The sequence below is a fragment of the Manis javanica genome, chromosome 3, assembly GCF_040802235.1.
Source record: "Manis javanica isolate MJ-LG chromosome 3, MJ_LKY, whole genome shotgun sequence".
Taxonomy (NCBI): domain Eukaryota; kingdom Metazoa; phylum Chordata; class Mammalia; order Pholidota; family Manidae; genus Manis; species Manis javanica.
In genome coordinates, this window is record NC_133158.1 from 150874164 (window position 1) to 151162521 (window position 288358).

The window sequence follows — 288358 nt, forward strand, 5'->3', positions numbered from 1 at the left end:
TCTATGTTTGACCAAACTGGCACTGTTTAGCTCTAACTATAAAAAGTGAAAACTGATTTAGGTAAAGGACTCAAAAAGAAGCTGAAGCAGCATTGTAAACAAAATGCCCATTATAATTGGCCTGCATATGGTGTGACTGAAACTCCTAAAATGCTCCCCAAAAATAACTTTTTATGTAATGTATTTATTGAGCCAACAAAAAAAAATTCTATACTATCAAGTATTTTAAACTATTGAAATTCTGGATAATGCATCCTCTCCCAGGTAATCCTTTCTCTTAGAAGATAAGGGCATGTCTTCTTTTATTGTCCCTCACTGAAATATGTCTTATTAAAACTAACAGTGCTCTGGTAATAGGAATGTTTTCTACTAAGCAGGGTTTTTTTAAATTCATGTTTTGTGTCTACACATGTTTGTATAAATGGATATTAGATTAGAGCTATTTAATTAGACTTCTCTGGTCACTGTTCAGTTGGATTTATACTCCTTAAAGACCTTTTTGTTAGAACTCAATAAATATTTAATAATGATCATTATAATGAATTACAGAAACACCCACAATATAGTTCTGTGTAATCAGTGGCTTAGTTAACCATGGTACTTCATGCATGTAAAAACATTTCTAAAGTTTTAATGTAACTGATTTATAATAGTATGTCTGAAAAAGTCTAATAAAGCTTTTTAAGCATATTCTTAGCCATTCTAAAGAAATGAGGCACCTAATATGATTTGATTATGCTTTGATTTTTTTCAGAAACCATTATTAACTAACCTTCTAGAACATAGAAATTCATGATTTTAGGGCTATTATGGAACTAAGAAATCATCTAGTTCAACTGCCTTCATTTTGAAGATTAGAAAACTGAGAGTCATTGAATGAAAATGTAGCCTGGATTCATACAGCAGGTGTGAATAAAGAGGAGATAGCAATGTGAATATGAATAAAATAATTACAACTGAAAATCTGAAATTTTCTCCTTTCAGTGAGTATATAAGCCCTTATCCATCTACCATATATTTTGTATAAGGTTAGAACCAGTATTTCCCTTCTTGAAAAATACTTTTTGGAGTGTAGAAATGTAAGGATTGTTTTTATATAATATAAAGTCATTTTTTTATTTGTCTCAGCAGATATTTATAGAAAATGATTGCCTTCCAAACAATAACAAAAATCATATGTGAGTGAACATTTCTATAATAACAATATGTAACATGAACATAGAAAACCTTTTTGAGTCACTGATACTGAATTTTTAAATATTTTAATTAGTTCCTCTGTTGCCAAATCCACAGCTGTACACTCCAGACTTTTTCCAAATTAGTAAGTAAACAATAATGAGATTGAACATGCATTATACCATGTCCATTCTCATTAGTCCTATTTTTCAAGCAATGGTAATTTAAATAGGTACACTGTGGTTCCTTCTGTGGGGGGGCGGGGATTATAAACAACAACAAAAAAGGCAGGGATAGCTATATGATGAAACATTATGCAACCATTAAAAACTATGCTATTAAATCACTTTATAATGGCAAGGGAAAAAGAATATGACATAATTTCAAGTGAAATAAGCTATAACCCAATTATAAATACAACAGGCACAGACACACACACACACACACAGAGTGCAAACCTAAGAAAATATTTGATAATATTAACCATGTAGGTTTTTTCCTAGGTTTCAGGAGTTTGGAAGGCTTTAAAAAAGTTTGCATTTTTAGTATTTTCTACCATTAGCATATTTACTTTTCTAATCCAGTAAATTAAAATTAATTTCAAATAAATATAAACATAAAAAGAGAAATGGAATATGATTAAGCATGTGCAACTTCAGACGGCTTAAAGTTTGTATTCAGACAGCACCTTTTTCCCAGAGAATGTTAGGATCTAGTATATATTTTCTAAGATGGTAATGAGGGAAAAGACATTTTTTGCTCAGTTAAAGATTAGAAGCTTTGCAAAGCGGAAGAGACCAGTGGAACAGGAAACAAAAGTAAAAGAGTTAAGATAAGGGACTGCTGAGAAAAACAAAAGAGGGCTGCTACCAAGTAGTAAAAACATTTTCTGAGTGTTTTGGCTTATAACACTACTCAGCAAAGTAGAAGAAATTAATAGCACTGTCACATTTATAATATGGCAAGAATCATGCTTCTGTCATTTAATTCTCAGTTGTGTCACACTGGCCTCATCATTCTCATATGAACTGGATGTGATTTACCTCACCCTGGGAATCATCCAGAGAAGCAGAATGACCAGAAGTAATGGAACCAGGAGTTGAATCCAGGTCAGTCGGCCCCCAAAACTTCTGCTTTCTGCATTTTATGCCAGAGTGCTATGATGAAAGAACTAAACGTGTAGTCTGTCGTCTAAAATGGTAGTGGCTGTGGTATTTGAGTGTAAGAAAAAGGGGAACGTGGTAATTTTATTTTCATATAGGAAACTAGAACAAGGGAGGGCTTTAATGTAGAGACAGACCTCGGTGTCCTCAACTCTCCAGCTGAGGAAAAGCCAGTGATATAACAGAAAACAAAATGGTCCTCTGCGTAAGAAAGACCTTTGTTCCTAGATTCCACATTTACTAAATATGTGACATGCAGCAAGTTTGTTCATCTTCCTGAGTCTCAGACTCCTCACCTATAAAATGTTTTAATGATACCATGTTACAGGGTGGTTGGAAGAATAAATGAGAAAAATATTCAAAGGGTACCAAGAGATCACAGCACATAGGGGGCACTTCAGATATGTCAGTTCCCTTCTCTTTGAGTCCCAGCCTTTAGGTACTTACTACTATGACTACCACTACTCATCCCAGTACTTGTATTAGGTGCACCTGAGCTTCAGTTAGCAGGTGGCAGGCTTTTCCCTAGATTCCTAAGTGCAGGTCATTATTTTGAAAAAGTTCCTCTTTTTGAGCTGTTTCACTGTGACTTTCCCATTTTCTCACTTCCTCCATGAACTTCCATTTTCAACTATCAAATTATAGAGGCCAAATTTAATAGGCTCTCAATAATGTAGAGAAGGACCCTAAGAGCCCTTTGAGTTCAAGAGGTGAATAGGAGGAATCAGGCTCCTATCTTTTCAATTTAGCTAAAACAGCATTTATTACTATGATTATTTCCTTTCCAACTTGAAGGCTTCAGACAGGGTGTATTTTTTCTCTCCTGCAAGCTCTATCACTTTCTAATGTGGCAACTTCCCACATTTACTTTCCTTTTGTGGCCTCTAATTTCAATCCTCTTTCAATGGTCTCATCAAAAACCCTGGCATCACTTAAAGACTTGTTAGAAATTCTTGGGCTCCACCCCAGACCTGCTGAATCACAAGCTCTGCAGATGGGACCCGGCAATCTATGTTTTGATGCATCATCCAGGAACATCTGCTACATTTTGAGAATCTGTGTTATAGAGGGTTACAGCTGAATCAATGCTAGCACTCAGCTAGCTTCTTGACGGTAACCCAATCCCCAAATCCTTACAAATCCAGCTCTTGTTTACTACATGTTTGACATCACTGACTTCTTATGGGCATGTTCAGCAACTTTGTGGTGGCTCAGGTTAGCCTAGGCAGGGAGGGTTCATTTTTGCGATAATCTCACAAAAAATTATATGCAGAGCATATCTTTATGTCTATATGACCTCCCCCTTAATCCATTCCCTGTTTACCATACCCTTAAGATCCAGACAGGTGAGCAGAGGGTTCTTTTTAAATATTAACAATTTAATCTTCTCTTCTGTTTGGAAGCCAGTGACTCACTTTACAGATTAAAAAATAAAAGCAAAACAAAAATAAAAACCTAACCAAAACAATGAAAAGAAAACAAACAGAACCCCGCTCCCCCCAAAACCAAGTCCTTAAAGTAACAGAAAATTTAAGCACTGTGTAAATGCTTGAGACCACGAAGGGATGTGCCTGTATCACACAGGTGTACTCAATGTCGGCAACTTTTTTGTTTACAAGGCAGAGTTTTGTCTCCTCTACCTATTTATAACCTCAACATAAACACAAAGTGGGGCTGAGCTTCTTCAACTCCTAACATGACTTGTCAATGTGAAATACATATGAATATGCTCATAAAGCAATAGAAAATGAAAAAGCTAAATTTCATTTTGATTTACATTGATAAATGTTGCTTTGTTCCTTTTGGTTTTGTTTCTCTTCCAAAATTTGTTTTTTCAAGTCAGGGAAGCTATTCACATCACTGCACAAAAATCCTGTGTACTTTTTCAAGATATGGGAAACAGTAGTCAAACCGTGGACTAGGCAGTCTAACACTAAATCCTTACCTTGTCTACAGCTCGATGGTTCTGTAGTTGATCCTGGTGCTGGCTGATCTTTGTGAGTGTTCGCTTACTCTTCCCAGGTAATGAAATCCCTTTCAATGGATTGGCTCCTTTACTACCCATGAATATTTCTTTCAAGATACAACAGACCATACACTTTCTGTGCCGTAATGCTTTCATCAGAAAATGAGGAATTTAGGAACATTTTGCAAAGATTTTTTAATATCAATAACAAAACCTAAATGCAAAGAGAAAGTGAATGCAATGCAATCTGAGAGACAGAGACTCTCCTCGCCAAAGGATAGTTATTCTTCATCTCTCTCCCTGTTAGCTTACAGCAAAGCTATTCTTCTCCCTCCAGGCTATGGAAAGATATCTAGGAATATTGTTTACATGATCTATGGTGCATATTTTGCTCAGGAATAGAATCTATGAGCTGCTTGTATGGGAAACAAAATGCTTTTGTATCCTTATTACTTTACAGAGTGAGACCAACCAAATGTCCAATACTGTTCTGAATAATTATCAAAGTAGAAGTTAGAGCACTGAAAGTTATTTTGGGGGCATAAAAATGATTTTATTATTCTTTATATCATCAGCACTTGGCACAGTTCTGGGCATATTATAGACAATACATGTTGAAATCATGAGTGAATAACTACTAACACACATTGGCTTGATTAATAATTTGGGTAGTTTGAAGGAAAGTCCCAAAATGGATGAAAGATCTGAATTAGGCTGTGATTCACTTTCACAGATTAACTAGTAAGAGTTTAAAAACTGAACAGCAACAAAAAAAATAACCCTGTTAGTCATGACATCTGAGTCATAACCCAGTAATGGAAGCACTGGTTTTAAAGCATGTGTTATAATCATTAAATTTTGACATCCTTTTAGTGTCATCCAACTTTACATGCCATCATCAGTAACAGTATGTCAAGATGTGAAATGACCAGCCTGTCATGGAGAACACACAGATATAATTTCTCTTCTACATTTATGTAGCACTTTTCTTTTAGAAATTGTGGTTGTACTCTTGTGATATATCAATGCTTGAAAGCACTTTAATGAACATGTTTGATAGATGCTGATTGAATGCACAACATTTTTTTGTGTATTTTATGAATGGTTTATTTGGTTTCTGTTTCACACTTCTGACTTATATGAAAAGTCTTTTCCAAGGATGGATGTATTTTACCTTTGTAATTTTTTGTTAGGTCCTGAATTTTGGTCAATGGGTGAGGAGGATTCTTTTTTCTACTAAAACACTTTCACTTGAGAACATCTTCAGATGCTTCTGAGTAATATGAATTCTAGTGGATGGTGAATTTTAAAAAATCCATTTAAAAATCACCAAAAAATGAAGCCACAGCATTGAAGACTCAGTCTCTCTTTGCAGTTCTGTAAGTTAAAATGACTGAAAATGAAACTTTGTATGTGGTTAGTGTAGACTGAACTTAACACGTTTCTCAACCTAAGTTCCTTCTTTTAGGCAAATGTACTATACAGTTAGTAGTTTCTCTACTAATTCAACAGGGGATTAGAAAAAAAAGGAAAATGGTGGTTTTAAAAAGTCTTTCCCAAGACTGACAAGTTAGATGACTAAATTCACTCTATTAACAAAATGTCAAGTGTTTTTCTTGCCTTCATATTTTTGTTCCCACATATCCTCCCCAAATCCTTTCCCTTTATTCAAATTCATGCTGTAACTTTCTTTAAATCTGATCTTTAGACAATCATCTCTTCCAAAAAACCCACTCTGATAAGCCCATAACTTGCTTAGAAGCACTTTTGTTTAAAATACTACTGTCTTTTGTATTTTCTTATACACTTCTTAAAGAAAAGTTATTGGGTTAAAAAAAACCCAACAACCTTTGGCCATTCCCTAATGCCTACCTACGTTTACATACAAACTCCTCAATTAGAGTCTCAATCTCAGTATTTCCACAGTATGACCCCATTCTTCTCCTCAGGCACTTTAATTCCTTCTATTTCCATCATAAATCAAACCCACTCTCCAAAGTGGACTCTTTACTATTTTCCAGTTATAATTTACTTACATTTTCTCCCTCTCAGCTTCTTACATCTACAAAAGGTAACCTGCCTCTGTCAGGATTTATATTTCTTTTTTTTAAGGTATTATTGATATACACTCTTATGAAGGTAGGGTTTATATTTCATAGGTATTTACCTAACAAATACCTATTAAGTGTCACCATACCCCCGGTACCAAACTAGGACGTGGGGATGTGTTGGTGAACAGCTTAGAGAGCCACTCTTGCTTTAATGCTCTGCTGTCACCATTGCCAATTTCTTAATAGTTTTGCAGAAAGGGACCCATATTTTTATTTTTCACTGAATCCCTAAAATTATGTAGCCAAGCTTGAATGCATACAAACTTTCTGAGTGAACAAATGATTCAAGGGTTAAAAGGATCTAATTGGAATAATTCTGCAGGGTATTTTTTCTTCTCGGATCTACCTTATTCCAGGAACACCATATGATTCTCAGTTATGTGAGGAAGAGTAAGAAGTGGAAAAGTTCTCCTTTAAAAGAAGTTGTTGGTCCTCAGGTGTACTATTTCTTCAATACTAAATTGATCTCCAGGTTGTGTTCAGTGGAGGTGTATTCTTTATGATCGTCACTTCTCAAATCTATATCCCCAACATTAGAAGATGCATAAGTCAAAAGTCCCAGGCTTTGTTTACCAGGCCATTCATCTCTTTGCACTTTGTGAATTCTTCTGCCTCCTGCTACATAATGCAAGTATGAATTAGAGATACCAATGTGGAGAAATACATGTCATTCAGGCCTCTGCTGATGAGTCCACAGAAGTTTGCAGAAAAAGCAGAAGCAGCAAAGACCTTCAGTTGGAAGGATTAACCACATTATATTTGTGCCTGGCAGTGAATGAAAAGGGACCTGCTAGAGCTGAAGCCTTGTCACTTTGGGGGCCTAAAAGAAGTAGTTTAGTTCTTAGTCTAGACAAACACAGTGCTGGGAAGTATTCATGAGAACCTGGGATAAATATTGAGTTATTGACTGAGTTGCTCTTTCCAGTTGAGAAGCCCCTTTGAGAATTCAGATGGATTTTTAGCTCATCCACCAGTTCACCAAGCTACAATCAACACTTTATTACTAAGCTTCAATGTGACAGGCTGAGCTTGCAATATCTGTCTGGTCAATGATCCATGGATTATGGCTTCTTCCGTGCAGTTGACAACTTAAACTACTTAGCTCAAGAGGAGTTTCTACACTTACTTGTAGCACTGAGTCAAAAAGGTGCCTGCAGAGTAAATAAGACTTAAACAACATACCTGTCAATTCATTGCCTGTTGACACAGTACACTGATTCCTAGTTTATTTCATGTAACCCTTTTAAGGATCCCAGTAGACAATCTCATGAATGTGCTGAGCTTGGGCTTAGGATACTACTCTCTGTTAAACAAATAAGGACAGAAAACTCTTTTTATTAATAATGATTGCAGTACTTTATCATCTTTCAGAGGAGCTAAGAATAGATTGTAAAATTAGTGGTTACAAGTATTGCTTTCAGAGAATGTGAAATTTAGGCCTATGTAACCAAGCTGGACAGAATAAACTCAGTTTTAAGTACACTTGCCAATTATTCGGAGATACAGAGTTAGCCACTTGCTAAAAGCACACATTCATTTTTTAAGAGTGGAATATAGTGAACCTGTATTATTTATGAATAAAATATCATCCATCTACCTTTTTTCTCTGAATCCCTCAGGGGGAGAATTCCTCCTTGGTAGCAGCCTACTCATGCACTGTACATCTCTCCTGGCACCTCTTAATCTCCCTGTATTTATTTCTTTTTATCATTTTATCTCTTCCTCTAGAGGAAAACCAGTCTTCGAGTGTCAGGATATTCTTGGTATTTTTATCCACAGTTCTTGGTAGATAATAAATGTTTATTAAATGAATAATGAATCATGGCTGGAACATTCTTCTTTTAAATTATACCTTGTTTATCTGTATCTCCTGGTCCCTGACACTTAACTAGCAAACCTATGAAAGGCACTCTGAACCAATAGGATATTTATACCAGAAATTGTAAGGACATACGAGAACGTGCCCATGTGTGAAGGTAGAGAGAAAGCGGTGTTTTCTATCTTGGAGGCAAGGCTAGCTCAAGTGGCAGAAGGAGGTAGAGTTTCAGAGAGCAAACAGCACAGGGCCTGCTTTGATGCCTCTGTTCACAGTGAACCACATCCTCACCCTTGGGGTGAATGAGCAGACTCACCCTTGCTCTCTGAAGAGCCTAGCTTGTGCACTAACATATGAAAGGAGGCACTCGCTTTCAACTTCTACCCCGAAAATACAGGCTCTAGATGGGGGATGTGGAAGCACAGTTAGAGCCCCTATTAAACATTTCTTTGTCAGATGATAGGAACATCTGATTTAATAAAAGGGATTAGGGCACCTGATTTCTATACTTATATTTCAAATTTATTAAATTCCACATGCACATCAGTTAAGTGTTTTGTGGAAGAAACTATTATATTCTACCATCTTTCACTGTAACAGAATTAAAAGTAAGGTAATATAAACAAAATACAATTTTCATGTAAAAAAATGTATTAAATTCCATGGGGCAGATGCCAACACATTCATTTAGAGAGTGAGAAATATTTCACAGGTGTATATAAAAGACATCTTGTAGAGAATGTTTTTTATAAACAAGACCAATCTAGACTGGTCTCAGCTTCTCTCCTTCTGGTCCTTTCAGAACTTAAGGATAAACTTTTAAAAAGTATACACACACACACATACAAGTGTGTGTGTGTATATGTATATATATATATGCATGTATATATAACTGCTTACAAAGTAGTTAATTTACTTGTAGTAGAAAAATTTAATATGTGAATCTACTTAAGTATATTGAGTAGGTGCCAACTGGAGACCTATTTCATAAAGCAGGATAAAAGAATGTAACAAAATTGTGAAAACTTATATAGCTCTTTTCCTCTAATATAGCTATGTAAAGGTATTTTTTCAAGCAAGTTTTTCCTTTTTATTTTTAGTTGCACCAGTTCCTCTCAACATAATTTCCAATAACAACATAATATATGCAATACTATTTATTTATTGACAATTTTAAAAGTGATTTGTATTTTATTTTAATTTTTCTCATATTATTTTAAATTTGCACTTTCTTTCCCTTAATTGTCCTTCATTTTGTAATCATCTGCCAGAAAATTTTATTTTCAAGGGACTTGTGATAAACACTGTTGACCCCCACCCCCACTGCTTCCATGTGAAATATCAAGAGACCACTCTCTCTTCCATAAGAGGTGAAATGTGAGTTAATCTAAGACAATTAATCATTTTTCCAGTAATAAAAATGGAAATGGTCATATGGTGCAATTCTAACCAAGGGAACACCTGCTGAGAGGCACTTGGGGAAACTGTTACACCAATTAATAAGAAACACAAGGAAAAAACATGGCCTTTATGGTCGGTTTTGGATGAAGATGCAATGCTTGGAGCTTCTGCAGCCAACTTGCAGTTAGGTGGAAGGGAGAAGCCTGGGGGCAATGCTAAGGAATTAGAAAAAAAGGTGGACAGATACTTAGTCAATGATAAAATCATTATGAGTTAACAAACCATCTTATGTTGCTAAGCCACATTAAGTAGCATCCTCTGTTCCTTTCATTGAAACCATACTAACAGATACATCACTGTGGAGATTGGTGGTTTTACTGAAAATAGGGCTATGAACTAATACCAGAAAATGGCATTTAATTCAGTATTTTTTATTGAATGAACAGACTCAGCCATTTAAGCTTTATAATTTGATCTTAGGATATTAGACGAAGACCAAATTTAGGCTCAGGCTGAAACTACATAATTTCAACTATCTATATGTTTGAAAATATTCTAACATTCAAGATTATATAGTCAAAGGGTTAAGCTGCTATAGTTTTCTCTATAGAATATCATTTACATTTTGAAAACTTCCTCTTCTCTCTCTCTCTCTGTATTTGCCCAATAGATTATGATAAAGTGAATCTGAAATGTTTTGGTCTATTATCATATTGAGACAATAAAATCATTGTGGTGTGATGGCTGAGAATTTAATCAAGAAGACATAGGTTTTTGGCATATATAGAAAGTGCAGTCCATAGTCACATATAAATTATCTGCTGGGGATATTGCCAAGAGAATTAACAGAACAATTGGTCAGAGCATTTGAGGGGGAAATCTTCAGAATATCAAAATTAAAAAGAATATTTTAAAGTACTTTGTTGATTTCTTTAAATGCTTGATTACTCTGTACAACATCATTTACAAGTAATTCTAGCCCACTAATTCTCCTAATTAGTATCGCAATTTACTGGTATGTTAAGTGGCACTTTTTTATAGCTCCCTGGCAACTATGGCTTAAATGAATAAAAATAGAAAAATCCACTACATGTGTTTGATTAATTAAGTTATACTTCATTGAAATCTAGTATTTCCTAGTATTTCTCATAGTGAATCTCTGTGAAGGGTACACCAGAGACAGAACTCCAAGCTGGAGCAGCTTCACAGGAGGCAGGACAGTGTTGTGTCCGCTGCAGGCTGATTCGGCAGGAGGCCAGGCGTGACCAGCAGCTGCTCTGGGCTCACACCTTCACATTGTGCTATGCCACAGTCCTTGCAGTGACTAAAGTGATCCAGAGCAGCAGGTCACATGCTCTGCTGTTGTCCCCGGGAGAGTAGCAGCTCTATCAGCATGTGTGTTTGGGGGTGGGGGTGGGGGGTGGTGCACGAGGGAGCAATGCCCGACCCCCAGGAAAGGATGGCAGAGATTCTAAGACAACACATGTCCTCCACACTTGGGATATTTACAGTGATATGCAGAGTTTCCCAAACTAATTTGCCTGTGAACTCTTTCCTCTCAGAACATCTGGTACCATTTCTGGGAAGTAAATTTTTGACTTAACACTTTGGAAAATTATTCTTTAGAGTACGCAAAACATTTCAATACAGTTTAACTCCCTGGACCTTCATAACAATCCTCCTGAATGTCAGCCAGGCATAATCGACGTACCTTAAGAAACCCAGACTCAGAGAGATTTTGAGACTTGCAAAAAGTCACACAGATGACTGGAATAAAAATCTGGTCCTGATCACTTTGTCAAATGTTGTGAGATGGCCTTCAGATGGCAAAGCAGCCAGTTTTGTGTTTTCTCTAATTCTGAAAGAATGTCATGTATGGCTCTGCACACAGGAATATCAATGCCACATGATGGCTTGGTTGCTACAGCATTTTATAATCCATTAATGCAATTACACAATACAGGCTTTAGCAGCAAATTACTTAGGTAAGAATTCTTTCTGTTCCTTTTGTTAGAGTTGTACCTTTGGGCAGATTACATTTACATTGGAAAATTGTGTCAATGGAAAGGTTGACCCTATAAGGTTGCTGTTGTGATTAATAAAGGTAATGTAGATTACTTAACACAATGACTAGGACACACCAACCATTCCAGAGGTCCTGGCTAAGATTTTAGAAACAATTTTCACAATTGAGTCAGGGTATAGTGAAGGATTCTAGGAAGTTTCATTTTACTTGTATATTTCTCTCTTAATATACAAATTGAAATACAAAGTCTTGTCTGCAAATGCATTTGTTTTTCATGATCCATATCTTCTAATTTTGGGGATAAAAAGACAAGACAGACAGAAAGAGACTTGCTCACACAAATGGAAATCAATTAACCCTAACTTGAAACAGATGTCACTAAAATGTGCTACAAGTAATTTCCCCATGAACAGCTAACACACCAGTTATGGAAAGGGAGAGGCATCCAAAGCCAGATGTTTTGAATGTCTTTGGAATTTATATACTTTCTTAACTGTGACCAGTTGAGTTACTATATGTTGATAACTGAAATAACTTCTCCTTAATTGCACATCATTGTAATTTCAAAGATAGATCTTGGCCTAGTCAGAGTTACTTCTGCTCAGTTGAAGCAAATGCCAGGACAGAACCAGATCAGGTGCACAGCCCACAGATAACATTTCTCTAAATTATTACATCAGACCAAGGATTTCAGCATAGCTCCTTATGCCAGTATTACTATATACGTCACTGCAGTTGACAAATCTCAAAGGAGCGCACAACTATTCCACCCGGGGACTTATTCCAAGTCAGAAAGAAACAGATAAAGTGTATTATGATTTAGAGTCCATTGTTGAAAATAGGATATTGTGGCTTAAGGAAATATTTAGACATTACTTAAGCTAACTATTATGGGATTGAGGCAAAGGTCTAAATGTTACGACTGGAGCTGCACTCACGGTTCCAAAGTTTTCTGACCAAGCCAGTAGCTTGTAGAACAAACTTCGCCTTGGAGTAGAAAATGGATACACACACATGTACACACACACACATGCACACAATCAGGCCCAAATAAAAACATAAGTTATGAGTGCCATTTCCTAATCTCCCCTCTTTCAAAACCTAACTGGTACTGCTTAGCTTATTAAATATGAACAAATCACATAAAATATTCAAGAACTCTGCCTTTGAGAATTTGTATCATGAACCTGCATGTCAGGTTGTCTTGAAAATATACAGCAATCATATAGTGCCACAAATTCTGACTTACTTCACTACTGGGCTATAGTAGTTAAAAAATGTCCCTACAATAACTCCATTCTTAATATGATCACTCTTGGGTTTGGGTGTATTCAAAGAAAGCCAAAGCTTCTAAATCTCTGTGAAGTAAGGACATTTGGCAGTGGATAGAGACAACATCTGTCTCTGAGGAAAGGAGGGCAGCGTGGCGCCAGGGAAGGAGTATGGGGTGATGTGGGACTACAGCTTGAAGTTGCCTGCTTCAAGTATGAAATAGCTTCGAAGTCCTGCTTCAGCATACATTCGTGTGACTTTCATACTGATTTTTATTCATGTCTTTAAGTATAATTGCTTCTTTGGGAGAAACGTTGGTGGTTTCTCACACTTGCTGGTCTGCTCCCACATGTGTGAAAACTACCCCCTTTGAGAAGTATGGACAAAGTGGGAAAAAAAGTTTACCTGAAGGAAAGTCTTTCATGACTCTGGAGTAAAAATCTCATGCAGGACTCATGTTTTATGCAATCTTCCTGCAAATATTATTAAGTAGTGAGCAGAGGATCATGTTGCCACACTGCTCTGACAACCAAAATCCTCAGGGAGGGCTCTTGGTTTTGTCTCAAAGAAAAAAAAAGTAGAAGTAGGAAGAAGGAAGTAGGGCCACTGCTCTTTAGTGTGCAGAATAAAGCCATCACTCCCTGTAAGGTCTTGAGGGCCAAAATAGATTGAGTCTTTAATAGGAGGTTTAATAAAAATGATTTATCTAGACCTATATGACTACCTCCCTTTTCTTTTCTCTACTAAAGATATTGGGCTGTTCTCAATGTGCCTTATAAAGGCTATTCAGCCCATTACTTAGGAGATAGAAATAAGCTAAGGGGAAAGCAGGCTGTAAAGACAACAAGAAGCAAGAGGGACTTGGCCTACTGGGCCTCCAACTAAACGCTTAAGTAGCCTGTGAGAGTTCCTCACTGTCTGGTTCTGCACCTCAATACAGCTAATGAGGATTTGGAGGCAGGTTTGGTTATTCCTAAAAGTCAGCCCAGGGTAGGATTATTGTAGGATATGTCCTGTTTTATTTCTTTTTCCAGGATATCAAAATGGAGGAGCAAAGGATTGGATGGGATTTTGAGTCTAATGCATGAGAGAGAATCCTAATGTAGTGGGAGCCAAAACGTCATTGTCACTGTAACTCAAATGGGCAAGGATAACTCCCACCTACCAGGGACTGAGAAAAGAAATCACAGAATATTCAATCCAATTTTAAACTTAACCAATTAGATAATCTATATAATTCCTTTAGGTAATTCATATTCAGTTTGCATATGGAAAAAGGAAAACCTCAGTTTGGGTCTCCTCTTCTCCTTTGCTTCCTAAGCAATGACTAATTATCTGGGGTGAGGGGTGAGACAGGAAAGCACTGCTATACTTTGGCACAGCTTCTACTGCCTCCAACTCCTTCACCTGAAATGAAACAGGACATATTCTACAATAAGCCTGCCTTGGGGTGAATTTTAGGAATAACCAAATCTGCCTCCAAATCCTCATCAGCTGTACTGATGAGCTGAAGCAGGGTGAGGAACTCTTCACAGCACTACTTAAGCTATTAATCTGAGGCCCACTAGGCCAAGTCCTTCCTGCTACTTTCAGTCCTTACAGCCTCTTCTTCCCTTACCCTATCTATGTCTCTTAAGTAATGGGCTATATAAGTGTCTATAAGACACACATAGAACAACCTTCGTCTCCGAGGCAATGTCCTTTTACCACCTCTCTGCTACTCATCCACTCAGCATTCTGTAACTGATTTGTGGCTGGGGTCAGGTGGTGAACACTCTTGCCTTTCTAACAGTTTGGGAAGAATCTAGTGCATGGAATAAAGAAATGGATGATGCAGGCCCCCCTCAGTCTCTGATGGTCCCACAGACCCTCCGATGACAGGTCAGGCTGTTCACTTGGGCTCCACCTGGTGGCTTCTTCTGCACCTCTCTGTACATTCACCCATCCCTGCCCAAGCCATGTCAACGGCCAAACCTCATACCAGTTTCTCAACCATGTCTTCTTTTTGCCATACAGAAACAAAAGGTGATAAGGAAAGCTAAATCTCAGGACCTTTGCATAACAGCATCCGGGTAGGTATGGACATTCAAGGCTTCCGCCCTGCTATGAAGAGTCTTGCTCTTGAGTAAACCTTTCTCTCTTCTCTCTCTCTTCTGAAACCTTTGCACCTATGCTTTTTCCTGTCATCTCCTGGGAGCTTACACCCTACCCCACCATCTTTTATGACTCTGCCCTTCTCCCAAACCTTGATGGAGAAGGAAGTATTTTCTCTACAATGGGTGAAAACTTTGACGTTGATTCTCCAGGCTTGGTTATTAAAATGCAAAAGAGTGAGGAAAACAGATGGAAGAAGTTTAGGAGATCATTTTTTAAGACAATGTCCTGACTTGCAAGGCACTTTTCTTACTGCATTATCCTATTTGCATATCAGAAGCAGAATATCTCCTTCCTGTTTTCATTCTCACTGTAATAAATGGCTTCCTTTTGTAATAAATTCTAATCTTCCTTCAACAGATGAATACTTTAAGTCTATTAGTACCAAGCTTATGAGTTCACATATTTAGAATGGCAAAAGTGAAAAATGCATTGAAGTTTCCAAAAGGTCAGATGCTCTATCCAGACTTCCCTCTTCCAACTTTGACCCAGAGAGGGGCAGAATGTTGATAATGATGGTAATAACAAGGACAATGGATTCTAGCCCTAATTCCCTCCTTGGTACATACGGACGAGATTGCTGTGGAGGGTATCCCACACTACCATGGGGACAGCCAGGTTCATGTAAGAGGAGAGTGGCATGGCCAGACACATAGAATTTCTAGGGACACTCCAGAGCCTCTTTCACTTCTCAGGTAGTATAGACATTGAGTTGAGAGCAAAGACAATCAGTGGGTTGCCAAGTAGGAGGCTACATTTAGGATGGAGAGATGGTGCATTACTCTACATCCAGTAGGAGCTCAGAGGAAACTGAATCAAGAAGGTAGAGATATAGAATGCTTCACTGTAGCCAGAAAATGTACCATGAGTTCAACAGCTACAAGCTTTGACCCTGGGATTCGCAAAGACATCTGGCTAGCAGGACATTAGCGACTAGGCATGGGAGACCTGTGGGTATCAGCAAAGGCCCACTGTGAAACCAGGGAATTGCACTCCCCTGCCAAAGACACCAACTTAGCCAAGCCATACACTTCTTCCTGTGGACACTGAGGTCACCTTAGAGAAAGAAGCAGAGGGAAAAATCAATTGTAGAAGAAACTGAGCATCTTTTCCCCAAAGAAGATTGAGCACTAAACTAAAGTGATTGTTTAGCAAACAGCCATATTAGACAAAGGTTTAAGGGAAACTGGTCCTTATCATATCACACTTTTCTCCTCTGCTTACCAGAAGAACCCCATACCCCAAAAGAGCCTTACCTTTTCTTTCCTCCAGGAGTCATTTTTTGACCTTGACAATTTAAGTTACACATTAAATATGCTGGAACAAGAAAATAGGGGCCTGGGCTCTGGATAACTGCCTGGACCACCACACCTATCCTGGAGGGTTCTTTTTGAACCTTCTTTAGTGAAATAATAAAAAACTCAAATTTAAGTCACTAGTGTCAGTTGTCTGTTACTAACAGCCAAACTCAGTTCCTAACTGAAACAGTTTTTTTTTCTCTTTGAATTTCTTATATTTAGGATTTATCATTTTCTCCTAGATATATTTTATGCACTCAGCACAAAGGTTATTTTTTTCAGAGATGCAAAAGAACACATTAGAGCATTATCTGAGTAATTGTACAGGACTGAAAAAATGAAATGGTCTTTGTGTTTTTTTGAAAACCTATGTCTAAAGGGCATAGAGATAGGATGTTTGTGTGCATGTAGATATGTGCCTGTTTCCTTGGTTCAACAGACTGGAAAAGAATAGCAACAACTAGGAGAGATTATGGTAATAGCATGAGTACAAGAGACTAAATTACTGAATGTAACTTATGAAAAATGCTTAAGTAGCGGCACCCTGATAGAGAAAAAGAAAAGGTACTCCATGACTCTGAAACCGGACCATATTAGCACAAGCATGCTAATGTTTTGGGAGAGGTGGGTACCCAAACCCCAGCACATAAACTGTCTGTCCATGGCCTGCGCTCTGAGTCACGGAGGCAAAGATCCAAGGCAGGGCGTTATCCTTGTGAAAGTCCAGCGCAGCACCCACCCTTCAATAGCAGGGCCTGCAAACGGTGGTCTACATGGGGCAGATACCTATTCTGAGAATTCACTGAAAATCTCTGTTTTGGAAATCTAGAGCAATAGCTTAATTTCTCTTGTAACAGAATATATGAAAGTTTCCCTGTCCTCAACTGTTTCACATTATTTAAAAATCTGTACTTGCCCTATTATCTCTCTTTCCTTTAACTAGTACTTTCCATAACCAAACAAATATTACCTTTCAAAATGAAAATATTCCTGGAGGGCAGATAAAGTGCTTATATTCTCAGGAAACATAAATGTTGTGTGAGGAAACAGAAAATAGATGGTAGTATTGGGAACATGCTGGTGAAAGGAAAGGTAATTTTGGAATATAAAATCTAGCAAGGGAGGGTAGGTCACTTTGGAAGCATGAAAGTCCTACTTAGCAGAGGTTTTGGGGGACACCTCTAAAAGCTTTGTACTAAGGGAGAAGTCTGTTTCTTTGTTTTTCACCTTAGATCTTGCCTAGGGTAACTCTACATCCCATGTTGCATGTGACAGGCCCAGTTTACACCTGCTATCCTGGAATAATGATTTCACTTTCAAAATTGTCCCAGTTTGCATGATGAACTTTATGGGAAAAGCTATTTTTATCCTGTTTCTCTTAGATAAGAGGCAAAGAGCCTCTGATATTCAGAGATCCAAGGTAACCCCATGATTCCTTTCTCTATGAGAGCCCCATCTCACCCTCTGTATTGTGTCTCTGTCGAGGTTAGCATGGTCATGAGAGATGGCAAAGGTGTCTTAGAGGAAGGTCCTTCTATGTTTTGAGAGGTTGAGAGCCTTAGAACTGAATAAAGGATCTGCCTTTCACCTGCTCAGTGAGATGGATCAGAGGTGAAGTGGTATTCGAGGTGCTTATGAAAGCCCAGATGTAGTCTCTGCTCAGTGACAGTGTGAATAACCACCACAGCATGTATGCAAGTGTTAGTGAACATACGGCCAGGGCAAATGTCTTTACATTTTGTTTCCCTAAAAGCAGACCGTGCATGCAAATTGTTTATTCGGGAGGTGATCTCAAGTACTTAATAGGGAAGTGGAAGATGGTGAGTCAGGATAGAGAAGGAAGCCAGTGATGGTTTTTTATTGAGCAGACTACCTCTGTGGATACAGTGGTTCAGTCTTGCTAGGACCTCTGGTACGCTGTGTGTCACTTCGAGTAAGTGAAGACAGGACTTGGGTATTTACTTACCAGATTCTGATAGTCATTAGTTGTGCACTATGCACAGGAGGCATAAACTGCCCAGAAGTTCTGGTCTACCAGAAAACGAGCAGGGAAGTCTTCCCTGGTCTAAAGTCCTCAAGCAAAGAGACTCAGATTCTGACTATGGAAGCAAATGGTTCTGCACAAATGTGAGTCCTGGAGAGCTGTAGATAGGGTATTGGTGGTCTGCATCTGGGGCGTAGGCACAGGGCAAACAACTGCACATGAAATATAGTTTTGGGAGTGTCAGGAAGATCAGGCAACACTCAACGATAGCCCCTGTAAAAACTCTCACTAATGTTGAAAGCAATACTCAACTATAATTTTTAGTTGCAAATTGATTGACAGAATGACTTTATTTGGTCAATATCATTGAAAATTTCAGGTCTCTGGCTTCAGACATGACTGGATCCAGGGTGTTTTATTTTGCCGTCATGATTCTCTCTTTTTGGAATGTTTTCCTACATCTGGCTTCATATTTAGGTAGGTCATCTCCATTGTTGGCAAAATTGTCTACCAATTAGAGTCAACTGTTTAGTGAGCCCAGAATAAATAAGCAGCATGTGTTTCAAAAGTCCAGAATGAGTCTAAGGAAGCTCTCACTGTACTACACCATGTTGCTTATATGTCCCTCAATCAGTCATTGCAGCTGGAGAACTGGAATTTGATGATTGTCTGGACTGAGTTCACATACCCATCCTGAGAACCGTGGGGACTGGTAAGCCTTGCTTGAGTCACACAGCCTGATGGCTGGGGGAGTGCTTCAAAGAAGAAAACCAGGTTATTGTTATTAGAAGGGAGAATGGATAGCAGGCAGATTAAACACACACACACACACACACACACAACACACCACAGAAATATACTCTTACACCCATATACAGATTTTACTTTAGCTTTGATCCCTGAAAAATGGGATCTTTTTTCTGTTTCTCTGGATATTGACAACCTTAACTTGTTTCTAGCCAGCTAACACCCTTTTTTCTGACTTTGCAACTAACTGTTTGTGTGATGGTGAGCAATTCACTGAATAGAATATTAAAACAGATGTTTCCTTTCTTGGAAGTTTCTGCTGAGGCCTCAAAGCTGAAAGCACCAGGCACCAAGTACCCTCATGTTCCAATGGAAGGGTCTAGGCCACCTGAATAGGATTTGCAAATGAGGGGTCCCCATGTTGGCTCTTTGATCTTCAGCTCAACCATGGGGACTTGTAAGGGCCCACCTGTGAGACTTTCTTCAGGGACCTTAGAGTCCTGGTTATTTTCTTTCTCATGGGGGAGAACAAGTGGTGCTCTCCACACAAACCCAGGGAGGCAGGCTCCTGCAAAATCCTATCCTGTGCTCCTTAGGCTTCGTTTCCTGACTTATTTCTGGGAAGGTAACTGAGGCTGAGGGCCTCAGATGGCAGAGGGGGAAGGCAGACGCAGAGAAGCACCCTTGGTGTTCCCTCAGTGTGGCGCAGTGGTTAAGCAGGTAGGTTGTGGGGCACTTCTGCTTTAGTTTTAGATTTCAAACCACTTACTTGCTGACTGTTTATGGTTATATAACTAATTTTCCTGTCTTTGTAGAAATAATTCAACAGAGTGTTGTGAGAATGAAATAAATTGAAATACATTGAGTGCTTGGAACAGGTTTGGCACATAGTAAAAGCTAGCTTTGATCATTCTTTCTTATAGGTTAAGGTAGACATTTTCAAGGCCCTGCAGAAGGAAACTGGATTTGAGTCATTTGAAAAGGAACCCTGAATAAAAAGGTTCCTGGAGAAGCAAGGTGACATGACAGGGAGTCACTGTGGGACATCTGGCAGCAGGGACTGGGAAGGTGTCCTACACAGTCAACAAGAGGAGACATGCCTCATGGGGGGTCTTAAGCAGGATCTCTGCTGATAGGAGTTGTAGAGCCCCCCAAAGGTGAACCTAAAAATGACTAACTTTAAGATCTGCCACTGCGCAGGGTCAGCTAAGAGAGAACTGCATAGTACCACTTCCCCTTCTTTTTGTTCTCCGTCCTTTCCCCACACCACAGAGGAGAGCAGCAGCGTTGTGAATGGGGAAGGAAGGCAAAAGCCAGAGATGATAAAATGAATCTGAACAAGGCTGATGACTTCCCAGAACTTTAGCTATGAATCAGATAAGAGAGTGAAGCTTTGATATTGCTACGGTCTGAATTGCATGCCCTCCAAATTCCTATGTTGAAGCACTAACCCCAAATATGACTATATTTAATAGATCTTTTAGGAGGTAATTAAGATTAATGAGGTCATAAGCGTGGAGCTCTAATTCCATAGGATTGGTGACCTTATAAGGAGAGGGAGCTCTCTCTCTTCTCTCTCTTTGCATTGAGAGGACATGACAAAAAGACGACCACCTTCCAGCTAGGAAGTGAGCCCTGACCGGGCACTGAACTGATCAGCACCCAGATCTTAGACCTCCCTGCCTCCAGAACTATGAGAAATAGATTTTTGTTGTTTAAGCCAACCAATACATAGTATTTTGTTACAGTAGCCTGACCTGTTATTAAGATATTAAACTTTCTAATGCTTGAAAAATATGGCTCTTGCTTCACACTATTAGTACATATCTGATATGAACTAGAAAAGCAATCTTTTCTACCCAAGATTTCATCCCAGACCAGGGAAGAAGTGTTTGATGTTAAAAGGGTATTGGTAAGAAGGAATGGGCATGCTTTCCCTGAGTCTAGCTTTTCAATAGTTTGGTTGCATAATTAACTTCTTTGGACTGTGTATCATTTGTGTAGAGTCACAGAGTTGAAATAGATTCAAGTCCCCACTGCAGCTCAGATTTTTGTGTTACATTCAATGATTCATTTGCATTGATGTTGAAGAGCTTCAGCTATTTTTGTGAAAGTGGCTTCTAAAAAGTATGTTAGAGCCTTTCAAAAGGAATATGGAGAGAAAAGGAGCAACAAAAAGAAGGACCATTTAGAGAACTAGAAACCACACTTTTCTGAGGCCCGGAACTCTTGCTAATATTAGCCATTTCATTTAAAGAGCCTCACTAGACTAAAAATCATTTAATGAAATTCCAATGATTCCTGCCTAACAAGGAGCCATGAGCACTCCCCCAAAATTTTGTTGATAGCTTAAAACTAATTTTAGTGTATGTAAATTAAATTATAATGAACACACACACACACACACACACACACACACTGTCTCGACCATGATGAATCTAGAACTCCAGAACTTCTGGTTAATAAAACAAAACTTCTGATTTCAAGTAGAAGATAGCTTACAATCCAAGTTTTAAAGATTTGCTGTGTTCTTCTGAAAGATGTGCACAGAGCATTTCACATCCACTCTCAGGCGACTCCTCTTAGTAGTCAAAAGCAACTCCTTTTGAGATAATTATTCCTTTCCCACACCACATACGTCCCTAGGCTTGGGGAAACTGAAATTCCAATTTTAAAGGTCTGCCATGCATTGATCTGAGGTTTAAAGGCATTCCCTTATGACGTGTCAAAGTCTTAAGTTTCTGAGGAGGAGAAACCAGTGAAAATGTACACTGTAAATTCTGAGTTAAAAAGCACTTGCCAGCATGAAGGTATTTGCGCATTTAAATGTTGCCAATGATATGTAATTTGCAGCCTGCATGTACAGAAATTCTCCCTTGCAGTCCTGCTCAAACCAAGAGCCAGGGTTGTTAAAATGTCTTTGTGCCCTTTTCATATAAATTACTGCTTCTTATACAAACATTTTTCTCATGTTGGAGTGATTCATAAAGCCTCTAATCCCATGGGTGTAATAGGACACCTCTCAATTATGCATCCCAGGGATGAGTAATTTCACAGGCTGAGAGAAAGAGATAAATGCATTCAAATGTTCTTGCAAAACAATTTTCAGGAAGAGAAAGGAGTGAAAAAAAAAGTCAATGTAAAAATTGAAGAATTACTTTATTGTGCATAAAAGGGTATTAGATCTGCGTTGGCAGAACTGCTCAATTCACAGTTCTGTGCAAACCACCCCAGTAACAGCACTGCCAGAAGCCTTCCTAATATGCAGTTACCTACAAATGCTCAGCTTTGTCTCTGGTAACAGCAAAGAATAAGAATGTATAATAATCATGTTTTGTAGCGAGTCATGGGTTAGAGAATCTGTGAGGAATTATCTAATTATGTTGCTCATTCAGGAGCAGTTCTATTTGGAAGCAACGTGGTTGGTCACTGCTGGACTTTTTGGTCTTGCCATTAGCAGCTGTTTACTGAGCCCCTAATGTGTGAGCTGCATTACGACACCCATAAGAGCCAGGGTTTATACAGGAAAGGCAAACACCTGTATAAAGCATTATCATTTGTCCTGGGTGAGCAGTCCTAAAGATATGCAGGGGTAGATACAATCAGACTGTTGGAATCACTAAAGAAGACTTCATGGATGAGTGGATAAATTGAACCTTCCAGAAAAGACAGTCTCTAGGAAGAGGTAGAGAGTGTCCTGAGAATTATCTCATGTTGGAGAAATGGAACCATGTATGCCTAGAGGTTGGAAGAGTTAAAGCATGCATGGGGAAACTTTATATTATTAGATTTAACAAATTGTTGTTTTTGTAGGTGAGAGATGATCAAGTACCAGTCTGTAAAATGCAAGCCTGGCTTGCTGAAAGACAAAGCTGGATATGTGGGTTAGGAGCCAAATAAGAAATTGAGAATGTCACAGTGGGATGCTTCCAGTATTTCCTTTAACGCTCAGCAACAGCATAGCATGTGGAATCCAAAGAACCACTAATCTGAGAATATTCTATGGAAGGGGCCTTGGAAAAACTTAGGGTAACTTGCGATCCCTGTATGACCCTTCACTGTCTGCTTCTGTCATCCCAGTGATAACGAATGTACACCTAGTTCAGCTAATTATCTTTTGAATCAACTCTTATAGTTTGTTTCTTTATTGTTTTGTGTGTCTGTTCATTTGATGTTGAACCAAGGACTGGTGCTTGTAGCAAGGTTAAAACTTCAGGTCATCCCTTCAGACATTTAAAGATGCCACATTAAATAGAGATCTTCCTTAGTTTATGATGGGGTTACCTCCTGATAAACCCATTGAAAACTGAAAATACTGTTAAGTCAAAAATGCATTAATAAACCTAACCTATCAAACATCTAGCTTAGCCTAGCCTACCTTAAACGTGCTTAGAACATGTGCATTAGCCTACAGTTGAATAAACTTACCTAATGCAAAGCCTATTTATAATAAAGAGTTCAATATCTCATGTAATTTATTGAATACTGTACTGGAGTGTGAAGAAAACAGAATGGCTGTATGGGCACAGAATGGTTGTTCAGTGCATAGGCTGTTGATCCTCGTGACCGTGTGGCTGACTGGGTGCTGTGGCTCACTGCGCCTTGCCAAGGCTGCCCAGCATCACCAGAGAGTATCTCACCACATACCGGTAGTCCAGAAGGAGATCAAAATTCAACAAATGGTTTCTACTGAATACATATCACTATTGTACCACTGGAGAGATGAAAAATCATGAATAAATAAAACCACTGTTGGGGATCATTTATAGTCCCTCTTATTGCTTTTACTTTCCTACGATTATAGCCACCCTCTTTCTTGACATGTTTTCTAATCAGTGTATAATAATATAATTAAATTTTCTTGGCAATTGCTACACAAGGTGGGATCATGTTGAGTTTACTGTCAGCTAGCTCCTAATGCATTTCCTACCCAGGTTACTAAGTCAGGAAACCCGTATTTTATGGCTGTGCAAATGTTTTGTGTATCACAGTTAGGACTTTTCATTAAGTTCCTGTAAGACAACATCTGGGTATAGTTAGGCCCTTGTTCAACCTGTTCAGATCACTATTCTTTCAGTCAACATTATTGATTGCTCTCCAGTTTTTTCATCTGCAGATTTGATCAGCATACAATAAAATCCTTACAACAGTCTTTAATAAAAGTGTTTAATAAGATGGAACTCTAAAGTGCATCACCAGATGGTCATTCTCTGGATTCACATAAACTATTTAGAAAATAATGTTTATGAAATTCACCTAATCTTGCTGCAATTTGACCAATATTTCTCAATCTCAGTTACACATGTGGCATGGTACATGTCAGATACCTTGCTGAAATACTTCCAGCATTTTCTTTTCATAAGCTCTGCCTCAACAATATTATTACAACTTTTGTTTAATGGGTTGTTTCTACAATGACACTGTGAAATGAGTGAGGTGGAATATAGTGGCCACTTTCTGTTATGCAGTAGGATGCTTTCAAATCAGTTACCTCCGGATATTATTCTTATGCCCCAACACAAATAATGTATTAAAATGTGAAAGAGCAAACTTTTTATGTAAAGAACAAGATAGTCAACATTTCAGACTTTGTAGGTCACATGGTCTCTGCCACAAATACTCAACTCTGCCCTTGGAGAGAAAAAGCAGCCAAAGAGAATACTAAACAAATGCGCCTGGCTGCATTCCAATAAAACTTTATTTACCAGAACAAGCAGCAAGCTGGATTTGGCCAATGGCAGCAGTTTGCTGAGCCCTGTATTAATATATTAGCATTAGCACATTGTCAGTGATCATATCTGTAATATCTGAAAGTATGGAGGAGTCTCGAAAAGAGTGAGAATTTAGTTTTAATAGATGAGGGAACTCAGGGAGGGAATTTGAAGATGAAAAGCTTTCCCAGAGGGAATTAGATGGCTACCCACTTCAGGGAGTCACCATGGACAACTGAGGGTTTTAAGGAGGAGAGAATGGATGGTAACATCATCTGTAAGAGAGTGTCCAATGCAACAAATGCAAATCTCACCTATTTTGCACTTTTGTTGATGTCTGGGACAGGTTTCAGTACTGATATTACCCAAATGTCACACTCAATTCTGTAGAGGTTTGCTACAAAATGAAAAAGTGTACAGCATTGTTTGAGGTCTTTTTTAATTTGGCTGGTGACAGTTAGAGGGCCTTGGCATGTATGTAAAATTGTATATAAAGGTAAAGTGGAAAATCGTGTTCAGGAAACCTTGACCTATGTTTGCATAAAGTACAATTGTGAATACAAAAATAAACAAATGAACTTCCCCTTTGCGGAAGAGCTAGCCTGTCATATGAATTGAAATGGGAACTGAAAAATTGTTTGGGAAGGACATTATTGTTCTCTACACTTGTGTGGAGCTCATATACCATCTTTCTTCAATTACAAAACACCATAGATTGTAAGATGCACACCTGATTTAATAACAGATTTACAGAAAAGAAACCAAACTAAATAAAAACTCTATCATACTTAATGTTCCCACCAATTGTAGACTACATCCCAGCTTTAGAAATTTAAAAAGTGAAAAAAACAGCATCATAAAATGAAAGAAATGTTTTATATTATCTCCTCTACTGTCCTCTCCCCACCCCCAAACATACACACACCTTGGCTTTAGGGAAAAATAAAACAAGCAAAAGCCTATCACTCATTATTCAGGAATAATGCAGCATAAATGGACTTAAGTACTTTGTCCCAACTTGTCTATTCTGAGGTGAAGTCTTCTGTTTGGGTTGTTTTTAAGTGGATATGAAACCATTAAGCATTAAGCATTAAAAAAATAATAAATGTTAATTTTAGAATAGTTCTAGATTTACAGAATTGTTTCAAAGACAGTACAGAGAGTTTTAAGGTATTCCCCCCATACTTAGCTTTAAATTAAATTTTTGTTTGATGTCATTGAGTTTTAAGAGTATTTGTCTATGTTAGATACAAGTTCTTTATCAGAGATGTGTTTTGCAAATATTTTCTTCCTGTTTGTGGTATGTCTTTTGTTTTTCTTAACTGTGTCTTAATTTCCTTTCTCTTCTAAGATCCAATCTTGGACACATTAAATTTAATAGTCATGTATCCTTAGACTCTTCCTGGTCTGAAGTTTCACAGACTTCGCTCATCTTAGATGGTCTTGACTGTTTTGCAAATTATTGGTCAGATAGTTTGTAGAATGTCCCCCAAGTGGGATTTCTAATACATTTACATTTTTTTTTTGCTTTCTGCATTCCATTCTGGGATCCCTCAAACTCCTGAATGATTTTTAAAAATCTGTATACATGAAGATGTATTCTTTGTGCTACGAAGTCTATGGATTTTGACAAGTGTGTTAAGGTCACGAAATGGCTGCTCCAGGTTCCGCCCTCTCAGCCACACTCCTGGCAGAATGAAAGGATAAATACAACATGCAAAAAGAGCTTATGCTCCTGTAAAGATGCTTTCCTGGAAACCATACTATTGTGGGCTGAATTGTGTCCCCCTGTCCCTAAATTCATATTTTGGATCCCTAACTCCTTGTATCTCAGAATGTGACTGTATTTGGAGATAAGGTCTGTAAGGAGTCAATTAATTTAAGATGAGGTCATTATAGGGGGCCCCTAATCTAATCTGACTGGTGTCCTTATATGAATAGGACATTAGGATACAGCCACACACAAAGGGAAGACCATGTGAAGACAAGAGGAGAAGGTGGTCATTTATAAGCCAATGAGAGAAGCCTCAGAAGAAACTAACTCTGCCAACACCTTGATCTCAAACTTCTAGTCTCTAGAATTGTGAGAAAATACATTTCTGTTGTTTAAGGCACTGCACCGTATTTTGTTACGGTGCCCTAAGAAACTAATACATGTACTCAGTGAATTTTTTGTTTACATGACATTGACTAGAAGTGTGTCACTTGGCTATGCTAAGATGCAATGAAGCCTGGGAAATTGGGTTTTTAATTGCTACCTCAAAATCAGATTTCTAATACTGAGGGGAGAGAACCTAGTAGATAATGGGTATTCTCTGCTACTGAGTTCTAAGCTCTTAATTTAAATAATATGATTTAATCCTTATAATAACTCCATGAAATAGTTTTCAGATGAGTAAACCAGTGAGTCAAATAAAGGTCACCTAGTTAGTATTAAAGCTCCCTGATTGGACCACAGGTGGTCTGATTCTAAAACCCAAAAACTAATTATCTCAATGTTTTACTCATTATTTTAAGTAATATTAAAATTCCTAATACATACACTTTGATGTGTATGAAAAACTAGAATTTTAGAATGAATTCCTAGAATCATAACTACTGGAATTCATGCTGGTATTAATGCTTAAAATAAGGATGTAGTAATTAAATTGCCTTCTAAAAAAGCATTACCAAATGATACATCCACCAACAGTTTTAAGTATCCATTTTCTCTCCAATGCTGAATATTAACAATCTTATAAATATTTTGCTAATATAATGGGTTTAAAAAAGATGTAATGTTATTTTCATTTTTTTACCTCATTATCAGAAGGTAAAACATCTTTCCACACATTTTTTGATCATTTGTATTTATTGTTCTTTCATTCAGTTTTCTATTTTGTTGTCCTTTCATATTGATTATAGGGATTCTTTATATATTTTATTAATCCTTCCTTATATTTGTTTTATATATTGCTGTCCAATTTATAATCTGCTTTATCTCTGTTTAAGAAATCTTTTTTCAAAGCAAATATTGAATATTTTTATGATGAATTCTGGCATTTATCCTTTTCTTAGGAAGATCTCCCCCAATCATAATTATAGATATATATACCTACTGTTCACCTAACTTTTATAGTAGTTAGTCTGTGGTTATTATTAGAGTTTACTATTTAGCTCTTTTATCTACTTGGAATTTTCATATAGATATTGTGTGAGGCAGAAATGTAACAATTATTTTTCAGGCTTTTGGCTGCTTTTGTCAAGGGTTAATTATTTTTGAAATTGTCAAATTTTGAAATTACCCAAGCAGTAATTATTTTTGATATTTTTCAATCCTACAATTTTTTATAAAATATAAAGATAAATTTTTGTCTACATAAAACACTCCTTATGATCTTTTACTACAGGATTTTTTGAACCAAAACACTACAATCATATTTCAATTACCTCTAAACTTGAAGGTGGAAAACATGTTTTGGTGGTTTTAGCATTAAAATGTTTTCACTCTTTCCTCAGCTTATGTCAAAGTTCTTTTTCACCAATAATTTTAACTATGTGTTGTATCCCTTATGAGCAGGGTATTGCCTTTTGGGGCATTCTCAAGTGGCTGGTGTACATGACTCTATTTGGCTTTTCCACTGAAATTTTTATGACAGAGTTATTTTTAGTTTCCATTGGTCAGCACATTACAATGTTTGTTGGAAATTACTTTATCTCAAAGATTTAGTCAATCCCTTTAACCATTTGAAAAATGAAGGTTAATCACAACACACAAAGTCAGTATCATTTTATTACTTGACTTAACAGCATGCCATTTGAAGAGTTAATATTTTCAAGCTACAGAAAAAGAAGGCCCACAATTCCCAGGAATTAACCAAACAGCCTGACCCAGAGAAATCCCTCTGGGGTCCTTTAGAAGTTCCAAGCATTCTGAAGACTGCTACTCAGTCTAGCCTGTTCTTTGAACCAGTTGCTCTGTAGAAGAGAACATTTTCTCTGATACTTGAAGTTTGAAAGATCATTACATATTTTATGCTGCATATACAAAAACACTTCCAAGTTTACTTAGAAAATATACTCAGGAGAAGAACTTTTTGAGAGAGAGGGATTATGGGGGGATTCTTGTGAAGGAATTAGAAAAATGAAATCAACAGTCAAGAATAAATGTGCTTCAAATTTAACACTCACTAGAACCAGGGAAATTTGGTTATAAATATTCCTGCTGTCTTGATAAACTGAAATCTGTTTTAGCTGTATTAGAAGGAATATAATAGATTTTTCTACAATGAAAATAAAGCATGATTTGTCTGTTTTGTACATTGAACATTCATGTATTTGATTTAAGTTGAGATTTACTTGTTATGTTTCTCTATAAACTTGGGAATACTGATTATTTTGTGAACACTACTGGTATTTTTAGACCAGTCCATCTCCCTTACTTCACACTAGTTTATTTTTAAAATACCTGCATTGCTTTAGAGTTAACTTATCTGACTAATACATCATATGCTACAAACAAATAAATATGAATTAAAGAGTGATACTAGATTGCTGAGGTAATTTTCATTTTTAAAAAAGATGAATTATGAACTGTTAGTGTGGACATTAGAAATTATATTATTTAGGTGACTGTGAAATTCTGAACAACTTCTTTTAAAGGACAGATACCTATTTAAATTTTTAACAAGCATTTCCTACTCTGCATTTTCATTTCCTTGGTTGTCTTTATCCAGCAGTACATGCTTTGCAAGTTCTCTCCTTATTGCTGGGGTTGCAAAAACTATCATGAATTAAATATGTTGTCTATGGAGGATAGCTGATCTATAAACCGACATCATGTGATGCAGCTTAACCTTGACTTTCTTTGATAGTCATAAAAATTACTTTTGGATTCAATCCAGTCCTCTTTGATAATCACAGACTGCACAGCTTCTCAGAGGAAATCTTTTTCAATGATCTGAGTTAGGAAGTTCTACCCTCATTGTATATGTCAGGCCTTCTACATATGTAAGTGAAAATAATAGCTGATATAAACTCCTGGATTAAAAAAACACTAGATGTTCCTCTACTTTTGAACAAAGGTCAGCAGAAAAACTTAACAGCTCAACAACTTTCTTCATAAAACCCACAACTCAGAACAAGCTCTCCGGCAAACATTTTCCTAGAAAATGATACAGCAGAAAGATCCTAGACTTCAGGCCACATGGACGTTGGGTTGAATCCCAGGCTCCCACATGAGTATCAGCAAATTATGGCAGCAATACATTTAACTTTTCCATATCTCAGCTTGCTCATCATAAAGTGTGGTTGTGAATGCCCAAGTCATAGATTATTACATGTAATAGGAGAATAACCATACAGAAAGCATTCGAGTACCTAGCAACAGGGGCCCTTAAATTCTAGAAAATCCATTTCCTGACCAGGCTCTCCTTCTCAGGTTTTAACCTAACACTATCTTGCAGAGTTTTTCGCTACTATGAGTTCCCCAAATCTACTGAAATAGGATTTAGGACACAGAAATACTAAAGCATATAGCATAGGTAAGGGTGAAGAAGTAGAAGAGTAGGGAGAGTTTATCTGTCAGCATAAACAGGGCTTTATGAAGCTTTCAAAAACAGAATCTCAGCATACTGTCCATCATCACCGACAGTTCTAAGAATACTGATGTGATAGGCCTCCCTACCCCCAAGAGCCAATTCCTATAATAAATGTCCTTCTATATGTATCTATATATCTCCTATTGGTGTTCTGTTCTCTGGAGAACCCTGACTAATACAACTAGGGTTTTGCTGTTTTCCTTTTTCCTTTTTTTTTTTTTCTGTGGTTATTTATTTATTTATTTATTATTACTTTCAAAAAAAATTTTTATTATCATTAATCTACAATAACATGAAGAACATTTTTACTAGGCTCTCCCCTACCCCAAGTCCCCCCCACAAACCCTATTACAGTCACTGTCCATCAGCATAGTAAGATATTGTAGAATCACTACTTGTCTTCTCTGTGTTACACAACCCTTCCCTTTTCCCCACCCCCCACATTATACATGCTAATCATAATACCCCCTTTCCTCTTCCCCACCCTTATCCCTCCCTATGCTCCCATTCTCCCCAGTCTCTATTCCTTTGGTAACTGTTAGTTCATTCTTGGGTTCTGTGATTCTGCTGCTGTTTTGTTCCTTCAGTTTTTCCTTTGTTCTTATACTCCACAGATGAGTGAAATCATTTGGTATTTGTCTTTCTCCGCTTGGCTTATTTTCCTGAGCATAATACCCTCTAGCTCCATCCATGTTGTTGCAAATTGTAGGATTTGTTTTCTTCTCATGGCTGAATAATATTCCATTGTGTATATGTACCACATCTTCTTTATCCATTCATCTACTGATGGACACTTAGGTTGCCTCCATTTCTTGGCTATTGTAAATAGTGCAGTGATAAACATAGGGGTGCATCTGTCTTTTTTAAAATGGAGTGCTGCATTCTAGGGGTAAATTCCTACATGTGGAATTCCTGGGTCAAATGGTAAGTCTATTTTGAGCATTTTGAGGAACCTCCATACTGCTTTCCACAATGGTTGAACTAATTTACATTCCCACCAGCAGTGTAGGAGGGGTACCCTTTCTCCACAACCTCGCCAACATTTGTTGTTGCTTGTCTTTTGGATGGTAGCCATCCTTACTGGTGTGAGGTGATATCTCATTGTGGTTTTAATTTGCATTTCTCTGATAACTAGCGATGTGAAGCATCTTTTCATGTGTCTGTTGGCCATCTGAATTTCTTCTTTGGAGAACTGTCTGTTCAGCTCCTCTGCCCATTTTTTAATTGGATTATTTGCTTTTTGTTTGTTGAGGTGTGTAAGCTCTTTATATATTTTGGATGTCAAACCTTTATTGGATCTATCATTTATGAATATATTCTCCCATACTGTAGGGTACCTTTTTGTTCTACTGATGGTGTCCTTTGCTGTACAGAAGCTTTTCAGCTTGATATAGTCCCACTTGTTCATTTTTGCTTTTGTTTCCCTTGCCCCGGGGAGATATGTTCATGAAGAAGTCACTAATGTTTATGTCCAAGAGATTTTTGCCCATGTTTTATTCTAAGAGTTTTATGGTTTCATGACTTACATTCAGGTCTTTGATCCATTTTGAATTTACTTTTGTGTATGGGGTTAGACAGTAATCCAGTTTCATTCTCTTACATGTAGCTGTCCAGTTTTGCCAGCACCATCTGTTGAAGAGACTGTCATTTCCCCATTATATGTCCATGGCTCCTTTATTGAATATTAATTGACCATATACGTTTGGGTTAATGTCTGGGGTCTCTAATCTGTTCCACTGGTCTGTGGCTCTGTTCGTGTGCCAGTACCAAATTGTTTGCTGTTTTTCATATTTGGTTTTTACGCAAAATACGGAATTTGGAATCAGAAGATATGGATTTATGTCCTATCTCCACCTCTTACTAATTAGTTCTTAAGCAAATATCTTCACCTAGTTAGGCCTTGGTTTTCTCATCTGTAAACCGGCAGAAAAAATTTTTCATGCTGTGTATAGTTCATATGATTATTAGGAAAAGCAAACATATTGGTGTATAAGTTCTTGAAAATATCAGACCTATACAGTTGTTAGCTCTCACCTCTTCGTCTAAATAAACTAACCATGTATCATATACCAGAAGAGATACAGAGAGTAAGATAAATTGAATATATTTTAAAATGCTATTTAATCTCAAAGGGAAAATTCTCAAGGAGGTGAATATTTTCAATATATGAAGCAGTTTATGCAGATCATATAGTTGGTCACAGGGATGGAAGTGCAGCATGGAGAATACAGTCAATGGTTCTGTAACATCTTTTTATGGGGACAGATAGTAACTGCACTACTGGGGGTGAGAATTTTAATAACATGTGTAACTGTTGAATCACTGTGCTGTATACTTGAAACCAATATCATATTGTATGTCAACTTTACTTCAATAAAAAATACACTTAAAAAAACTATACAAAGCTTCTCATATATTTATAGCATGGACCCATGCAATATTCATTATGAGAAACCAAGGACTTCTTAGCAAATAAAACTAGAATATTTCATTAAAAAACTAGTGTCCAGGTGATTTTATTACTAGAGCTTATACTTATTATTAATACAAATGTAATATATTGAAAACGTAGTACAATTTAAGCTGTTGTAAAAAGCTAATAAAACAGAGAATTTTTTAAGTCATTCAATCAATCTCCTAGTATGGCATAAATTTCAAAGGCTTGGACACTGAACCTTGATTCCTCAAAATAAAGTAAACAGTTCCCATGGCTTTACAGAATGATTTAGCCAAAGGAAATATGTTACACAGAAAGCTTCATGCAATACAACATAGAAAAAAGCTCTTATTAACTTACTAGAGTAGGGAAGGACAGTGTGTATATACATTAAACTGTCTAGAAAACCTCCTTAACTTTAAAATTATGCACTGGAACCAGAACATATAAAAATTTCTAATGGACTATGAATGAAGAATAATGACAAAAATTAATTAGGCCTGGTGAAAGAATAAATACTACTTATTCAAAAATCATGTACTAAGAATTCAAGGGAACAGATAGATTACTTTTCAGGGTATGTTTAATGAGGTTTCAAGAAAGCATTCTATTTAAAAATTGGTAGCATGTTTTGGTTACATTTGCAGAAGAACATTCTGCTGCTTTCTTTTTAATAGGACTGGAATTCTTTTTTTGCTATGTCAGACTCTTAGGTGATTTTTATATTTTCCTATAAAAATAATTCTTTATTTGGCTTTTAGTATGTTGAGTCAACCCAAAGTACACTGCATTTCAGGGAAAGAAAAATTGAAACATAGTACCAGTCTCTACCATTTTAAATTTTCTATTTTTACCAAATATTTTTGATTTGATATGTTTTTAAGGCATTGATATTTATTAATATGGAATTTTATGTCAATACTACCATTAATATTTTGTATTATGTTGTAATATGTTTGCACATTATTTTAATAATATGAGAAAAGATTAAGACAGATGATTTACTATGATGAAGTTTTCTCATTTCATATAAAGGGGAACTTTATCAGGTTCAATTTTTTTCAAGCAATTTCTTCCTCTACATAAATATGACTTTTCTGAATTATGAGCCCAAGTATTAATTTTTAAAAATAACTCAAGCCTGTAGAAAAGGAATTTATTATTTTTACAAACTTATCACACAGAATTTTGTATTGTAGCTCCACTATGTGCCAACAACCATACAATATTAAAAGAAGAAAATGGACATGGAACAAATATTTTAATTAAAACTTAGCATGCTGATTTCTCACCAGGAGAATAAAGCATGTGAGTCAACAACAGACTCTTGAGGAGCTGCTATTACTTCCTCTTCTATTTTCCCATAGATTTATCCATACTCTGAATTCTAGAATTTATTTGTGTCCCACCAAAATTATTTGAATACATACTAGTTTCTCTTAAGAGTATTCTAGATCCTCAAACAAGCCATTTTATTATTTTTTATATTGTGTATATGTTGAATGGATGAATATGCATGAATAAGTATAAACATCATTTTTGTAAATTTTTAAAAACATTCACGACTCTGGTGCACAGGAAAAATACATTTTACATTGGGATGAAAAATACAAATATCGAATCTCTATCTGCATCTACCCATCTGTCTGAAACAAAAGAATTAAAAATCAGTGCTCATCCTCACCCTAGGCACTGCTCTTTGATTTTTCTATTCTATTTCATTTTAAAGAAAGGCTTGTCCATGAACTATATTAATTTTATAAACCATAAGTGATTTGTGACCTGCAGTTTAAAAATTCTGATTTGTGGGATAAAAAGGAAGTATAATCCCTAATTTAACTTACACACAGGAAGCCACTAGAAAACAGGCATATAGACATTGGCCATTTCAAAACAATGTTCTGGAAATGCTGAAAGTACAAACAAGATACTTGAGTGTAAATATCTGGAGAAGCCTTCCTCTAACTGAGCCTTAGCATTTCAGCATTTAGATGTATAGAAAGAAGTGAACATTTTAAGGTGTAGAAGGTAGGAACGAGAGCAAGAAATGGCAGAGTAGTAAATGACTATACCTCAAGAAGGTATGAGCTGAACTATCAGGATCTCAGACAGCTGGACTAGGACAGAGAGAAGGGATTGAGTACCAGACTGAGGACTTGTTCAGGTTCTCTAACAGTATACTCTTTCCATCTATCTAGTGACCTATCTGTGTATCTTCTTTTTTAATTTTCTAGAAAAGTTAATGTAGCATCAGCAACTAACATTTTCCCTTTGGTGAAGAGGAATGTATACAGGAAACACAACTAGATATAAAAATGCCATGAGAAAGAGGTGATAAAGATAGGGTTTGGGAACAGTTGAAAAAGAAATATGCCTGATTGCTTCGGAGGCTACGCTAAGTACGGAATTAACCATTCATATTGTGAGCCTAGCTAAGTGGGGGAATACTGACCGTAGTGACAGGAATGGAGAAATTAGAAATGATGATCTGTCTAGGGTGTTTAAAGGTTCCCCTGCAGTACTAAGTATTTCAATATACAAGCTTATCTTTCTACTTCGGAATATGTAGTGGTTCTTTTTAGCTAAAGATTTTCAATCTCTTTGAGAAGTGGTAGTTGGTATGTTCACTTCTAGTATGACATGACATCATCAAAATGTAACTTTTAGGCCAAGAATGATTTCTGTCTGCATAATTGGAATTGGACTAAACTTCAGTATCTAGGTAGTCCATTAGCGAACAGGCAAACATCCTAGATATTAGCTGAACCGGATTGCCCTTGATGTGGCTTTACAAATCTCATGGTCTGCCCTTGTTGAGGTTCAGCATATGATCCTAGGTTCAAAAACGAATCAGAAACCAAAAATTAAAATAAAAACAACAAAAAAATTTCCAAGAAACCAACTACATCACAGAAATACTTTAAATACTATACAAAACTTGGCTGAAGTTCTTGCTTTCACAATGAAAAAAAATTGGCCTTCAGCATGATTTTCAAAAGCTATTAGGTTTCTATTAGATTCAAAATTTATTACCAATGCTGTTCTCATCTGCCAGTACTTTCACCTTCTTCCTACTCCAAGTCATTAAATTAAGAAAATTATATTTATCTGATAGATAGTTTTGGGAAATACAGAAATGTAACATAGAGCATTGTTTCACTTTAATTTTTGAAACACAAGTCAAATCTCTTTGGGCCTCACAATATTGTTTGAGTCTTATTATTTGGGGTTCATCCATCTGGATGTATCAGAGTTTTCTAAAAAATATCTTTGTGTGATAACTGATTGACTTTAACACCATGCTTTTACATAAATCGGAAATATCTATTTTGTTTGTTTTTTTTCCTCAAACTGAAGAGACACCTATGATGAAGAGAGATAGCAGTCAATGCAGGAGAGTAAAATAATAACATTTACAGGATAATTGTTACAGTGTGTATGGGAGCATCATACAGCAGAGGAGAAATGCACATCTTACAACTTTAGAATGTGTTCAGATGTTTATGGAATACAATATATCATCATACCTCTTAATTACAAAGCACCTTTCTTGATAGAGTCAGATTCATATGTTCTCATAGTTTCTTTGGTGTTGGTCCAAGATACATCACTGTTTATGAGGTCAAGTGTGACATTCAGCAAAATTCCTGTAAGATCCATTTGAGTTGAAGAAACTAAGCTAGCTGACCACATTTGTGAGAAAGGCTTCTACTGTTGGCGACCTACAGAACCAGTGGAAATACTTATTGCAGACACCAATGCATATGCTGCAATGGGTTCTGCCCCTTTGCAAGAATTAGTGTTACAAAATATCCTGTTGAATGTCAGGTGATGTTCTGTTTATAGCCAGTTTTTTTCCAGGGTCCTAAGAGTTTCTAACTTGGATTAAAATGTCCTCTGAATGTAAGTCTAATAATGACAATCTTTGGAAAAAAACTGAGATGCCAGTCATGGATGACTTAAACATTGCAGGAATAATTTATTCCTTCAGGTAAAACAAAATTGGAATTTCATAAGATTATTATTCCAGTACTCTCATTTATAAATAACATTTGTAGATTATAGGAAGAAAATCTAAAATAGTACTCTTTTCATATGACAAGTCTTATGAGGAACTAATTATTTAGAATCTAGTCAATTTCTTTGTTAGTTCTTTGTAGTAAGTTGAAATGATAGAGAGGCAGTAGTTTTGACTATGACAGATTACAAGACCATATCATCATAGAAACAGCTTAATTTTAGAAAAGTCCAAAATGGATCAGAATCACAAGTAAAACAATTCCAAAGCTTTTGAAATATGACACTACTTGTGATTGCTAAGAATATGGTTATTACAAAGAATAGACAGTCAGTATGCATTAAAATATGATTTAGGTGATCTTTCCTTCCTAGTAATGCAAAAAGGACATAATAAAAGTTCAACTTGCTAAGACTGTTTGAGAAAATATTCAAATGAAGAAACATCAACAGTGAGAAACCAAATAACAACAGGACAATTCACAAGGGGCCTTTTTCGAGTCCTTACATATTCAGGAATTGAAAGCACATAAAAGCAAGGAAGATAGGCATGATTTGTGAAATCCCAGCAGTCGTGAAGTTCACACAAACCAGAGCCAATTGCACCAACAGTGCCAGCTCTCCTTAAAACTGGAAAGCAGGTGGATTTTTGCTTTGCACAATACACATTAAGTTGCTATATAGGTGTAATTATGAAAAATATTGTCATTGAGAAAACAAAGTGCTACACAAAGAAGCTGAGATATTAAAAACACAGATTTCTTCAATTTTCCCCCACAGACATTGGTTTTCATGAAGGCATACACTACTTTATTACAATTCAAAAGTACTTCACAACTTTGGAGTAAAGGCTCAAATACTCCCACATTTGCAGATTTCTAATATTCATAATTTATGAGTGAAATTTAGAGCATATGCTACTTTGGGGATAAAATCCTGTAGTCAATAATAATGTTGTTTGCCATGATAATAAAATCATTTTATAATTTAACAGGTGTCATTTTGACATAGTTATATATATCAGTTTATTTTTTGGTAACTTTTAACTAACCAACTACAAACCTCGTGATTTAATGTTATTTATATTTATTAATATTTTTCAGAAAGATTGTTTTTCTGTCAGTCAATTTCTCACTGGCTTGAAATAACTCCAGAAAGAGCAAGGAGACTAGGGCAATAGTCAATCATGCTGTGGATTATGTCAGAAAAAGAATTTAGGTATCTCACCTAGAGAGATTATGCTCACATCTGTAAAAAATTGTTAACAACTCCTTTTATTTAGCAGACATCATAAAGATAAATAAGATAATTAAAGGAGCCTGAACAAATGGGAATAAATATATAAACCTGAAGCAGGACTATTTTAGTTATAATGATGATGATGAACAATGATTATATTCAGAAGCAAATTAATAAATACAAAGTATACAGGACTACTCTTTATACTGCATGTAGAGAGAAACTTGGGAGGAACCACCAGGTGGGCAGTTGGGAAAGATTCAGAGCCCAATCCTGCCGGAGGCACTGTAGGGTGTGGTCACTTACCACACCCCTGTCTGGAAACTCCCAGGTGAGTGGATCTGAGCTTTCACTCTTTCCCACCAGCCTGCTCCCTCCTACTTAGAACCAGGCATGTTCCCTCTCACTTCTGGCAGGAGTAAAGGCTAGAGGCTTGATGGGACAGGCAACCTTTCTTCTCCATCCCAGAGAACATCCATAGTATTTGGAACTGAGTAATGAACTGGAACTATTCTGTACCACCTTACACACAGGGCTAAAACTTGCAGTCTCTGGCTTCACTCTCAGTGAGATGCCAAATGGAAAAATACTGGGTCGCCTCTAAAATGAGGTTTTGTTTCTGCAGTTTTTCTGCATCCAGTGAACAATCAGGCTTGCTACTGCTTGCACCATTAGAGTTAGACGCATTCCCCTTTAGTATAAAATTGCCATTTCAAAGGAGCTGTGTTGGAGCATCTGTTACCTTCCCCACAGTGCTTAAGGCCCATTATCACTGCCACAGGAAAGTTTCCCGAATGTCCCTTCCTGGCCAGGTTTCTCTCCAAATTATTTTCTCCTTCAATAGCTTCGTACCTATCCTCGGTAATACTTTTCTCAGTTTTTAAACTTTTCATTTACCTGCAAGATTACTTCGTTAGTCTCTGCCTTACATAGTGGACTTTAAATTATAACACATCAGCAACAGTGTTTATTTTTACTATGGCTATCATTTAGCAGGCATTCATAAATAAATTAAATAAAATAAACATTACATGACACCCAGTTACACTTGAATTTCATATAAATAATATATTTTTGTGTAAGTATGTTTATCTAAAATTCAAATTTAACTGAAAATCCTGTATTTTTATCTAGCAACATTTTCTAGTCATACTTTGCCTGTCAGTGCCCCTCATAGTATTAGGAATGTTGTAAGGGATCAATTAAAATTTCTTGAACAAATAAATAAAAGAGTGCAGTAAGGAAGGAAGGAACTATAAAATTTTAGATAGATGACAATAGATAAGAATGCATACTTGTATACTTATAATCCATCACCCCCAAAAACTTTCTTGAAGAACATTTTTTAAAACAAGGAATAATTCATCAAGCTCATAGATAAAGACTTCCACAGAGTTATTGATAAAAATGTCACACTAGAATTCTGCCATTAACATAGTTTTAACCTTCCTGGTTCCCATGTACAAGATGTAACAAAAATCATATTATATAACATTAAATGAACTAAAAACTGAATTTGAGACAAAACGATTCCTATAATTTTTTGACAATGTTGATTTAAGTAAAGCAGGTGAAACTGACAGGTAGTTATAATGAAATAATTCTCTACAGATCAAGCTATAGATATATCAAGGGCAACTAGCAAATAGCCTTCATAAGGTTTTGGGTAAATTGAGTCATTGTTCTTCCTCATCAGCATTATAATTGTTTGACATGATTATTTCCTATAAGTTACAGAACAGTTTTTGTCTGCTAAGACAATTTTTATGCTTATCTTTTCTTTCATGAATTTCAATGAATACTGAAAGCCTAATGTAGGCACAATAATATCTGTAACAGGAGATAAAAATCTGTGCAACTGTTTTAAACACATATATAAAAAGCATACTTAAATGAAAATACATACATTTTTCATAAAAGTAATTTGTTATATTCCATAATTGTAACAAAGGCAAAGACTGAAAAGCACAGAAAGAGACAATTTATATGATTACAAGACGTGTGGTAATATGATAGCACTAATCCCTCTATATACATGTAGTTTGGCCCCTTGTCCTCCATGATACATGTAGTATCAACAATTCCATTTGCTTGAATATTCCATTTTAAAACATCACTAATAAAATTAATTCTGTAAGTTTAATTCAAATTACTACTACTATAAATAAGTGTATGTCTACTTTGCTTTTTTCTTAGAAAGAAATTAAGAGATACAATGAACTGCTTATCACAATATTTTACAAAACCACTTTGTGGTAAATTAAAGATGAGCCACAAGTTTTCTGCTATTCTTCTGACAAGAGGTAGAGTCTAAGACCCTAGATTGTAGGGTTTTTTTTTTTCTTTCTTGAGTGTTTGGTAAAACTTGCTGGAAAAGCCAGATCTAGACGTTTTTATTTTGTTGTTGGTTAATGGGAAGATTTAGCTAGCAATTTGAGCACTTTAACAGTTATGGGACTGTGGAGTTTTTCTTTTTGCTTCAGTTCCTAGGAATTTGACCGATTTATGTAAATATTTAATTTCCTTGTTTAAAATTCCTAATACCCTTATATTATCTGTTTACATTTTTGCATCTATGTCTACCATATATTTCTACTGTTAATCCTTTAAGCTCCCCTCTCTCTCCTCACTACCTACTGCATCTTCCTCTCTTCCTGTACCTTCTTCATCAACCTTGCCACAGATTTCTCAAAGAAATAGTAATTTGTCCTAGCTTTGGTGATCATTTTCCTATCTGTGTTTTCTATTTGATGTTCACCATTTCCTAATCAGTAGGGATGAAGGGTAGAATGGATATTTCATGGACAGCTGGTAGCATGTCCCACACCCACTGGGAACCTGCACCTATGTTCCCTACAGGACTAAAGTGCAAATTTCATAAAAGTGCAACTTCAGAAGTTGTTCACAAGATTGATCCCTCCACTTTGTGGGTAATCTGGGGAGAAGGGAGTCAGGGAGTATTATGGTATGATTGTACAGTTCTCTCCACAGGGGAGGCCTTGCTGCTTACTGCACTGTTTTCTTCATTACTTACACTATCTTAATTTTTTTTTCCTTACATAATGCAGTGGTCCTAGGACCAGGCCTTCAACAGTTGGTGTCAGAAGCAGGTTGATCCCTAAACAAAAAGCTGTAACTAGAATAGAGGATTAAAGATGGTGGCATGAGAAGTGAGACAGAAACTTCCTCCCAAAACCACATATAATATGAAAATATAGCAAATACAACTAATCCTGAAAGAGCAACAGGAAAGAAGACTACAACAGACTGTGTACATCTGGGGAAAAGAGAAGATCTCATGGAAAAGGGTAAAGTAGCAAAGCCATGATCTGGTGGGATGCAAGCCCTTCCCTCCCCTACTCATGGGCAGGAGGAAGAGAAATGGAGCGGGGAGGGGGTAGAGGCCTAAGACTGCTGAACACCCAGCCCTGGAGACCTTCTCTGGGTGCAAGAAACTATATTACATGGAGCTCTGGAGATTAGTGGGGGTAGAATACTTGGAGAGACTGAAATTTCAGCCACTTGTGGAGAACAAGAACCCAAAACTAGCTGTTCTGGGACAAAAGAAAGGCAGACATTCTGAGAGAATTCCCAACAGTGAGAGGGATGGTAAAGGGGCAAGGACTGCACAGAGCTTGCTGCTCAGGAGAAAGGACAGGTGGACAAAATCATCCCGGCACACTCAACCCAGCAGTTGGGAACTTTGGGGAGCATCAGGTGATCCATTCCCCTGGCTGGCAACACAGACATGAGGCCTCCCACTGTGATACACAGTCTGCCGCTCCTTCTACCCTACTGACGCTGGCTCACAAGCCTGCTGCCCTCCACCATTACTCCAGGACAGCCAGTGGGTGGCCCTGCATATGGCAGCTACAGGTGCATATCATAGAGGCTGCTCCTTTCACACTCAGCCCACAGGCTCTGGCAGTAGAGGCAGGCACTGCAGCTGGAAAGCAGGAAAGAGCTCTTTCCTCCCAGTGGGAAATAGCATCACTCACCTGCAACACCTGCCATTACTCTAGAAGCTGAGCAGCTCTAGAGAGTAGAACTTCTGGGCACTAGAGGGTACCACCTACACAAAGTTATTATTCCATATTACTCATTACAGATATGAAATGTCAAAGGAATCTGGTCAAACCAAAATCCCACAAACACCAGAAAGAGGGCCAAGTGAAAATGAAATCACCAATATTCCTGAGGAAGATTTCAAAATAATTATCATAAGCATGCTGACAGGGCTACAGAAAAACATTCAAGACTTCAGGGAGGAATTCAAGAAAGAGAAAAAAACTCTGAAGTGAAACATATAATGGAGGGATTTACAACCAGATTAGATGAGGTAGAGGAAATAGTAAAGGAAATAAATATTGGAGAATAAGAATGCAAAGAAGCTGAGGCACAGAGAGAAAAAAGGATCCTAGGAATGAAAGAATATTGAGAGAACTGTGTGACCAATCCAGATGGAACACTATTCGCATTATAGGCATACCAGAAGAAGAGAGAGAAAAAGGGATAGAAAGTGTCTTTGAGGACGTAATTGCTGAAAACTTCCACTGTCTGGGGAAGGAGATAGTCTCTCAGGCCATGGAGGTGCACAGATCTCCCAACACAAGGGACCCAAGGAAGACAACACCAAGACATATAGTAATTAAAATGGCAAAGATCAAGGATAAGGACATACTTTTAAAAGCAGCTAGAGAGAGAAAAAAGATCATATGCAAAGGAAAATCCATCAGGCTATCATCAGACTTCTCAACAGAAACCTTACAGGCCAGAAGGAGGTGGCATGATATATTTAATGCAATGAATCAGAAGGGCCTTGAACCAAGAAGACTCTACCTGAAAGATTATAATTTAAATTTGAAGGAGGGATTAAACAGTTTTCAGATAAGCAAAAGTTGAGAGAATTTACCTCCCACAAACCACCTCTACAGTGTATTTTGGAGGGACTGCTATAGATGGAAGCATTCCTAAGGCTAAATAGCTGCCACCAGGGGAAATAAAACCACAGCAAAGAAAGTAGAACAATTAATTATTAAGCGGATGTAAAATCTAATCAACTACCCCCAAAATGAATCAAGTTCAAAGCCAAGTAACAAAATATAAAGAATGGAGGAAGAAGAAAAAAGAGGAAAAAAAAGAACCTTTAGATTGTGTTTGTAATAGCATATTAAGTGAGTTAAGTTAGACTGTTAGATTGTAAAGAGAAGAACCTTGAACCTTTGATACCAACAAATCTAAAGCCTGCAATGGCAATAAGTACATACCTATCAATAATCATCCTTAATGTAAATGGTCTGAATGCACCGATCAAAAGTCATAGAGTTGTTGAATGGATAAAAACACAAAATCATGTATATGCTGTCTACAAGAGATACACTTCAAACCCAAAGACATACACTGACTAAAGGTGAAGGGATGGAAAAAGACATTTCATGAAAATAATAGGAAGAAAAAAGCAGGAGTTGCAGTACTTACATGAGACAAAATAGACTTCAAAACCAAGTAACAAGAGACAAAGAAGGACATTATATAATGATAAAGAGGTGAGTCCATAAAGAGGATATAAATATTATAAATATCTATTCACCCAACATAGGAGCACTTACATATGTGAAACAAATACTAATAGAATTAAAGGGGAAAATAGAATGTAATGCATTCATTTTAGGAGACTCCAACACACCACTCACTCCAAAGGACAGATCAGTCACACAGAAAATAAGGAGACAGAGGCACTGAAAACAACACATTAGAACAGATGGACCTAACAGACATCTACAGAACACTCCATCCAAAAGCAACAGGATACACATTCTTCTCAAGTACACACAGAACATATTCAAGAATAGGTCATATACTAGGCCAAGAAAAGAGCCTCAGTAAATTCAGAAGGATTGAAATTATACCAACCAGCTTCTCAAACACAAAGGTATTTAACTAGTAATAAAGTATGCAAAGAAAACAAAAAAGCCCACAAACACATGGAGGCTTCACAACATGCTTCTAAATAATCAATGGATCAATGACCAAATAAAAACAGAGATCAAGCAATATATGGAGACAAATACAATAGCTCAACACCACAAAATCTGTGGGACACAGCAAAGGCTGCGCTAAGAGGGAAATATATTGCATTACAGCAGTACCAGAAGAAGAACTGAACTCACAATTAATGAAACTAGAAAAAGAAGAACAAATGAAGCCCAAAGCCAGTAGAAGGAGGGACATAATAAAGATCAGAGCAGAAATAAATAAAATCGAGAATAATAAAGCAATAGAAAGAATCAATGAAACAAGGAGCTGTTTCTTCGAGAAAATTAACAAAATAGATAAAGCTCTACTACAAAGCCACAGTAATCAAGACAATTTGGTACTGCACATGAAGAGACCCATAGAACAATGGAAGAGACTAGAGAGCCCAGATATAAACCCAAGCATATATGGTCAATTAATATATGATAAAGGAGACATGGATATACAATGGGGAAATGACAGCCTCTTCAACAACTGGTGTTGTCAAAACTGGACAGCTCCATGTAAGTGAATTAAACTGGATTATTGTCTTACTCAATACACAAAAGTAAACTCAAAATGGATTAAAGACCTGAATGTAAGTCGTGCAAGCATAAAATTCTTAGAAGTAAACATATGCAAAACTCTCTTGAATATAAACATGAGCAACTTTTTCATGAACATATCTCCCTGGGCAATGGAAACAAAAGCAAAAATGAACAAATGGGACTACATCAAACTAAAAAGCTTCTGTACAGCAAAGGACAATATCAGTAGAACAAAAAGGCATTCTACCGTAAGGGGAAATATATTCGAAATGACATATCCAACAAGAGGTTTACATCTAAAATATATAAAGAGCTCACATGCCTCACCACCCAAAATGCAAATAACCTGATTAAAAAATGGGCAGAGGATCTGAACAGACAATTCTCCAAAGAAGAAATTCAGATGGCAAACAGACGTGTGAAAAGATGCTCCACATTGCTAATTATCAGGAAAATGTAAATTAAAACCGCAATGAGATATCACTTCACACCAGTGAGGATGGCCAGTATCAACAAGACAAGGAACAACTAATGCTGGTGAGGATGTGGAGAAAGGGAAACCCTCCTATGCTATTGGTGGGAATGTAAATTAATTCAGCCATTATGGGAAGCAATATGGAGGTTCCTCAAAAAACTAAAAATAGAAATACCATTTGACCCAGGAATTCTACTCCTAGGCATTTACTCAAAGAAAACAAGATCCAAGATTCAAAAGACATATGCACCCCTATGTTTATTACAGCAGTATTTATAATAGCCAAGATACAGAAGCAAACTACGTATCCATCAGTAGATGAATGGATAAAGAAGATGTGGTATATATATAAAGTGGAATATTATTCAGCTATAAGAAAAAAACAAATCCTACTATTTGCAACAACATGAATGGATCTAGAGGATATTATGCTCAGTGAAATAAACCAGGTGGAGAAAGACAAGTATCAAATGATTTCACTCATTTGTGGAGTGTAACGACAAAGCAAAACTAAAGCAACAAAACAGCAGCAGATTCAGAGACTCCAAGAAAGGACTACTGGTTATCAAACGGGAGGGAGAAGAGGATTAAGGGGCATTATGATTAGTACACACGTTGTATCGGGAGTCACAGGGAAGACAGTATAGCACAGAGAAGACAAGTAGTGACTCTGTATCACCTTACTACATTGATGGACAGTGACTTCAATGGGGCATGGGGGGACATGATAATATGGGTGAATGTAGTAACCACAATGTTGATTATGTGAAACCTTCATAAGAGTGTGTATCAATGATACCTTAATAAAAATTAAAAATTAAAAAAAAGCTTATCTGTATCTTTAAGCCTTTACATTAGAATTCCTTAGTGCCGGATGAGTTGCTTGTGCCTTCATCCACCTGGCATAATTCGGGTTAATGCAAAATGTAACACTAGTTGCCTAGTGTTTGAGATAGCCCCCAGGTATGTCCCATGCCATGCTACAATATGTTATGGGAATGGACTGAAGAGGAAGTACTTGCTAGTCTAGTACTTCCGGCAATGTCGACCTGCTTAGCCTAGTGTCATTTCTCTTCCAAAGGTGGAAAAGTTTAGATGAAAGTCAACAATTAATAGAGTGAGGGAGGCATAGTAGCTGAGAGAAAGGAATGAATAAATGGGTTATGCAATGAGGGAAGTCAAATATTACATTACCACTTTGAGAAAGGCTCATAACAAGAGATGATATTGTCTCTTAGGTCAATTATACTGGATGCCTAAGAAGGTGAAGACCATTGAGCTTTTACAATCTGACAGCGTTGAAGGGAAGCTGCACACCTGAGTGGCATCACTCTGGAAGACAATATGATGATAGACTGGACAAATTCATAACTAAATGGGACTCTAGTAATGTGCTGGTCATTTTGATTCTTATTTTTTAAGTCACATCCACTGCCATAATGTAATATGGTATAACACTGGTGATAATGCTGATACAGTTGGTCAAATTAGGAAAGTAAGTTAAAGCCTCCTCAAGATGCATTGACTGATGGAAAATGACTGACCTGAGGAAGAAGTGAATTTAGCCAATCACCAACTAATTTCTATGCTAAATAACTGCACAAGTTTATTATAAGGTATAAATAATAGCAAATTAAAGGATGAAATATGAATATATTATGATTTTATAGAACATATTATTTCTTTAAACCTATCCCTACTCAACACTAGATCCTTGAAATGTGAGACACATTCATAATGTGACTTCCTGTGTCTGTCACATAAAAGCTACAATAAAAGTAGATATCCAGACAAATATGATTATTTGGTCATAGGGGAGACTTCGTGGAAGGCCTGGCAGTGGCCTTTGTAGTGAATCATTTGTCCTGGCCAAAGGAAAATCTAGTCTTTGACCCCAGCAACTGGGAGGTAAACTCTGAATTTCTTGAGTGATAGGAGTGTCTTTGTTATTCATAGTGAGCCTCCTAGACCACATTTAATACTTTATGCTATGAGGCAATTCATGGTGGGCCCCTTCGGCTACTTGGTATCAGCCTGATCTCTAGGAAGTAGGGGCTAGGGACTGAGTGCGACCATGGACAATCAATCATTCCCATGTAATGAAGCTCCAATGAAAACTCTGGACACCAAAGCTCAAGTGAACTTCCCAGTTGGCAATACTCAATGCATATTCTTGAACACTATTGCTGGGAGAGTAATGCATTCCGAGGACAACAGAAGCTTCCCATTTGGAACCATCCCAGATGCTGTCCTATGGCATCTCTTTCCTTGGCTGACTGTAACATATCCTTGTCCTTTAATTAACCATGATCATGTATACAACAGCTCTCAGTGAGCCATGTGAGTCCTAGTGAATTAATCCTCATGAGGTTTTGGGGTACCTCATGCCCAGACTTGTAGTTGGTGTCAGAAGTCTTGGGAAAACTTGGCCATTTAGAGGACTCAAACTGACCTCAAACCTCACATGTTAGCGTACTTTGTAAATTATATACATATTTAAAATGGAGAAACTGGAACAAAGAAATACTCTGTCCAAATATACTTCATTTAAAAATACAACTATTGCAGGAAGCCAAGGCACATCAAATTATTTTTAATAAATGTCACAAAACAAGTATGTCACACCACATATTTTAAAAGTATAAGATTTCATTATAAGGTGTAGTTGGGTAATGATTTCATCCCTCTATTTAAAGGAATGTACATGGCTTAAAAGACCCCATGTGCCTGGCCCCCACTTCTGCTTCACCTGCAGAGGTCTGGCCTCTCAGCCTTGCTGGCCCCATTTAGTTCCTCAATATATAGGGCATGGATTTTCCTCTGCTTAGAATGTTTTCCAACAAACCTTCACCTGATTGGTTAGTGTTTATCCTTCAGACCTCAGCTCAATTCTCATCTTCCAAAGAAAGCCTTTCCTGACTGCCAGAGAGTACTCTTTCTCATATCTGTGGACAACTCTGTACTTCCCATTTAGAAAATTTATGACAGTTGTAATGATTTCTGTCTGTCATGACAACAAAATCTTCTGTTTGGCTCACATATACTGAATGGTTACTAAGAGCCAGGTACTGTGAAGCACAGGTACCATTTCACTAAATTCATACAGTTCTATGAGTTAGATATCATTTGTTAGAGTCCAGGAACTCAGGGTTTTCCCAAGAGAACAAAGCACACAGGCATGGAGATGTAAGTACAGGCAGTCTTTATTCAGCCAGCAAGCTGGGGTCGACAGCACCTCCCCTGACACGCAGGCCGAGTCCGAGCTGCCGACCCCCAGGCAACTTTAGGTATTGCTTATATAGGATTTTCACAGCCATTACACCGAAGCCCGCGCATTTCTACAACCAATAATTTTAAAACACATTCTATATTGTAACCTTTTAGGGAACACTCCAGTTGCCTGACCGCTTCAATTGTTATGTTGCTTACCCAAGCATGTCTATGTGACTTATCAGGGATCACGCCCCCAGGCTGTTGCCCACTTCTAGTTATCTAACTTAAAGCAGGCGCATTTCTAAGCTTAGCCTCGGGTTGTTTATTCAAAACTGGGTGGGCCATGCTTTAGGCAGTTAGGTTAAATGTTATTAGTCCTTTTTCCTGACTCTTGATGCCCTCTGCCCTCCTTTACATCATTATTGCCCTATTTGTAGAAAAGGAACATTTGACATGAAGACATAATTGATATGGAGAGTGCTATACATTTCAATGTTGGGAAGCCAGGACTGGAATACACGAATTTTTACTCTAGGTCCTATATTTTAAAACCACCATATTATAGTAGATGTTCAATAATACTTGAATTAACAAACAAAAATTAATAAAGTATATGGTTAATTGGATACTCAGCTGTGTTTTATGAATAGTACCACTTCCAAAAATGTAGATGATAGTCTCTCATAATTATACTTTATATTTTATAATCAAGAATATACTTCAGAATCTTACTGAGTTGTAGAGTTACTAGTGGGCTAAAAATACGAGCAATACATTAAGCTGACGCATATGAAACTGCAATTTCAAAGCAAAAAATAGTTCAACATCAGTAATTTTATTAGTTCCACCCAATAAAAACTTTTTTGGTTACTAGAAATGCAAATAATAATCTTTCTTTTTCTAAATTAAATTAACGTATGAGGCTGGGCTGGGCCCTCTGTGAAGTGAAAGATGACATGGTTTATGTCAATAGGAATTTTATTGCCAGATTAAAATACAAAGGAAACCCACCCAGAGAAATTTCACAGAGTATCTGAAAGGAAACCACTTCCCTTTGCTCCTTTGTGCTTGTTGAGATAATTTATATATTGGTATTGAATACAGATGCAAACTCAAAATGCTTGTGCTTCTTTCTTCGCCAGCACCTTTAAGGAAATTTTAGCAAAAATTTTAACGAGGATATTTAGACGCTGATCTCACTCACTTACCTGTATTTTCCAGTGATGAAAAATAGTAAAACAACAACAACAACAAAAAACCACCCCTCCAAAAGTCACCTTTAAATTTTTAAACAATCAAATATATCCCAAAGACCTATTATTTGTAAATGTCAGCAGTACACCTTTGCATGAAAAGCAAAAGCAAAACAAAACAAACAAAAACCCAAGGTGCTTATTTAAATGTATTCCACAGTCTATCTAAATTAAAAAGTTAAGGTTTCTATTGTGGCTCACACCAGATTCATTGTTGAAGTAGTTTCAATTCAAAACCAAACCAAACCGAAGTGGAGCACATTTCCATGATAATTATTTCATTTGAAATTCCTGCTGGCCTCAAAGTTTTCACCACCTCATCTTCCTTGAGAGCCTGAGTTCTAATACTGCTGCTTGGTGGTGATGCCGGGGTTCTTGTTTGTGGAAGCCGAAGAATGAGCTTCACAAACAGCCAAGGTAGGAAAGCAAGGTACAGGCTTTTATTTAGAGATAAAGTGAAAGGACAGAGCTCCCGGCTCACGCCAGGAGGGGACAACAGAGTCCGTAGTGGTGCGTTGTCTAGGGGGTTTTATAGGCAGTTGAGGATCTTTCGAGAACATGAAGAAACTTAGGGGTGGGGACTTGTTAAGTGGTTCCTGAATATTAAAAATTAACTGTAAGGAATTTCCTGCCTTGATTTCTCTCTGGGACACCGGAGCCTTGGTCTGGGAGCATATCAAAAGGCCTCCTGCCCAGCCCCCAAGATGGGCTGACGTATTGTCTACTTGCTAAAGAATCCTGCCTCTTGAACTTCCTGGGTGTTAAAATGCAATCTTATCTATAAGATGGAATTCTTCCTGCCTTTTACCATACCGTCTACAGCTGGGTCGGCTTGCTAAGTTAGTTGCTCATTTTCCAGAATTACCTCATCAGATCTGAAGGAGGAAAGACGGCACATAGGCCTGGGCCTTTAGCATGCTAAAGTGAATCTTACACATGGTTACAAATGATTAGCATAATAAAACATGTGCTACTCTTCTTTATCTGGGGAACATTATGTGATTTCACTGAAGAATGATTCTAGAGCTCAATGTTTAACATAGAGTTTTAGCAGGGGGGGTTTCCTTGCATGTAGTTATTTTGCTCTGACTGAAGATATCCCACCCTGCCCCCTCCGGAGGCCCTCATTCTATTCTGACTGCATCTATGGTCCCTGTCTCAGTGGGACCTCTCACTGAAGTTGCTGGAATCTGAAAGTGACTTGGTCATCGGTAGGACATTGCATTTTTGGTTTTGTAGGATGCTATGAAGTTTTATCCTGATCATGAAGATACTTTCGAGGGATTAATGCAATTGATGTTTCCTTTCTTGTTTTCAGATAATTAAAATGACCAGAGCGGCTAACCATAGGATTAGAAGGCCTTTTTCATCCACATGCTCTTTTGTAAATTCTTCAGGAGTTTTTTCCTAACACTCAGGGTGTAGGTCACAGCTGATGCTTAGGGACTGTAGGACATCCTCCTTCCTTTTAAACTGCCTAGAAAAAACATGGATTTGGGAGAGAAACAGATTAACAAGACTTCATGGATAACAGTAGTTCTTTCAAACTCTATAGCAAGGATTAAATAAAAGTGCTTCTCTAAATCTTAATGCAAGGAGTTGAGGCCCATAATAAACATTCAATAAGTATTCATTTTCTTCCTCTTCCTTCCTTCCACTAAGGAGTGCGTACCAATACAGAGGGTGTTCTTCCCTCCGTTACGCTCCATGGATGGCTCTAATGAGTGTGGAGTTCTCATTTTTCTTCTTTCATGTCTTACATCTAGGTTCTGTGTTCTATCTGTTCCCAGAGGCATAATAAAAGCCCCCTGGCCTTTTTTTTTTTTTTTTTTTGAGAGGGCATCTCTCATATTTATTGATCAAATGGTTGTTAACAACAATAAAATTCAGTATAGGGGGGTCAACGCTCAATGTACAATCATTAATCCATCTCAAGCCTAATTCTCGTCAGTCTCCAATCTTCTGAAGCATAACGAACAAGTTCTTACATGGTGAACGAATTCTTACATAGTGAATAAATTCTTACATGGTGAACAGTACAAGGGCAGTCATCACAGAAACTTTCGGTTTTGATCATGCAATATGACCTATAAACAATCAGGTCAAATATGAATATTCGTTTGATTTTTGTGCTTGATCTATATGTTGATCCCACATTTCTCCTACTATTATTATTATTTTTATTTTTAATAAAATGCTGAAGTGGTAGGTAGATGCAAGATAAGGGTAGAAAACATAGTTTAGTGCTGTAAGAAGGCAAATATAGATGATCAGATGATCAGGTGTGTGCCTATGGACTAAGTATTAATCCAGGCTAGACAAGGGCATCAAGACATCCACGGATGCAGAAGATTTCTCTCAAAGCAGGGGGGGTGAGGTTCTGAGCCTCACCTCTGTTGATCCCCAAATTCTCACCTGATGGCCCCCCTGCGACTGTGCCTGTCTTAGGTTGTTCCTCCCTTGAGGAATCTTACCCGTCTCTGGCTAACCAGTCATCTTCCGGGGCCATACAGGGAAATGTAAAGTTGGTAAGTGAGAGAGAAGCCATATTGTTTGCAAAGGTTAGCTTTTTACTTCTTTGCAGATTTATGCCCTGTGGCTTCTATGCCCAGCACTTGTCTCGAGGTATCTTTACCACCTGGAGGAATTATGATACTCGGTAAATTCGATATGAGGCACGAATTCTATTTAAGGGTTGTAATTAGGAAGGAAGAAGAAAAGCTATAGATGTAGCATACGAAGGAAGCTTGGGAGGATTGATTATTTCTTTGACATATCTTCTTGTATAGTACCTTAAGTATGTATAGGTTTTAAACTACTAACTAATTTGCACACATATATTAACATAATAGGAATACGGTGACATAAACAAAACAAATCTATAATTACCATCCATCTCCAGTGAAGCCAAGAAAACCATTTAGGCACCCTAGGCATTTGTGAAAATTTATCTATGATATGATGGATATTGTCCAACTGTACTTGAACCATCAGACAAATTAAAGCAGCCCATTTCTGGGATCTGTTCACATCCCATATGTTCTTTTAACCATAGATAGTCTATAGTCATGAGATTTTGGAGTGCTACAACTTGCACCCCTCCCAACTCCTGGTTGAGTTCCAACAGTACAGATCCGGTCAAATTCGTTGTCTTACTGTATGCACATGCCAGCCTAGACATCTCCCTCCTCATTCCTATGGCAAGTCCAGGAGATGGTGGGCTGGATGCAGCCACAACCGCAGCATCGTCTGGATCCCTGTGGAGGCTTTTTGATGATCATCCCCCGGCACAAGTCCTCCAGAGAGTGCTGATGCCGGAAGCTCCTCCTCATATCGTATCTTAGTTCATTTTCTGGGTATCCAAGCTAGGCCTTGATCTCCTGCATAGAAACAAACAGACCCTTTGCCCACACTTTGACATGCCCTCTATACCACTGTGCAGAACTCATTGGAGGTCAGCACACAGTAACTGCTTTTTTTTTTTTTTTTTTTTTTAATTAAGAGAAAGGAATATTATCAGAAAAGAGTACCTCCATAGCTGATCATCTGACACCCTTTAAGTGATCAACATTAAGGATATTTAAAGCATGCATTGATCTTTGATTTACCAATAGTTTTATCCTGTTAAGGAGTAATCCCCCTTTTCCTTCTTTCTTTCTTTCTTTTTTTTTTTTTTTTTTTTTTTTAAATTTTTAATCTACACTTACATGAAGAATACTATGTTTACTATGCTCTCCCCTATATCAGGTCCCCCCTAACAACCACATTACGGTTACTGTCCATCAGCTTAGCAAAATGTTGTAGAGTCACTATTTGTCCTCTCTGTGTTGTGCAGCCCACCCTCCCCTTGCTCCCTCCTCCCCATGCATGCTAATCTTAATAACCCCCTTTTTCTTCCCTCCCCTTATCCCTCCCTGCCCACCCATCCTCCCCAGTTCCTTTCCCTTTGGTACCTGTTAGTCCATTTTTAGGTTCTGTAATTCCACTGCTGTTTTGTTCCTTCAGTTTTTCCTTTGTTCCTATACTCCTCAGATGAGTGACATCATTTGGTATTTCTCTTTCTCCGCTTGGCTTATTTCACTGAGCATAATACTCTCCAGCTCCATCCATGTTGCTGCAAATGGTTGGATTTTTCCACTTCTTATGGCTGAGTAGTATTCCATTGTGTATATGTACCACATCTTCTTTATCCATTCATCTACCGATGGACATTTAGGTTGCTTCCAATTCTTGGCTATTGTAAATAGTGCTGCGATAAACATAGGGGTGCATCTGTCTTTCTCAAACTTGATTGCTGCGTTCTTAGGGTAAATTCCTAGGAGTGGGATTCCTGGGTCAAAAGGTAGGTCTGTTTTGAGCATTTTGATGAACCTCCAAACTGCTTTCCACAATGGTTGAACTAATTTACATTCCCACCAGCAGTGTAGGAGGGTTCCCCTTTCTCCACAGCCTCGCCAACATTTGTTGTTGTTTGTCTTTTGGATGGCAGCTATCCTTACTGGTGTGAGGTGATACCTCATTGTAGTTTTAATTTGCATTTCTCTGATAATTAGCGATGTGGAGCATCTTTTCATGTGTCTCTTGGCCATCTGTATTTCTTTTTTGGAGAACTGTCTGTTCAGTTCCTCTGCCCATTTTTTAATTGGGTTATTTGTTTTTTGTTTGTTGAGGCGTGTGAGCTCTTTATATATTCTGGACGTCAAGCCTTTATCGGATCTGTCATTTTCAAATATATTCTCCCATACTGTAGGGTTCCTTTTTGTTCTATTGATGGTGTCTTTCGCTGTACAGAAGCTTTTCAGCTTAATGTAGTCCCACTTGCTCATTTTTTCTGTTGTTTTCCTTGCCCGGGGAGATATGTTCAAGAAGAGATCACTCATGTTTATGTCTAAGAGGTTTTTGCCTATGTTTTTTTCCAAGAGTTTAATGGTTTCATGCCTTACATTCAGGTCTTTGATCCATTTTGAGTTTACCTTTGTATATGGGGTTAGACAATGGTCCAGTTTCATTCTCCTACATGTAGCTGTCCAGTTTTGCCAGCACCATCTGTTGAAGAGACTGTCATTTTGCCATTGTATGTCCATGGCTCCTTTATCAAATATTAATTGACCATATATGTTTGGGTTAATTTCTGGGGTCTCTAATCTGTTCCACTGGTCTGTGGCTCTGTTCTTGTGCCAGTACCAAATTGTCTTGATTACTATGGCTTTGTAGTAGAGCTTGAAGTTGGGGAGTGAGATCCCCCCTACTTTATTCTTCTTTTTCAGGATTGCTTTGGCTATTCGGGGTCTTTGGTGTTTCCATATGAATTTTTGAATTATTTGTTCCAATTCATTGAAGAATGTTGCTGGTAATTTGAGAGGGATTGCATCAAATTTGTATATTGCTTTCGGCAGGATGGCCATTTTGACGATATTAATTCTTCCTAGCCATGAGCATGGGATGAGTTTCCATTTATTAGTGTCCCCTTTAATTTCTCTTAAGAGTGACTTGTAGTTTTCAGAGTATAAGTCTTTCACTTCCTTGGTTAGGTTTATTCCTAGGTATTTTATTCTTTTTGATGCAATGGTGAATGGAATTGTTTTCCTGATTTCTCTTTCTATTGATTCGTTGTTAGTGTATAGGAAAGCTACAGATTTCTGTGTGTTAATTTTGTATCCTGCAACTTTGCTGTATTCCGATATCAGTTCTAGTAGTTTTGGAGTGGAGTCTTTAGGGTTTTTTATGTACAGTATCATATCATCTGCAAATAGTGACAGTTTAACTTCTTCTTTACCAATCTGGATTCCTTGTATTTCTTTGTTTTGTCTGATTGCCGTGGCTAGGACCTCCAGTACTATGTTAAATAACAGTGGGGAGAGTGGGCATCCCTGTCTGGTTCCCGATCTCAGTGGAAATGCTTTCAGCTTCTCGCTGTTCAGTATAATGCTGGCTGTGGGTTTATCATATATGGCCTTTATTATGTTGAGGTACTTGCCCTCTATTCCCATTTTGCTGAGCGTTTTTATCATGAATGGGTGTTGAATTTTGTCAAATGCTTTTTCAGCATCTATGGAGATGATCATGTGGTTTTTGTCTTTCTTTTTGTTGATGTGGTGGATGATGTTGATGGATTTTCGAATGTTGTACCATCCTTGCATCCCTGGGATGAACCCCACTTGGTCATGGTGTATGATCCTTTTGATATACTGTTGAATTCTGTTTGCTAATATTTTATTGAGTATTTTTGCATCTACATTCATCAGGGATATTGGTCTGTAATTTTCTTTTTTGGTGGGGTCTTTTCCTGGTTTTGGTATTAGGGTGATGTTGGCTTCATAGAATGAGTTTGGGAGTATTCCCTCTTCTTCTATTTTGTGGAACACTTTAAGGAGAATGGGTATTATGTCTTCTCTGTGTGTCTGATAAAATTCCGAGGTAAATCCGTCCGGCCCCGGGGTTTTGTTCTTGGGTAGTTTTTTGATTACTGTTTCAATTTCTTTGCTTGTAATTGGTTTGTTTAACTTTTGTGTTTCTTCCTTGGTCAGTCTTGGGAGGTTGTATTTTTCTAGGAAGTTGTCCATTTCTTCTAGGTTTTCCAGCTTGTTGGCATATAGGTTTTCATAGTAGTCTTTAATAATTCTTTGTATTTCTGTGGAGTCTGTCGTGATTTTTCCATTCTCATTTCTGATTATGTTGATTTGTGTTGACTCTCTTTTTCTCTTAATAAGTTGGGCTAGAGGCTTATCTATTTTGTTTATTTTCTCAAAGAACCAGCTCTTGGTTTCGTTTATTTTTGCTCTTGTTTTATTCTTCTCAATTTTGTTTATTTCTTCTCTGATCTTTATTATGTCCCTCCTTCTGCTGACTTTAGGCCTCATTTGTTCTTCTTTTTCCAGTTTTAATAATTGTGATGTTAGACTATTCATTTGGGATTGTTCTTCCTTCTTCAAGTGTGCCTGGATTGCTATATACTTTCCTCTTAAGACTGCTTTCGCTGCATCCCACAGAAGTTGGGGCTTAGTGTTGTTGTTGTCATTTGTTTCTATATATTCCTTGATCTCTATTTTGATTTGTTCATTGATCCATTGATTATTTAGTAGCATGTTGTTAAGCCTCCATGTGTTTGTGAGCCTTTTTGTTTTCTTTGTAGAATTTATTTCTACTTTCATACCTTTGTGGTCTGAAAAATTGGTTGGTAGAATTTCAATATTGTGGAATTTACTGAGGCTCTTTTTGTGAGCTAGTATGTGGTCTATTCTGGAGAATGTTCCATGTGCACTTGAGAAGAATGTATATCCTGTTGCTTTTGGATGTAGAGTTCTATAGATGTCTATTAGGTCCATCTGTTCTAGTGTGTTGTTCAGTGCCTGTGTGTCTTTACTTATTTTCTGCCCGGTGGATCTATCCTTTGGGGTGAGTGGTGTGTTGAAGTCTCCTACAATGAATGCATTGCAGTCTATTTCCCTCTTTAGTTCTGTTAGTATTTGCTTCACATATGCTGGTGCTCCTGTATTAGGTGCATATATATTTAGAATGGTTATATCCTCTTGTTGGACTGAGCCCTTTATCATTATGTAGTGGCCTTCTTTATCTCTTGTTACTTTCTTTGTTTTGAAGTCTATTTTGTCTGATATTAGTACTGCAACCCCTGCTTTCTTCTCACTGTTGTTTGCCTGAAATATGTTTTTCCATCCCTTGACTTTTAGTCTATGCTTATCTTTGGGTTTAAGGTGAGTTTCTTGTAAGCAGCATATAGATGGGTCTTGCTTTTTTATCCATTCTATTACTCTATGTCTTTTGGTTGGTGCATTAAGTCCATTTACATTTAGGGTGACTATTGAAAGATATGTACTTATTGCCATTGCAGGCTTTAGATTCGTGGTTACCAAAGGTTCAAGGTTAGCTTCTTTAGTATCTTACTGCCTAACTTAGCTCGCTTATTGAGCTGTTATATACACTGTCTGGAGATTCTTTTCTTCTCTCCCTTCTTATTCCTCCTCCTCCCTTCTTCATATGTTGTGTGTTTTGTTCTGTGCTCTTTTTAGGGGTGCTCCCATCTAGAGCAGTCCCTGTAGGATGCCCTGTAGAGGTGGTTTGTGGGAAGCAAATTCCCTCAGCTTTTGCTTGTCTGGGAATTGTTTGATCCCACCATCATATTTAAATGATAGTCGTGCTGGATACAGTATCCTTGGTTCAAGGCCCTTCTGTTTCATTGCATTAAGTATATCATGCATTCTCTTCTGGCCTGTAGGGTTTCTGTTGAGAAGTCTGATGTTAGCCTGATTGGTTTTCCTTTATAGGTGACCTTTTTCTCTCTAGCTGCCTTTAAAACTCTTTCCTTGTCCTTGATCCTTGCCATTTTAATTATTATGTGTCTTGGTGTTGTCCTCCTTGGATCCTTTCTGTTGGGGGTTCTGTATAATTCCATGGTCTGTTCGATTATTTCCTCCCCCAGTTTGGGGAAGTTTTCAGCAATTATTTCTTCAAAGACACTTTCTATCCCTTTTCCTCTTTCTTCCTCTTCTGGTATCCCTATAATACGAATGTTTTTCCTTTTGTATTGGTCACATATTTCTCTTAGTGTTGTTTCATTCCTGGAGATCCTTTTATCTCTCTCTATGTCAGCTTCTATACGTTCCTGTTCTCTGGCTTCTATTCCTTCAATGGCCTCTTGCATCTTATCCATTCTGCTTATAAATCCTTCCAGGGATTGTTTCACTTCTGTGATCTCTTTCCTGACATCTGTGATCTCCTTCCAGACTTCATCCCACTGCTCTTGCATTTTTCTCTGCATCTCATCCCACTGCTCTTGCATTTTTCTCTGCATCTCATCCCATTGCTCTTGCATTTTTTTCTGCATCTCTGTCAGCATGTTCATGATTTTTATTTTGAATTCTTTTTCAGGAGGACTAGTTAGGTCTGTCTCCTTTTCAGGTGTTGTCTCTGTGATCTTTGTCTGCCTGTAGTTTTGCCTTTTCATGGTGATAGGGATAGTTTGCAGAGCTGGTACAAGTGACCGCTGGAAGAGCTTCCCTTCTTGTTGGTTTGTGGCCTTTTCCTGGGAGAATAGCGACCTCTAGTGGCTTGTGCGGGGCAGCTGTGCGCAGACAGGGCTTCTGCTTCCTGCCCAGTTGCTTTGGGGTTTATCTCCGCTGTTGCTGTGGGCTTGGCCTGGCTGGGGCTGTTCCTCCAAAATGGTGTAGCCCCATTGGAGGGGGAGCGGCCAGGAGGCTATTTATCTCCGTAAGGGGCCTCTGTGCTCCCTGCTGCCCAGGGGGTTAGAGTGCCCAGAGATCCCCAGATTCCCTGCCTCTGGTCTAAGTGACCTGTCCTGCCCCTTTAAGACTTCCAAAAAGCACTCTCCAAACCAAAACAACAAGCAACAATGAGAGAGGGAACAGAGAGAATGGGGAAAAAAAAAAAAAAAAAAAGGAAAAAGCAAGCGATTTTTTTTTTTTTTTTTTTTGTCCTCAGGTGCCGGTCCCAGGCACTCGCTCTCTGGTCCTGCTGCCCTGTCTCCCTAGCACCAGGGTCCCTGTCCTTTCAAGGCTTCCAAAAAGCACCCCCCACCGGTCCCGCAGGGAAGGAACGCTCGATATTCTTTGTCCTCAGGCACTGGTCCCAGACACCCGCTCACCAGTCCTGCCGCCCTGCCTCCCTAGCACCGGGGTCCCTGTCCCTTCAAGGCTTCCAAAAAGCACTCGCCAAAAAGAGAGAAAAAAAGGGGAAAAACGCGCGATTTCTTCCGTCCTCAGGTGCCGGTCTCAGGCACCCACCCACCGGTCCCACAGGGAAAAACGCGGGATATTCTTTGTCCTCAGGTGCCGGTCCCAGGCACCCGTTCACCAGTCCCGCCGCCCTGCCTCCCTAGCACCGGGGTCCCTGTCCCTTTTAGGCTTCCAAAAAGCACTCGCAGAAAAGAGAAAAAAAAAGGGGAAAAACGCGCGATTTCCTCTGTCCTCAAGTGCCGGTCTCAGGCACCCGCCCACCGGTCCCGCAGGGAAAAACGTGGGATATTCTTTGTCCTCAGGTGCCGGTCCCAGGCACCCGCTCACCAGTCCCGCCACCCTGCCTCCCTAGCACTGGGGTCCCCGTCCCTTCAAGGCTTCCAAAAAGCGCTCGCCAAAAAGAGAAAAAAAAAAAAAAAAAAAGGGGAAAAACGCGCGACCTCCTCCGTCCTCAGGCACCGGTCTCAGGCACCCGCCCGCCGGTCCTGCAGGGAGAAACGCGGGGTGTTCTTTGTCCTCCAGCGCCGTTCCCAGGCACCTGCTCACCGGTCCCGCCGCCCTGCCTCCCCAGCAACGGGGGCCCGTCCCTCTAAGGCTTCCAAAAAGCGCTCGCCAAGAAAAAAAAAAAAAACCGCTCCGGTTTCTCTCCACCCGCCGGGAGCTGGGGGAAGGGGCGCTCGGGTCCCGCCAGGCCGGGGCTTGTATCTTACCCCCTTCGCAAGGCGCTGGTTCCTTGCAGGTATGGATGTGGTCTGGATGTTGTCCTGTGTCCTGTGGTCTCTATTTTAGGAAGATTTTTCTTTGTTATATTTTCATAGCTCTATGTGTTTTTGGGAGGAGATTTCCACTGCTCTACTCACACCGCCATCCTGGCTCCGCCCCCCGCCCCCTGACCTTTTTAAAAAGCTTTTTGTTCCTTGGAGAATCTTCTGTAAATATTCAAGTTTAGCTTCAATTCTTGATTTCAAGTGGCCCCATCCTTAACCACGGGCACAATCTCCTGGCATTTAGAGTTTCTTCAAAACTAGCTGCCTAGACTTTGATTTTCTTCTCTTTTGCCAAGAAGCTTTATTAATTTTATTTATAGCTGACACTTCTATGAAATGTGAAAATTACCCAAGAAAAATAGGTCTGTGAAACTATTATACCTCAGACCATTCATGAAGCAAACTTTATCTTAGGGGTGATATTATATAAGGCTACTTAGTAGTAGTTCCTGAAGGATACTGATCAGAGGTGACTAGTCTGGTTCTCCCTCTGATACTCACTTTCTGGTAACACTCTCAAATTTTCATTGTTGTCTATTCACTAAACATCTATAGAACAAGTACAATTATCATGCTCTGTGACAAACACTGAAGATTCAATAAGACACAGATTATGGTTAGATTTTAAAAATTTATTGTCTTTTATCAGATAATAATAAGCTAACAAATAATTCTCACTGTAATAAGCATCATCTCTTAACTCTTTCAATATACAATACAACAAGCCTATGAAGTAGGTAGGTACTATAACTGTTACCATTTTACAGATGACGAAACTGAGATATAGGGAAGCTAAGCAACTTATCCTAGGTCACACTGCTGGTATGTGGCAGAGCCAGGATTTGGTCCTTAGCTATCAGACACTGTTAATGTCCTGCCACATAATTCTTTGGCCTACTTCTGAGTTCATCTGCTATGTAATTATTAAATTTCCTCAATGCTTACAGCTTCCTACCAGAAGAGCCTGGATATCTGTATTTGTCCACCTGGTTATTGTTTGTGGGATTGCTTAGCTCACCCAGGGGGCAACTCCAAAGTGCAAGGTCTTTACTGCCTCCAGAGAAAATTCTCTGTGGGGGATGGATGTAGTAGATGAACACCCTGTTCTCTCATCTCTTAGGGGGAATTACTCTGAGACATGCTCTACAAAGTTCTTCAGAGGGTCCTACAGGATGGAGCTCCTGATGCTCTCAGAGGTACTCTGCTCATTGGCACACATTCATGTCTCTTTTATCATTTTCTTTCCTACTCTTTCGTCCGTGCTTCCTAGGATCACCTCTCAGGAAAATGAACTGCCCGTAAATCTTTACTTCAAGATTTCCTTTTCAAGTAAACTAAACTAGGGCAGATAGCAATCTTAACACATTATACTGCCATTCCACAATCTTCACTTCCTTAGTCTATTTGGCCTCTGCTCAGAAGGCCTGTCCTTCCCATGTGTGTTACTGTGATTTGTAGTGAGAAATATGCATTTGGTCTTAGGATAGAGGTTCTAGAACACTTGGAATTTAACCTATTAAGAGTGATAAAGATGTCTTTTATTATGTTGATGAAGTAACTTCTGGAAAGCCCTTAGGCAACCTAAGGATGGGAGCCACTTGCCAGGGGAACCAATGGAGTGGTTAGAAGTTTGGAACTTTTAGTAACTCCCTTTAAACCGGGAAGGGGTGGAAGTTGAACCAACTGCCATTAGCCAGTGATTTAATCAATCATGACTATGTAATGAAGCCTCCACAAAAATAAAAAAGACAGGGTTAGGAGAGATTCCAGGCTGGGGAAAATGTGGAGATGTGGAGAGAAAGGCGCACACAGAGAGGGTACGGCAGCTCCACACCTTTTCCCCATGTCTTTCCCTATGTATCTCTTCCTTCCATCTGGCTCTTCCTAAACTATATCCTTTTATAATAAACTAGTGATCTACTAAGTAAAATGTTTCTCTGAGTTCTGTGAGCTTCTCTAACAAATTAAATGCACCTAAGAAAAGGGTTGTGGGAACCTCTGGTTTATAGCCAGTTGGTCAGAAGTACAGTTGACACCTGGGCCAGCAACTCCATGTGAAGTGGTGGTGATGGGCTGGGAGGAGTTCTGCAGAACTGGGTGCCACCTGCAGGGTCTGCTCTCTCCAGGAAGCTGGTGCAAAACTGAGTTGAATAGCAGAACACCCAGCTGGCATCTGAAGTACTGCTTGGTGTTGGTGTGGGGGACTTCCTTGCCCCCACAGCCCAAACCCCCACCACACACACACTGGAACTGGTTCCAACCCTAAAGATCATGTTAATTAAAATATTTACTTGTCAGAGCACAGGCTTATAGCTGCTATAACAAAGAGATCCAAAATTGAGATTTTTTTTTTGGTATCCTTAATCTACAATTACATGAAGAACATTATGTTTACTAAGCTCTCCCCTTCACTAAGTCCCCCCCACATACCCCTTCACAGTCACTGTCCATCAGCTTAGTAAGATGCTGTAGAATCACTACTTGTCTTCTCTGTGTTGCACAGCCCTCCCCATGTCCCACACACACTATACATGCTAATCCTAATGCCCCCTTTCTTTTTCCCTGCTCTTATCCCTCCCTTCCCACCCATCCTCCCCAGTCCCTTTCCCTTTGGTAACTATTAGTCCATTCTTGGGTTCTGTGATTCTGCTGCTGTTTTGTTCCTTCAGTTTTCCTTTGTTCTTATACTCCGCATATGAGTGAAAAAATTGAGATTTTTAAGAAATAAATTTATTTATCTCACATAGTATTCCAGAAATCAGCAAGAGATTCAAGATAGGAAGGTAACTCTTCTTCCAGACATCATTTAGGGATACACCACTCTATCTGGAGGCTCTACCATTGCCTAGAGTTCCATAGTCAAGCTGGTTCACATTTTAAACAAGGGAAGAAACAGAAAGAAAGGTGTCCTTTATCAAGTACGTGTCTTGGAATCTACATATATCTTTTTTCTTCATATTGTACTGACTGAAGTGTTGTCAGATGATAAACCAAGCTGCACAGAAGGTGTGAAGTGTAGTTTCTACCTGTGTAGCCTTGTTTCCTGCTATCATTCAAGAAATGGATATTAAAGATAATTAAAAGTCCTGACTAAACACATAGTCTTCATCCTGATTTATTTTCCTTCATCACACATATCACTATTTGATATTTATAAATCTGTCTCTTATCTGTCTCCCCTCCTAGAATACAAATGTTTTGAGGTAAGACTTTGTTAGTTTTACTCACCACTATAGAACCAGGGCTTGGAACAAGTGCCCAGTACTAGTAACCATTGACTAAATGTTGAATGAAGAAATTAATGAATACATGGTCTTTTCTGTCCTAAAAATGTTCCTGAGTCTCAAATAACATACTAGGATGCACAGGACCACAGCAATATGAATCTTGGGCTGAGTAAATTCAGCCATTTTTATGTTACAGAAGATGCTTTATGCATTTTTTTTTTGAGAGGGCATCTCTCATATTTATTGATCAAATGGTTGTTAACAACAATAAAATTCTGTATAGGGGGGTCAATGCTCAATGCACAATCATTAATCCATCTCAAGCCTAATTCTCATCACTCTCCAATCTTCTGAAGCGTAATGAACAAGTTCTTACATGGTGAACGAATTCTTACATAGTGAATAAATTCTTACATGGTGAACCGTACAAGGGCATTCATCACAGAAACTTTTGGTTTTGATCACGCATTATGAACTATAAACAATCAGGTCAAATATGAATATTCGTTTGATTTTTATACTTGATTTATATGTGGATCCCACATTTCTTCCTTTATTATTATTATTATTTTTATTTTTAATAAAATGCTGAAGTGGTAGGTAGATGCAAGATAAAGGTAGAAAACATAGTTTAGTGCTGTAAGAGGGCAAATGTAGATGATCAGGTCTGTGCCTATAGGCTAAGTATTAATCCAAGCTAGACAAGGGCAGCAAAACATCCACGGATGCAGAAGATTTCTCTCAAAACAGGGGGGGTGAGGTTCTGAGCCTCACCTCTGTTGATCCCCAATTTCTCACCTGATGGCCCCCCTGCGACTGTACCTGTCTTAGGTTGTTCCTCCCTTGAGGAATCTTACCCGTCTCTGGCTAACCAGTCATCTTCCGGGGCCACACAGGGAAATGTAAAGTTGGTAAGTGAGAGAGAAGCCATATTGTTTGCAAAGGTTAGCTTTTTACTTCTTTGCAGATTTATGCCCTGTGGCTTCTATGCCCAGCACTTGTCTCGAGGTATCTTTACCACCTGGAGGAATTATGATAATCAGTAAATTTGATATGAGGCACGAATTCTATTGAAGGGTTGTAATTAGGAAGGAAGAAGAAAAGCTATAGAGGTAGCATATGGAAGAAAACATGGGAGGATTGATTATTTCTTTGACATATCTTCTTGTAGAGTACCTTAAGCATGTATAAGTTTTAAACTACTAACTTGCGCTCACATATTAACATAATAGGAATACGGTGACATAAACAAAACAAATCTATAATTACCATCCATCTCCAGTGAAGCCAAGAAAACCATTTAGGCACCCTAGGCATTTGTGAAAATTTGTCTATGACATGATGGATATTGTCCAACTGTACTTGAACAGTCTGAGAGAAATCAGACAAATTAAAGCAACCCATTTCTGGGATCTGTTCACATCCCATATGTTCTTTTAACTGTAGATAGTCTATAGTCATAAGATTTTGGAGTGCTACAACTTGCACCCCTCCCAACTCCTGGTTGAGTTCCAACAGTACAGATCCGGTCAAATTCGTTGTCTCACTGTATGCACACGCCAGCCTAGACATCTCCCTCCTCATTCCAATGGCAAGTCCAGGAAATGGTGGGGTGGATGCAGCCACAACCGCAGCATCGTCTGGATCCCTGTGGAGGCTTTTTGATGATCATCCCCCGGCACAAGTCCTCCAGAGAGTGCTGATGCCGGAAGTTCCTCCTCATATCGTATCTTAGTTCATTTTCTGGGTAGCCAAGCTAGGCCTTGATCTTCTGCATAAAAACAAACAGACCCTTTGCCCACACTTTGACATGCCCTCTTTACCACTGTGTAGAACTCATTGGAGGTCAGCACACAGGAACTGCTTTTTTTTTTTTTTATTAAGAGAAAGGAATATTATCAGAAAAGAGTACCTCTTTATTTTTATTAAAAATAAAAAAAAATGCTGATCATCTGACACCCTTTAAGTGATCAACATTAAGGAATCTTAATGTTATACTTGCTGTATTCTGATATCAGTTCTAATAGTTTTTGAGTGGAATCTTTAGCATGCATTGATCTTTGATTTACCAATAGTTTTATCCTATCAAGGAGTAATCTCCCTTTTCTTTCTTTCTTTCTTTCTTTTTTTTTTTTAATCTTTAATCTACACTTACATGAAGAATACTATGTTTACTATGCTCTCTCCTATATCAGATCCCCCCTAAAAACCACATTACGGTTACTGTCCTCTCTGTGTTGTACAGCCCACCCTCCCCTTTCTCCCTCCCCCCATGCATGCTAATCTTAATATCCCCCTTCTTCTTCCCCCCCTTATCCCTCCCTGCCCACTCATCCTTTCCCTTTGGTACCTGTTAGTCCATTTTTGGGTTCTGTAATTCCGCTGCTGTTTTGTTCCTTCAGTTTTTCCTTTGTTCTTATACTCCTCAGAGGAGTGAAATCATTTGGTATTTCTCTTTCTACACTTGGCTTATTTCACTGAGCATAATACTCTCCAGCTCCATCCATGTTGCTGCAAATGGTTGGATTTTTCCACTTCTTATGGCTGAGTAGTATTCCATTGTGTATATGTACCACATCTTCTTTATCCATTCATCTACCGATAGACATTTAGGTTGCTTCCAATTCTTGGCTATTGTAAATAGTGCTGCAATTAACATAGGGGTGCATCTGTCTTTCCCAAACTTGATTGCTGCGTTCTTAGGGTAAATTCCTAGGAGTGGAATTCCTGGTCAAATGGTAGGTCTGTTTTGAGCATTTTGATGAACCTCCATACTGCTTTCCACAATGGTTGAACTAATTTACATTCCCACCAGCAGTGTAGGAGGGTTCCCCTTTCTCCACAGCCTCGCCAACATTTGTTGTTGTTTGTCTTTTGGATGGCAGCTATCCTTACTGGTGTGAGGTGATACCTCATTGTAGTTTTAATTTACATTTCTCTGATAATTAGCGATGTGGAGCATCTTTTCATGTGTCTGTTGGCCATCTGTATTTCTTTTTTGGAGAACTGTCTGTTCAGTTCCTCTGCCCATTTTTTAATTGGGTTATTTGTTTTTTGTTTGTTGAGGCGTGTGAGCTCTTTATATATTCTGGATGTCAAGACTTTATCGGATCTGCCATTTTCAAATATATTCTCCCATACTGTACGATTCCTTTTAGTTCTATTGATGGTGTCTTTCACTGTACAGAGGCTTTTCAGCTTAATGTAGTCCCACTTGCTCATTTTTTCTGTTGTTTTCCTTGCCCAGGGAGATATGTTCAAGAAGAGGTCACTCATGTTTATGTCTAAGAGGTTTTTGCCTATGTTTTTTTCCAAGAGTTTAATGGTTTCATGCCTTACATTCAGGTCTTTGATCCATTTTGAGTTTACCTTTGTATATGGGGTTAGACAATGGTCCAGTTTCATTCTCCTACATGTAGCTGTCCAGTTTTGCCAGCACCACCTGTTGAAGAGACTGTCATTTTGCCATTGTATGTCCATGGCTCCTTTATCAATATTGATTGACCATATATGTTTGAGTTAATTTCTGGAGTCTCTAATCTGTTCCACTGGTCTGTGGCTCTGTTCTTATGCCAGTACCAAATTGTCTTGATTACTATGGCTTTGTAGTAGAGCTTGAAGTTGGGGAGTGAGATCCCCCCTACTTTATTCTTCTTTTTCAGGATTGCTTTGGCTATTCGGGGTCTTTGGTGTTTCCATATGAGTTTTTGAATTATTTGTTCCAATTCATTGAAGAATGTTGCTGGTACTGCAACCCCTGCTTTCTTCTCACTGTTGTTTGCCTGAAATATGTTTTTCCATCCGTTGACTTTTAGTCTGTGTTTATCTTTGGGTTTAAGGTGAGTTTCTTGTAAGCAGCATATAGATGGGTCTTGTTTTTTTATCCATTCTATTACTCTGTGTCTTTTGATTGCTGCATTAAGTCCATTTACATTTAGGGTGACTATTGAGAGATATGTACTTATTGCCATTGCAGGCTTTAGATTCGTGGTTACCAAAGGTTCAAGGTTAGCTTCTTTAGTATCTTACTGCCTATCTTAGCTCGCTTACTGAGCTGTTATATACACTGTCTGGAGATTCTTTTCTTCTCTCCCTTCTTATTCCTTCTTCTCCATTCTTCATATGTTGGGTGTTTTGTTCTGTGCTCTTTTTAGGAGTGCTCCCATCTAAAGCAGTCCCTGTAGGATGCCCTGTAGAGGTGGTTTGTGGGAAGCAAATTCCCTTAGCTTTTGCTTGTCTGGGAATTGTTTGATCCCACCATCATAGTTAAATGATAGTCGTGCTGGATACAGTATCCTTGGTTCAAGGCCCTTCTGTTTCATTGCATTAAATATATCATGCCATTCTCTTCTGGCCTGTAGTGTTTCTGTCAAGAAGTCTGATGTTAGCCTGATGGGTTTTCCTTCGTAGGTGACCTTTTTCTCTCCAGCTGCCTTTAAAAGTCTTTCCTTGTCCTTGATCCTTGCCATTTTAATTATTATGTGTCTTGGTGTTGTCCTCCTTGGTTCCTTTCTGTTGGGGGTTCTGTGTATTTCCGTGGTCTGCTCGATTATTTCCTCCCCCAGTTTGGGGAAGTTTTCAGCAATTATTTCTTCAAAGAGACTTTCTATCCCTTTTCCTCTTTCTTCTTCTTCTGGTACCCCTATAATACGAATGTAATTCCTTTTGGATTGGTCACATAGTTCTCTTAGTGTTGTTTCATTCCTGGAGATCCTTTTATCTCTCTCTATGTCAGCTTCTATACGTTCCTGTTCTCTGGTTTCTATTCCTTCAATGGCCTCTTGCATCTTATCCATTCTGCTTATAAATTCTTCCAGGGATTGTTTCACTTCTGTGATCTCCTTCCTGACATCTGTGATCTCCCTCCAGACTTCATCCCATTGCTCTTGCATTTTTCTCTTCATCTCATCCCATTGCTCTTGCATTTTTCTCTGCATCTCTGTCAGCATGTTCATGATTTTTATTTTGAATTCTTTTTCAGGAGGACTGGTTAGGTCTGTCTCATTCTCAGGTGTTGTCTCTGTGATCTTTGTCTGCCTGTAGTTTTGCCTTTTCATGGTGATAGAGATAGTTTGCAGACCTGGTACGAGTGACCGCTGGAAGAGCTTCCCTTCTTATTGGTTTGTGGCCTTCCTCTCCTGGGAGAATAGTGACCTCTAGTGGCTTATGCTTGTCAGCTGTGCGCAGACAGGGCTTCTGCTACCTGCCCATTTGCTTTGGAGTTTATCTCTGCTGTTGCTGTGGGTGTGGCCTGGCTGGGGCTGCTCCTCCAAAATTGTGGAGCCCCATTGGAGGGGGAGCCGCCGGGGGCTATTTATCTCCATAGGGCTTCTCTGTGCTCCCTGTTGCCCAGGGGGTTAGAGTGCCCAGAGATCCCAAGATTCCCTGCCTCTGGTCTAAGTGTCCTGTCCTGCCCCTTTAAGACTTTCAGAAAGCACTCTCCAAACCAAAACAAGAACAGCAACAACGAATGAGGGAAAAAAAAAAAAGGAAAAAAATCGCGTGATTTTCTTTGTCCTCAGGCGCCGGTCCCAGGCACCCGCCCACCGGTCCTGCTGCACTGCCTCCCTAGCACTGGGGTCCCCGTCCCTCCAAGGCCTCCAAAAAGCACTCGCCAAATAAAAGGTAAAAACGCGCGACCCTCTCTGTCCCCAGGCGCCGGTCCCAGGCACCTGCTCACCAGTCCTGCCACCCTGCCTCCCTGACACTGGGGTCCCTGTCCCCCTAAGGCCTTCAAAAATCACTCGCCAAAAAGAAAAAAAATGGAGAAACGCGTGATTTTCTTTGTCCTCAGGCGCCAGCCCCAGGCCCCCACCCACCGGTCCCGCCGCCCTGCCTCCCTAGTATTGGGAAAAACACGCGATTTTCTTTGTCCCCAGGCGCCGGTCTCAGGCACCCGCTCACAAGTCTTGCTGCCCTGGTTCGCTGGTATTGGGGTCCCTGTCCCTTTAAGGCTTCCAAAAAGCACTCGCCAAAAAGAAAGAAAAAAGGGGAAAAACACGCGATTTTCTCCATCCTCAGGTGCCGGTCTCAGGCACCCGCCCACCGGTCCCGCCGCCCTGCCTCCCTGGCATCCGGGTCCCCTTCCCTTTAAGGCTTCCAAAAAGCACTCGCCAAAAAAAAACCGCTCTGGTTTCTTTCCACCCACCGGGAGCCGGGGGGAGGGGTGCTCGGGTCCCGCCTTGCCAGGGCTTGTATCTTACCCCCTTCACAAGGCGCTGGGTTCTTGCAGGTGTGGATGTGGTCTGGATGTTGTCCTGTGTCCTCTGGTCTCTATTTTAGGAAGAGTTTTCTTTGTTATATTTTCATAGATCTATGTGTTTTTGGGAGGAGATTTCCACTGCTCTACTCACGCCGCCTTCCTGGCTCCGCCCCTCACTTTATGCATTTTTATCTTTTATATAATCTAATGAAGTTAAGGGGATTTATTTTCAGATAATCTTTTTCACTTTCCCAATATAATATAGTGGTATTTCTTCCAGTATTTGTTTCTGAATTAGTCTTTGTATGTGAATGGTATATATAATTTATAACACTTTAATCTTTATTATTTTTCAAGTAAAAACAAATACTGATAAATTCTACTCCTATAACTGCTTCATTTTAGCCTGGTAATTGAGTGGTCACAGATGTAAGAGAGAAGACATTATATTTGTTTCCAAAAGCCACTGTAATAAATTACCACACACTTAATTGCTTAAAACCACAGAAATTTATCCTCTCACAGTCCTGGAGTCTGGAAGTCTGAAGTCTGTAGGTCTGTACTTGCCTTGGGGAGCTCTAGGGGACAGCCAGTTTCTCTTCTCTTCTAACTTCAATTGGCTGTCCTGGCATTCCTGGGCTTGTGGCCACATCACTCCATTGTCTGACTGTCTTCACATCAAATTCTGTACTTCTTGTCTGTGTCTGTATTTCTCCTCTTCAATCTGTCTCAAATATCACTCTGCCCTTCTCTTGGGAGGAAACTTCTCATTGGATTTAGAGCCCACCCAGATAACTCAGGACTATCACCCCATCTCAATATCCTTAATTTAATCACATCTGAAATGGCCCCTTTTCCAAATAAGATAATATGCTTTTAGAAATTTTATGTAAATATCTTATTTTGAGGTTGGGTGGGGGATAATTTTCAGCCTACCACAGTATACCCTCTGGCCCTAAAGGGCTTACATCCACCATGTGGACATTTACCCCATTCCAACATCCCCCAAGATCTCAACCTATTGCAGCATCAACTCAAGTCTAAAATTTCATCTAAATCTTTCCAGGCCTCAATTCTAAATATCATCATCTAAATCAGATATGAGTGAGCCTCTGGCTAGAAGCCACCCTGGAACAAAATTTCTTTCCAACTCTGGGTCTGTAAAACTAGAAAGGAAACTGTTTGCTTCCAAAATACATAGTGAAACAGGCATGAGGGAAAACGACACAAATTCTGCAGATGAATAAAATATGTCTCCCTGCCAGATTAAAGCCTTGGTCTACCTCGTTGAAGACCTCTGCTGGAGGAGGATGGCAGGTTCTCTCAGGAGAAATTGTTCATTTGGTAGTGGGGGCAAGGGGAGGAGATCCACTAAGACATTCTATTAGGTAAGGGAAGGCCCAAGAGCCTGTCTGGAAGATTTTTGATGCAAAAAGAGGAAGGATTTTCTTTGAATAACATAGTAACAAGCATCCCATACACATAAGAAAGAAAGGGTTTTGAATTCCTGGATACAGTGGGAAGGCATTAGAAGAGCTGAGGATTTCTCAACAGGTGTTGGAAAACTAGAAGGAGAGCAATTATAGAACTACAGGTTAGTACAGAAAAGAGTGATGTTTGTTACTCAGTTTTAAGTTTTTTAACTTCCTTTCTTACATTCCTTGAAATTTCAGCAAATGACTGTTACACACAACCACCATATGAGGTGTTTTGCATAATGATGGAGAATGGTCAGGGCCAATGCTTAGCCCTGCGCACTGTTAAGAAGACAAAGGTAAGAAGAGGTTGATAAACCAGTAACAAAAATGGGTATTCAGAGACACGAGATAAATATCAGGAGTGCATATCTACCCTTCCCCTCACAAACCCCTGGGATCCTTGGAAATTTAGAAAAGTTTCTGGGCTTCCAGAAATTACATGGGACAGGACTTAAGTTATTTAACATAAAATGTATCACAAAAGAAGCACTACAAAAATATTGTTTTTCTTCTTTTGTCTTTCTGCAATGAGCTTCTCTCACACCAGCTTAAGAAAAGAGTCATAATTAGAATTGTTACAGAAAGACTGCAGTAAGAAAGCAAGGGTTAATATTCAACAACTGGCATTTAAAATAGGATTTGGTAGCATCACAAAAAGCAGATATTTTAAAGAACAGGAATCATTTCCAAATTCTTTTAGTTTACATGTAACAACATCAAGGACCATGTTTAATAATCAGATCTTAGATCTTCTCCCTTAATACTGAGAAAGTACCCATGTGTGTTATTAAAGTTCAGCCATGAGGCTAGAGTCCAAATGAAATAGAATATATCTTTGATGATGTAACAAAGAAGCCCAGGGATATTGTTAGAAGAAGAGAGGAAGGTACAGTATTTAGATTTCGGAGCCACCACATGCTCCCCTGTGGCATGGGCAGGGCCCCTTGATGGTAGAACCTCCATCTGGGAGCTTTTCAGGGCTGAGGAGTTTCAGAAAGAACCTCACAGGACTGGACCAAATGGGAGTCATAGAAAGCAGACCTTAGGAGGCTCTGTAATGTCTGTGAAAGCTAAAGGAAGTCAGAAGCCAGGTAGGCGTGAGACACTGAGGCCCTGAGAGGGCTCCAGAGGTGAGATAATGGGCTGTCCAGTTGCTACCTCCAGTGCAGCAAGCAGAGGAGTGTCATTGACTTTGAGAAAAGATGGGGGGCATCTGGAATGAAAATGAGACAATCTAACCCCCAACATCTCAAGCTAAACTGACCATCTCTTCTAGTTTTCCCAGGATGATTCTGGGTTATGCCTGTTGACTATGGACAACTTAATTGGCCTACCTAAGCCTTCCTACTTCTACACACCTAGATATAATTGTAGAAAGGAGCAGGTAGGAACAGAGGTAGAAAGCAGAGAAGTTCTACCATAAGAGTCTGAGAATTATATAAAAGGACTCTGAGTTGCTATGTGGGATTAAAATGAACAGAATGGGCTGAAACAATAAACAATAACTTCTGTGTATCTATATCTATCTATTGAAATTTACAGAAAAATTGCAAATATGGTGCAAAGAACAATTTCATTTTTCCCAAAGCATTTCAGAAAAAGTGGCCAAACTGATGTCCCCCTTACCCCTAATATTTTAGCATTTCCTATAAACCAGGACATTTTCCAATGTAACTACAAGATAAACCAAACCAGGAAATTCATTCTGAAACACATTACCATAATCAGATTACATGCAAAAATATCAACAGTTCCAATAAGGTCCTTGAGTCTAATTTTAATCCTCACACCCCATCCTAATTTCCCAATTGTCTCAATAATGCCTTCATAGAAAATATGTCCAGTTTAGTGTCTTTCTTTGAATTTAATTGTCATGTTTCTTTAGATTCCTGAACACTTCCTTGGTCTTTCTTTCTTCGCCTTTCATGGCACTTTTGGAAAAATTACATACCATTATTTTACAGAGGATTTCTCAGTTTGGGTTTTCTAATAGTTTCTCATGATTAGATTCAATTATGCATGCTTGGTAAGAAAACTACTGAAGTGATATTGTATTCTCATTGCATCCTTTGATATTAGTTTGTATTTTGTAGAATTTTATATGAGTGGCATTATATTTTCTGTATTCTTTCTTTGCTTGGCTTCTTTCACTCATCACAATAATTTTGAGAATTACCCATTTTGTTGCATGTATCAATAATCCATTACTTTTTATGGGGGCTACCAGATTACTTTATTTGAAGGATGGTGCAAATAAAAAAACTTAAGTAGGTGTTTTGGTAATCCATTACTTTACTGTTGAGCAATACCTCATTTACTCTATAACTTTATCCATTCACTTGTTGACAGATATTTTAATTGTTTCCAGTTCTAGGCTATTACAAATAAATCTGTGAAAATTTGTATACAAGTTTTTGCATGGATATATGCTTTCATTTTTCTTGGGTAAATACCTAGGAAATGGCTGGGTCTTATTAGTTTTTAAAAATGTGTCAAACTCATTTCAAAAGTAGTTATTATTTCACATTCCTACCAGAAGTGTGTAAGAATTCTGATTGCTATACATCCTCACTGATACTTCAATATGATCAATATTTAAAATTCTAGCCATTCTGGTGAGTGTGTAGTATTATATTCCTGTGGCTTTAATTTGCATTTCCTTAATAACTAATCACATTGAGCATCTTTGCATGTACTCATTTACCATCCATACATGTTCTTTGGCAAAGTATCTGTTCATATTTTTTTTTCCACTTGGGATGTCTTCTTCTTATTAAATTGTAAAATGCTTTGTGTATTCTGGATACAAGTTCTCTTCAAAATTTTGAAGAACATTTTTTGTGACGTTCAACTTTTCCGAATTTTTTAAATGATTACTCTGTTTTGCTAGGTATTTTAAAAATTCTTTCCTGACTCAAGTTCACTAAGAATTTACCCTATGTCTTCTTCTAGGAGCTTGATTTTTTTTTCCCTAGATTTAAATCCATGATTGATTTTGCATTAATTTTTTTAAAACTTGGTGTGAAGCAAGGTTTGAGGTTTTATGTCTTTTGGTGTTGAGTCATATGAGTTTTTTATATATTTTGGATATTAACTCCTTATCAGATGAGTTGTTTACAAATACATTCTCCTATACCATTGAATGACTTTTTTGTTCTGCTGATGGTGTCCTTTCCTGTACAGAAGTTTTTTACTTTGATGTAGTCCCACTTGTTCATTTTTGCTTTTGTTCTCTTTGCTTAGGGAGATGCGTCCAGAAAAGAATTGCTCATGGTTATGTTCAAGATATTTTGCCTATGTTTTCTTCTAAATTTCATTCTTTATTATGGTGTATATGTGTAACTTCTAAAAGGGTGGTAAGCTCCAGGATGTAGCAAACCAAAGCAGGAAAACCTTTTGAAATATTCAAATTATGTAAGATTTTATTTTTACCATTTTAATATTCATGGTTTCATAAACACAATGAAAAGCATCATTAAAATATTTTAACAATTTCTAAAAGTCCTAGCGAGTAATTTCATTTATTTTGTTCTCCAAAATATGATTTCCTGGTTGCAAACAAAGTCATAAATTCTTAAAGCCAAGAGTTATAGAGCTCCCAATGATCACCACTCTGTATTTAAATTGAGGCATCAAATGTAAATAAAGATATTGAATCGGATTGTTGCATATTTCAATGGGCACATCGATGCTCAAAATATTTCATGTCCCATTTCAACTGAAAGTCCCAAGCATGAATACTTCCTAAATCTCACAAAGACAGACTACATGGAACGTAAAATTTTTCTTTAAAAATAACTTTGACTTTGGAAAATAAAATATTTATTCTTAATAACAAAGGTGTATATGCTAAAGACTCAGATGCATCATAGACCATATTTACTCATGCAATTATTCATTCATTCATTTATTTAAAAAATAACATGTAGATCATGTATATTAATTCTCACACCTCAAATTTTCAAATAAATTTTTATTATATTAATTGTAAAATCTACATTTAAACTCTACTCTGAGAATTTAATGTGGCCAATTATGGATTTGTCACAATGTAATGTTAGAAAACAGAAAGAAGAGGACCTGTAAGACACAAAAGCATCAAAAGAATATTATGTGATTTTAAATCTGAGGAAAGACCTGTTAACAAATTCATTAGGTTTGGCTACTAAAATCCATTCATTCCAAAGAAGCTTTGAATATGTCTTGTAGATAAGAATCTTTGGTAGGAACCCACTATGCACTAGCTGCTTGGTCCTTTAACCCATATTATCTTATTGTTGATTCTCCTTGAAGCCCAGTTATAAAAAAGAGAAAATAATATACCACTGAAGGATTTTTTTATGCTGAAGAACTTAGTACAGTACCTGTAAGATGCACAAGAAATGAATTTTTCTCATCCTTTTTCATTTACTCCTTAAAGCAACATTGAATATGAGACCTTACAGCATCCACTTGACAGGTGAATAGAGGCTCAGACATATTCATGACCAGGCAGGTAGAAAACCTGAAACCATGTTTAAAACCCAAGTCTATTGATAATTAATTAAATTCTTCTTCCTTTATGTAGTGCTGTGTATGTATTTATGTACTTTTTGTAAGTGGAAAATTATTCTTTCATTATAAATGGACATGAATTCTACATTAAATGTGTAAGGGTCCACAATGTATAAAATTTAGAGCAGTTGCAAATCCACCAAGGTAAAAAACCAATACAATTCTACTATTTAAAACCATGTATACTGGTGTCATATCTACATGCATTTATATTACATGAATTCAACTGTTCATGCTCATTGAGAGAGACAAATAATTTAATACATCTGCCAGCCACAGCATATAATGGCGTACATCTTTGAAGTAAGCATGAGATTAGAGGCCTGAATCAGTGTTCCTTAATTATTTCAGTTCCCTCATACCTTTCAAATGAGCTTCCCACTTCACAAAGGATGACTCTAGTCAAAGATATATACTTTCCAGCAATGGATTCTTACATGCAAGCCAGCATTTCCCATCTGATCCTAATAAAAGTAATTGCATATCTTTTTGCACTGAAGTATAAAGAATATATGTATTATATGTAACAGTATACTTTTTAAAAAGAACATGTATTCTGGAAAATATGAAACACAAACCCATATAAAGAGGATAGTGTAACAAATCCTCCACATGCTTGTCACCATGCTTCAGCCATTAGCAACTCATAAACAATTTTGTTTCATTTATACTATCATACTTTTGATTTCTCCTTCACTGAATTATTTTGAAGAAAATCACACATACTGTATCACCTTTTCCATAAATATCTCAGACTATACATTTTTAAAATATTAAAAAATTATATATAGTGTATTTAAAAGATGACTTGGAGGGCTTTTCTTGGGTAATTATTTACTTCCATGCAATGTAATAAGTACTTCACATCTAATATTACATTTAATATGATAAAAACTCATTGAGTTAAAGATATCCATTTCCAAAAGTAGAAAGCTTAGAGGCTAAAAAAATTGCTTAAGGTCACCAAAATGGTAATTGAGAGAGCTAGGATTAAAAATCATGTCATTAGATCAGTAACTCCTAACCACTGATATATGGAGCTATGTAACAGGGCATTCTAGGGACTTGCAAATTCACTAATGGTTGGTTTACAGAGAATAAGAAGGATGATCAAAGGTAAAGATAGAAAGATGGTTAATGGCCAGATCAAAAGTACCAGTATATATACCATGTTGATCATTTTTAAAAATTATTATTGAACTATTTTCAAATGGAAAGAAACAAAATCAGATTAGCTTTCTAAAGATCAGTCTTCCAGTGGTGTGCAGAACGGATCACGGTTTGGTAGTGAGGAAGTGGCATGAGAAAGAAAAATCAAAGAAGTAGTATTGAACTAGTTCAAAGAAGTACAGATAACATTTAGTGACTGGATGAAGCATGACAGTGGGAATAGAGGACTTTATGCTGATTATATCCATGTCCCTTGGCGTTGCTCTCAGAGCATTTCTCAATAAATGATCAGACTCAGAAAACCTTCTTTCTCTGTGCTGCTGTGGAGAGATCAAGTAATGAATAACAGCAGTGTTCATGGGTAATATGGCAAGAGGCACTACAGCTTTAAAATTGTGCTTTTCTATTTCTTTAACATTAGTTATTTACACTTTTTATGCCTTCTGAGCAATTTTAGTTGCTTAATTTTTTACATTTCTTTTCATTTTCTGTATATTTTATCCACGGACCTATGGAGATTGGGAGGCATTGGGTCCATTCAGTCATTATGGCTATCATTTTGTCAACAGTAATGTCAATGTATTTCTTTTATTTTTTATTTTTCATTTTGGTATCATTAAAATACAATTACATGAGCAACATTGTGGTTACTAGATTTCCCTATTATCAAGTCCCCCCCACATACCCCATTACAGTCACTGTCCATCAGCGTAGTAAGATGCTATAGAATCACTACTTGTCTTCTCTGTTTCACAGTCCTCCCCATGCCCCCACCCCTACATTATGTGTGCTAATCATAATGTCCCTTTCCCCCCTTATCCCTCCCTTCCCATCCATCCTCCCCAGTCCCTTTCCCTTTGGCAACTGTTAGTCCATTCTTAGGTTCTGTGAGTCTGCTGGTGTTTTGTCTCTGCTCATCATGTTCCCTCTACCTTCATCTTACCTAACCAATAAAAATTTGTTGCCATTCCTTCCTACCTAATACATCACACCATTTTTGGCTATTTAAATTTTTCCTAATTTTGTTCTGGCAAAAATATACTCTAAGCTGTACTTAGACATAGTTTGTGTTAATTTTTTACTTTTAATTTCTCTGGAGTTACTATCCTTGACCCTTTAATTATTGTAGATGCTCTTCTGAAATTACAATAAATAATCTATATTGTTTCAATATTTGGATATCAAGGTCTGAATATCTAGGTCTGTGTAATTTTCTAAGTGGTATAAGAAAATGCATTATTTGTGAAGAAAAAAAGATTTTAAAGAAAAATTTCAGAAGTCTCTTTTAATACATGAGTTGCTAGAAAAGTAGTCCATTTAATGGAATAAATTCTGTTTTTTGTGAAGTCCTCTGTATATTATACAGACTATGGGTGGAATTTCTATATTAGGTTCTTTTTAGTTCCAAAAGGTCAGGCATAGTTCTTTTGTATTTCATAAGAAATAGCTAATTAGAAGACTTTTTCTCTTACATTTGCATTCAAATAACATCACAGATATGTATGATTGCCTACCACGTATTGTGTACTATGTATGAGACACCTTGCTGGGTATTGTGGGTGAGATCAGGGTGAATTGTTCACATGTTCACAGTTCTGCCCTAGAGCCACTCACTTTAGTGTGGGAGATAAGCCAATTAAAATGTATCTCTATGACATATCTGAAAGAGAGAAATTGTTAAAATGGAGGCACAATATATTATAGAAGTATGGAGGAGTACAAGATAGAGATACATCAATATTGCCTAACTTCGTGGCAGAGAGAAGATTGGACCTGGGACTAAATGAATGAAAAAGGCTTCCCAGAATACCAAGGATGGACATTTTAGGCAGTGATGTTAGCTTGAGTTAAAAATGTTGAAGCAGAAAAGTACACACTGTTTAGAAAAACAATGATGAATCTGCTGTTTTGAATATAGATTTAACATGTGTTTAAATAATAGTGTAAGGTAAGATGGATAATTTTATGAAAAGTTCTGAATGTCTGGCTGTGAAGTTTTGATCCTCTAAGAAAGGGATACTATGGAATAAAACTAAGCAAAGATATATTATTTTTTTCTTTTCTCCTCAGTATTTATAGATGAAATAATGGTAATACATGTCTATTAATATGATTTTCTCTTTTTACTCTGGGCTATAATCCTTCATACTGCCTTCATATGGCTTTACCCAGCTTCAAGGAAGATTAGCATTGTTCCATCAGAGAATCAAACAACAACAAAGGAGTGGAAGAGAAGAACATCAGTACTAAGTTTTGAATTGCAAAATTGTACTTTTGTGTTCTTAGCAAGACAATAATAGCCTTAAAATTTTAGAGTTGTTGCAATATAAAAGGAATGAGGGATCTGGAGCCAGTGGTCCGACAAGATCTTAGCACCCTTTCACCAGTGTGGAATGGACTGTTTTAAGGCTGAGTCACCCTGGAAGAAGCAAGAGGTGATGTAAAAAAGAAGAGAAAGTAGAGAGCCCAACCTATGTGCTCTATCAGACTGAGGAAGGAGAAGACAAAACCTATTAGAATAGAAAGGAGTATCTATTGTGGGGGGACACTTTCCTGAAAACACTGTGGCCTTGAGCTTCCTTCTCTGCTACCTCCACCTAGCTGAGAAAGCTCATTTATACCCAAGCAGAATGTCTCCAAAAAGCTTAGATGAAGAGGTCATCTGAAAACCTTACCTGAGAAAGGCAGAATCCACCGGAAGAGACAGTTTAATAGGAAAAAGATGAAATATCATATCAAAGTTCAGGAATTTTAAAGAGTGTTTTGTTTTCCCTTATAGTAGTTCTCAAACTGATGAGGTTCTCAAAGGAAAATCACATCAGTCATAGAAAATAAAATTGTATTTGCTTTTAATATCTGAATGTAGTTATAATTTTTCTGCTTACCAAAGTACTTCATCCATTTATAAATTATTATTTGTTTATTTTAATTAAACTACAACAATCATGTAATAGAGGACTGAAAAGATCTCATGCTGGTTGATCAAGCCTTATTACAACTTGGTTCTTTCATTTGATGCCTGATCACAGGACACAAGCAACTAACCGCCCAAGATGGAAGGTGTCTGGTGAGTCTCATGTCCCCCTGGGGGAAGGCAGAAGAGATGCTGATAGGCAGGGAGGAAGGTAAAGGAGACTAGAAGTACCCTGTTTGGCACAAAGAAGACTGATGATTCCATGACTCTAAAGTTTATGTTATCTTGACCTCACAGTCACCCCTGCAAGTCAGGTACCACCACTTGGGTGCACCTATACCATATTAAACTTATTTACATTTGTTGAATTAATTTTTCACTTTTTCATTTTTACAAAATAAACTTACATGCTTTTTACCTCCCCTCCTTACTGCCATTAAGCCTTTAATTCCTAAATGAACTGTCATACATCTGTTTGTGAATTAGCTTTGGCAATATTAACAGATATTGAGAGAAGGATCATATTATTTCAGACTACTACAAAAGCTGAAATGTGCATATGGTCTTTTATGTAAAACTGTCTTGCTAAGCAGAACCTGAATACAAAAACATTTAAAAGTATATCTAATGGGAAAGCAGATGATACCAGGGAGGAAGAAAGAGTGGGATAAAGGCACCAAAGGAAACTCCTGCGGATGGCAGAAATGTTCTATATTTTTCTTCTAATGGTGCATCCATTTGTCAAAACTCATTGAACCATACACTTAAAGTACTCCATCTTACCTTATACTATTATTTAAACACATGTTAAATCTATCTTCAAAATAGCAGATTAATCATTGTTTTCCTAACAATGTGTACTTTTCTGCTTCAACATCTTTAACTCAAGCCAACCTCACTGCCTCATTATATGTAAGTTATACTGCAACAAAGTTAATTAGAAAGAACAAAAGAATACAGAAAATAGTAAATTTGCCAGTTAAGTAAGTATGCCTATCTAGGTCTGAATTCCTGCTGGGCCTCTTACAAGCTGAGAGCCCTTGGGCAAGTGATGCCCCCTCTGAACCTCAGGGTCTTTATCAAGGAGATAGCAGTAGTATCTGTCCCCTAGGATTTGTTTAAGAAAATGTGGTAATTTATGTAAAGTACAGAGGAAGAGATCCATGAATGTGTATCTTTATCTATACTTGTAAAGCCAAGTTAGGGCTAATAAGAGCACTTTTTACTAAAATATCTGGATAATAAACCTAGCTATAAGTTCTTTGATAAAACTCCTAAAATCGACACACACACACACACACACACACACATATATAGAACATACATGTTCTAGATAGAAGTGTTATTTCTGTATCTTTTATTATTTCAGAAGAAAATACATGCATTTTTTTCTCATGAAAATTTTGAAGGGAAAAAGTTTTGATGGGCTCTTACTAAGGAGTCTTACTACAGTGTGCTAATAATGGTAATACAGTTTTCTTTCGTTGCTAGGGCTCTAACATACACTATACCACAATGAAAACTATGAACTTTATTAGCTAATGCTATTAAGAATAACTTCCTTTAAAAGTAAAAGAGCTCAGTCTCTGATACTGTAATCACTTTTGGAATGTTCTGCTGAATTCTTTTAAATCAACCTGATTTATGGCTCAAAGTATCATGGTTACTTCAGTATGAAGTTAATTCAATTAAGCAGACTAGCTTCTGATTCTCTCTGAGATTTACACTGTATCCAAAGATGGTATAAAATAGATTCACTCCCTCAGAATAAAATGATAAGAGTTATTGCTCTTGGCCTCTTTATGACTGCTCAGATAACAAATGTGTTGCCCTTTTAAAAGGATGACTAAAGGGCTCACCATCTGAGAGCTAGGAAAGGAATGAGCTTACCACAAAATATTTAAATGGGATTACACCAGAAGCTGAGGAAGACCAGAGAAAAATAAACTCTATTATTTCTTACTTATCTGTTTGCTACTTACATCTCACTTCCACTTGCTTATGGAAAAAAGAATGGAGTTGACACATATATCCTTTCACATTGTAGATATGTTAAAAGGTTTGGAAAGAAAAAAAGGAATGAAATTATAGTGGGTTTAATTTAATACATGTTAAATATCTTTAATTCTTTGGTACTGAGCAATGGTGATTAGAGTTGGTGAGGAACTCACCTTTGCTGCACTGTGGTGAAATGTGAGCTATAATTGAGAACAGAGTTACCATTTCATACTCCAGTATCAAGGCTTCTCTATAGCCCATTCATTTTGCTGAAGTTTGCAGTATGTTAGACAAGGGTGCATGTTCTAAAGCTAGGCAGATTTGGGGTTGAACACTGGCTTTCCAATCCAGTCAACAAGTAGCATAGACTCAAGTCCTAACTCTCCAACTTGAAGATGATGATAGTAACCACCTCATGAGTTTTTGAGAGGTTTATGCAAGAGCACATAGGCAAAGGCCTGTTTCTACCCTTGGGATAGTGGAGACCTGACGAATCACTTCTGGCTCCATTCAAGCAGAGAGCTTCCTGTGGCATGGGTCATCATTCCTTACTGGTAAATGCTTCAGAAAAATATTTAAAATTTTGCCCTTCTGTTTCTTCTGTGCAAGGTGGACAGAGAAGAAAACCTCAACATCATTATCTTTACATAATTGTATCTTATTCCTGTTAACTAGCTCCAACAGTCTTTTCTTGACTCTATATACTTGATATGTATGTCAACTATAAAACTCATTTCTTTCTCTAAATGTTGCTTTTCTGAAGATGTGACTACATTTTTCCAGGCTTCCCTGATAGATGCCTGCATTCTCTCTGGTAACTCTAGGGGCTTCTTGTCTCCCTGTTCGTAATTCAGCTGTGTTTTGCCATCCCTGCTCGTCTCCTGGACAATTCTGTATGAAGAATGACAGCATGTCAATACTACATATTCAACACTAAAGTCATCGTCCTTTCTCTCGTCACCCCTCCTTCCCTTGTGTCTTCCCATATTCTTTTTCCTGGAGGATAGCATAACCAGACACTCAGTTTTGCATTTAGACATTTTGGACGTCTTTTTGATGTCCCATTTTCTATCTTGCTATATCTTATTGACCCATTGTAATTCTCTCCTCTGCTTAACACATAGCTTTCCTCTGGTATTATCGGTTACACACTTTTCCAGCCATATGACAAGATGATTCTTACTGCCACATTTTAATTCATGCTGTTTACTCCACTTGGAATGTTTTCTGAACAAGTTACAATTTCAAAGCTCAGCTAGAGCATCAATTTTTCCATTAGCTGTAATTTCTTGGGCAGGCATTTGGTCTTTGTGGCATCAACTCTGTTTCTGATATAATTGTCTCATATATATATGTTTTGCCTTCCTTGAAGAGATCAGTTGAAGGCAGATGGCCTCTGTGTCAGATGCCACAGATTCTCTTCTTAGTACCGTAAGTCATCAGCTTCCTTTTCGATAAAATGGGGTTAATGTGATACTGAGAAGTTGATACAACTAAATGAAATAATGTAACTGAAAACCATTTTATTGAAAACTGCCACATACTTAATAGTTATTTTTATTATGTTTTTCTGTTTGAATCTGCTATGGTCTAAACCAAAAAAGTTGTGTTTTTTAAAAAGTGCTTGTTTACTGGCTGACTGAACTGTAAACTTAAAAAGACATTATTGTTTCAAGTGAGGAAGAAATGCTTAATGTTCCTGATAAAATGTATATCCAGTGATATTTGGGATAATGTTTTTTTTAGAAGTAGCTTAGAAAATGAATATTCTGAATAGAATGCCTGCATTTACCATGAAAAAAGACAACAAAACTAGAACTTGGTACATAGTCCAGCCATACTGGCCCATGTGTATAGTCTCTCTGGCTCTTTGTCTCCAGGTTCTCCCTGCTTTGATCCCTGCAATGCCCAAATCAGATATAAATCTTCTGAAAATACCATTGTTAGCATGTTGCTTTTCTGAATAAGAACATATAGATCTCCCCATGGCTTACTGCATCAAGGCCCCAATTCTCTGCCAAAATTCAAGGTTCTTCATGATTTGGTACTGATTTACATACCCAACTTCATCACCTATTTTTCTAGTACATGTGATCCATAAAAGTCTGTCTATCATAGAGATTCAGTAGTTTATAGATCTGATGACCATGACACTTATTAATGTCTAGGGCCACCTAAACTTGTTTTCATTACTGAAAACTTCTTCAGCTATTAGAACTCATATTAGTAGCACCTGCATTAAATATCAAATCAAAATACACTTACTGTTGCTTAAGAAATGCCAAGCTCAGTGAATTGAAATATTGAGGAGCATAAAGATGAATTAGGCACAATCTTTGCTTCCAGTCTGTTACTGAATGGGACACATAGAAAGTGCCATGAGCATGGAGGAGACGAAAGAGTAATGCATATTGTGTGTAGGTGTGCATGAGTGTGTGTGTGTGTGTTAGGGGAACATGCTCAGAGTTATCTAGGGTGAGCTGACATTTACAATTACACTTGGAAGAAGAGTCAACTAACATAAAAGACACAATAAACACAGGGCCTAGGATCCATGATACTTATAGGGGCTCACAAATAAAATACTTTAATTTTAGTTTTTTAAACATCAGAAACATACAATAGAATAGTAATGGATACATAATAATGAACTCAAATAGGATTATATTTGTATTTATGTCAACACAATAATTTTTAATATTTTTATGGATGAAGGAACCCCTGAAGACAGTGACTTGGGTTCACAAAAGTCACACTGTTGTCCTGCCTGGGAGAAAGGATATGATATTACGTGGGCAGAGATGGAAAGAGGAAACACTGTGAACAAAGGCTGTGCTGTGGCATACAGGGCATGTGCTGGAAATTCCTGGAGAAAGATCATGTTGGTCAAACATAACAAATAATGCAAAGAGAAGTAGGTCAAAAGGTAAATACATAACCCAAACATATATGGTCAATTAATATATGATAAAGGGGCCATGGACATACAATGGGGAAATAACAGCCTCTTCAACAGCTGGTGTTGGCAAAACTGGACAGCCACATGTAAGAGAATGAAACTGGATTACTGTCTAACCCCACACACAAGAGCAAGTCCGAAATGGATCAAAGATCTGAAGGTAAGCCATGAAACCATAAAACTCTTAGGAAAAAACATAGGCAAAAATCTCTTGGACATAAACATGAGTGACTTCTTCATGAACATATCCCTCCAGGCAAGGGAAATAGAAGAAAAAATGAACAAGTGGGACTATATCAAGCTGAAAAGCTTCTGTACAGCAAAGGACACCATCAATAGAACAAAAATGCATCCTACAGTATGGGAGAATATATTAATAAATGACAGATCCAATAAAGGGTTGACATCCAAAATATATAAAGAGCTCATGCACCTCAACAAACAAAAAGCAAATAATCCAATTAAAAAATGGGCACAGGATCTGAACAGACAGTTCTCTAAAGAAGAAATTCAGATGGCCAACAGACAATGAAAAGATGCTCCACATCACTTGTCATCAGAGAAATGCAAATTAAAACCACAATGAGATATCACCTCACACCAGTAAGGATCGCCACCATCCAAAAGACAAACAACAACAAATGTTGGTGAGGTTGTGGAGAAAGAGGAACCCTCCTACACTGCTGGTGGGAATGTTAATTAGTTCAACCATTGTGGAAAGCAGTATGGAGGTTCCTCAAAAAGCTCAAAATAGAAATACCATTTGACCCAGGAATTCCACTTCTAGGAATTTACCCTAAGAATGTAGCAGCCAAGTTTGAAAAAGACAGATGCACCCCTATGTTCATCACAGCACTATTTACAATAGCCAAGAAATGGAAGCAACCTAAGTGTCCATCAGTAGATGAATGGATAAAGAAGAAGTGGTACATATACACAATGGAATATTATTCAGCCATAAGAAGAAAACAAATCAACAACATGGATGGAGCTGGAGGGTATTATGCTCAGTCAAATAAGCCAGGTGGAGAAAGACAAGTACAAAATGATTTCACTCATATGTGGAGTATAAGAACAAAGAAAAAACTGAAGGAATAAAACAGCAGCAGAGTCACAGAACCCAAGAATGGACTAATAGTTACCAAAGGAAAAGGAACTAGGGAGAATGGGTGGGAAGGGAGGGATAAGCGGGGGGGAAGAAAGGGGGCATGATTAGCATGTATAATGGGGGGGCACGGGGCGGGCTGTGCAACACAGAGAAGACAAGTAGTGATTTACAGCATCTTACTATGCTGATAGACAGTGACTATAATGGGATTGTCGGGGGGACTTGGTGATGGGGGGAGTCTAGTAAACATAATGTTTCTCATGTAATTGTAGATTAATGATACCAAAAAAAAGGTGAATACAGTGGGTGGAATGTAACCAGTAATATCATGGAGGCATTACTGGTGGCAATTTTAAAGAAATTTTTAAATTACTGAACGGGATAGGAAAGTGATATGATAATTGTTTTCTATATTTATTTCATTCATTCAACAAACACTCATTAAGCACCTATGATGTGCAGACATTGTGCTAGGTACTGGGGCTAGGGTATTAGAAATGGGCATTCCTGTCGTGATGGTGGTAAGTTTCCAGCAGACAGTAGACACACAAGCTATCAAATAGATGGTAATTTCTCAAAGTGAAAAGTGTCTTCAAGATAGTCGAGGGGGATGATAAATAGAGTAAATGTAGAGAACTGTTGCAATTGAGAGGGTCAGCATTCTGAGTAGAAGGAACTTGGCAGAGGGAAGAGCAAGTTTCAAGAGGTGGCAAGTGGAAAGTCGTAAATGGGGCTGGTGTGACTGGAGTGAGTGAACACGGGGGTAAGTGCATGGGATGAGGCTGCGGAGGAAGTTTACATTTTTGCACTTGATTATATAACATTTTATGACCTTACGCTTGTTAATGTTACTTCCTTAATTTATTTTTAATCCATACTAACTTGTTTCTTTTTCATCTGTATAAAGCATTCTGAATCCTTTCTGGAACGTTGGGGTGTGCTTAAAATTCTCTTCAATCCTGACCAACATCTATCAGTGAGTTGAGATTATGAAAGACATTTAATAAACATTTGTATGACTGGTTTGTGAGACAGCAGATATATTCAAATATCGTATGAAATTCCACTGAAAGGAGCCAAGAATTCACTTTGGTCTCAGATAAAATAAATTGCCATTTAGTTTACATAGTCTTATGAATATTTAAAATAAAATAAGAGGTATCACATGTCTACTTTAGTGTTGGCTGCTTCTTTGAAAAATTTGTTTAGCACTAAGTTCAAGAGCACATGATGGTACATGATTTAATTTGTAATTTTATTCATTGTCATGGTAGACCAAGAAAAATGCTATCTAGGAACAATACTTAGAGATTATTTTTGGATGTCCTAACATACATGAATATAATTTATCCCACTGTCTCTAGATAAATTAAAAAAAATAATTACAGCAAAAAAATGTAATTTAAGAAGGCTCTATAATAAAGTTTTGAAAGACTTCACAAGTTGTATTCAGATAAAGCATCAGTTTATGTTTATGGAATAATTAAGAAAACAACACAATATTATATAAATGTAAAATAAGGATGCAGCAATTGTGATAGGTTTTGGTATACTTTGTAATAATTGTAATATTTCTAGATAAAACAATTCTCAAAGGACTGTTGCATTGTATCATTTGCCACAATCACTGATTCTAACTGTAGCTATCTTTTTGGGAGTTATTGGAATCTTACATTTTATTTCAATTTTTGTCAATAGAATTAATTTGACCCCACATGTAAATGAAAGATTGTTTATGGGGAGTTTGTATTTATGATAGGCTTGGCTTTTGATAGTGATGAATAAATTTTAATTATATTGTATTCGGATAACACTTAGTCTTCAGAGAACTAGACAAACAGGAATTAATTCCTCCATTAGAGTGCCTTCCAATTAAAATTGATGACTCCCATTTTTCAGGAGAGCAAAGTGAGTTAAGGAGACTTAATCCTCTTATTCTGTGTAAATTTCATCATTTTCCAAAGAAAGAAACATTAAAATGTAGTTTAGAAGAATGGAGATTTTAAAATACAAATAGATTTATAACTCTTGGGGGTGGGATGATGTATTATGAATTACTTTATTTATTTATTTATTATGATTATTAAGTATTACTCCTGCACAAAAATCCAAAGAATGTTTACATTAGATCTTCATTTATACTTAATTGTGTAGACTTAATTTGGGAATTTTATTATGTAAATATATATAGCACATTTAATTTACCCAAGTATTTTTCAATATATCATAGATAGCAAACTTAGAACAGTATGCGTTAAGACAGACTTCTATATGGGGAACTACTTTCCTGATTCTGCCTACTTGTGACATATGTATGATCATCTGTACAGATGCAATCTGTAATATGTATACCTAGACATTTCATCAAAGGCTCAGGAGTTTTAAAGACAAACACATGGCTTAGAATCACTGAACCACACATTTTAAGGAGAACAATCTAGAATTTATAATAAATCCAAAATCTGTACAGTAGAATTAATTTCCAATTCCTCACACTGAGAATTAGGAGTTTGTCTGAAGACAGCCTAAATCAGAATGGGTAACCAAATGAGCCTATGAGAGAGCTCTTCTACTTTGAGTACCTGATACTCTTTTTCTTTTTTCTTTTTTTTTCTTTTTTTTTTGAGAGGCATCTCTCATATTTATTGATCAAATGGTTGTTAACAACAATAAAATTCTGTATAGGGGACTCAATGCACAATCATTAATCCACCCCAAGCCTAATTTTCAACAGTCTCCAATCTTCTGAAGCATAACGAACAAGTTCTTACATGGTGAACAAATTCTTACATAGTGAATAAGTTCTTACATGGTGAACAGTACAAGGGCAGTCCTCACAGAAACTTTCGGTTTTGATCACGCATTATGAACTATAAACAATCAGGTCAAATGTGAATATTCGTTTGACTTTTATACTTGATTTATATATGAATCCCACATTTCTCCCTTATTATTATTATTATTATTATTTTTAATAAAATGCTGAAGTGGTAGGTAGATGCAAGATAAAGGTAGAAAACATAGTTTAGTGCTTAAGAGGGGAAATGTAGATGATCAGGTGTGTGCCTATAGACTAAGTATTAATCCAAGCTAGACAAGGGCAACAAAACATCCATGGATGCAGAAGATTTCTCTCAAAACAGGGGGGGTGAGGTTCTGAGCCTCACCTCTGTTGATCCCCAATTTCTCACCTGATGGCCCCCCTGCGACTGTGCCTGTCTTAGGTTGTTCCTCCCTTGAGGTATCTTACCCGTCTCTGGCTAACCAGTCATCTTCCAGTGCCATACAGGGAAATGTAAAGTTGGTAAGTGAGAGAGAAGCCATATTGTTTGAAAAGGTTAGCTTTTTACTTCTTTGCAGATTTGTGCCCTGTGGCTTCTATGCCCTGCATTTGTCTTGAGGTATCTTTACCACTTGGAAGAATTATGATACTTGGAAATTTCGATATGAGGCACGAATTCTACTTAAAGGTTGTAATTAGGAAGGAAGAAGAAAAGCTACAGAAGTAGCAGATGGAAGAAAACATGGGAAGATTGATTATTTCTTTGACATATCTTCTTGTAGTGTAACATAAGCATGTATAGGTTTTAAACTACTAATTAAATTGCGTGCACACATTAACATAATAGGAATACAGCTACATAACCAAAGAAGACCTACAATTACCAGCCATATCCAGTGAAACCAGAAAAACCAGTTAGGCACCCTAGGCATTTGTGAAAACTTATCAATGATATGATGGATATTGTCTAACTGAATTTGAGTAGTTTGAGAAAAATCAGACAAATTAAAACAACACATTCCTGGGAACTGTTCACATCCCATATGTTCTTTTAATAGTAGATAGTCTGTAGTTGTAAGATTTTGGAGTGCTGCAACTTGCACTTCTCCTAATTCTTGGTGGAGTTCCGACAGTATAGATCCAGTCAAATTTGTTGTTTTACTGCATGCACAGGCCAGCTTAGATATCTCCTTCTTCATTCCCATGGCAAGTCCAGGAACCGGTGGGATGAATGCAGCTACGGCTGTAGCAGTGCCTGGATCTTTGTTGAGGTTTTTTGATGATCATCTTCTGGAATGACTCTTCCAGAGAATGTTGATGTTGGAAGTTCTTCTTCATATCGTCCTGATACTCTTTTTATCAAACCTCTGTGGCTTGTGCTGAGATAGCTTCTTGATGTTGTTCATCCCTAATAACTAATCATAATTCTTACTTTCATTTTGTTATCCTTGGGTGCTGCTGAATGAGTCTGCAGATGTCACTTAATTTTTTTTAAATTTTATTTTGAAACAATTTCAAATTTACAAAAATTGTAAGAATTATCCACATAACATTTTCCTGAGCCATTTGAGAGTGAGAAATAACATGATGACACATCACTGTTGAATACTTTAGTATAGAACAAAAATATTCTCCTATATACCTACAATATAATAAGGAAATTGATATTGATACATGTCTATCATCTAATCCTTAGATTCCATTCAAGTTTTGACAAAAATCTCAATAAGGTCCTTGATAAGAGAAGGGTGCAGTCCAGAATCATGCATGTTATTCAGTTGTCATGATCTTTTAAACCCCTTCAGTCTGGAACAGTTCTTTGTTCTCTCCTTGACTTTAACAACCATGACATTTTTGAAGATTATATGCTTCTTATTTAATAGACTCTCAGTTGAGTTCATCTCATGATTCCTCATGATTAAACTGAGGTTATGCAACTGGGGTAGACATACTACAAAAGAGAATGGATTCTTTTTCCATCCTACTGGGTGACACATGGGTTTGATTTGTTGCATTACTGGAAATGTTAACTTTAAGCGCTGGATTTAGTTAACATCTGCCAGGATTCTTATTGTAAAGTTAGTTACTTTTTTCCCCTTAATAATTAATTTTGAGGCTATGTACAAATTCCATTTCTCATCAAAATTCCTATTTATTTGTATTGGCATAGATTGTTTTATTTAACAAATTACTGTCTAATATTCTCTTTTACTTTAATGTTAAAATTGGTTTTAACATTTGGTTATTGGGCTCCCTTTTAAGGCCTTCTTTATCCTTTTAATATTCCTCCATTATTTTCTGATAATTTCCTTCTTCCAATCAAAACAGGGTTTTTTTCCAGGATCATATTAATTTCCCTACCCAATCACAGATTGAATCTTTTGTCCAAGGAGTTCTGCTTCTCTTAATGGATAATGGCATTTAGAAACCAAGATCTGATGACTAGGTGTGCTCATTACTATTGGAGATTGTTGATTCTAACTTCAGGGGAAAGAGGTAGGGAACTAAAAAAGAATAAAAGTATACACACACACATATACAGAAAGCAAATATATAGTAGGTAGGTAGGGATATATATTACATCAGTATTTACATATACATCCATACATAGTTTATCTACCTAGAATATTATCAGTTCTCATCAATAGCTCCACTTTAAAAGCACCACTACAGGATTCATTCCAGTTTTTTCCCTTTTCCTATTTGTAATGTCTTTGCCTGACATTGAGACACTAGGCTCTCATTATCCGCAGTATATTTTCTTTGATCAATTACCCTGTGTATCTAATCTCCCAGTGCCACCACAACCACACCCAAACTGCATGCCCTCATCACTCTCAATGGGCTCAATATGCTGTGCAAGGCCATTGCTATCACTGGCCCTTTCTCCAGGCAGATATTCTGCTCACTCCCTTCTTATTTCAACACCTTTCATCAGCCTGCCAGCACCATCCCTGGACAGATGGTCTCATCAAACTGGCTACCAACCTTTCTAGGACTATCTCCAAAGGACATACCCTCCCCATCTTTCTTGAGCTGGAACAGTTAGCAGTGTGCCATTCTCCATTTCCATAGGAGCAGACTCCTGACCCTGCTTGGACTCTAACAACATATAATGGGACATTCTCCCCTTACCCACCACAAGGAAACACTGCTCACCCTTTTGGGGCACTGTTACCCTAAGCAAGTCTGCCTTCTCCCTGGAAGCCTGCCTGACAAGGAAATCCTCTTCCCATGTTTCACTCTATGTCATGTGAGGACACAGTGAGAAGGCAACAAGCCAGGAAGACTAGCTTCACCAGGAGCCAAATGGTTTGACAGCTTGATCTTAAATTTCTCAGCTTCTAGAACTGTGAAAATAAAGTTTATTAATGGATCTGCTAATATCAGAAAAAGTAATAGAGAATCATAAATAGGGACATACATACATACATATATATATATATATATATGAAACAAATTTTAAATGCTATCCAGGTATTGTATGTTAATACATCTGCTAATATCAGGAAAATATATTGAGAGAATCATATCACTATTTATATGTACCTCTATAAAATTTTTTAAATGTTGTTTCATGTATTATAGTAAAAATACTAAGTATTGCATTTAATAGTTAATGAGTATATATAGTAATTGCTGCTTGAAGCTAATCTCAAAATTTCATTATTTTCATGTCTTAAATGAATTACACAATTTGAGTTGAGGTTGGTAAGAACACATAATTTGGAGAGTATGCCAAGGTTGACTGGGGCACATATGACAGAAACCTCATTTCAAATAGCTTTAGTAAAGCTAGATTTATCTACTCATCTATCTACAAAATCCAGGGATAGACTTCAGGTATGGCTAGACTCAGGACCTTAAATGAAGCTGTCAGGTCTCTCATTTTCTTTGTCTTTCTCCTTTTGCTTTACTCTTAATGGATTTATTCTCAGGCATACTTTTTGTACAGTTAAAGAGTACCTTTTGATAGAAGAAGTAGCTGTTACATTGCAAAGGGCATGCATGCAGGTATGGAAGGAGTTAATGAGGATGACTTGCTGAGTTTAGTGATCAGCCTGGGTATGCTTTTGCTAACATCGCTCTCATAATTAGCTTTCTCAGAACAAAGAATCAGTGTCTTTTACCTAGGAGTTACTGTAAAAATCATAAGGACTCTGATTGTTGGGGTTTTGTCACATGCCTATCTCTGAATCAATTATTGTTGCCACAGGAACAGTCACTGTGGGAAGTCCTAGGTCTTATTTCATCCCTAGAGGTTAAGAATGGGTCAGGTGCACCTAAACTATATGGACTGAGAATGAGAGGAGAGAAAGTCTCAGTAGATGCTGCCAGACAATAATAAATATTACAACATTAATAAGACTGACAAGTTCCTACTAATTAAAAGAGATTATGGACATATTTGAAATCTTTTATTATATATTTTTAATTTTTCCCTTTGCACCTCTTAATAAGTAAACATCATCAGTGGGACTACTTTATATAGTTCAACTTGAGTCTAATTGGAGTCTTGGTTCCAAAATGTACTAGCTATAATGTGAGTAAAATAGAGATACCCCTGTACTGACTGAAGCAGGACTCCAAAATGAAAACTGAGCTTTTTCTTTTAACTGTTTCTGTATGGTGGGGGGTTATGTTTGTGCATACACATATGTATATTATGTGTGTTGATATGTATATATATCTGCATGCTGTTAATTAACAAACATAATCAACCTGTTTCACTGTTTTCCCCATGCCACTGTCATGTATCCCACTGCATCTATGATGAGGGACAGAATGAATTAGGGTCAATTACATTTTATGTCTTATTTGACAGTCTCATAAAATGATGAAAGTTTAATAGCTTGTGAAACACTAGAAGAAAAAGGAGTTCAGAATGTTTCTATTTTCAGGACTGGAAACAGATTTTGTAAGCCTGGGAGGCAGCATCTGTAGTGATTGAGAGCAATTACTGGTTATGATATTCACTAGGAATAAATCCAAGAAATTCTTAATAGTTATGAAATGTTAAGTTCTTTATTGTCTCTAGGCATTAATTTCTTTACCTGTAAAATGAATATACAAATAATGTCTAACTCATAAATGAGTTACTATATGTGTATCATTGAGTTTACTACATGGCCCTTAAGAAGCCGTAAGGTATTTGTGGTACGTCATGAAACTTCCCCAAATCTCTCTCTTCATATAATTATTTTGAGTTAAATCACTTACCATGAGAAAACTGTGGTTTGGAAAACAAGCTTGTGTTTCCAAAACTTATTAGAAAAAAATAAGTTTTTATTTGTTTGTTTGTTTTAGGCAACACTCCAATAGCCATTAAAAGGTTAACCTACGTTATTTTTTGGTTTCCTAAAAGAAAGCATGGCTATAGGCCATTAACGTATGAAAAATTCTTCTAAGTGGAGAGAAGATGAAAAAAGCATTTCATAATGCACAGTATCTGGGGAAAGAGGATCAAGAACAAGGGTCTGGACCACTCTGGGGGAGTCTGATTTCTGGAGGCAAATTGGAGGGCATCTATTTTCCAAAGATGACTACAATAATATCTTTCATTTGACATGCCTTTCAAAATGCAACCATCCCACATCAAGAAGTGTAGTCTGATTTGCTTCTCATCCCTTCAAATCTGGGCTGGCCCTGGTGACTTGCTTGGCCAATGAAATGTAACAAAAGTGACGTTCTGTAACTTCCAGTGCTGTCACAAGGAGTTTTACATCTTCTGTCTCAGTCTCTTGGAATGTTCGCTGGGGATATTCCCTCTGGAAACCTGGTTGCCATTTTGTGACTATCCCAAGCAACACAGAGAGGGCAAGAGTAGGAGCTGTACTCAATCGCCCAGCTGAGCTCCCAGCTGACAGCCAGTATTACCAACCATGTAAATGAGTCATTTTGGATGTCCTGCTAATACAGATTTCAGATAACTGCAGCCCCAGCTGACATATGCCCCAAGATACATATAAGGCTATGGGTGAGAACCACCCAATTGGACCAAGAAACCCACAGATCATAAGAGAGAACAATACATTACTGTTTTAGGCCACTGCATTGTGGTGTGGCTTGTTATACAACCATAGATAACCTGATTGGAAGGAGAGAAAAAAAAGAGAGCAAGCACTGAAGCACCTAAGAAAACTACCCACCAGGAACTGAAAGAAGGTAAACACCAATGCCTCCTCATTTTATATCACTTTGCCTGGAACCAACCTTAACAGTACCTAGAGGGCAATATAGACACGTTCAACCATTTGCACTGTCACTTTTACAAATGATTTCAAAGGAATTGCATTATCTACACAAATCTATCAAGATCTGTAAAGCTAGATTAAATTAAGAAGTGTAAAGCTAATTTATATTTTCTTAATTCACTGAGGGATCTTGGGTGGTTGGATTGTTCCTCATTTTTCTTATATACAGGGTCCCTTTCTGTTTGTTTTCCAAGGACCTGTATTATAAGATTACATACAGAATTTTAAAAAATTCATGGATGAATAAAACAAAGCACATGAAAATTTAGTTTTCCCTCCAATATCTTTCAGCCTCTACTGTGCTTGAACAGTGGAATCTATCTATCTCTCCTACAACATCCCATCTCTTTGTGGTTTGGCCTGACTCTGTTCTTGGATGTTTTCAAGGACAATATATTGCAAATTTATTGCCAAATGAAACTTCAAGCTTTGCAGAAGATCAGGACTCTATGGGATGTTAGAAAAATACTTAGATCTCTTTTGAAGCCATTGGTAAAAGAGCAGTTAACAATCGGAAAAGAGAAAGTTAGCAAGGGTAAGGACAAGATAGGAGTTTCAAAAGAGGATGAGTTAAAAAACCAAAACCTTAGGAGAGATCTCTGTAGAAATTTATTAAATATATATATATATAAATGCAATAATAATCTTCCTTATTAACATACTGAAAAATCAAATGTTTTGTGCAGAATATAGTATCACATAGTAGTACAAGTTTGTCAGTAAATTACATCAAGAAGAAAAGCAATGTTTTTTATTTTTTGTAAGAATTGGGCTATGTCCAATTGTAAGCTACATTTAGTTAAATATTAGATTATATTTCATCACATCTCACAAATGAAACTGTGGTGCCAATTTAATGCTGATTCATTTAAAGTGCCTTTTCTCCCTATATTAAACATATTAATTAATCCCCCAATGAGGAAATAAAACAATATTTAGCCTCCCAGATTAGTGAGAAATAATTTATTTGATAATGATTTTCACTGTCAACGTAATGGAAGATCCTTTCTTAAGTAGCTCAGAGCTTGCAAGCAATGGGTAAAGAGACTTTAACATAATAAGCGTGGGTATTACTTTACATGAAACAGTCAACATTGAGCTAATGGAAAATACAAATTTCTCTTGGGGAAGGATAGTTTGAAGGAAACTTCGTATTTGATTTCTGATACTAAAAGAAAATACTAAATACAGCACAGAATGGAAAAATCCTATCTTTCCACTCTCTTTTCATCCAGAAGGCAACCAGCAGCAATGCCACCATTTTGTGAGGAAAAAACAAAGCAACAGGCGAGCGCGTGAGCTCCGCCTCTGTCCTGGGCGGAGGAGACAAGCCGGCGCTATTTAAAGCCTGTGTTGTTAAGTGTACAAGACATCAGAAGGGATGGATGGTAACTGGTTACAAAGTTGTTTCAAGGGGTCACCAGGGAGAGGTTACTAAAACGTGGTACTGTGGTAGTTCAAGGAGAAATACAATGATGTCTACATTAGCTACCACAGCAAGACAGCAAGATTATTGCTCTTTAGAGCTTCTGGGTAGTTTCAGAACTGTTCTCTGGTGTTCCATACAGGAGTATTAGTCTTAGGGGATGGTATCCAAAAGACGTTCCCTAAAGAACCCTTTACAGAGACTGTATTGTAAGATCAATGCAAAAGCAGGAAACCATGAGAGACAGCATTCTATAATGAAACAAATGTGATACGCAGTATCTGTACATCCACCTTCTACAGCCACTTCCATTTAAGGAAAAGATTCTGCTTAGATAAAACAAAGAGGTTGAAGTACATAAGTAATTTCAAATGATTTTTAGCCACATAATTCTTCTCCTTTTCCTTCCTTTACCCTCCTCTCCTTCCTCCTTTACTTTCTTCCACATTCTCTGTCAAACTGTCTCCTGAAGCTTACAAGAAAGGCCAATATATAAAACATACATTAAGTGGACGGCTGTAGTTGAAACAAGGGCCCCAAACCCAGTCAGTTCACCCAGTGTCCATGTACGTCTTACCGCACTGGCGCCTGTGGTTCCACCACGGGACCCCAAGAGATGAACCACAGAGAATTTGAAGCCCCTAGGCTATTTTCAACGATCTGTCCATTTAGAATCCAAAGTTCTATCAATCCGATTGTTGATTATGGCATGGTGTAGTCCTATTTTATAGTGTCCATATCACAGTGCTTGTCTTTCTCTTGGAAATGTCCTTCCTGTGTGGGCAACAATAAATATGTTTGTACTGCATGACTCTTCAATGTTGCTATCAGTTGAATGAGAAGGAACAACTGCCTAAGAAAAGCCGATCAGGCTTACCTCCTAGGAATATGTACCATGGATCAAGGATCAAAGATGCTGCTCTGATCTGGACTGTCAATTGAATGGAGATATAAAATGAGTTGATGTTGGCATTTTTGACCATGGGAAATCCAAAAGAAGGAGGGAAGGAGGAACAGAGAAAGAGAGGAGAATAATGTATAAATGTGGAAACAGGTGAGATTTTAGTACTGACTAATTTTCTAATGTTTTTTGAGTTCCTGGTTCCATTTATTTATGAGTTTTGAGTGTCTTCTTGGGTTGTGTAATACTTTGTGTTTCAAATACACATCTATATATATAAATCTATATATATATAGGTATAGGTTTTTTCTAATTGAAATAAATTTCTTTACCTGAAACCAAGGGAATTATAATGGATATTCATGCTTAAGTAAGAAAAAAGTGCCCACACAGAAATTAAAGCATATTTATATATCAGTGTGTATAGAGAATCTTTAAAATGTGCCTATCCTTTCACTTATATATATTATACTTCCAAGGATATTTCTTAAATGAATGAACAGAGAATACAAATACTCATGCACAGATAATTTCACATAGTATTATTTATAATAACAAAAATGGAGACAAGTTAAATGTCCAAAAGTAGGCTAATAGTTAATAAAGAATGGTATAATTGTGTAATGAGCAATTGTAGGGCCTTTTCAAATGTTTCTAAGGATGTTTAATATAGGCTGTCACATCATACAAATCCAGGAGGTGTGTTGTATATAGTCTGTGTGAATGATGTCCTTTAGAATTGTGCAGTGCCCAGGCTGTATTTGTATATACAATACCCTGAAATAATGACATGTGAAAAATTAAACTAAGTTTGATGTTATATCACTGTGAAAAAAGTAGCATTCACACAAAACCATATCACTGGTATAAGCTCAAGTATATGACTTATAGTTTTCAATGAATATATGTAGTATTTATTTAGAAAGATTATAGAAATACATGTCAAACTGTAATAAATTATCTCTGGGTGTGGGAATTATGTCACTTAAAAATTCTTTTTGGTATTCTTCATTTTTTTCCTATAATGAGCTTGTATTGTTGGAATACAAAAAAGAATAGTTATAATTTTAATGCTCCTATCTATTGGTCTGTTAAAATAAACATAAAGCACTGGGTTTTTAAATAACAAAATCTTCTATTATAGCCCATACCTAATGTTTTCAGATATTAACTTCATGGCATTTCTTTGTCTGTGCCTCATATTAATACTCAATTATTAGTTTTACTTTTATCCTTTTCTTTAATATATAATTCTTATTCACAAATTCCTAAACTATAGAGAAGACAGGATTCTCCAGGGATTTTCCAATAGGCTTTGATTTTTCCAGTCTATAATGGTTTTAACCCCTACATGTACTGATTTTCCCATTTGCAAATTGATGATATGCAAGCCTGACTAAATGGCCTCCTGGCATGAGTCAACTATGGCATGAGCAGATAAACAAATCTGTGAAATGCCTTTACAGAAAGAGGCATATTACAGAGGTCTGGGGACACTTGATTAAATACTGACATTAGAAAGTCCCATTATAGGGAAAAACTAACTTAGCTCACACATTGAATAGGTGTATGCCTTCCTACTCAGCATAACGTAATTTCCCAGTGAGTTTCAAAGGAGGACTACAAGGAACCTTATATATGAGAACCTGATCTATGTGATAGCATATCACTCCCTCCTATACTTGTTCTTTATGTTCTGGGACCAGCCAATTAATTAGAACCTAATGCTAACAAGAAAGTGTTCACAACTTGGGTCCTCATCCAAGCATCATGACAATATGAAAGGCATGCATCCCAATTGCTAATTTGTTCTTTCACCTTCAAGATGAATGGTACTAGTCAAAGTAATAACAGCCATTTATTACTGAATTACAATTCTTTGTGCCCACTATGATTTTAAGTGCTCTACAAATATTTTATCTAATCCCCAGAAAACTCTTAAATATATTTTCTTACCTCCACTATACAGAAGAGGAAACTGAGGCACATAAATTTTAAATAATTTACCCAGGGCTACTCAGTTAGTTGAGGTTGACTCAGCATTCAAATTCAAGTTTTCCCAAGGGTTCAAATGAATATAAACTTTGGGGGATATTATTTAACCCACCACAAGAACATATATAACCTTTCTTTCCATATAAACCTTAGGACTTTAAAATCTATTGTGTCTGCATTTCTTACAACAACAAGTGCAGTGCTACGTGTGTGTAGGTGACTGCAGACACCTGTTCACTGGGCCAAACGGGAACACAGAAACCACCTTAGGAGGGAAGGAGAGGAGTCAGCAAAGTTGCAGGATACAAAATTAATACACAGAAATCTGTTCATTTCTATAGACCAACAATGAACTAGCATAAAGAGAAATCAGGAAAACAACTCCATTTATAACTACAATCGAAAAGAAAAAAATACCTAGAAATAAACCTAACCAAGGAGGTAAAAGACCTATACTCCAAAAACTGTAAGACACTAATGAGAGAAATTAAAGGAGACACCAATAAATGGAAATCTATCCCATGCTCATGGATAGGAAGAATTAATATTGTCAAAATGGCCATTCTGCCTAAAGTAATCTACAGATTCAATACAATACCTAACAAAATATGAACAGCATTTTTCAATGAACTGGAGCAAATAATCCTAAAATTCACATGGAACCACAAAAGATACTGAATCAGCAAAGCAATCCTGAGAAAGAACAAAATAGGGTTTATTATGTTCCTTGACTTCAAGCTATACTACAATGCTATAGTTATCAAAACAATTTGGTACCAGCACAAGAACAGACCCGTAGATGAATGGAGAGCATAGAGATGGAGAATCAAGAGGCCAGATATAAACCCATGCATATATGGTCAATTAATATAAGATAAAGGATTCATGAATATACAATGGAGAAAAGACAGCCTCTTCAATAACTGGCCTTGGGAAACTGGACAGGCACATGCAGGAGAATAAAACTCAATTCCTGTCTAACTCTATACAAAAAAGTAAATTGATTTTACTTGAAATGGATTAAAGACTTAAATGTAAGACTTGAAAGCATAAAAATCTTAGAAGAAAGCATAGGCAAAAATCTCTTGAACATAAGCATGAACACATTTTCCTGGACACATCTCCTCACGCAAGGGAAACAAAAGCAAAAATAAATAGGTGGGATTACATCGAACAAAAAAGCTTCTGCACAGCAAAGGATACCATCAGCAAAACAAAAGGTGTCCTACAGTATGGGATAATACATTTGTAAATGATTTATCTGAAAAAGGTTTAACATACAAAATATATAAAGAACTCATATGCCTTAACACCAAAAAAACAAATAACCCAATTGAAAAATGGGCAGAAGATTTTAACAGATATTTTTCCAAAGAATAAAGATGGTTAACAGGCTCATGAAAAGATGATCCATATAGCTAATCATCAGGGAAAAGCAAATCAAAACCACAATGAAATATCACCTCACACCAGTTAGAATTACCATTATCAAAAAAACAAGAAATAACAAGTGTTGGTGAGGATGTGGAGAAATGGGAACCCTCCTACACTGTTGGTGGGAATGTTAATAGGTGCAGCCACTGTGGAAAGCAGTATGGAGGTTCCTCAAAAAACTAAAAATAGAAATACCATACAACCCAGTAATTCCACTTCTAGGAATTTACTGGAAGAAAACAAATCCTTGATTCAAAAAGATGTATGTACCCTATGTTTATTGCCACATTATTTACAATAGCCAAGATATGAAAGCAACCTAAGTGTTCATCAGTAGATGAATGGATAAGGATGTGGCAAATAGACACAATGGAATATTATTGAACCATAAAAAAGAAAGAACTTCTGCCATTTTCTACAGTGTGGATGGGCCTAGAGGGTATTATGCTAAGAGAAATAACCCATGTAGAGAAAGACAAATACCATATGATTTCACTTACATGTGGTATCTAAAAACCAAACACAAAACAAAAAGAACAAAATAGCAGTAGATTCATAGACATTGAAAAGTGACTAGTGGTTATCATGGGGGAGGGGTTAGCATGGGTGGTGGGTGAGGAAGAGGGGGATAAAGGTGCACAAAAATTCTCAATCATAATCTAAGTTGGTCAAGGGGAGTAGTACAGCAAGAAAAATATAGACAATGATTCTGTAACATTTTCCTATGTTGACACATAGTAACTACACTAGGTGAGCTGAGGATTTAATAATATAGGAGAGTTGAGCCACTGTTTTGTATACTTAAAACCAATATAAGACTATATATCAACTGTATATCAATAAAAAAATATTTTTTTATAAAATAGTCTAGAGTTCAGATGTAAGCCTCAAAGATTCCTTAGCCTGTTGTAATTTCTAACTACAGAAAACAAATCATTAATTTCCCTGAATTTTTACAAAACCTACCATGTAAAACAAAAAAAAAAAAACCACTTCTGAAATTATAACCAAAGATATTACTTTTCTAGGGCTACTGTAAGAAATTTCCACAAACGAGGTGGCTTAAACAATGGAAATTTATTATTTCATAGGACTGGAGGCTTAAAGTCCAAAATCAAGGGCTCAGCAGGGTCATGCTCTCTCTGAAAGCTCTGGGAGAGGAACTTTTCTACTCCTAGCTGCTGTGCTTTCTGACAATCTTTGATATTCCTTGGTTTGTGGATATATCACTCCAATCTATGACTTTATCATCACATGGCATTCTCCCTGTCTTCTGTACTTTCACATGCTGTTCTCTCTGTGTGTCAGTATCCAAATTTCCCTCATCTTATAGGGACAACATTCCCCAGATTAGGACCTCCTTATCCAGTATGAGGTTATTTTAATTTGATACATCTGCAAAGACCCTATTTCCAAATAAGGTCACATGTGCACATAACCGGTGTAGGACCTGAACATATCTTATTAGGGAATACAATTCAACCCACAGTACTAGACCTTAAGATTCTTTTAAAAATCGCATTAAAAATGAGAAGAACTTTCAGTTCCCAGCATTTTACTTTATTGGTTCCTATGAATAAATAAGAACAATATGTAAAAGGAAGGTCAATAAAATCATGATCTGGCTAGGAATCCTACTTTTCTAATCCACTGTTTCACAAATAAGTTTCACATCATAGTTTTTTTAAAAATTAGAAATGTGCTGTCTACATAAACTGTTAACATTTATTTACTTACTTTTTAATTCATAGTTACTAAATGATCTTTTCTTCTAAGGCACAGTCTGTAATTTGGGTTAGGTGTTATGATTAATATCACTCCACTGTGCTGAAGAAACTGTTTAAACAAACCACAAAGCAGTGACACAGGACAGAGCACTGAGGCAAAAACATTTTTAGCTTCTTCCATTTAAAGTCACACTGGTATTTACAAATGCAGTACAATTACAGGTTGCTTCAAATGTTTAGATCATCATTCTCCCATAAACCTTCCAAATCATATTCCAGACAGGAGCTCTGAAATTCCACTTTCACAATGACATTGAACCTGCATATGGAATCCTCTGCCTGCTCTGGTTTGGCAGCTGGTGTAGAACTGAGGATTCATGTTCTGTTACTTTTCATTAAGTAAGACCAATAGTTTCTGATAATTTTTCTCCCAGTTCTGTAAGTTGGGTTAAATTTGCAACATGTCAAATTAAAATTGTTTTTTAACTTAAATATCCAGGGAAGATTTAAATATTTCATTTAAAATATCCAGAGCAGATTTTAAAACTTTCATATAAAAATGGAACAACTAGATATTGCACAATGGAATGGATATTATCTTTCTTATATTCTTTTATTTCCCCACTTTCAGCTTGTGTACTCATGAAAACAAAGTCTGAACCAAAACATACACATAAATACTCTTTGGTAGGGTGGGGTTGGTATGTAAGAAGACAGTGAAAGTGGAGGAAAAAGAGAAATGAGGCAGGAAAGGGGAACAGAAATGAATCCAGATGTCTGTAATTTCACAAAAAAATGCAGTTAGTTGCTTAGTCATATGGGATATCTCTGGACAAACCATGAAGTCACTACATCTCAGAGCTATCTCTTAGGTGTGGATAGGGTTGGGGAAGAGTCAGTAATCATCTGATGGTTCTGCTGTTTCTCACTGGTTAAGTCCACTCCAGGGGACATGAACTCCTCCATACTTCTAGGTTGTATTACACAGCCAAGGGAAAGGCCACGGCCTCCACAGCACCAGTCTTCTGGCCAGTGGTGAGAAGCAGTGGTCTCTACTTGCCAGATCTCTTATGATCATGGCAGTAATTGGACTTTATCATCCCCAAAAATGTGTGAGTCAAAGCTAGAGCTGCTCAGGCCAAGAACAAAGGAAAGTAGTTGAGGTCTGGAGAGGAAAAGTCAGAGGAACCCCTTGGGCAGCACATAACTGAACTGGTGAACAGACATGGTTATGGATATTCTGACCTGTGAAAGAATCACTAACTTTACAGCTGGGTTGATCTTTAAAGATCATTCATTTCAAATGTGACTTTAAAAATATGAGGAGACATTTTCATTTCAGTAAAGATGGAGTGCTAGAGACCCCTCCCATCTAAAACAATTCCCAAAAAAGAGCAAAATACATTTAAAAAATAGTTTTCAAGCCAATAGGTGTCAGACAATGAAGGATAGTAATACCTGAAGAATAAAAAACAAAAAAGTGAACCCAGGGAATGCTGCCATGTACTTCTTTAAGAGTTTCCAAACCAAGAGAGATCCAGTAGAAGTCAAGTGGACTCCCTATGTAAGGAGACAGAGCTGTGACTGTGTGTGGACTGAAGTAGCCAGAGGTGGCAGTACTGAGTATCAGAAAGAAGAAAGCAACATGGAGAGCTCCAAAACTCTGGCAAAGACCCCACTTGGGTATGCAGCTGATAGTGACTAGCACATTCATATACAGACACTACTCCAAGCTGAGGAAAGAACCACCTGATAGCATTAGAGGTAACAGTGCCTAGCACTCGCAGAGAACTAGGAGTTCTGTTACCTCCTACCACCAGTCAAATTGAAAAACCAAATGATTTAAAAGGCACTGGGTAGAGTACACAAAAGATATTTGCTTGAATAGTGGTAATATTTATCTTGACTAAGCACTGGATTGATTCTGCCTAACAAATATAAAAGTTAAGACCCAAAAGGAACAAAGTCTTTTTGTACGTAATTTAACTACACCACGGAACAAAGCTTATGCATATTTATATAGCAACAAAACTATACAGAATTCAATAGAATAAAATTCACAATGACTGGCAAAACAAAAAATCTAAAACATTAGAGATTTGCAAGGAGGTAAGAAAACATGGGCAACGTTCAGGAGAAAATGCAATAAATTAAAACTGGTCTAGAACTGACATTAGATGTTAAAGTTAGCAAAAAAGGACATTAATACTGTTATATAACTATATTACATATGTTTAAAATGTTAAATAGAGATAGGGAAGATATAAAACCACTCAATCTGAACTCCAAATTATACAAACTCTGATGTGTGAGATGAAAATGTGAATGAGATTAAGCAAATTAGCAATTGTAAAAGGAAGTATTAGAGAACTTGAAGACATAGCAATAGAAACTATCCCAAATTAAATACCAGGATAAAAGAGAATAATAATAAAAATATAATTACAGAAGATCAGTGATCTTTGGGACAATTTATGAAGGTCTGCTAAAATGTAATCGGGGCGGAGTCAAGATGGTGGCATGAGTAGGACAGTGGGAACCTCCTCCCAAAAACATATATATTTTTGAAAATACAACAAATACAACTATCCCTAAAAGAGAGACCAGAAGATACAGGACAACAGCCAGACTATATCCACACCTGCGAGAACACAGCACCTCACGAAGGGGGTAAGATACAAGCCGTAGCCCTGTGGGACCCGAGCGCCCCTCACCCCAGCTCCTGGCGGGAGGAGAGGAGTCAGAGCAGGGAGGGAGAGGGAGCCCAGGACTGCTAAATAGCCAGCCGTAGCCATCCGCACCTGAAGCACAGACACACAGTGAAAGAGGTGAGGGAAACTAGTGAAACGGGACAGTAAAACCTGCGAACAGGTCCCTGCAGCCGATGCCCCTGGGACAAAGAAAAGCGAGTGCTTTTTGAAAGTCTTAAAGGGACAGGGAACCCACAGCTGGATGGAAGCGTCCCGGGACACTTAGCCTAGCAGCTTGGAATCCCAGGGAACTCCGGGCGCCCTAACCCCCTGGGCAGCAGCACAGCTCTGAGACCCCTCATGGTGATAAACAATCCCCCGCCCGTTCCCCCTCCAGCATGGCCCCACCATAGCAGAGCAGCAGCCTGAGGCTGGCCACGCCCACAGCAAGGGAGCTTCCTCCATCGCGGCTGGGCAAGAAACAGAGACCCAGTCTATGTGCAACTGCCCAAAACAAGCCTCTAGGGGTCACCACTGTCCCAGGAAAGAAAGACCAGGAGCACGTGGAAAGGGTCTTGGTTCTCCCAGCGGACAGACAAGCCAACAGCATATCATTGCATCTATTGATATGAAAAGGCAGAAAAATTTGATCCAGACCAGACTAACCCAGACATCCTCCACATCCTCCCCTGAGAAGGAATCTGGGGAGATAGATTTAACCAATCTTCCCAAAAAAGAATTCAAAATAAAAGTCATAACCATGCTGATGGACTTGCAAAGAAATATGCAAGAGCTAAGGAGGGAGAATACAGAAATAAAACAATCTCTGGAAGGACTTCAAAGCAGAATGGACGAGATGCAAGAGACCATTTATGGACTAGAAATCAGAGAACAGAAACACAGAGAAGCTGATGCAGAGAGAGACAAAAGGATCTCCAGGAATGAAAAAATATTAAGAGAACTGTGTGACCTATCAAAAAGGGACAATATTTGCATTATAGGAGTACCAGAAGAAGAAGAGAGAGAAAATGCCTTTGAAGAAATAATTGCTGAAAACTTCTCCAAACTGGGGGAGGAAATGGCCTCTCAGACCACGGAAGGACACAGAACTCCCATGACAAGGGACCCAAGGAGGGCAACACCAAGACACATAATAATTAAAATGGCAAAGATCAAAGACAAGGACAGAGTATTAAAGGTAGCCAGAGAGAAAAAAAAAGGTCACCTACAAAGGAAAACCCATCAGGCTATCATCAGACTTCTCAACAGAAACCTTACAGGCCAGAAGACAATGGCATGATATATTTAATGCAATGAAACAGAAGGGCCTCGAACCAAAGATACTGTATCCAGTATGATTATCATTTAAATATGAAGGAGGGATTAAACAATTCCCAGACAAGCAAAAGTTGAGGGAATTTGCCTCCCACAAACCACCTCTACAGGGTATCTTAGAGGGACTACTCTAGATGGGAGCACTCCTAAAAAGAGCACAGAACAAAACACCCAACATATGAAGAATGGAGGAGGAGGAATAAGAAGGGAGAGAAATAATGATCAGACTGTGTTTATAATAGCTCAGTAAGCTAGTTAAGGTAGACAGTAAGGTAGTAAAGAAGCTAACCTGGAACCTTTGGTAACCATGAATCTAAAGCCTGCAATGGCAATAAGTACATATCTTTCAATAATCACCCTAAATGTAAATCAACTGAATGCACTAATCAAAAGACACAGAGTAATAGAATGATAAAAAAGCAAGACCCATCTATATGCTGCTTACAAGAGACCCACCTCAAACCCAAAGACATGCACAGACTAAAAGTCAAGGGATGGAAAAAGATGTTTCATGCAAACAACAGGGAGAAAAAAGCAGGTGTTGTAGTACTAGTATCAGACAAAATAGACTTCAAAACAAAGAAAGTAACAAGAGATAAAGAAGGACATTATGTAATGATAAAGGGCTCAGTTCAACAAGAGGATATAACCATTATAAATATATATGCACACAACACAGGAGAACCAGCATATGTGAAACAAATACTAACAGAACTAAAGGAGGAAATAGAAAGCAATGCATTCATTTTAGGAAACTTCAACGCACCACTTGCTCCAAACGATAGATCCACAGACAGAAAATAAGTAAGGACACAGAGGCACTGAACAACACAGTAGAAGAGATGGACCTAATAGACATCTATACAACTCTACATCCAAAAGCAACAGGACACACATTCTTCTCAAGTGCACATGGAACATTCTCCAGAATAGACCACATACTAGCCCACAAAAAGAGCCTCAGTAATTTCCAAAATTTTGAAATTCTACCAACCAATTTTTCAGACCACAAAGGTATAAAACTAGAAATAAATTCTACAAAGAAAACAAAAAGGCTCACAAACACATGGAGGCTTAACAACATGCTCCGAAATAATCAATGGATCAACGAACAAATCAAAATAGAGATCAAGGAATATACAGAAACAAATGACAACAACAACACAAAGCCCCAACTTCTGTGGGACGCAGCAAAAGCAGTCTTAAGAGGAAAGTATATAGCGATCCAGGCACACTTGAAGAAGGAAGAACAATGCCAAATGAATAGTCTAATGTCACAATTATCAAAATTGGAAAAAGAAGAACAAATGGGGCTTAAAGTCAGCAGAAGGAGGGACATAATAAAGATCAGAGAAGAAGTAAACAAAATTGAGAAGAATAAAACAATAGAAAAAAATCAATGAAACCAAGAGCTGGTTCTTTGAGAAAATAAACAAAACAGATAAGCCTCTAGCCAGACTTATTAAGAGAAAAAGAGAATCAACACACATCAACAGAATCAGAAATGAGAAAGTAAAAATCACGACAGACCCCATAGAAATACAAAGAATTTTAGAGAATACTATGAAAACCTATATGCTAACCAGCTGGAAAACCTAGAAGAAATGGACAACTTCTTAGAAAAATACAACCTTCCAAGACTGACCAAGGAAGAAACACAAAATCTAAACAAACCAATTAACAGCAAAGAAATTGAAGCGGTAAACAAAAAACTACCCAAGAACAAAACCCCCCAGGCCAGATGGATTTACCTCGGAATTTTATCAGACATACAGAGAATACATAATACCCATTCTCCTTAAAGCTCTCTAAAAAATAGAAGAGGAGGGAATACTCCCAAACTCATTCCATGAACCCAACATTTCCCTAATACCAAAACCAGGCAAAGACCCCACGAAAAAAGAAAATGACAGGCCAATATCCCTAATGAACGTAGATGCAAAAATACTCAGCAAAATATTAGCAAACTGAATTCAAAAATACATTAAAAGGATCATACACCATGACCAAGTGGGATTCATCCCAGGGATGCAAGGATGGTACAACATTTGAAAATCCACCACATAAACAAAAAGAAAGACATAAACCATATGATCATCTCCATAGATGCTGAAAAAGCATTCAACAAAATTCAACATGCATTCATGATAAAAACTCTCAGCAAAATGGGTATACAGGGCAAGTAGCTCAACACAATAATGGCCATATATGATAAGCCCACAGCCAACATCATACTTAACAGTGAGAAGCTGAAAGCTTTTCCTCGGAGTTCAGGAACAAGACAGGGATGCCCACTCTCCCCATTGTAATTCAACATAGTACTGGAGGTCCTAGCCATGGCAAGTAGACAAAACAAAGAAATACAAGGAATCAAAATAGGTAAAGAAGTTAAACTGTCACTATTTGCAGATGGCATGATATTGTACATAAAAAACCCTAAAGACTCCATTCCAAAACTACTAGAACTAATATCGGAATTCAGCAAAGTTGGAGGATACAAAATTAACACACAGAAATCTGTGGCTTTCCTATACACTAACAATGAACTAATAGAAAGAGAAATCAGGAAAACAAATTCTATTCACAATAGCATCAAAAAGAATAAAATACCTGGGAATAAACCTAACCAAAGAAGTGAAAGACCTATACCCTGAAAACTATAAGACACTCTTAAGAGAAATTAAAGAGGTCACTAACAAATGGAAACTCTTCCCATGCTCCTGGCTAGGAAGAATTAATATTGCCAAAATGACCATCCTGCCCAAAACAATATACAGATTTGATGCAATCTCTATCAAATTACCCACAGCATTCTTCAATGAACTGGAACAAATAGTTCAAAAATTCATGTGGAAACACCAAAGACCCCAAATACCCAAAGCAAGCCTGAGAAGGAAGAATAAAGTGGGGGAGGGGGATCACACTCCCCAACTTCAAGCTCTACTACAAAGCCACAGTAATCAAGACAATTTGGTACTGGCACAAGAACAGAACCATACACCAATGGAACAGAATAGAGACTCCAAACATTAACCCAAATATATATGGCCAATTAATATTTGATAAAGGAGCCATGGACATACAATGGGGAAATGACAGTCTTTTCAACAGATGGTGCTGGCAAAACTGGACAGCTACATGTAAGAGAATGAAACTGGATCACTGCCTAACCCCATACACAAAAGTAAATTCGAAATGGATCAAAGACTTGAATGTATGTCATGAAACCATAAAACTCTTAGAAAAAAACATAGGCAAAAATCTCATGGACATAAACATGAGTGACCTCTTCTTGAACATATCTCCCTGGGCAAGGGAAACAAAAGCAAAGATAAATAAGTGGGACTATATCAAGCTGAAAAGCTTCTGTACAGCAAAGGACACCATCAATAGAACAAAAATACATCCTACAGTATGGGAGAATATATTTGTAAATGACAGATCCGATAAAGGGTTGACATCCAAAATATGTAAAGAGCTCACACACCTCAACAAACAAACAGCAAATAATCCAATTAAAAAATGGGCACAGGAGCTGAACAGACACTTCTCCAAAGAAGAAATTCAGATGGCCAACAGACACATGAAAAGATGCTCCACATCGCTTGTCATCAGAGAAATGCAAAGTAAAACCACAATGAGATATCATCTCACACCAGTAAGGATGGCTACCATACAAAAGACAAACAACAACAAATGTTGGTGAGGCTGTGGAGAAAGGGGAACCCTCCTACACTGCTGGTGGGAATGTAAACTAGTATAACCATTGTGAAAAGCAGTATGGAGGTTCCTCAAAATGCTCAAAATAGAAATACCATTTGACCCAGGAATTCCACTCCTAGGAATTTACTCTAAGAATGCAGCAACCCAGTTTGAAAAAGACAGATGCACCCCTATGTTTATCACAGCACTATTTACAATAGCCAAGAAATAGAAACAACCTAAATGTCCATCTGTAGATGAATGGATAAAGAAGATGTGGTACATATACACAATAGAATATTATTCAGCCATAAGAAGAAAACAAATCCTACCATTTGCAAGGATATAGATGGAGCTAGAGGGTATTATGCTCAGTGAAATAAGCCAGGCAGAGGAAGATAAGTACCAAATGATTTCACTCATCTGTGGAATATAAGAACAAAGAAAAACTGAAGTAACAAAACAGCAGCTGAATCACAGAACCCAAGAATGGACTAACAGTTACCAAAGGGAAAGGGACTGAGGATGATGGGTGGGAAGGGAGGCATAAGGGTGGGGAGAAAGAAAGGGGGCATCACGATTAGCATGTATAGTGTTGTGGGAGGGTATGGGGAGGGCTGTACAACACAGAGAAGACAGGTGGTGATTATACAGCATCTTGCTACCCTGATGGACAGTGACTATAATGGGGTGTCAGGTGGGGGACTTGGTGAGGGGGGGAGCCTGGTAAGCATAGTGTTCTTCATGTAATTGTAGATTAATGATAGCAAAAATAAAATAAATAGATAAGGTTGAAAAATAAATAAAACATGATTGTGTCCAGGAAAAAAAAATGTAATTGGGGTCTGTGAAGAAGTTTCCATTGATGAAGAAAAAAGCATAAATTTTTGGCACTCTCAGATACAAGTTCAGGAAACACCAAACACAAGAAACATGAAAAAACTAAACCAAGGCACATCATAATCAAATGATTTAAGACCAATGATAAAGAAAATAAAAATTTGAACAGCAGCCAGAGAAAAAAGCACATCACATACAGGAAAAAAAAAAATAGATGATAGCAGATATCTCTAAAATAACAATATAAACAATGCAAGTGAGAAGACAGAGGAGCAATATCTTTAAATACAGAAACAACAAAGTACTCTCAAACTATAATTTTATGTCCAGCAAATATATTTCAGAAAGCAAAATGAAATAGAAACTTTGTTTAATGTATATAAGATGAGAAGAATCATCAGAAGCAGACCTGCACCACAAGAAATGTTAAAAAAAGTTATTCACACCTAAGGAAAATGACAACATAGGGAAAAACAGTCATTTAAACTTAAGAAAATGATAACAGATAGAAAGATGAATTTGCACAATGAATAAAAATGTTGGAAATAGTAACTTTATGGGAAAATATATGCGATTTTTGTTTCTTATTATTCAAAACTTTAAAAATACAATTACTCTTTAAATAAAAATAATAAGAATGTATTGTGGGACTTACAACACATATAAAAATAAAATGTGTGACAATAGCACAAAGGCTAGGAAGGAGAGAGAAATGAAAGTATTATATGGTTTTATATTACAGGTAAAAAGAATAGGTATAGTATGATATATTAGATGGTGATAAGTAAAGATGTTTACACTAAACTTCAAGGAATCACTAAAATAACAACAGCTATAGCTAATAAGTAAAGAGATAAAATGAAATTATAAAATAACATTTAATTAATTCAAAAGGTAACAGAAACAGAGGTAAAAGGAAATAAAAACATGAGAAAATTGAAAACAAATGGCAGGCTGGTCAATTTAAACCATCCATACCCAAATATTGCATTAAGTTTAAATGGTCAAAATACTTTGAGTGAATGGCAAATGTCCAAATGGACAAAAAGCAGAAGATCCTCCCATATGTTGCTTATAAGAAATACAGTTCAACAAGAAAGACATAAACATGTGAAAGGACTGAAACAAATACATCATGCTCACAGTAGAGAAAGCTAGAATACCTGTATGTGTAACGGACAAAGTAGATTTGTGAGCAATACCATTACCAGGCATTAAGATGTTCATTTCTTAGGATAAAGTGGTCAGTTCAAGGGACTATAACAATCCTTACCTGAGAGAATTTACCAAAAAGATTATTAGATTTATTAAATGAGTTTAGCAGGGTTGTAGAATAAGACATCAATATATAAACATCTATTTCTATATATTAGCAATAAGCATTCAGAAAATAAAATTGAAAAACAATACATTTGCAGTAACATAAAAGTATGTGATACTTAGGTATAAAGTCAAAAATACATATACAAGATCTCTACAATGAAAACTAGAAAACACTGATGAGAGTAATTAAAGAATGCCTAAATAAATGGAGAAAAACTATATACATGTGTGTGAAGACTTCATTTTGTTATAATGTAATTTTTCTCCTGATTGGTATATGTGTCTATGTATGTATATATACTGAAATACACACATGTATCTTCAATGCAGTCCCCAATCAAAATACCAAAAGGTTATTTTTTTGTATAAAACTAACATTCTAAAATTCATAACAAAATTCAAAGAGCTACAAGAGTGAAAAATGACTTTGAAAAAGAACAACAAACTTGGAGAACTAACACTATCTCATTTTAAGACTTACCATAAAGCTAGTAATAAAAAATGGGTGGTATTGGCATAAATACAAACAAATAAATTAATGAAATAGAATAAATAGTGTAGAAACAGACCCATCTATATAAGGGCCACTGGTTTTGACAATGGTTGATGGGCTTTCAATGCAGAAAAGACATTTATTTCAACGAATGTTGCTTAAACAATTGGAAATCTATGTGCAAAATAAGGACTTTAATCTATATCTTGCACCATATAAAAATTAATACATAATGGATTATAGGCCAAAAAGTAAAACCTAAAATTATAAAGCCTCTAGACATAAATGTAAGAGAAATATTTGTAATCTTCGGTTAGCTAATGTTGACTAAATATAACACCAAAAGCATGTTTCATATATAAGTTGAACTTTAAAATCTGCTCTTCAAAGGACACAGTGAGAATGAAAAAATGAGCCATGGAATGGAAAAAAATATTAGCAAATTACATTTCTGGTAAAGGACAAATAATCCTCTTATTAAGAACTCTCAAAATTGTAAGAGTAAGACATAAAACAATTAAAATAAAAGATAGGCAAAAGATTTGAACAGATACTTGACCAAAGAAGATATATCTATGGCAAGTAAGTCCTTGAAAAGATGTTCAACATCATTATTCAATAGAGAAGAAATTAAAACCTCAATGAGGTACTGTTAGAATGGCTAAAATTAAAAAGATTGACCTTATCAAATATTGGCAATGAAGTAGAGGAGCTGGAAATTTCATAAACTGATTATGGGAATTTAAAATGATACAACTATTTTGAGAGTATATACCTATGATGGAATTCAGTCACTCCAAGAAAAATGAAAGCATACACCTGTATAAAGAATTGTGCAGTTATTTTCATAACCACTATATTTGTAATATCCCAAACTAGAAATAACTAAATGTTGAACAACAGGTGAATAGATTAGCAAACTGTGGGATGTCCATATAAGGGAATGCTTCAGGAATGAACTATTGATACACACAAAATTATCATGCTGAGTGGTAGAAACAGGACAAGAAAGAATACATACTGTATGCCTTTAGTTGTATAAAATTCTAGAACATGAAAACTAATATATAGTGACAGAAAACGTACCAGTGGTTGCTTGGAGATGGAAGAGGGACAGGGAAAGCTGGATGGGAATGATTACAAGGACCCTGTGGGGGTTATTTATATATTCATTACCTTGATTGTGCTGATGGCTCATAGTGTGTACATGTGTGAAAAGTAATCAAATTGTACACTTTAAATATGTGCAGTATGTGTGTTCTCCAAAAAAGGAAACCTGGAGAACAAAGTAGTCACAGGGAGTTATAAGTAGAACTGGCAAAGTTATATTTTCTTTTTCCTATAATGCATTTCCTTTAAAGTATTTGAAAACAGCAAGACTTTTGGATCAAGGGTAATGCATATACTCAATCTATAATACTGTAAGTTTCTGTCTTCTTCCAAAATCAAAGAAACACAGCTACAATAGTTACTCATGTGGCCCTTGAAAGGCTTGGGATGGATACTGATAGGGCTGCTAGAGCCATACTTACAACACTGCTTGTTGTGGACTCCTTCAGGAGGGATGCAGGATGACAATTCATAAAACATGCTTAAGTCATCCTCTCTTCATATAGTATTTGGAGTTTCTCAAGCTTTATCCTGACTTAGAATTACTCAGGGTATTGTTAAACACATACTGCTGGGCCCCATTCCCAGTTTCTGATTGAGTAGTTTGGTTGGAGGCCAAAAAATCCTCATCTCTACCAAGTTTAGAGATGATGCTGGTGCTGTTGTATGACCAACCACACTTTGAGAGCCACTAAGATACATGCCATAGATTGAAAGAAAAAGAAGTCCTTCATGTAGTTGAATTTAGGTACTCAGCTAGGTTTGGATTTAAATATGCCCAGGTAGTAGCGAGCAAGTTAGCATCTGAGCAGCCCCATGGGAACACCTCTACCAGATGTGCATCTCTCCCTTCCTGTTTCCTGGATTTTTCAACTCAAAGCAAGCTCACTTTGTAGGTGTAGGAGTCACAGCTCTGTTTGCTCTCCAAATTTAAAATGTTTCATGGAATTCAAAGATAGCACTGTTAACAACCGAATCCTCACAGAACCAGTGCAGATCACTGTTCATTCACAAGTTCAGTAAGGTAATTTTTAGGTGCCTATCCAGTGTCACACCCTATGTTAGATACCAGGGATTCAATAGTGAGCAACTCAGCCACAGTTTTATCTTTTGGCACTTCCTGTCTGTCAGAAAAATTATCATTATACCAATAATCAACCGAATAACGATTGTGACATCCAAAGCACAATTGTGACAAATGTACAGAAGGAGAGCTATAAATATTATTGATGATCACAAGTATGATGTTCATATTTTGATAAAAATGCATCTAACTCTATTACTTAGATTGGATATGTATGTGCCTCCAATTCCATGACAATTTCCGATCTAATTTACACAAGACAATTCTAACAGACAATTCTAATGACCATGGCACTCCATTTCCCACTTAAGCTTTCACTGCTCTTTGTTTTATCTCTGAATTTTTGTCTTCTTTCTCTTGTAGGTTGATTTCTGCCTTTTGTTACTTTCCTATTTTCAGAAATCATGGTGCCAGCTTATTGAGTGCTCATCTTTTCTTCATCTGATCTTATATTAACCAAAACAGACCTCTTATTCCATTTATTATGTACCTCTGAAAAAGAGTCAGATTTCTGAACTTCAATAAATTACCACTTCCTTTGCAAGACAAGTGCTTCATAAGAGACCTTGATGTGGGTGTTCAATAAATGTTTGTTTCCCAAATGTCCTTTCCTTTATTCTTTCATACACAGTAAACTTGTAAAATTCATGAGTAATATTCTCGTAATTTTCTTGAAACTTGAAGTTTACACATACTAACAATGTTTGAAACACGTTCCTGGCTTTCATCTAAATGCCAATGTTTCCTCTTCTTATCATCTCACAATCTTTTTAATTTCCACGAAAAGTTCTCCAGCATTGCAATTCTCATACTGAAATGAGGCTTTTAATCCCTTTGTGAGGGTCCCTGTGTAATTAATGATGAGCAGAAAAAAATCAAAGTTGCCCCAAGAGACAGATGGTGAATAACTGATTAAATGGGTGCTTTCTCTCTTTTTTCTTGTCTTGCAACATATAGACCATTACAGCCTGAGAGCCAAGAGGGCTAGACTCTCAGGGCTCACAGATGTGACAAAACATTGATTGGGCTGTTCAAGGCTAGGCCCTACCATCAGCTAAGTGACCTGACAGCTTATCAATTAGGATAAGTCTACAAATGAGATTCAAAATTGTGATGGAGCAAAACTTCAAAAGTAACTCCAACTTGTGAATGGCAGAATTGCTTGGGTATTATTCATTTTTGTCTTTCAGCATTTGCAAAATGTTTATTCAACACATTACAAGACTGTGGCTAGTAATTTTCCATCTTGAGATGAATACCAAGCCTCCACACTTCTTGCTCCTTAATTATGCCATTTGCATAAAATCATGGTCCTCAAGATTCTATGATATTACTTACTACCCATCCATTATTTCCCTGGTAGGTATCCATGCTATCTTAGATCATCATACCATTCGTTCATTTAAGCAGTTTTGAAATCTACTATGATCTAAGCATTTTGCTGACCTCTTGATAAGTAAGATAGATAAAAATCTCATCACTTAAAGGATTTACAGTTTAGTTGGATAAAAGAAACACAGACCATTACAATAAAATGTGAAGAAGCTACATCACAGGCAAGCCCAGAAGAGTAAAGAACAAAGAATACACAAGTTTCCCTTATAATAATGTTTAATCCAGTAACTTTTCCCATTGATTTTCTTCTCTTTATAAATATAGTCCATGAAATCACATCTTTAACATTAACACGTCCAGAGTCAGAGAGAACCACCCAGCATCTGATGCTTTAGTTCCCACAGCACCTTGCACTATCGTGGATCTGCCTGGTGCTTGTTCTGGTTTAGGTTATTATGATGCCTATCAGAGCATCCACACAAAAATTAGTTAGATGTGGTAGACATGAAATAGATTAGTTGTGGGAACAAATGTCTGTTTTATGCTAAAATTTTATATCAAATAAATTGTTGGTAGGTGACTACTTTTCATGAAAAGTTTGATATTCTGCAAATCACATAGCTGAAAAAAAAATAAAAGTAGATTTTATTTAAAATGCTCTCATTTTCTCTAATGATGTTAGATTGGGGACTTCTAATACTGCAGCACAAACTTATCAAAATGCATTAACCATGAAACTCTGATTTCAATAGGGAGTTACTAATATCTGAAGTCCCTGCACACTGAGATTTCAAGTAGATTTTCCCCACAGCTTCTACTATCTTACCTTGTCACAAGAGGAAAAAATAAAAACCTGTATTAAATGAAAGCCCAAAGAATTATTAGAAATGTATGGTTCCAAAGAGGGCGAGACAGCAATATAAGTAATTGGAACATCTGTCAATTGAAACTTCCTTTCTTTTTCCAACCAAACAGTATGTCCTTGGTAGGCAGAGATTATTATATCTCTTTGGGTTGGAAACACTTAATTCTGTTCTCTATTTGGTAGATGCTCAGTAAACATTTGGAAATGATTATAAAAATAATGATGATATTTTAATTTTAAATTAAGTTAAATTCTGGAAAGAGTTTGTAATAAAAGTAAATTTAATATTTCTCCCTGTCTATTCTCTGCTCTTTAAAAGATTTTATAAGGAATGTTTGCTTATTCAGAATGACACTATGCATTATTCTCAAAAGGTATGAATTTTTTTCATTCTCTTGAGTCATATTGATTTGGAATAAACATGTCTTTAAAATTCTAATTTAATGTTCTCAGAAAATCTTACAATTATGGAAGTCACTTTCACATGCTGCTGTGAGAGCCAGAGAAGAGATTTGAATTTCTACTTGATTTCAAGCTTTTATTCAATTTCCTACACAAGATGTCAAATTCATCTCTCACTTCTGACTTTCATAAGAAGATACGATAGCTCCATTGGCAGAAGGAGGACTATATTTATAATTGTCAGTATTTTTATAGCAACAAGCTGCAGAATCAACAAAAGATAATACAGATTGAACCATTTGTATTTTTACAGCTATAATTTCATTTTTCTTAGGAGCAGTATGTAACTTTCCTTTTATGTTTATTTAGATATCTGCAACTTAAGACCCCTTTGTTGCCTTTGAATTCTCAGCTATTATAATACTGTTTTTAAAATTTATTTTCTGTGGAAGCAGAAATTTTTTTTAAGTGTAATGACATTGTATGAAAGGTATTGTTAAAATGAAGTACTAAATGTCAAGGATCTTCAGGCAGAGGAGAAAATTTACATTGCTTTCTAACTATACTTTATCAGCAAATTGAAAAACACAAAGAGAGTATAAAATTAGGTTAAGTCTACAAATGAATCAAAATTGCTTTTAAAATGCCTTCTCTTTGCCAGTTGATCAAAATACCTATTTTTCTTCTGTATGAAATACCACCTGTTCTATACAGCCTTCCTGATTGGTTGAAATTTTCTGTATTCCATTCATGTCCACCTCAGTCATAGCTCTTCATTTTGCATTTCATAGTTTCTGATATTCTCTTTAATAATCAGTTCCTTATCCACCTGAATGTATATATCCTTGTGATGTCTTTGAAGAGTAATATATATATATATATATATATTATTGTATTAGATTGAATACTGACATTATAGTAGGTTATCACCTACTATGCTTTACTACTTTGCTTAACAGCCTATAGGAGCAAAAAGAAGATAAATATTCTTATGATCAGAAATTATACTAACAATTCATCAATAGAAGAAGAGCAAAGATGAAATATAATTTTCATTAATCTTTCCATTTCAGAGCAAATTTGACTGAACTACTAGGCATATTGAGACAAAATCTGTTTTGTTTATTTCCTATTGCTAATTAATAAATTCAGAAGTTAAAAAGAAGAGAGTAGACTATGTATTAAAAATTGAGCCACTTTCCTGTCTTTGCACATGAACAAGTCAACTCTCAGCTATCCTTAGGTGAGTTATGAGGAAACAATAAGCCTTTAAAATTTTTGGAAGCTTACAAGCAATACTTTGTGCAAGAATTTTTTTAAAAGATGTTAAAAGAACCTAAAATTGATATACAATTGACCCTATATAATGCCTTATTTCAAATTACTACATATTTAGTGACATTGTTTAATCAAGCTATACTTAATTAGAATTTGATTGCTGCCGTGAAGATGGGCATTTTTTTCTTCATTTGTCAGTAATACCATATGTTTTGAATACACTCATTGAATGTGACTTTAGCAGTTATCACATGAAAACAAAGCACAAAAAGTCTTAAATTCTGTATCTCTCCATTTAGAATTATTGATGAGAAAGGTCAATAAACACATTAAAATACAGTTCTTTGAGATAAGTACCTTAGTATTGTCAATATAACATAAAATATTAAAGGATTTCTGGAAAAAAGAACTGTAATAGGTATTTTGTTTCTTAAGCCACAAAATACCAGGTATGTCATTTCAATTGGGTTGCAGAGGAGTAAAAAAAATTAAATACACCAGGTAAGACTATGAAACTATATTCCCACATATAAGTTAAAATCATGCGAGAGTATCCAAGAAATTTTTTCTCCTTAAACTCCAGTAAACAATTTATCTTGTTTTATATTTTTACCCATAGTTCTCTTATGTCTTTGGATAGTTTTCTTATAATCTGTAGTTTATAATTACTCTTTTTGTAATGCATGTTAGTTCTGAAATTCCATATACATATATGCATTCTCTCCCTTCACCATCTTTCCTGGTATAGTAAATGCACTACATTAGTAGGAACAAATTTTGCTTCCTTCAGATGATCTCTTCAATACTATGGACATATTTAAATAATAACATATTCTATAAGACAAGTCAGCTAAAATATACAGTTATAAATCTATTTATAGACAGTCTAATTATATCAGTCCAAATAAAAAGAAAATTCCTTCACATTTGGACTTGTCCACTGGCAAATAAATGTAACAAGCTAGCCAAAATATGATGTAATTCCTTTGGGGTTACTATTTAAGGAAAACAAAACAAAGAGGCTCAACTTTGACCAATTCTCTTCTCTACTCCTTTATGGGCACATAAATAAATTTAAAAAACTTATCCCACAGGGATATCCATGTCCCCCTCCCCAACTTCTTCCTTTTTGATTAGGCACAAAGCAACAAAGAAAAACATTTTTTCATAAAAATTTGCTAGTATTTCTAAAATGTTACATGAGAAATGTTTACCAGGATGTTAAGAAAAATTCCAACTTGGTACAATATAATCCACATAACAAAAAGTCAGGCCTAGAGGGAAAATCAAAGGTCAAAAAATTGTTTCTAAAGAAATCTTCCAATTCTGATGAAATAGTTTGTACCACACAAATCCTCTATCAAAACCAACTGTAAAATGTCAGTTTAAAAAATTTAGCTTATTTAGGCATTAGCAAACAATTAAAGCAGGCAAGATTGGCAGTAACATCCAAAAGAGAAGGAAAACACAATAAGGAGAGCTATGCTTGTTTAGTTGCTTTTTCCAATGAAAGAATTTGCTATTATTTGCCATTTCACAGTGTAGAACACAGAATTTAATCAGAAAGTATCTGCCTAGAAATTTGTCAAGGCCTTTAGGTGAGATGATCAAAATGTAGTGGCTACCAAGGTTGTCCAGATCCAGAGAAATGGATTTGTAGAGAAGTGACAGCAGCATTCTCATCCTTGAGGCATTTTTCAAGCATTAAATGTCCCAGGTTTAAGAAACTAAGAAGAAAAGGCAAAAAGGCTAAAGAAAACTTCTGGCAGTCTTTCAACACTAGAGGAACACAAATAGGAAATTAGAGTTGGCTGAGGAAGAGAAACAATGGTAACACTCCAAATTTTCAGGAGTATGGGCAAAGTGAAAATAATACAGCTCTCAAAGCTTGGAACCTATTCTCAAACTATATCAATTCCTGATTAGACCAAGAGAATCCCTACTATAACTACTGGCTAGAATAATTAAATCTTCTTTGAGGAAGAGAACATCACCCAGAGCTCCTTACCTTGGCAATCTTTTATTTATAATGTACAGCACTCAATTAAAAACAACCACAGGATCACAAGAAAACAGTGCCAAATGACCAAAAAGCAAGAGAAGGAATAAGTGCTAGAAACAGACCTATAGATGACCTAGGGATTGAAATGAAAACAGAAACAGATTAATATTCTCAGTAAAATATATGACAAAATGGAGAATTTCATAAAGTATGGGAATGTATATAAAACAAGTGAATGGACCTTCTAGAACTGAAGGATACAGTGACTGAAATTCAGTACTCATTGCGTGAATTATCAACAGATTAGATACAAGAAAACAGAAGTGCAGGCCAGTAGAAAATAACCAGACTGAAATACAAAGAGAAAAGAAAGATGGAAAATACAGAGTAGAGATCAGGAGACATTGGGGATATTGGAAATTTTAACATATATGTAGAAGAGAAAGAGGGAGAATGGGACTGAAGCAGTAGTTATAGAGACACTAGCAAAACATTTCCCAAAGGTTAAAAAGGATATGAAGACTCATATATACAAAGCACTACTCCTTCCTAAAATTATAAATACCAAAAATATCACATCTATGCACATTGCAGTAAAACCAGTGAAAAAATAAGAGGAGATAATCTTAAAAGCAGCCAGAGTAAAGGAAAAAAACAACCCACATTGAGTTTTCACACTAGCAGCAAAGTTCATTCTTTCATTTCCTTCTAGCTTTATAGTGATGTATTTCTCCAACTCATCCTCTGGTCCTTTATCCAAGGAACTCATAAAAAAGTACAAAAACAAATGCATAGGGCTGCATAATTTGAAAAACAGAATCATGTTTCTTTTAAAACCAGCTTTCAGACAATTTATTTCTTCTTTTCTGGCATAAATTCTTTTCCAATTCATAATTTTACTTTGGAAATTAGGAGTTGACTCTTGCTTCTTGATTGATTGACAATTTAAAGTTTTGGGGCCAATTCCCCAATTAGGTTTGTCATTTTCTCATGTCAGCTCTTCAGACCTTCTTGCAAATATATCCCCTGCTGACCCACCCAATATACAAAGCTTGGTATTCTCAAATTCACAGTGACTATGAAACTTGAATCTTTGTTTTCAGTTCATAGTTCCATTATAAAATATTTGTAAGGATGTAAAGCATAATTACATTTAGGAAGATAGGTCTATAATTTTTTTTAAGTGGGAACATTTTTAATGATAAAATGGCCCATCATCCTGGTCTCTACTTAAACCAAATTTTAAAGAGAATAACAAAGAAGAATTGTCATTTCCTTCGGATATATATTTTGCTCATTTTTTACTGGGGCAGACTTTCATCTAAATAGGAAAAGACAAGATAATTACAATGGCCAATTGGAGAAAGAGTAAACAAAAAGACAATAGAGGAAATAATTTAGGAAATTATGGTAGAAAATAGAAAAGTTAGAGAGGAGAGTTATTCAAGAAAAATATAAAAGGGAAAGGGTCTGATGCAGGTGTTCAGATTCAACAAATATTTTTGAGCCTCTATTATGAGCCTGCCTGTGTACTAGGCACTGAACAAAATGGAAAAGGCCTCTGCTTTCAAGGACTTATAGTCTAGTTGTGGTATATCACTTAAGATTGGGTTGTCTGCATTAAAAAATGCTAAAAAAGATTTTTAAAATGCACTACATTTTTTCCAGAATCACCATACTCATTCTCCATATCTATTTTTTCTCTATCATCACATAGTAAATGGCTTCCATTCTCAAAGCAATTCATTGTTCAAAATTGCCACTGGGACACCAGCCTTCACATCCATTACCAGATAGCAAGAAGGACAAAAGGGAAAAGAGCAGCAGGCAGCTATTACCCCCTAAGGAACCTTTCCAGGAGTCTCTTTCCAAAACTCCACTTACAACTCATTGGGCAGGACTTAGTCATATTGAAACCTGTAGCTGAAAGGAAGATTGGGAAATAAAATATTTTTGTCTACTCCAAATAATATTGGGTATAATTGTTTCTAAAGTAGAAGAGGAGAGTGGATATTATGTATGTATCCAGTTGAAAAAAACATGTGAATATGGTTATTGTAATAAAATATTACTTAATGATATACGCCAGTAGAATTACAACTAGCTCAATGTCGTCTTTATTATAGTTATTTGCCTCTTATGGACTTCAAACCATGGATGTATTTATAATAATGAGAAAAAAATAAAGACTCAGTTTGGCTGAGTTTGTTTTCTCCTAGCTGGCCCTGTTATTATTCATCTAAATCCACTTCATTTTGCTCCATTCCCTAAGAACATACTTTTTTTAATGGAGCTGGAAAATATATTTAAACCCTAAATTTGACTCTTTTGTAGAACTTCTTGCAAATGTTGTCTTTGAACATTTAAGAGACTAATGAAAGCTACACAGTAGTCTCATAAGATTATTCACAAATAAAAATAATAAATTTATATTCATAGTCATCTAAGATACAGAGTTGGCATAAGACACTGTCAACAAACCATATTTACTTCCAGTTATTCATATAAGGACATATCTAAATAAGTTCCAAAAGCATCTTAAAGTTTCAGTTCCATTACAGTTCTCTCCTGTGGCTAATTACTGGTAGCAGGACATAGTTTCTCTTTTACATACTAGTTTTGTGAAGTTAAACTCTGTTAGAATATTAATAAGGAGTGTATTGATTCTTCCCAGCTCATACTTGACTACACTATTAGTAAATAAATTAATGGCTAACTCCCTCTCTGAATCAATCAATTTTCTGAGTGTAGAAGTTGCACAATTTGCAGCATGCTTTCCCGTGTACTACCTCACTTTATTTTCACAACCACCTTATAAAGTAAACAATTTGCAGTGATTATCTATGTTCTATAAATATCTGAGGCTCTGAGGGGTGAATTGCTCAAGTCACTTGGCCTATAAATAACAAAACTTGGACTTTGAGTGATTTAAAAAATATTTTTCACTGTAATTATTGTCCTTCTCATCCACCCATAAGGGATAAACTCTTTTTCAGTAAAATTGTTTTCCTATGTTGCTATTACCAATTACAAAGGAAAAAGAAATTTTATGTTGCTTCTTTTAAGTCACATTCATACATATTTTCATACCTTCCCTCTTTCTTCCCCTGCAATTTGTTTCATAGCTATCCCTTAATTAATGCCCATTCTTCACCCACAGGTATAAAGGGCAGGAATGAAATACCAAAACTTGCTTTGTAATTTTAGATTCATTCCTGCTGTGAGGTTCAATGAAAGGAATAAAATTTCAATTAAGCAATTACTGAAGAGTGCCCATGAAAGCCTCAGGAGGGTGACTTTCTCTCCATGATTTTTGCAGCCCTCATCGACCATATGCTGGATTTCTATTTTTCATGGCTCCCTCTCAGGCAGAAATCTCCACATACTGACATGTGTGTAATGGAGGAGTGCATGGGACGCCCAGTTTTGTATTTATCCAAGCCCATTCACGCCAGTGTCTCTGACAAGAGTGAATGGGTACCAGCGAGAGGTCACACGTTTTCGTTGCCCTGTCAAAGCCTGGCTGTTTCTGGCTCTCTGATGATGTGGAAATGGCTCCCTTATTGTACAAGTCAAGCTCACATGCGGATCAGCCCTTTGAACACCAAGTGCCCCTCTTTACTTGCATTGTTAGTACTTGTAAACCAGACTCTGTGTAGAGAGCAGACATTCCTGTTTCCAACTGAGTAGAGCAACTTCGGAGAGCCTAAGGGAAGACAGAGCTCATGGGAGTCAGGTCCCCTTCAAGATACCAATTAAACCAAGTCTGATCATGTATTCTTGTCTTCTAGTTCACATACTTTAATTTTCAGCAAGTTGTGAGCACAGACTATCAGTCTATGGACACTCAAGCCATCTGGAATCGCTCACCGCATGTCTATCCATTGTAATTAATTTGGAGTAACAATATGTTCTATGGATATTTCCTCTTTTTTTTTTTTCAGTGTCTTTGCCCTAACATTGAAGAGCAACATTTTAAAAACCCTACTAATAATGCGCTGCACTTTCATTGTGATTTAAATTTGGTTACATATTGTAACTATGGCTTTAAGTAGTTAAGTTTATTGATTTTCTATGTGTCCAGTGACATTTGAGTAAAAATACAGAAAGTTTTATTGAAAAGGTTTAGTATTTTCATACCATTTTTGTTCCTTTGCATTGCTGACCTTGATGTTTAAGAAACAGAAACATGTAGAAGCAACACAGCTCTTTTCTAATTTTCTTTTGTAAAAGGGAATCTAGGATTCTAAAGAAAGAATACTCAGAAGTTTATTTTGAACATTAATACCATCAGAAATATACTGCAGAACTTAAAAGTTACAAAGAGGATTACAGAAAGTCCTTGATTTTAAAGAAACATGAAAAATAAAAGAAAGTATTAATTGAATATTTTCCAATCCTTACCCACAATACCTGATGCTGTAGAAGGAAACATAGACTGCATTCCTCTTTGCAACAGGATTCGGGTGGTTCCCAGAAGCACAAAACCCCTAGTCCTTACGCCTGCATTCTGAACCCTAATGGCCTGACCCACACCTCACTTAACAAGGCTCCATTTCCTCCTTCTCACTCGAAGTTCCAGCCACAACATTTTATTGAAATTTCCTGAATAGTTTTAAGCATTTGCACTATTTTTCAAAAATTCTGTTAGCCAACAATGGTCTTTCTCTGTTATGGGTTGAATTGCCTTCCCTCAGAATGTGACCTTTCTTTGAAATAAAGTTAATATACATGTATTTAGTTAAGATGAGGTCATTTTGGAGTAGAGTGGGCCACTAATCCAGTATAACTGCTGTGCTAATAAGAAGGCCCTATGAAGACACAGACCCACAGGGAGAATGCCATGTGAAGATTGAGGTGATATATCGAGAAGGATTGTTGACCATACCAGAAGCCAGGACAGAGGAATGGAACAGATTCTCCCTTACAGGCCTCAGAAAAACAATTTTGATTTTGGACTTCTAGTCTCCAAAAATATGAGAGAATAAGCTGTGCTGTTTCAAGCTTTCCAATGAGTGGTATTTTGTTACAGCAGACTTCGAAAACTAATACATCCTCCATCTCCAACTGTTACTGTCTACACATTCTCTGGAGCACTGTTTAAATACAAATCACTGTTTTTCCTGATTCCTCCCTGAAGGAACAATTTCCCACTCGCTACCCACTGCCTCTCATACCAGGAATCTCTTGTGCCTACTTCACATCCTCTCAGCCTACCTTGTTACTCTAGCCATTTCTATGGCAACCCACTGCCCACAGATGCAGATCTGACAGCACCTTGTGTTCAGTTGCAGCATATGCCTATGGCTGTCTTCCCCAACCATCTCTGCTTCCATGAAATAGGACTCCAGACTGCAGAGATTGCTCAGTCACTCTGATATGTGCACAGATCTGAAAGAGCAGAGTTAACACCCTTGGGAATACTGATTAGGTGGGAGCCAGCAGACAAGTACTCCTCTACAACATCCTTAGATGGCAGTTCTGAGGTGCATTTTACACAGTAGCTTCAGGTCCCCAGCAGAACTGAGCCCTTGTGGCCCACAGAAACCCAGCTCACTGATACAGCTTTAGATTGACTTTGCCGTCATTTCTGTTTCACTTTTTCCCAGTTCTCAACCTTTTTGAGAACACTTTCTGAAAAAAATCCAGTTTCACAAAAGCTCTATTCTTAAGTTCTGCTTTGGGGTGGAGAGTAAATAAGCAGGCTAAAATATTTTCCAACCTTATACTGACTTTGTACTGTGTTTAAATCTCTGCCTGGCAAACTGCTTTATAGCTTGGTTAATTGGGTATGCGTTTGATCTTCTGAAAATAGTATCTTATGAAGTTCTGGTAATGTGGCTGCTTTAGCTATGATGGATGTTTAGCGGCCTGGCCTCATCTAATGTAGGGCTCATGGAAAAAAAAACAAGCACTGGTACCAGGTCCTTATACTACATATTTAAATATTTAAAAGTAATAATTCCATCTAATAATTGTTATATTAATGATATACCCTCCTTATACCTTAGCAAATATAATCTATGACTTTTTTTTTTAATCCCACACCAGAACATAGGGGCATGGAGAGAGAGCCAGCACTTGGCCTGAAGCCTGTCCCCCCTTTTCTTTGTATCGCACCCCAAGTGCCATCTCACATTGTCTTGTGTGTGATGTTTGTAGATTCCCCATTCCAGCCCCACTTCCTGGGTCTAGAGATATACAAATAATAATTCAGTCTGCCCTTGAGAGGATAGAGCCTGGAGAAAACTCAGGACCATTGGACATGGAATTCTGAAGTCCTGGTGATCTAGGCCTGGATGTAGAGGGTGTGTGTGATCTTGAGGGGGCATATCACAGGGAGGGTCAAGAGGTTCTTCAGTAGGGAAAGTTTGTTCCATGAAGTGTTTTTAATGCCACGCTGAAAAGAACAGTAACAAACCTTATTAGTGCATGTCAGTAAGAAGTCAGGGATAAAAAAATACCCTGTTCAACATAAAATGATCTCTGCAAATAGGGGCTACTGATTATTTTTAGGTAAATTGGAAGAAAATCATATAGTACTTCAGGGAGCACTGAAAATGCTACTCACTGCCCATTGCCATAGTTCTACACAATCCTGTCATTATCCATGAGCATTTCAGCATTCCAGACCAAAGAGCAGAGAGTAAGGTAATCCAAGAACCACTGCGGCATGAAAGTAAATGCAGAGAGGAACCTGCAGGCTTTCCTCTTCTTCTGCCATCTCCCAACACTGTTCGAAACTTCAGTTGCATCACTTACATCAGCAAGGTTACCTGGATTCAATTTTCTGACTCCAGGCAATTTTAATGACTCTTTGTTTCCTGCAGTTAAAAAGCTTACCATCTTTTGTTTTGGACTGACTGATTGATTGATTGATTGATCGATTTAAATATCTTCTTTAATAGACCCTATCAGTAATTGGAAAACCATTAAGCAACACCATACAGTTGGTCCCTTGGTAAATGGTATGCAATAAACAAAATTTTAAGGAGTCTTTTAGATTTGAGTTCAAAGGATACACCTTATAGAATATATAAATTCAAATGTCATTACTATTATTTAGTACTGGGCACACTTTTACCCATCAGTTGATTATTTTGCATATGTTGTTTTTCATCAACCCACAGCATAGTATTTGTAATTCATAGATATCAAAATGTTTATTAAGTGACTCTGTAGATAGCTGGTTCACTATATCATTCTTGGTATATCTGTTGTAGTGTTAGCTTTATTTCTTGGCATGCTGGAGGGCATAAAGGGTGTCTTAAGGTATTTTTAGCTCCTTTTGCCTCCATCCTCCCACCCCGCCTTGATCTCTTTATAGTTTCTAAATATTATGGAGGTGTGAATGGAATCATAAAATTCTTATATATTGATGTATTCTATACACTCCAAAGAAAAAAAACAGAGTGTGCATGCTATGCCGTCAAGACTGGTTTCTACATTTCAGCAAGAATGTACTCTTAAGCCTCTCCCATACAGAGATTTCTGAACAACTTGGGTTCTAACTTGAACTTCTTATTCAGATAGAATAACAAACTAAAATAACTTAAAGAGTTTTCCCAATACACAACGCTGGCAAACTATAACCAAAATTTTTGCATATGTGTTTTTGAACACGCAGGGAAGAAAGTGAGATCCCAGATGCCACCAACAAAGAGAGAAGTGAAAACAGAGTGGTAAGTGAGTGAGTGAGTGGGTGCTGTGGCTGTTGTGGGTAGGCCCTAGGAAACGGGGGCAGGTGACGAACCCTTGGGTTTACTTGAAGAAGGAAATGTAAATGAAATCTTGATCTTAGGCCAGAACATTAAGATGACCTTAAACCAGATAACTCCTACCCTTGCAGGGAGAATGCATGAAGACTTACCAATTAGTATTTGGTAATGGTAAAATCATATGGATGATTTTAAACTAATTATTTTCCAGATTCTCAGCTTCCTAGAACTGATCTCCCATAAAATGCCTGGAATAAAAAAAATGTTTATGCCTAAAATAAATCTGTTTGGGCATGTGCTGGCTCTCTGCTTTACCTCCTTTTTTACAAGCACTCTTTCCCAAATAACAACAACAAAAATTCTTTGTCTTCTCTAATACTCATCTTATTAAGGTGAATTGCCCAAATGTGTTACCTCCTCCATGCCAAACCAAGAGACCATTGGAAGGCTGATGTTGGTGTTGGGAAAATGAGTATTTAATGACTGGATGACTAATCACAAATCAGTTTTTTAATTCACTAATTCATCGTTCTTATTTAAATTGAAGCATGATATGACTGGCATTCCAACTACTCATTAAAAATAAATTTTGATGACAGCATTTTCTTTCACATAACTCAATGATTTGATTCAAACAATTATCTGCCATCACCATAACAATTCCCATCTACTTATTTATGTGAAAAGGGGGTTTCAGCACTTACATCTATTCAATAATTTTAAGCTACAATTATTAATGAACTGTCTCAATATTAGAAATACATAATATTAATCAATGGATATGTCAACTAATTAAAAAAAGAATTGTACATAGAACAATACATTTTCTTTTTTGTCTATTATCAACATGTTATTTTTCTACTGGTTTCCTAAAAACAGTTTTAATAATAGCTCATCCCATATGAAAATAATATTTAATGCTAGAAGTTGTATGGTTTCCGGAAGTACACAATGAAAATATAAGTTTATAACCTTACTTTTGCTCTAAGAAGATACGATAGTGTAATTAATTAAAGAACATAGAATTATGCACTCAATCCATTCTGAACTTCTTTCTCTTCATTCTAAATCTTTGTACATACAATACCCTCTAATGAAATGTTTTATTCTTTTGTCTAGCTAACACCTACTCCAAAAAATCACTTTTAAATTACAAGTACAGGCTAGGAGCCTGTTCTATGTCGCTAAATAGCAGGCATAGTAAAGCTAAGTATAGGCTACTGATGAGTTTCAATGGGAACCTTGGGCTATAATGAAAATGTATGAACTGAAAAGTGGCCATTGAATGGGCTAATGTATTTAAGAATAATGCATTTAAGAATTTAAGTATGGTTGATTTAGTCAACAAATAGAATTTTACTAAAATTCAACTTTTCCTTTCTTTTATTTAAAAATCTTTCAACAGACATAATGGCACTGGCACTTATATTTGGATTTGGCCCCAGTCCACTATAAAGGTATAGTTGATGATGTTCTTTATACATACAAGTACATAAATATAACATTCTAATGACAAGAGGCCTTTACAACATTCTATTAGTTTTTCTGTAATATTTACGTTTCACTCTCCTAATACCTCCCTGAGAGTATATTAGGTATTGTGTTAGGAGAGTGTAGAGGCTAAAGAGTGGCAAGATAATGCTACTGGAACTAAAAACAATAAGGTCATGAGCTTGTAAAGAGCATCACAAGGCACCACCGAACTTGTTCAATTTACCCTGCATAATCCAGATTTACTCTATTTTGTCAAAAAGTTGCCTTTCTGGTATTTTTTTCCACAGTGTATTATTAAACTAGAGTGCAATGCACTAGTATTATTACCTTCATAAGGAAATCTTACATGAAACTTCCTGTAGTGAAAACTTGTTGGTCTTCATCAACTTTTAAAAGTTTCCTGAAGTTGTATCACGTATTAATATAAAGTAAACAAAGCACCCACAATAAAATCTAAGGAAATGTTGATGTTACCATGTATTCTATATGGAAATATACCTTGGCTGACATTTTGAAGAAGTGTGAAGATTTTCCAAAAATTTCTGAAGCAGTTGTTTTAGCCTATACATGGAGTGCTCTCATTTTTAGCACATTCTGAGGTGAAGTGATTATAATTCACATTTTTCATCTAGTAACTGATATAGCAACTACTACCCAACTAGAGTAGGGTTTCATGGCTTAAGCACAGTTAACTAACTTGCATTTGTTTTCTAACCTAGTTAATTCAGAGACCAAAATTCAATGGGGAAAAAAACACAGAAGCAGCCAAGGAAAATGTTCCAGTAACTCATCAGAGTCATTTACAATGCAGTTAGACACAAATACAGTCATAAAAAAATGAAACTGAAAAATGTTGAACTCCTGGTAAATTTGCAGAGAAAGACGTCAAATACTCCATGTGTGTAAGTCTTATGATATGAGTTCACATTTTTGTTTTGACAAACTCACTCTATACCAGCTCATGTTTTCTCTTAGGAAAGACTAATTAAAAACTACTTAAGTAACAACGTGGGATAACAATGTTTAATAATGTTAGTGCTACACAGCTTAGAAGTTCTAACTGGTATAAAAACAAAAGAAGCAAAATTGACCCATCATTTTTAAAATTTCAAATCCTAACAAAGACAATGTTATTGACATAAATTTTCATATTGCCTTATTTTTTCTAATTACATAATGAAGAAAAAGTTAAAATTCACATGTTAAGGAAATAAATGAGAGTCCTCTTTAATTCCACCACTTAGTTGCTGGCTATATAGTTCTTTAGACTACATAGTCCTACTATACATATAGTAATATTATTTCTATCCTATTTTTATAGAAATATGTCATACAATACATACTGCTCTGAAATCTGACTATTTTCATCTAGCAATATTTTGAACGCTTTTTCATGATGCTAAATTTGTCTTTATCTTATGTTTAGTGGCTCATGCTACTCCATTAAATAGATCTCTCATAGTTCTTTCCCTACAGATAGAAATTTAAGTTCTTAGCTATCAAAAAAATGTGGAAGTGAATATTCTTGTACATATATACTATATTTTAGCACTTGTTTCTGGAGGATAAATATCTAGAAATGAAAATGCTTTGTCAAGGATATGATCATTTTATTTTTTAATTTTTTTTATTGAAGTACAGTTGATATACTCTTATATCAACTATGGTTAGCATAATCTTATATTGATTTCAGGTATAAAACACAGAGGTTCAATAGTTACCCATATTCTTAAATGGATATACTCATTTTAGATTTAATAAATATTTCTAAAATATTCTTGAATTAATATTGTATTTAATTCAACCAAAGCATTAGAGATTCCATTCCCTGGTCCTTAGGAATTTTTATTTTATTTATTTTAATTGCATAAATTGATGCAGGGCTGTATAATATAAGCATTCCTATTACATGATGTTTCTCACCATTTCCTCAAGTTACATTTAATGATCATTTAGAAACTTTTATGTATAGAAATAGAGCACATAAATTTGCAAAATCTACACAATTTATATTAATAGAATATTGTCATTAATTGCTAAACTCTTCAGGTTTTGATTTATATTCTGTGTTCCAAGCCTTATTTGCATAACATTTTGCTTATCAGATGAGTTATTTTTTTAATATTAACAGATTTTAATGTAGACAACATAGAAGCCTTTCACATTTAGCTTTGTGTTCTAAACACAAAATATAATATGTGGCACATATTAGGTGCTCAATTCAATTCTTATTGAATAGATTAATGAAAACTATGAAAACTACTTACCCTTATTTATGAATAAAGGAAACAAGGAGACACTAAATGTTTTAAAAGGAGGTTGAAGCCCGATTTCTCACTGGCTATCACAATTACTATTACTCTTTCCGTCACATCTTCACTGATTTTTATGTGAAATGTATCTCAAAGGAATTACATTGTGGATGTAATTTTTTGGTGGTGGACGGAGGCATGTAGCCCATTGAAGGGCTATATCTTTGGTTGCCACATTTCTTCTTCCTCTCTGATTCGCTTCTCCCTCTACTTATATAAGAACTACTAAACAAGCTGAAAATGTGGAGTCGTGCAAAGATTTATTTAAAAAGGTAAACATTTCAATGATAGATTTTCGTGAAATAAGAAACTAAGGACAATTTTCATGAATCACCAATAAAGATCTGATTATGTTATTCATGCTGCCATTTGAAACAAAGGAGGAAAATCAGACTGACTCTGCCATTGCATTAATCGCTCCCGTGGGAGTGGAGGAAGCACTCAGAGAATGGGAAACGGGAAGTTCGTGACTCTTCCTGCTTAACAGCTCAGTCTAGAGTGAACCGCAATCATGATTTTCCAATAACAGCCTCTTATGAAACCAATATAAATTTCAGTCAAAAACTAATGCTTTTATTATACTCAGAATAGTGTGTCTTGTGTAAGACAGTTTATTAAACCGATGAAATGTGTCACTGAAAACAGCATCTTGTATGGATAGGACTTGGTTGGCAGGATCCTGCTATTGGAAACTGACATGGAACTATAATGAGGAAACCAGAAGTGATCCTAAGGGGAAGAAAGTACAGAGCTAAGTCCTCTGCCGGAAAATAACACCTTGTAATTGAAGAAAACAAATTCAAGGCTGCTCCTAGAGGCATCTCAGTCCCCTAACTGGTTCTTGCCTATGTGTTCTGGGTATGGAAGAGGTGGGAAAGGTAAACTAAGCATCATTTAGCTCAGACATAATAAGTGATAAACAACGGCTCTCTAAGTGATACAGCAGCTGGTGCAAGACAGGCACACTGGGAAACCTTAATGTTCACCTAAAGCAGCAGGGAGGGGTTTTCTCAACTGGGAGGGGGCCCCACCCCCAACTCCACTATATTTGGCAATCTCTGGAGAAAGTTTTGGTTGTCATAGCTGGTTTGGGGTGAGGTGGAGCCATTGATACTAGCATCTACTGAGTTGATAAACATTCTGCAATTCATAAAACAGCCCCCAACAGCAGACAATTATCCAGCTCAAAATGTCAGCCGCACTATTATTGCAAAACCCTGTGCTAGATGAATGGGCAAGATACAAGGTATGTCTTTGTAATACAACTTATGATTCAGGGTGAGATGATTAAGGAAAAGATAAAAATGGTTTCAGATAAATATTCAATTGCACTTAAAAACTTTGCCTTTAAATTGCTTTAAATAACATTTGCAATGAATGGTAGACTGATGCTGATTAACGTTGTTTAATAAATGAATAATTTTTATGAACGTAAGGTAACAATTCAGCATTATTATTTTGCAGGCTTTTGAGTAAAACTTAGCATCTGAGTCTCATACAAGTTACGTATCTCTTCATTTAGACCTTGTAGGCAATGTCTTACTAGACACCTCATGGCAAATTTCTAGAAGGGCAATTTTTGCTATGCAGAATATACACATAAATTCCTTTGAAAACTTTGCATACTAAACAGATGTGAACATGCTACTACATGTTTCTGTGTGTTCTTTCAATGAGGCTTACTCACTGAGGCTTACTCACTGAAGGTGTAAAATCATAATTCTAAGAGACTTCCTTTCCAAGAGTTGAGTATGTAGAACTTTGAGAACTGAAACTGATACAAGTCCTTTTCTCTGTGTTAATACTGGGATGAAACATATTTTTCTGTATCCAGCTTAAAATTCCTGTGATTGAGCATACTTGCTTAAGTCATATTTAAACAATACTAAGAATAAGCAAGAAGTACTTAGCTACTGATTCAGGAAAAAGTTGCTCCTGATCGAGTGTGAAAATAGTTTACAAATCAAATTCAGAGCTTGCTCATGTTGCTTAGAGAATCTCCTCTCACTATCACGTTGCTGGGCCCACCAATCCAAAGTCATATCATAAAATTTTGCCTGAATATATAGCTGTTCTATCACCTTTCAAGACGCAAATTATAATGATCCAGCTGAGGCCCTAAAAATGTACATTTCTCTTGGTGTTCCCCTCTGAGATCCTTCAAAGACTTTGTCAAGATAAAGTTTTCCTTTGCTGCAGTAGGTATAATAAACTTAAGTTTGATTGACTATCATGTTTTTCTGGTAGTCTTTGGAAGGTAAGTAGTAGCAAAGTTGAGATATTATAAGGATCAGGAAGAACAAGACCCAAAAAGATAAACAGATCTCATATGTTGCTGTGTGTGTTCTGAGTATGGAAGAGGTGGGAAAGGTAAATTAAGCATCATTTAGCTCAGACATAATAAGTGATAAACAATGGCTCTCTAAGTGATACAGCAGCTGGTGCAAGACAGGTACACTGGGAAACCTTAATGTTCACCTAAAGCAGCAGGGAGGGGTTTTCTCAACTGGGAGGGGGTCCCACAACATTGGTCTGTAAGCAAAGAGGAAAATTAAATAATTGAATAGCTCTATGATTTTCCCAAAGGTGGTTTAGGTGTCTATCAAAACTGTTCTAAAGCTCCAAGAAAGAAGAAAAGTTTCTAAATACTTTTCTGAAGTAGGCATTTCATGGTTACCAAAATTTCACTGTACTAAATAGATATTGTACACTGAACAAAAACAACTCTAGGTATGTGATTATAAAATCAAGTATTTTTTTACTCTCCCCATTCTTTTAAACCTGATTAGTGAGCATTATCCTTTCTCTGCCCCTAGATAAAAAAAGTGGAACTAGGTTCCACTACTTTCTGACCATCCCTTTAAGTTGCAAACCTTTGAAACAACTAGTTCTGTGTAATGATCAAAACCCTGAAGTTGGTTTTAAATGAAATCTTCTTTCCCTTCCAGCTGGGATTTCCATTATGCTGACTACTTGCAGGGGAAGATAGGGTGCTTAATTCTCTTTCCTTCTCACTGATCTCTCTCTCTCCGCTTGGTATCCCTTAATCTAACAGCATTTGAGTCAAAGTTGACAGGTGGGATTGGGAGAGGAGTTAAATATGAGAGAAGTAAGGCAAGTAGGAAAGCTTATATTTGACAGATATCTTCATGATTTCTGGACATTGATATTTAAAGCCAACTTTTTTACTTGCTACTCTCATGGGTTTTCTAAAGATAAATCTGTGGAGTGCTTTTCCTAAAACTCCTGGGCCATGGCAGCTTCCGTCCTTTGTCAGGTCTAACTCCACCACAGAGGGTTTTCTTCTAGGTGGACACCTGACATCCTTTTCCAGCTGAACTCCTCACTCTAAAAGGCAACCTTCCTGATGGGGACAGGGGGGGAGGAGTCACACTTGAAATAACCCTAGGAGAACATTTCTTCCTGGGATCCATATGTGGTCACCATGATCACCCCACAACTGAACCACATTCAGAGAGAAAGAAGTAACTTCCCAGCTCCAGTTTTATTCAAAATCTCTTCAGCGTTTTTTAGGCATGAGTCACAAATTTCAGGGAACACAAATAGCTTTCTAAGTAGTCCCTTCAAACTTCTTTTACTACCCTTGAGGTGAGAGCGAGACCCACTCAAATCTTCCCTGCTGCAGGACATTGATGTCATCAATATTTCTTTTCACAGAACTTCCTCTTTAATACCAACTCTCAACCATGTAAATTCTTAAGGGAGGTTTTGGGGTTTAAGATGCATTATCAGTTTAGGGATATTTTTGTTGTAAATATTGTATGAGGTATAAAACCTACTTTGGAATGGAGGAATGTCTAGCACATTATATTTTATCTTGTGCTTTGTCAAAAATGTCAATTTTAACAATTTGTTAGATTTTCAAAGTCATTTTCAAAAATTACAAAAAACTTTCAGAATCATTCTTCTTATTTCCAGTAATACAAATGTTAATGAAATTAATCCCAAATAGAATGTGGTAACATGTTACTGAGTTACACGTCCTGGCCAACTATATTTGATTTCGGAAAGGCAAGCATGGCTTAATTGAAAAGCTGTTAATTTTGTTCATTGTAGCTCATCAAGTATTTCAACTAAAAAGACATTTGATAGAATTCAACTTTCTTCCTGGTAAAAACATTTAATTAAGAAAGATGAATGCTTTCTTAACATGGCAACAATAAATTCCTAAGAAATGGAATCATACACAAGTGTAGAATACTAGAAGAATGCCCGTGAATATTACTGATAAATTTAACATTGTCTGGGTAGAAGATTCAACTTAATTAGAGAAGGGGAGAGTGGTAAAAAAAAGTAGAAAGGACAAGATAAAATTATTCAGAAGATGCTTGATTATATACCTAGAAACTCTAAGAGAAATACCTAAGAAACTATAAAAGACAAAATAGGAAATTTGAGTAAGACAATTTCAAGAAGCAATAGCTTTTCTTTATATGAAAAGGAAATAACATATAATGATATTTTAGTTTGGGCTGCTATAAGAAAAGGTACCATTGGCTGGATGGTTTATAAACAACAAAAATGTATTTCTAAAAATTCTGGAGACTAGACATCCAAGATCAGAGCACCAGCATGGTCAGGTTCTAGTTAGAGCTCTCTTCCAGGGTACAGATGGCTGAATTCCCACTGTATCCTCACATGGTAGTAAAAGGGTGAGAGAACTCTCTTGGGTCCCTTTTATAAGGACACTAATCCCATTCATGAGGGTTTCACCCTCATGACCTAATTACTTTCCAAAGGTCCCCACTTCTTAATACCATTATATTTAGGGACAGGATTTCAATAAATTTTACTATACAAATTGAAATTGAATGTACATAATTTAACTGAATAGAATTTTCTCTAAATGTCTCATATTTAAGAATCTAGTATTTAAAGCAGTGATTCCTTGAGACACCAAAGACATGGATTAACTAATTTCATAGCCAATGCTAAAAACAGGATTTTTCTCTACTAGATTCCTCTTTGCTATTTTAAAACTTCAACATTCTTTCAGAGTTAATCTCTGAAAGTTAAATAAAGCTTTAAAATTGTCCTTTCAGAGTTTTTTACTTTTTCTTCATATCTCATCTTGAGCACCATTCCCTGATTTCCCATTCGATGTACACCTATATTTTTTTAAAGTTGTGCAATATCATCTACTTTTCTTTTTGTATTTTTGGTACTTCACCTCTGTTGTGAAATGAAATGATATTTTTGGGAATAAAAACTATGTGGTTTAATCTACTGCAGTGAAAAGTATACACATTTTGTGGGGGCCCAGCCTACGGCCGAGGCTGAGCCCCACTCTAGCTGGACAATGCCCTAAAGATGGTGCCTGCTTCCTAGACACCACTCTTCCTGGCCCTGCAGCTCAGCGCATAAGGAAGTCTCCATGATTGGCTTGTCCCCATTTCCGTGCTCGTGCTCATAGCATGCTTTTCACATGTTTCCAATAAGACTGAACCTGGCGCGTGATCAGTCAGCTGATTGGTTGGGATATGCTATATAAGCTGCTGCCCTGGAGGAAGTGGGTGTGGTTGTTGTTTTTTGCTCGGACGCCCATAATAAAGATTCCTAACGAACCAGGCCTTCGGTGATCGTTCTCCTGCTGTCGCCCTAGGTGGCGGGATGCAATAGCTGGTGCCGAAACCCGGGATGAAAACCTGGCGTCCGAGGATGGAGTGGAACTTCTCACCCTGCGGCGATCCGAGTGGACACCCTTTGGAAGAGTTACACGAGTGACTGACATTTTGGAGAGTGGTGAGTATGGTCAGGGACAAAGTGAAAGCAACATCAGGTCGTGCGAATGCAAGCAATTGTGGTGTGTGTGTTTAGCCTTTGTGTTCCTTGTCTTGTTCTGTCTTAGTCTGTATATGTTTCTGCATTTCCTCATGAAAGAATGAGAGCGCTGTGGAAAGTTCGCAGGTAAAGCGACATAGACTAAAGTTCGCGGGAAGTGACGAAAACCAGTTAGCGAGGACTCTCAGGCTGTAAGGAGACTCAATTCAGGGGTACAAGCACGGGCGCACGTAACCTCAACTTAGAATAGAGTCAACCTCCTTTCCTCCGCACTATGGGTTCAGAGGTGTCTAGGATGCGGGCGGAGGAACCACTCCGGGCACTCCTAAGGGCTAATGGAACTCCATTAAAGGCTAAAACTGCGAGGGCTTTCTTACATACTGTTGAGAAGCATGCGCAGTGGTTTTTGGATGAGGGAAGGATCACTGCCCCCTTGTGGGAAAGACTAGGGAACGATCTGCGCAAAGCAGATCAAGCGGAACCGCTCCCGGTAGGGGCGATTCCTATATGGAGTCTAGTCAGGGGGTGCCTTAAGGAGGACAAGCCAACTGCAGAGAGGCTATAAGAGAGGGGGAGGAAGTCCTGGAAGATGTCCGGGAGGAAAGATCCTCTGCTAGGACCTCAGAGAGGGGGGCCGAGCGAGGAGGATCTACAGATGAGGAAGGGGAGCTATCGGGGGAGGAATTAGAAAAGCATATAAGGAGATTTAGAATCACCCAGAGGAAGGAACGCCCTATCCCCCGCAGTTATCCCTCCCTAACGCAGCTGAGGCAACAGAAAGAGGAAGAGGAGTCGGAGGACACCCCCATCTCAACAACCCTGAAACCGTCCTTGAAAATGGTGCCGTCAGCACCCCCTCTTTCTCCGGCTTCATTTGCAGAACTTCCCCCATATCACGTACAGCCCTGTCATCATACGTGTGATTGCAATCAAGGACTAGAAAGAGGGGGGTGGAGGGAGTGGCTGAGAGAACAAGGAAGTGCCGCTTTCCCTGTATTTGAAGACCCTAATACACAACAGAGGTATCATCAAGCCCTAGATTTCAAGGTCATTAAAAGTCTGAAGGAAGCATACACAACGTATGGCCCCCAGGCAGCTTTCACTGTTTCTTTAGTGGAGTCAGTAGCTTCTCTTAACCTGACGCCAGATGATTGGGCCAATGTAGCAAGAGCAGCCCTCTCTGGAGGTCAGTACCTGACATTTAAGACAGCCTGGCAAGAATTTTCACAGGACACGACTCGGCGTAATGCCGCAGCAGGTAATCATCAATGGAACTTAGACATGTTGATGGGCACGGGTCCATATTTGGGTCAACAGAATCAGGTAGGATTCCCCCCAGTGGTATATATGCAAATAGCCATGGCAGCAGTGAGGGCCTGGAAGACACTGCAAGGCACAGGTGACCTACAGGGTCAGCTGTCAAAGGTGTTGCAAGGATCTAATGAGCCATATGCAGACTTTCTAGTCAGACTGATGCAAACAGCCAGTCACATATTTGGTGATGTTGATACTGCTATGCCCCTTGTGAAGCAGCTGGCCTATGAGCAGGCCAACAAATGGTGTAGGGAGGCCATAAGGCCCTGGAAGAACAAAGATCTGAGTACTTATATTAAGGTTTGTAGGGACACTAATGACAGCATGGTGCAAGGACAGGTTATGGCCGCAGCCATAACTCATGAATTGAGAGATGCTCATGGCAGGTCAACCCCTCCTGGGGCCTGTTTCTACTGCAAACAAATGGGTCATTTGTAAAGAGATTGTCCCAAGTTGAAGGAAGCCAACGAACTTGCTAGCAGGTCCAAACCAAGATTATGCCCGAGATGTAGAAAAGGAAATCACTGGGCCAGTGAGTGTAGGTCAGTGGTGGATGTGGAAGGCTGACTGCTGCCCCCTCAAGAGCCAAAAAACGGGAGGAGAGGCCCTCCACCTCAGGGCCCGCAAATGTATGGGGTGGTTCAACAGATACCCAGAACTCACCACCCTTTGACAGATCAGGGAGTTCACCCAGCACCGAGGGATCACGGAGAGCAACAGCAGGAAGCGCAGGAGTGGACATCTGTGCCGCCACCAGACTCGTATTGACCCCCGAGATGGGAGTTCAAGTTGTAGAGTCAGATTTAAGGGACCTTTGGCAAAAGGAGTAGTGGGTCTCTTATTGGGCCGGAGCTCCACTACTAAAGCAGGGTTAATAGTACACCCAGGAGTTATAGATCCAGACTATGAAGGAATAGTTAAAATTATGGTCTCCTCCCCATGAGGAATCATGGCTATTAGCCCAGGAGATCGCATTGCTCAAATTCTTATGCTTCCTAGCAAACATGATTTGTATGCTCATAAAAATGCTGTTCGAGGACAGCAAGGGTTTGGGTCTTCTGGGGCTCCGCTGGCTTATCTTACATTGGATTTGGGAACCAGGCCCATGCACACCTTAGAGATCAGAGGTAGGCATTTCTCAGGATTGCTGGACACAGGAGCAGACCGTAGTATCATAAAGGAAGATGAATGGCCGAAGGAATGGCCTTTAAATCGAGCTGCACAAACCTTAAGAGGACTCGGGATAGCCCAAGCGCCCCTATGTAGTGCTGCTTCACTGTCTTGGATGGACCAAGAAGGGCACGAGAGGATAATTCAACCCTTCATGCTAAACATACCCGTGTCCCTCTGGGGAAGAGATGTACTAACCCAAATGAATCTCAAATTGACCACGGAAACTTTCTACAGCGAGCAGTCTAACTGCATTATGAAAAGACAGGGCTACCCCGGGACAGGTGGACTTGGGAAGAACTTGTCGGGTTGAGAAAAGCCCATTCCTTTGTCTAACATTATGCCCAGTCGATTTGGAGGGCCCGGGCTGGGTTTTTCCTCAGGGCCACTGAAGGAGAACAGCAAATAAAGATTCAGTGGCGATCTGAGAATCCTGTGTGGGTTCCTCGGTGGCCCCTTACTAAAGAGAAGAAGGAAGCAGCCCACACTTTAGTACAGGAGCAGCTTGCTGCCAAGCATATTCAGGCCTCTACCTCCCCCTGGAACACACCTATTTTTGTGATAAGAAAGAAAACAGGGAAGTGGAGGCTTTTACATGACCTTAGAGCTGTAAATAAGCAGATGGTGCTTATGGGCTCAATACAACTGGGTTTGCCACTGCCCATGGCCCTGCCTAAGGATTGGGAAATGATAGTTGTGGATATCAAAGACTGTTTCTTTTCTATCCCCCTCCACCCTCCGCCTGAAGTTCCAGATCACTAGAGAATAGGCGAGAGCCATAGTGGTCAGCTGCAAGTGGTGTGTATCACTTCTTCCCCCTACCCCCATAGGGGTTAACCCAAAAGGATTGCTTCCCAACCACATTTGGCAAATGGATGTCACTCACATCCCCGAATTTGGCAGGATGAAATATGTTCATGTGTCTGTGGACACCTGCTCAGGTGTTATCTTTGCATCTTGCCACACAGGGGAGAAATCTTGGGATGTCATTTCCCATTGTTTGCAAGCATTTTCAGCCTGGGGAAAGCCCAAGCATCTGAAAATGGACAATGGGCCAGCGTATTCATCCAAACCATTCCTTACCTTTGTCAAAACTCTAGACATCAAACATACTACCAGCATTCCCTACAACCCTCAGGGTCAGGGTATGGTGGAACACACCCACCTCACCCTCAAGAATGCCTTATATAAACAAAAAGGGGGAATAGGAGAAGACTTTAGATCCCCCAGAGACAAATTAAACATCATATTATTCATTTTAAACTTTTTAACACTGGACAAAAATGGCCGCAGTGCAGCAGAGCTGCATGGCCAACAATCCAATCCAAAACACATGCCTAAAGTTTTGTGAAAGGATGTGTTGGAAGGAACATGGAAAGGCCGGGACCCAGTGATAATCTGGACCTGAGGCTCGGTTTGTGTTTTTCCACAGGACCAGCAGAACCCCGTTTGGGTGCCTGAACATCTGATACACAGAGTGGAAAACCCCAGAGCGGAGGTACAAGATGATCACACTGCTTCTGCTCCTGCCGTGGATCCTACAGCAGGCGATGGCGGAGCCGAGCTGCAGCTGCAACCACCGCCGCGCTGACTATCACCATTCCTGTGGCAGAGATGCTGAATGGTCTGTCCCAGGCCACTGCCTCGGCAATGACAACGCAGAACGTCATCAACGGCCATTTTAAGAATGGGATGGCCTTGGTCAACCAACGCATGAACCTTCTTCAAGAACAATTGGACCTCTTGGGGGAGGTTTTGTCTGTGGGCTGCGTCCATTCTTATACAGGGGTGTATTACTGGTATTCCTTTTCATAATTATTCTAAAGCTGCCAACTTGTCCAGACAGTTAGGCAAGATGTTAACCACAAATTGGTCCAGTGAACTTGACGAGCTCACCACTCAGCTACGGTTAGAAATTTTGAATGTTAGCTCCAAGAAGGTAGAGATGCTCTCCGTAGCTCAAATAGCTGAAGCTGTGTTAAACGCCACCAAAGCCTGGTCAGGTGTAGGTGTCATAGGAATATTGCTAATTGTGGGCCTCCTCCTGCTTGGGAGGAAAGTCTGTTCCATACAAAAATAGCAACGGGGAGAACAGAAGGTCCTGTTGCAGGCCATGGCAGTGTTAGAGGAAGGCATCTCCCCTAGAGTATGGCTTAATATGCTGGATCAGTAGTCAAGGACGGGTAAGATCGGGAGCTGCACATATCAACCTAAGACAGGGCGCAGACCTAAGTTGTCTGTTGCCTGAGGACGGGTAAGAATGCCACAGACTCCGGACGACCTAAGACAGGCATGATCCCGACAGCCCTTTGGTTATAAAAACAATAAAGGGGGAGATGTGGGGGCCTGGCCTACGGCCGAGGCTGAGCCCCACTCTAGCTGGACAATGCCCTAAAGATGGCGCCTGCTTCCTAGACACTACCCTTCCTGGCCCTACAGCTCAGCGCATAAGGAAGTCTCCATGATTGGCTTGTCCCCATTTCCGTGCTCGTGCTCATAGCATGCTTTTCACAAGTTTCCAATAAGACTGAACCTGGCGCGTGATCAGTCAGCTGATTGGTTGGGATATGCTATATAAGCTGCTGCCCTGGAGGAAGTGGTGTAGTTGTTGTTTTTTGCTTTTGCCTTTCGCTAGATGGATGCTTGGACGCCCATAATAAAGATTCCTAACAAACCAGGCCTTCGGTGATCGTTCTCCTGCCGTCGCCCTAGGTGGCAGGATGCAATAACATTTAAGGAAGAAAATAATTTAAAGAGTAGTATAACTTCATGGCCTTAGTGAATTATACTGACAGAATCGACACATTTGTATTGAATCCTTATGAGATGTTAACTGTTTTCATATTAAAATATCATTTTCTTAATCTTTAAATGTTCAAAAAATACTTTTGATATTGATTTGCCATTGCAGTATCAAAACTAGGTAAATTTTAAGGTAATTATAATAAGTGAGACATCAAATTAGTTTTTATTCATTCATCTGGAAAATAAAATTACATATCTTAACTATAATGATTCAAATTGATTTGAACTTCTGTTAAATTGTATCTGTATAATTAGAACTCATATTTTTGTAATTTACTTCAAATCTACAGTATTTTTAATTCAGATCAGGTTTGGAAAATACATCACAGTTAGTACACCAACATAATTTGATTTTTAAATATAATCTTCATAGTGCAACTTTCCATGACATGGAACATAAGAATAAAGTGCCTAATTCTCAAGTTATGTAGGAAAATAAACTGCTTTTAATGAAGAAGTAAAATGGATTAAGGATCAAGTAGTAAATGAATTCACATGGGCAGTAGGCTCTCTGATGCCATATTGATCTCAGTACCTCAAGGATGAATTTGAGTATCTAAGTACTGTACTTAGTCAAAGCCTTGGACCTGGAAGCTCTGGAATATAAGATAGGAGGTTTTGGAAGGAACCTTCTGTAACATTTTGGGAGGAAGGACGACAGTCTGCTTCCCAGAAAAATCCATGGTATTAAAAATACAAATATTTACTAAAATACACTAAAAATACAAATCACTGAAATCACTAAAATCACTAAAAATACAAAGATTTACAAGTATAGCTGTTAAAACAAAATTAGTACTCTACTTTCTTCCGCTTTAACTTGTATTTCTAATAATTCCTTTGTACTTTTTATTTTGTTCTTTTACTCACCTTGTTTTCTTTAGATTGTAGATCTTTATGCCAGTCTTTACACAAAGTCCCCTCTTTTAGTCATACTCACAAATCTCAATTCAGGAACTGGACATGCAGATTAGAGATTGTAGATTAATTTTAATTTGGTTAAAGGAGGAGCTTATATCTGTCTAGGCACTATTACAGCATTCACACACTTACTTAATCAAAATTAATAATTAATATTTTTAGTACATGTCATATATGCCAGGCATTGTGCTAAATACTGTATGCATTATGGTAAATATGAAAGCCATGACTTGTGTGCTCATAAGAGTTACTTTCTCTTGAGAGAGACTTTTAAATAACTGCAGAGATACATATCAATTACAAAGAGGAGTCTTTCTGGTCAGAGTCTATAAGGAGGATCTGGCTCAGGAATATTGCTTTGATGAAGAGTCTTTCAGCTGAGAGCTGACGATGAGCAGGAGAGGGACAAAGCCAAGAATGGGCAGCTGAGCATGTCAGGCAAAAATAAAGGCTCAAAGAATGAATGACCTCAGTGCCCAAGAGGATCTAAAAAACCGGGAGCTGTATATACTGAGGAGAGAGGAAGACTACCTTGTGGGGAGGCTGGAGGAAGAAGGGATCAGATTATAACAAATCTTGAAGGCCAGGATAAGTTTATATTGTATCCTGAGTTCAAGAGGATGCCACTTACTGGCTAAGGGTTTGAGTAGAATGATAATAACTGTACTTAAAAATACCAGATTAGCTTCAATGGGAAAATTAGGGTGAGAAGGAACAGAAGCAAGGAGTCTAGTTAGGGGTTTATTGCAATAGTCTAGGTAAGAGTTAAAACTGACAGATCTGAACAGGGGCAGGGCTTTGCAATCCCTCTGCCTAATACAACAGAATACATTGAAATAATGGATCAATGAATTAATAAAGGGATAAGTTTTGCTGGTCTGAAATTCTATTGAGCCATTTTCATGAATTTACTGTGAATGCCAGTCTCATAACTACATACCTATAGTATAGATTAGTAGCTTAATTTATCAGAGTATTAACCTTTGGAATTCCTATGGATTGCTAAAGAATCCATAAGTCTTATATAAGAAGAGTCTATTAAAGGGTTCTTTGTGAAATGACCTTCACCACATAACGAGTTTCCTTTCTTTCTTTCCATCTCTTTTTAATTTTATACCTTCTGATTCACATCTTAATTATATCTTGAATTAAAAGAAAACAAGAGTAAATATAATCATCTAATATCCTAGACAAGTGAGTTTTAAGCCTTTCTCTTTTATTTCCCATTAATCATCCAAATATAATTAATCCTATACAAACTAAAAGCTGATTTTACGAATATATACATTTCCTAGTTGCAAAAAATAAATAAATCTGTCAAATGTTTAGGACGACTTAAAAGGGTATAGAAATGGATTTGTTGAGACAATAATTTTGTTGCTCTGACTTTAAAACACAAATGAAAATAATTCCGTTAGTATTTTAATACAGTAATAAAAGTGTTAGAGAATAAAATTTACTTCTCTGGTGATTGTAAAAGCACACATTTTTTCCTAAAATTATTTTGGTTTATAGAAGTACGTGAGTGATGTGGGAAAGGGAAGAAGCACAGAATTCTGTCTTCAATACGTAGAATTGTCAGGTTGTCATAGGGGAAGCATTGACCCGTGTGAGTAAGGAAAGCACTCAAAGCACAGGGCTCTATAAGGAAATGGCAGATGGTAAACCTCTGGCAGGTAAGATCAGCTAGAAACAGTATTTTGACTGTCAGGCAGATGGCTTATGGGTTGAGAGATTTTTTTTTAGAAATTTACAGAAACAGTGAGGAATAGGTCTGCCTAATCTATGGTTCTTTCTCCTACTGGCTATCCAAATCCCATTGGTTAAAAACCAGAATCCTGTCCATCAGTCACACTCCTTTGTATTTACCCAAATGAACTGAAACTCACAGCCACAAAAAAAACTCTGCACTCAGATGTTTATAGCAGCTTTACTCATAACTGCCAAAAACTAGAAGCAAGATGTCCTTCAGTAGGTGAATGAAAACAAACTATGGTATATCTATGCAATGAAATATTAATCATCAAATAAAAGAAATGAGCTTTCAAGTCATGAAAATATACGAAGGAAACTTAAATTTATATTACTAAACATAAGAAGCCAATCTGAACATACCTGACTCCAACTATATGACATTCTGGAAAAAGTGAAACTGTGGAGACAGTAAAAAGATAGTGGTTGCCAGGATTTAGTGGGGAAGAAGGGATGAATAGGCAGAGCACAGATTATTAGAGCAATGAAACTACTCTGTATATTACAATGATAAGTACATATCATTATACATTTGTCTGAACCCAGAAAGTGTACAACATGAAGAGTGAGCCCTACTGTAAATTACGGGCTTTGGGTGATTATGATGTGTTAGTGTAGGTTTATCAACTGTAACAAACGTCCCACTCTGTGGGGATGTTGGTACTGGGGGAGGCTATGCATGTGCAGAGGCAGGAGGCTATGAGAAATCTCTGTACTTTCTGCTCACGTTTGCTGTGAACCTAAAATCTGTTCTAAAAAATAAAGTCTATTAAGAAAAAAAAGCGTAATCTTACAATACGGTATGTTCCTGGTCCCCTTTCCTTTAGTATTTCTCTGCAATCCAGAGGCTAAATGTTTCAAGAAAGCTCTAGATGCAATTTTCCTTGTAGTTAAGCCACATATACTAATAAATTATTAGGTGTGGTTTTCAATTATTTGTTCCTCTGAGGTGTCATTAACTGTCCCTTCTATTTATATATGAGAACAAATGGAGTATGGTTAATTATAACGTTTTGAACAATAATAAGTGGTTGTTGATACCAGTTCCTCTTTTGTTTGCTTTCTAACAAAAAATACTGCATTTTCTGGCAAGATGGTAAATCATTCATAAAACAAAATTAGGTAGCATAAGGACACATTCAAGTAGTTTGGGAAGCAACTTGAACCAGCATTCATTCTAAAATAGCCTCTGAATTTTACAATCCTAGTTTCAGAGGAAAATGACATCATCATTTTGCTTCTTACTGTTTAAAATACAGGTAATTAAGAGGAATATTTTTGGGGAACAGGATACAGGACTTCTAGTTAGGATATCTTCACTCCATCTTGTCCTATCCGAACCCCATGATATAGAAGTACACATATTTGCTTATATCTAAATAAGAAGTATTATGAGCCTGGAGTGCACATAGGAGGTAAATACCATTCCCTTGAAAATTAGGGCATGCTGGCCATGCAATCCTAGAAGTGGAATAATTAAAACAAATTAAGAAAATTTGTGTTAATAATGAAAAGGAAATCAATATTAGCTTAACCACTTAATTAATATGAACAAAATAGACAAAAAAACAATCCTTTGACTATTAATTCTGATTCATTCTGGTCAATTCTCTGAACTAAGATAAGAATGTCAGGTCTGCTGCAAATAGATGCAAGACTTGGGGAAGTTTATCGAGTCTCTGGGTTGTGACTGGCAATCTGTAAATTAAAGATGACTGATGTTTTTGCAGTGAGTATTCATATTATAGATGCTTCTTATTAATAAATTGCAGAATGGTATATGCCTAAGTAGGCAACATCAGAAAAGTTATTGCAATGAAATGTTACAACAGGCTGCTGTCAGATTTACCATCTATGAAGTATAAAGGGGAAGGGGGAAAAAAAATGTGCTCAACTTGAAAATCATGATTCGGGTTTATAGTCAACATTCCTGGTTTACCCAAATGGACCTATTAGAGATCCCAGTAGAGTAAGAGTTGACTCAATAACAGATTCTACTGTAACCCAACTTACGGGGCCCCAACCTATTTCTTTCAGCCTGTCATCATGCTTGCAGTTGTTGCTGGCTCAAAGGAGAGGGGCCACATACATTGATTAAATGATCAAACACACCACTTTCCCTACAGCTTACTGGCACTTAGATATTCTTTACAGGTGGCAAATATATAATTTTTAAAAATTTTATGAAATATAAAATGTGCTGTTTTTAACAGGTTAAGTAAAATAAATGAACATGAGGACTCCTTCTGAGAGCTGATGGGGATGAACACATGCTATCAGAATGACAGGTTGGGTGGTGCCACAGATGGAGGAAAAGACACAGAAAGTGAAAGCTATTGGCACCCACAGTAATAGGAATATTACTTTCAAATTTTATCCTGCTTAGCCTTGAAAATGAGGTTTATTAATTTTTTTAAAGACACTATTTAATGTGAGATAAATAACTGTCATGTATGTACATCCATCCAGACCACCATAACTGTTCATCAAGTCACTGACTAATCAAATCAGATGCTAACCACTATGCCATACTGGTGTGTACTGGCCAAATAACATTCATCTGGGATGATACATGATAGATCCTGATCAATAGAGAAATTACTCATATAAAATGCACTTACTGCTATCTTCTATTGGTCATGGATGAAAATATCTTCTTGTTCCCCAGAGTTCTTTGCCCTTCCAGATGAATAAGAAATAGATGTCATAAATAATCGAGAATGAAAGCACTTAGGAGTGTATCTGTATATTATTAGTTACTCATTCATTATGTATGAACTAAAAATGCATTTTCAAAATAATACAAGTGAAAATCATAGAGCCTAGCAATGGGGAATTTGAATAAGAAATTGAAGTGTCATTTATCAAATGTTTGATGGCAAAATCAATCTAATGGAATTAATTATTTTGGTAGCCACTTGTGACAGCCTGAAAGGAGGTGTTTTTTATTCTCTTAAATTAAAATTTGTTCCAAGTCTAGCCACCTAACCTGCCTTAGGCGGGACAAACGTGAAGATGTGTTCTCTCTGTTCCCTGAAGTAATGTTTACTGCTTGAATTGCCATGTGCATTAAAGCCTTTGGTAGGCTCAGGTCACCACCAAACTTTCCTTGGAATCACAGAGATTGCTCAGACAGCTGCTACTAAACCTAGGGATGCTGCAAGGCACGTGCCCTTAGAGCAGGCCTAAATCCTCAGTGCACTTCTCATCAGATCCCATAGAGCATTTAATGCCAATTTTTAATGAGAGGGGTAGGGAAGAAAGCAATGAAATGAGAAAAGCAAGAAGTCATCACATACTGGGCTTTGTTCTCTTAAATTCGCTGACCATTTATTGTCATTTTGTTCTCAAAATGTAGTTTGTTTAATTGGGAAAGAGTTGCCAACATTATGCTCTGTTGTTCAAAGGCTTGCCTTTAAGCTTGCTCTTTTCTATAGGATGCCTGGGGTTGGAAGCCTAAGTGAAGAACAAAGACTTATATCTTGGCTTCATATTTGACTTGCTGCTTTATGTAGGCAATCTGATACCTATAGTTAAGCCTTAGCAAACCCTCACTTTAACACATATTAATCTTCTCCTTCAACTCAAATGTGGAGCTGAAAGCCCCACCAGTGAAATCACTACCTTTGGCAGTCATGTATGTGTAAGTGTTTATGTGTGTGAGAATGTTTGTCTTAGGCTGCTTTTTATAGGTGTTATAAATCATGGCTGTGGTTGTAAATTAACAAAAATAACTTAGTAGTTAGAGGACAGAATTTGTACACTGTGTACCACATTTATGCAGAATTCAAAACAAAATCAGGGCTTGTTTAGTTGACCATTCTAGGTGCCATTTGAGTCTATGTCCCCATCTGCTTTGTGGGCTTCCATTTTTAATGCTAGTTTCCAACCAAAATTAATCCTTCCTTTCTCTTTTTGCTATAGGCACTTTCTTGTACCTCTAGCCTTTAGAATCTGACTTGTAATATTATTATTTGTTTATATGTCATTCTCAGCCCTACAGAGTAAACTGCTTGGCAACAGCACTGTTTCAGTAGTGCCATATATCACATAAGGAGAACTCAGGGATCATTTTTAAGCTGAGTAATTTTGTATAACATATCCCATTGAAAATAGATTCCTTATCATCTAAAAGTTATGTACCAAAAGGAAGCCCATTTAAGATCTATGATTGATAATACAAATATTCATATTTTCAATCATGAATATTCATATGTTCTTTCTCTGCACCAGACCCTGTGTGAAGCTCTAGAGGAGAGGGGAAATTTTTAAATGCATTAGATGGCCCAAATGCTGATACATAAAACAAATAATAAATTGTAGAAAAATACTAATTGGTGATAAAAGTATTGTACTGAGATAAGGTAGGGTAGGTAAGATTAATTTCCTTGATGAGATAAAGTGCTGAGACAGGCTTCTCAGACAGGATGTTCTTTGAATTGGGTCCTGAGATAAATCCAAAAGGATGAGAAAGATTTTGCCAAATAAACAAGATTAAAAGGCAATTTCAGAGTTAGAAATTGACATATAGAAAAGCCCAGGAGATTGAGTAAATAATATAGTTATGAGATTGAATAAGGATGTTTCAGGATAGTGGTGGGATTCTCTGGATGAGGAGGGGCCACACATAAAGTTGAGCTATTTGTATTTCATTCTATAGGTTGTAATGGTTTTTAAAAGAATAAGAATGAATTTGGCACATGAGTTTCATGTGCTTATGGGGCATTGTATTTGAAACCTATTGTTTATTTTAGCCAAGCAAATCTTATTTCTTCACTCAGCTCCTGTTCCTGAGACATGTCTTTTCTCACTGCACACCACTTTGAAGCTCCCATCACTCATACAGTGGGCACTTTCCTATGGCAAGAATGGACTATTGGTGGTTAATACCTTCCGAGGATGAGCCACTGAGTCCTTGCAACAAATTATTAAACCAGAACAGAGAAAGCAAAGTAGACCTTTCTCTGGATGTCTGAAACTGAGTTTACATAAACTTGGTGACCATTACTTGTCACATTCCAACATAGAGGCTAAAGAGCACAAAAAGCTGGTTGCCAGAGTGAAAGAAGGTGTAAACAGATACTCAGAGAAATCCAGGTGAGAGAAGGAAAAATAAATTTCTTGAGTTTCCTTCCAGGGTTTTGGCCTCTTGTGGTAGCATACATTCTACTCCTTAGGTAATCAAGATTCTCCAGTAATCACTCCAGTAAGACCTCTCTTTGTTTGTTTGCTTTGCCTAAATTATCCAGAGACCATTTCTGTGGTTGTTTTGTTTTTCAAGCTAAACCAAATCTGAATGGAGATGTTCAATATGCACAGAAAAACATTCATTAGGAAAAAAGATGATGGCATGAGAAGAGTGGTGGAAATCTCCTAACAAAAGCACATATATTTTTAAAATACAGCAAAAACAACTATTCTTAAAAGAGTGACAGAAGTAAGAGTACATGAGCCAGTCTACATCTGGGAGAAGAGAACATCTCATGGAAAAGAGTAAAATAATAAAGCCATGACCTGGCAGGACCCAAACACTCCCCCAACCACAGCCCACTGGCAGGGGGAAGAGAATCAGAGCAGGGAGGGAGTGGAAGCATGGGGCTGCTAAATACCCAGCCCTAGCAATTTGCCCCAGGAACACAGACCCACCTTTCATAGTGCTCTGGACATTGGACAGGCTGAAAAGCAAAATCAGAGACTAAGAATACTAATAGGTTCACACAACTGGCTGCCCTGGGACAAAAGAAAAGCAAGTGCTTTGAAAGGCTTGTCAACAGACAGAAGGCTGCTAAAGGGGCAAGGGTAAAGGAGAAGGAACAGGTGGACAAAATAGTCACAACACACTTAGCTCAGGAGGTCGGGAACTTTCAGGAACTTCAAGCGATCCAGCCCCCTTGTTGACAATGCAGCCCTGAGGTCCCTCACCATGATAAGCATCCTGCCACTCCTTCCTACTTGCTGGCAACTGCACACAAACCCACTGTCCCTGACATTGCTGCAGACCAGCTGGAGGACAGCCCTGCCTACAGCAACTACACAGCTTAACGCAGAGGCTTCTCCCTGTGCACGGCTAACCAGACTAGACAGCGGAGACAGTCACAGAGAACAGGAAGCATTAAAGGGCTTTGCCCTCCCTACAAAAATCTGCATCACTTACCTATGACCCCCACCATTGCCTAGGCCAGCAGGACAGCAGCCCCATCCATGTGAGTTTAGAGGATTAAACCAGAGGCCACTTCCTGTGTGCAGTTAACCAGCGGAGACAACAGAGACAGGCACTGCAACTGGGAAGCATGAAAGGGTTTTGTCCTCATGGCAGAACCCACACCTCTCATCTATGGCCCCTGCCATTGCTCTAGGCCCTCCTGAAGGTGATCCTGCCCACAGTAGCTTAGGGAATTAACCGAGAGTTCATGCCCTGTGTGCGGGTAACTGGAACAGAAAGTGGAGACAGGCACTGCAACTGGGAAGCAGGAAGGGACAGCTGATACTGTCAGCTGACAGCTCTGCTCCCCTGATGACCACTCCCATCACTCCAGGACTATGAAAAGGCAGAAGAACTTTGTTCAATCCAAAACCCCTCAAACACCAGAAAGAGGGCTCAGTGAGACCGAAATCAACAATCTTTCTGAAAAAGAATTCAAAATAAAAGTCATAAGCATGCTAAAGGAGCTATAGAAAAATATTCAAGAGCTAAGGCACAAATTCAGGAGGGAGATAGACTGCTTAAAATATACAGTAAATGAAATGAAACAAACAATGGAGGAATTTGAAAGAAGATTAGATGAGGTAGAGGAGATGGTAAATGCAATAGAAATTAGAGAAGAGGAATACAAAGAAGCTGAGGCACAGAGAGAAAAGGATCTCTAGGAAAGAAAGAATATTAAAAGAATTGTGTGACAAATACAAATGGAACAATATTCACATTATGGGATACTAGAGGAAGAAGCGAGACAAAAAGGGATAGAAGGTATCTTTGAAGAAATCTTTGAAGAAATAATTGCTGAAAACCTCCCCAATCTGGGGAAAGAAATAGCCACTCAGGCCATGGAAGTCCTCCTAACACAAGGGACCCAAGGAAGACAACAACAAGATATATAATAATTAAAGTGGCAAAGATCAAGTACAAGGACAGAGTATTAAAAGCATCCAGAGAAACGAAAAAGATCACATACAAAGGAAAACCCACTAGGCTATCATCAGACTTCTCAACAGAAACCTTCCAGGCCAGAAGGGAGTGGCATGATATATTCAATGCCACGAAGAAGAAGGGCCTCGAACCAAGAATCTTTACCAAGCAAGATTACCATTTGAAGGAGGGATTAAACAATTCCCAGATAAGCAAAAGTTGAGAGAATTTACCTCCCACAAAACATCTCTACAGTGTATTTCAAACGGACTGCTCTAGACAGAAGAGTGCCTAAGTCTAAATAGCTGTCACCAGAGAAAATAAATTCACAGCAAAGGAAGTAGACCAATTAAATACTAACCAAATGCAAAATTAAATAACTTACCCACAAAGTCAGTCAAGGGATACACAAAGAGTACAGAATCTGACAACTAACATATAAAGAGAGAAAGAGGAAGGAAAAGAAGGGGGAAAAAAGAATATTCAGATTCTGTTTTTAATAGTGTAATAAGTGTGTTGAGGTAGACTGTCAGACAGTAAAGAAGCTGCTCTTGAACGTTTGGTAACAATGAATTCAGAGCCTGCAATGGCATTAAGTACATATCTATCAATAATCACACTAACTGGAAATGGACTGAATGCACCAATCAAAAGCCATAGAGTTACAAAATGGATTTAAAAAGTAAGACCCATCTATATGCTGCCTACAAGAGACTCACTTCAAACCCGGAGAGACACACAGACTAAAAGTGAAGGGATGGAAAAAGATATTTCCTGCAAACAATACGGAGAAAAAAGCAGGAGCTAAAAAACTTGTACCAGAGAAAATAGATTTCAAAACAAAGATAGTAACAAGAGACAAAGAAGAACATTACACAATGATAAAGGGGTCAGTTCATCAAGACGATATAACCATTATAAATATCTATGCACCCGAAATAGGAGCACCAAATATGTAGAACAAATACTAACAGAATTAAAGGGGGAAACAGAATGCAGTGCATTCATTTTAGAAGACTTCAAAACACCACTCACTCCAAAGGACAGATCAACCAGACAGAAAATAAGTAAGAAGACAGAGACACTGAACAACACATTAGAACAGATGGACCTAACAGACATCTACAGAACTCTACACCCAAAACCAGCAGAATACACATTCTTCTCAAGTGCATGTGGAACATTTTCTGGAATAGATAACATACTAGGCCACAAAAAGAGCCTCAGCAAATTCAAAAAGATTGAAATTGTACCAAACAACTTCTCAGATCACAAAGGTATGAAATTAGAAATAAACTGTACAAAGAAAACAAAAGGCTCAAAAATACATGGAGGCTTAAAAATGTGTTCCTAAATAATCAATGGATCAATGACCAAATAAAAACAGAGATCAAGCAATATATGGAGACAAATGAAAATAACAACTCAGCACCCAACTTTTGTGAGATGCAGTGAAGGCAGTTCTAAGAGGAAAGTATCTAGTATAAAGGCTTACCACAAGAGGGAAGAACAATCCCAAATGAACAGTCTAAATTCACAGCTACTGAAACTGAAAAAAGAAGAACAAATGAGGTGCAAAGTCTGTAGAAGGAGGGACATAATAAAGATCAGAGAAGAAATAAATAAAATTGAGAAGAATAAAACAATAGAAAAAATTAATGAAGCCAAGATCTGGTTCTTTGAGAAAATTAAAAAAATAGGTAAACCCCTAGCCAGAGTTATCAAGAAAAAAGAGAATTTACACACATAAACAGAATCTGAAATGAGAAAGGAAAAGTCACTATGGACACCACAGAAATATAAAGAATTATGAAAGAATACTATGAAAAATTATATGCTAATAAACTGAATAACCTAGAAGAAATGGACAACTTTCTAGAAAAATACAACCCTCTAAGACTGACCCAGGAAGGAACAATAAATCTAAAGAGACCAATTACCAGCAGTGAAATTGAATTGGTAATCAAAAACTACCCAAGAACAAAACTCCCGAGCCAGATGAATTCACCACTGAATTTTATCAGACATTTAGAGAAGACATAATACCCATTCTCCTTAAAGTTTTCCAAAAAGTAGAAGAGGAGGGAATACTTCCAAATTCATTCTATGAAGCCAGCATCAGTATAATACCAAAACCAGGCAAAGACACAACAAAAAAAAGAAAACTACAGACCAATATGCCCGATGAACGTAGATGCAAAAATACTCAACAAAATATTAGCAAACCAAATTCAAAAATATATCAAGAGGATCATACACCATGATCAAATGGGATTCATCCCAGGGATGCAAGAATGGCACAACATTCGAATATCCATCAACATCATCCACCACATCAACAAAAAGAAGGACAAAATCCACATGATCATCTCCATAGATGCTCAAAAAAGATTTGACATAATTCAACACCCATTCATAATAAAAACTCTCAACCAAATGGGTATAGAGGACAAGTACATCAACATAATAATGGTCATATATGACAAGCCCACAGTCAACATTATACTTAACAGCAAGAAGCTGAAAGTTTTACCTTTAAGATTGGGAACAAGACAAGGATGCCCACTCTCCCCACTGTTATTTAACATAGTGCTGGAAGTCCTAGCCATGGCAATCATACAACAAAAAGAAATAAAAGGCATCCAGATTGGTAAGGAAGAAGTTAAAACTGTCATAGTTTGCAGATGATATGATACTGTACATAAAAAACCCTAAAGAATCCACTACAAAACTACTAGAACTAATATCTGAATTCAGCAAAGTTGTATGATACAAAATTAATACACAGAAATCTGTTGCATTCCTATACTCTAACAATGATCTAGCAGAAAGAGAAATTAGAGAAATAATCCCATTCACAATTGCATTAAAAAGAATACCTAGGAATAAACCTAAACAAGGAAATGAAAGACCTATACCCTGAAAACTACAAGACACTAATGAGAGAAATTAAAGAAGACACTAATAAATGGAAATTCATCCTATGCTCTTAGGTAGAAAGAATTAATATTGTCAAAATGGCCATCCTGCCTAAAGAAATCTACAGATTCAATGCAATCCCTATCAAAATACTGACAGCATTCTTCAACGAACTGGAACAAATAGTTCTAAAATTCATATGGAACCACAACAGGCCCCAAATAGTCAAAGCAATTCTTAGAAGGAAGAGTAAAGCGTGGGGATCATGCTCTCTAACTTCAAGCTATACTACAAAGCCACAGTAATCAAGACAATTTGGTACTGGTAGAAGAACAGAGCCATACATCAGTGGAACAGAATAGAGAGACCAGATATAAACCCACACATATATGGCCAATTAATATATGATAAAGGAACCATGGACATACAATGGGAAAATGACAGCCTCTTCAACAACTGGTGTTGGCAAAACTGGACAGCTACATGTAAGTGAATGAAACTGGATCACTGTCTAACTCCATACACAAAACTAAACACAAAATGGGTCAAAGACCTGAATGTAAGGCATGAAACCATAAAATTCTTAGAAGAAAACATAGGCAAAACTCTCTTGAATATAAACATGAGCAACTTTTTCATAAACATATCTCCTCAGGCAAGAGAAACAAAAGCAAAAATGAACAAGTGGGACTCTATCAAATTAAAACCTTCTGTACAGCAAAGGACACCATCAGTAGAACAAAAAGCATCCTATAGTATGGAAGAATATATTTTTAAATGCCTTATCTGATAAGGGGTTGACATCCAAAACATATAAAGCACTCACACATCTCAATAACTAAAAAGCAAACAGACACTTCTCCAAAGAAACTCAGATGGACAATAGGCACGTGAAAAGATGCTCCACATTGCTCGTCATCAGAGATATGAAAATTAAAACCATGATGAGGTATCACCTCACACCAGTTAGGGTGGCCAACAGCCAAAAGACAATCAACAACAAATGTTGGCGAGGCTGTGGAGAAAGGGGAACCTTCCTACACTGCTGGTGGGAATGTAAACTAGTTCAACCATTGTGGAAAGCAGTGTGGAGGTTCCTCAAAAAACTAAAAATAGAAATACCATTTGACCCAGAAATTCCACCTCTAGGAATTTACCCTAGGAATACAGGATCCCAGATTCAAAAAGACACATGCACCCCTATGTTTATCACAGCACTATTTACAATAGCCAAGAAATGGAAGCAACCTAAGTGTCCATCAGTAGATGAATGGATAAAGAAGATGTGGTACATATACACAGTGCAATATCATTCAGACATAAGAAGAAAATAAATTCTACCATTTGCAACAACACAGATGGAGCTAGAGGGTATTATGCTCAGTGAAATAAGCCAGGAGAAAGACCAAATGATTTCACTCATCTGTAGAGTATAAAAACAAAGCAAAAACTGAAGGAACAAAACAGCACAGACTCACAGAACCCAAGAATGGACTAACAGTTACCAAAGGGAAAGGGGCTGAGGAGGGTGGGTGGGAAGGGAGGAATAAGGGAATTAAGGGGCATTATGATTAGCACACTTAATAAAGGCGGGGCACAGGGAAGGCAGTACAACAAAGAGAAGACAAGTAGTGACTCTACAGCATCTTACTATGCTGACGGACAGTGACTGTAATGGGGTGTGTGGTGGGGACCTGATAATAGGAGGAATGTAGTAACCACAATGTTTCTCATGTGAAACCTTATCATTAGATTGTATATCAATGATACCTTAATTTAAAAAAAGAAAAAGAAAACATTTATTAAAATAATGCTAAGGCTTGCCTAAATAGATTAAGACATCATTAACATAGATTTGGGAGCTAAAGTCCCAGAAGTGGATGAAAATGTTTAGAAAGAGCCAAAGGACTGAAAAGAGATCTTCATAAATATAAAATTTTCTGGTAAACACCAAGTGGGAGAGATCTGTAGAGAAAAAGAGGAAAAGGGTAAAGTAGGTTGACAAAGCCAAAGGAAAAGGAATTTCAAATACGAGATGTGGATAACTGCTAAATATCACAAAGAAGTCAAACAGGATGACGGCTAATAAGAAGCTATTGAATTAGGCAAACAATGATTGTTCACTTTTGTTAGATACACAGTTTCAATGAAATGAGAAGGCTGCTGCCTAAAAATAGGGATAAATAATGAATGATAGAAGACTGCTTTTGCAAAATGTGGGAAGGAATGGAAAGGAAAGAGGCAGTAGTGAGAATAAGCAATTGCATACAATTCAACAAATATTTAGTTCTTAGTATGTGCTATGTAGACAAAACTAAGATAAATGCTAAAACAGATACAGTTTCTGACTACAACAATTTATGGTCTAGTAGGGGAAGCTCATAATCTGAAGGGCTGAGAAAGAGCTAGAGAAAAATGCTTTAACTCCTCAACAGTTATGTGGTCTTACTGTATTTCATGTCCAAGACACACATGGATTCTGTATGCCTGTGCATTTGCCTATAAGCACACATGCACAAGTGCACACACACACATACAAAACACCTAGTCTAAGTTTAAACAATTTGTTTATTTAAAAGCAACCAACACTATAACTACTTGTTTGGATGTGTAAACCGACTACCTGGACCGGTTCTAATCAACAATGCGATAGTACATAGGACAATCTATCTGAGGGACTGCTTGCTTATCTGTAGTTAAGAGTGGATTCTTTCTCTTACATGACAATTGAACCATATGATGAAAGATTAGCCTCCTCTCAGACCAAGTAGGGCAATGCGATTGTAGAAAGAGAAAGAAGCTGCCAGTTGAATCACACCAATATTATTAGTTTTTGTTTGTTTTGTTTATTTTTTAAACATCAATGAGAATGATATACATATGCTTTTTTCTCCACTTAAGAGCAATTATTTCCAAATGGTATTACTAAACTTTCCACAAATGGAAGATTTTAGTATTTTAAGGACACACCCCCATGCATCTAGTTTTTCCAACAAAAGGATGCCAAGAATAAAATTCTTCAGAGGGGAGGCTCCTGTTTATGAGTTACCCGTATTCTAGTCACAAATATTGAAAACTAGCTCTTCATTCACTACAATTTTATTACCGTCCAGGATTTCTGACCTTAGCAACTTCAAACACTCTTTCCCAAGAGGGTTCTAAATCTGCAAAAGGCTTGTGATAGTCGCCTTTGATACATTCTTATTTATATTTTTTGTAAGATTGTTGCACATTGTATACATCTTATTCTTCATTCTATCTTTGTGTGGCAGAGAAAGAAAGTCCAGGTGATGAGAACTGTGGCATGCAACAGATTAGAATACTGGAATAAGACTACCACTTTGAATTAGTTTGGTGTACTCAAGTCCATCTATAGTAGGGAGAAAAACTAGAACAAGAAATACAGCCTATCTGAAAAGTTGCAGCGGGTCCTAAAATAATTACATAAAAAAGTATATTTTCCTCTTTTTGCATAGACTGGACTTCGATAAGATCCACCCACTATCTTGCACTGAAATGCTTAGGAATCTGTTTGCCTGGTTGTTTTCATCAGGATGTAAAAGCAGAATTGTCAAAAAATATCTCAAACATAACTCTTGAATACACCTACCTCAATTCTTCACCTTTGGCAAAAACTTTTCCTGATTTGGTTACTTTCTCCCAATCCATTCATTTATTCCAATCACATACTTAGATGCAATTCTTAACTCATTTGCTTGTCTCAAAACAAGGAATGAAATATGTCTCATTTCCATAAGAACTATCTCTAAAATGTCCCTTGCACAGATTTCCTTTGCTCCAGTTCTGCTGCTGCCCAGCTTACTCCAGCTCCTTGTCTCTGCCTGCCATTCTGCATTAGCTGTCTAGTAAATGTGCTGCTTTGCCTCAAGTGTACCGGTCATTCTCTCCACTGTAGTGATCTTATAAAATGAGAATCGGAGCATGTGACTCCTGCATAAAACCTTCTAGAGTTCTCAGAATAAAATCCAAATTCCTCATCCTGACCTGTGCTGCTCTCTACAGTAAAAGGTCTCTGACACAACTGTACCTCTCCTCTCATTATTCTCCAGCCATACTGGCCTGCTCTTGGTGCCTCAAACTTTCCGTGTTTGTTTCTACCTCAGGGCTTTTGCTTTTGCAGTTTCCTCTGCTCTGAGTATTCTTACTTAAGATCATTGCAAAATCTGATTATGGCCATGAAAAGGAATTTAGGTCAAATTAAAGAAAATAGCTTTTAGTATATGTAACATAAGCCAAAAAAAAATCAAACATTGAAAAAGACTGTTGATGTACAATAACATTCATTTGTCATGAGTTAGTAAAGGGGAACTAGAATTTTAGAGACATCATATTGTTCCAGTCACTATAGCTACAGTATAAACAATCCTGTATTTAGTGGCACAAAACAAAATTTTATTATGCTCATGAGTCCTACAGGTTGGAAATTTGAAAGGGTTCAGTGGAGATGACTTGATTTTGTCCCACATCTGAGTTTTCAGCCAGGAAGCCTCTAGGGCTGGTGATGGCTTGAGGGTGGTAGACGGGTATCATCAGGAGTCTCATTTACTCACGTGACTGGTGTGTAGGTGCTGTCAGCTGAAATCCCTGTCAGACCTCTCAGTGTGGCTGCCTGGGCTTCCTCACAGTATGGTAACTGCACTTCAAGAGTGAGGATCCCCAAAAGAAACAGATGAGGGTGTATGGTCTTTTAAAACTCTAGCCTCAGAAAGCACACAGCATCATTTCCACTGTATTCACAAGCCTGCCCGGATTCATGGGAAATAAGCATAGGCCTTACCTATTAATGGGAGAAGTATCAAAACCATGTGGCAAGAAGAGTAGATAGTAGGCGAGACGTTGTTGCCGTCATCTTCCACACGTATCTTATGTTGAATTGTCACAGAGAGCAACAGAGCAGTTGGCTACAAAACAAGGGCAGGTGTCAATGTCAAAGATGGAACACTGGGCATAATGAACCACTGGTATCACTCAAAAAACAAATATTTATCTGCTGGATATTTTGCATCAGCTAATTTTAAAATCACATCACTTAAAAAATTCTTCATTTCCATGGAACAGGGTGATTTAATATATCAAGGGTAATTTGCAATAATCTAGTTTAATGTATAATTTATTATATTACTTATCAGATGATGCCATGGGACTTAGAGTAAACAAATAAAAGACTGCAAACTCCCACATCAACATCAAAGAAGATATGGGAAATCAAAAGGAAACTCTTCTAAAACATTTCAAACTTGGCAATGCCTCACTTCTTTAGGCTATGCTGTATTTTGATTTTTTAATCACTCTGAAAAAAACATTTTAGGGCATTGAGCCACAAAGACCAGCCAAAGCATCTTCATCTACACCATATTCCTTATCAAATAAAATGTACAACTCTTTGGAGAGATTTCTCCCACTGTTTTCGAATTTCTGTCTAAATATAAGGAATCTTAAGTATTCATTACTTCAAACTGTCCTAATTTGCCTTAGTTGATAATTATAAGCTGAAAAGACAGATGAATATTTTATAGGTAAGGAATCATATCCGTAAAGAGTTATATATATATAATTTTATTGATTAAATCAATTATTGTTTAAATACACTAACTGAAAATAAAGTACTGTGGTGATATATAATGTTTTGGTGGAAAAACAGATTACATTTATTGGAGAACCTGCCTAGAATGAATGTACGCATATATGCACATTATAGGGATAGATAATATCAAAGGACATAACTGAAGGATTACTTTATTAACAGAATTTGAATTGGCAAAGCATGAAAACCTACCACTGTATGTAATTTTTTGAGGTGAGAAATTCAAGTTTGTATAAGTAAAATGTATCTTTTGAACATGTTATCTTTGTTAGCTGGGTACTTACAATTCAATTTTGAAAATATTGGTAATTTGGCTTTTCAAAGTCAAAATTTAAAACTCAAACTGAAACACATAATCCACAGTTTATGCTTTTGCAGCAATTTTCTCTATAAAAGAATCTCTTTTGTTCTATTGGCTATTTAGCAAAAGCCTATTGATCCCTCCAGATCCAGCTCAAATATTTTCTGTTCTGTAGTTTCCTTAACACTAAGCTCTGTTACAACACTCACCGTTATTTCACTGTTTTAACTGTATAACCCGAGTTTACCCAAGTCTCACTAGCTATGGCTACAAATGAGGCTACATGAATGATAATGATCAAAATTGCTTTAGGTTTTGCTCCAACCTACTCAAGTAATAACTCGGTACCCTGGTAATTGCCTGTCAAACACTCTAGTAATACCCATGGTTGCTTCACGCGTACTGACAAGCTGACCCTACAAATGACATCAGCTCTCTTCCTGCAGGTTGGCACTGGGTACTTGTGCCCACTGGGAATGACCACCTTCCATAGAGGATCGCAGTCTCTGCTGCTGCTGCTGCTCTGGTGTTACTCTAGACGATACCAGGAAGCAGCAGACTGAGTCTCCATGGAGCCGAGGAGAGAGACGCGCTGTGCACAAGTGGAAAGAATTCTTGTATCTCCAACCTGTTTTATGCTTTGTTACTGGAGGCATGAACAGCTCTGCTTGTGGGCCCATATCGCAATCATTTTTCATAAAATAACTCATATAGCTTCTCTGCCCACTGGGATCAGATTCCATTCCACGGGGGTTATCTCCATTTCCTGGTATTCCCAGTCACAGCAGATAACAATCTCTGTCTCTTCCTTTCTGCCAAACAGTAAGACAAACATATAACCTCATACAACTGCTCTTTTCTGTCACCTTCCAACCCATTCAGCTTTCCAGCCAGGTCATGGTCAGAATGACTCTCACTTGGGCTGAAGGAAAAGGGCATGAAAGCTTCTTTACATGTTCACCTTCAGAAGATGATAAGCTCTTGAGGATATGAAACAAGGCTCATAAACACTGCACTGAATCAGAACTAAAAAATAAATTTATACCAACTCATAGAACAATTCCTTAATTGTAAAGATAAGTAAATTATAGGATCTGTTAAGAACTGTGAAGATTTTAACACTGCTAGCAAGTTAACAATTTCACCTGCTACAGGATTATGGAAGCTGGCAGAAGTCACAGACTCTTGGGTCAGAAAGAAAACAATTCATTATTTACAGCACACAGCAAGAAGTACAAATATCACATTTAGATTAAACTACTTGTCCCATAGGGGCAATGTGTTGTGTCACAACAGAGAAGCCCCAGATTAGGAAATCCTACTATTTTATAATGGGTTGCAAGGGAACTTGCCCAACTCTTACCCAGAGGAAAATATTATCTTCATTATACTGGAGAATAAATAAATTTGCCCTCTGCTCTTGGAAAAGACTACCTCAAACCTCCAAGTTTGTTCCCTACACCAATGTCCTTGGGAAGATAATCTATTTAAGGCTCAACAAAGGCTATCAGTGTCTCTGCTCAAAAGAAATGCAGAAACTCTGGAGACCCATGGGAACTGTCTCCCCGTAGTGCCATGACTTAGTACCCTTCTAAGGGCACTTTAATTAGTAAATGTCAGGGCCAGAATTCAGGTCATTTGGTATGTGATCCAGTAGCTCCTTCAAGTGAAACAGCAACAGGAAAGGAATAGAATAATATTATTCAGTTTCATTATTGACATAACTAAGAATAAGTAAGGGCTTTCCAAAATGTATTTTAAAAGTTTTACTGTCACTGTAGCTATCCATATTCTGTAATGAATAATATGATATTAATTGTATAAATACCAAGCTCTTTTTCAAACTTCTACAGGGTTGATACACTAACAAAATTTAAAACAAACAAGCAAAGAAAAACCAAGCAGTTAACAGCAAAGACTAGTATAACTTTATTCCCACTTATGTAACTAGAACATAAGCAAGATATCCATTTAAATAATCAAAGAGGTATCTGTAAGACTTTATAGACTTTAACCAGAGATTTTCACATTTAACCTGATATTTGTAAGTCATGGGGCCTGGGAGCCTTAGCTCTAGTTTTCTGCAGTCATATTTTAGAAATTATTCAGAACATAAACTCATTCATTGAGGAGATCATATTTTATGAAATAATGTCTGGAAAAAAATGCACCAGAGTTAAGTGTTCATATTGCTGTGAACAACACACTCTTCCAGGGATGTTAGCCAGACTGCTATTGGGTGTAGCCTTGGAATTTTCTTGTATGATGATGAAAAAAAAATCAGTGGATGGTCTCTAAGAATTCTTCCTGTTAATGCATTATATCCCAATGTGAGGATCTATTTTATGATGGTTTAGCCTACAATTTTATCCTCTTTCTTAAATTATATTCTTCCAGATATTTTCTAGAGTCATTCTATGTAGGAAATCCAAACAATGAATAAAAAAATATGTACAAGTTAATAGATGGCCCCAGATATATTGGAAAGAATCCTGGATTAAAATAAGGAATTTGGGGATCAAGTCCCAGTTCCCAAAGCATGATTAAGAGCATATAAATTAAAGGACAAAATAAGCATTTAGCTGCTTTTCCTATATATATTGTGCCTAATTTTAACCAAAGTATTGACAAATGCTAAAGGTTAAGAGTTGATAAGCATGTTAAATGACACCACTGAAAAAGAAAATCTGGAGTGGAGGATGCTCTACAGAATGTGGATAACTTGGTTTTTATTATCAAATAATTTGTAAGGAGAGAGAGAGAAAGAGAAAAAGCAAAGAAAGAAAAGAGAAGATATTAAAAGAGACATAAGACATTAACTAATTACATTGTATGATCCTTATTTGGATCTCAAAAAATTAAACTAAAAGCTAAAAATTCTAATGAATCAATTGGTAAGTTTGATAGAATTAACACATTATTGTCACTTTTTAAGGTATAATTATGGAATTGTGGTTAGGTTTAAAAAGTATCTCCCCTGTCCCCACTTTTTTTTAAGAGATGAATACTGAAATGTTCATAGATAAAATACGTTTTCTGAGATATGCTTCAAAATAACACACATACCACCAACTGCCCAATTAGTTACAAATGTTTCAGACTCGCTTCTGCTTTTTATATCCATTGACTTGGGAGGCAGTGAAGGAACAAACTCAAGTCCTTTCATACCTGTGAAAACTATCCACGGCTTCCCTCTTGGAATCATTGTACCTTCTCCTGCATTCAGTGGTAATTATCTTAGAAGCCTTTACAATGCAGGTGGAAGAAATCCTCAGTGTTAACAGAGGCATTTCAAACTCTAAACCAGGGTCTATGAATGAAGCTTTTCTGTATTGTACAGAAAACTATGACCAATGTATCAGTATTAAAATAAGCCAAACAGGGCAATTTTGCTATTGAAATATTGTGAAATTTACAAAGTGGCTAATAGTATCCCCCTAAGTATTCTTGAATTAAATTAACACAATCCAAGGGCAAAATCGAAATATTACTATTATATGAGGCTCATGCTAACATAACCAACCTACATACCTATGAAAAAGAGCAACAAAGAGTCTGCAAGAGAAAAATAACAGATCTCTATACCTGTAGAATCTTGCAGAGTATTTTATGAGACTAAGAAGAGCAGAACACAGAGGCAATGCAAATTTTATTCTTCGCAACACTGATACGCAGATTGTAGTTACTGATATGCAGAGGTCATCATCTCATAGTCCCTTGAAAGAATGAAAGCAAATGTAAATCGGTGTAGTGACTACGGAAAGCAGTATGGAGGTTTCTAAAAAAATACAGATGGCTAACAGGCAGGTGAAAAGATGCTCCACATCAGGGAAATGCAAATCAAAATCACAATGAAATATCAAATCACACCAGTTAGATTGGCCACTATCCAAAATCAAGAAATAACAAGTGTTGGCAAGGATGTGAAGAAATGGAAACCCTCCTACACTGTTTGTGGGAATGTAAATTGGTGCAGCCACTGTGGAAAGCAGTATGGAGGTGCTTTCAAAAAATTGAAAATAGAAATACCATATGACCCATTAATTCTATTTCTAGGAGTTACCTGAAGAAAACAAAATCTGTGATTCAGAAAGATACAGGCATCCCTATGTTTGCTGCCACATTATTTGCAATAGTCAAGATATGGAAGCAACCAAAATGCCCACCAATAAATGAAGGGATAAAGAAGACATGATACATACACACACTGGAATATTATTCAACCACAAAAAATGAAAGAAATCCTGCCATTTGCAGCAAAATTAATGGACTGAGAGGGCATTATGCTTAGTAAGCAAGACAGAGAAAGACAAATACCATATGACTTCACTTATTTGTGGAATCTCAAAACAAAACAAAACAAAACGAATAAAATAGCAGTAGACTCATAGACACTGAGAAGTGACTGGTGGTTACCATGAGGAAGGGGTTGAGGTAAGTAGGTGGGAAAGGTGACGGTGATCAGGTGACACAAAAATCCCAACCATAATATGAGTTGGTCATGGGGATGGAAGCATAGCATGGAAAATATAGTCAACTGTTTTGTAACATCTTTCTATCATGACAGTAACTGCACTAGTTGGGATAAGAATTTAATGTGTGTTAACTATTGAATCACAGTGTTGTATACTTGAAACCAGTAATAATATTGTATATCAACTAGATTTCAATTAAAAAAATAAGGGTTTATATTTCATTGAGGATTTCAGAGGGGAGACAAATGAAAAGTTTAACAATGGACACCCCCAGCAAAAAAATTAGAACTTCTCTATCAGACATGTCTTGTAGTGGACATTTTTGGAACTCACCAATATCAGTTTTCCTCTCATTCAAGATATATGGAATTCTTACTTCCCAACCCCCTTGTATTGGGTGGGATCATGTGACTAGTTTCTGTCAGGGAGCTGTGACATATATGAATTATATTTATTGCAGATATGAGACCCTCTACTCTCTCTCTTCCCCAGCTACAGCAATCATGAGAAAGCCTTCTGTTTTGATGGTCTAGACAAAAGACGGAAGTAGCCTGTTTGGCTGAGCTGCCACTTAAAAGGCATTTGACCTGGATAGCTGCTCAGACCCAAGGGGTGATATGTGGAAAAAGAAATCTTCACTGTGTTAAGACAGCTAAGGCACCGAACTGTGTGGGTTGTGTGCTGCCTCAGCCTAACTTTGCTCATCCCTCTAAAGACTTATCTCTGCTCCAGACCTTCCTATGCTACTAGCTGTTTTTCTGTTCTTTCTTCAGAGGCCAACCCCTCATGATTCTTCCTTACAAGTACTTCCTGTAGAAATCCATATTTCCTTTTCCTTTATTGGGCAGGACAGTTCATCTCTAACCCAGCTGCTGTCTCCAAACTTGCACACACAAAACCATCACTATGCTTATCTAAACAGAAGGGAGCTCCAGTCTCCTCCTTAGAGTGGAATTTCTATGTGTGTGTGCGTGCATGTGTGTACACATACATGTGTAAGTAATATATCATTCTGTAATATTCCATGGATAATTTTATGATTTTCTTTTATTGAACCAGATGGCAAGCTATGAGAATGAGAGTTCTTCAGTAAGAGTCCACAGATAAGCCTCAAGTTCTATGAATCCTTTGACAATGATAGCCATTTTTTGGTGCCCACACATATGTGCATTTCTAGTTTTCATCAAGTTTTCAAAGAGGTCCTTGAATTTAAGAGAAATTAGGAATCACTGATGTAGAAGCAAGGTAAGTTTGAAAAGAAGGAAGAACTTAACAATGGTCCTCATTCCAGCCCTGATAGTTACCTAATTGTGATATATGTTGCTATCATTGTCTCAGATTTAGCATGGCTAGAAAAACTGGTTACTCATATTAGCTAATCACAAGAATCACAGAATACAATTAACTTATTTAATCAGAATGATATTTAACTCTTAGTTTTGAACTGTATAGGTCCACTTATATGTGGATTTTTTTCAATAAATATATTGGAAAAATTTTTGGCAATCTGTGACAATTTGAAACATATTTTCTTTTCTCTAGCTTTAAGAATATAGTATATAATACATAAAACATACAAAATATGTTTATTTATGTTATCACCTGTTATCGGTAAGGTTTCTGGTCAACAATAGACTATTAGTAGTTAAGTTCCTGGGGAGTCAAAAGTTGTACACAGATTTCACCTGTGCAGGGGTTCAGTGTCCCTAACCTCCATGTTGTTTAAGGGTCAACTGTATATCTATTAGGCACATAGGATAATTTTTGGGCGGGACATTGTTCTACCTGCTTATTCTCTACACTTAAGCAAATTATAAAAAGCAGATTATTAGCATTTTTCTTTTGTTTTTGCTGATGAAGAAATCAGTTTTCAAGAGAGAGAATGCTGTCAGATGGACTACAGTTCAGTTGGGCTAGAAAATATCCTCTCCCTTTGACAGTTTTTAGCCATGCAAAGCCAGCAGCTTCTTCCCTCTCTTCCTTTCTTTTTCTATTTTCTACTCTTCACTTTTAGCCATTTTCTTCTCTACTTTCAAGGCTGGCCAACACTAATTGTGGGAGATTTAGTGTATAGTGTACAGTCAGACCTTGGCAGGCCTGGTTGCCATTCTATTATTTTAAGTAGTCTCTGCTCAGATCTCATGAGCTGCCTTACCATTTATAATTTAATGCTCAGACATTTGTTCAGGCTACATGTTGTGAGATGAAGTGAGCAAAATGGGAAAGAGAAGGCTGCCAAACATTTTGGCACCAAGAAAACTTCTTGGTTTCTTTTGTGAAACTTATCCAATTTGTTTTCCTTCCATTTTTACTTGGAATCATCTTCATCTTTTGTATTGACCTTTCATATTTTATAACATATGACCTTGGATATATACATAAGTAGCTGAATCTATAGCTACTTTTAAACAATAGTCACCTAGTTTTGGTAAATGTACTGAAAGGCTCATATCTTTTTATATGAAACTGAGAATGTATAAGTACCATGGATATCCTTAATATGAACCAGTAAGATGCTTTTCATTAGTCATAATTCACAGAACCTTAATAAACAAGAACATTATTTCTAAGCCTCACTTTCCTCATCTATAAAGTAAGGAATATAATAATAAAAAAACCTCTAAAGTCAATGCTAATCACAGCTGGTTGGCTATGATTATCTTCTGTCCTCTCTTTCCTAGTTGAAATAGGAGATTAAAGCAATTTTTAGATTAAATCAGGTTAGATAGATTAGAGCAACAATTAGCAACACTCTTGGCATGGTATTAGTCTTCATTTATCAAGCATTCATACCCATTAATTAAATATATATTATTGAAAAATAAAAATATTTTCCTTTAACTGATATTTAAATTTTTAGATTTTTAATTCTTTATGACTTGGGTATTCACTACAATAATGAGAGAAAATGAAGATTATTGGGACCTTTTTCTGATCCCTTGGGGTTCAAGATTCCATTGCAGGCTTTCTTTGACAATAGTTCAAGCTTTAGTCTCCAGGATAAAATTTGGTAAAATACAGCAGTGCTTATACAACAACTGCACCAAAAAGGTGATATGACAGAAGAGAAGCAGCAAAACCTGGGGGCTACGCAGGGATTAAGAGGGTATAACTATCCCTTCCTTTCTCCCTCATTCAAGGAGTATGGGTAATGGGTACATTGCTTCTCTGTCCTTCACACAATTATGGTGCAGGATCTGTTCTACTGCCAGGTTTGGATAAATGACTTTTCTTATTTGAAAGCTGCTTAGCCCAGGTTTTAGTGTTGATGTTACAGGTTACAGACATGTGGGGTAGGCAAAGGGAGCACAGTTCCTGGAGTCAGTCTACAGGTCCATGAATTGAAGTGGCAAGGACCTATGGGATCCTCTGCATGGAGGGCTGCCAAGGCAGCTGGGGCTGTAGGTATCTTGCAGCACCATAGGATGGCTGTCTCCAGGAGCAATGAGAATAACCCAGAAGCAAGAGCCTGTGGGATGGATGGACATCCACTGGGCAGTGAGAGGGCAGAATAGATTTGCAGTACCAAACACATCAGGAAAATTGTCAGTGGAGCCCTTGAAAACCCAGCCAATGTGTTGGGTTCATAAAAGGACTAGTGTTTGGGTACTAGCCACACTGTGGCATCCAAGGTCAACTGTGGTTAAGCAAAAGAGGGCTGTAAACTCCTGCTACTCACAAGGATGCACTAGACATGATGTAAATACACTTCTTTCTTATCACCTCCACCTTATCTCCAGTGCAGGTGCAGGGACAGCAAATAATAAAATTTAATATGATTAAGTACACAAGGAGATTTGGACTTTAACTATCCATTTGGTCATGAACTCACTGAACTGGACTGAATATATTAGAACAGCTTGAAAATCTGCTAATAGGCAGAGTTAATTTTTCTCACTACTCACTCCCAACCCTCTACATCTAGCCCTTGAGAATGAGAGCTCAACAAAGTATTTTTACTAGTTATTTGAGATAGATTTGAGATCCTCCATTCAAACCTGCAATCAATACTTGTCAAAGATTCACTTTCTCTATATTCAATTTTCTACACAGTATTTACTTTAATAGCCTATTTACCAAATATTACTTCACCTAGCAGATATTTTCTGACTTTGGTGTTAAAAATATCCTTGGATTGAAAAAACCATGAATAAAGTACTTTATAGAGTCAGGGGCTGTTCGGAAGTTTCTTATTCAACTCCTTGCTGGACAGCTATGTCTGCTGTAGTTCACTAACTCCCAGTCAAGAAGGCAGTATGGCCCACGGGTTAAGAGTATAGTTTCAGATGCTAGACTGCCAGTGTTTAAACTAGATTCAGTGACTTCTTAGCTTTGGAAACTTGGAAAAGTAACTTATCCCATATATGCATCAATTCCTTCATTTGTAAAATAAGAATAAATAATAATACCTGTTTCATAGGGCTGCTATGATAATTGAGTTAAGATATGTCAAGTCCCAAAATACAGTAACTGGCACCTAACAATGTTAGCTGCTATTATTATTTCTATTATTAGTATTATTATCCTACGGAAACTTATGTGACATGAGGATCTGACTGAGAAATTTTAGTCCTGCCATTTTTTCGGTATGCCATTTTAGTCATGCTGATTTTGGGTCTGCTGTTTAATTCTCTGTAATGTAGGAAAGTCATGATTTCTCCAGACCTCAGTAGCTCAATTTATTAAATGAGGGGAAACCACTTCAACATCTTCACTGGGCTGTTAAAAGATTCTAATTGTTTTGCAAATGTGGGCTCTTAACCAAAGAAGGCTGCCATACAGAAAGAGCCTGATGGGAGGCATCTGTTTCTGCCCTTGACTTCTTCTATTTCTTCTATCACAATGAATCAGTCTTTCTTATGGTGATGAATCACCAAAATTGAAGTTGATAGTCAGAGTTAAGAGTTCTTTGGGTTTTACTTTGTCTCTATGTCAAATTTCCTTTCTGTATTCTGATATTTTCACAGCTCCTCACTTGCCTAAGCTATTTTTCCCTGTGTGACAGTTAATTTACGTGTCAGCTGGGCATCACAGGATGCCCAGATATTTGGCTGAACATTGTTTCTGGATGTGTCTGTGAGCGAGTTTCAGGAAAACATTAGCATTTGAATTGGTAGACTGAGTACATCGGATTGACCACCCCAATGTGGGGGGACCAGAAAAGTACAAAAGGTGCAAGAAGGGAGGATGTGCTCCCTGTCTTTCTGAATATGTATCTGTTTGTCTCTCTCTCTCCACCTAACTGTTAAGTTGGAACATCAATCTTTTGCCCTAAGCACTCCTGGTTCTCAGTCCTGCAGACCCAGACTGGAATCTACACCACGGGCTCTTCAGCTTTCAGACCCTTGAACTATACCATGAGCTTTCCTGGGTTTTCATCTTGCAGAGGGCAGATTGTGAGACTACTCAGCCTCCATAATCACATGAGCCAATACATGTTTAATAAAAATAAATCCATATATAAATAAAATCTCTGAATACTTTTAAATAAATTCTTCATACATATATTATATATGCACACATACACACACACATATGTATATTGTATTTATTGGTTCTGTTTTTCTGCAGAACCTGAACTAACACACCAGTTTTCCTCCTTGCAAATTGTAGCATAAATTGTAATTCCCGGATGCCATATTTGTCATTTTTTTATTTCTCTTCTTAATCTTTAAGACATCATTTCCCATATTTTAATGTGCATATAAATCATCTGAGAATATTGTTAAAAGGAAAATTCTCAGTCAGTAGCTCTGCATTTATAACGAGTTTGCAGGTAATGCTGATGCTGATGGAACATGGAACACACTTTGAAAGTCGCTGTTTTAGAGAGGTAATAATAATAATAATGATAATAAACTGCCAACACTTGTAGACATCTACATCTCCCTGCACGCTTCTATGTGCTTTAAACACATCCTCTTTAACAACCCTATGAGGTAGGTTATACCCTATTTGTGCTATTTTGTAGATAAGGAAACTGAAGCACAAGGAGATTAGCTAATGTCCCCAAGGACATGTAATTGATGAGCGCAGATGTAAGTCCGGGAAAAGGAAATCCCAGGGCAAAATACCCCTAAGAACCAAAATCAGTCAAAGGGAGAAATAAAGTTTAAAACCCGTTTATTGCTCACAAACTGCAGTCCCAGCCGTCTTTCTTCTCTGCTCCAGCAGCAACCACACCAACCCTTCCCCTCACTTCTCAGGTACAGATAAGCCCTCTGTTGCCCAGGTAATCACCCATTGATACAGAGATGAACTTCTCCACCCCTGAGGAAAGATGCAAATGCACTAAAGCCATACTTCTTTCCACCTCTAAATGCCTATTAATATGCAGATATACTAAAGCCAGGTGAGATATTCTGGAAATGTTTCCATGTTACCCACAGCAGAGCAAGAAGGTTTTGAACCTAAGCAGTGTGGCTTTCGAACCCAGGCACACCTAACTGGTGTACTCAAGTGATATAAAAATTGATCATCAGCTTATTTGTATTTATCATGTTATACTATTCTTGGATTTCATATTTATTTGTTTCCTTTTACTGAGAGCCTGTACAGTTTACTGAAAGTGGGATGGAGTCATATTGTCCAATACAAGAGCCACTAGTCTGAACTGAGATGAGCTATGAGTATAAAATACACACTGGATTTAGAAGACAATATGGAAAAAATAATGTAAAATATTTCATTAATAATTTTTTTTTGCATGTTGAATGACTGTATTTTGGATGTATTGAGCTAAATACAATATATTTTAAAACATTTTCAACTGTTTTTTATGTATTTTAATGTGACTCATATTTTTCTTGGATAATGCTTGGGTGGAACTTCCAATACAGGTAGCTGAGCATAGACCTTCTCCACAACTTGTTCTGTTGTGAGACCCATAAGCCCTCTTTCATCAGCAAACAAGATATATCTCAGGCTCAGGAAGTGTGGCTGGTTGTGGGTGAGAGCTGTGGGTACCAGATGGCTAATGGAGTGTCTGACCATGTCTGCCTTCCTCTGGCCTGAACATTCACCCCTGTGATAGTGCTCATATTGAGTTTTCTGGAATTTTTCATTACTAAACAAATGACTATGAGCTAGTGTATCTGACGTTAATAAGAAAAATTCTTGATTTCACAGAATAAAATTATGTGTTTTTCCAGAATATCAGTTTCCTACCTACAAAATGAAGGAGGGGAACTTTAAGAGTCCTTCAAGATTTAAAATACTTAATGGTTTGCTAATAATGCAAGATGATTAAAAATCTAGAATAAGTGACATGGTTTAAATTCAACGGAGTTCCAGCAGGAGGAAAGCCATCTAACTCCGAAATATATGAATAAACACAACAAGGCAAACATTTTATGCTGGTTAAATTCATGAGCCGTGAATCTTTGGTAACTAGATATTTAGCTCTGTTTGTTTTCCACTAATGAGAGCATGTTCAGAGAGCCTTAGTGGTATACCATGTCATTCTTTTTATTGCTAAACTTAAACTATATAAAAAGATAATAAAAGGATTTGCTTTATGCTTTAAATAAGTCACTATAACCCACTCAAATGGGTCATAAATCAAGGGTCCTGTGTTAGCCTACTTTTCTTGTGACTTCTGAACCACACCCAGAGGTGGAGAATCACTGAAGTGAGGTGTATTTTTCCTATTTGAAGTTCAAAGTTAATCCTGTTTATTTAAAAAATTCCAATCTCAGTTTGTTTTTCAAGAGTGAAATCATACAGACATGAGCTTTTTTAAAAAAATAGTCTAATACAACACAATAGAGATAAAGTAATAATTCTAGAGTATAAAAAGTGAAAGCAATTTTTATACAATCTTCAGAGAACAATAGTTTTTGGCTGATATAATTATTGACTTAAGGTTTATGTTGACCTGACCAAATATGTCAACACATTTTTAATCTCTTTAGAGTTTATGAGAATATTAACTTATTCTTATACATTTTTTTATTTTTGTTTTGTAAATGATTACACTACAATCTAAAGTCTTTGGAGTAATTTGTTCAGTTATTAGTTAAGTATCTTCTGGTAGAAGAGTAAATAATAAAAATAAAACCTCAGAAAAAAAAATATCCTAGAAGTCAGTCTTCCTGGGATTCCCAATAAATTTCAGGGTTTAGTTTTATGTTACATACTATGTTTGTAATTGCTAAACATTAGCATAATAATGGCAGATCATTTTAATATCAGCTCAAAGGCCAGTAAGTTTTGAATGAGTTTTAAAACCCCAAACGTACCTTAAATATCAACCTGACATTTTGTACTTCAGGGTTTGGCCTCAAATAGAGTTTAAACCAGATGGCAAAAGGGCACAACAGATTACAAGGAATTCTCAGTAAATCTTAGTGAAGCACCTAAAATATAATGGGATATAGATATATAGCCAGTTTACCATATATTCAAATTCTCTTCTGTGGTACATTTAATAAAGTCATTTGGTAGTTTAAAAAAATTTAACGTGGTGATATTTACTTGTTAAATATTTTGAAAGAAATTGTCTCAAATGTTCAAAACATATTTAGTAATATCAAATTATTAATAGTTTTTAAATTGGCTTAACTTTTCTCTACAAGGAGTTTAATTTCAATGGACTATCATGCTCTCTCCTTAATTAAACTACTTTGGCATACATTTCTCTGCCTACTTTAAAGTGGAGGGCCAGTTCATTTCTGTAGAATTTTGTTTGTTTCCCTTATAAGAAGCAGCAAATGTTCATTTTATTTTTATTTACTTATTTTCATTATTTTTTTTCAGACTTCCATTTTAAAACAATCTACTAGCTAAGTGGAAAAGATCTAATCTAAGAATAAGTACAATGCTTTTAGTAGGAATAATCATGGCACCAAAGTTATTACAGTAATAATTTATTCAGAAAAGAGCATTGTGTTTGAAGATAGCTACAAATGGGAATGGAAACACTGAGAGCAAAGAACAACACATATTTTGAGGATGGGTTGCCATTTCCTTTTCTAAGGACTTGTCATGCCATAGGCATTATTTCTTTAAAAGGTCAAGTTAAATTTCTTTATGTGTGGTGGTCTGCCCTCTCCTGGGCCAGAGTAATATATAAAATATCCATTTGACTTGTCAAAAGAAACTCAGCTTCAAAAAAATAAGAGTCTTTTAAGTTAACCTAGTATTAAAATCTTAGTATGTATTCATGAATGTAATAACTTCTCACGGATTATAGTTCCTGTTCAAATATTTGACGAGTTCTTAGGTGTGGTTGTTCCATTAGTTTTCCTCTTATCTCCATTTACCCAGTCTCTCTATTGCAAAATAAACACAGCTTGCCACTTGACATTTTCCTTGACCTCTCTTTTTAACATATTTTAGAATGAACTCATAGACAATGAACAGAACTCCCTTTTTTGCCCACATATTTTCCATTAGAATTTTCTTTATACACATGATATAAATTTGTTAAAGAACAAAAATAGAGAATAGAAATAAACCATTAAACATTACTTGTAATCCCTTTACAATAATCACTATTAATATTTACGATTTTGCAAACAATTTTGATGTATATAATATCGTAGAAATAACTAAAAGACACTTATTTTAGTAAAGTAGTATACAGAATACAAACTTTTGGAATTTTTTTTTAGCTGAATATATGAAGAAAATATTTGTGTTTGGTATTTTAAAAACTTTATATGGCTGTTTAGTCACTCTAGTACTCTGTATCTCTTGCTCATTTGGACATTACTCTCCTCTGAGACAATGGCTATGCTGAATTAACTTAGAATTTCTGTTATTAAGCATAGCATATGTACAGAAATTTATACTCAATGTTTTGGAGCAATCCTATATATATTTTGACAATGAGTTGTCTTTGGAAAGTATGTCCTAATGGGGAAAAAGAAAATAACTAGACTCTATCCCTTCATTATATGATTAATAGTGAACCAAGCCAATGAATATTTTTTTTTCTGACACATCAAATAAAAAATGAACAAGTGGGAACTACATCAAATCAAAAGAACAAAAATCAACAGAACAAAAGCCAACCTAGAGTATGGGGCAATATATTTGTAAAGGATTTATCCAATAAGGTGTTAACATACAAAATATATAAAGAACTCATATGACTCAACACCAAAAAACAAAAAATGGATGGAGGACCTGAATACACATTTTTCCAAAGAAGAAATACAGATGGCTAATAGGCTCATGAAAAAAATGTTCCACATCACTAATCATCAGGGAAATGCAAATCAATACCACAATGAGACATCATCTCAAACCAGTTACATTGGCCATTATCCAAAATCAAGAAATAACAAGTGTTGGCAAGGATGTGAAGAAATGGAAACCCTCCTACACTGTTTGTAGGAATGTAAATTGGTGCAGCCACTGTGGAAAGCAGTACGGACATCCTCAAAAAATTGAAAACAGAAATACCATATGACCCATTAATTCTATTTCTAGGAAGTTACCTGAAGAAAACAAAATCTGTGATTCAAAAAGATACAGGCATCCCTATGTTTACTGCCACATTATTTGCAATAGCTAAGATATGGAAGCAACTAAAATGCTCATCCATAAATGAACGGATAAAGAAAATGTGGTACATATACACACTGGAATATTATTCAGCCATAAAAATGAAAGAAATCCTGCCATTTGCAGCAATATTGATGAACTGAGAGGGCATTATGCTAAGTGAGGAAGAAAGGCAGAGAAATAAAAATACCATCTGACTTCACTTATTTGTGGATTTTCAAAACAAAGCAAAACAAAATGAATAAAATAGCAGTAAACTCATAGACACTGAGAAGTGACCATTGGCTACCATGGGGGAGGGGATGGGGCAGCTGGCTGGGGTGGCTGAAGGAGATAAAGGAGCACAAAAATTCTCAATCATAATATAAGTTGGTCAGAGGGAAAGTAGTACAGCGATAGTAGTACAGCATGGAGAATATAACCAATGCTTCTGTAACATCTTCTGTTGACAGATATTAACTACATTAGTTGAGGTGAGGATTTAATAATGTGGGTAACTGTTGAACTACTATGTTCTATACTTGAAACCAATATAAGATTGTATATCAACTATAATTCAATAAAAAAATAGTGAACCAAGCCAAATGAATCCAAGCAGTAGATAATACCAGGACTTCAGCAATAACCATAATAAGAGTATGTGATGATTCATATACAGTCATGTATAGATATGTTAAAATAAGTATTTGAGATCAAATAGGTGCCATCAAGGAAATTTTATTATTACAACTTATTTATAGTTCTACTGTGATATCTTCTCAGCTATGAACCTTCTCTTTAATACGACTTGGGAGAAATCTACTTACTGATATAAAAATTAGGGCCCAAAATGTATTACTCAAATACACTGAAAGCTTATTTCTTCCAACTAACAGGAATGAGTAGTTTGGGAAGTCTGGCAAAGCAGCTCCACTTTACCTGTCAATCAGAAATCCAGGCTGTACAAGTTCTGATAACTTAAAAATATGGCTTCCAAGTTCACCCTATTCCAGTCACCCATAAAAGGGGGGAAACGTGAAGGATTTTTGTAAGGGTCTGTGCTTGGAATTGGCACATGTCATATTCAGTACATTCTATGAGGGAAACTCTTGTCACTTTGCTTGTCACATACGCTTGCATGATCATAGCTAGTGAGCTATTCTCTAACATGTACATAGTATAAATGCTTTTGAATGAGGAACAATATATGATTGGAATGAAGCTGAAAATTCTAAAAGAGTTTGGTACCCAGAGCACTTAAAACCCACACAAACAGACACACACTTTCAAGAAGACCAAACAGGGAAACGTTGATACCTCTTTATGAGTGTAATATCTATAATGAGGTAACTGAATTTTAATCAATCAAGCAATGTTCAAATGAAAGTTCTTGGTGGCAAGTCAAAATGTTGTTGAATGACTGTACATTCATATACATTTTAGGTTTAAAAATCTGTATGACATACCTTTTTAAGTGATTACTGCCTTTACATTTTTTGATTAATTGGCTAATAGCCTCTCCTTATCATATTAAATGAGAGGGGAATCACTCTCCTATTACATGATGCTTTTTGTGCCAGATTCTTTTTCAGTTCATAGAATATTTATTAATAATACTTTGAGTCTTGAAGAAATTGTGATCATTCTTTCCTTCTAAATCAGATAAACCATCACACCATTGGAAGAAGAACTAACCAGTTGTTCCAGTAATGCTGTGGTATGTTTAAATATCAGAGGAATGGAGTGCAGTTGCATATAAGAGCATCTTATTTGGGACTCTAAAAGTACACATAGTAGTCAGGAAAAGCAGATACACAGGAAATTAGAGAACTAGCCAGATATCCTGAATCTGTTTATTTACAAGTTTTGTTCTATTAAACAAAAGTAACAATCAACTTGATTTAAAAAAACATAAGTAATTATAAAAGTGACAAATTCACAATACCCCACGTTGGAAGGCTTTCTCAATATTGAAATACAACCCAAACGCAAAATTTTTACTTTATCAAAATAATTCCCCATGACAAAAAAAAGCCAAGTCAAAAGACCAAAAACTGAAAAAGAATATTGCCAATTCAATCACAATGAGCTTTAATAAAAATCAATTTGAAAATGGCCAACAGTCCAACAGAAAACAAGCAGGGTACAAATACACATATGAAAATAAAATCTACAGGAAAAGAGCCATAAATGTTCCTTAAATATATATAAATATATTTTGGCTTCACTTTTAGTTACAAATTGAGAATTACAAATTAAACCAAAACTGATATGTCATTTTTTAATTCTTATATGACAGGCAAAAGTTGAAAGTTTGATGACAGGAGTATCTTATTTCATACACTTGGTGAGTACACAAAGTAATACAACCTTTAAGGAGGAAAATGTATATACACACTTTCAAAACATATATACACACTTCAAAAAAGATGTATAACCCTTGTCCCTATAATTCCAAGACTCTACTTACATACTTCTATTCTGTGAAATGACTCTTAAAACACTACTTACAAATACTGGAAACAAAACTACATGGCAACATAGATGATGTTATAAACAACTGAGTATCATGTGACCATATTTAAAAAAAGCGATTTTCATTTCCCTCAATATGGTACACCAGTTAGCCAGGAAAACCCTTTTGCTATAAAATAATTTAAGTATTATGCATTAATATTAAAATTTTTCAGATACTTACCTAAGTTTACAATAACAAAAGAGACTCTTTAGAAGCCAAAATGAAACTAAAGCACAAATTCAGAAGTAAGCAGGTGCTAAAACTAGTGGCTGACTAAAGAATTTGCTATTCCTTAAAGACATGGAACATCTGTGTTAAGAGCCATGTAAGACAGGAGAAAAGGCCAGACTCATGGATTGTGGGGAGTTGAATCAGAGAATCCCTCATAAAAATGGGACCCCAAAGACCTATAGCCTTAATAGAAGTTACTGGGTTGAATGGGCAATGGGGTGATCATGCAAACATAGACAACATGTCTATATTGGCCATGGTTATGAATCAAAGAATAAAACATCATGTCCTAGAAAATGGATATACAAGTTAGCTCTCAAAGTCAGCTCTCACTCAGGTAGGTGACTCAAATTCAAAAACTGTGAGATCTAAAATAGCTCAAGCAAAGAGTTTATTTTAGCGTAGTTCTGGGTTGATATTGTATCTCAGCAATGGGAAAGGAAAAAAAGGAGGGAATCTCCTTTCAAGATTAACTTTTGAGCAAGTTGGATATATTCCAGTAATAAAAAACTAGCTTGATATTACTCTATTAATTGATTAAGGAAGAAAAACATGATCATCCAGTTGACAACCTTATTGCAGAAAAGCATTGAACAGCATTTAAAATCAATTCATGTTAAAAATGTGTAGGAAATGAGGAATAAAAAATGATTTAGAAATCTTATTTAAGATACCTATTCACAATTTAATAGCAACCTCAAATTTGATGGTAAACTATTAAAATATTCACTTTAAAGTCAGGAACAAGGATGCCCACTTTATTGTTTATATTTAACAATACCTTGGTGTCCAAGCCAGTAAAATAAGATAAACAAAAAGGCATATTATTTAGGAAGAAAGAAAAAAACAACCTAACCTAACTTTCTTTTTTTTATTTTTTTGAGAGGGCATCTCTCATATTTATTGATCAAATGGTTGTTAATAACAATAAAATTCTGTATAGGGGACTCAATGCTCAATGCACAATCATTAATCCACCCCAAGCCTAATTCTCATCACTCTCCAATCCTCTGAAGCATAACGAACAAGTTCTTACATGGTAAACAAATTCTTACATAGTGAATAAGTTCTTACATGGTGAACAGTACAAGGGCAGTTATCACAGAAACTTTCGGTTTTGATCACGCATTATGAACTATAAACAATAAGGTCAAATATGAATATTTGTTTGATTTTAATACTTGATTTATATGTGAATCCCACATTTCTCCCTTATAATAATAATAATTATTATTATTATTATAATTTTTAATAAAATGCTGAAGTGGTAGGTAGATGCAAGATAAAGGTAGAAAACATAGTTTAGTGCTGTAAGAGAGCAAATGTAGATGATCAGGTGTGCACCTGTAGACTAAGTGTTAATCCAAGCTAGACAAGGGCAATAAAACATCCACGGATGCAGAAGATTTCTCTCAAAACAGGGGGGTGAGGTTCTAAGCCTCACCTCTGTTGATCCCCAATTTCTCACCTGATGGCCCCCCTGTGACTGTGCCTGTCTTAGGTTGTTCCTTCCTTGAGGAATCTTACCCGTCTCTGGCTAACCAGTCATTTTCCAGGGCCATACAGGGAAATGTAAAGTTGGTAAGTGAGAGAGAAGCAATATTGTTTGAAAAGGTTAGCTTTTTACTTCTTTGCAGATTTATGCCCTGCATAAATCTTTACCACTTGGAAGAATTATGATACTCGGTAAATTCAATATGAGGCACGAATTGTATTTAAGGATTGTAATTAGGAAGGAAGAAGAAAAGCTATAAGTAGCAGACTGAAGAAAACATGGGAAGATTGATTATTTCTTTGACGTATCTTCTTGTAGAGTAACTTAAGCATGTATAGGTTTTAAACTACTAATTAAATTGCACACACACATTACAGTAATAGGAATACAGTTACATAACCAAAGCAGACCTATAATTACCAGCAATCTCCAGTGAAACCAAGAAAACCAGTTAGGCACCCTAGGAATTTGTGAAAATTTATCTATGATATGATGGATATTGTCCAACTGAACTTGAACAGTCTGAGAGAAATCAGACAAATTAAAACAACCCATTCCTGGGAACTGTTCACATCCCATATGTTCTTTTAACAGTAGATAGTCTATAGTTGTAAGATTTTAGAGTGCTACAACTTGCACTTCTCCTAATTCTTGGTTGAGTTCCAACAGTATAGATCCAGTCAAATTTGTTGTTTTACTGTATGCACAGGCCAGCTTAGATATCTCCTTCTTCATTCCCATGGCAAGTCCAGGAACCGGTGGGATGAATGCAGCTACAACTGTAGCATCACCTGGATCTTTGTTGAGGTTTTTTGATGTTCGTCTTCTGGAATGACTCTTCTAGAGAATGTTGATGTTGGAAGTTCTTCTTCATATCGTATCTTAGTTCATTTTCTGGGTAGCCAAATTAGGCTTTGATCCTCTGTATAAACACAAACAGATCCTTTGCCCACACTTTGACATGCCCTTTATATTATTGTGTAGAACTCATTGGAGGTCACCACACAGGAACTGCTTTTTTTTTTTTTTAAGAGGAAGGAATAATATCAGAAAAATGTACCTCCATAGCTGATCATCTGACACTCTTTAAGTGATCAAAATTAAGGATCTTTAAAGCATGCTTTAATCATTTATTTACAGTTAGTTTTATCCTATCAAGGAGTAATCCCCCTTTTCTTTCTTTCTTTTTTTTTTTTGTTATCATTAATCTACACTTACATGAAGAACACTATGTCTTCTAGGCTCACCCCTATACCAGGTCCCCCCCACAAAGCCCCCTACAGTCACCGTCCATCAGCATAGCAAAATGCCGCAGAATCACCACTTGTCCTCTCTGTGCTGTACAACCCTCCCCTTTCTCCCACCCCCCAATTATGCATGCTAATCTTAATACCCCCCTTCTTCTCCTCCCCCTTATCCCTCCCTACCGACCCATCATCCCCAGTCCCTTTCCCTTTGGTACTTGTTAGTCCATTCTTGGGTTTTGTGATTCCGCTGCTGTTTTGTTCCTTCAGTTCTTCCTTTGTTGTTATACTTCACAGATGAGTGAAATCATTTGGTATTCCTCTTTCTCTGCTTAGCTTATTTCACTGAGCATAATACCCTCCAGCTCCATCCATGTTGCTGCAAATGGTAGGATTTGCTCTCTTCTTGTGGCTGAGTAATATACCATTGGGTATATGTACCACATCTTCTTTATCCATTCATCTACCAATGGACATTTAGTTTGCTTCCAATTCTTGGCTATTGTAAATAGTGCTGCGATAAACATAGGGGTGCATCTGTCTTTTTCAAACTTGATTGCTGCGTTCTTAGGGTAAATTCCTAGGAGTGGAATTCCTGGGTCAAATGGTAAGTCTGTTTTGAGCATTTTGAGGAACCTCCATGCTGCTTTCCACAATGGTTGAACTAATTTACATTCCCACCAGCAGTGTAGGAGGGTTCCCCTTTCTCCACAACCTCGCCAACATTTGTTGTTGTTTGTCTTTTTGATGGTGGCCATCCTTACTGGTGTGAGGTGATACCTCATTGTAGTTTTAATTTGCATTTCTCTGATAATTAGCGATGTGGAGCATCTTTTCATGTGTCTATTGGTCATCTGTATTTCTTTTTTGGAGAACTGTCTGTTCAGTTCTTCTGCCCATTTTTTAATTGGATTATTTGTTTTTTGTTTGTTGAGGCATGTGAGCTCTTTATATATTTTGGACATCAAGCCTTTATCGGATCTGTCATTTTCAAATATATTCTCCCATACTGTAGAGTTCCTTTTTGTTCTATTGATGATGTCTTTTGCTGTACAGAAGCTTTTCAGCTTAATATAGTCCCACTTGTTCATTTTTGCTGTTGTTTTCCTTGCCCGGGGAGATATGTTTCAGAAGAGGTCACTCATGTTTATGTCTAAGAGGCTTTTGTCTATGTTTTTTTCCAGGAGTTTAATGGTTTCATGACTTACATTCAGGTCTTTGATCCATTTTGAATTTACTTTTGTATATGGAGTTAGAAAATGGTCCAGTTTTATTCTCCTACATGTAGCTGTCCAGTTTTGCCAGCACCAGCTGTTGAAGAGACTGTCATTTCGCCATTTTATGTCCATGGCTCCTTTATCAAATATTAATTGACCATATATGTTTGGGTTAATGTCTGGAGTCTCTAGTCTCTTCCACTGGTCTGTGGCTCTGTTCTTGTGCCAGTAACAAATTGTCTTGATTACTATGGCTTTATATTAGAGCTTGAAGTTGGGGAGTGAGATCCCCCCTACTTTATTCTTCTTTCTCAGGATTGCTTTGGCTATTTGGGGTCTTTGGTGTTTCCATATGAATTTTTGAATTATTTGTTCCAGTTCATTGAAGAATGTTGCTGGTAATTTGACAGGGATTGCATCAAATCTGTATATTGCTTTGGGCAGGATGGCCATTTTGGCAATATTAATTCCTCCTAGCCACGAGCATGGGATGAGTTTCCATTTGTTAGTGTCCCCTTTAATTTCTCCTAAGAGTGACTTGTAGTTTTCAGAGTATAGGTCTTTCATTTCCTTGGTTAGGTTTATTCCTAGGTATTTTATTCTTTTTGATGCAATTATGTATGGAATTGTTTTCCTGATTTCTCTTTCTATTGGTTCATTGTTAGTGTATAGGAAAGCTACAGATTTCTGTGTGTTAATTTTGTATCCTGCAACTTTGCTGTATTCCGATATCAGTTCTAGTAGTTTGGGGTGGAGTCTTTAGGGTTTTTTATGTATAATGTCATCTACAAATAGTGACAGTTTAACTTCTTCTTTATCAATCTGGATTCCATGTATTTCTTTGTTTTGTCTAATACAAAGACAAAACTGGTACTGGCTAGGACCTCCAGTACTACGTTAAATAACAGTGGGGAGAGTGGGCATCCCTGTCTAGTTCCCAATCTCAGAGGAAAAGCTTTCAGCTTCTCGCTGTTCAGTATAATGGTGGCTGTGGGTTTATCATATATGGCCTTTATTATGTTGAGGTACTTGCCCTCTATTCCCATTTTGCTGAGAGTTGTTATCATGAATGGATGTTGAATTTTGTTGAATGCCTTTTCAGCATCTATGGTGATGATCATGTGGTTTTTGTCTTTCTTTTTGTTGATGTAGTGGATGATGTAGATGGATTTTCGAATGTTGTACCATCCTTGCATCCCTGGGATGAATCCCACTTGGTCATAGTGTACGATCCTTTTGATGTATTTTTGAATTCGGTTTGCTAATATTTTGTTGAGTATTTTTGCATCTATGTTCATCAGGGATATTGATCTGTAGTTTTCTTTTTTGCTAGGGTCTTTTCCTGGTTTTGGTATTAGGGTGAGGTTAGCTTCATGGAATGAGTTTGGGAGTATTCCCTCCTCTTCTATTTTTTGGAAAACTTTAAGGAGAATGGGTATTATGTCTTCCCTGTATATCTGATAACATTCCGAGGTAAATCCGTCTGGCCTGGGGGTTTTGTTCTTTGGTAGTTTTTTGATTACCGCTTCAATTTCGTTGCTGGTAATTGGTCTGTTTAGATTTTCTGTTTCTTTCTGGGTCAGTCTTGGAATGTTGTATTTTTCTAGGAAGTTGTCCATTTCTCCTAGTTTTCCCAGCTTGTTAGCATATAGGTTTTCATAGTACTCTGTAATAATTCTTTGTATTTCTGTGGGGTCATGACTTTTCCTTTCTCGTTTCTGATTCTGTTGATTTGTGTTGACTCTCTTTTCCTCTTAATAAGTCTGGCTAGAGGCTTATCTATTTTGTTTATTTTCTCGAAGAACCAGCTCTTGGTTTCATTGATTTTTACTATTGCTTTATTCTTCTCAGTTTTATTTATTTCTTCTCTGATATTTATTATGTCCCTCCTTCTGCTGACCTTAGGCCTCATTTGTTCTTCTTTTTCCAATTTCAATAATTTTGACATTAGACCATTCATTTGGGATTGTTCTTCCTTCTTTAAATATGCCTGAATTGCTATATACTTTCCTCTTAAGACTGCTTTTGCTGTATCCCACAGTAGTTGGGGCTTTGTGTTGTTGTTGTCGTTTGTTTCCATATATTGCTGGATCTCCATTTTGATTTGGTCATTGATCCATTGATTATTTAGGAGCGTGTTGTTAAGCCTCCATGTGTTTGTGAGCCTTTTTGCCTTCTTTGTATAGTTTATTTCTAGTTTTATGCCTTTGTGGTCTGAAAAGTTGGTTGGTAGGATTTCAATCTTTTGGAATTTACTGAGGCTCTTTTTGTGGCCTAGAATGTGGTCTATTCTGGAGAATGTTCCATGTGCACTTGAGAAGAATGTGTATCCTGTTGCTTTTGGATGTAGAGTTCTATAGATGTCTATTAGGTCCATCTGTTCTAGTGTGTTGTTCAGTGCCTCTGTGTCCTTACTTATTTTCTGTCTGGTGGATCTGTCCTTTAGAGTGAGTGGTGTGTTGAAGTCTCCCAGAATGAATGCATTGCATTCTATTTCCTCCTTTAGTTCTGTTAGTATTTGTTTCAGATATGCTGGTGCTCCTGTATTGGGTACATATATATTTATAATGGTTATATCCTCTTGTTGAACTGTGCGCTTTATCATTATGTAATGTCCTTCTTTATCTTTTGTTACTTTCTTTATTTTGAAGTCTGTTTTGTCTGATACTAGTATTGCAACACTTGCTTTTTTCTCTGTTGTTTACATGAAATATCTTTTTCCATCCCTTGACTTTAAGTCTGTGCATGTCTTTGGGTTTGAGGTAAGTCTCTTGTAAGTAGCATATGGATGGATTTTGCTTTTTTATCCATTGTATTACTCTGTGTCTTTTGATTAGTGCATTCAGTCTATTTACATTTAGGGTGATCATCAAAATGTATGTACTTATTGCCATTGCAGGCTTTAAGTTTGTGGTTACCAAAGGTTCAGGGTTAGCTTCTTTCTTATCTTACTATCTAACTTAACTCGTTGTTGAGCTATTATAAACACAGTCTGATGATTCTTTTTTTCTCTCCCTTCTTATTCCTCCTCCTCCCTTCTTCATATGTTGGGTGTTTTGTTCTGTGCTCTTTTTAGGAGTGCTCCCATCTAGAGCAGTCCCTGTAAGATGCCCTGTAGAGGTGGCTTGTGGGAGGCAAATTCTCTCAACTTTTGCTTGTCTGGGAATTGTTTAATCCCTCCTTCATATTTAAATGATAATCGTGCTGGATACAGTAGTCTTGGTTCAAGGCCCTTCTGTTTCATTGCATTAAGTATATCATGCCATTCTCTTCTGGCCTGTAGGGTTTCTGTTGAGAAGTCTGATGATAGCCTGATGGGTTTTCCTTTGTAGGTAACCTTTTTTTTCTCTCTGGCTGCCTTTAATACTTTGTCCTTGTCTTTGATCTTTGCCATTTTAATTATTATGTGTCTTGGTGTTGCCCTCCTTGGATCCCTTGTCATGGGAGTTCTGTGTACCTCTGTGGTCTGAGAGGCTATTTCCTCCCCTGGTTTGGGGAAGTTTTCAGCAATTATTTCTTCAAAGACACTTTCTATCCATTTTTCTCTCTCTTCTTCTTCTGGTACCCCTATAATGTGGATATTGTTCCATTTTGATTGGTCACTCAGCTGTCTTAGAATTCTTTCATTCCTGGAGATCCTTTTATCCCTCTCTGCATCAGCTTCTCTGTGTTCCTGTTCTCTTTTTTCTAGTCCATTAATGGTCTCTTGCATCTCGTCCATTCTGTTTTGAAGTCCTTCCAGAGCTTGTTTTATTTCTATATTCTCCTTCCTTAGTTCTTGCGTATTTCTCTGCAAGTCCATCAGGATGGTTATGACTTTTGTTTTGAATTCTTTTTCAGGAAGACTGGTTAAATCTATGTCGCCAGGTTCCTTCTCAGGGGAAGATGTAGCAGATGCTGAAGCTGTCTGGGTTAGTCTTGTCTGGATCAAATTTTTTTGCCTTTTCATGTTGATAGGTGCTATTGACTGTCAGCTGGGAGAGCCAAACTTTCCACTTGCTACTGGCCTTTCTTTACTGGGACAACTGCGACCTCTTGTGGCTTGTGTTGGGCAATTGCATGTAGACTGGGTGTTTGTGTCTTGCCCAGCCAGTATGGAGTTAGCTCCCTTGCTGAGGGCGTGCCCAGCCACAGGCTGCTTCTCTGCTATGGCCTCTCCCCAGAGGGGTAATGGATGGGGGGTTGTTTGGCTGTTTACCTCCGTGAGGGGTCTCAGAGCTGTTGTCCAGGGTTTTAGTATGCCCAGGTTTCCCTGGAATTTCCAGCTTCTGGACTGTGATCTGTGTTGTTTCCGTCCAGCTGTGGCATCCCTGTCCCTTTAAGACTTTCAAAAAGCACTCGCTTTTCTTTGTCACAGGGGCATCACTTCCGGTACCCGCTCAGAGGTCTTGCTGCCCTGTTTCCCTAGTTTCCAGCCCTCCACGCATGCTCTGTGTTTGTGCTCTGGTGCGGATGGCTAGGGCTGGGTGTTTAGCAGTCCTGGGCTCCCTCTCCCTCCCCGCTCCAACTCCTCTCTTCCCGCCGGGAGCTGGGGTGAGGGGCACTCGGGTCCCACATGGCCGGGGCTTGTATCTTACGCCTTTCACCAGGCGCTGGGCTCTCGCACATGTGGATGTAGTCTGGCTGTTGTCCTCTGTCTTCTGGTCTCTCTTTTAGGATTAGTTGTATTTGTTGCATTTTCAAAAATATATATGTTTTTGGTAGAAGGTTCCCACTGTACTACTCATGCCACCATCTTGGCTCCGCCCTTCTAACCTAACTTTTTAAAAAGATAATATGATTAACCACAAAGAAAATGAATATAATTTTGTAATAAAATCATTTGAATTATGAGAAAATTTAGAGGTTACTCTTGAAAGTATCAATATGCAAATGCCAACTGTGTTTCTGAACACCAAATGTTTAATTTTAAGTAACAGAACTTAAAATTGAAAAATCTACAGAAGATAGAAATAAGTAAAACAAAAATAGAAATTTTATGGACAAATTCATTAACTTTTTAAAAATTATTGAAAGAAACTAAATCTAAATAAACAAATAGATATGTTCATGTATAGATTACTTAGTATTGTAAAAAATTAATTTATGGAAGTGAAAAAGATCAAAGATAGCCATAACACACTGTAAGAAGAATAAAGGTTGTAACTTTACTTTAAAAGGTGTCAGCATGTTTTTTTAATTAAGGAATACAAAGATCATAAATCATAATACAAAATAGATTACATATTAGGACACGAAAAGGGCCTTAATAAATTCAAAAAGACTGAGATTGCATCAAGCATCTTTTCAGATCACTGTGGTATGAAACTGGAAATCAATTACTACATGAAGAAAACCAAAAAACATAAATACATGGAGGTCAAACAACAAGCTTCTAAATAACAGATAGTTCAATGTACAAATCAAAGCGGAAATCAAGCAATATATGGAAACAAATGAAAACAAAAATAAAACAGTTCAACTATGTGGGACACTGCAAAAGTGGTCTAAGAAGGAAGTACATAGACTATAATAAAGGCTATGTACTAAGAAACAAGAGCAATCCCATATAAACAGTCTAAACTCACAACTAAAAAAACTAGGAAAAGAAGAACAAATGAAATCCAAAGTTAGTAGATGGTGGGACATAATGAAGATCAGGGAAGAAATAAATAAAATAGAGATTAAGAAAACAATAGAAAAAAAATTAATGAAACCAAGAGCTGGTTCTTCAAGAAGATAAACAAAATAGACAAACCTTTAGCCAGACATACCAAGAAAACGAGAGAGAGGACACAAATAAAATCAGAAACAAAAAAGAAGTTACAACAAACACCACAGAAATTCAAAGAATTATAAGAGAATTCTATAAAAAATTATATACCAACAAATTGGATAACATAGAAGAAATGGAAAAATTCCTAGAAATGTACAACCTTCCAAGACTGACCAGAAACAGAAATTCTGAGCAGAGCAATTACCAGTAACAAAATTTAACTGGTCATCAAAAAACTTCCAACAAACAAAAATCCAGATCCAAATGGCTTCATAGCTGAATTCTACCAAACATTTAAAGAAGAGCTAGTACCAATCCTTCTTAAAGTATTCCAAAGAGTAGAAGAGGAAGGAATACTTCCAAACTCATTCCACGAGGCCCGCATCACTCTAATATCAAAACCAGACAAAGACACTACAAGAAAAGAAAATCATAGAGGTAAAAAGACATAGATGGAAAAACAGTAAGTATGAAATGGTTACTTAAATTTGAAACACATTTTCTGTAATAGAAGAAATATTTTACCAGGGTACATTGGCAAACAGATCTTTTTTAAAAATTGTTAAAAATGCATCTAACATAAAATTTACCATATTAGCCATTTTAAGTACCTCTTTAAAAAGTTCTACTTCAATGGTAGTAGTACATTCACATTTTTGTGCTACCATCACCATCATTCATCCACAGAGCTCTTTTCATCTTGCAAAATGGAACTTTGTACCCATTAAATAAAAACTCCCCCCTTGTCCCCTCCCCAGATCTTCTTTTCTAAATATAAAATAAAATAATAGGTATGTTAGAAGCAAAATGATTTTCTATGGGTGGTGAGAAATATGCAGAATTTAATGAGGGGGTATGCTGCTCCATATTCACATGTTCTTTTAATGTTATCTATATATATAGATAAATAATGATAGATACTTACACACACACAGCAAACATATTTTCTGTAAATCTAAGAGGCTAAGGAAGGAAATGGCTGAATTGATCAAGTAGGGAATAGATTTTATTAGGAATATGCCTTAGGGTGTAGTCATCATGGACCCTGACCAGTAATACTGCCCACTGGAACATAAACGTTAATGGCTTTGGACATAAAGGTACCATTTAGGCAGAACACAAAAGGGCTGTATAGGGCAATACTGTTAAGAGGGAAGATCTTCTTTTATGGGTCACCTGTCTGATATACTGACAGTACCAGGACTTAGGGACAAAGGATCTAGTATTCAGTTACGTAGACGGTCTGCTGGCCAGGAGCTCTTTCACTGTACCACTGCCTGAGAGGGACCTCAGATGGCTGAGGAATGAGTGAACATACCACTTACTTTGTTTTAACAAGCCTCTGTGGAAACAAGAACAGTCCAGGAAATTTCAAACGGGCCAATAATCTTTACTGAGCACACATAATGTACTGAGCCAGGTTCCAGGTTTTACAGATTATAATTAAGCTTTTATAGTGATGCATAGTCAGGAAAGGCAAAGTTTTACATCTTACAGTAACATGTGGTTATATTTAACCACAATATTATGATTTCTCCATATCTTATGGTATTGCCATGGGAAAACACAAATTTGTTTTCATGAGTTTACTGCAAAATCAACTGCCATATATGTCTTAATTTAAAGATAATTAGCTTTTTTTTGCAATTGGAAACATGAGGAAGAATACTGTAAAATATCCCAAAGTAAACAAACCCAGTTGGAGGAGTAAATTAGTTTTGGAATTACATGAGATTTTATATGCATAGAGATTTTGGTTTGAAAGAAATGGACTTTTTGAATCCTAAACCTATTTTATTTCCTATGTTTGCCTAATATTGACTTTATTGCTTTTTATTGCTATCATCAACTTCCCCAAGCCTTAAAAAAGTTGCATTTTCATATCTTTTACAGTCATTGGACTTTCCAAAAGAAGAATTTAATTCAAATTGGTAGAAGATGTGTTGGTGATCTACAAATTATGTTGCAATAACTTCATTTTGTGGCAAATATAATAATGAATATCATTCTCATTGGACTGGAAAATCATGGTTGTTATTGCCCATTATGTGTTCCTGACCTGAGAATGACATTTCAGTATGATCATGCAATCCCTAAATCAGGACTGACTTTCCAGTCTCGAATCAACCAGTTAGGAGAATAAACTCATGGAGGAAGGGCTGGGTAGGGTGTGGGAAACTCTAGGTGCCAAAGTTTGGGGATTATTCTTTTGATATCACGTGAGCAAGAGGAAAAGAACTCTGGGCTTTCTTCATAAAATAATAAGGATTAAAATAGTAATTCCCCAAATCAAATTCACTAAATCAATATTCCAAGCACAGTTAATTATAATAATTTTATACTTCAGTTACATTTTGCTTATTGTGTTAATCAGAAGCAGACAACTTTATGCTAGGAGTCCCAATATTTTCAATTAAAGTCTGGAGACAGTCCTTATTAAAGAAAGTCCATGGTTAATCATTGACTTTATGGCAGTGTTTCTATACTTTGTTGTTTGGCAGTATTGTTGTGAGGAGAAGCAGAAAATACACTTTTTCTAGGTAAGTCCACAAATGTTTGTTCATACAGAATCATATACAATTTTAAGGGACGCACACACCTCCTGAACTATATTCATGTACTCCGAATTTAGAACCTGAAGCTTAGAGTACCAAGTCTATATTTTCCAGGCTCACCCTCTGTAACTAAGCATCTCTTAGATGTCTCAATCTCTTCTCCCACTATTTCATAAAATTAAGTTTCTGCTCAAGTAAATATGATCTCCTCCTTTTAAGCAAATGTCCTCATAGTGCTTATCTTCTTATAACATACTAATTTTATGAAGTCATCTAAACGTTCTCCTTGGTAAAAGTCAGAAAAGTACAATAAATAGAATATATTATTTGTTTCCTTCACATGTGTTTTGGCAATGCTTGAAGAAGAAGAATGTTTACCAAATACCAGGAAGGGAGAAGAAGGAACAGGAAGGAATGAGTATATGTGTAGTTTGAAATATTCATTTCACTAATTTCAAAAGGAGTAGTCATTTTTTTGCGTTGTAATTATTTGGGTTAAAATGTGGTTTGCCATCTCAGACAATTTTGTTCACTCTTGTTTTATTTATCACTATAAGACTAATACCAGGCATATCTCTGTTCTGGGACATCAGTTCCATGAAGGTTAAGAATTGTTTTATTCCTTCTATAATCCCATAACCTGTAACAGGGCCCAGTTCCAATTAGATACTTCATATGAATGAATGAATAATAAAAAATTGTAAAAATATCCTATGGATAAAAAGTGGGAATAGTCTCACTAAACTGGAAATCTAGATCTTTCAGTCTATATGTTCCAATAGGAATTTTATGGATTTAGCTCAATTATATCTTCTAACTATATTTCCTTCTTTTACTTCCTTCATGATAATTTTGGATTATATGAACTCTAAGTGATAACGTCAGGTTCTTTTCTCAAATTCTATTAAAAAGTATTTCTTAAGCATTTATTAATCAATTAGAATCCATAGGAAGAAGGGTTGTTTCTGAAAATAACTACTATTGTCTTTTGTAATCCTTCTGAAAAGACCTTTATTTCTGGGTCAAGAATATCTCTTTTTTTTCATTTTTTAAAAATTACCAAATCTCATACATGGAGATCTGCAAACCTAAATTGATAAGACAGATCTTTCTTAATAGATTTATTCTGTGACAATTTTGAGTAAGTAATTGTTCTTTATTTGAAAGACTATTAGCAATGGGTCTAAGTGTAATGAGAATCTCAGGTTATGAAGTCAAGTGAAGCAGATATGGTTCAATTATTTGATGATTTTACAAATGAGGACAGCTGCATTCTAAACATAGAATATGAACAATATACATTTGCAATTCCTTTTCATTACTTGAGGACTTTCACCACTTATCCACACTATCTTTACATATCTTTACTTCATTTCCCCTGCAGCTTTATATAACAACAGTTTAATTTGGTTCTGTTTTGTACATGTTCTTCAACAATTTCATTGTTTTGAGCTCATTTACATAACAGGAAGTAAATTCTTTTCAGGGCAGTCAAAAACACAAAGCAGGTCATATTATTCTCTAAAAGACCTGTGTTTTGTCCATTTGTATTAACATTCTTCCTTACTTACTATATGCTGGTTTCTGGGGGGGCTCCAAAGGTGAACAAGACCTTATGGAGTTCAATTTAGTGATAAAAACAGACACATCCATCAATAATTCACAGCTAAAGTTATGAGGTGGCTGTGAGTACAACGTGGAGCAGAGGAAAGAGTGGCAAATGTTGGTGTCTGATGAGATTTAAGGGAGTGGGGCAGAAAAAGATCTTGCAAGGTCACAAAGAAGCTTTGGAACATAAGAGATCACATCCTGCTGGATGGAAAATGTGGCTAAAAATGCATGCTGTAGCCATAATGTGAAGGGCCTTGCTTGTCATGTTAGGTGTGTATAATTTCCTTTTGGATAAGGAGAGTATTGTGGTCCCCTATAACTAAAAATAAAAAAATCAGTCCCACAAACCGTCTTTCGGTGAATAAACTACTGAGGTTATATGCTTATTAGAGAATGTTTAGGGTAGTGTAATAATCTCAGGTCTCAGAGGGAAAATAATTACATATTCAAAACATTTTTGCATAAAAATTGATAAAATGAAAAAATATATGTAAAATTCATTTAATCATTCTACAAATTCATTTTACACAAGAGAGCAAAATGAAGATTGAGTTTACCTCCTACTCAAACTCCATTTCTTCTCCCCAGAGATTACTATTAGCAGATTATTATGATTTCTCCCCCCAAATTTGAAATACATAAACTCATGCATGGCCCAGAACACAAGTAAATTTGGCTGAACTATAAAAAAAAATTAAAGCCTCTGAGGTTCAACAACAAATGAAGAAACATTTATTCAAGAAAACATACTTAAATTAAATGAACACAGAATCTGTGGCATTTGAAACACAATTGTTTCCCTCCCTCTTCCCCATCTCAGCTCACCATGATAAAAGTTCCCCTCTGGCCAATATGGTTATAAGTATATGGAACCTCAGCTCACCATCAGGAGTTACTGTGATTGAGAGCTGAGGGGAGGGAAAGGCCATCAGCATTTCTCATCCCCACCAACTCTAAATGGGAGAGGCAAACATGGTGAGTGTGGCCACAATGTAAGTGGCTCCCTTTTCCCACACAGACCTTACCAGTATGAAGCAGCTGTTCCCCAGGGGCAAATGGCTGAGAATACTGGGACCCAAGCAACCTCACCCAAGCTCACACATAGTGCAGAGTTTCCAAGCTGAGTAAGGCAAGACCAGAGGTTCCCTTACCTTGCCCAAAGTACAGAATAGGTGGCCTGGAAATTTTGCCTATGGGGAGAAGTCCATAAGAAAACCTCTGAAGCTCTCCCCAAAGGGTTTCATTTTATTTGAATAAAGTTACCACTTTTGATAACATCTGAAAGTCAATTAATATAATACCTCTTATCGATAGACTAAAAAGCCCTACATGATCATCCCAATGATGCAAGAAAAGCATTCAACAAAACTCAATGCACATTCATGATAAAAACATTCAACAAACTAGGAATAGAAGGGAATTTTCTCAACCTGATCAACGGTATCTATAGAAACCCATAGCTAACATCATATTTAATGGTAAAAGACTTAAGGCTTTTTGGAATTGAAGAAGATTGCATAAGAAGTGAGGCAGAAACCTCCTCCCAAAATGCCATATGCCACAAAAATACAGCAAACAATGAATCCTGAAAGAGCAACCAGAAAGAAGACTACAACAGATGGCTTACATCTGGGAAAGAGAGAAAACCTCATTGAAAAGGGTAAGGCAGCAAGGCTGCTATCTAGAGGGACCCAAGCCTTCTCCTTACCACGGCTCACCAGCAGGAGCAAGAGAAATGGAGGAGAAGAGGAGTAGAGGCACAGAACAGCTAAATACCCACCCCTGGAGATCTGCTCTGGGACCATGAATCCGCATTACATGGTGCTCTGGAGATTAGAGGGGTTGGGAAAAAAAATAGGTGGATTACTCAGAGAGACTGAGATTTCAGCCACTTATGGAGAACAGGTACCCATAACCAGTTACTCGAGGACAAAAGAAAAGTGGGCATCTTGAAAGACTTCCAAACAGCACCAGGGCTTCTAAATGGGCAAGGGTTACAGAGAGCTTGCTGCTCAGGAGAAAGGACAGGTGGAAAAAATCTTCCCAGCACATTCATCCAGGAAGGGTGGGAACATTCAGGAGCTTCACACACTAAATCCTCCTGGCTGGCAACACACCACTGAGGCCTGCCACTGCTATATGCAAACTGCCACTACTTCATCTGAGCTGACACTGGTTCTCAAACCTACTGCCCCTGCCATCATGCCAGGCCAGAGAAAGGTCGCCTTCCTATGGAAACTACAGGGTGTAAATCAAAGGCTCCTCCATGCATGCTCAGTCCACTGGCCCTGGTGGTGAAGGCAGGCACTGTGGCTGGGAAGCAGGAAAGATGTCTTTCCTCCTTGCAGTCACTGGCACCACGTACCTGTGGTCCACTGCCATCACTCCAGGGGCTGGGCAGCCCCAGAGAGTAGAGTTTCTGGGCACTGGAGGAAGCTGCCTACACAAAATTATTATTCAATAGTAATCATGAGTTACATGAAATGGTAACAGAACCTGCAACAAACCAAAATCCCTCAAACACCAGAAAGAGGGCTAATTAAAACTGAAATAACCAATCTTACTGATAAATATGCTCACTGGAATACAGAAAAATACTTAAGATCTGAGGGAGGACTTAAAGAAACAGATAGAAACTTTGAAAAACACAGTATCTAAAATGAAACATAAAATGGAGGGATTTAAAAGCAGATTAGATGAGGAAGAGTAGAGAGTAAATGAAACAGAAATTAGAGAACAGTAATACAAAGAAGCTGAGGCACGGAAAGAAAAAAGGATCTCTAGCAATGAAAGAATATTAAAAGAACTGTGTGACCAATCCAAATGGAACTACATTCATATTACACAGGTACCAGAAGAACAGAGAGAGAAAGGGATAGAAACTCTCTTTTAGGAAAAAATTGTTGAAAACATCCCTAATCTGGGGAAGGAAATAGCCTCTCAGGCCATGGAAATCCACAGATCTGCCAACACAAGGAACCCAAGGAAGACAACACCAAGACATATAATAATTAAAATGGCAAAGATCAGGGACAAAGACAGAATATTAAAAGCAGCAAGAAAGAGAAAAAAGACCACATAGAAAGGAAAACCAATCAGGTTATCATCAGACTTCTCAGCAGACACCTTACAGGCCAGAACGGATATATTAAATGCAATGAAACAGAAGGGCCTCAAACCAAGAATACTCTAATTGGTAAAATTATCATCAAAATTTGAAGCAGGGATTAAACAATTTCCAGATAAGCAAAAGTTGAAGGATTTTACCACCCATAAATCATCTCTACAGTGTATTTTGGAGGGACTACTATACATGGAAATGTTCCTAAGGCTAAGTAGCTGTAACCAGAGAAAATAGAATCATGGTAAAGGAAGTAGACCAATTAATTACTAAGAAAATGCAAAACTAAATCAACTACCCACAAACTCAGTCGAGGGATACACAAAGAGTACAGAATACAACACCTAATATATAAAGTGTAGCAAAGGAATAAAAATAAGGGAGGAAAAAAACAAAAGAACCTTCAGATTGTTTTTGAAATAGCATAATAAGCAAGTTAACTTAGAATGCCAGGTAGTAAAAAGGCTGCCCTTGAACCTTTGGTAACCATGAATCTAAAGACTGCAATAGCAATAGTATGTATCTATTGATAATCACTCTAACTGTAAATGGACTGAATGCACCAATCAAAGACACAGAGTAAAAGAATGTATAAAAAAAAAACAATACCCATCTATATGCTGTTCACAAGAGACTCATTTCAAACCCAAAGACATACACAGACTAAAAGTGAAGAGATGGAAAAAGATTTTCATACAAATGATAGGGAGAAAAAAGCAGGAGTTGCAGTACTTGTATCAGAAAAAATAGACTTCAAAACAAAGAAAGTAACAAGAGATAAAGGATATTACATGGTGAAAAAGGGGTCAGCCCGACAAGAGGATATAACCATTATATATATCTATGCACCAAACATAGGAGCACCAACATATGTAAAACAAATGTAACAGAATTAAAGTGGGAAACAGAATGCAATGCATTCATTTTAGGAGACTCCAACACACCACTCAATCCAAAGGACAGATCAACCACACAGAAAATTAGTAAGGAGATAGAGGCACTGAACAACACATTAGAACCAATGGACCTCACAGACATCTAAAGAATACTCCACCCAAAACCAGCAGGATACACATTCTTCTCAAGTGAACATGGAACATTTTCCAGAATGGATCACATACTAGGACACAAAAAGAGCATCCATAAATTCAGAAGGATTGAAATTGTACCAACCAGCTTCTCAGACCACAAAGTTATGGAACTAGAAATAAATTACACGAAGAAAATGAAAAAGCCCACAAACACATGGAGGCTTAACAACATGCCCCTAGATAATCAATGGGTCAATGACCAAATAAAAATGGACATTAAGCAACATATGGAGAAAAATGAAAGGAACAACTCAACACCCCAGAATCTGTGGGATGCAACGAAAGCAGTTCTAAGAGGGAAGTATATTACAATAGAGGCTTACCTCAAGAAAGAAGAACAATCCCAAATGAACAATCTAAACTCATAATTATTGAAAATAGAAAAAGAAAAATAAAAGAGGCCCAAAGTCAGTAGAATGAAAGACATAATAAAGATCAGAGATTAAATAAATAAAATCGAGAAGAATAAAATACCAGAAAGAATCACTAAAAGTAGGAGATGATTCTTTGAGAAAATAAACAAATTAGATAAACCCATGGCCAGACTTGTCAAGAAAAAAGGAGTGTACACACATAAAGAGAATCAGAAATGTGAAAGGAAAAATCACTATGGACACCACAGAAATACAAAGAATTATGAGAAAATACTATGAAAAATTATATGCTAACAAATTGGATAACCTAGAAGAAATGGACAACTTTCTAGAAAAATACAACTTTCCAAGACTGACCCAGGAAGAAACAGAAAATCTGACCACACCAATTACCAGAAATGAAATTGAATTGGTAATCAAAAAACTACCTAAGAACAAAACTCCTGGACCAGATGGCTTCACTGTAGAATGTTATCAAACATTTAGTGAAGACTTAATACCAATCCTCCTTAAAGTTTTACAAAAGTAGGAGAGGAGGGAATACTTCCAAACTCATTCTATGAGGCCAGCATCACCCTAACAACAAAACCAGGCAAAGACACCACAAAAAAAGAAAATTACAGACCAATGTCCCTGATGAACATAGACACAAAAATATTCAATAAAGCCAAAGGGACTTGAACCAAGAATACTCTATCTGGCAAGATTATCATTTAAATTTGAAGGAGGGATTAAACAATTTTCAGATAAGCAAAAGCTGAGAGAATTTACCTCCCACAAACCACCTCTATAGTGCATTTTGGAGAAACTGCTACAGATGGAAGTGTTGCTAAGGCTAAATATAGCTGTCACCAGTAAAGAAACTAGAACAATTAATTACTAAGCAGATGCAAAATAAAGTCAACTACCCCCAAAGTCAGTCAAGGGATAGACAGAGAGTACAGAATATGATACCTAATATGTAAAGAATGGAGGAGGAAGAAAAAGGAGGGGAAAAAAAGAACCTTTAGGTTGTGTTGTAACAAACAGCACAATTAGTTTATGTCCCTCCTTCTACTGGCTTTGGGGCTCTTAGGTAGCTCTTTGATTACCAATTTAAGTGAGTTAGATTAGACTGTTAGATAGCAAGGGATTTACCCTTGAACCATTGGTAACCACAAATCTAAAGCCTGCAATGGCAATAAGTACATACCTATTGATAATTACACTAAATGTTAATGGTCTGAATGCACCAATGAAAAAACATGGAGTCATTGAATGAATAAGAAAACAAGACCCATCTATATGCTTCCTACAAGAGATTCATTTCAAACCCAAAGACACACACAGACTAAAAGTGAAGGGATGGAAAAAGATATTTCATGCAACTAATAGGGAGAAAAAAGCAGGAGTTGCAGTACTTGTATTAGACAAAATAGACTTTAAAACAAAGAAAGTCACAAGAGACAAAAAAGGGCATTACATAATAATGGACTCAGTCCAACAAGAGAATATAACTATTATAAATATCTATGCACCCAACACAGGATCACCTAAATATGTGAAAGAAACACTAAAAGAATTAAATTAAAAGGGGAAACAGAATGCAATGCATTCATTTTAGGAGATTCCAACACACCATTCACACCAAAGGACAGATCAACTAGACAGAAATAAGTAAGGAGACAAAGGCACTGAACAATGTATTAGAACAGATGGACCTAACAGACATCTACAGAACACTCCACACAAAAGCAACAGCATATACATTATTCTCAAGTGCACATGGAACATTTTTAAGAATAGATCATATACTAGACCACAAAAAGAACCTCAGTAAATTAAAAAAGACTGAAATTGTACCAACCAGCTTCTCAGAACACAAAGGCATGAAATTAGAAATAAATTACACAAGGAAAACAAAAATGCCCACAAATACATGGAGGCATAATAACATGCTCCTAAATAATCAATGGATCAATGATGAAATAAAAACATAGATCAAACAATATATGGAGACAAACAACAACAATACTTCAACAACACAAAATCTGTGGGACACAGAAAAGGCCATGCTAAGAGTAACTATACTGCAAGAGGGAACTATATTGCAATACAGGCCTACCTCAGGAAAGAAGAACAATCCCGAATGAACAGTCTAAACTCACAATTAATGAAACAAGAAAAAGAAGAACAAATGAGCCCCAAAGTCAGTAGGAGGGACATAATAAAGATCAGAGCAGTAATAAATAAAATTGAGAAGAATAAAACAATAGAAAGAATCAATGAAAGCAGGAGGTGGATTTTCAAGAAAATAAAAAAATAGATAAATGCCAAGCCAGAGTTATCAAGAAAAAAAGAGAATCTATAAACATAAACAGATTCAGAAATGAGAAAGGAAAAATCAGTAAGGATATCAAAGAAATACAAAGAATTATGAGAGAATACTATGAAAAATTATATGCTAATAAATAGGATAACTTAGAAGAAATGGACAACTTTCTAGAAAAATACAACTTTTCAAGGCTGACTCAGGAAAAAACAAAAAATCTAAATTGACCAATTACCAGCAATGAAATTGAATTGGTAATCAAAAAACTACCTAAGGATAAAATCCCTGAACCAGATGGTTTCAGTGCTGAATTTTATCAAATATTTATTGAAGACCTAATACCCATCTTTCTTAAAGTTTTCCAAAAAGTAGAAGACAAGGGAATACTTCCAAACTCATTCTGAGGCCAGCAGCACCCTAACAACAAAACCAGGCAAAGACAAAAAAAGAAAATTACAGAACAATATCATTGATGAAGATAGACACAAAAATACTCAACAAAATATTAACAAACTGAATAAAAAATACATCAAAAAGATCATGCATCGGGGGGTGGAGCCAAGATGGCGTGAGTAGAGCAGCAGAAATCTCCGAAATCCATATATATTTTTGAAAATACAACAAATACAACTAGCCCTAAGAGAGAGACCAGAAGATACAGGACAATAGCCAGGCTACATCTACACCTGTGAGAAACGAGCATGTCACGAAGGGAGTAAGATACAAGCTGCAGCCCGGCGGGACCCGAGCGCCTCTCAACCCAGCTCCTGGCAGGAGGAGAGGAGTCAGAGTGGGGAGGGAGAGGGAACCCAGGACTGCTAAACACCCAGCCCTAGCCATTCGCACTGGGAGCACAGACACATGGTGTGTGGTGTGCTGGAAAGTAGGGAAATGGGACAGTAAAACCTGTGAATGGGTCTCTGCAGCTGGCGCCCCTGGGACAAATAAAAGTGAGTGCTTTTTGAAAGACTTAAAGGGATAGGGAATCCACAGCTGGATGGAAACATCCTGGGACACTTAGCCCAGCAGCTGGGAATCCTCGGGAACTCCAGTGCCCTAACCCCCTGGCGGCAGCATGGCTCAGAGGCCTCTCATGCAGATAAACAGCCTCCCGCCCATTTCCCCTCTGACGTAGCTCCACCAGAGTGGAGCAGCAGCCTGAGGCAGGCCACAGAGCTTACTCCACAGTGGCCAGGCAAGAATCAGAGACCCCGTCTGCATGTAGCTGCCCAGCACAAGCCGCTAGGGGTCGCCATTCTCCCAGGAGAGAAAGGCTACAAACCAGCAAGTCTGCCCAGCATAAGCCGCTAGGGGTCGCCATTCTCCCAGGAGAGGAAAGCTACAAACCAGCAAGTAGGGACGTTCTCCCAGGCAACACATGTGCCAGCTCCCCAGAACTACCTCTATCATCATGAAAAGGCAGAAGAATTTGATACAGAACAGACTAACCCAGACATCCTCCTCTGAGAAGGAATCTGGGGAGATAGACCTAACCAATCTCCCTGAAAAAGAATTCAAAATAAAGGTCATAACCATGCTGATGGAGCTGCAGAGAAATATGCAAGAGGTAAGGGATGAAGTCTGGAAGGAGATTACAGAAAGGAAACAAGATCTGGAAGGATTTATAAGCAGAATGATAAGATGCAAGAGGCCATTGAAGGAATAGAAACCAGAGAACAGGAATACATAGAAGCTGACGCAGAGAGAGATACAAGGATCTCAAGGAATGAAACAATATTAAGAGAACTGTGTGACCAATCCAAAAGGAACAATATCCGCATTATAGGGGTACCAGAAGAAGAAGAAGAGAGAAAAAGGGATAGAAAGTGTAATTGAAGAAATAATTGCTGAAAACTTCCCCACAATGAGGGAGGAAATAATCATTCAGAACACAGAAGTACACAGAACTACCAACAGAAGGGACCCAAGGAGGACAACACCAAGACATATAATAATTAAAATGGCAAAGATCAAGGACAAGGATAGAGTTTTAAAGGCAGCTAGAGAGAGGAAAAAGGTCACCTACAAAGGAAAACCCATCAGGCTATCATCAGACTTCTCAACAGAAACCTTACAGTCCAGAAGAGAATGGCATGATATGTTTAATGTAATGAAACAATCCCCAGACAAGCAAAAGTTGAAGGAATTTGCCTCCCACAAACCACCTCTACAATGTATGTTAGAGGGACTGCTGTAGATGGGAGCACTCCTAAGGCTAAATAGACGACACCAGAGAAAATAAAATCAGAGCAATGAAAGCAGACCAACCAAATACTAACTAAAGCAAAAAATTAAACCAACTACCCACAAAAGCAGTTAAAGGAAACACAAAAGAGCACAGAATAAAATACCCAACATATAAAGAATGGAGGAGGAGGAATAAGAAGGGAAAGAAATAAAGAATCACCAGACAGTGTTTATAATAGCTCAATAAGCAAATTAAGTAAGGCAGTAAGATTCTAAAGAAGCTAACCTTGAACCTTTGGTAAACATGAATCTAAAGCCTGCAATGGCAATAAGTACATATCTTTCAATAGTCACCCTAAATGTAAATGGACTGAATGCACCAATCAAAAGACACAGAGTAACAGAATGGATAAAAAAGCAAGATCCATCTATCTGCTGTTTACAAGAGACCCACCTCAAACCCAAAGACATGCACAGACTAAAAGTCAAGGGATGGAAAAAGATAATTCATGCAAACAACAGGGAGAAAAAAGCAGGTGTTGCAGTACTAGTATCAGGCAAAATAGACTTCAAAACAAAGAAAGTAACAAGAGATAAAGAAGGACACTACATAATGATAAAGGGCTCAGACCAACAAGAGGATATAACCACTATAAATATATATGCACCAATACAAGAGCACCAGCATATGTGAAGCAAATACTCACAGAATTAAAGGAGGAAATAGAATGCAATGCATTCATTTTAGAAAATTTCAACACACCACTCACTCGAAAGGATAGATCCACCAGACAGAAAATAAGTAAGGACACAGAGGCACTGAACAACACACTAGAACAGATGGACCTAATAGACAACTATAGAACTCTACATCCAAAAGCAACAGGATACACATTCTCCTCAAGTGCACATGGAACATGTTCCAGAATAGACCACTTACTAGCCCACAAAAAGAGCCTCAGTAAATTCCAGAAGATTGAAATTCTACCAACCAACTTCACAGACCACAAAGGAATAAAACTAAAACTAAATTGTACAAAGAAAGGAAAAAGGCCCACAAACACATGGAGGCTTAACAAAATGCTCCTAAATAATCAATGGATTGATGACGACATTAAAATAGAGATCTAGCAATATATGGAAACAAATGACAACAATAGCACAAAGCCCCAACTTCTGTGGGATGCAGCAAAAGCAGTCTTAAGAGGAAAGTATATAGCAATCCAGGCATATTTAAAGAAGGAAGAACAATCCCAAATGAATGGTCTAATGTCACAATTATCGTAATTGGAAAAAGAAGAACAAATGAGGCCTAAAGTCAGAAGACGGAGGGACATAATAAAGATCAGAGGAGAAATAAATAAAACTGAGAAGAATAAAACAATAGAAAAAATCAATGAAACCAAGAGCTGGGTCATTGAGAAAATAAATAAAATAGGTAAGCCTCTAGCCAGACTTATTAAGAGAAAAAGAGAATCCAAACACATTGACAGAATCAGAAACAAGAAAGGAAAAATTGCAACAGACCCCATAGAAATACAAAGAATTTTAGAGAATACTATGAAAACCTATATGCTAACAAGCAGGAAAACCTAGAAGAAACAGACAACTTCTTAGAAAAATACAACCTTCCAAGACTGATCAAGGAAGAAGCACAAAATCTAAACAAACCAATTACCAGCAAAGAAATTGAAGCGGTAAACAAAAAACTACCAAAGAACAAAACCCCCAGGCCAGATGGATTTACCTCGGAATTTTATCAGGCATACAGAGAAGACATAACACCCATTCTCCTTAAAGCTTTCTAAAAAATAGAAGAGGAGGGAATACTCCCAAACTCATTCTATGAAGCCAACATTTCCCTAATACCAAAACCAGGCAAAGACCCCACCAAAAAAGAAAATTACAGACCAATATCCCTGATGAACATAGATGCAAAAATACTCAACAAAATATTAGCAAACCGAATTCAAAAATACATTAAAAGGATCATACACCATGACCAAGTGAGATTCATCCCAGGGATGCAAGGATGGTACAACATTCAAAAATCCATCAACATCATCCACCACATCAACAAAAAGAAAGACAAAAACCACATGATCATCTCCATAGATGCTGAAAAGGCATTCAACAAAATTCAACACCCATTCATGATAAAAACTCTCAGCAAAATGGGAATAGAGGGCAAGTACCTCAACATAATAAAGGCCATATATGATAAACCCACAGCCAGCATTATACTGAACAGCGAGAAGCTGAAAGCTTTTCCTCTGAGATCGGGAACTAGACAGGGATGCCCATTCTCTTCACTGCTATTTAACATAGTACTGGAGGTCCCAGCCACAGCAATCAGACAAAACAAAGAAATACAAGGAATCCAGATTGGTAAAGAAGAAGTTAAACTGTCACTATTTGCAGATGACATGATATTGTACATAAAAAACCATAAAGACTCCATTCCAAAACTTCTAGAACTGATATCGGAATACAGCAAAGTTGTAGGATACAAAATTAACACACAGAAATCTGTGGCTTTCCTATACACTAACAATGAACTAATAGAAAGAGAAATCAGGTAAACAATTACATTCACAATTGCATCAAAAAAAATAAAATACCTAGGAATAAACCTAACCAAAGAAATGAAAGACCAATACCCTGAAAACTACAAGTCACTATTAAGAGAAATTAAAGAGGATACTAGCATATGGAAACTCATCCCATGCTCTTGGCTAGGAAGAATTAATATCGTTAAAATGGCCATCCTGCCCAAAGCAATATACAGATTTGATGCAATCCCTATCAAATTACCAAAAACATTCTTCAATGAACTGGAAAAAATAGTTAAAAAATTCATATGGAAACACCAAAGACCCCAAATAGCCAAAGCAATCCTGAGAAGGAAGAATAAAGTGGGGGGGCAGATCTTGCTCCCCAACTTCAAGCTCTACTGCAAAGCCATAGTAATCAAGACAATTTGGTACTGGCACAAGACAGAGCCACAGACCAGTGGAACAGAATAGAGACTCCAGACATTAACCCAAACATATATGGTCAATTAATATATGATAAAGGAGCCATCAGCATATAATGGGGAAATGACAATCTCTTCAACAGATGGTGCTGGCAAAACTGGATAGCTACATGTTAGAGAATGAAACTGGATCACTGTCTAACCCCATACACAAAAGTAAATTTGAAATGGATCAAAGACCTGAATGTAAGCCATGAAATCATAAAACTCCTAGAAAAAAACATAGGCAAAAATCTCTTGGACATAAAAATGAGCAACTTCTTCATGCACACATCTCCCCGGGCAAGGGAGCAAAAGCAAAAATGAGCAAGTGGTACTACATCAAGCTGAAAAGCTTCTGTACAGCAAAGGACACATTCAATAGAACAAAAAGGTACCCTACAGTATGGGAGAATATATTCATAAATGACAGATCTGATAAAGGGTTGACATCCAAAATATATAAAGAGCTCATGCACCTCAACAAACAAAAAGCAAATAATCCAATTAAAAAATGGGCAGAGGAGCTGAACAGACAGTTCTCCAAAGAAATTCAGATGGCCAACAGACACATGAAAAGATGCTCCATATCGCTAGTCATCTGAGAAATGAAAATTAAAATCACAATGAGATATCACCTCACAACAGTAAGGATCACCACCATCCAAAAGACAAACAACAACAACAACAACAAATGTTAGCAAGGTTGTGAAGAAAGCAGAACCCTCCTACACTGCTAGTGGGAATGTAAATTAGTTCAACCATTGTGGAAAGCAGTATGGAGGTTCCTCAAAATGTTCAAAGTAGACATACCATTTGACCCAGGAATTCCACCTCTAGGAATTTACCCTAAGAATGCAGCAGCCCAGTTTGAAAAAGACAGATGCACCCCAATGTTTATCACAGCACTATTTACAATAGCCAAGAAATGGAAGCAACCCAAGTGTCCATCAGTAGCTGAATGGATAAAGAAGATGTGGTACATATTCACAATGGAATACTATTCAGCCATAAGAAGAAAACAAGTTTGCAACAACATGGATGGAGCTAGAGGGTATTATCCTCAGTGAAATAAGCCAGGTGGAGAAAGACAAGTATCAAATGATTTCACTCATATGTGGAGTAGAAGAACAAGGAAAACTGAAGGAACAAAACAGCAGCAGACTCACAGAACCCAGGAATGGACTAACAGTTATCAAAGAGAAACGAACTAGGGAGGATGGGTGGGAAGGGAGGGATAAGGGTGGGGAAAAAGAAAGGGGGCATTACGATTTGCATGTATAATATAGGGGGGCACAGGGAGGGCAGTGCAACACAGTGAAGACAAGTAGTGATTCTACAGCACCTTACTATGGTGATGGTCAGTGACTGTAATGGGGTTTGTGGGGGGAAATTGGTGAAGGGGGGAGCCTAGTAAACAATGTTCTTCATGTAATTGTAGATTAATGATAACAAAATAAAAAATAATAAAAAGATCATGTATCATGATCATGTAGGATTTATTCCAGGTATACAAGGGTGGTGGTACAATGTTTAAAAATCCATAAACATCATACAACCCATCAACAAAAAGGACAAAAATCACATGATCATCTCATTATATGATGAAAAAGGATTTGACAAAATTCAACATCCATTCATGATAAAAACTCTCAACAAATTGGGTATAGAGGGCAAGTACCTTAACATTATAAAGGCAATATATGACAAACCCACAGCCAACATCATACTTAACAGTGAGAAGCTGAAAGCTTTTCCATTAAGATAAGGAAGAAGAGAAGGATGCCTACTCTCCTCACTTTTATTCAATATAGTTCTGGAGGTCCTATCCATGGCATTCAGACAATACAAATAAATAAATGGCATCCAGATAGCCAAGGAAGAAGTTAAACTGTCCCTGTTTGGAGATGACATGATATTGTACATAAAATATCCTAAAGAATATACTCCAAAACTACTATATCTAATATCTGAATACAGCAAAGTTGTAGGATACAAAATTAATACAGAGGAATCTTTTGCATTCCTATACTGTAAAAATGAACTAGCAGAAAGAGAAACAGGAAACCTATTCCATTCACAATTGCATCAAAAAGAATAAAATACCTAGGAATAAACCTAACCAAGGAAGTTAAAGACCTATACTCTGAAAACTATGACACTTATGAGAGAAATTAAAGAAGATACGAATAAATGGAAATACATCCCATGCTCATGGATAGGAAGAATTAATATTGTCAAAATGGCCATCCTGCCTAAAGCAATCTACTGATTCAATGCAATCCCTATCAAAACACCAACACATTCTTCAACAAACTAGAAAATAGTTCTAAAATTCATATGGAACCATAAAAGACCACAAATAGCCAAAGCAATCCTGAGGAGGAATAAAGTGGGGAGATTATGCTCTCTGACTTCAAGCTCTACTACAAAGCCACAGTAATTAAGAGAATTTGGTACTGGCACAAGAACAGACCCATTGACCAATGGGAACAGACTAGAGAGCCCAGATTACACCCAAGTATATATGGTCAATTAATATACAATAAATGAGACATGGATATACATTGGGGAAATGACAGCCTCTTCAACTGCTGTTGGCAAAACTGGACAGCTATATGCAAGAGAATGAAATTGGATTATTGTCTAACCTCGTATACAAAAGTAAACTCAAAATGGTTTAAAGACCTGAATGTAAGTCATGAAACCATAAAACTCTTAGAAAAAAAATATTGGCAAAAATCTCTTGAATATAAACATGAACAACTTTTTCCTGAACACATCTCCTCGGGCAAGGGAAATAATCATGTTTAAGGTAGTTCTGTGTCTTCCTGCCTTATCTTTTAAGGGAGACATGAGAGAATGGTGAAGATGGTAGTCTTCCCACAGGAGAAGAGCTGATTTTTATAAATAAATAAAGATTTAAAATAAAGTATAAGTACTGCCATTCAGAAAACTTTACAGGATGAACAGTATTTAAATGTAAGCCACTGGATTAGTATCCTTTCTATTTTGCACAGGGGTGAGAGTGATTCAAAGTAACCTCTAGTCCAAGACATGGAAGCACCATCTGAAGCAGCACACAGGCCATGGATCTTCTGGTCTCTGCTTTCCACTGCCATCAGCGTGCTATGCAACAGCGGAACAAAATCACCTCCTTATACAAAGTAAATCACCAGACTTAAAATGATTGGAATATCACAAGATCAATTAAAATGTATCTACCTTCTGAATGAAGCATTCAAAATGCAAAATAAAAATCAAGGCTAATACTTCCTTCCCCTTTTCATAGATTTCACCCGTACTTAGTCACACAACAGCTACCATAATCTCCCAGTTGATCTCTTGCCTCTGAAAACAAAAAGATGTCTTATTTACATTCACTACAATTTTTATAGAGCACCTTGCCCAGGAAGTAGGCGCAAATATTTTTTGAGTAAATGCATCAAGTTACCAGCAAAATCTGAAAATACTGGATAACGTTAAATGAACAAATGTTTTGTTAATGCCTATTGTGTGCCTTCATTAAAGCTTGATGCTGAGATGTTTATAAAAAAATTAAACAAGCTTGGACTCTGAGCTTATTGAAAATATGCATCATGTCTTACTCACATCTGCATTCCCAAATTTTCCTACATTTACAGTCATTTCTATAGTAACAGGTGCAAAAAAAAGTTACTGAATTAATGTCTAACCTGATTAATCATTGAAGATTATTTGATACAACTACTACCAATAATAATTAAGAAAATAGTTGTTGACATTTCTTCAGGGTTTTCATAATTTATTGTGATAGATGCTTAAAACGCATTATTTTATTTAATCCTTATAGCAAATCTATAAAATATGTATTATTACATATTGTATGTGTCCCTTACAATGACATTTATCATTAGATTTAGGGCCCATCCAGATAATCCACTCAAGATTCATAAGTTATTTATATCCACAAAGACTGATTTTCCAGATAAGGTAATATTCACAAATTCTAGGGGGTAGGATGTGGACATATCCTTTTGGGGGTCACCATTCAACTCACTACACTGTTTTAACAAATTACCAAATCTAGTTTAAAACAATACAAATTTATTTACATTGTTCTGACAGTTCTGTATGTCAGAAGTTTGACAGTAGTCTCACTGGGTTAAAACCAAGACATGGACAGACCATTTTCTTTTCTGGAGACTCAAGGAATGAATCTGTTTCCTTCCCATTGCCAGCTTCTAGAAGCTGCCCACATTTCTTGGCTCATGCTCCTCCTCATCTATCTTTAAAACCCAGTAACACTGCATGTCTCTGACTCTTCTGTCATCACATCTGTCTCTGACCACAGCTAGGAAAAGTTTCTACTTTTAAGGACTCATGATCAGATTGGATATCCCTGGGTAATACAGAATCATCTTCCCATCTGAAGGAACTTAACCATATTTGCAAAATGCCATTTTCCACCTAACATATTCAGAGGTTTCAAAGATGAGGACATTGACATCTTTAGGACCTCATTATTCTGCATATTATTATTTAAATACATTAACATAAGTAAAGGACAAGATGGCCACTAGGATGGCAGGACTAAGACTCCTGCTGTCCCGACTCACTGACTCTGCACTGCTGATCCCCCTTCAACTGTGTTTCTTTTTTTTGTCAGGGCAATATAACAAGTCCTAGGGCCTTTGGTGAAGGGCATGCTGGTCTAACTGAACACGTTTTTTAAACTGGACTTATTGTAGATCAGATGAAGCCAATTCCTTTCAAAAATTTATTTTAATAATTGAGCCAGAATTGGTTTCTGTTGAATAAAACTTAGAAAGCCGACCGATACAGAAATTTTTCAGTCTATTCAATATGCTAGACTTTATTATAGAGAAAGGCTTAGTCTTCAATGCGATGTTAATTCTCTCAGACACTTCCACTTTGCCTCTACATGTTAAAACATTTTCATTATAACATTGCTGTTTTCCATCAAGTTGCATGATCTAATATGCCATTTCTCTTTGATGTCTAGTGAGTATCTGGCCTAACTGGACCGAAAGAAAGAAAAAAGATAGATTTAGCCCAAAGAATGCAAAAAAAAAAAAGAGAGATTGCCTATAGCAGGTCATAAGAGAGACATCACAGTTTATTACAATGACCTTCTACAATTTGATTAATCTCTCTGGTATCAGTTTCTAAATTTTTTATTGTGATGAACAGGGATATGAAATCAGTTATGTGAAAACATACTATTATGCCTCTCATTTAACAGGTGCTTGATAAATGTCTGATTATTGATATAACAGAGCTTGATAAAATTATTGTTTTTCATGATTATAATATTCAATAGTAAATTTGGAAAAGTTTTTTTAAAGACATCAAACTCTTTTAGAGGAACTTACCATCTGGTTCAAAATGTTTATTGTCTGTGGTTGAGATGTTATGAAGGACAAGCATAAATCTATGGTAGTGTAAGACACAAGTCATAGAATGGATCTCTACTGGTTAAGTATAAAGAAGGCTCTTTTACTTCTTAAAAACATTTCTATTTTGAGGAAAAAAAGACATATTATGAGTTAAAGGGCTATCTTGTGAAACCAAAGGGCTCAGTTCTTAATTTATTACACTACTGTTTCTCTCAATCTGTAAAGAACACCTCCTGCATTGTCCTGGAAGGGTCGACAGAGCCAGTCCCATGATGGAGATCTTAAACATTTATGATTACTCATTCCAGATGGGAATTTGAGGCTTAAATCACTCAGGACCCAAACAGGAAAAAAGAAATCTAAGAACTTCAAACGCAGGGATCTGGTTACACACAAGTGATGAGGTGGCCAAGACGTCATTAGAGATCATGGAAGCCACTAGAGGTGAGCAGTAGCAGGAACCTGCTAACAACCTTGGCTGCAGAGTCAAAGGGAGGATGTGCCATGGAATTTTAGGAGCCGAAGTCACTGGAGGAAGCTCAGAACACATCGGGCCTGTCTGGTGTGCACTAGAGCCATAAAGAGACACAACCACAGGTGGAGACTCCAGGCAAGGCAGTAAAAGAGAGCAAGAAAGAGAGAGAGACAGAGTATAGGAAAAGAAAGAGAAATAGAGAAAAAGGAGAAAGAGAGAGGGGAAGAGGAAGAGAAAGAGAAAGGGAAAGAAATGGAGGAATAAACACCACCCAAGGCAGAGAAAGAGGAAATTGTCTTGTCTTCTCTTACACTCAGTATCTGGCAAGGACCTTGTATTGGCTGAACCCAGTCAAAAGTCAGCTGGGAAAATGCACTCTGCAGGGATCAGCCACCATGAGAAAGAGCAGGGGAGGGCTGGAGAATGGATCTGAATGCTAATAGGCCCAGAACTGGCTCTAAGCCCAGAGTTTTATCAATTCTCAGAATGGACCTAGTTCTTACGAAACATTCAATAGAGTGGTAAAGGGGGTTACAAGTATCATGGGTATCCCTAAAAATTTAATAACTTTCTCTGCCTAACTATATCAACTCTGTCATCATGAAAACCTATTGATTTTACTTTATTCTGCACTGTCACCTTTCTAAACCTTTCTTTGTAATTATTGCAGTAGTTTACTAAGTAGGCTTAGTAAATTTTTCTGGGCTCCTAAGACAAAAATTATTTTCAGAAAACAAATCAGATTATGTCACTTTTCACTCATCATTTAACTCCTCATTTCCCTCCTGCTGTTCTGGGAATAAAAACCTGTATCTAAACTTGACATATAGCTTAGCCCTATGTGGCCTGGCTTCTGTCTGCTTCTCCATGTTCATTTTTGATTAATGTCCTCACACTTTGTTTCACCCAAGTAGCATTTTTATAGTTTAAAAGAATGTACCATTCTGCCTTTCATTACATAATCATCATATGCAATATCCCTTCTCAATGGAACTCCATTTACCCAATTAATTTTAACTTTTTATTCTTTTATTCAGTACATCCTGACTTTTGGCTATGTCTTTTTGAAGCATTGTGCACCTTTCCTCATATACTGACATATTCTAATTATATGTTTGAAATGGGGGTGGTTGTTCATTGAGGCCTATTCTACCTGAGAGAGGTCCAAGGGACTTTCGCTTTCACACTACTAGTGTCATCTGGATTTCCCATTCTGTGCAAGCCTTTGTCAAAGTTCCCATTATTGAATTCACTTTGAGGAGTTCTAACTGTATCCTGCCAGGATCCTGTCTGGCACACATCTTTTCTAGTTTCACAGGGCAGTAAAACGTTTCTTTCTTTTTTGATATGGGCCCTAAATCCCTGAATGTGATCAAAGGAACAGAATATAATGCATATAGATCCATGAATATACTGTCAATTGATTTTTGACAAAAGTGCCTAAGCAATTCAATGGAGGAAAGGATAGTCTCAGTAAGAAATGCCAAAAAAGTTAATAGGCAAAGAAAAAGAAAAAAGAAAATCAAATGAGACACTTTCTTATACTACATGTAAAAATTCACTTGAAATAGATTGTACATCTACTGTAAAATTAAAACTATAAAGCTTCTGGAGGAAAACAGGAAAAATCTTAGTCACCTTGGTTTTCACAAAGATTTCTTAAACATGACACAAAATATATAAACTATAAAAGGAAATTTAACAAAGCAAACTTTATCAAAATTAAAATATTTTGCTCAAAATACATTCTTAAGAGAATGAAAATGCGCACTATAAACTGAGAGAAAACATCTGAAAACTAGTACCTGAAAAAACACATCTAGAATATATAACTCTTAACACTCAGTAATAAGTAGTCAGAGACATTTCAGTTGAAAATAGGCTAAAGATATGAGTAGATACTTCTCCTAGTAAATACATGGAAAAGAAATAATCACATAAAAATATGTTTAACATAATCTTTAGGGAAATGCAAATTAATTTCACAGTGATTAATTCCACCAAACTCATAGAAAAATAAATATAATTTACAAGACTGACCATACTAAGACTTGAGGAATTTGTGGAGCAATTTCAACTTTCATACTTGGCTGGTCAGAATGTACAATGGTGCATACACTTTAGAACTAGTTTGACAATTCCATACAATGTCAAATATACATTTACCAGGTACTCAAACATTGTTCCAGTTATTTACCAAAATAACTGAAGGCATATGCACTCAAATGTTCATGACAGCTTTATTTATAGTACCCCAAATTTAAGAATAATTTAAATGTCCACCAAACAGTGAATGAGTAAAAAATAAGCGGCTTATCAGAGAATGAAATACTATTCAGCAATAAAGGAATCAACTATTCATACATGTAACATGGCTAAATCATAAAATAGACTAAGTCAAAGAAGCAAGACCAGAAAGACAACATACTATATGATTTTATATATACAAAACTCTATTAAATGAAAGCCAAATATAGTGACAGAACACAGGATGGAGAAAGGGAAGGTGGAGAAGAGAGAGCAAGGGATCAAAAAAGAGTACAAGGAAAGTTTAGGGGGTGACAGATAAGTTAGTTAACTTGATCATGATGATGGTTTTATCTGTGTGTATTGCCAAATCCATCAAATTTTACACTTAAAATATGTACAGTTTATTTGTATTGATTATATGTTAATAAAACCATTAAATGTATGAATGAATAAATGAATAAAGTGTCTTCTGATACAATGTTTCACACTTAAAAAAACTAACAGTTTGGAAATCATTTTATACTAATACATAGAAACATTTTTTTCTTAAACCACTGCTTTGTAATCTATTGGATGTGTATAATTTATTTAAATAATTTATTTTTATTTAAATATAATTTAAATATTTAAAGTATTTATTTAAGTAATTTCCCATTGATATATATTGGGATTGTTTCCAATCTTTTGGTGGAAATAAGAGTCTCCTAATGAATAAAGTTGCATATAAATTATTTAACATGTATACAAAAATATCACAGGACAAACCCACAGAAGTGAATTTATGTGATCAAAGGTTATATACATACATACATACATACATACATACACACACATAAATATATTAAATATACATATATACATACATATAAATGTCATTGTTATTTGTCAAATTGACTTCCATAAAATTTGAACCAATTCACTCTCCTATAACTTTTATTTCTCCATTAGTCACATTAAACCTCAATTTCTTTCACACCCAAAGCCCTCTCCACACTTCTTAAACTATACCCCTTTCACCAATCTGTCCTCTTAATTCTGTGACTTAAATATTTCTCAAATTCCACTAGCCTCATTTAATTAAGACTTTTATTAAGACACTCTAATTATTGTAACAGACTCCTAATTGGTCAGTCTGGTACCTTTTTTTCCTGTTTACCCACCTTTCACACTGTCACCACCTGTCTCAAGTCACAGAATATCAGTCACATCAGTGCTCTGATGAACTCTTTCTGCTGTTCCCCACTAACCACAGAAACCGTATATAAACACATACAGCTTTATGCAATTTGAAGCCACCTAACCTTTTACATTTCTTCCTTCAACAAGATTCCCACCGTGCATACATTTTGCCTTTAACCTGAACTGAAACTCTGCCTGCTAAACATGCATCTCCTTTCATGAGATTGCCTTCCCTACTACAATGCATTCTCTGAATAGGAAATGCCTCTTTTTCCTTTAAAAGCCAATTAATTGTGGCTTCTGTGATATCTGGCCTCATCTTCTTGATATTGCCCTTCACACTGTTCTTCAAATAAATCACACACACACACACACACACACACACACACACAAAGGAAGAAAGTATCAATTGAAAAAGGAAGTGCACTGGAGGCAATCCTACTCACTGAAAATTTTATAACTTTGGGTTGATAAATATCAATTCTTGATCAATAAAACCTTTGTTCACTACATTAGCAAAACCACCACACCCTTCTCAGACGCAGCTGTCAGAAAGCCAATGGGTAGTGAGGGAGGACAGAAAGTATCAACAGGAAGCAGCCTAGCTGACATGCATGCTGGCAGTTGTGATTTGCACCTACTAAGTTTTACTTAAAGTGCTGAAAAGCTGAGAAATAAGAGATAAAATTTATGGCACTTTACTTGCAATCTAGGCATATTTATTAGACTCTGAAAATTGGACCTTTTCTCCAACTGCAAACCTGAGAAGTTATTTTTTATCACCATTTAAGTACAGAACATTTAAAACCAAGAGGAAAACCATATTGTTTTGGGCAAGTACTCGGACTTGACAGGTCTCTGTTCTTTGATCAATAACCAGAAAAAGTTAACAATATTCGTATTAAGGAAAAAATTATAGGGCAAAGTAAACAAAAATCACAACTGACATTTAGAAGAAAATGGTGTCACTCAGAATTATTTACCATAGCTATCATAATACATTTCAGAAAGTTACTTTATAGTATTATCAGGTTGGAAGAAGACACAAATGTTTCAAAAGAAAAAAAGACAATCTAAGACAAAAAGAAAACAAATTGAATTCTTTTCAGGAAATTACAACTTCACAACAGAATTAAAATCCATGGTGGTGACAGTAAAGACTTGAATCAGCAGCATAATAAAAACATAAAAACAAATTAAATGCGATTAAAGATGTTAGCATGAGAGATGAGAGAAGAACTCACAAAACCACATATAATACAAAAATATAGTTGATACAACTAATCCTAAAAGAGCAACAGGAAAGATGGCTGTGCCAGACTGCATACACCTAGAGAACAGAGTAGACCTCATGAAACAGAGTAATGTTCCAAACCCTTGAGCCGGCGGGACCCAAGCCCTTTCCCCAGTCCAGCTCACCCATGGAAGGAAGAGAAATGAAGCACTGAGGGGGTGGAAGCATAGGACTGCTGAACACCCAGCCCTGGAGATCTGCTTTGGGAGCACAAACATACATTGCATGATGATCTGGAGATTAGTACAGTTGGAAAGCTAACACAGGTGGAATACTTGGAGAGATTGAGATTCTAGCCATTTGTGGAGGACAGGGATCCACATCTGGCTGCTCTGGGACAAAGGAAAGGTGGACCATCTGAGAAGCTTACTAGCAGCAAGGGGACTACTGAAGGGGCAGGGATTGACACACCTTGCTGCTAGGGAGAAGGGATAGGTGGAAAAGATTGTCAAGGTGCACCTTACCCAGCAGGTTGGGAACTTTAAGGAGCTTAAGGTGCTCTATCCCCTGGCTGACTAATCAGCTCCAAGGACCCCTACTGTGATACACAGCCTGCTGGGCATTCCTCCTGGTCTGCTGGCACCAGGACACAAACCAACAGTATCTACCCTGATGTCAGGCCAGCCAGAGGGAGGCCCTGCCCATGGCAGCTACAGACACAAAGCACAGAGGCTTACACCTGTGTGCTCGACCCACTGGTTCTGAGAATGGAGATAGCCATTGCAGCCAGGAAGCAGGAAACAGCTCTTTCAACCACCCAGACACCAGTGCGCCCCCCTGTGAAGCCTGATATCACTTCACAGGCTTAGCAGCTCCAGGGACTAGAGCTTCTGGGCACTAGAGGGCGCCACATACAAACAGGAAACATCAAAGGAAACTGGTTCAAACCAAAATCTCACAAACACCAGAAAAAGGGCCAAAAGAAACTGAACTCACCAATCTTCCTGAAAGAGAGTTCAAAATAAAAACCACAGACATGCTCATGGAGGTACAGAAAAATATTCGAGAACTCAGGGACGAATTTAGGATGGAGATTCAATCATTAAGAAATTCCATATTTGAAATGAAACAAACAATGGAGGGATTTAAAAGAGATTACATGTAGTAGAAAAGATGGTAAATGAAACAGAAATTAGAGAAGACGAACACAAAGAAGCAGAGGCACAGAGAGAAAAAAGGATCCTAAGAAAGAAAGACTTTTGAAAGAACTGTGTGACCAATGCAAATGGAACAATATTTGCATTATAGGGGTACCAGCAGAAGAAGAGAGAGAAAAAGGGATAGAAAGTGTCTTTGAGGAGGTAATTCCTGAAAACTTCTCCAATCTGGGGAAGGGGAAAGTCTCTCAGGCCATGGAGGTGCACAAGATCTCCCAACACAAGGAACCCAAGGAAGACAACATCAAGACATATAATAAATAAAATGGCAAAGATCAAGGATAAGGACAGACTTTTAAAATCAGCTAGAAAAAGAAAAAGATCACATACAAGGCAAAATCCATCAGTTTATCACCAGATGACATCTTAGAGGTCAGAAGAGAGGGGCATGATATATTTAATGCAATGAAAGAGAAGGGCCTCGAACCAAGAATACCTTATCTGGCAAGATTATTTTTTAGATTTGATGGAGGGATTAAACAATTTTCAGATAAGCAAAAGCTGGGAGAATTTACCTCCCACAAACCACCTCTACAGTGCATTTTGGAGAGACAGCTACAGATGGATGTGTTCCTAAGGTTAAATAGCTGTCACCAGAGGAAATAAAACCACAGTAAAGAAAGTAGAACAATTAATCACTGCAAAGCAGATGCAAAATCAAATCAACTACCCCCAAAGTCAGTCAAATGATAGACAAAGGATATACAATATGATACCTAATATGTAAAGAATGGAGGAGAAAGAAAAAGAAGGAAAAAAGAAAAGAACCTTTAGACTGTTTTTGTATGAGCATAGTGAGTTCAATTAGACAGTTGGATAGTAAGGGAATTACCCTTGAGCCATTGGTAACCACAAATCTAAAGCCTGCAATGGCAGTAAGTACATACCTAGCGATAATTACACTAAATGTAAATAGTCTGAATGTACCAGTGAAAACACATAGAGTCACTGAATGGATAAAATAACAGGACCCATCTTTATGCTTCCTACAACAGACTCACTTCAAACCAAAAGACATATACAGACAGAAAGAAAAGGGATGGAAAAAGATATTTCATGCAACTAATAGGGAGAAAAAGGCAGGAGTTGCAGTACTTGTATCAGACAAAATAGACTTCAAAACAAAGAAAGTTACAAGAGACAAAGAAGGGCATTACATAATGATAATAGGGTCAGTCCAACAGAGGATATAACTATTATAAATATCTATGCACCCAACACAAGATCACTTACATATGTAAAACAAATACTAACAGAATTAAAGGGGGAAACAGAATGCAATGCATTCATTTTAGGAGATTTCAACACACCACTCACACCACAGGATAGATCAACCAGACACAAAATAATAATGAGACAAAGTTATTGGATAACACATCAGAACAGTTGGATCATACAGACATCTACAGAACACTCTACTCAGGATTAACATTCTACTCAAGTGCACATGGAACATTTTCAAGAATAGATCATATACTAGGCCACAAAAAGAGCCTCAGTAAATTAGAAAAGATTGAAATTGTACCAACCAGCTTCTCAGACCACAAAGTCATGAGATTAGAAATAAATTACAAAAAGAAAATGAAAAAGCCCACAAACACATGAAGGCTTAACAATATGCTGCTAAATAACCAATGGATCAATGATGAAATAAAAACAGAGATCAAGCAATATATGGAGACAAATGACAACAATAACTCAACTGCAAAATCTGTGGGATGCACAAAGGCTGTGCTAAGAGGGAATTATATTGCAATACAGGCCAACCTCAGGAAAGAAGAACAATCCCATATGAACAGTCTAAACTCACAATTAATGAAACCACAAAAAGAAGAAAAAATAAGACCCAAAGTCAGTAAAAGGAGGGACATAATAAAGATAAGAGCACTAATAAATAAAATCGAGTAGAATAAAACAACAGAATCAATGAAAGCAGGAACTGGTTCTTTGAGAAAATAAACAAAATGGATAAACCCCTATACAGACTTATCAAGAGAAAAAGAGAGTTTACACATACAAAAAAGGTCAGAAATGAGAAAGGAAAAATCACTTCAGATGACACAGAAATATAAAGAATTATTGGAAATACAAAGAATTCTAGAGGATAACTTAGAAGAAATTGACAACTTTCTAGAAAAATAAAACCTTCCAAGGTCTGACCCAGGAAGAAACAGAAAATCTGAACAGACCAATTCCCAGCAATGATATTTAATTAGTAATCAAAAAACTATACAAGAATAAAACCCCTGAACCAGATGGTCTCACAGCTGAATGTTATCAAACACTTAGTGAAGACCTAATACCCATCCTCTTTAAAGTTTTCCAAAAAGTAGAAGAAGAGGGAATACTTCCAAACTCATTCTGAGACCAGCATCACTCTAATACCAAAACCAGGCAAAGACACCACAAAAAAAGAAAATTACAGACCAATATCCCTGATGACATAGATGCAAAAGTACTCAACAAAGTATTAGCAAACCAAATTCAAAAATACATCAAAAAGATCATCCATCATGATCAAGTAGGATTTATTCCACGGATGCAAGGATGGTACAATATTAGAAAATCCATCAACATCATACACCACATAACAAAAAGAAAGACAAAAACCACATGATCATCTCCATAGATGCTGAAAAAGCATTGACAAAATTCAACATCCATTCATGATAAAAACTTTCAATAAAATGGGTATAGAGGGCAAGTACCTCAAATATAAAAAGGCCATATATGACAAACCCACAGTCAACATCATACTTAACAGCGAGAAGCTGAAAGCTTTCCTTTAAGATCAGGAACAAGACCAGGATGCACACTCTCCCCATTTTTATTCAGCATAGTTCTGGAGGTCCTCACCATGGCAATCAGACAACACAAAGAAATAAAAGGCATCCAGACTGGTAAGGAAGAAGTTAAACTGTCACTATTTTCAGATGACGTGATAGTGTACAAAAAAACCCCTAGAGAATCCATTTCAAAACTACTAGATCTAATATCTGAATTCAGCAAAGTACAGGGTACAAAATTAATACACAGTGATCTGTTGCATTCCTATATACTAATGGTGAACTAGCAGAAAGAAAAATCAGGAAAACATTCCATTCACAATTGCATCAAGAAGAATAAAATACCTAGGAATAAACCTAACCAAGCAAGTGAGAAACCTGTACCCTGAAAAGTACAAGACACTACTGAAAAAAATTGAAGAATGTACCATTAAATAGAAATACATCCCATGCTCACGGATTGTAGAGTCCATTAAAGAAGAATTAATATTGCCAAAATGGCCACCTTGCCCAAAGAAATTTACAGATTCAAGGCAACCCCTATCAAAATACCAATAGCATTCTTCAATGAACTGCAACAAAGAGTTCTAAAATTCATATGGAACCACAAAAGACCCCGAATAGCCAAAGCAATCCTGAAAAAGCAGCACAAAGCTGGGGGGATTATGCTCCCTGGCTTCAAGCTTTACTACAAAGATACAGTTATCAAAACAATTTAGTACTGGCACAAGAACAGACCCATAGATCAATGAACAGAAGAGCCCAGATCTAAACGCATGCATCTATGGTCAATTAACATACAATAAAGGAGTCATGAATATACAATGGGGAAAAGACAGCCTCTTCAAGAACTAGTGTTGGCAAAACTGGGCAGCTACATGCAAGAGAATTAAACTGGATTATTTTCTAACTCCATGCACAAAAGTAAACTCAAAGTGGATCAAAGACCTGAATGTAAGTCATGAAACCATAAAACTGTTAGAAGAAAATGTAGGCAAAAATCTCTTGAATATAACATGAGCAACTTTTTCCTGAACACATCTCCTCAAGCAAAGGAAAAAAAAGCAAAAATGAACAAATGGACTACACATCAAGCTAAAAAGCTTCTTTACAGCAAAGGACACCATCGGCAGAACTAAAAAGTACCCAACAGTACAGGAGATTGTATTTGTAAATGACATATCTGACAAGGGATTATCATCCAAAATAGATAAAGAACTCACATGCCTCAAGACCCAAAAAGCAAATAACCAATTAAAAAGTGGATGGAGGATATGAACAGACAATTCTCTAAAGAACAAATTCAGATGGCTAATAGTCACAAGAAAAGATGCTCCCCATTGCTAATTATAAGGGAAATGCAAATTAAAACCATGAGATATCACCTCATACCAGTTAGTATGGCCAACATCCAAAAGACAAACAACAACAAATTCTGGCGAGGATGTGGGGAAAGGGGAACCCTCCTATACTGCTGGTGGGAATGTAAATTAGTTAAAACATTGTGGAAAGCAGTATGGAGGTTCCTCAAAGAATTAAAAATAGAAATACCATTTGCCCTGGGAATTCCACTCCTAGGAATTAACCCAAAGAAAACAAGTTCTCAGATTCAAAAAGACATATGCAACCTTATGTTTATCACAGCACTATTTACAATAGCCAAGATATGGAAGCAACCTAAGTGTCCATCAGTAGATGAATGGATAAAGAAGATGTGGTACATATATACAATGGAATACTATTCAGCCATAAGAAAGAAAGAAATCGTACCATTGCAACGACATGGATGGATCTAGAGGGTATTATGTTCAGTGAAATATGGCAAAGACAAATACCAAATGATTTACCTCATTTGTGGAGTATAACAACAACGCAAAACTTATGGAACAAAAAAGCAGCAGACTCGCAGACCCTAAGAAGGGACTAGAGGTTACCAAAGGGGATGGGTGAGGGAGGATGGGTGGGAGGAAGAAGGGGACTGAGGGATATTATGATTAGTACACATGGTGTGGGAGAGGTCATGGGGAAGACAGTGTAGCCCAGAAAAGAGAAGTAGTGACTCTGTGGCATCTTGCTATACTGATGGATAGTGACTGCAATTGGGTATCGGAGGGACTCAGTGATATGGGTGATTGTAGTAGCCACATTGTTTTTCTTGTGAAACCTTCATAAGAGTGTATATCAATGACACCTTAATAAAAAAAATGTTCATAGTTGCTTTATTATAATAGCCAAACACTATATTCAACTTAAGTTATCATTAAGAGTAAACTAGTTAATTAAATTGTTGTATATTCTTATAATACATAACTACATACTGTTTAGAAAAAGAATAAACTATGATTTCCACAGAGGCGAGATGAATCAAGTTATATTGAGTAGAGAAAGCCAGACATAAAAAAGCACCTACTATATGATTCCATTTATATGAATTTGAGAATAGGAAAAATTAACATATGGTGAAGAAAGAATAATTATCTGTGATGGCAGTATTGAAAGGGAAGGACAAAGTGTGCTGGAATGTTCTGCAAACTGATATGGGTGGTAGTTACAAAGTTGTGCAGAGTAAAATGTTATTGAACTGTATACTTATGATTTTTGCACTTAACTAACCTTAATGTACAATTTTTATCTCAAGTTAAGAAGGTTTTGTTTTTAAAGTGAGTTTTAATTGTTCAGCATAGAAAGTATCAGGTAACTACTTTATGAACTTTTTCTCTTAAGTGAAGCTTATTTCTGTGTACACTGTTGTATATAATATTACTTACACATCTAGTTCCTCATTAAATCTTCATTAAATCCATGAAAAATTCAAAGATTTTACTGTAAGTTGCCCAAAGAATTAAATAAATAGGTTCAATAGCAAAAGGGGGTGAGGGGTCAAACTTTGAATCCCTTTATTATTATTTGAATATTAGATTGAATTCCCTGGAAACAGACTCTAAGATAAAGATTAGCATGTAGGGGGTTTACTGGGAAGTACTCTTGGAAACAAATTTCACAAAAGCATGTGAGAATGAGATTAGCGTGGCAAGAGGCTCAGTTGTGATTCAGCTGCAACAGAGACCTCAGCCAATTCCCTGGAGGAGTTCTGGAGGGACTCGGCATTGACAAGTCGCTAGATGTGGACTGAACCAGGGTAGAGAATAATCTTGAGTAAGACAATGTTTTTTGGCTGAAGACAATTCTGTAGGCCATTAGCAACTAATACTCTTGGTAAGCAGAAAAATAAGTCCTAAATACTGAAGAGAAGATTGAAACGGGACACTATCATATCCTTTACAAATATTGACAGAGCTCTGTTCATTACTGAGTATATGAAAAACTAACTGTAAAATATTTGTAAATGACCAACAGATGAGTGATGAGAACCCAAATTATATATTTTTCTGCTCAGTAGTATTTTTTTTATATAATGCTTCCAGGCCATCACTGACTTTTTTCCCTGATTTTCCAAATATTAGGTATTAAAGTCAATTATTATTAAAATACCTAATAACACTTCTTGGACAACATTAAAGTGGGAAATTTTTAAAGACAGTTAATGGAATCCACATTATACCTTTAAAAGTGGTTATTTATAGTCATTGACCAGCATAATTTGTGTGTTAATTTGATTCTTGGAATAACTCTTACTCTACTGTAAATCATAACTTTATAACAGGAATGTCCATATGTAATATTACTGATGTAGATTAGATACAAGTTATTTAGTAAATCACAAGGACTTAAAAGATACTCAAATTTTATCATGTTTAGAATAATTAGTATCAATGAAAAGTCAAATACAAATGTATGTGTATATAGTAAAAATAAAGAATAATATATATTGAAACATTTAATGAAGAACAAAGTGTTTTACAGAAGTTCAACAATTTCTAAAAGGTTGATAGTATACATATTTTTTTCCATTAGAGAAAGTGTATCACCATTGTGGGAATCAGAGACTGTTCTCTTTCTTTCTATTTTATAATTTTTTAGAATTTCTAAAACAAGAGGTATTTCTGAGAACAATAAATATTATTTCAAAACAAAATTTAAGAAGGAAATATGGTAAGAATGGTACAAGTTGAGGGGTCATGTGAAACCTCCAAGGTAACAATTATAAAAATTGAACTAAATATTATAAAACCATTTAAATAAACTTAAGAATCCAAAAGCAGAAAGAAGCCACATGAAAGTTTACACTTGATATCTTCAACTGGAAGGTGTCAGAATTATGAGAATGTAGGATTCTGGCCTGAAGGCACGTCCCAATTTCCATGGCTAAAGGAGCAGAATACAGCAGTAGGAAACCTCATCATTATCAGTTCAAGGTACTGGAGATAAGCATTCAGGGTTGAAAAACAGCCATGAATTTAAAGGGATAATTTCAGCACAAGAGAACTGTGAAGGTATGATATCTAAAATCTCAGTGTTAACTCTGCCAAAACACTAGCCAAAAGTTGAACTTTCATTCACAGGGAATACTCCAGAGCCCCTAATGAGAAAAGTCAAGGAATATGACTACCCTGTGAACAGATTTGTAAATTCGTAACTTTTCTTTTCTTTTCATTTTTTTTAGCTGAATACATTAAGTGAAGAGGTTAAGTGAAAAGCAGAAAACTGAAACTTTTCAGGCCTGGACACAGTAATGATACCAGTGGCTGCATGCTATGAGGAAGACGAACTTTATAGTTTGAATTCAGGTAAGTTAACTGCCTACTACAACGTTAAACCAGAATCATCATAAGAACACATCACAATCCAGTTGCTATAATATATTTCTACAATATCCAATGTTCAGCTAAAAATTTCCAGACATGCTAAGAAATAGGAAAACATGACTCATACTCAGGATAAAAGACTGTCGTGAAAATGTGATTTTGACTAGACCCAGATGTTGGATATAAAAAGATATCATAGCAGATAATAAAAAAATAATAGTAAAATAAAAGATACTATAGCAGCTAATATAAATAATTTCAAAAAATTAAAATATTTTGAAAGAATTAAAGGAACACATGGTATCAATGAATGAACCACAGGGAATTAGAACAATTTGGAACCTATAAGAAAAAGAAAATTGTCAGAGCTGAAATGTAAAGCTACATGTAGAGCAAGGCTTCTCTGCATCTGCCCTGCACATTCATAGTTCATTCACAGTTCAGGGCATAGCCAGAAATTTGGGTGGAGATTAGGCACAGAATTAATTTTCTTCAGTGGATTCCTCTTCCCTGAAAAAATTTTCCCTCACTTTCCATGTTGACTATTCATATAAAAGTTTGTCAGCTTGTTCTTTATATGAATAAGACTCAAAGTTTAATAAGCTAGTACATCTTAGTTAATCCTACAGCTTAGACTGGAGTCTGCTCTCAAGTTGTGTTAGGTTTTTTTCTGCTTGTTTGCATTTTTGTGAAGGTAACTACAACTTATAGTTATGTGTAAGAGGGGCAATATAATAGGAGTTACTTGGTCATGATGGAAGCAGAATGCTTTGGTCTATTTTTTGACATACGTTTATTCATTTGCTACTCATTGACTTATTCAACAAATATTTTAAAATATTTGTTACTATTTGGTAGCATTGTGTGTCGTTTGTTCAAAACTCTGGTGATAAGGGAGTGAGCCAGAGAAAGAACTTAGTCTGTACTAATGAAAGAGGCAAAAATAAATAACACAAACACATTGATTATACATGGAAATAAATTCTATAGAGGCAAAAGAGGACAAGGTGGTGGGAGGGGCATTTTACACTAGGCAACGAAAGAAGTCCTGTAAGAGAAGATGAAATTTGAACTGAAGCGTGAACAAAAAGGGAAAACACATGACCAACTGTAGAATTACATCCTACACAGAAAGAACAACAAACCCAAAGAAGGCCTTGAGAAATCTGGCCAGTTTATGAAGGAATGGTTTACATTTAGAATTGCCAGCCTTAGTAAATCAAAATGCAGTATGCCCAGTTGAATTTGAAGACTTGAAACTTATTATTTAGTTTCTCGTAACTGCAGTGGAAAGCACTGAAAGATTTTGAACAAGACTGACATAATGTTTTTTTTAAGTTAAATAAATAAACATAGAATAACATAGAATGAAAGAATTCAAACAGATTAAATTGGATAAACTAAAATCTGTATGCCTCATGGCAGCAACTGTTTTTTAATTCATTTCTGAGAAAAGTGTAAAGGCAGGAATGTACATAATGGCTTCAAACAACAGAAAGTCAGCCTGGCTTGAGTCAAGGGTTTTTATCAACAGAACATAAGGGAGATTTAATGTACTCTAAGAGCCTCGAATGACAACCAAGATACACTTTATGCTGGTAGGCATTGAGGAAATGACACAAAAATATTGTAATATATCAGATCTGGGTCAAGTCTGTAGAAGCAGCAATAAAGACATCAAGACTTCCATTTCTCAAAAAATGGAAGACAAGAAATTCTGAAAAAAATATTTGATAGAAGCTCAGGGGATGGGGAGTGAGATAAGGAGATTTTTGATTTGTTGCATTTTGGGTGTTTTGAAGTGATTTGCTTGTGGAGAGTTGGAGATGAGGCTGGAGCTTTGAAGAAATCTGGTTGGATATGATTTAGTTATTAAACTTACAAAATGGTTTTTAACACCAAGAGATTGCAGCAGCAAAGAACAGTGGTCTGACCACTAAGCCCTGGATATGTAAAAACAGAATCAGGAATTAGAAAAACTAATACATAAGGAATAAGAAAAGGTGGCAAACACATAGACTTCAGACAGAGAGGTGTTCAAAGGAAGCCACTGAATTCACATTCATCACTGCACTGTGCCTTGGATTTGGTAGGTGCTTACTTAGAGTTTGCTGAAAAGGTCATAAAATCCTCCTGTGTTGTAAAATATTCACAGAATAAAAATTAAGTTACTGCAATTTTTAATGTGATGTAGCTAGAAATAATATTAAAAATTTTTAAAGAGAATTTTCAAGTTATCAACAATACTTATTAAAAAGCCAGCAAAATTCAAGACATATTTCATAGCATTTATTTAACCTACAAAGAACATAAAAAGATTCTCATGTGAAAGTATAAACCTCTCATCTAGATCTTATATTGTATAGGACAGAAGACACAGATATGAAATACAGAAGGGTGGCAGAATGATGTCCTACAAGTTGACAAAGTTCACAATGCTCAGCTGAATTTGTCCATTTAACAATAATGCCTGGAAAACAAGACCTAAATTGCAACAGCTGGGGAACTGTGACTTGCTAAAGACAACTATTTCAGTCAATAATGTTCTTGTTTCATTTTGATTTCAACATTCTGGAATATACATGAAGTGAAAAAAAAAATACGTGAAATAATCCCAGCGTCTCTGAGGTTATGGCTTGCCTATGAGGCTTGGCCTTACAGTTGAAATCAATACTTCTCCACAGGGATGATTTACCCCATGGAACATCTAGCTCTGTCTGGAGATGGTTTTATTGGTCACCTTTGGCATCTAGCGATAGAGGTTAGGTATACAGCTAAACATCCTACTGCACTCAGGACAATACCTCATCATAAAGAACTATCTGACCCAAGTAGTGCCAACATTGCAAAACCCTATTTATCAATGCCTGTGGTTCCAGATACACTCATAAAACAGAACTGGGTCAAGCTCTCTTTATAGGGATAAAATTTCTTATGGAGTGCTGAGATGTTGAATCTTCTTTAGCAGAATGCTTTCTGCCTGCTTGGATTTGCAGTGCAGGCTACTTTCCTTCATACACACTAGATGAATAGTGTGCAGGAAGATTTCTATGTGTTTTCAAAAAACTAAACAAAAAACATTTTCAAAAAAATCTCTCATTGCATCCCTCTTGTTAGGAGCAGTCATGGCATAAATATTTGTGGCATTTCATTCATGTTCTTTATTTTTCCCTTCTTGCAACAAGCAATAGGTGACTGACCAGCTGGAGAGCAATAAGCATCCAACTCAGGCTAAAAATTTGTTACTACTGTTTTCTATCTTTGCATCAATTTCAAATGTATGATAGTGATGATTTTCATCATTGATATCAACACGATTTTTCCATGTTCACTCTTGTATAAAAAAAGACAGCAATTTTCATATTTCTTTATCTTGCAAACTGCCCCATTTTTTTTTTTTTTACAAAATCTTACATAAAGTCCCAAATGTAAATGAAAGATTTAGTGCCAAGTCACCTCTATTCCCTACTTCCATCATCCTTGCCCCTCTACCTCACCTTCTTAAACAAGTAATACCTTTGCAAAAGTTTTGGGGCTGGAAGAAACAATGTTGGAAAGACATTGTAATAATATAATAATATAGTAGAATAATTGCATAAATATTGCCCTACTATCCTGGCAATGACCTTAATGCAGCTAAAACAGAATTTTTGACTGGCAGTCAGCAAGCCATGTATCAGTTTCAAATGTTCCTTCAATAGCAGATGTATCAAAATCCAAGTCTGGCATACAAGGGTCCCTTTGGGGGTATCAGTTTATAATACATGACAGCATGGGTTGTTCAAAGCTTAACTGCATATTAATGGTAATGAACAGTTTCTTTGCCTCAATTAATCTTTGCTGAACTTACTCCCTTGCTATTGTCCAGTGAATTCCTGGGAATGGGCTCCTTGCCATTGCCAACCTACCCTCCTTCTGGTAAGAATGCAGGCCCACCGTATCTCCTTAGCTAGAGTCTTACTGCTGGTGTCTTGTAGAATACTTAGAAAAAAACAGACATTAGGAGTAAAGTCCTAAATCTCATGGTGATATAAAGAAAATTATCTTTGAAAAAAATGTTTGGCTTATATTTTTGTCTATGAAAAACATCTTTCAAAGTAACCATCTTAAAACTAAAATTAAGAGATAATTTAACCAAAAGAATGAATAAAATAAATTATTACCAATGAAAGAAGGGTTAAATTCAATTTTAATTTGCATATAAAAAATTGTTTTCAGATAGGAGATTTAAAGGGAGCACAGTCACCCAAGACCTCTGTTTTTGTCTTTGTGCTACCTTATCTTTTCTTCATATTCTATAACCTACTTCTACATCTTGATTCTTACATTAAGGATAGAGAACAGTCGAGACTGAAGTATCTAGTACCAAGACTTATGTTTATTTTTAAAAGTCATTTGTTCATTTGTTAAATATGTCATGAACACCAATTAGGTACACCACACATGGTGAGTCATATAAACTCTAAGATTCCTGCATCCAGCCAGTATGATTCAGTGCCTACGTTAGGCCAGGCACTGTTCTAGGTATCTGGGATACAAAGCAACCGAACAGACAGCTTCCTGTCCTCATGGATTCTAGAAGAGCATATGATATGATTTCTATTAATGAGAAGCTTTTAAGAAAACTTGGAGGGAAATAGGTATGCATAGACAATCTAAAAGAAGAAACTGCCCTTTCCACTTGCTCCCTGTCCCATAATGATGTAGTCAATTGTAATTATAATTTTCCATTTCCTTCATTAAAAAATTATTTCTACTCTATTTCCATAAAAAAATTATTTCTACTCTATTTCCATTCATTGCTTTTTGAAAACTCAGAAGAACCCTATATATTTGTGCATGCAAGTTCTCCATACAAAACTGATAAAAGTTGTTTGATTGACTTGAGAATTAAAAACCTTATGCCACCACCATCATGGGTAACTAAAATGATCCCTGGGTGACCCTCAAAGACTATGTGGGGCACAGATTAAAAACCACTATTGAAAATGCTGTGGGCAGAGAAATATAGCTTAACTGTAGGTAGCAGAGTGGCTATATACATGTCATTTATGAGAAAAAGAGCTGTTAAGTATTGGAAAAGTCTAGAAGTTTTCTTAAAAGACATAAGATTCAGTCTGCCATTTAAGACACAAGTAGACTTTAGTTTGATGGAAAAAGCAAAGTGAGCTTGTCTTGAAAACCAGAATGTGCTGAGAAATGGGCAGTGAAGGACAAGGTACATGGGGGAGGCAAAGGCAGGTCACTGGGTCACCAGTGGCAGGTTACCGCGAGAGGAGGACATGCTGGAATAGTATTTGATATCCTATAGGTAATGGGCCATGAAGAATAGATACTAGAAAGGAGGAAATGGAATTGCCCAGAGGTTGATCTCCAAATCTGTGCTCTCCCATCATGACTTTTTACATGCATTTTGTAAACTGTAAAATATTGTTCATACTGCACTGATGAATCTTAGGTCATTTTACAATTCTGTTCTCAGTTTTCAGTCAGACTATTTCATCCAGGAAGCACTGAGGTATGGGTGTTTCTAACTCAAAGATTCTTGATTTTTAAGCTTAAACATGGGTTATCATTGTGCATATATTTATTCCTAGTTAAATTAAAAATAAGGGTTCACAGAATTATTCTTTTTGAGATTGGTCATATTATACTTATCTTTTAAAAACAGAATTGCATTAATAACGTTCGAAAGCACTTCCATTCTATTTGAGAAGTCATAACTCATGAAGAAAATAGACTTCGAGAAGCACTTAGAAAGGACTAGTACAGCAATATAAATCATATATATGTCCTCCTAGGAAAGCAGTTATGTTTAAAACTCTTACAAATCATAGTTTATAGTGGTTGTTTTAGAACAAGAAATGAGTATATTACTGTACATATATTTTTATGGCTTCATAAAGCTGAGCACTGCTTAAAAGTATAAAGGGGTCATTATGTCAACTAAATGACTTTTCTTCCCCTAGAGTAGGTTTTAAATATCTGAGCATAGCAAACACTTGCTAGCTTATCCTTATCCTGAATTTAGAGAAATAGTTCTGAAAGAGATATTTCATGGTGTTTGATCAATAATAATTAAAATTAAAATAAAACTTCTTCCATTTCCTCTCACACCAGCAATTTGAACTTCAGAAAATTTTTTAAAGGAAAACTTCATAATTACTAACCTGAGAAATTTTCTAAGCAGGAGTGAGGATTGCCCACCTGACAATGAATCCAATTAATCTGCTTTCTCATGACTTTTCTCCTCCTAAAAATTTTCTATAACACACTTAAAAGATATAATCTGCCAAGTAACTAACTAAATGATCATTATCTAGGAGGGTCCGTACTGACTCTTCTTCCAAATAACTCAGATTTACTCAGAACTTCTGAGCCTTAATTCAGTTCCACTGAACTCAACAAATACTTGCTATGTCAACTACTATATGCTAGACATTGTTCCAGCTACAGAGATGACAAAAATGCATTATGTCTTAGTTCATTTCCTCAAAGAGCTTCCAGTCAAGACAGGAAGCAAGAGATATGTAAATAGCTAACCAGAAGGCAGCCCAGAGGAGAGGTATAAACAAGCTGCTCTAGAGAAGCCAAAGGGAAAAAATTACATTCTGCTGCAGAGAGGGAAAGCAATGAGGGAAGGATTCATGAAGGCGGCTGCATTCCAGTAAATTAAGTTTCAGTAGGTAGAAAAGGGCCAAAGAAGAGGCACCAGACTGAAAGAAGGATAAAAGCAGTTTTGCGATATAATACTCAGATTCTTCCTCAGTACTGCCTAATCTGGTGGACTTCCTCCCTGTCAAAGAGGACATCAAATGGGTGAGGCGTTCTTCTCAGGCCATAAGGACAGTGGCAAGTCGTGGATGGTGGCAGCAAGACTATAGGTTCCGGAATCAGACTGTTTTAGGTTCAGATCCCAGCTCTGCTATTTACTACCAGACATGCTAGCTACTATTTCTGAACCTCAGTTTTCATATTTGTGATGGAAGACTAGTAGTATCTACTTTAAAGGGCAATCGGGAAAATTAATTTTAAAAACTCCATAGAGAGCAACTGCTAAAGAAAACTATGCAAAGAGAGAGACAATAAAAACAGTATAAATAAATCAAAATGGGATCCTAAAAAATGTTCAATTAATCCACAGGAAGGAAAGAAAAAAACAGAGGGAACAAAATGAAAACATAAAGTGGCAGATTTAAGCTAGCAGCCCAAAGCTTGAAGCAGCTCTGATGTCTTTCAACAGGTGAATGGTTCCATAAATTCTGGTACATATGAATGATGGGATACTACCACCCAGTAACAAGGAATGCATTATTGGTACAGTTGCTTGAAGGAATTGGAAAGGAATTACGCTGAGTGAAAAAAGCTAGTCCCAAAGGTTTTGGATTGCATTTATATAATATTCTTGAAGTGATAAAATTATAAAAATGGAGAACAGTAATGGGGTATGTGGTGGGGACTTGATAATGGGGAGAATCTAGTAACCACAATGTTGCTGATGTAATTGTATATCAATAATACCAAAATAAATAAATAAAAATATTTTTTAAAAATGGAGAACAGATCAGTTGTTGCCAGTAGTTAAGGATTTGTGGTTATAAAAGAATGAGACAAGGGATCCCTGTGACAGAAATGTTCAGTATCTTGAGTGTGGTGGCTGATATATGAACATAACAACATGTGATAAAATTGTATGGAACTAAATACACACACACACACACACATACACACACATAAGTAAAACAGGGTAAATCAGAATAAGACCTTTGGTTTGTCTCAGTGTCCAGATCCTCCTTGTGATAATATACTATAGCTCTATAGCATGCTGCCATTAGGGGAAACAGGATGAAAGACACAGCACTCAAAGTAAATCTACATTATCTCAAAAGAAAATGTTAAATTCAACAAAACAAAATTCTGTAGACCCTGTATCAGTTATAATAATGTCTAGCATGTAATAGTTAATCTAGCCAATATTCATTTATTTCAGTAGAACTGAATGTGGTATGGCTTAAACAACAGAAAATTCGTTTCTCATAGTTCTGGAAGCTAGAAGTCTACAATCAAGTTGTCAACAGTGTCGTTTCTTCTGAGGCCTTTCTTGTTGGCTTACAGATTGCTGCATCCTTGCTGTGTCCTCACATGTTCTTTCCTCCGTGTGCGTCCATGGCTGCATCCAAGTTTCCTTTTCTTATAAAGACACAAGTCATAGTGGCTTGGGGCCCACCCAAAAGACCTCATTTTAACTTAATTACTTCTTTAAAGACCTTATCTCCAAATATGGTTACATTTTGAGGTGTTGGCAATTAGGACTTCAACATACGAGCTGAACGGTAGCCCAATTCAGCCCACCTACAGACTTAAAACTACAAAAGTCTTACCAGAAGGTAAAGGAGAAAATCTTCATGACATAATATTTGGCAATGATTTAAAGATGACACCACAAGTACAGGCAAAAAAAAGAAAAAGATAAAGCAGACTATATCAAAATTAAAAACTTCTGTAGATCAAAGCACAAAATCAACAGAGTGAAATGGTAACTCACAGGATGAGAGAAAATATTTGAAAATCATTATCTCATAAGGGGTTTATATCCAGATTATATAAAGAGCTCCTGTAACTCAACAATAACAAAACAATCCAATTAAAAAATAAGCAAAGGACTTAAATGGACATATCTCTGAAGATAGATTAATAGATTAATGACCAAGTACATGAGAAGATGCTTAACATCATTAATTGTTAGGGAAATGTAAATCAGAACCACAGTGAGATATCACCTCATATCCATTAGGATGGCTACTATTAAAAAAAAACAGAAAATAACACAGGTTGGTAAGGATTAGAGAAACTGAAACACTTGTGTACTCTTGGTGGGAATGTAAAATGGCTCAAACCCTGTGGGAAAATTGTTCCACAAAGTATTAAGCTTAGAATTATCATATGACCCGGCAGTTCCACTTTTGGGTATATGCTCTACACTAAAGAATTGAAAACAGGTGCCCAAACAGATATCATGTTCATAGCAGCATTATTCACAACAGCCAAAAGACAGAAGCTACCTAAGTACCCATCAACAGATATACAGATAAACATAATGTGGTATATACATGCAAGAGAATATTATTAGTCTTAAAAAGGAAGGAAATTTGACATATGCTACAACATGTATGAATTATGCTAAGTAAAATAAGTCAGTCACAAAAGGACAAATATTGCATGATTTCACTTAGTTGATCTACTTCAAGTAGTTAAATTCATAGAGTCAGAAAGTAGAATGGTGATTGCCAGGGGCTGAGGCAGAGGGGATAATGTGGAATTATTATGTAATACATGGAGTTTCAGCTTGGCAAAGAGGTGGGTTCTATGGATGACCAGTGGTGTGGACAGCACGACAGTGTCAATGTATTTAATGTCACTCACCTGTACACTTAAAGATGGCTAAGATGGAAGATTTTATGTTATGTGTCTTTTGCCATAATTAAAACAAATACAAACTAGGTTTAAATTTAAAAAGAGTCATTGAGACCTGTGCACATAGCAAGAACTTAGAAAATATTAGTTACCACCTGTTCTCTCTATGAACACTAAGACAGATTTCAGTTTCTTCATTATTTTCTCTGCAAGGCGCTCCTCTCTGCCTCTTCTAAGTCTTATTTCTTCAGCAAGAACCTTGTGTTTTAGTAAAACAGATCTAGTCAAATTAGGTTCCTGTCACTTCACTTCTTTACTCTGTGTGGCTCCTAAACTGAATAACTGGTTAAAGGCCATTTTCTATATTTTTCCCATTAAGATATGAAAAAGCTGTTTCTTGGTTTAATACATCTTTTTTTAATATGACAACAATTTAATAACCCAAGTATGATAACATAATAAGCATTCTCATCTTGTGGCTTGGATACACAGGCATTTAATATTCCAAAGATGATGAAAAAAATGGAAGCAAGTAATTTTTCCCCCACAATAAGAATTGCATCTGATAGAGAATTTTACTTTCTTTTTATGTAAAATATATTCAGTTTTTTCTATATTATGTATCAGAGTTAATATATCTTGATCACAAGGACCTAATGTCCACTCATATTAAATAAACTGGATATTTAGTCCAACACAAAATCCTCTCATCCTGTACTCTTGAGTTTCTTGAAGAATGTCTTGAAGGATCTAAATATATAATTAAAACATTTGATTGTTAAATAAGTTTGGGAAACATTAGAGAATCAAAGTTAAACATTTATTTATGGCTGAACGTCTTAGCTCTCCTACACAATAATCTATACTTTTTCTCTCCAGGCAGAAAATAGGGTAAATAGGAGTTATCAAACTTAACTGACCACTCCACCACTTATTTTAAATTGAATCATCTCAGGACTATTAAAATTTTGGGGACACAGTGCAACTTGGGATTGGGATGGATGAGGATGACACTGCTGCCATGAGCAAACTGGAAACACCTTTTTTTTTTTATTAAGGTATTATTGATATATACTCTTATGAAGGTTACAAATGACAAAACAATGTGGTTACTATATTTACCCATATTATCAAGTCCCCGCTCACACCGCATTGCAGTCACTGTCAATCAGTGTAGTAAGATGCCACAGATTTACTATTTGCCTTCCCCGTGCTACATTGTCTTCCCTGTGACTCCCCATACCATGTGTACTAAACATAATACCCCTCAACCCCCTTCTCCCTCCCTCCCCCCACCACTCCTCCCCTTTGGTAACCACTAGTCCCTTCTTGGAGTCTGTGAGTCTACTGTTCTATTCCTTCAGTTTTGCTTCATTGTTATACACCACAAATAAGGGAAACCATTTGGCACTTGTCTTTCTCCACCTGGCTTATTTCACTGAGCATAGTATCTTCTGGCTCTATCCATCTTGTTGCAAATGGTACGATTTCTTTCTTTCTTAAAGCTGAATAGTGTTCCATTGTGTATATGTACCACCTCTTCTTTATCCATTCATCTACTGATGTACACTTAGGTTGTTTCCATATTTTGGCTATTGTAAATAGTGCTGTGATAAACATAGGATTGCATATGCCTTTTTGAATCTGAGAACTTGTATTCTTTAGGTAAATTCCAAGCAGTAGGACTCCTGGGTCAAATGGTATTTCTATTTTTAGTTTTTTGAGGAACCTCCATATTGCTTTCCACAATGGTTGAACTAGCTTACATTTCCACCAGTAGTGTAGGAGGGTTCCCCTTACTCCTCATCCTCACGAGCATTTGTTGTTCTTAGTCTTTTCTATGTTGGCCATCCTTGCTGGTGTGAGATGATATCTCATTGTGGCTTTAATTTGCATTTCCCTGATAATTAGTGATGTGGAGCCTATTTTCATGTGGCTGTTGGCCATCTGAATTTCTTCTTTGAAGAATTGTCTTTTCATATCCCCTGCCCATTTTTTAATCATGTTGAGGCATGTGAGTTCTTCATATATATTGGATGTTAACATCTCATCAGATATGTCATTTACAAATATATTCTTCCATACTGTAGGATGCCTTTTTGTTCTGTTGATGGTGTCCTTTGCCATACAGAAGTTTTTTAGTTTGATGTAGTCCCATGTGTCCATTTTTCCTTTTGTTTCCCTTGCTCGAGGAGATGGGTTCAGGAAGAAGTTGCTCATGTTTATATCTAGGAGATTTTTGCCTTTGTTTTCTTCTAAGAGTTTTATGATTTCATGACTTACATTCACATCTTTGATCCATTCCTAGTTTACCTTTGTATATGGGGTTAAACAATAATCCAGTTTCACTCTCTTGCATATAGCTGTCCAGTTTTGCCAACACCAGTTGTTGAAGAGGCTGTTATTTCTCCATTGCATGTACATAGTTCCTTTATCGTATATTAATTGACCATATATGATTGGGTTTATATCTGGGCTCTCTAGTCTGTTCCATGGGTCTATTCTTCTGTTCCTGTGCCAGTACCAAATTGTCTTGATGACTGTGGCTTTGTAGTAGAGCTTGAAGTTGGGGAGCTAATCCCCCAGCTTTATTCTTCCTTCTCAGGATTGCTTTGGCTATTCCAGGTCTTTGGCGGTTCCATATGAATTTTTGAACTATTTGTTCCACTTCATTGAAGAATGCTATTGGTATTTTGATAGGGATTACATTGAATCTGTAGATTGGTTTAGGCAGGATGGCCATTTTGACAATACTAATTCTTCCTATCCATGAGCACGGGATGTGTTTCCATTTATTGGTATCTTCATTAATTTCTCTCATGAGTGTCTTGTAGTTTTCAACATATAGGTCTTTCACTTCCTTGGTTAGGTTTAGTCCTAGGTATTTTATTATTTTTGATGCAATTGTGAATAGAACTCTTTCGGATTTCTCTTTCTGCTAGTTTGTCATTAGCATATAGGAATGCAACAGATTTCTGTGTATTAATTTTCTATCCTGCAACTTTGCTGAATTGAGAATTTATTTCTAGTAGTTTTGGAGTGGATTCTTTAAAGATTATTATGTACAATATCATGTAATGTGGAAACAGTGACAGTTTAACATCTTCCTTACCAGTCTTAATGCCCTTTATTTCTTTGCATTGTCTAATGGCTGTGGCGAGGACCTCCAGAACTATGTTGAATAAAAGTGGAGGGAGTGAGCATCTTTGTCTTGTCCCCAATCTTAAAGGAAAAGCTTTCAGCTTCTCACTGTTAAGTGTGATGTTAGCTGTGGCTTTGTTATATATGGCCTTTATTTTGATGAGGTACTTGTCCTCTATACCCATTTTGTTGAGAGTTTTTATCATGAATGGATGTTGAATTTTATCAAATGCTTTTTTGGCATCTATGGAAATGATCATGTGGTTTTTGTCCTTTTGTTGATGTGGTGGATGATGTTGATGAGTTTTCTAATATTGTACCATACTTGCATCCCTGTAATAAATCCAACTTGATCATGTTGGATTATCTTTTTTGATGTATTTTCTAATTCCGCTTGCTAATATTTTGTTGATTATTTTTGCATCTGTGTTCATCAAGAATATTGGTCTGTTATTTTATTTTTGTGGTGCTTTTGGCTGGTTTTGGTATTAGAGTGATGCTGACCTTGTAGAATGGGTTTGGAAGTATTCCCTCTTCTTCTAGTTTTTGGAATACTTTTAAGGAGGACAGGTATTAGGTCTTCACTAAATGTGTGATAAAATTCAGTGGTGAAGCCATCTGGTCCAGGGGTTTTGTTCTTTGGTGGTTTTTGATTACCAATTCAATTTCATTGCTGGTAATTGGTCTGTTCAGATTTTCTAGGTTTCTTTCTGGGTCAGCCTTGGAAGGTTTTATTTTTCTAGAAAGATGTCCATTTCTTCTAGGTTATCCAGTGTGTTAGCATATAATTTTTATAGTATTCTCTCATAATTCTTTGTGTTTTTGTGGTGTCCATAGTGATTTTCCTTTCTCATTTTTGATTCTGTTTATGTGTGTACACTCTCTTTTTTTCTTGGTAAGTCTGGCTAGGGGTTTATCTATTTTGTTTATTTTCTCAAAGAACCAGCTCTTGCTTTCATTGATTCTATTGTTTTATTCTTTGCAATTTTATTTATATGCACTCTAATCTTATTATATCCCTCCTTCTACTGACTTTGGGCCTCATTTGTTCTTCTTTTTCTAGTTTCATTAATTGTGAGTTTAGACTGTTCATATAGGGTTGTTGTCCTTTTCTGAGGAAGGCTTGTACTGCAATATACTTCCCCCTTAGCACAGCCTTCACTGTATCCCCCAGATTTTGCGGTGTTGAATTATTGCTGTCATTTGTCTCCATATATTGCTTGATCTCTGTTTTTATTTGGTCATTGATCCATTGGTTACTTAGGAGTATGTTGTGAAGCCTCCATGTGTTCGTGGTATTTTTCATTTTCTTTGTGTAATTTATTTTGTTTCATACCTTTGTGGTCTGAGAAGCTGGTTGGTACAATTTCAATCTTTCAGAATTTACTGATGCTCTTTTTGTGGCCTAGTATATGTTCTATTCTTAAAAATGTTCTATGTGCACTTGAGAAGAATGTGTATTCTATTGCTTTTGTAGAGTTCTGTAGATGTCTGTTAGGTCCATCAGTTGAAAGTGCTGTTCAGTGCTTCCGTCTCCTTACTTACTGGCTGATCTGTCCTTTGGAGTGAGTGGTGTGGTGAAGTCTCCTAGAATGAATACATTGCATTCTATTTCCCCTTTTAATTTCTTTCACATATGTAGGTTATTCTGTGTGGTGTACATAGATATTTATAATAGTTATATCTTCTTGTTGGATTGAACACTTTATCATTATGTAATGTCCTTTGTCTCTTGTGACTTTGCTTTGAAGTCTGTTTTGTCTGATACAAGTAGTGTAACTTCTGCTTTTTTCTTCCTATTATTTGCATGAAATATCTTTTTCCATGCCTTCACTTTTTGTCTATGTATGTCTTTGGGTTTAAAATGAGTCTCTTGTAGGCAGCATATAGACGGGCTTTGTTTTTTATCCATTCAGTGACTCTACATCTTTTGATTGGTGTATTCAGACCATTTACACTTAGGGTGATTATCAATAGGTATGTACTTATTGCCATTGCGGGCTTTAGATTTCTGATTACCAAAGGTTCAAGTTAACTACCTTACTATCTAGGAGTCTAACTTAACTCACTTAGTATGCTATTACAAACACAATCAAAAGGTTCTTTTTTTCTCCTTCTTTTTATTCCTCCTCCATTCTTTATATATTTGGTATCATATTCTGTACTCTTTGTCTGTCCCTTGACTGACTTCGGGTGCTGTTGATTTAATTTTTCATTTGCTTAGTAATTAACTGTTCTACTTTCTTTACTATGATTTGATTACCCCTGGTGACAGCTATTAAACCTTAGGAACACTTCCATCTATACTAGTCCCTCCAAAATGCACTGTAGAGACAGCTTGTGTGAGGTAAATTCTCTCAGCTTTTATCTGAAAATTGTTTAATCCCTCCTTCAAATTTAAAAAATAATCTTGTCAGATCAAGTATTCTTGGTTTGAGGCCCTTCTGCTTTATTGCATTAAATATATCATGCCACTCCCTTCTGGTCTGTAAGGTTTCTGCTGAGAAGTGTGATGATAGCTTGATGGGTTTTCCTTTGTATGTGATCTTATTTCTCTCTCTGGCTGCTTTTCATAGTCTGTTCTTATCCTTGATCTTTGCCATTTTTAATTATTATATGTCTTGGTGTTGTCTTCCTTGGGTCCCTTGTGTTGGGAGATCTGTGCACCTCCATGGCCTGAGAGACTATCTCCTTCCCAGGAGTGGGAAAGTTTTCAGTAATTACCTCCTTAAAGACACTTTTTATCCCTTTTTCTCTCTCTTCTTCTTCTGGTACCCCTATAATGTGAATATTGTTCTGTTTGGATTGGTTACACAGTTCTTTCCATATTCTTTCATTCTTAGAGATCCTTTTTCCTCTCTGTGCCTCTGCTTCTTTGTATTCCTCTTCTCTGATTTCTATTTCATTTATCGTGTCATCCACCATATCTAATCTGCTTTTAAAACCTTCCATTGTTTCATTTCTAATACTGTGTTTCATAATGATTGAATCTCCAACCAGAATTCATTCCTGAGTTATTGAATATTTTTCTGTACCTCCATGAGCATGTTTATGATTTTTATTTTAAAATCTCTTTCAGGAAGATTTATGAGTTTGGTTTCATTTGACTCTTTCTCTGGTATATGTATGATTTTGCTTTGAACCAGTTTCCTTTGATGTTTCATATTTGTATGTGGCCCCCTTTAGTGCCCAGAAGCTCTACTCTCTGAAGATGCTCAGCCTGTGGAGCATTGTCAGAGGTCACTGGGAAGTGCTGTTGGTGCCTTGGGGATGAAAGAGCTGTTTCCTGCTTCCTGGCTGCTATGCCTATCTCCACTACCAGAACCAGTGGGCTGAGCACACAGGTATAAGCCTCTATGCTTTGCGTTTGTAGCTGCTATAGGTGAGGGTTCTCTCTGGCTGGTCTGACACCAGGGCAGGTTTGCCATTTTGTGAGTCAGGTGTGGGCTGGCTGGGAGGAAGGCACAGCAGGCTGTGTATCATGGAGGGGAGCCTTGGAGCTGCATAGGCCAGGCAGAGGGCTGGAGCGCTTGAAGATCATGAAAGTTCCCATCCTACTGGGCAGAGTGCACCCAGGCAATTTTGTCTACCTGTCCTTTATCCTGAGCAGTAAGCTCTGTGCAATCCTTTCCCCTTTAGCAGCACTCTAGCTGTTAGGAAGTCTCTCAGACTGTCCACCTTTCTTTTGTCCCAGAGCAGCTGGATATGGATCCCTGTTTTCCACAAGTGGCTCAAATCTCAGTCTTTGCAGGTATTCTGCTTGTCTTAGCTTTCCAACTCCCCTAATCACCAGAGCACCATGCAAAGTAGTTTTGTGCTCCCAGAGCAGATCTCCAGAGCTACATGTTCTGTATTTCCAGGCCTCCACTTCTTCTCCACCCCATTTCTCTTCCTCCCACCAGTGAGCTCAATTGGTGTAAGGGCTTGGGTTCCACTGGGCCATGGCTTTGGTATGTTACCCTGTTCTGTGAGGCCTATTCTTTTCTCCAGGTGTATGCAGTCTGTCATAGCCCTCTTTCCTGCTGCTCTTTCAGGATTAGTTGTATTAATTATATTTTCACATTGTATGTGGTTTTAGAAGGAGGCCTATGTCTCAACTCTCACACTTCCATCTTTAATCCTCTCCTGGAAACATCTTTATGTTGTGTTTTCTTAACAAAAAGAGGTGAGAAAGACAATCACTGGTTTCCTTCTTTAGTGAAACTGTTGCTATACTGGGATTGACCCTGAGATGACCCTAGGAAAAGAAATTTGAGAACATTGGCATGGTGAAGCAGTCACCAGCTTTAACAAGTGTCAGTCAAGCATCAAGGAATTTTTCTTATTAGAGAAGGATTAATAGAGTGATTGAAAAAATGGATGTGCACCAGTTTGGAAACAACTAATTTATTCATTTGGATCCAGCTGTAGTAATTCTCATTATTACAGCTTAAAATCTGTAATTTAAAACCAGATTCTTCAAAATTGAAAAAAAAAGTAGAGATGAGAAGATATGGTTATGATTATTAGAAGATATAACCTAAAAACATCATTTTCAATAATACCTAGGAATAATCAAACAAGAGGTGTGCAAGAATTATTTATAGAAAAGTATAAGGTTTTAAAGAGACTTTAAAGAAAACCCAAATAACTGGCCAAATATTCTATGTTCTAGTATAGAAAGACAATATTATAAAAATGGTTCCTAACTGACCTACAGATCTTATGCATCTCCAGTTAAAATCCCATCACAAATATTTTGAAATTTCATGTGATTATAAAATTCATATGGAAGAAAAAAGGGCCAGAAATTGCCAAATTACCTTTAAAGAAGAAAAATGGAGAAGACTTGTTTTACCTGAATAAATACTTAAAGCTATAGTAATTAAAATAATATACTATTGATGAAGGGATAGAAAAAATGATCACGAGAACTTAGAAAAGATCTAAGCATTAATAGAATTTTGATATATGATGAGGGAACGAGTAAACAATTTTTTACTATATTCATATACAGAGTGGAATATTATACAGCAGTGAAAACTCAATGAACTATAAGTAAATGCAATAATAAGTATGAATCTAACACACTAAATCTGAATTTTAAAAAAGGCAAGTCCAGGAGATTAAAACAGTATTCACAAAAAATGCATAATATATTCTAAAGGCATATATACATGTGATATAGGTCAGTTAAACTTGATAAAGCAAGAAAACAGAAAACAGAAAACTCTCAAGACAGTGGTTAGCTCTCATAGGAGGATATGTGGGTAACTGGATCTAGCTCAGCATATTGGTAGGGTAATACTGTAATTCCTGGGTTGTTTATAAATTTCTTCTTTTTTTCTAAATATGATTACATACATACATGGGCTGTCAATGGACCACTTATATTAGCCTATTTATGATTAATGCAACTGCACACATCTGATTTCCATAAGGAAAATAACATACATAATCTCATTTTTACATTTTGACGGCCTCACTGTCCCCACAGAAGCCATTATTAGAGTGGAAGTCAGCTGTCTTGCAGGCAACACTGGTATTCAGTGCTTAGAAAGACTTTCTGTACAGAAACCTTCTACCATACAGAAAACCAGGTCTTTTGGAACCCTCAAAGTTGTTCTGGCATCACTAACCTTCCTTGATCTGTATGGAAACAGAAACAACTTTAAATAGCATAGCAAGGCCTTCCTGAGTGTCAGTGGGATATTTTAGATATCTTTAAAGTTCCTTCTTTTATAGGAATCCTTATTTTTTACAGCTACCACTCTGCATTGGAACCTGTCAATCACTAAATCTAACTTTTCCATTTTTTAGATGACAAAGGTCAAGCCCACAGAAGTGGAATTGCCTTTGGTAATGAAAAGTCACTGATGTGAAAGTCATTGAAAATAAGTCACTTTCTGATCTCTGTTCATGCTGAAATCTGTGACTTTCCCCAATCAAGTTAGGACCTCAGTGATCTCAAACAGCAGTAGTAGCTGAGAAGCAAAATGAATTGTGGTTTCCATGAGTCATCAACGCTAATCAAAACTGGTTTCCAGTCAAACTCAAGTGGCATCTCTGGCCTTGTTGGAATGCATTAAAATGTTCCTTATTCTGACAGCATCTATGCTCACTTTCCTGTACACTCACTTTCCACTGGGCACTTTCCAACCTCAGTGGGTTAGCATTTTAATAGCTACCTTCCTCAGCCAGGAAGCAGCTTAAGCTATAATTCATTCAGATTGGTAAAAATAGATCTTTCTGGGGACTACAATCTCCAAGTCAGTTGAAGAAAACAACTTAGCAGCAGAAGGATGAAGAGAAAACATAATAGCTAAAGAAGAAAAACAAAGCATTTTATTTGATTGGGAGATAGATTTGCAATCTCTTTTGCAGTGTCTTTGATATTTTAAAACAAAAGTAAGAGGCCAATTTTTGACTTAATTTTCAAATTATGATGATTATGGTCTTTTGCTCAAGCCCTAGAAGTGTTATTTAAAAAGCAAAAAAAAAAAGTAGCACCATGGAAACTAGATGAGATGGTACTGCCTCAGAAAATTGTTTGATGAGGGAGAAGGCCACTTTGCATTCATTCATTCATTCTTTCATCCTTTCATACATTTACTGATTACCAAGTAACTTCTATGTAGAAGACATTGGGTGTTGATGCAAATCAATTTGAAGCAAAGTGCCTTTCTTTAAAGAGTTTATATCTAATAGGATTTATTCCCCTATGGTAAAGATAAATCAGTATTTTAGTCAGTCACTAAATGACAACAATTTTTTGCTAATTATTTTCCAACAATTGAACATTGAATATCAAACTATTATGAGAAGTAAATTTAGACATTCCTTTTTCTTTCAGACTTTTGCCCTGTGCTTAAAAATTATATCTATAAATTAAACTGCCTTATGTTTCAAATGATCATTAGAGAAATGAAGTCTCAAATACCTTTGTAAATCAGCACTACTGAAACGTGTTTTTGATATTTCTCATTTATCCCACATTTTACACTGTGAGTTACCTTCAAGGCCATGAAAACCATTCACACTGAAACAATGCTTTTGGAGCTCTACTCAAGTAAAGCCCATTGTAAGTGTGATTCCTATTTTATTCTCAAGAACGACCCCATCTTTGGAAGTGCCCCCATACAGCCCATGTAGATCAGTGACACTGCATTGTGAAGACAGTCATATTTGTCATTTGTAACTACTCTGTTTTTTAATCTACAAATTCCTTCAAAACTGTGCACACCATATTGCCACTGAGGAATGTGTGTGTATAGTACACTAAAATAAAGGAAATTACAAAACATCGATGCAGGTCAGTAAGTATGGGACTCTAATAATCTCACAACAGGTTTAACGTCCAGATATAATTAAGAAATTTTGCAGCATGCTTTTTACTTAAAAAGACATAGCTAAAACACCACTTATAGATAGGCTGAGTACAGACCATGATGCTCTCACCAGGGCAAGCTAGCTCTGTGACAACTTTTTAAAAATATTAAATACGAAAAACAAAACATACCAAGAAATTTCAGGTATAGGGAGGGCTGTAGCAATACTTATCCGGCTTCTCATATGGTTTTCTCTCTACTTGTCAAATTTTCAGTTCACTATGAATTCTATGTGATGAAAGAAATGAAGGAGGGTATAAAAACAAACACACACCAATAAAAATAAGAAAACCCCAAGAGGAAACTAAATATATATAGAAAATCATTAATTTACTGACTAGTATTAATTGAGTATTCTGTGTTCAATATACCATATTGACTGCCAAATGGGGATGTAAACATGTTTATTAAGAGTCTCCACCTTCCTAGTTTATAATTCTATGAAAGATAAGAGCAAGAAACATGTAGACATAAAATCCGAAGGATACTGACTTGGTTGTAAACTCAAATAACATTAGTCCCTCCATTATCCTCAAAACAATTTAATAAACTTCTTTCCCTTTATAGTGCTTAACACAATTTGTGCTTACTGTTGATTTGTGTAGCTTTTTAAAATGTTTATTACCTTGTTAGGCTGTAAATTCCAGAAGGACAGGAATCATCACTATTTGACTGGCCCATATTTTCTCAGCATCTAGAATAACGCCTAGCACATGGAAGCACTGAACAAATGTTTATGAATAAATAAAACAATGAATCAATGTTTTTGAATAAAACAAGTGAATTCTATGAGAATAATGACAGTTCATTTATTTGAAGAAATGCTGTTATAATTCATAAACTATCATAATTTTGGCCAGTATATATAATATATATTTTTAAAATATTCAGATACTGTATTTAGGGGAAAAAAATCAAACGGTGATACAAATTTTACATAAAAATTCTCCATTATGTAAAAATAGATGCTTAAAAAGAGAAAATATTTGAAATATTTCCTTAAGGTTTTCTTTGACAAAATATGAATTAATTTCATTCTTTTTACATTTTTTTCTATATTTTGTCAATTATTCTAAAATAATCGAATTTTCCACTTCAGGTAATGAATAAAAAAAGACACATTAAGTATTGTTGATAATAGGTCCATTACAGAGTTCTTAGGAAGTTTTAGTGAGATTGCAGATGGATTAAAGGAGATTATGGGGAAAGAGATTATGATCAGATTAGTTAACTCTGCTATCCAGGGGAAATGCATGAGATTGGTCCTGACTCCACATGGTGCAGGACTTCAATACTAGGGTTAAGACTGTTTTTTTAAAGTTTATTGTTTCTAATCCTCTTTAAAAACTATTTAAGTACTTAGTCACTTTACTTAGTAAATTTTAACCCGTAAGGAAAATTAGGCTTAATTCATAAACCATTTGACATGGATTTGTTTAATGGCCAAATTCATCCAATACATAATGAAGTCATTCCAAATAGTAAAAGTTCAAATAACAGAATTACCATTCTTATATTCTTATACTCAGTGTCCTTGTTTTCCTGAAGAATATTGAGAGTTTATTTTGGTTTCAAACTTAATATAAGCCAAAAATAGTATGTGTACTCAAATTCCAGGAAATTTAATGAGATGTACAAGGAATAAACCACCAAGGACAATTAGCTAACACTCTCTGTTCCTCCACATTTTATTCTGAAAAATTTCAAACACACCCCAAAGTTGAAGTTATTTTACAGTGAACATCTATAGACCTACATTTATTTTCACCATTACCTTTTTATCAACTTCTAGCCAACCTTCCAAAATTAATCCAAAAATTTTTAATGCATTTCAAGACAAATGGCACACTTCTCTCTATATATTTCAACATATATTATTGACAAGGACTGAATATTTGTTTTCTTTTCATATAAAACATGCACACTATAAACTGGACAAATCTTAGGTATACATTTGTTTAGTTATGACAATGAATACACTTGTGTAACCCATATCTCTACTGAAACCGAGAATATCCTCATCACCCCTCATGTCCCCAGTCTTCACCTTCATTCCCTGAGAAAACTGTTGTTCTCATTTCTTTGTATCACTGATTAGTTTTGCCTGTTTTAGAATTTTATATAAATGCAGCGATGCAGCATGCACTCTTCAGGGTAAGACTTCATTCACTCAGCATAACTGTCTTGAGATTCATCTATATTTTTATGTATCAACAACATATTCTTTTTTGTTGCTGAGTAGTAGTCCATTGTATAAATACATCACAATTTGTTAATTCATTCTCCTGTTGTTGGATCCTGGAGTATTTCCAGTTTATAACTATTATGAATAAATAAAGTTGGTATTAGAATTAGTTAATGGAGCGATTGCGATAATGACTTTTAATAATAGAGTGGACTCCAGTAGTTTGGTTTCCAAACAACAGACATGAGGCAAGTGTACTAGTGAGTGGGTAAGAGGGTTAATTGCATGGAGAAGCTCCTGGGAAAAGCTCCCTTGCCTAACATGAAGGCAGAACATACATTAAATAACAGTTTTCTGAACTATGTCCTCCCAGCCATCACCTACTGTTCCCTGAGAAGATTTTGTCAGAAAGCAGAAAACTGAGTAAATAATAATAATAAAATATATTGGTGAATGTCTGATATTGTGGAGCAGCAACCTTTGGGATACCCACATCTAACTTCAGAGGTGTGCTGCTGATGGGGGTGGTTCTCTGAGAAGGCATCCTAAGTGTGAGCTGTTTCCTACAATTGGTATGCTCACAACCGTGAATTTTGACAGACCTTTTATCAATGAATTACCAGAAGCCCCAAACGGGCTTGGCCACTCAACAGAGGAGAACTTCGAAGTCCTTCTGATGTCTACTCTTGGCATGCCAAGGATAATTCATACAAAGATAAAAAACATTCACTGCACTAAAAGGCTATTCTTAATAGATTAAAGCTTCATAGCTGGTTCAATGACAAAGGTTTCTCAATATATATTTTCTTTCTACTCTAGAGTCAAATTCAATCATCCTGTGTAAATAATCTAAAAAAATTACACCAGTAAAAAGGAAACTACAGTTTTATGATTTGAAGGCAAATCAAACAGAACTAGGTGAAATGAGATTGCCCAAGACCATAGAAAGAGAACAGGAATTTTGCTAGAACAACTTTAATATCTCACCCCCAATATCCCTTCATAAAATTTAAGAAATGCTGGGTGTCTTTCCCGTAGGCTCTTGTTACATAGGTGGCCCAGGTGTTATTTACTCCTGAGAACACTCTTCTACTTTGACTTCCTTCTTTCAGCTATAGAGAAGGTTATCAACTAAAAAAGGGAATTTAAATGTTCTTTCATCTCACAGGGGGAATGTGACACAACAGTGGAGGTGTTATTAGGGATCCAAGAGAGGCCCAAAGTGCAGTCACAACCTTTAAGGAACTTACAGTGGGGTTGAGACTAAATATTGGTGGGAACCTGAGAAATGTGAAGACTGAGTAAGAGCAAAATGATAAGGCATCAACTGTAAATGAGATCAAAGGAATGTCAGACTCAACAAATATCAGACTTACATCATGGGAAAGGCTGCATAGAAAAGAGTGGAAAAAAACTTTCCACTATTGTATTTCCTTCTGTTTCCATGTACTCTGGAGATTAAATGTTAAAACAGGTGCCAAATATTTGTAGAGATTATTGGGTAGTTTATTAACTCGAAAGTTCATTTTGCTCTTTGTACTATACCTCTTAACAAAATTTTATAGCCATTCAATAAACAAGCAATGTTTATTTCTGAAAGCTGTTAGCATCTCTGCAGATATTATTTGTTAAATGAGTATCTGAAATGCTTAGATTTCACTTCTTTAAATGTAGAAAGTAACTCTACCCTTAAAATAGGAAACTCTTTTCCCCTTTAAAGGACTTTCCATTGAGGAATTCACAAATGTAACAGTTAGGGTTGTACCTGAAATGGTTGTTTCGATATCTTGAGAGTTGTCTTCTGAGCTCCCTGACCCTGTTTTTATCTGAAATAGTTTTCCTTATACATTATTAAAAGGCAAGGTGAGGAAGTGGAGTGGGGAGAAAAAAAATTAAACAACTCTTTTAGGACAAATCTGAGTCCTTTTTAAAGCTGTTGTTATTGTTGAGTATACTCTATTAAGTCAGTCATTAAATATGACCAAATATGGATCTTTACAAAGTAATTAAAAATTTTATCATCCCTTTAGATTTTCTATCTTTTGTTTCTTTTGTTTGGGTAGTTGTCAAGAATTTAAGAAATGCAGGCTACTGCAGGCTACCCACCCACCTCAGCCCCCGCAGAGGAGTCTGTCCACACACAGACCCGGAGGAACTAGGGGCAGTGGAGGCTCTCCTCTCTAGGCCGCAGCTGACAGTAGGAGAAGCTTTCACAGAACTGGCCTCATCAGTTGCAATGGGATGGTAACAACTGGAAACAACAGAGGCCCAATGGCAAGGTGTACCAGTCAGATTACAGGTGAGTACAATTGTGAGAACGAACAGTAAGGCTGGTGTGGCAGCAAGTGAGCACCAGGGATTACAAGTTTAAGAAGATAGTGGAAAGCTCACGTTGGGAGTCCCGCTTCCAGCCAACAGGGCCATGAACTTCATGGACCCACTTCCCAGCTCCTTATGCTGAGCAGGCAAGAAGAGGAGTCGACATCTTGCCAGAAGTGACTGACTCTGATGGTCAGGTGGGGACAAAACTGCTGCTGTCCCGAGAGCAGGGAGGAACGCTTTTGACACCTGCATAGTCACTTGGAAGCTTCTCAGTCCTCCCTTTCCCAGTCAATAGGCAAGTTCAGCAATGCTGCCCTGAGAAGGAATGGTGGCAACAGGTTCAGACAGTTTGGAGATGAGGGTCTAAAGCACAGAAAAGAAATTAGTCAAAAAATTGATGAGACTACCCAGGAAGAGATCACAGCAGATGCATTACCACTTGAAACAGTTAAATCCACAATTCCAGAGCAATGGAGACTAGGGGGGGAAAGGAAGACTCTTGGATTACTGCTGGGGGCTGTCTTCTTTCTTTTCCCTCACCACTGAATTTTCCTGTCCTTCTACTTTGTCCCCAGACAACTGGTTTACGTAATCAAGGCCAGATGACTACATGGAGAAATATTTACTTGCAGAATGGACATTTAAATTTTGGATTTTAACAGAGCATGGGAAAAATTATTTTATGTATGTTGCCTTCTTATATTATTTTAAACTGCTCACATAGATAAAATTAAAACATAATACCGAACAAGGAGGTGATTCTTCATTAACACTACACATATTGAAAATATTTCTCTATTATCTATTTCACCTTCTATTTTCCTAACAAGATGCTGAGCTTAGTCTAGTGATTTGTTGGGACTGTGCATGCCCTCCTCTCCATGAGTGGTCATCATGTGTCAAACAGCCAATGTTTCTGATACACAGACAGCTGGATTCAAGGTTACATGACTGGAGTCAGGTCCTTCAGAGTAACTCGTGACTTGTATCTCCCACCTCAGAGAATAGGAAGTTTAGAAACATCCTCCAGAGCCTGGGTTTTGATGTTAGATAGATTCAGTTTTGATTCCTGGCTCCAATATTTATTATTTGTGTGGTATTCTTATGTTACTCAATTTCTTAAAGTCATCCTCCTGTATATTAAAAAGTTAATAATAATAACTAGCACATAAGACTGTTAGTGAATCTGAAGAAAGAATATATTAAAGGTTGTTAATAAAATGTTTGGGACATCCAAAATGCTTAATAGCTGTTAGTTTTTAACTTAAATGCAAAGAAAATTCTAAGGGAGCCTCTACATATGTTCTGAATCGGTACCACTGAGTAGAACCACCCTAAGGTGTGATCAAGCAGGGTGCTGCACTAGAACTCAGGATTCAGGGAGCCCTATGCTTCTGAATGCCTTCCTTAAATACTTTCTGAATCTCCTTCTGCTATGCTTGGTACCAGCTGGGGTTGGCAGTGCTATCTGGGTGGGGTTTCCTGAGCCCAGACCTGGCTGTGCATGAGTCTGGTTGTCAGTATACCAAAGTCAGTACTTTCCAAGTCCCTCTCCAGTGGTTCAGATTGTCTTGGGCCTGCACTGCAGTCTGGATTAGGTGCCCCAAGCTTAGCACAGCTCCCTGTTTCTCCCTTTTGGTATATTCCCTTGCCCTCTACCTGAGACATGGGGTTGGCTAGGAATTCTGCAAATCTTGCCTGTGGCTCAGGAGGGTGTTCTGATGGGCAAATCCATCCAGTTGGTGAGGTGTTTCTCTCACTGGGATAATACAAGATTGGTATATAAGAATAATATTGAGATGATGATTTGGGATGACTCACTTATGTTGAACATCAGATTGTGTAGACCTCCAGGCTACCAAGAGTCCATTTCTGACCTTTGGTCTTGAGCCATATGCATGGATCTATCCGTAGGCTCTCACCCATTTACATTCCCACTCAGTGCTGCCTCTGACCACAGAACCTGAGGAGAAGTGGCCAGAATCCTTTAAAATGTGACTGCTCACTTCTGGGACCCAGGATGGTCCACCCATTGCCTCCACAGACTCTCTGCACGTGTCAGACAGTCCTCTCGGGTGGTTAGTTGCACCAGTCTCCCCCAAGGGCTTTGAGACCAGTAGTCCTCAATACCAGTGGGCCCTCCTCGCTGATGTCTTCTCTTGTCTATGATATGGTAACACTGTATTCTCCTGAGTCACTCTTAAGCTGTAGTACATGAAGGATGGCAGTTCCTTATGCAAATGGAACTACTCTTCTCACTGTACTCATGGTTCTCTCACCTATTTTCTTTGCTGGTGGTGGTGTGTGAAAGGCAGTGGTGTAGATAATAATGAAAGAAATAACATTCTAGGAATGCAGAAATTACAGCCTAAAGAGCTGGTTGGAAGATGTGTTGTTCAATATCTAGACTATAAACTCCTGAATGATGGATTTACTATGATCAGAAAATGAATTATCATTCACATTTCATGGGGAAGACCTACATTTGTGGTCGTCAGTAAAGAAGCAGAGAATCAACTTTTAAAACCATCAGTAGGAACCAATATTCAGAGATGGCACAACAGCTGACTTAGCAAAATGTGATTTATCGGCATTTTTAAAAACCGTATTAGGAAACTAAAAAACTAAGAAAATCTTTATTATTTTAATACAAAAAGGTTGGGAAGGACCATGGAATTATGAGTAACAACAGCTCTGCTCTTTTCATCATGGTGGGAAATACGAAATTAGTCAAGAACAGCAAACTTGATTAATAATGAAACAATTTGATAATAAATAGATGGACCCTAGATTTGAACAGAAAGAAGCCATCCCTGGGCACTGTGAAGAATCTGTAGATGCATTCATCAGGCAATAACTGTATATGTAACTACCTCTTTTCTACTCTTTATTCAAATTCTTTATTGGTAAATCATTATACCACCATGGGCCCTTGAGTTCAACAATACATCTTAAATCAAGTTATTTTTATAGAGAGGGACTCCCCAGTTTTGCTCCAGCCTCAACATACCTTAAGGACTGCTCTATTCTTGATGGCATCTAGCTGTGCAGGTTGTGCACATGCAACTTCCAGGAGCCCCATTCCCGTAGACCACAGGAGAGCAGCAACAGTGTGGAGGCTGACTCTAGCCCTTAAAGCCTTCTCTAGCCCCCTGATCTGTATGTCCCCTCAGCCTTAGGCTTTCCTTCATCTTTACACTTCTTTTTCTTTAATTCTTGAATATTTCAAAATGGCACTGTCCTATTTCTCTCTCACCATCACACAGTCATAAAGCCTCACAATCCAACCTCAGCCATGGTTCCCAAGTCCATTCCATATCCTGCTCATTTCATTCATTATTGACTAAGTCATTTAAATAGGCTGCTTCTCTACAGCTGTCTCTCCCAACCCACTCTTAAAATGGAGGATGATACTGCCCTCAGCTAATCCTTCTATAATGGAGACCCAAGTTCTCCAAAGTCTTCAGGATAAAATTTGAACTCTTCAGTAAGGTACATAAGGCCTTTTATAATCTTGTTCAAACCTCCATTTATTGTTTAATCTCTTAATGTTAATACCACACACTGGACACTTCATTCCCATGGTTATTCTCTGAATAGAAAATAAACCTTTAATGTTTTGTACATGCTGAGCAGTTTTCCCTAGAACACCTTTTGTCACATTGTGACATACCAAGTTCTGCTCACCTTGTAAGACAGCTGAAATAAGCATTGTTCTGTGAAGTTCTACCAGGCTCTTCTGGGAAAGTTTAACAGCTCCCTCCACCATGCCCCCTACTATTATGCATTATCACATGACATGTGCTCTTACCTGCTTGCATGTCTGTCATTGTGCTGGACTGTGAGCCCCTTGAAACTTCAGACTATTTTACTCACATTTTTATTTACTCTGAATGAATGAGGAATGAGTACTCCTTAAATATGTATTAATGAATGAATAAATCCCCCAGGATTCTCACATGAATTCTTCCATATTCCTTTTTGCAGAAATGCTTTCTATCCACTTTTAAAGAATACTTTTAAGGAAATGTACTATCAACATAATTCATTTTCAAAAGTACTCATCAAGAAAATTATTAATGTACACTTAACAAGAGATATGTGAAGGAAAGCTGAAAGAGGAAAAAGGAGTATTTTATAAAATTGGCTAAATCAAATACTTTTTCATTAGGGCTATTCCTGAAAGACAGTGTCCTCCTGTCTTTGAAGCTTCTCTACTGGATCCTACCCACAATAGTAAGTGAAAGAGTTGAGAGAACTGAAACCCATAAGCAGAGAAGGAATCTAAATTCTAAACAAAATACAATTAAAATGTAGAGTGAAAAAGTATGAAAAGCCTAAATCAAAAAACAAGCAAGAAGATAAAGAAGAAATCAGGTCACACATGAATATTAATGTTTATAGTAAGGAGTGCTTTAGAAACCAGAAAGGTAGAAGAAAGATCATTTAAAAAAAAATGGGAGGGGAAACGAAGTAAGGAAGTTGAATGAAGCTCTAAGAGATAATAAGTGATCCACAGGAACCAAAAGAGTAGGGTGAAGTAGTGAATACTACAAATTTAATATTCAAATATCAAGACACACTTGCATTTAATGACAATGTTCTGGCCTCTCTCTCTGTGCTCTTCAAAGGGCAGAGCCAGCTCTGAACGTATAGATGAGTGTGTGTACTAACTAGAAAGATAAATTTGATAAAATTACCTTAAGGTAGCCTTAGAAAGAGCAAAGGAATCAATCCATTTCTAAAATCTTAAGACTCCACATTAAGGTTGTTCAGGAAGTTTACAATTTGATAGGCACCCTCAAACAAACACAACATCAAACGTAGTAAAAATAGATATAAAAATATAGGCAACCATCATAACTAGGCCATAGGTAAAAATGTATGAGAACTTAAAAAATAGAAAGGAAGGAAGTAAGCAGGGATAAAGATGGACCTAGCTTAACTGGGGATAGGACACAGGTAGTGCTCCCCAGTCAGACACTCCTACAAGACAACAGCGGGTCAATCCACCACGCGGAATGGTGACCCGGAGTCAGGGTCACGGTGAAGGCCAGGAGATGGAGGGTGGCGGGTGACCTCTCTCACTCATAAGAGGAGTTGAGGAAGGTATGTTTGGAGCTCCGGCTTATAGAGATCTAAGGATCTGGGGATATGAAAGACTCTGACTCATCCTTATGAGCAGTAACTGAACAAAGAAGGAGTGATAGCCATGATTCAGCCAGGGGCAGCGTTCTGAATCATCATGTTATGACTTGGTTCTGTGTTGATAAATCTTGGATATGTGCAACCATAAATTTGCCATCCAGGCACAGGTACACAGAGTGATGGGAATGAAATATAAAAATAAAAATAAACCCAAAATGCCCAAATAACTTTCCATATAAAATGAGTCTATAAAGTGAATATTACAAACCACAATAAGAAATCTAATAATAAGAAAGATAGCATTCACACCAATTAGGATGGCTATATTATCAAAATGCAAGAAACAAAACAAAACCCTGAAAATAACAATTCTTAGTGAAGATGTGGAGAAAGTGGTACACTCGTGCATGGCTGGCTGGAATATAAAATGGTACAACCACTATGGAAAACAGTATAGCAATCCCTCAAAATATTAAGCCTAGAATTATTATATGATCCAGCAATTCCACTTCTGGGTGTATGTATATACTGAAAGGAATTGAAAGTAATGATTCAAACAGATATTTATACACTCATGTTTACACCAGCATTATGCATAACAAAATGTGGAAGCAACCAGAATATCTACTGAAGGATGAATGGATAAATAAAATGTGGTAATATACATAGAATAGAACATTGCTAAGAGTTAAAAGGGAAGGAAATTCTGATACATCCTACAACATGGATGAAACCTGACAACATCATGCTAAGTAAAATAAGCCAGTAACAAAAAGACAAATATTGTATAATTGAATTTATATGAGGTACTGGGTTGCTAAATTTTACAGAGACAGAAAGTAGAATGGTGGTTGCCAGGGGCTGGGGAGGAGAAATGGTGAGTTACAGTACAAAGTTTCAGTTTGGGACTTAAAAATTAAGTTTTGGAGATGAATGGTAGTGATGGTTGTACAACCATGTACTTAATGCCACTAAACTGGTTAAAAATGGTTAAAACACTAATGTCACAGTTTGTACATTTTGCCATAATAAAAGAAGAAAACAAGAGAGTAAACAAAATTAAATATGATATTAAGTTATTCCAGATGAAGTAATATTTAAGTGTCTGACAAAGTCTAAACATTAATATAATGAGGCTATACTGACACAAATGTCAGATAGGAATACATGTGGATACTGAAAGATGCTGGTAGGATCCTAGGTCTTCTGTAACATCATGCATATATATATATTTCCCTCCCCTCATATATATCATTTCATGGCTACAAAATGGCTGCTGTATTTCTAGAATCATTTCTATTTTGCATGCAAGAAGGCAGGAAGAGGTAACAGGCTTTCCTCAAGAGATTCTATTTTTAATCAGGAAGGGAATGTATATTATCCTGATATATATTTCTCTATCCATAACCAATGCAAATGGCCAATTTTAGACTAGTCACCAGCCAAAGGGAATGCAACTGCCTTAGTCAATCATGATTTTTCATATGGAGATGGAAGAGTGTCCAGCCTTCTCTCCTCCACAATCCTCTCCTCACTTTCTGGAAAAAGCAAAGCTATCCTTGCATGTAAGAAAAGGGAAATGGCTCTTAGGTATGTATTAGAGTTTGATACTTTTAATGCCAAGTAAAATGAACATAAAAGAAAGTTGTGGTGTACAAGAAAAAACAATTAAGCAAAGACATCGATAAGTTATACTGGTAAATCTAATTTCATTATTCAAAAAAATCAACTTTGTAGTGTTTGTTTACAAAAAAAAGAATAAACAGCTAACTTACTTTATAATGGAACAATGAGTGACTTATTAACTAGTTAAAATATGATAGGATCCTTTTTCATTCAGGAGAGAGAAAGAAACATCAAATTAAAGCTCTGGTTAGAAAAATATATAGTTAATATTTTATCTAAGAAATTAAGAATGGAAATGACTGATTCCAAATAAGCAAAGGAAAACTAAACAAGACTGTCTTTAGAAAACTTTGTCACTCTAAAGAAGCCCTAATAGCAGAAATAAATAAATAAACAGAACAAGAAAAAAGAATAAACAGGAAAATAGTACCAAGAAGTTTACCTATTAAAAGGCAGAGAGTATCAGCTTGGGTAAATATAAAAATCCATTGATAGTCATCTGCAAGACAGAAGAAGTTGAAAAAAATTAAGCCCCACTTGTTTTCCACCCTTGAGCTGAGAATATTATTGATAGTCGAAACCTTTTTATGGAATTTGCTCTGATAGGATGTTCCTCACAATTCCTCCTCCCCTGCAGATTTGTTCAACGTCTCTCAATATTTCTACAAACTTCTAATTATATGGATACATCCTTGAACAATGCATTTATCATTTTCATATCTTTAAACTTTATATGAATGGGAACACAGTGTCTAGGCTTCTGTAACATCTTACTTCAACATTATACTTGTAAGATATATCCATAATTTTTTTTTCATTGTTGCTTGTAGAGAAAATGGAAATTTCTGACCATGATTCCTGCGTGGCCTTAACAGTGCCCATTGTGTATATGTAAGAGCCCACTTTGCATGTTATGAGAGTGGCAGGATCTTTACCAGGGGAAGGGTGGACAGGAAACACCCATTCTGTCCTCTCCTCTGTGTTCCTAGTACATAACTGGTCAGGTTCTGCCAGTCATCACAGAGACCTGCCTACAGAGTTCCTCTGGGAGCTAGGGGTGGGGAAGTAGAGGGGCGCAGTGAAAGTGGGGAGAGAGTTTTACAAGTGTGGAAACCTGGAGGGAGAAATGGGAGAGAAAAGAGGCTAGTGGAGGGAAGCCCGAGAAGAGGAAAGACTGAGACCTACTGCCATAAGAATGGCAACTTATTGTCCTTGCCTTTACTCTGGCTCACTGAATTCACAGGAAACTTGCCCCAGGCAAGGAAAGCCTTCCTCCTGGAATAGCATTGTTGAAGAATCCTATTCTATTGCTGAATAAACCATTTTTCATGTTGGACATGTAGGTGTTTTTTTCCCAAAGTTTTTGTAATTGCAAACAATGCTGCTTATAAATTTTTTTGTCAAATCTCCTTGCCCACATTATGTAAGAAGACATTAGGGATATACAGCAAAGAGTAAAACTGCCGTTTTATGAGACAAACCTGTTTATGTGTTTAGCTTTACTAGATTTCATCAAATTGTGCGCCAATGTAGATGTTCCAGATTTTATTTCCACCACCAGTAAAGAGAATTCCCATTAATTTGGTTTTGTAAGAATGCTTAATTTTTACCCATCTTTTTGGTGTGAAATGATCTCTAATTGTGATTTTAACTTGCATTTTCCCGCATTTCAATGAGTCTGAACATCTTTTATGTTACATTTACTGGTCATTTGGTTTTCTTTAGTCATGAATTTCCTTTTCCTATCCTTTGTCCATTTCCTCTTTGGTGTGTGTTTTTTTCCCCCCTGATTAGTAAGAATTCACAATATATTCTATATAATAATCCTCTATGGGATATATGCATTTCAAATATCTTCTCCCAGTTACTTTTTCACTTCCTTTGTGGAGTCTTTTGAGGAACAAAATTTCCATTATTACCATCATCTAGTTTATCAGTCTTTTCTTGAATAGATATTCCTTTATAGTCTTTAAAAAATTCTTCCCTAGATCAAATTCATGAAAATATTTTGCCATATTTTCTTCAAATAGGTCCAAGGTTTACTGTTTTATATTTAGGGTCTTTAATAAACCTAGAGCAATGGCCAATGCTGTCTTTACTTTAGCAGATGTTATGAGCACAGAAACAAAACAGTATCTTTGGCAGAAGTTCTTCTGGGCAATAGACTCCTGCAGCATCTTACTGACCTGAGTCCAAAGTGCTGCAGCTCTTAACAAGCTGCTCTCCTTTCAAAGCATGCTTCTGGAACTTTTGGTTGTTGTTCAAGTTTTCACTCCCTCACAGATCCATACCCCTCCTCTCAATTTCTCTTTATAATGGACCACTCTTAACATGGCATTCTCTTTTCCTTAGGGCAACTACTGCATTAGTCATCTAAGATAGATTGTACTTACAAATTTCCAGATTCTTTTCTGATCTTGCCTATAATGTGATCTATCTGGCAATTTCAACCACAAAACAGAAAGGAAAATAAACTCACTGATTTAAACTCTAGGTTAGAGCTTTGCTCTGCAATTAGGGGTTTGTATGTTTCTTTGGCCAGCCAATAAAATATTACTTACATTCAGACAATCCAAATTTTAATGGCTCTTATTTTTTTACTTTATCTACAAAATTTATAAATACTAATGTAGAGAAAAAAATTCCAGATAAAATATTTAGTTCTGTCTTTCTAGATAGAACTAAATATACAGATAGATAACCAGATTTATCTCTATAGATATATAGGCTACAGATAGTGAAAAATAAAACTTAAATTGAGCTTCCCCTAGATTGACGTGTTTTCCCAATCCCTTCCAATAATCAGTAGTCATTTGGGGGTATCCTCTACCTTCTCACATAGCTTCTTACCCTGTGTAGGTCTTCATCCATCGAGTGCTTGGAAGAGTGAACAAAGAGGTTGGTATGGCTGAAGATACTCTTGCTTGGATCTTGTCTGGCCCTATGATCTTATATATGCTTACATAAGATTATAGTGCTAGAAAGGACAGCAATAAAAAGAAAAAGAATCCCTCAATTCCTGTCATCAGAAAGTCTTTACCAGAGAGAACTGGGGAAGAGAGTTATGAGAAGTGAAAGGGATTCCAAACTGTGCTAAAATGGGAAAACATATTTAGTGCCTGACAGAGTCTGGATGAAAAAGACAAACCTAACATATACTTTAATGATGTGTTTCACTCTATAAGTCAAGGCCACTTTGTTCAGGGTCAAACAGCTAATTGGAAATGCTGGAATCTGAATCCCTGGTTTTACCAAGTCAAGTCAGGTCAGCCTAATGAAGGCCTTTTATAACCAGCCAGGCTTGTGCACCACACCAGGAGCAGAGAGCAAAAAGGGACCTGACAAGGATAATGCTCATTTGGGAGAGGAGGCTCTTGAAGGACAGGAGAGAAGGCCTGGGGAAAGGCAACTGAAAATGCTGAAATAAGGAAAATGTCAAGAAATGGTGATGAGTCAAAGATACAAATATTTGTGATAAATGCTGCAAGCTCATTTTCAGTGCACTTTAGGTTGTTTCTTACAAATCAAAGTGAGGAAAATTTGTATCATTTAGGAATATGTGGTATGAGGTGAAACATTTTGGGTTCACTTATTCTCCCCTTTCAGTGTTACTGATTAAATTCCAGAAAGCAGAAAAGAAATAACAGTTGGGTGGAGACATTTAGAACGCAATATCATAAGGAATTCAGAAGGAATGGTGTAGGAAAAAATACTGCTCCAGATGAGGAAGGATAGAAACTGAAGCTGCTTTCTTAATTAGCCTGGAGAATTCTCTTAGGATTAGAAGAACCTTTTAAAGGTACTGATACAAGACATTTAGTTCTGTTACTGCTTCTGTGAGGATATATTTGATGAGGTGATAATAGTTATAGGAGAAAAAAGATATTTTTATGTAAAATAAGCAAAAATGAGCCTGAACGGCAAACTCTCAGGATATAAATGCTTAGTCATATTGAAAAAATTCCTGTTAGAAGAAAATTTATGAAGATCCCTATGTCTGAATCTTTGGAAGAATCTGGATTATAAAATGATACAATAAACTAACATCTGAAAGGATGATTTATAATCCCTTAATATTAAGGGCTAAATTTTCAATGAAAGAAAAAGAAACCAGATGAGAAGAGCAGTTAGGCAATTTGGGCAGCATACTGCAAATATTTATGATAAAAGGAAAAAAAACAGAAAGTTAAGTAGATCAAAAGCATAAATGATAAAGTATAAATGTTAATTACTTTAAATAATTTATAGTTCATAATATACAAATTATAATACACAGTTAAGATGCAGTAATTCAGTTATAGAGAATCTCCGGATTACTGGATTAAATATGGTGGAATAGGAAGGCAAGATGGAAACCTCTTCCCAAAAACACATAAAAAAGGAACAATACAGCAAATGTGACTAGACCTGAAAAATGACCCAAAGACTTCAGAACAGACCCCCTACACCTGAGGAAGAAGAGAGGACAACACAGAAAAGGGTGAGGTAGTGAAGCCAAGATCAAGCAGGACCCAAGCCCTCCTTCAACCCCAGCCTACAGGCAGGAGAAAGAGGAAGGATAGGAACCCAGAAGCTCAGGAGCACAGCACACCTGGCCCTGGAGATCTGCTCTGGGAGCATGAGCCCACATTACACTAGGTTCTGGAGATTATCAGGGCTGGACACCAGGGGCAGGTGGAACACTCTGGGAAGCTGAGACCCCAGCCAGGGGGAGGGCAGGTATGCTCCACCAGTCCTGAGACCCCAAACAGAGGTGGAAGTTTGAAAGACTTGCCAGTAGTGGGAGGAATACCAGAGTGATGAGGTTGGACAGAACTCTCTTCTCAGGAGAAAGGGCAGGTGGAGGATACCTCCCCACCTTTCCTCAGCCCAACATATTGGGAACTCTTGGGAGTTCCAGACACTCCAGCTCCTTGCTGGCCACATAGCCCTGAGGCATGTCCATGCATGCTGCCAGGAGCCAACCCACTTGGCCCAGCGGCAGCATCAGACTTTTCTGCCTGGCAGGTAGAGGAAGTCTTTCCCAGATTTCTTGGCTCCATTTCAGCCCAAACAGAGAGGTGACTGGAAGAACCAGCCCCATGAGCTCCTTCCTCCCTGTGGTGTCCAAACCTGGTTGCTGTGCATATGGCTGGGGTACATCAATCTGCCTGCCACTTTAACCCTGGAGCCCTGCCATTGCTTCAGGCCAGGCAGAGGGCAGCCCCACCCACAGAGAGCTCAACAGAGATTCCTAAGCTGATCACAAAGGCAGCAGCTTAAGCAAATGCCCACCCAGACTTGGACCACTACAGAAGCCAAACAGAAAGGCACCCTATCCACAGCACAACATCTGGGTTTCTAGCAAAATAGAACCAGGCACCAGAGAGTAAAGAATTTTGAGCTTCTGGGCACCATAGCACACCTTCTTCATAAAGTTCTTTAGACCAGAAAGGATAGCAGAGACTTCTAATACAAAGGAAAAAAAGACAGAATCCCTGACAAAATGAGCAAGCTGAGGAATTTGATCCAAAAAAAACCTGTAAGACAGAACCCCAGAAAGACAGCTAAATGAAACAGTTCACCAATCTTCTTGATAAATATTTCAAAATAAAAGTCATAAACATGCTCATGGATTTTCCAAAAAGTATTCAAGATCTCAGGGAGGACTTCAACAAAGAGATAGAAAACCTGAAATAGAACCACTCAGAGCTGAAGAATACAGTATTCAAAATGAAACACACAATGGAGGGATTTAAAAGTAGATTAGATCATGTAAAGGAGATGGTAAATGAAATATAAATTAGAGAACAGGAAAACAAAGAAGCTATGGAACAAAGAGAAAAAAAGGATCTCTAGGAATGAAAGGAGGATAAGAGAGCTATGACACCAATACAAATCAAATATTATTCCCATAACCGGGATAACAGAAGGAGAAGAAGACAAAGAAAAAGCGACAGAAAGTCTCTTTAAGGAAATAATTGTTGAAAACTTCCACAATCTGGGGAGGGAAATAGACACTCAGGTCATGGAAGCACAGAGACCTCCTAACAAAAGGAACCCCAGCAAGACAACACCAAGGCATATAATTAAAATGGCAAAGATCAAGAATAAGGAGAGAGTGTTGTAAGCAGCCAGAGGGAGAAAAAAAGATTATTTATAAAGGAAATCCCATTAAGCTATCAGCAGACTTCTCACCAGAATCTCTTCAGGCAAGAAAGGAGTAGCATGATGTATTTAAACTACGAAAACAGAAAGGACCTCCAACCAAGAGTCCTCTACCTGGTAAGATTATCATTTAAATTGAAAGGAGGGACTAACAAATTTCAGATAAACAGAAGTTGAAGGAATTTGCCACCACTAAGCCAGTCTTAAATGATATGTTAAAGTGATTGCTGTACATGGAAATGGCCCTAAAGCTAAATAGAGTTCACCAGTGAAAATAAACCCACAGTAAAGGTAGTAGAACAATTAATTATGAAGCAAACATGAAATTAAAACAAAAGAAGCAAAATTAACTATACACAAAATCAGTCAAGGGATACACAAAAAGTGCGGATTATAACCTCTAGTAAGAAAAATGTAGAGGAGGACAAAGGAGGTAAAAAAAAGTACCTTTAGATTGTGTTAGAAATAGAGTAATCTGCTACTTAAGATAGATTATTATACAGTAAAGAAGCTATCCTTGAAACTTTGGTAGCCATAAAACTAAATCCTTCAATAAACACACACACACACACACACACAAATAAATTTTTAAAAGAGAGAGAAAATCAATTACAATACTAAAGGAACCCATCCAATATAAGAGAGGAATATGAGGGAGAAATGAACAAAAAGGAGATATAAAAAAGCAGAAAACAATAAAATGGCAATAAGTACATATATATCACTAATTACCTTAAATGTAAATGAACTGAATGCACCAATCAAAAGACACAGAGTGGCAGAATGAATAAGAAAACAATACCCATCTATATGCTGCCTACAAGAGACTAATTTCAGACCCAAAGACATACACAGACTAAAAGTAAAGGGATGGCAAAAGATATTCCATGCTAATAATAGGGAGAAAAAAAGAAGACATAGTAGTACTTATATAGACAAAATTGATTTCAAAACAAAGAAAGTTAACAAGAGACAAAGCAGGACCTTACATAATGATAAAGGAATCGGCCCAACAACAGGATATAACCATTATAAATATCTATGTACCCACCATAGGACCACCTAAGTATGTAAAACAAATACTAACAGAATTAGAAGAGGAAATAGATTGCAGCACATTCATTTCAGGAGATGTTAATACACCATTCACATCAATAAACAGACCAACTAGACAGAAAATAAGGAAACAGAGGCACTGAACTATACATTAGATCAAATGGACTTAACAGATATCTACAGAACACTCCATCCCAAAGAAGCATGATACACATTTTTCTCAAATGTACACAGAATGTTCTCCAGAACAGAGCACATACTAGGCCACAAGAAAAATCTCAGTAAATTCAAAAAGATTGAAACTGTACCAAGCAGCTTCTCATAACACAACAGTATGAAACTAGAAATAATTTACACAAAGGAAACAAAAAGACAAACACATGGAGGCTAAACAACATGCTTCTAATAATCAATGGGTCAATGACCAAATTACAACAGAAATCAAGCAATACATGGAGACAAATGAAAAAACAAACTCAACACCCCAAAATCTGTGGAACATGGCAAAGGCACCTATAAGAGGGAGTACATAGCAATACAGCTTCAAAAACAATCCCAAATAAAGCCTAAAATCACAATTACAGAAACTAGAAAAAGAACAAAAAATGAAATCCAATGTCAGTAGAAGGAGGGACATAATAGATCAGAGTAGAAATAAAATAGAGAAGAATAAAACAATATAAAAATATCAGTGAAAGAAGCTGCTGGCTCTTTGAGAAAATAAACAAAACAGATAACTCCTAGCCAGACTTACCAAGAAAAAAAGAGAATGTACAAACATAGAATTAGAAGTAAAGAAGGAATAATCATAATGGGTAATGCAGACATACAAAGAATTATAAGAGAATACAATGAAAAATTATATGCCAATAACTAGGACAACATAGAAGAAATGGACAACTTCCTAGAAAAATACAACCTTCCAAGACTATCCCAGGAAGAAATAGAAAATCTGAGGCCAATTACCAACAATGAAGTTGAATTGGTAATAAAATTTCCACAAAAACAAAACTCAAGGTACAGATGGTTTCATAGTTAAATTCTATGAAACATTTAAAGAATAGCTAGCAGTCATACTTCTCAAAGCATTCCAAAAAGTACAAGAGCAAGGAATACATCCAAACTCATTCTATGAGGTTCAGCATCACCTAGTACCAAAACCAGACAAAGACACCACAAAAAAGAAAATTACAGACCAATATCCCTGATGAACATAGATGCAAAGATCCTCAAAAAAATGTTAGCAAACTAAATAAAAAAATACATCAAAAAGATCATCCATCATGACCAAGTGGGATTTATTCCAGGGATGCAAGGATGGTACAATATTTGTAAAAACATCAATATCATACACCATGTTTTAAAAAAGAAGGATAAAAACTACATGATCATAACAATAGATGCTGACAAAGCATTTGACAAAATTCAACATCCATTCATGATAAAAACTCTCAACAAAATGGGTATAGAGGGTACGTACCTTAACATAATAAAGACCATATATTACAAACCAACAGCAAACACCATACTCAATAGCAATAAACTGAAAGCTTTTCCTCTAAGATCAGGAACAAGACAAGGATGCCCACTCTCACCACTTTTATTCAGCCTAGTACTGGAGGTCCTAGCCATGGCAATCAGACAACACAAAGAGATAAGAGGCATCCAAATTAGTAAGGAAGAAGTTAAACTGTCACTATTTGCAGATGACATGATATTATATGTAGAAAACCCTAAAGAATCCACCAAAAAACTACTAGAACTAATAACTGAATTCAACATTTGCAGGATACAAAATAAGTACTCGGAAATCTGTCGCATTCCTATACACTAACAACGAACTAGCAGAAAGAGAAATCAGGAAAACAATTCCATTCACAATTGCATCAAAAAGAATAAAATACCTAGGAATAAATCTAACTGAGGAGGTGAAAGACCTATACTCTGAAAACTACAAGACACTCATGAGAGAAATGAAGACACAAAAAAATGGAAATCTATCTCATGCTCATGCAGAAGTAATATTGTTAAAAAGGCCATCCTGCCCAAAGCAGTTTACAGATTCAATGCAACCCCTATCAAAATACCAATAGCACTCTTCAATGCACTAGAGCAAATAGTTCTAAAAGTCATATGGAACCACAAAAGACCTCAAATAGCCAAAGCAATCCTCACAAGGAAGAACAAAGCTGGGGGGATTATGCTCCATGACTTCCAGCTCTACTACAAAGATACAATTATCAGAACAATTTGGTACTGGCACAAGAACAGACCCCTGGATCAATGAAACGAATCAAGAGCCCAGATCTAAACCCACACATCTATGGTCAATTAATATACAATAAAGGAGCCATGAGTATACAACGGAGAAAAGAACCTCTTCAACAACTGGTGTTAGCTAACCTGGACAGATACATGTAAGAGAATGAAACTGGATTATTGTTAACCCCATACACAAAAGTAACTCAAAATGGATCAAAGACCTGAAAGTAAAGTAAGTCATGAAACTACAAGACTCTAGAAGAAAACATAGGCAAAATTTTCTTGAATATAAACATGAGCAACTTCCTCCTGAACAAATGTCCTCAGGCAAGGAAAACAAAATAAAAAATGATCAAGTAGGACTACATCAAATTAAAAAGCTTCTGTACAGCAAAGGACACCATCAGCAGAACAAAAAGGCAGCCTACACTGTGAGAGAATATATTTGTAAATGTTATATCCAATAAGAGGTAACAAAAATACATAAAGAACTCATACACCTCAACACCCAAAAAACAAATAACCCAATCAAAACAAGGTCTTTCACCATAACAAGGGATACTCTCTGCAAATATTATCAAACCCATTTTCACATTTTATTGTATGAAAAATGAAAAGATTAAAAACCTATTAGATGAGGCTTTGGTTTAATTTGTGATTCAACTGGTCCACAAGATGTTTTTTTCAGAAATCAAATTATTGAAAATGGAAAAACATAACTGCAAGTGAATAACAGTTTTTCCATTAAAAAAGTCTCTCAAAAATCTGATATAATGTTCTGTACTCTCAAAGTAGATACATTATGCTTTACAGATGTATGTTCTATTAAACTTGAATTTAAATGAAGTTTAAGTATATGAATTCCACTTTTTCATTATGATAAAATGCAGCATATTACTGGGGACATATTATCCTACTAGATGAAATTTGATTCTTTTAGACAAAGAAGAAATTTAGAAAGTGGGCAATTATGTCTAAGCAAATCACAGAAGTTCTGAAATTATGACAGTACTATGGACATGTTTGTCATTTTCCCGATATACTCAATTTTTATAAGCTCTTTTTCATTTTTTTCTTTTTAAAGTAGAACATAGGTTCTTTCTTTTTCCTTTAATACATTTTGGAGTAAGTGGTGTAGTTTAAATAAAGGAGTGATTTTAAGACTCAGGTCAAACTCCAATGCTTTTGACCAAAACCCTCTGTGAGTTTAAAGTCATTTTCACAATAAGGTCAAAACATGATATACATTACTAAATCCCTAAACTCTAAGAATTGTGTTACATTTTATTTATTATATACACTTAAAATGTTATATTCTCTAGGGACTGTGAGTACTTTATCAGCTTACTCTCAAATCTCCATATTTAGCTTAAAGTAGTTAAGAAATAAGATGGTATTTTCATTATACAGCAAGAAAGACGATATTATAAATAATTGTTGTTAATGAGCTCAGAATACCCTTATTACTTATTCAACATTTCAAAAATCATAGCTCAGAATCTGCAATTGTTAATACAGTATAAGTTTTATGGTACATAAAATAAAATTTATCACTCAATTGTAAATCCTTATATCATAAAAAAGGGAATGAAATCTTAACTTACATTAGCTTTTTCAAACTAAGATTTCAATATATTAAAAGCTTTCAACATCTCTTTAGCTTTTGTGTCTACTGATTGTTAAATATTACTATATTGTTATATTTATGTTAGAATATAATATTTATATTTAATAACAGTTAATATATATCATGACATGAGATAAATGTTTATGATATATATGTATACTAACTGAGAAATGCTGTTCTCAACTAGAATACATATAGTTGAGAAATGGTAATCATTGCTTTATATTTTAGTTTATTACACATACATGTTCAAATAAATACAAGTCATGTTTTACAGGATGCTTACAGTTGCGGAATTTTAGGCACCCTCAAATTCCTTCAAGTTATCAAAGATGGGAGATATTTAGTAAGTAATATAAACAAAATATAAGTGAAAAGTTAACTTATAAAGGAAAAGCCCAATCTGTTGAAATTCTAACAAACTACTCATAAACGTGTAGTATGTTTAAACTGATTGGAGTTTTCTGGATTACAAAAACTCCCTCTTCAGTCTTTCTGGCATTACTAAGAAACAGTTTCCATTAGCGGTCAAGAAATTTAAAACGGGGAGAACATATAGTGAAAACTAACAGTGTTACAAATAAATTTAAAAGAAGAGTCTGAAAAATACATCCTATTTAAAACAGCTTTATAGCTGAAATAATAGCTTTACAAAGCTATGAAAGATGAACAATTTCTATTTTAAGAAGTGCCCCAGAAAAATAAAATGAGCATACTCTTCTGCAGTTCTATAAATAATCAAAGTTTATAATTTAACTCAACCTATAGAGTCGGAAGCTACTAATTGGAACATAGGATACACTTCTTGATGGAATGATTTATTATACAATAAGATAAGCTTTTTTCTTTCAAACTTTATTTCTGACATCTAACATTAGGTTTAAAGATATTGATATGGTAAGTGACTTTCATATTTTCCTATTAGACAATTGGATGAGGTTAGTATATGATATAGTATGGCTGTAACATGTTATAACTTGTGCACTTTTTAAATCATTTTTAAGAGACTATTTTTTTAGAGGAGTTTTTAGGTTCACAGCAAAATTGAACAGAAGGCAGAGAGATTTCCCATATACTTCCTGCCACCATCCTGGCACAAATACAGCCAACTGAATATCAACACCCCCCACAGAGTGGTACATTTGTCACAACTGATGAACCTACACTGACATATCATTATGGCCCAAAGTCCATCATAATTTTATATTATTTTCACATTATGGTTCATCATTCTTCACGTTTTATACTATATGGGTTTGACAAATGTATATTGACATGTACCCATCATTATAGCATCAAACAGAGTAGTTTCACTGCCTTAAAATCCTCTTTGCTGTCTGTTCACCCTTCCCTCCCCACTAAACCCTGGTAATGACTAATTTTTTTACTGTTTCCATTGTTTTGCCTTTTCCAGAATACTATGTAGTTGGAATAACACAGTATGTAATGTAGCCTTTTCAGATTGCCTTCTTTCACTTTGTAATATGTATTTAAGTTTCCTCCATGTCTTTTTATGACTTAATAACTTGTTTCTTTTTTGTGCTGAATAATATTCCACTGTCTGGATGCAACACACATTATTTATCTATTTACCTATTGAAGGAAGTCTTGGGTGTTTCCAATTTCTGGAAATTCTGAAATGAACTGTAAACATCCCTGTACAAGTTTTTGTGTGGCCGTAAGTTTTCAGCTTCTCTGGCACATACCGAGGAGTGCATCTGCTGGCTCATATGCTATGGTATCACATGAATGGAATTCTCAGGTAGATGCTACAAAAACATTTGTGCATTAGGATTAAAAAATAAAAAGAGAGCAATATTGTCAAAATTGTTTCCCTCTGTATAACAAGACAAGAAAACAGTAAGTTTGCAAGTTTGTTGCTTTGTGGAATAAAAAAGGTAAAAAAATCTTTACCACTTAAAAAAAAATCAGAGGCACAAATACAGCCAACTGAACAATTATTCTGGGACATATAAGAAAATTCACTATTAAACCAGATTCATAAGAAGTTCCATTTCCAATTATATGGTGAGTCAGTTTCTCAGACACTTTCAACAAAAACAACTAAAACATCAGATAAATTAAAATAAAAAATCTTAAATATGAGGTGTACTTATAGGAAAGTAAGAAATGCTCAAGCCAAATCCATTTGAAGACAGGAATCTTGAAAGCTAATCACTGCAGGTGACGTTTGAAGAACTGAAGAAAATGAACTTTACTTTCCATGGTCTCTAGGGTACTGGGAACTAGCAATGAAGCCTTGAGCACATTTATCAAGTTGAGGAATCTAAAAGCAGATGTATCCAACAAAGCCTCTTCCAACTTCAAGGCAATGATGTATCTTGAATATGGGCATTGAAAGAAAAAGAAAATAGGCCTGCTTCTAAAATACTATTGCCACAAGCCTAATCTTGTATCAATTTACAGTTAGTATTTATAGTACTTATATGATATGAACAAGTTCAAGTCACAAATTTAGTTTTATGTGGCCTCAACCTGATAATGCACTAAGACAGCTTCCAGAAACTAAGCAAAATCTCCCAGGATAATACACTTTTACTCCAGTTCTCAAAGAATTTTCAATAAATAGGGTTCCAGAGAATTAAAACACTTGGCAAATCATAATTATTAGGGAGCAGGAGTAAAAACAGACAACAAACATGAAAAAAACCTCAATGCATTAGAATTACCAGACACAGAATATGAAAAAATTGATGATAATTATAAAATAAATATGATCTTGAAATAGTCTTTTCAAGGAATATGAAATTTCAACCAAGGAAACGGTGTTATGGTTTGGGATGAGATGGAGAAAGCACCTTTACCTTTACTCAATGAATGTAACTATGAAACCAGGACATAATGCATGAATCAACTATATGAAGTCTCTGAAATTTTTCTTCTGTAGGAGGTTGGAGAAAAACATTAGAAATTTCAAAATAACACTGAGTAGGCAAAATAATAAATGCAATATATTAATTATTTTCCTCTAGTACTCCTGCCTGAATACAATGCAACTATAAACTTACAAGTGAGCACTGTGGCACAGAGCAAGACAGAGCTTCTGGAGAGCTTCTGCATAAGCTCTCCAGTTCTGGCTTTAAATCAGAAACAGGAACTCCTAATGCTGAGAGGGGGTGCAGAAATTCCTCATTTTTTTCTCTTTTCTTGGTTCTACTTTCTTGCCCCAGAATCTAGGGAATTATTTTGCAGGGCAAGAGAGCTATGGAAACTACAAAAGCCAAAACTCTGAGAGAAGGGTATCATCTTTTGCTTTGGTGGTATTTAGTTTCAAAAGGGTGGGGCAAGTCCCACTGCCTTTTATATCTTGTTGACCTCATTCCAGTAGGGCTGGAACATGGGTCCCATTATGGTACTGCATCACAAAGCATGGCAGAGTGGTTTCACTATAGACCCCACCAAAAAGTGGGGCCCATGGAAATCAAAATATTGGGAAGATCATGGAGAAGAAAGAGCTCACAAAAATGATCCAATGAACTCATTAAGGAATTTTGGGGCTTACCCTTAACCTGTATATTCATACACCTCATCCTAATTAGCATCCCAAAGATTTTGAGAACTAAACTAACAGATAGATTAGGTCTGAGACTGAGCGCTTGTGGAATAAAAGGAGAAAATAAACAGCATAACAAAGGTTTTGAAAACAACTAACACTAGGACCATAGCCCATGGGGTGGGTTAGAACTTGCAACCTGAACCTATTAAAACAACAATATCAACATTCTGTGAAGAAATTAAACAAAACTTGAAGTCTCTTTAAGTAATTCACAATATGTCAAACATAACTTGAAATAGGAATAACCACAAATATTTCAATTCTCATGGGAAAAGATAATCAACAGACACCAATGCTGAGATGACACAAATGTTAGGATAAGCTGAGAAAAAATTTTATTCAGCTGTTATACAAATGTAAGAAGTTATCATGAATACTTTTGCAATAAATATTAAAATAAAACTTTTAGCAAAAAATAGAAGAGCCAAATTGAAATTTTAACATGGAAAAATGTAATAATTGTGCCCTGCACAATCTCACTGAATAGTCTCAGTAGCAGAATAAACATGACAGAGAAAAAAGTCAGTGAACTTGAAGATTGATCATTACAACTGATCCAATCTGAACAACGGAGAGAAAGAACAATTTTTTTAAATGAATGGAAACTCCAGGACCAGTGGGAGAAAACCAGAAGGACTAACAATCATGCCAACAGAGTCCCAGAAAGATAGGACAAATAAAGTAGTGATGAAAAATAAAATTAAAGAAAAAATGGGTGAAAACTTCCCAGGTTTGGCAAAGCACAAAAACAAGAATAACAACAATGAACATACACCTAATGGTTCAAGAAGCAAGGAAAACTCCAAGCAGGGCAAACCCAAAGAAATATATGCCCAGATACATCATAATCAAACTGCTGAAAATCCATGATGAAGAAAAATTATTGAAAGTAGTAAAATTAAAATGACATATTATAGGGGAACAACATGTAACTGAGGATTTCTTATCAGAAACCATGAAAAGAAAGAGGAAATGGTAGAGTAATTTTAAAGTGATGAAAGAAAAACTGTCAGTCCAGAATTTTATATCCAAATAAAGTATCTTTCATTAATGAAGAGAAAGTAAGGAACTTCAGAAGAAGGGAAGCTAAGACAATCTGTGTCTACCAAATATGTTGTAAAAGAATTTCTAAAGAAAGTTTTTCAGACAAAAAGGAAATATTTCCAAAAAAAGGCCTGGAGCTTTAGGATTGAAGGAAGAGCAACAGGAATAGCACATATCCAGGGAAATGCAATAGATTAATCTTCTTGTCTTGAGTTCTTTAACATAAGGAGTCTGGAAATAGGAAACAGAATAATGTAAAGGATTATCAACAGAAAACAAACAAAAATGGTGGTACTATATCGACATGCATCAATAATTACATTAAATGTAAATTATCTGTAGACATCAATTAAAAGACAAAGATGATTGGAATGGATTTGCAAAAATATATGTCAACTTTTAAAAAGCCACTTAAAGTAAAATGATACAGGTAAGTTAAAAATAAAATGATGAAAAATTATATACTATATAAACACAACTAAAAAGAAAGCTGGAGTAGCTATGTTAATATCACATAGTAGACTTCAGAGCAAAAAAAATTGCTAAGAATCAAGAGGGACATGACATAATGAAAAAAAATTCAATTTCCCAAGAAGCTATCATAATTCTTAATGCATATGAACCCAAAAACAGTTCTTCAAATTCACAAAACCCTGCAGTACTGAAAGGAAAAATAGACATGTTCAAAATTATAGTTGGAGACTTGAACATTCCTTTATCAGTAATAAATAAAAGTTAGTTGACAGGAAGTCAGCAAGGTCATAAAAGAAAAAAACAATACCATCAACCAGCTTGATTTACATAATATTTATAGAACTCCCCCTAACAACAGCAAAATATGCATTCTTTCCAGTAGCACATGGAAATTCACCAACACAGATGATATTCTGAATCATAATATATAATTAATGCAAATCATGCAATGTATGTTCACTGACCAAAATGGAATTAAAAATATATATATGTATACTCAAAATAAATACAAAAAGATAAAGAGAAAAATCTGCAGACACTTGAAAATCTCAGTTCATGATTCAAAATAATCTGTGTTTTAAATAGACTGTCTCAAGATAAATTAGAAAATATTTTAAAATAAATGAAAATGAAAATGCAACATACAACTCCATAAAATCTGGATTAGATTAAAGATGGTGGCACTAGGGAGGTGAGACAGAGAACTCCTCCCAAAACCACATATAATATGAAAATATACAACAAATCCTAACAGAGCAAGATGAAAGAAAGCTGCACCAGACTGCATACACCTGGAGAAAAGAGCAGACCTCATAAAAAAGGGTAATCTACCAAAGCCATGGTCTGGCGGGACCCAAGCCCTTCCCCCACACCAGCTCACTGGTGGGAGGAAGAGAAACGGAGTGGGGAGGGGTGGAGGCCTAAGATGGCTGAACACCCAGCCCTAGAGATATGCTCAGGGAGCATGAACCTACTTTCCATGGTGCTCTGGAGATTGGTTGGCTTGGAAAGCTAAAACAGGCAGAATATTTGGAGAGACTGAGTTTCCAGCTGCTGTGGAAAACAGGGATCCACATCTGGCTGCTCTGGGACAAAAAAAGGTGGGCAGTCTGAGAGACTTCCTAAAAGCAAGAGGGCTTCTAAAGGGGCGAGGATTGCACAGAGCTTACTGCTCAGGAGAAAGGACAGGTGGACAAAATTGTCTGGGCACACTGTGCCCAGAAGGTTGGGAACTTTAAGGAGCTTCAGGTGCTCCATCCCCCTGGCTGACTATGCAGCTCCGAGGCCCCCCAACATGATACACAGCTTCTTGAGCCTTCCTCCCAGGTGGCCGGCAATGGCTCACAAATCAGCAGCCCCTGCCGTGGGATCAGGTCAGTGAAAAGGAGGCCCCACCTACAGTGGCTACAAGCTCAAAGCATAGAAGCTTACACCTGTGCACTGGCCCACTGGTTCTGGCAGTGGAGACAGACACAGCAGCCGGAAAACAGTAAACAGCTCTTTCCTCCCCCTATGCACCAGTGCTGCTGCCCTGCAACCCCTGACATCGCAACAGGGGCTGAGCAACTCAAGAGAGTAGAGCTTCTGGGCACTAAAAGGTGCCACATACAAATATGAAACGTCAAAGGAACCTGGATCAAACAAAATTCCACAAATACAAGAAAAAAGGCCATGTGAAACTGAACTCATCAATCTTCCTGAAAGAGATTTTAAAATAAAAATCATAACCATGCTCATGGAAGTACAGAAAAATATTCAAGAATTCAGGGACAAATTCAGGATGGAAATTCAATCATTAAGAAATTCAATATATGAATGTTAAAAGTGGGATTTTAAAGCAGATTAGATGTAGAAGAGGAGACAGTAAATGGAAAAGAAATTACAGAAGAGGAATACAAAGAAGGTGAAGCACAGAGAGGAAAAATGATCTCTAGGAATGAAAGAATATTGAGAGAACTGAGTGACCAATTCAAACAGAACAACATTTGCATTTTAGGAGTACAAGAAGAAGAAGAGGAAGAAAAAGGGATAGAAAGTGTCTTTGAAGAGGTAATTGCTGAAAACTTCCCAAATCTGGGGAAGGAGGGTCTCATAGGCCAAGGAGGTACACAGATCTCCCAACCCAAAGGACACAAGGAAGACAACACCAAGCCATATAATAATTAAAATGGCAAAGATCAAGGATAAGGACAGACTATTAAAATCAGCCAGAGAAAGAAAAAAGATCACATACAAAGGAAAATCCATCAAGCTATCATCAGACTTCTCAACAGAAACCTTACAGGCCAGAAGGGAGTGGCATGATATATTTAATGCAATGAAGCAGAAGTGAGTTGAAACAAGAACACTTTACCCAGCAAGATAATCATTTCATTTGAAGGAAGGATTCAACAATTTCCAGATAAGCAAAAGCTGAGAGCATTTACCTCCCACAAACTGTCCCTACACTGCATTTTGGAGGGACTGCTATAGATTGATGTGTTCCTAAGGCAAAATAACTATCAACAGAGAAAATAAAACCACAGTAAAAAAAGTAGGACAATTAATTACTAAGCAGATGCAAAATCAAATCAACTACCCTGAAAGTTAGTCAAGGGATAGACCAAGAGTACAGAATATATAAAGAATGGAGGAGAAAGAAAAAGAAGGAGGAAAAAAAAGAACCTTTAGATTGTGTGTGTATGAGCATACTAAGTGAGTTACATTAGACTGTTGCATAGTAAGGGAATTACCCTTGAACCTTTGGTAAACACAAATCTAGAGCCTGCAATGGCAATAAGCACATACCTATCAATAATCGCCCTAAATGTAAATGGCATGAATGCACCAATCAAAAGACATAAAGTTACTGAATGGATAAGAAAACAAGACCTGTGTGTATGCTGCCTACAAGAGACTCACTTCAAACCCAAAGACATATACAAACTAAAAGTGAAGCAATGGAAAAAGATACTTCCTGCAAACAATAGGGAGAAAAAAGCAGGTGTTGCAGTGCTTGTGTCAGACAACATAGACTTCAAAACAAAGAAAGCCACAAGAGACAAAGAAGGACATTAGATAATGATAAAGTGGTCAGCCCAACAAAAGGATATAACTATTATAAATATCTATGCACCCAACACAGGATCACCTACATATGTGAAACAAATACTAACAGAATTAAAAGGGGAAATAGAAAGCAACGCATTCATTTTAGGAGACTTTGACACTCCACTCAATCCAAAGGACAGATCAATCAGACAGAAAATAAGTAAGGAAACAAAGGCACTGAAGAACACAATAGAACAGATGGACCTAACAGACATGTACCAAACACTCTACCCAAAAGCAGCAGGTTACACATGCTTCTCAAGTGCACAAGAAACATTTTCCAGAATAGATCATATACTAGGCCACAAAAAGAGCCTTAGTAAATTCAAAAAGATTGAAATTGTACCAACCAACTCCTCAGACCACAAAGGTATAAAACTAGAAATAAATTATATAAAGAAAACAAACAGGCTCACAAACACATGAGGCTTAACAACATGCTCCTAAATAATCAGTGGATCAATGACCAAATTAAAACAGAGATGAAGCAATATATGGAGACAAGTGAAAACAGCAGCACAACACCCCAACTTCTGTGGGACACAGCAAAAGCAGTTCCAAGAGGAAAGTACATAGCAATCTAGGCCTATTTAAAGAACGAATAATAATCCTAAATGAACCTTTAAATTCACCATTGCTGAAACTGGAAAAAAAAAGAACAAATGAGGCCCAAAGTCAGCAGAAGGAGGGACATGATAAAGATCAGAGAAGAAATAAATAAAATTGAGAAGAATAAGACAATAGAAAAAATTAATGAAACTAAGAGCTCATTCTTTGAGAAAATAAATAGATAAACCCCTAACCAGACTTATTAAGAAAAAAAAGAGTATCTACACACATAAACAGAATTAGAAATAAGAAAGGAAAAATCATGACAGACACCACAGAAATACAAAGAATTATTAGAGAATACTATGAAAATCTATATGCTAACAAACTGGGAAACCTAAAAGAAATGGACAACTTTCTAGAAAAATACAACCTTCCCAGATTGACCAAGGAAGAAACAGAAAATCTAAACAGACCAATTACAAGCAATAAAATTAAATAGGTAATCAAAAAACTATCCAAGAACAAAACCCCCTGACCAGATGGATTCACCACCGAATTTTATCAGAGATTCAGTGAAGACCTAATACCAATCTTCCTTAAAGTTTTCCAAAAAATAGAAGAGGAGAGTATACTTTCAAACTCATTCTATGAGGCCAGCATCACTCTAATACCAAAACCAAGCAAAGACACCACAAAAAAAGAAAACTACAGACCAATATCTCTGATGAACATAGATCCAAAAATACTCAACAAAATATTAGCAAACCAAATTCAAAAATACATCAAGAGGATCATACACCATGATCAAATGGGATTCATCTGAGGGATGCAAGGATGATAAAACATTAGAAAATCCATCAACATCATCCACCACATCAACAAAAAGGACAAAAACCACATGATCATTTCCATACATGCTGAAAAAGCATTTGATGAAATTCAACATCCATTCATGATAAAAACTCTCAACAAAATGGGTACAGAAGGCAAGTACCTCAACATAATAAAGGCCATATATGACAAACCCAAAGCCAACATCATATTAAAAAAGCGAGAAGCTGAAAGCTTATCCTCTAAGATGGGTAACAAGACAAGGATGCCCACTCTGCCCACTTTTATTCAACATAGTACTGGAGGTCTTAGCCATGGCAATCAGACAACACAAAGAAGTAAAAAGCATCCAGATTGGTAAGGAAGAAGTCAAACTGTCACTGTTTGCAGATGACATGATATTGTATATAAAAAACCCTAAAGAATCCACTCCAAAACTACTAGAACTAATATCTGAATTCAGCAAAGTTGCAGGATAAAAAATTAATACACAGAAATCTGTTGCATTCCTATACACTAACAGTTAACTAGTAGAAAGAGAAATCAGGAAAACAATTCCATTCACAATTGCATCAAAAAAATAAAATACCTAGGAATAAGCCTAAACGAGGTGAAAGACTATACCCCCAAAACTACAAGATACTCTTAAGAGAAATTAAAGAGGACACTAATAAATGGAAATTCATCCCTTGCTCTTGACCAGGAAGAATTAATATTGTCAAAATGGCCATCCTGCCTAAAGCAATCAACAGATTCAATGCAATCCCTATCAAAATACCAACAGCATTCTTCAATGAAATGGAACAAATAGTTCTATAATTCATATGAAATCACAAAAGACCACAAATAGCCAAAGCAACCCTGAGAAGGAAGAATAAAGCAGGGGTATCTCACTTCCTCACTTCAAGCTATACTACAAAGCCACAGTCATCAAGACAATTTTGTACTGGCACAAGAACAGACCCATAGACCAATAGAATAGACTAGAGAGCCCAGACATAAACCCAAGCATATATGGTCAATTAATATAAGGTAAATGAGCCATGGATATACAATGGGGAAATGACAGCCTCTTCAATAATGGGTGTTGGCAAAACTGGACAGCTACATACATGCAAGAGAATGAAACTGGATTATTGTCTAACCCCATACACAAAAGTGAACTCAAAATGGATCAAAGACCTGAAACCATAAAACTCGTAGAAGAAAACATAGGCAAAAATCTCTTGGATATAAACATGAGCAACTTTTTCCTGAACCTATCTCCTCAGGCAAGGGAAACAAAAGCGAAGATGAACAAATGGGACTACATCAAGTTAAAAAGCCTCTGTATAGCAAAGGACACCATCAGCAGAAAAAAAAAAAAGCATCCTACAGTATGGGAGAATATATCTGTAAATGACATATCTGACAAGGGGTTAACATCCAAAATATAAAAAGAACTCACATGCCTCAACACGCAAAAAGCAAATAACCCATTTAAAAAATTGGCAGAGGATATGAACAGACAGTTCTCCAAAGAAGAATTTCAGATGGCCAACAGGCACATGATAAAGTGTTCCACATCACTAATTATCAGTAAAATGCAAATTCAAACCACAATGAAATATTACCTCATACCAGTTAGGATGGCCAACATCTAAAAGACTAGGAACAACAAGTGCTGGCAAGGATGCAGAGAAAGGGAAACCCTCCTACACTGCTGGTGGGAATGTAAGCTAGTTCAACCATTGTGGAAAGCAAAATGGAGGTTCTTCAAAAAACTAAAAATATAAATTTGACCTGAGAATTCTACTCCTAGGAATTTACCCAAAGAAAAGAAGTTATCAGATTGTAAAAGACATATGCACCCCTATGTTTATTGCAGCACTATTTACAGTAGCCAAGATGTGGAAGCAACCTAAGTGTCCATCAGTAGATGAATGGATAAAGGAGATGTGGTACATATACTCAATGGAATACTATTCAGCCATAATAAAGAAACAAATCCTACCATTTGCAACAACATGGATGGAGCTAGAGGGTATTATGCTCAGTGAAATAAGTCAGGCAGAGAAAGACAAATACCAAATGATTTTCCTCATTTGTGGAGTATAACAATGAAGCAAAATGGAAGGAACAAATAGCAGCAGACTCCCAGACTCCCAGAAGGGCCTAGCAGTTACCAAAGGGCATGGGTGGGGGATGGTAGGTGGGAAGGGAGGGAGAAGTGTGTGGGGTCACAGGGAAGACAGTGTAGCACAGAGAAGACAAGTAGGGACTCTATGGCAGATTACTACACTGATGGACAGTGACTGCAGTGGGGTATGGGGAGGGGGGACTTGATAAGGATGAATGTAGTAACTACCTTCTTTTTCTTGTGAAACCTTCAGAATAGTGTATATCAATGATACCTTAATAAAATAAATAAATAAAAGCTCCACCGCATCCAATTTAGGATAATGGCAAGAGAATGAGGAGACAAGCCGCAGACTTGGAGTAAGTAAGTGCAAAATATACTTTTGATAAAGACATGTACCCAAAATATTTAAAGAACTCTTAAAACTCAACAGTAAGAAAACAAAAAACCTGATTAAAAATTAGGCCAAAGACCTTAACATATACCTCAACAAAGAAGATATACAGATGGCAAATGAGTATATGAAAACGTTCTCCACCTCATATGTAATAAGGAAAATGAAAATCAAAAGAACAGTGAGATACCATTATACTTCTATGAGAATGGCCAAAATCAAACACTGACAACAACAAATGATGACAAGGATATGGAGCAATGAGAACTCTCATTCATTGTTGGTGGGAATGTAAAATAGTATACCATTTTGGAAGATAGTTTTGCAGTGTTTTTACAAAAGTAAACATACTCTTACCATATGATCCAGCACATGTACTCCCTGGTACTTAGCCTAAGGAGCTGAAAACTTACGGCCACACAAAAATCTCACACAGGTGTTTATGGATGTTTTATTCATTACTGGTAAAACTTGGAAGCAACCAAGATGTCCTTCAGTAGGAGACTGGCTAAATAAACTTTGGTACATCCAGACAGTGGAATTTTATTCAGTGTTAAACAAAGATGTGCTATCATATTAAGAAACAAAAAGGCATAGAGGAATCTTAAATGAATATTACTAAATGAAAATAGTCAATTTCAAAAAGCTATATACTACATGATCCCAACTACGTGACATTGTGAAAAAGGCAAAACTGTGGAGACAATAAAAAGATCAGTGGCAATGGACAGTGACTGCATTGGGGTTTGGGTGGGGACTTGATAATATGGGTAAATGTAGTAACCACATTGTTTTTTCATGTGAAACCTCCATAAGAGTGTAGAGCAATCATACCCTAATAAAAAATTTAAAAAATAAAAAATAAAATAAAAACTATTGGAAAAAAAAAGATCGGTGGCTACCAGTAGTTGTGGGGGAGGTATCAACAGAGCATAGAAGATTTTTAAGACAGCAAAACTACTCAGTATGATACCATAATAATGGAAACATGTCATTATCATTTTCCAATCCCACAGACTGTACAATACTAAGAGTGAACTGTAATGTAAAACAGGACTTTCAGTTTGTATGATGTGTTAATATATATACATCAATTGTAATAATTACACCGTTCTGGTGAGTAATGTTGATGATGGGGAAGGCTATGCATGTGTTGGGTAGAGTGTTTATGAGAAATCTCAGTACCTCCACTCCATTTTGTTTGAAGCCAAAATTCTCAATGAAAAAGGGAAAATATTTATAATGACATCAAAACATGAAGTACCTAGGAATGAGTCAAACAAAAGATATGCCAGACTTTAATGTGCAATACATAAAACCTTAGTGAAACAACTTAAAGAGATCTAAATAAATATAAATACATAATATGTTCAAGGACTAGAAGGGTCTATATGGCAAAATGTCAATGGCTTCTCAAATTAATAAATTCAAAGAATTCTCATCATACTACCAAATGTTTCTGTATTGTATCTGACAGTCACGTTAGAAAATTTTACTTGGTAGTGTAAGAGCCAAGAATTACCAGGAAAATCTTGAAGAAAAAGACAAAATTGAGGGGCTTTCTCTAGCAGATAGTAATACTAATTATATCTTGACAGTGGGGTACATTCATGGAATAAGCCAAGAGACCAATGCCACCAAATAAAAAATCCAGGAGCAGAGTGTGGTATGTATGGGTGAATCCTGATATTACAAGGATGACATGCAGTTCTGTGCAGATGGAACTGTCATTTGATAAATGGTGCTAGAATGATGGGCTATCCTACCAGAAAAAGAAAAAGAAAAAAGAAATTGAATTCCTAGCTTACTCTACACATATAAAATCACCTTCAAGTATACTGAAGGACTGAATGTTAAAGACTAAACAATAATTCTTTTAGAAGAAAAATCTTCAAAGAACCTTACAGATTTTGAGTTAAATGTATTTTAAATAAGATTTGAAAGATATTTAAAACAACACAAAATGTTTAAGTCCCACAGGAAACATGATATATCCATCCACATTAAAATTTAAAACTTCATGAAGACACCATGAAAAAAGTAGAAAAAAAATTGAGAAGGTAATTTTTACTCTCTATAAGCACCAAAAACCTGTTGTCTAGATTATATAAATTTCCTACATGAACCATTAAGAAAATGGCAAACAACAAACACAAAATTAGCAAAGGCTTTAATAGCACAGACTAAAAAAGAAAATGCAGATTAGCTAATTAACATGAAGCAATGCTCAATTTCATTAGCAATAAAAAATAAAGTGAGTTAAAACCACCAGAGTTACCATGTCTCACTGAAACTCTAAGGCAAAAAGTTAAAAACCTGACACTCACATGTTGGCATGTATGTGGAACAACAGGAACTTCTGTACATTGGTGGTGTGATGTACAAACTGACCAACACACTTTCAAAAATAGATTGACATTCCATCAGAAAGGTGAATGTACAAATAATGTATGATCCAGGAACTTCACTCCCGGAATAAATTAATAAGAACATTAATAATAAATTACAGGAAAATAAAAATGTCCATCAGTAGTAGAATGGAAAATATATGTCAAATAGTCTTAAAATGGAATACTCTTCAGTAGAGAAACTGAAGGATAGATAATAACAACGCCAATGAATGCCCCCCAAACCTCAAAGTGTTGAATGAAATAAACTTGACACAGGAGATGTTATAAAGTAAAAGTTTATATTAAGTTCAAAAAAAGGAGAGATGCATTCATAAATGGTAAAATTATTTAAAATTAATAGAAAAATGGGATGATCACAATAAAAGTCAGAACAATGAAACCATCTGGGTGAAGGGTAATAAGGTAATCATTTGGGTAGGAGCACCGAGAGGACATCAAAAGAACTGGCAGTGGACATGGAGGTACCTGATTTATTAAAATGCTTTAAGCCAACATATACATGTAAATACTCTTCTGTATGCTATACTTTTAATAAAATAAATGGAAAATTGCATAGCAAAGTAAATAAATTTTTATGAGATCCCAAAACTGAATTACTGTCCTTATTCAAAAAGTTGCAACCTGACATGGAATACTTGATAATAATTTTTCTCACTCTAACACATTCCAGTTTTGAAGTCTTAACTGTCCTAAAGGCCAAATATAATTACTATATGGTATTTTGTTTAAGCATGTAAAATTGAAAGGACACTATTGAATTGTGGTAGTGTGTAATGTTTTCCAATTGCTAGAGGTAGAGAACATTATTTTATGTTGTATATTTGCGCCTACTGAGGATTCTCTTCTCTATTCCTGTCAGGAATTATAGATTAGAAATACATTATTATTTGGTACAGAGCTGTGGAGACTGCTTCCAGAGTGCTGGTAATTCATTTTAGGAAAAACTATTGGGACGTGCAGTGTCCACTTTTTGAAGCCAGAATTGCCAGGACACAATTGTTCTTTTTGTTCAATTTGGTATATGCGAAGGACATATCTTGGGTATGCTGAAAAGAAAGGAATCCCTGTCCAGTTGATTAGAATATGAGATTAAGTGGGAGAATGGAGAAAATTCATAGGAACCAATTATAATCCCACTTGTTTATTTTCTACCACATCGTCATTTATAGCAGACTGTTTAATTCTCTATGTTTTCACATCTCTGTATTTTCTTTTTTCTCATGATCTGTAAGACTTTGTTCTATCCTTTAAAACCAGACTTGCAGCTTTAAATTTCCTCCCTAGATAAATAGGTAACACACATGTCTCTGCAGATTACAGACCAGAGTCTCCAGAAGATTTGTTTCTCTTGCTGTATCTTGCATAATATTTCTCTCCCCGCTAGTTCATATCTACTTATAAATACACATTTAAGATTTAAATTAATCACTGTTTTACAAAACATAGTAGAAATGGACTTTTACTTTGACTCCGGCTAGGGCTGGTGATTTCCAGCCCCTTTCTATGTGAATCATGAAAATATTTTAAGACTATTTCCCGGTGAGAATATAAGTAGCAGTGTTGTCACCAAGTATTACAATTGTTACAGTGGTGCCTGAAACCTCATGTTTTGTGCACTTAATTCCAGTTGGCAGAAACCACCATCCCTTCTACGGAGGATACTAACACTATGCATAGAAATTTATATACAAAATATGCTTACAAACATCTTGAAGCTAGAGTTTAAAGCATGCATCCTAAATTGGATCAAGTTTTATGTAAATATTATGTAGGAATTAAAAATATTTAGAGCCAAGCTTTAACAATTCTTGCACAGACACCCAAACACATATGAATGTATATGTGTGTGGATTTATTTATTTTTCTTTCTTCCAAAGTATTCACCAGTTGAGATGAAATCAGCCTCATTTCATTTCAAATGAAATGCAGCTTTCATTTGACACAGGTAATACATGAAGGTAGGACCCTAAAAAACCTAAATATTAAAATCTCCAAGACTTTATTTTAGCAAATGCTAGGTCATGATAATTCAAATCAAATGACTTTATCACATTTTTGTTTGTTTTGAGCAAATTATATTGATATATAACTATATACATAACTATGTATATATATATATATATGTGCGTGTGTGTATATATATATAATAAATTTGCAGATGTCATTGGTGTATAGCTTGATGAATTTTCACAAAGCACACACCTGTGCAAGCAAGACTTACATCCAGAAACACAGTATTACCGTATCCCGAGTCTCCCTCTTACTCCTTTGCAGTCACTACCCTGTCTCCAGGGGAAGCCATGATCTGACTGTTTCTGCCATAGATTAATATTTGAAGTGTATGCAAGTGGAATCATATGGAATGAACTCATTTGGATTTTTTCTTTCCACTTAACACTATATTTGTATTATTTACCTATGCTGTTTTATGTTTTTGTATGCTCATTCATATTTTATTTAGTGTAAAACAATGATATCAAGGCATCAGCTATCATTACTAAATACATAGTGCTAAAGATGTTGTACTCAGTAAAAAACTACTTTGAGGGTCACTAACTTTAACCTGGCAGTATAACAGAGCATAAAATTGGGGGCTAAAGGAGCTGGAAGCAAGTTACTAGCAGAAGTTCTTTTTAACTCTTTCATCCTATATAGGAAAGGCTGATCCTGCTCCTCTGTTTATATAGCAAACCTCTATTAGCAGGCTATCAGAATTTGTCTTATTTGTAATGTAGCAGACCCTATTGGTTAGCTTATCCAAAAAAACATTAAAACTATTTTCTTTTCCTCCCTTTCCTCTACAGAGGCTGAAAGGGGCAGATATGTATTCTTCTGAACTGTCTCATCACTAAGAGTGACGTGTGAAACAGCCCTGCCAATGAAATTTAAGGAGTTTTCTGGGGATGCTTTTGCTTTTTGGTTAAAGAACTAAGCATAGAGAGGCAAAAGACCCAGAATATTCCACATTGATGTCAATACTCAAAGAGAACAATAAATTTGGAATGCTGACACCAACTTTAAAACTTACTAAAAGGCTACAGCAATCAAGACAGTACAGTTTTGGTAAAAGACCAGATAAACATATTGATGAAAAAGAATAGATAGCCCAGATAAATACCCATAAGTATAGTCAATGGATCTTTGAAAAGGAAGCAAAAGCAATACAAAGATAATCTCTTCAACAAATGGTGCTGAAACAACTGACAATCATAAGCAAAAAATGAACACAAAATGTATACCTGTTAACAAAAATTAATTCACAGACCTAAATGTAAAATATAAAACTATAAAAATCCTAGAAGATAAATAGGAGAAAACCTATATGACCTTAAATATGGTGATGCCTTTTGTAGGTATAACACCAAAATCATGAACCAAGAAAAAATTAACTGATGATCTGGACTTCATAAAACTTAAAACTTCTACCTTACACAAGACAATGACACAAAAACGCAACGACAAACCATAGACTAGGAAAAAATATGTACAAAAGACACTTGTGATAAAGACAAAAGACACTTGTGATAAAGAACAGTATCCAAAACATATAAAGGACACTTTAAAATTCAACAATAAGAAACCAAAAAGCCTAATTAAAAAATGATCCAATGACCTTAACATCCACCCTACCAAAGCAGATCTAGAGGTGACAAATGAGCATATGAAAGTGCATCAAATCATATGTCATCAGAAAAATACAAACTGAAACAATTACAAACCTATTAGAATGGCCAAAATCTGGAAAACCGACAACAACAAATGCTGACAAGGATGTGGAGAAACAGAGACTCTTATTCCTTGCTGATGGGAATGCAAAAAGTACAGCCACTATGGAAGACAGTCTGGGGATCTCTTATAAAACCAAACATACTCTTACTATATGATCTGGCCTAAGTGCTCCATGGTATTTATCCAAAGGGGCTGAAAAATTATGGCCACACAAAAACTGCACACAGATGTTTATAGCAGCTATATTCATAATTACCAAAACTTGGAAGCAACCAAGATTTCATTCAGTAGGTGAATGGCTAAATAAATGGTGGTATATCCAGACAATGGAATGTTATTTGGCACTAAAGAAGAGATGATCTATGAAGCCATGGAAAGACATGTTGGACTCTTAAATGCATTTCACCAAGTGAAATAAGCCAATCTAAAAAGACTACATACCGTGTGATTCCAACTCTTCAACATTCTGGAGGAGGCTATGGAGACAGTAAAAATATTGGTGGTTACTAAGGGTGGGATGGGGGGAATAGATAAATGGGTAGAGCAGAAAGGGTTTTTAGGGCAGTGACAATACTTTCTATGATATTATAAAGATGGGTATGTTACATTATACATTTGCCCAAATACATAGAAAGTACAACCCAAAGAGTGAAATCTAAGGTAAACTGGACTTTGGATGATTATGATGTGTCAACGCAGGTTAATCAATTTTAACAAATGTACCATTATGCTGAGTGATATTGATAATGGGGGAAGCTATGCAATGGGGGAAGCAGGGAATATGTAGAAATCTCTGCACCTTCTGCTCAAGTTTATTGTGAACCTAAAACTGCTCAAAAAAAATTAAGTCTTTAAAACAAAAAAAGGAAAGAAAAAAAACAAAACAAAACACAAAAAGAGATAAGCCTAAGAGGAGAGAACTCAATGTTGTTCTTAACCTCATTGTCCTGTCTTGTTTCTGAATATTATTCCAGGAGCTTCAGCAGTCCTTTTAGGACCACAAAATAATGAACATTAAAATGAAAAGGTAACATTTCAAGTGGCCAAATCAAAATATTCCAGTAATCATAAATTTTGATAACACTATTATAGTGCTGAACCAATTTTTACACTCGTTCAGTAAAATAATTTCCTTATGCTTAACCCCATGTTATTTGAGCTTTCCACTAGTGCAGCTAAAAGCATACCTGATATACCACTTATTCAGATAATCAATAGTGAAACATTCATTGAAGAATATTGCTTGGAATTGCACTGTATTTTACATTGATTTCTTGAAAAAAAAAGACATCCTGATTAAAAACCTAACACTGGGTGTTTACCCCACAGATGAATCATTCCTAGTTATCAAAACACCTGAAATACTTTAAGATGCTTTGTTTCTTTAAAAACAATATTGTGAATGTCTTGCTATAGCAGCATAACTAGAGTACATATAAAAATATCTTACTAGTTAGATCCTTCTTAGTCTAATGGGGAATTCTGGTGGTAGACTGCTAGCTAAGCACCTAGCAAAACTCCCCAGAGATCAATGGACTTCAAACATGATGATTATCCCAGCAGTAGCAGAAAACATCTTTTTACATCTTCCTTTAAAAGAGTGACTACTATAATCATAGTTCTGAAATGGTTTATTGTCTCATTAAATTAACAGATTCCCACAGACTTGGGGGCCTCTGGTTTTGGGGTTGAGATGTTATGGGAAGAGCATTGAAGAGTCCTGTGTTGCTCCTTATGAAAACTGATTATTCCTTTATTTGCACCTATTTATTTTTATTTGTAGCAAATATTCCTTTATCTCTTTCTTGACTTTCTAAAGCTACATCTAAGAGTAAATTGGACTTAAGTTTTCATTTGATTTAAAGCAAATCTGATATTTGCATATATCCCAATGAGTATTTCATGAATATCTGGAGTCCATCCTATATCATGGCATCTTATTAACAACCCATATTTCTTATGTTTGTGATGAAATGATATGCTATGCTGGGTTGCTTTAAACAATACAGCCAGGAAAACTGTGCTCAAATTCCATTGTTAGTAATATTTTAGAAGACAGAAATCATGAGAAAAATGTATGAAACATTCCTGCTTGGCTTCTTTGGAGAAATATTGTTTTCATATAATTAAAGGCCAAATTAATGAATTTTTTATTCTTTTTACATCTTATATAAGGAAAATTACTGAGTTTGTGAGTTTAAAGAACAATTGTATGATATTTGTGAAGCTGAAAAAAAATCTTTATAATTGAATCTTCTGCTTTTGATCATCTACACTACACTTTAATGGACCTCACTCACTTAAATTAAAAATCACCTTGTGGCGTTAAAATGACGATAAATATTTCCCAGAAAAGTGAAAATTGTGTATTTGTGGGTATTTATTCTCTTATAAACCACTGATTGTTAACAGAAGGAAAGAATCAGAGCTCTGATATAATCTTTTGGTATACATTTCCCACACTAAATTAAAATTTTAGAATTTGATAAATTTAGGAAAATAAATAGGAATATAAAATCCCATACGAAAAGAAATAGGTGAAAATACACACTTTCCAAATAATGCATAATAATATAACTAAGACTCATAAACACCCAGTGGTATTTATCAGACTATATCCAAGCATGGTGTAAGAAGGAAGTATTCATGTAGCATGTAAGCCAGCCTTTGACCAGCTTTGGCACCTAAACAGGAGTCATAATTTTGGAGGCACAAATGTCTTCTGCATGGATAGGGTTTTATTTAATACCAAGGATGTGTCCTTTCTACTTACATTTCCTGGAAAATAAGTACACATTTGTAACCAGCTTATGAATAATGAAATACCTTCTCATGAATGGCAGGCTTCAGAAGGTTTTCTGAAACCTAGGATTTCAACCTAGGTAAACAAGTATATATTTGTATGTCTGTCTAGGTTTATGTGTACCCATCCTGCGTTCCATAAGCCATCTCACAAAAAGGTTTCTGAAGCCCTCTTCTGACTCCCACTTCCCACACTT

The 288358-nt window shown here is 36.7% G+C and overlaps 1 long non-coding RNA gene across 1 annotated transcript; it reads left to right on the forward strand.

Annotated features, from left to right (window-relative positions):
* The first annotated feature begins 2014 nt into the window (after positions 1-2014).
* On the forward strand, positions 2015-143153 carry LOC108407693 (uncharacterized). The gene is made up of 6 exons (XR_012129437.1): positions 2015-2285; positions 4296-4361; positions 128294-128348; positions 129790-129841; positions 137814-137953; positions 141909-143153. It is a non-coding gene; the product is annotated as an uncharacterized lncRNA (long non-coding RNA).
* The last annotated feature ends 145205 nt before the right edge of the window (positions 143154-288358 follow it).